The 275,943-nt window shown below is 41.0% G+C and overlaps 3 protein-coding genes and 2 long non-coding RNA genes across 9 annotated transcripts; 3 read left to right on the top strand and 2 right to left on the bottom strand.

Moving 5' to 3' along the window:
• Window positions 1-32,568: 32,568 nt before the first annotated feature.
• FCHO2 (FCH and mu domain containing endocytic adaptor 2) lies at window positions 32,569-143,020 on the top strand. The gene is made up of 25 exons (XM_087862082.1): window positions 32,569-32,747; window positions 58,858-58,932; window positions 61,098-61,239; window positions 61,331-61,483; window positions 68,126-68,230; window positions 74,286-74,384; window positions 75,912-76,008; window positions 88,540-88,584; window positions 91,473-91,545; window positions 94,679-94,703; window positions 101,328-101,388; window positions 101,664-101,836; window positions 103,223-103,234; window positions 103,705-103,729; window positions 105,601-105,643; window positions 108,027-108,121; window positions 112,290-112,393; window positions 116,651-116,780; window positions 121,655-121,766; window positions 124,898-125,053; window positions 125,399-125,531; window positions 135,741-135,940; window positions 136,650-136,714; window positions 140,126-140,290; window positions 140,622-143,020. Exons 1-25 carry the CDS (start codon window positions 32,569-32,571, stop codon window positions 140,642-140,644), a joined length of 2,490 nt encoding a protein of 829 aa, XP_087718208.1. The 3' UTR covers window positions 140,645-143,020.
• Window positions 143,021-166,819: 23,799 nt separating this feature from the next.
• On the top strand, window positions 166,820-176,812 carry TMEM171 (transmembrane protein 171). 5 transcript variants are annotated; one of them, XM_045809826.2, is made up of 4 exons: window positions 166,820-166,940; window positions 170,226-170,931; window positions 174,694-174,835; window positions 176,529-176,812. In XM_045809826.2, exons 2-4 carry the CDS (start codon window positions 170,295-170,297, stop codon window positions 176,725-176,727), a joined length of 978 nt encoding a protein of 325 aa, XP_045665782.2. In that variant the 5' UTR covers window positions 166,820-166,940; window positions 170,226-170,294; the 3' UTR covers window positions 176,728-176,812. The 5 variants fall into 5 exon arrangements, with proteins under 5 accessions (XP_045665782.2, XP_045665781.2, XP_045665785.2 ...); XM_045809825.2 differs by lacking the exon at window positions 166,820-166,940 and adding an exon at window positions 167,011-167,282; XM_045809829.2 differs by lacking the exon at window positions 166,820-166,940 and adding an exon at window positions 167,992-168,108 and having other exon boundaries at window positions 176,532-176,812.
• Window positions 174,834-199,554, bottom strand: LOC123800233 (uncharacterized). The gene is made up of 4 exons (XR_015724474.1): window positions 198,531-199,554; window positions 197,908-197,996; window positions 176,284-176,381; window positions 174,834-175,760 (listed from the first exon to the last, which is right to left on the bottom strand). It is a non-coding gene; the product is annotated as an uncharacterized LOC123800233 (long non-coding RNA).
• Window positions 199,555-207,818: 8,264 nt separating this feature from the next.
• TMEM174 (transmembrane protein 174) lies at window positions 207,819-210,053 on the top strand. The gene is made up of 2 exons (XM_045809850.2): window positions 207,819-208,565; window positions 208,755-210,053. The coding sequence occupies exons 1-2, from the start codon at window positions 207,940-207,942 to the stop codon at window positions 208,858-208,860; spliced, it is 732 nt and encodes a 243-aa protein (XP_045665806.2). The 5' UTR covers window positions 207,819-207,939; the 3' UTR covers window positions 208,861-210,053.
• A 53-nt stretch (window positions 210,054-210,106) lies between these two features.
• Window positions 210,107-249,832, bottom strand: LOC123800188 (uncharacterized). Its single transcript, XR_006781857.2, has 6 exons — window positions 248,989-249,832; window positions 246,206-246,331; window positions 240,242-240,367; window positions 223,323-223,368; window positions 218,160-218,294; window positions 210,107-212,577 (listed from the first exon to the last, which is right to left on the bottom strand). It is a non-coding gene; the product is annotated as an uncharacterized LOC123800188 (long non-coding RNA).
• Window positions 249,833-275,943: the final 26,111 nt, after the last annotated feature.

Here is a 275,943-nt window from a genome sequence, read left to right as displayed (position 1 = left end):
ATTGTAAAATAGGATCAGATGTATATTTTAAAATAATTTCAACTGACTTTCCTCTATTGAAATGCTTTGTCTACTCAGTTATGGAATATTCAGATACAAGTTTTATCTCAGGTGAATACTCTTGTATCCTTTTTGCTTTGGTGACATATGCTAATAAGGGGTCATCATACTTTGTTTTTTAGTGTATTTCATGAAGAATCTTTGCATTTAGTCAGATTTTCCAATCCTTATTCTAGCAGACTAGGGTGGCAAGATCCCTCCTGGCAAGCCTTTTGCATGCAGGTTTACCTTGAGAGTGAGTTCAATTTGGTCCTCCTTTTCGCCAAACCCTCAAGATAGGAAAATGGGTTTTTTTGGTCCTATATTAATTACCCTGCATAGCTGAAATGCCAGAACTAAACTAATTATATCTTAAGCCCTTTAGTCTAAATTTAACTTAAGTCCTTTGCCATAAAGAAAAAAGTGGGTTTTTTGCTTCATATAATTAATCTATATTATTCATATTGAATGTATTAACAGATAACGGTGCAAAAGACATTCTTCCCAAGAGAAGAGTGTACCATGCATAACTGCAATTTAAAACCTTCTTTAGTAGTACTTTAAATAAAATACACACAGCTTTGCTTATTGAGGTGTTTTTGTTTTTTTGGGTTTCTTTTGTTTTTGTATTTGCAAATATTACAAGGGGGAAAACACTAACTGTTGCTACTAGTACTGTTATTGAAGTGTAGGCATTGGAATCTTAAAACTGTGGTCTTCAGATTAAGGGATAATCTAGTTGAAAAATCAGATCAATAAAGAGCTGTGTAACTATCATCTAGTAATTACACCATGCAAGAGCATTGTATACCTACTTAGTACATTTCATACTGTGTTAAATATGGAGATATTTCTAATGCCTCTTAAATTTTGCATAAAAGTTTCATTCACTTGTACACTTTCCAGTGACTTGTGACTTTTTCAGTCTTACGTAGACCTTTCCCCCATTGGTATTACTTATATGTAGAGGATTCTTTATCTTTATGCCTAATAATTATACATATTAATTTTAAGGTATACATTTAATTATAGCAACTGTTTATTGTGATTTGTATCCCAGAATGTATTGTGTTTTAAAAAAAAAACTGTATGCATGATTTTGAGGGAAGTTAAAACGGTGATTGTTTTTTTCACCTCTCATACATTTTAAAACCAAACCAAATCTATTTGCCAAGCATTGTATCACTAATTAGGAAAATAGTATTTTCCCTTTCGTTACAATTTTTGTTCATCTACCATAGAGTCCCCTTTTACTATGGCTTGGTATGATGCAGAATTAGTTATTTTGCAAATCTAATTCTCTTCCTCAAAGCCTACTACAACATGGTTAGCCTATAAGGCAGTGTTTGTCCCCTCCTAATACCAGCCTCATAAAGGGGTTCCGCTGTACTTTCCCTGTATTACCTTATTGATGTTTTCCTGTGTGGATATATAACCAAATTAAGATTGGATGATTTCTATGGAGATAATAATTAGACAATACTGTGTAATTAATTTTACTTAATAGATTATCATCTGTGAGAAGAGATGTTTAAACGTGGTTAATGACTTCACTTCATATTATAAAGCAGTTTTACAATTAATATTCATGTTAACATTGGGTGCAATAATTTAGTAGTTTTAGCTTTAGTTATAAATAACTGGATCTTTCTGCTGACAACTTAGGTTGTATGAGTTACGCTTAAAAGCTTTAAATCTAATGTTTCCTGTACCTGCCACACTATGTTAGAATGTGTCCTTCAAATATATCCTCCTGCAACTTCTCAAACTGTACTAAATTGATATTTCTTGAAGTCTAACTCTGTGCTAACAGATCTTCATTTTAAATAGAATATGGTTTTAATTTTTGATAAGCTGCTGAATTTTAAAGAGAGTTTTTTGGGGCCACCAAATATTTTGGATCATGCAGAGAATATATATTGTACTGTAGTAATTTTGTATTTACATTTGTATGATGTGACATAATAGATGTGAATGTTAATCACTGCTTGACTATGTTAATAAAGTTGTTTAACTATAGTTGTTTCACTCTGATTTTTAATGAAAGGAAATGAGCTTTCTTTCCCTCCCTTCCCCCATTTTGGGTCCAGATAAGTCTTGTTGTGTTGTTTTTTGTTGTTCGGGGTTTTTTTTTGTTTGAGGTGTTTGGTTTTTTTTCCCCCTCAGCTATACACGTAGTACACTCTAGTTTGAAAACCATTTTTAAATTGAGTATTTTTTTATTTGTATAATTCAGTAAAAATTTTTGTCCCACGTTTTAATTTAACTGCTATTGGTGTATTTTCTAAACAGTAGATTCTAGGTTCAGCTCTTGGTGGGCGAGGAGGGAAAAAATACTGCTCTGCAAAAGGAATTAAAAGATGAAGTCCTGAATAAAACATTGTAAGGATAGATTGCATGAATGTGTATGAATGTTTATCCTATTAAGGCTTCCTATTTATCCTTCAAAAAATTCAGACTTGTGATTTTGGAAATTAATACTTATAAAAATAGTTTTCAGGTTGTAATCCATTATTACAGTTGCATGTGACTAATTAAAATTAAATGTATTAATACATTCCAGGGGAAAAGTGTGGACAACTGTTGAGTAGCCTTTTTTATTTGAGATTAGATCAGTGCAACCCAAAAAACGTCAAGGGAAATGAGGCTCCTCAGATTTCTTTCCTTTTGTTACCTGCTCATGAAAATATTTGAGATAACCTCACGTTGTGTTGGAGAGGGGAAAAAAAATTGAATCTTGGGTGGTATCTTACTCTAAAATACAAGTCATATCTTCAAGAAAGAATGTAAGGTTTCAGAATTTAGGACTTACGTTGTAGGAGAAGATACTCAAAAGCAGCCTAATTATTAGTTACTCAGGATCTTGATTTGCTGCTGCAGTCTCAGAAATTGTTCCTAGAGCTGAAAAATCCTTTTTTTTTGGTAAGTGTTTAACATATTAGTGAAACTAAAATACAAACTTGATGGGTGTTTTCACTTGATACTTACTTTTGAACTGACAGGCATTTTTATCTTGTGATGAGTTCATAATTCATGTGACTCCCATAATGTACATTTGATTCTTCAGGAATGATGGGAAAAGAAGCATTTGAACTGTACAGCTCCTGAGTATGGATTTCCTCATTACCATACAGTTGAATATAGAAACTGCTGATGCTGTGACTGCCATTTTGTAATCCTTGATCTCAGAGTCGTGTTAATTTGATGTGAAAGAACCTCTTGATACATCCACTTTGATCTCCAGTCCAACACAATTGCAAATTACAATGTAGAAATTCAACACAAGTTCTAAACCATTGGCAAAAGTGGTAACTGGAGAAGTTGGTATATACTAAGCCTTCAGGCTTTTATGCAATTCATTCTGTGCCTATTACAACGATCCTTCCCTGACAGTTTGTTTCCTTCTAAGTGTTCCTTTTCAAGCTTTATGTTGCCTTTTGAAAAACTTCATTAAACATTTCAAGAATTGACTGTTTCTGTGCAAACAGGAAGATAGTGAATTGGTGCACCGTTGTTAGTATCCAAATTTGCCTGTTAATATACATCAACGTGATAGCTACGTTATTGCATGGACAGTTTATGCAGTCGTCTTACCTACTACTAGTGTTGGACATCCACAAGTTCTCATTTTTTACTCTTAGAAATAAAATTGTGATGAATGTCCCTATGCAGAAATGCTTGCATATGCCTGCAATGATTTCTTAGTGCAGTTGCCGCATCTAAAGGAAATGGCTGCGGCCCAGCTTCTCTTCAAGTAACCTACTAATTTCCATACCCAGTAGCAACTTCAGGGGGTGGTACTGTGTGCTGTAAGTTGTAATTTAATAGCAAGGTTTTCTAATCTGAAGAAATTCAATATACAAAATCTGTTTTCATGTTACATGCTTAACGATTGTCTTAAGTCTTCTGTCACAGGCACAGTTCCCTGGTTTTGTGGAACTTCGATTCTCTTGTAGGAATGCAAGTAAGTGAGTTCCACGGTGGCAAGTGCCAGGGAGAAAACACAGGTGAAAGATACCATGGTGGGAGAGAGGCTTGATATTTTTAATGAGATGAGGGGACGTAGAGAAAGGTCTAGAGAGTGTCATTTGAGCGAAAACTTGAAGGAGAAAGCCCATGGATGTTAGGGAACAAGTATTTCAAGTAAAGGGAACAATAAAGACAGATTGCTTGAGACAGTAGTATGTTTGGCATGCAAATGAGAGGGGTGTACCTTCAGCGCTGGGTACAAGGGAGAAGAGCAGTTAGATGTGATCCAAGAGGTAACTGAAGGGGCCTGAAGGTATAGGTCATTCTTGCACTTGAGTCAAGGAACCATTGTAGGGTTATCTGGATTTGTTTTAAAGGAGGAAGCCAGATTTGCTGACATATGGGGATGGTTCGTGAGGGAAGAACTCAAGATGGCTGTTGCTTGGTCTGACTTGAGCAGGTGGAAGGATGGAAATGTCAACTAGAATTGAAAAAAAATCTAGCGTTCAGGTTGAGCCATCCCTGTAAGGAGAGAAGTAAAGTAGGCAGGGGAGATGACCTGGCTACAGATAGAAAACTGATAATGTCTAAGCGGTGCTTCACATCATGAGGGTGAACGTCATTTGAGAACTGGGAAAAAAACGGACAGTGACTAAACCAGACACACCCCCAACACTGAAGTCTGAGATGATAAAACTAGAGAACCATGATACCCTGATGTATAGACCAAGAACTTAGCATTTAGCACCATGGAAGGCATTTGGGCAGACTGATGGGTGTAGAAGAGTCAAAGAATAGAAGCTATCTTCATGCAAGGTTTGAGAGCCCATAGGTTTTCTTTTCACTCAAGGCCAAGTAGCTTTGTTTCCTAAAAACTGAAATTGTTCCAAGAAATATGGGAGCTTTTGAAGAGTGAGCAGGTCAGAGTGGCCAGAAATACAGAACTTCCCTAAATGACAGGAAGCTTGTAATATCTAAATTTGAAGTTTAAAAACTTTTCCCCAGAAGATTAGCAACAAATTTTTGTTTGTTTCAAGATAGGATTATTTCAGAGTTCATAAGAGAAAGCAAGGGATGCCAGAAAAATTGTGAAACGTAGTAGTGAGGATGGGGCAACCCTAGTTATCTTTTTTAATTTATGGCTACAGGAATTAAAATTGCTTCAAGAACAGGCAGCTCGAACTAAATCTGCAAACATCTAAGTACACCTGAAACTAGTATATGACACTTAAGTGAAAAAAAGATGGATTATTTGACAACCGTTGGGAAAACTGGGTAGACAATCGCAAAAAAAAAAAAAAAATGTATCCCTACCTCATATTGAGTAAGGAAATTCCAGATAGCTCTAAATGAAAAAGACTAATAGAAAAGCTAAGTTTCTTTTATGTAATCTTGATGTGGGGAAGGCATTTCTAGGTCTGACACCCCAAAAGTCTTGAGATTGGTTTAAAAAGCCTAAAAATTCTGCAAAGTAAAAACTTGGAGGAAACTTTGCAGCTCCTTTGATAGAAAATGGCTAGTTTTCTTCTATTACAAAGACAAGTAAGGCAACCCAATAGAAAAATAAGCAAAGCATATTAATAGTTCACAGAAGACAATATAGTTTTATACATATGTTCAACTCAGTCAACTGAAATTTATACTTAAATTGCTTTGACATTGATGAATGTTGGAAAGGCGTGGTGACAGTGTACTCCTCCCTGGGAAATACAGAAATGGGAATTCATACATTGTTAATAGGCGTGAAATTAATACAAATGAAGAATTTAGAAATACCAAAATATGCCTCAAAATTACAAAGACACATGTATACACTTTGGCCTATAAATCATCCCCAAAGTAACATACGATAGCCCACGAATGAAAAGATACCACATATACTCACTAAATAAGCAAAAATTGGAAATTCCAGTGAGAGTGCCCAACGGAGGAACAGGAACTCCCACAGTGCTGATTTAGTGCAACTACTTTGAAAACCAGTTTGCCATTACCCAGTCAAGTTGAACACTTGTATATGCTAAGACTCAGTAATTCTACTCCTATGTATATACCTTAGAATAACTCCATATATGTGCCAGGAAACATACAAGAATCTTCATATCGGCATTGTAATTGCAAAAAGTAAAAAGTAACAGTCCAAATATTCCACAGAATGGATAAATTTAAGAGTAGAACTGAGCAAGAGTGCCTGGCTGACTCAGTCGGTGGAACGTGCAACTCTTGATCTCAGGGTCGTAAGTTTGAGCCCCACACTGAGTGTAGAGATTACTTAAAAATAAAACATTAAAAAAAAAAAGTCCTGAGCAAAAGAAGCCAGTTTCGGTAGAATGCCTACAGAAAAACCATTTATATAAAATTCAAAAAGCCAAAACTAAAAAATACATAAATGGGGTGCATACATGTATAAAAAGAAATACATGTATCATACAAAATGAGGATTGTTAGATCTTGGAAAACTGATGGCGCAATCATAAGTGAGTTGTGGCTGCATTTTATTCTTATTCCTTAAATGGTGCATAAATAAGTACTCATGTATATTTCACACATAACTTCATAGCAAGTTCATCTTTTGTAATGAAACCAGACCTGAACTAAAAAAGCAGGTAAGTTTCTGGTAACACTTCATGTGTTAGCTCAAGGTCATTTCAATCCAATATCCTTAGGAACTAAAGATCCATGAGAATTTTGTTGTTAAACTTCTGAGGTATTCAATGCTTTCTACAAGTCCAGGTAATATACTTCTATATTCACCTTTCTGGCAGTTTTACTGATAAACTTCTCTATTTTATTTTTATATTTTCACTTTCAAGGCACATTTTCCTAAATAAGAAAGTATATTTAAGATGTCTTAGCACTTATTTCCTTATCACAACTTAGACTTTCAAAAATTTAACTCATGTTCGAAGGCCCACTCTTTATATGAGAGAAGGAAGGAATTTTTTTCATAAACTTTGGGATTTTACAAGAATTTATTTTTGTTAAACCTCATCCTTTTTGTCAATTGTAGGCATGCACATTTTCTTGAACAGAACTTTAATTGTACGCCCAAGGATGTATAAATCAAAATATTTCCACTAGATGGAGCCATTTACCTAGATTAACCCTGGACTAGGGGTACACTGTTTTGCAGGAACACAGGCATATACATATAAAGTGGAGATTTTCACCCCCAACTTGTCATCAGTACATGAAAATAATCTTGAAATTTTTTTTCTGAATGCGATTTTTAAATTTCAATGTTATTCTCCCTTAGAACACAGGGAATCTTCAAGATGCTTCTTCAAACTCAACTACAGGGTTTATGGTCTAGGCAGGACATCTCAAACATTAACGTGCACACGTGTTACCTGACAGTCTTGTTCAGGTGCGGATCCTGATTCGGTCTGGGTGGGGCCCAAGAGTGTACATTTCTAGTAGATTTCCTGATGTTGTCACTGTGCTTGTTTACGGCCTTACTTTGGGTTGGCAAGAACCAAGAGAGTTCTTAGGTACCTGAAGTTCCCTTATGACAGGAGGGGCTAAATGGTTATGTAAACTTCACAAAAGGTTAGGGGCTTTGTGTATTTTGTCTGCAATGCCTGGAGCAATTCCTGAAACAAAAGTAGATGCCCAGTAAATGTTGAATGAAGACAATAAGTGCTTTGTGTACAATATGTCATTTAATCTTCTTGACAGTCGATGAAGTCAGCTTTTTTCTTTTTTCTTTTTTTTAAGATTTTATTTATTCACTTGAGAGAGAGAGTGAGAGAAGCAGACTCCCCATTGAGCAGGGAGCCCAAGGAGGGGCTCGATCCCAGGACCCTGAGATCATGACCTGAGCCAAAGGCAGATGCTTAACCAACTGAGCCACCCAGGCGCTCCAAAGTCAGCTTCTTTTATTATTATTACTATTATTATTCCAGTTCACAGACAAGGAAACTAAAGCCATATGTAGTGGAACTAGGATTTGAACTCAAACACGTAGCTGAACTTGTCAGCCTGGCTCCAGAGCCTGGGCTTTTAACAAAAATACTATACTGCCACTCATTTTTAGGTAACCCATCACCAAAAAGGAGACAAAGTTCCACTATGGCCACTTGTCCCTGACAGCCTGGGGGTTTGCTATGCTGCTACATAGAGTCCCACAGTGGGAGTCCAGACTGCACACTATCAGCGTGCAGACCACTGCCCTACTTTCTGAGCTGGCTTACCGATTGGGGTGGGAAAGAAAGAAGGACATTCAACTAAAACCCACTCTGGGTGCCCCCCGGTCCCTACCCCTTTATCTAATTTGGTTAAGTTTTGTAGTTTCATTGACCAAAAGAATGGACAATGATCCCACATTAGAGATGACCAAGAGACGGAAGCTCCTGAAGTGCTCCCTGGTATCAGCCACACAGAGTCAGTTAACATCTCTCTTGCAGGTGTTTTGCTAAGCCAGGATCCTGTGCTGGGCCATCTCTGGCTTTCTGTTGGGAATCGCTATTCCAGTTATATCATCATATTGTCAGAAGGAACTTTTACTTTATATTTGTTTAGATTTTTTTTCTGATCTTCTAGGGCTACCATTTGATCTCAGTGGCTAACCTGGTCAAAAGGAGACGGGTCTACCAGAAGTCTACCAGAAGTCACTCATTATTTAAACAGTCATGAGGTAGGTTGTTCTAATAAAGTTTATTCACTATTACTGGAAAAGATTTCCTACAACGGATTCTATTTTATATGCTTTCCACTGGAAATGTAAATTTCTGGAGCTTTGCATTTAACACTGAATTAATACCCCCGTAAAAACATTTTTATGAAATAGTTTATGAAGACCCATGGATCTCTCACAAAGTTCTTATCTTCTTCCTAGGAAACAGAAAAGTCAGAGCCAGTATAAATTCAAATTTCCCTAAAACCTTTTCCCTACCTTTTAGATGTTTGGGTTCCCTGTGATCCCAAGGTCCTTGGAACATAAGTTCTCCAGTCTTCTCTCCCATAATGAATAACTATCCTAGCTCAGTACTTTGAAGAAGTATTTACCATGTTAAAATTGTTTCTTTCCTCTGGTTCTTATGGGCCAAATCAAATTTTCACAAATTTCTGTGTCATCCACCTCTTGCTACATTTCCCAGCTCACATTCACCCTTGTCTTGAAGCTCCTGCCACACCGACATCGTTGTGCCTCCAACATGTATGAAGTGAGGAAAAACTTACAGTCTTCCCACCATCTGTTCCTACATCTCTTCCTTTTTGATTCACAAGGCTTGGTCCTTTCATTCGTTCATATTTTAGATTGATACCACCTCCCTGTGGGAGCCTTTCCTCACCACCCAATCCACCCTGCAAGTCATTTTCTGTCATATCTCAGTTTTATTTTTCTGCATCACTGGTTTAGTTCATCATGTCTCTTTGAATTCCCTCCAATCTTTGACAGTTTCTCAGTCTTTTCCTTCTTCTTCCTGACCTTGACAATTTTGAGGAGTATTTGGTATTTTATAGAATTTTATTTTATACTTCTCAATTTTGGATTGTCTGCTGTTTTCATTTTAAACTGGGGTTATGGATTTTTTTGGAAAATACTGCAGAAGTGGGGTACCCTTCTCACTGCATCGTATCAGGGTATTCCTGACCTTGATGTGACATCACTGGTAATGTTCACGTGGATCACTCTGTTAAGGTATTATCAACCAGATCTCTCCCAAGCGAGGTGACTGTTTTTCTCTTTCCATATTCCATTCTTTGGAAGCAAGTCTTTAAGTCTAACCCTCACTCAAGAGGAAAGGAATTAAATCCCACCTCCAAGAAGGGGGAGTATTTACATATATTATTTGTAATTCCTCTCTAAAGAAGATGTGTCCCTTCTCCCTTATTTGTTTGTCTGTTTATATCAGTATGAACTCATAGATAGTTGTTTCATTCTTTGGGTTATAATCTAATACTGCCACTATTTGTTGCTCAAATGGTTCCAGCTTTGATTACTGGGAACACTTTCAGGTTGGTTTCGGTATACTTTTGACATGTCGCTATATTTTATTCTTTTTATTTTTAGCACTTGTTACTTTCTGGCATAAGTGACGCTCTAGACTCGTCTCGTATATTTCCTGCTCCAGCCCTAGAATCAGCTCTGTCTCCAAGGAACCTGTTTCCTTTTTTGAAGAATGGAATTTAAAACCCAAGATCTGGGTGCTGGATGTACTAACTGCTACTGGAATATAACTGTCCCTACCTCCTCTCACTGGACAGAGCAAGGAAATAACTGTATTTACACTAACCCATGTATACCCACGTATCTGTGTTTCTTTCTGTATCAGTATGTAAAAATAAACATAAATTTATACTGATCTCTCCACCTCTAATCCATTCTTATCTTCCCTCTGCCTCTGCTTTGCTTATTTGTAACTTCTTTCTCTGAAAGTAATATCTTTTGGGGGCAGTTCCTTTTTTTCATTTAAATTCAGTTAGTTAACTTATAGCATATTAATATTCAGAGGTAGAGTTCATTCAATTCACCAGTTGCAAAAACACCCAGTGCTCATTCCATCACGTGCCCTCCTTGATGTCCGTCACCCAGTTACCCCATCCCCACACTCCCCTCCCCTCCAGCAACCCGCAGTTTGTTTCCTATGAGAAAGAGTCTCTTATGGTTTGTCTCCCTCTCTGATTTCGTCTTGTTTTATTTTGCCCGGGGTTTGCTTCTTTTACTAACCAGAATCCTGCTGTATGTGTTGTTCTTTGATGTGCTTGCTGGAGATGGGCTCAGCCTCACACACTCCTTTTATTCATTATATATTCCACAGAAGTAGTGTCACTGTTGCGGTTGCTTCATTCTGCTGTTAAAATTAGGCCCACTTTTGCGCACAAACTTGAGCACAGGGCCTGGAATTTGAGGGGAAGAGTGTCAGTCTGAGTCCTTGTCAATCTGAAGTGAAGGCGTGTTGACTTAGCATCGAGCAGGTGACAGGCCGCAGCAACACTTATCTTCAGTGTATTTACTTATTTGCTCAATGCCAGTAAACATGTAAAGCAGTTACAGAATTTCTAACCACTATGAGAAACAAATTTACCACCTCGAGTGCAATATTCATGTATAGTTCTTTCTTTCTTCAGCCTTATCGGACCCGGTCAGAACACCACGTCCTCACCTTGCCTGGAGCTCAGCATCTTTTTCACCCTACACTTAGACATACAGTTTGATTCACTTGTATCAATCTGCATTTCTTACTTTGATTTCTACCTCCCCCAACTTCTTGGTCGATTTTTTTGAAAATCTGCCTCCAGTAAAAGTTCTATGGGTTTTGACAAATGTAACCAATCATTTCTCCACCACCACCGTATTATGCAGAACAGTTCAATTCCCTAAAAAAAACGTAGCCATGCAACAACCCCTTTGTAGTCAGCTACTCTCCTTTCCTCCAACCTTGGCAGCCTCTGATCTGTTTTCCACTCTTATAGTTTTGCCTTTTCAGTAATATCCTATAAATGGAATCATACAGTATACAGCCTCTTGAGTCTGGCTTCTTTTACTTTGGCAAAATGCTTATAGGATTCATCCATGTCTTATGAAACAATGGCTCATTTCTTTTCATTGCTAAGGAGTATTCCGTTGTACGAACGTACCACAGTTTATTTATTCTTTCCCTTGTTGAAGAACGTCTTGGTTGTTTCCAATTTTTGGAAATTATGAATGAGGCTGCTATAAACCTGCACATACAGGTTTTTGTGTGAACATAAGGTATTTCCTTGGGTAAATACTGTTGTTTTTCAGTCTTTAAGTTTGGGGGTAATTGGTTACGGAGAAATAGATCACTAATACTTTCTTTTTTTCCTGAATCATTTGAGAGTAAGTTGCAGATGTTGCTTTATCCATAAATACTTCAGTAGGTATTTCTTTTTTTTTTTTTTTAAGATTTATTTATTTATTTATTTGATAGAGATAGAGACAGCCAGCAAGAGAGGGAACACAAGCAGGGGGAGAGGGAGAGGAAGAAGCAGGCTTCCAGTGGAGGTGCCTGATGTGGGGCTCGATCCCAGAATGCTGGGATCACGCCCTGAGCTGAAGGCAAACACTTAACGACGGAGCCACCCAGGCGCCCCTTCAGTAGGTATTTCATAAAATTCTCTCTTCCATGACCACACAAAAGTGACCAAAATTAGAATCTGATTTGCATGCTTATTCAAAATTTACTCATTGTCCCAATAATGTCATTTATCACAAAATAAAATGTCCCTATCACTCATTATATTCAGGCAGGTGCATGTCTCTTTTTATCCTTTAATCTGGAAAGATTCCTCAGTCATTGTCTTTCATGATATTGACATTTTTGAAGAGGAGAAACCAATTATTTTATAAAATGCCCCACAGGTTGGGTTTATCTACTGTTTCCTTACTATTGGATTCAGAAATATGCATTTCTGACAGGTGCCAATTTGTGCTGTTATTAGCGATGTCAGCTTTGATCTCTCTCTCTCTCTCTCCTCTCTTTTTTTCTTTTTAGAGCATGTGAGCTCGTTCAAGGAAACTCTGAGATTTGCTTAAACAATACCTTCAGATTAGGGACATTTAGTATTAGAGTGCTTTTATATATTTCTGGTGGCTGACAAAATTGTACTATTTATTTATTTTTTTGAGAGAGAACATGAGCAGCAGTAGGGGGATGGGTGGGGAGGGGCAGAGGGAGAGAGAGAATCTTAAGCAGGCTCAACACCCAAAGCAGAGCCCAACCCAGGGCTTGGTCTCACAACCCTGAGATCATGACCTGAGGCGAAATCAAGAGTCCCATGCTGGGGCTCCTGGGTGGCTGAATTGGTTAGGCATCTGCCTTCTGCTCAGGTCATGATCCGGGGTTCCTGAGATTGGGCTCCCTGCTCCGCAGGGAGTCTGCTTTTCTCTCTGTGCTCTCATTCTCTTTCTCAAATAAATAAATAAAATCTTTAAAAAAAAAAAGAGTCCCATGCTTAATTGAGCCACGCGGGCACCCCAACTTTGATCTCTTAATTAAGGTGTTGTCTACCACATTTCTCAAATATAAAGTTACTATTTTTCCCTTTGTAACTTATAAGTTTATCTTGTGGACTGATACTGTATAATTATGCAAATATTCTGTTTCTCATTAAACTTTCATCTCAGCATTTACTGATTACTCTTGAGTCAATTATTATTATGCAGACTGTCAAATTGTGTTTTTCCACATTTTGTAGTTGGCCTTCTATTATAAGGAAGGGCTTTCCTTATTCACTATTGTCCTTTTATGTATATTATGATTACTACTGTGTATGGATTTTTCTCTGCTTTATATCTGTCCCAACTCTTTTTTTTTCTCTCCATGATTTTTTTGGGGAAGATTGATTATACTTCTTTCTTTAATCCCATTTTTTTCCTATTAGTTTGAAAGTTATATTCTTTTATGGTGATTTCAGCTATTTTAACATGCCTACCTAGTATGTCGCTCAATACTGTCTACAATTAACCAGTATCTTTTTTTTTTTTGGAACAGGGCCAGGACCTTAGAATGTTGTGACTCTGGTCATCACCCTCTCCCACTTATGTGCCGTTATTGAATATTACTTTAGTTCTCGTTCTTTTTAAAAAAACTCTAGTAAGTATACATTATATTTACTTTTATATTTGACTTTTGTTTGGGTGTATCCATGTATTTGCTATTATTATACTTATCATTTCTTTCTGTATCTCAAATCTTTTGTCTAAAGTCAATTTTTGTATGCCTGAAGTATATACTTTAGAATTTCCTTCTAGTTGTAGTAAATTCTGTTTTTGCTTGTCTGGAAAAAAAAATTACACTTTTAATTTTGTTTTCTTTCTTGAAAGACATTTTGGCCTGGTAGATAATTCTAGGTTGACATTTATTTTTTCTTAGTACGTTAAAGATATTACTCCACCCTCTTGAGCCTTACATTGTTGCTGTTGAGACATCAATATTCAGTATAAATGCCTTTGAGGCAAAGGAGCAGTGGGGTAAGTGATCTGTTCTTGTTTTTAAGATCTTTTTTTGTCTTTGGTGCATATTTCACCATGATGAATCTGCATGTGGAAATATTTTTAATTTATCCTGTTTGTAATACACTGGACTTGCTAGGTCTGAAGATATGTCTATTAATAATTTTTATCCATTTTCTTTGCTAAAATTAATTTATTTATTATTTTTCATTGATGTACAGTTGGCACACAATGTTACATTAGTTTCAAGTGTACAACACAGTGATTCAACTTCTCTATAAGTTATGCTTTGCTCACCACAAGTACAGCTGCCATCTGTCACCAAACAATACTATTACAATACCACAGGCTCTATTCCCTGCACTGTAAATTTCATCCCCAGACTTATTCATTCTGTAACTGGAAGCCTGTGTCTCCCACTCCCCTTCACCCATGTTGCCCATTCACCCCCCAACCCATTCTCTTTTAAAATATTGAAACTCCTGGGGCGCCTGGGTGGCACAGCGGGTAAGCGTCTGCCTTCGGCTCAGGGCGTGATCCCGGCGATCTGGGATCGAGCCCCACATCAGGCTCCTCCGTTATGAGCCTGCTTCTTCCTCTCCCACTCCCCCTGCTTGTGTTCCCTCTCTCACTGGCTGTCAAATAAATAAATAAAATCTTTTAAAAAAATATTGAAACTTCTCTTTCTTCATTTTTTAATCTCTTATTTACTTCTGGAACTGCCATTAAATGTTTGTCAGAACTTACTCTATCATCTCTATCTTTTAATATTCTTTTACTATTTTTATCTCTCACTGTCTTCAGAGATTTATCTTTCAAATCACCAATTCTACCTTTAGTTCTATCTAATCTGCCATTTAATCCTCCTGTTGAGTTTTTTCTAAAAATTTTTAAAAGATTTTATTTATTTATTTGAGAGAGAAAGAGGGCATGCGCAAGAGCAGGGGGTGGGGAGCGGGTGGTGGGGAGGCGGAGAGAGAGGGAGGGGGGAAGAATCTCAGGTAGACTCCACGCTGAGTGTAAAACCCGAAGCCAGGCTCTATCTCACGACCTTGAGATCATGACCTGAGCCAAAACCAAGAGAGGGACACTCAACTGACTGAGCCACCAAGGCGCCCCAGCCTCCCACTGAGTTTTAAGCTTTAATAATTATAGTACTGGGGCGCCTGGGTAGCGCAGTCCTTAAGCGTCTGCCTTTGGCTCAGGGCGTGATCCCGGCGTTCTGGGATCGAGTCCCACATCGGGCTCCTCGGCTGGGAGCCTGCTTCTTCCTCTCCCACTCCCCTGCTATGTTCCCTCTCTCGCTGGCTGTATCTCTGTCACATAAATAAATAAAATCTTTAAAAAAAAATAATTATAGCACTGACCAAAATTCTAGTTGACTCTTTTTCAAATTTGGTCGTTTTACATAGTCTCTAATTCCTTGCTCATTATTTTCAATCTTTTTTTGCCTTTAAACATATTCATCATAGTAGTTCGTACTCTGCATCTGATAATTTCAATATCTGAATTTATTGTGTGTCTGACTCTGGTATCTCGGATATCTCTATCACTGATGGTGCCTGATTTGCTTGTGTTTTGTGATTTAACTTTGCTCTCATATTCCTTGAAATTTTATTCACAGAAATTCTTGAGCCAGGGGTTTACATTATTGTCCCCAGAGAAGATTTTTTTTAAAATTTCTTTTATTTATTTGAGAGAGAGAAAGAGTGCATGAGTGAGAGGGAGAAGCAGACTCCCACTGAGTAGGGAGACTGATGCGCGGCTGGATCCCAGGATGGTGCAATCATGACCTAAGGTGAAGGCAGATGCTTAACCAACTGAGCCACCCAGGCGCCCCACCCCAGGAGGGATTTTTATTTTCCTCTGCTGGTTATTTGATATGTAAGTAGCCCAGGGCCACTGAAATAAATTCTCTGCTTGAGGCTTTTGTTTGTGTTTTCAAGTAGCATGAATCCAGACTACAAATCCATGTAAGTGCTAGCTTGTGTTTATTTTAGCAGAGATTTGCCTTCTCCTTCCACTGTGAAGGTCAGGATTAGCAAGCTTCTTTGCTCTTCCCTGCTTTACAGTAGATTTGTTTCTAGTTCACCTTTACCTTGATAACATTGCCTTTGACGTCCCAAATTATGATAAAGGTGATGTCGTAAATCAGTAACAAAATGAGAATTTAGTAAACACTTGTGTGGTGATGTGAAGAAGATTCGGTTAGATCCCCGTCTCATGCCTTAAAATATATTCTTAAGAGATTAAAGATTTAAAAGTGAAAAGTGAAATCAGGGAAAGATTCTAAATATACTCTTTATATTCTTTTTTTCCTGAAGCAACTCAACAGTTTGGCAGAAGTGGGGCAAGTCCGGTCACTATAGAGCCCTCAGGGTAAGTACCACCGATAACACTGAAGTTTTGGATTTTATTGAGTCAAGCACGTGATTATCCAGGAGTGTATCTATTGCTGTGTGACACACCACTTCAAAACCTGGTGGCTTAAAACAACAACAGTCCTTTATTTTGCCCATGAATTTGCTATTTGGGTGGGGCTAAGAAGGGAAGCACGTCTCTACTCAACATTTCATTGGCTGGTAAGACTGGCCTGGGGACCGGAGGAGCCACTCTCAAGATATGTCATTCGTATGACTGGTAAGCTGATCCTGGCTGTTGGCTGGGATCTCAGCTGAGGATGTGTTCCTTGGGTTTCAGTTTCTGGCTGTATGGACCTCTCCATAGACTATGGGCTTCTTCACAGTAGGATGGTTTGGTTTCAAGATATAGTGCCTCAAGATAACCAGATGGACGTGGTGTTGCTTTTCATGACCTAGCATCAAAAGTCGCATAGTATAATTTCACTGCGAGCCCAATCCTGCCTAGGCTCAAGGAAAGAAAACATAGACCCCTCCCCGTCACACCTTTCAATGGGATGAGTGTCAAAGTCACATTATAAGAGGAGCTTGTGGGATGGGAGATATGGTTTTGCCCATTTTTGGAAAACACATCCTCTCACAAGGGGGTGGGCTAGCTGTAAGCCTGCCTCTTTAGTGTGACCGGGAATGTAGCCTGCTGAGCTCCTGGATGGTCCTGTGCACTGGAGAAGGACCTGCAACGGCTGCTCCCTGATTGTTTCACAGTGCTTTGGGAGTTTTCCATCAGAGGGAAACCACGACACACCTACCCACACACCTACCTGAAATCCACCACCCATCCGAACTCACAACAAACGTCATAAGACTTCCCAGTTTGGAATCCTGACTCAACCACTTATTGACTGTGTGATCTTTCTGTGTCTCAGTTGCTCCATCTATAAACTCAGGATAATGATAATACCTACTTTAGAAGACTGTCATGATGATTAAATGAGTTAACTCGTGGCTTAGAGCAGTATCTGCCATAGTTAACCTGACTCACCCCAGGGACAGACTCATTCTATTCTGTGCCGCCCCTCCACCCTGCCATTATTCCAGGGTGAAGTAAAAGTCGCTCCTGGCCAGGGAGGGCCTTCCAAGTGTTGGGGTCCCAGTTGCATCAAGCAAAGAGTCACATGGAGAAGATCTGGGATTGACCACCTTCTCCTACCTTTGAATAAATCAGAGCAGCCATCTCATCTGGCCCGTGAGAGTGGGAAATGCTCGCCTGGATCCTTCTGCTTTGGCAGCTTGAAGCTACTAGCTGCCCTCCACCCTGGAGGGAGGACAGCTGCTGGGCTGCTCCTCACTGGCCCTTGAGAATGGCCTCCATATGCATCGTTTTCCCATCCAGAGCCCACGTGGAGACATAGATAGCCTCAATCAATTACCCAAGCTTCCTTAGAAATTTCTCAGCAGCCAGTGACCCCGGTTAGTCAAACTGTCCTTCAGGACAATGAGCCTACAGGAAAACCAGTAATCATAGGAGGACAATCAACCTTTGAGAAATAAGCGGAAGTGACTTCTAATGAAAACAAGTTAAGACATGAAATAGGAGAAGGACTTCTGCTTTGCCACCCCTTCTCCAAATCTCAGTTAAGAAGCAAAGAAATAGAAAAACAAACTCAAATCAGCATACGAATACCAGGAAGGGTGCTTCCAGCAGACCAATATAGTAAGGAAATTTTGAAAGGAATAAAGGAAATGGGAACTGATGGGCAGACAAATCTAGCAGAGCAGAAGAACCTAAAATGCTTACAGAGAACAGGGTACCGGAGCAGTTAATGAAATAAAGAAACAGTTGAACCATACCCCTAAAACTCTGCCGAGTCACCAACTCCTGGAGTCGTTCCTGTGGCAGCTAACTCCATTGCGTGGTCTTAGATGAAGGCCATGGGTATAGTTTTCTGGAGTAATTATTTATCACAGCGGACCAAGGCTCTTGGGAATCCACGTGCACATCTTTTTCCAACTGCCATGAGCGGTGTGACGTTGCTAGCTTGAAATTGGCCCAGGGAAGGAAAATTGATACCACGGAAATCAGCAAGTTCTGCAAATCAAGGTGTGCTCCCTTCACCCAGAGCTGGTTGTTAAACATTTACGAGCATACTACTGCTCCCCGGTAAGGTAAGATCAGAGAAAAAGGACAATGCCCCGCGGGTCAGAGAGACTATGCTGAGAAGGGAAGTTACCTACATCGTCTGCCTATCCCATGAGGCAGCTCCCTGTAACCAAAACATGCATTCACTGCCAGGTAAACAGGACTTCTGATTTGAAGTGAGGAAATGCATTCCAACTACGAATGAAGTTCAGTTCAGACCTGCACCTACAAATAGGAACAGAAAACTAAGATTTTTGGGAAAACCAAGAGCATGAAAGAGAAGCGCAAATTCAACAAACAGAACTAGCCGGGGATAAAAATATAGAGTTAACGGAAACAGGTTAAACATAGCTAATATCCGCAGAGTTAGTTGAAAGCATATCCCACCCAAAAAAGAGACAGCTGTTATGAAATACAACCAGAATTAATGAAAAATTTAAAATATGATTGCTAAACCTCATAGTTGGGCCAAATATGCAACAAATGAGTTGGAAAACTGAGTTGAGAAAATTCTTCCAAAATGGTATGTCAAAAAAAAAAAAAAAGTAAGAAAAAAGAAGAAAGAGATAGAGGGAAGGAGGGAGGGAGAGAGAAAAGGAGGGAAGGATGGGATGGAGAGAAAGAGCATGAGAAGAAAGGAAAAAAGGAAAGGAAGGAAGGAAAGAGGGAAGGAAGGAAGGAGGAAGGGAGGAAGGAAGGAAGGAAGGAGGAAGGAAGGAAGGAAGGAAGAAGGAAAGAGGGAAGGAAGGAAGGAAGGAAGGAAGGAAGGAAGGAAGGAAGGAAGGAAGGAAAAAAGGGAAAGGAAGGAAGGATGAAGGAGAAAAGAAAGAAAAATAATGTTAAAAGACAATTATCATATGGTTTCACTCATTTGTGGAACATAAGGAATAGCAGGGAGATCGGTAGGAGAAGGTAGAGAAAAATGAAGGGGGGTAAACAGAAGGGGAAATGAACCACAAGAGACTGTGGACTCTGGGAAACAAACTGAGGGCTTGAGAGGGGAGGGGGAGTGCGGGGATGGGCTAGCCCAGTGATGGGTATTAAGGAGGTCACGTATTGCATGGAGCACTGGGTGTTATACACAAACAACGAATCATGGAACACTACATCAAACACTGACGATGTACTGTATGGTGACTAACATAATAAAAAAAAAAGACATGGAAGATAGATATAACAAAAATTATAGGTATAAGACTGTGAGAATGAAAGGGAAGAAATTATCAAAGAGATAAGAAAGGCGCCTGGGTGGCTATCGGTTAAGCATCTGCCTTTGGCTTAGGTCAGGATCCCAGGGTACTGGGGTCAAGTCCTGCATTGGGCTCCCTGCCCACAGGGAGTCTCCTTCTCCTTCTCCTTCTGCCATTCCCTCCAGCTTGTGCTCTCTGGCTCTATCTCTCTGTCAAATAAGTAAATAAACTCTTTTAAAAAAAGAAATAAGAAAAGAACATTTCCCAGAACCAAAGAGGGACATGCAAAGAAGAGGCCTATTAAATGTGAGGCAGATTTAATGCAAAATTATCTTCTGAAGGTATCCAAGTATTAACATGACAAAGAAAAGTTAAGTCTTTTCCTGCCTCTGTTTTTAGAAACCACCCATAAGTAATGTGAAGAGTGAGACACAGTAACGTCAACTCCATATCTGACGAAACTAGAAGGCATCAGAAGCTAAAATAGGAAGGAATACTGCCAGCCCGGCAAAGGTCAAACAGAGTTGCAGGAAAGTTTGGAGCCCAAGCTGCAGAGCTGAGGAAAAGCCAGTAGAAACCATGACTCCAAAGTGAAGTGAATTGCTTAAGGTGAAAATCGATAGGCCCTCTTTTGCAACAATGGAATGAGGAGGTGGGAACTTCTCTGGAATCAGCTTGTTATTGAGAAAAAGCTAAGGAAGTTGATTTAAGCAAGAAATATCACAGACTAATCATATTTTGCAGGAAGTAGTCTGGTGTTGAGGGAGGAAGGAGAGGGAGAGAGACTGCGTTGCATCATCCCTTTGGTGCAGACCTCATGTAGGCTACGGAGAAGCAAAATCTAAAGGAACTGATGCTCACACATAACCAGGTGTTATGAGGAGAGTTTCTTCTGACCATGGAGGCGGTCTTGGCCTTTCTCACACAAAATTCCAGTAAATCATTGTCTAAATAGCTTGTTTAAAGCTGAATACGTTAAAAAAAAAAAAAAGAGCTGTCATAGGAACAATAGATAGAGACAAGAAAGAATGGTGTGTGTGGGGGAAACAGGCTAAACAAATGACAGATGAAGAATTCTCTCCATGGAGCAGAGAAAAACAGACAAACTGTCATGAAGTAAGTTTTAAAATTGCATCTCTATTAAATTCATCTGTATAAAAGAAGAGCATCAAACAGAAATATTTAAGGGAACATATGACAAAAACATGAAAACAAGTTCTTCTTCGTTTTGTGACATAAAGATAGTTGGGCTCAGGGAGAAATGGAAAGAAAAGAAAAATGGTGGCGAGGTGCCTGACTGGCTCTGTCCGTAGAGCACGTGACTGTGGATCTTGGAGTCCTGAGTTTGAGCCCCATGTGGGGTATAGAGATTACTTTTAAAAAAGTTGGAAAAGAAATTGCAGATGGGAACATGACACTGGAAGCAGCACAATGGAAAATAGGCTTTGGTGAAAGCACAATGACGTAGGTACACAGAGGACAGGATTAAAAAAAAAGAACAAAATGAAAACAGAAAATTAGCATTTTGGAAAGCAGGGAAAAGAAAATCTATGTATGCTTGATTGGTGTCTGTCAGTCTAAACACTGAAATAAGATATTCAAATGAACATTTAAGATGTTTTAAGATGTAATTCAAAAGAATATTCCAGTAACAAAAGACTTATACCAACTGATCGAAGAGACACAATATATCATTGGCCAAATCCACTTGCCAGATACCAAAATTTGCTTTCCCCTTCTTCCAAAGAGTCTGGGCATATGGCTGGAACCCCTGCATCACTGTCTGGTGAAGAATTGTCCTATGATCTGAAACACCTGTTTCAGATAGTTACCCTAGGCAGAAATAAACTTGATTTTGTTAGGACCATTTCTTTTGGGATCTGTCATAATAATTTAGCCTATCTCAACAGACTCACAGAAAAAATGAATGTGGGACATCTACAGGAAGATATATTGCGATGCATTCGTTTGACTTAAAAAAAATAGATAACCTTTTAAACAGATAAGTCGAAAAAATAATGTAAAAAAGGAAAAATAATTCAGGCTAGCTTCAGATTTCTCCACAGGATATTTCCTACTAGGAGACAGTAAAACAGCCTTATAAAATCGAGGAAATAAAATCTGACACAATAATTGTACACAACTGAAGTAAATAATCACTGAAGCAAAAAAGGTAACAGGAAAACATTTTGATTTTGTTCTATTTTGAATATACATCCTAGAACTTTCACTGGTGATGTTTGTATTTTTTCCTCCCAAGCATCCAATGGATTTTGGTACCTTTGGTTGTTGACCTAACTCCCAATCCTAGTTTCACCACCATTTTTTAACATCTGGGGAAAAAATTGTTTTGATTTGTTTCTTTCCTTTTAATACTTAAGTTCTTATCTACTTTTATTTTATATAATTTTTAAGTAGGCTCGATGCCCCACATGGGGTTCGAACACACAACCCTGAAATCAAGACTTGTACACTCTACCAACCGAGCCAGCCAGGTACCTTGTAACTTCTTATCTTTTTTAAAATGGGTAATGCATCCACATGGAACAAAACTCAAAAGGTGTAAAAGCCAGTCTTCTTTTAATTCCTATTATTTAGTTCTTCTCTTCGAAGGTAATCACAATGGCTTCCGGGTCTTTTGTCTAAGATTAAATTCAAAGACGGGCATGGCTACCAGTTTCTTATATATCCTTCCCAAGATAGGGTATACACACATAAGAAAATACTCACAATATGCATAGATTGTGTATACATGTATAAAATGTTCATATATATATATATATATATAAATGTGTGCATATATACATATATGTTTGTATATATGTATACATATAGTTTTCTTTTTTTTTTAAGATTTTATTTTTAAGTAATCTCTGTACCCAACGTGGGGCTCGAACTTAGAACCCTGAGATCAAGAGTTGCATGCTCTACTGAATGAGCCAGACAGGTGCCCCTATAGTTTTCTTCTTTTTATGCAAATGGAAATATGCTATACATTCCGTTCCACACCTTGCTTTTTTCTCTGCATTAATATGTCTTGAATACCATGCAATGGTGTGGTGATAAATACTTAACAACACACTGTCTTGCCCCTCTGTAGTTTCTTCTCCAGGTAGCAGCCAGGATGGTCCTGCTAAACATTGGGTCATAATCCTCCTCGGTTGAAAGTCCTCTGATGGCCTCTCAGCACTCGTCGAACACCTGAAGCTTTTCTATGGCCTGTGCGGCCCTGGGTGACCTGGCCGCAGTTTTACCTCATTTCCCACCACTCTCACCCACTTGTTCTGCCTAAGCCACAGCAGCTTCATTGTTCTGTGTGCTCCCTTTCCCTTGCACCGGGTAGGCTGTACCACCAGACACCCTATGACTCTTTCATTTCCCTCGCCTTCCCAGAGAGGCCTTCTTCGAACATTCTCTCTGAAATAGCACCCCTGTCACTCCCTGTTCCTCTTAATAATATTAATAGCTTGCATTTATTGAATTTACTGTATGCCAGACACTATTATAAGTGCTTTCCATGTTTTAAATAATTAAGTCCTTCCAGCAACCCTTTGAGATAGGTGCCAGCATTATCCCCACTCTACAGATGTGTGGTTGGGTCCCAGAAGTAGTTAAGTAGCTTCCCCAAGATCAGAGAGCTCGTAAGCATCAGAGCAGGATTAAAAGTTTAGTTCCAGAGCCATATTCTATTTAGTCTATCTCCTGTTATTTTTTAAGGATTTTACCTATCTATTTATTTATTTGAGAGAGGGAACGAGAGCGCACAAGCAGGGGGAGCGGCAGAGGAAGAGGGAGAAGCAGGCTCCCCACTGAGCAGGCAATCCCACGTGGGACTTGATCCTGGAACCCCGGGATCATGACCTGAGCCGAAGGCAGACACTTAACGGACTGAGCCACAAAGGTGGCCCTCTCATCTGCTATTTTTAAATAAAGTATTTTACTGCCCTTGACCTGCCTTATTTTTTTAATATAGCACTTAACACTAGACTATATATCTCCTGACATACAGCAGACATTATGTATCTACTTATATATTTTGTTTTTGCCTGTTATTCCTACTGTGCTGTAAGATTTCTGAGGGCAGGATTTACCTGATTCCTTCACTACCATGTATCATACATATAAAACATTACCAACACACAATGTTGAATGAGTGAATGGGGATATATACTTGTAGATATATACACCCCGCCCAGTATGGGAGCCCATGAATAAACTGAGAAATAGGAGATGATGTGTTTCCAAGAGTGAATAAAGAAGGACGAATCCCCATAACCACCAATACAAACAGATGCACCTGCAGGAAAAAAAAGTAAGAAAAAGAGAAGAAAAACAAGAAAAGATGCCACAAAGAACAGTACATAGCTGTTTGTGACAAGCTAAAAACTACTTAATCTGAAGGATATATCTGTGAATACATGGAGGAAAGAAGAAATATAAGTGAGAGTACCCAGAAGGTAATGGTTTAGCAGCTTTCTTTTTTTGGAGGAGTTACACTTGAAGACAGCTTGAAGAGAGAATTGGTTTTAGCTAGCATGTGGGAAGTGGGAAGAAAAGAAATAACATTCATCTTCTGGACCTAAATGAAGAAAAAATAACTAATTGGTGACAGTGTGTTCTTGAAACAGTATAAAAAAAGCATATTAAGGCAGATGTCATCCAGTGGAGCTGTAAGGCTAGAAACGACATTTTATTTTGTCACCTTCGAATCTGGCCGGCTTGGCCCAGTCCAGCTGCCTCCCTGCAAATAGTTCATCAGGATTTAGTGGTCTTAAGGATTTGATAGAGAACATTGCAGTCATGCCTACAGACTGATCTGGTTGTCTGTTCCCTCTGCCTGTCAGAAGTGACTGGATTTTAATACAATGACCAGACATCCTGTTTAGGGTGGGACAGCTCTAGATTTTGCCTGGAATCTGAGTTTTGGACAATTACATTTTTTGCATGTTTCAGGACTGACTGTGAGGAGAGAAAAGCCTTTTTTTTCAAAGAGTAAGATATAAATATATTTGTTTGAAATTTTTAGTATTTCACATTCATATTCATTCAGAGAGCCTGGGTCAGAGAGACACTAACCAAGGAGCCTTCTGAAGAGCACCAGACCATGAGTTAAAAATAACAAGCACAAAGTCCTCGTTGGATGACTTTAACTTTCACCCTTGACCAGTCATCCTTTTTTGGCCCCTTCTGTTTCTTGAGGACTCACCTACCTTCCTTCATAATACTTTGTTCATGCCACTGTTAACAGTAGTTTACCACTGTTAATAAGTTTACCACAAGTTAACAGTAGTTTACCATTCGCTAGTTGTTTGACCTTGGCAATTTAATTTTCTGGAGCATATTGTCTCATCTGTAAAACCAGGATCATAACAGTAGCGGTCTCAGGATGCCTGGGTGGCTCAGTCGGTTAAGCATCGCCTTCTGCTCAGGTCATGATCCCGGGGTCCTAGGATTGAGCCCCATATCAGGCTCCTTGCTCAGCGGGGAGCCTGCTTCCCTCTGCCTGCCGCTCCCCCTGCTTGTGCTGTCTCTCTGACAAATAAATAAATACAAAATAAATAACAGTAGAGGTCTTATAGGGTTGATGTGGGGACTCAGGCAGGTAGTACATGAAAGGGGTGTTTCCTGTGCAGAAGTACAGTTGCACATGCAGTTAGGGGGACTTTTTCCAGCTAAGTGATCGTGATCCTATTAGACTCATTGCCTGAAAACTAGAAGCACCCTCTTAGAGCTTCAATTTTACTCTGGATCCCATGTCATTTCCTCTACTCAAGGACCACATTTCTACAATTATCTCCGCTTTCTGTCTCTTTGGCTCATTTCCCCTGGCATCGAAGCATGACTTCCTACTGCTCATCTTAACACTCTTCCCCTCTCACCCCTGTTCCCTTCAATGTCTGCCTACCTTACCCTCCCCTTTCATGTAAAACTTCTTGAACAAATTGTCTTTACTTGTGGTCTTTACTTCCCCTTTTCTCGTCAACCCATTTGAGTCGTATTTATCTCCCTGTCACTTCAAAGAAGGCTGGCTTGCCAAGACTCCTCCCTCCGTCCTGCTAAACCCTTTGGTCATTTCTCAGTGTTTGTCATCCACTGACCAGTCTTAAACCATTCTCTTGGCTTCAATGTTATCCCTTTTTCCTGGTGCTTCTACTTTGCTCCTCTTCCTTCACGTCTGTTGCTGGCTCAGCTCCTTCTGCTGACTGAAATTGTACAAGTGCCGCAGAGCTTCTTGTTCAGCGCCGCACCCCCACCTTTCTCTGGGGTCTCATCTCTGTTGGTTTGTGATCCTCAAGTTTACATCTTCAGTCCAACCTCTGTCCTGAGCTCCAAAATCATACGTCCAGGGCGCCTGGGTAGCTCAGTGTGTTGAGCGTCTGCCGTCGGCTCAGGTCATGATCCCGGGGTCCTGGGATCATGCCCCGCGCCGGGCTCCCTGCTCAGCAGGGAGTCTGCTTCTCCCTCTCCCTCTGCCTCTGCCTCTCCCCATCTCATGCTCTCTCTCTCAAATAAATAAATATGATTTAAAAAAATCATATGTCCAATTGCCTGATAGACATTTCCCCTTGGATTTCCGGTAGGCACCTCCAACCTAACATGGCCAATCAGAACCCTTGGGTCTTCCTTTCTCCCAAGCAGCTGCTTTTCATATCCTTTCCATCTCTGTGGCACCCTTTTACATCTGAGTTCTCAGGCACAACTGCTGGATCGTCCTTGATTTCTTTCTTCCCCTCACACCCCATGACCACTCCACTAGCAAATTCTGTCGGCTGCACAATCAAAATAGATCTTAAGATCTTCTTCTTATCACTTTCACTGCGGTCGGTAGGCTAGTCCCTGCCACTGTCTTCTCTTATCAGGACTATTGCATCTGTCTTTTCAGTGGCCTTCCGTTTACTACCACTTCCCCCTCATCCTTTTGCACAGAGCAGTCAGTGTGATCTTGTAAAACATAATCAGGTATCTCTAAAGCTTTAAAACCTTCCGTTGGCTTCCTATGCCACTTAGACTACACTGGCCTCTCCACCCTTGACACCGCTTTCCTCTCTGACTTCCTCTCTGATCTTCTCCCTTTTGATCACGACTCCGACCATGCTGGCCTCCTTTCCACTTATTTGAACACATCAAGCACATTGCTAATTCTGGGCCTTTGCACGGTTTGATCCTTCAACATGGACCTCTCTGCAGATGTTCGTATGGCTGTTTCCTTTGGTTCGTTCAGGTCTCTGCTCAAATGTCACTTCCCTAGAGATGCCACTCTAGGTGAAGAAGTCTCCTCACCACAATCTATCCCAATTATATGTCATGGCATGTATCACTATCCAAAAGGATCTCATTTATTTATATCCCTGTGGTCTGTCTTCCCACACTCAGCGCCAGGAGAGTAGCGAAGTTACGTGGTTTTCACATTGGACCCCCCCCCAGTGTTTAGAAGAGGGCCTGGCTTAATATAGGTGTTTGCTAAATGTTACATAAATGGTTGGGTGGAGCTCCCTCCTTCCCCTCAGTTGTCTAGGAAACTCAAGGACTATCCTTCTCACTAGTATACTGTGCTACTGCTGAAATCTAGGTGCGGCCAGGTCTCTGCTCAGGCTTCAGCAGATCTTCAAAGGAGACCAAGCCCATTCCCTCTATTCCTAGCTGATCCAAAGGTGCCTCTTCTTGTGGGTTCCTATGGTTACAATTCCTAGTGTTCTCTTCTGCCAGTTTCAATATACAGTTATCTCCTAGGTTATTAGCCAATCCCAGAAGCACTGAGTTTTTAAAAATTGCTCTGGATTCTACTACCCCGAGGACCCAAAGACCTTTATGCTAATGGAAGAAACTCCCTGTGAATCCAGGTCAATTTCCTGTCACTTTCTTGAAAAAGAGGGAAAGAGAGAAAGAGGTGGGAGTGGGGCGAGAAAAAAGATAAAGGACAAATTGAATTTCTTTGAGGTTATCCTTCTGAACAAACAGTCATTTGTTCATTTTTCATTTAATAAAAATTTATTGATTGTCAACTATACACCAGGTACTCTTCTACGCGCATTATTTTATAATTGTCATCATGTCTATTGTCTTCTTTTTTTTTTAAAGATTTTATTTATTTATTTGACAGAGAGACAGCCAGCGAGAGAGGGAACACAAGCAGGGGGAGTGGGAGAGGAAGAAGCAGGCTCCCAGTGGAGGAGCCCGATGCGGGGCTCGATCCCAGAACGCCGGGATCACGCCCTGAGCTGAAGGCAGACACTTAACGACTGAGCCACCCAGGCGCCCCTATTGTCTTATTTCTTATGAGTCTATATTAGATTGTGAATTTTGTAAGAGCAGAGATAGTTTTTTCATTAAGTGCCCAGTAATTGTCTATTGCTTGAATAAATGAGAGTTAATGAAAGGCCTAGGGAAAATTTGGCCCCCGTTACATTTATATTCAAATGAAAACGAAGAACAGTGATTGCTATTTAAATTGTACTATGTTCTTACATTAAAATACATTTTAGATGTTTAGTAATTGCCATAATTTCACCACCCTAACACATACATTTCTGTTTTTTTAATTTTTGTCCATTTATATGCATATTTGTACACCCTTATAATTTTAATGTATCTTCCATGTCATCTTTTGCCTTTACACTTAATATTAATGACAAACATCGTTGTATGTTTTTACATTATTGTACCTTTATGACTTTGTGTAATTGAGCAATTTCTCTTTTCTTACTTTTTAAAAATTAAAAAAAAAAATTTTAGTAATCTCTACCCCCCAATGTGGAGCTCAAACTCATGACTCCGAGATCAAGAATTGCATGCTCCCACAGCTGAGCCAGGCAGACATTCCTTTCTTTCTTTTTTATAAATTTTAAAACCTGTGTTGGGTTTCCTGCGATCACTAGCATTGCAAAGCCTTGAACAACCTGTCAGGTGTTTTGTGTTTCTTTCACAGACAGCATGATAAGAGAGCCCAGCGGAAAGTACATCTCATTCTGGAGTTGGCGATGACGCCACCCCAAAGAGCAGGCAGCCGGTCCCAGGTGCACCAAGGAGAGCAGGGTGTGCCTAGCAAGCTGCTCTGAAATGAGAAGAGTGTATAAAGGATGATATTTAGCTCCACTCTGCACTTTGATTAGCATGTTTCTGTCTCCTCAGTCTTGTATAGCAGCCTGCCTGGATACCGTCTGCTAAGCTCTTGCTTTTCTTTCTGTTTTGCGTAAAGCTATTGCTTTCAATATGTTGCTATTGAGTAGGGAAAAACAAGAGAGCACCAGACTTAGGGATCTCTGCCTCTTTCTCGTCTGCCTTTTAACGGAGCTTAATTCTTTTGCCGCTTGTTTTCATCAAGTACAAGATAAGTATAGAGGACTATTGCATCTGACACAGGATGCTGCCCTTGAAGCAATTAGCAGGAAATAGAGGTTTATAGGAGCGTCTCCTCTGCCACTCTCATCTTGGAAACGATTAGAAGTATATTTGCAAAATTATATTGAAAATAAATGGGGGAAAAAAAGTGTTTTACTTTATAGCTCACTTTCCTGGAACAGAATTCATTTTAAATGAAGTAATGAGGAAATGGCCTTTTTTTTTTTCTTTAAGATTTTATTTATTTATTTGACAGAGAGAGAGAGACAGTGAGAGAGGGAACACAAGCAGGGGAAGTGGGAGAGGGAGAAGCAGCCTTCTTGCTGAGCAGGGAGCCCGATGTAGGGCTCGATCCCAGGACCCTGGGATCATGACCAGAGCCAAAGGCCGACGCTTAATGACTGAGCCACCCAGGCGCCCCTAAGAAATGGCCTTTGTAACTAAATGTTGATTAGGGGAATGTGAGCTGTGACCCCAAGATTGGAAATAAGAGATCAAACTAAGGAATGAAAAGGGGGACGTTCTTTGGATATCTTGTCCTCAAATCTGGGAGACAAGTCATATTTCTTAAAACCAGAGAAGCAGATTTAGATAATTTTGTGTTAATTTCTCCTTTCTTATTTGCTACCACTTGTCAAATTATGTTATAGCAGTTATGTTATAGCTTTGGTTATAACATACATGCTTGGGGCAGAGTTTAATGGGGACCAGCAGCATCACCTGGGAGCCAATTTTGAATATTATCTCAATTTAATTTTATTTTTAATTACAAAAGGCAATTTATCCTTTAAGAAGTATACTCAAGCTGGGGCACCTCGGTGCCTCAGTAGGGTAGGTGGCTGACTCTTGATTTCAGCTCAGATCATGATCTCAGGTTCCTGGGGTCAGGTTCCATGCTCAGTGGGGAGTCTGCTTAAGCATTCTCTCTCTGCACCTCCCTCCGCGCGCGCTCTCTTTCTCTCTCTCAAATAAATAAACCTTTTTTAAAAAAGAAGTATACTCAAGCCCCAAAGAATTCTTTTGAAAATATTTAAAGTAATGTGAGAAAATTAAATCAAGTAGAATGTAAAGAATGCTATTTGTATAAGCTAAGACCTAGCACCAATTAAGAGTCTGAGTAAAAGAATGGAGTTACTGCATACTCAAAGTCTCATCCACCTTGACATTTCTATGATAGATTCATTCACCCGTTGTTTCACCAAACATTGATTGAGTGACTAGTAAGTGCCAAGTGGTATAGGCAGTGAGTGGAACAGCGTTGTTATCTGCGTCAGTTTTTAGTAATTTCAGAATGTGTTTGGATAAGCAGGAGCTAAGCGTGTGGGTCACAAATACTTAACGGCACATAAGTAAGCTGCCCTCTCAGGGCCTTATCTACACTCTGCCAGAGCGTATGTGCATCCCGGGAAACCTCACTTGAGAGAACAGAATGTGCCTGATACTACCCACATTTTTCTTCTACTTCACCATCTTGTCTGAAATTTAGTTGCCTAATCACTATTTACTCTACATCCCCACCATTTAAATATCAGGCAATTACGGAATATGGTGTTTCGGCCCAAATGAGCCTTGTAAATACCCAAATACACAGAATATTGATCTTTATGGCAAGCCTGCCTCTAATATTTATGAGATCAGAGGTAAGAGTACAAATGGAGACCAGTGTAATCCACGTGGTTATTTGAGTACTATGCTAAATTGTCAGCGTTAGAACACTGCAAAAAGGAAAATCTGTGCTTGACACCACTTTGTTATGCAAAATAATACTTTGTTATGCAAAAATCTATTGCATTCCTGCTGGGAGGAAAAACTGAACAAGTTAACTCATTTGTCTTCTCTCTTACTTAAGTACTGTTGCAGCTTGTATTCTGCCTGAACCCCAAAGGAGTCTATTTCTGATATGGGCAGCTATCCCACCCACAGATTTTCACTGCATTTGGAGTTGTACCTTTTGTGTGGAAGTACAGGGCAAGAGCTATGAAGAAGTGTTTCTTGGGGACCTGAATGGTATTGGTCGTGGGGAGGGCATATATGGTTATGGGCCAGAGTTCAGCATCAGATCAGGAGTGGCAAAGGCACCTGTTTGTTTTTTAATAAAGTAACATGTTTGTAATATGTAAGGACCTTTAAAGCATGGGTCTAGGATAAGGCTTCTCCTCCCAAGGTCTAAGCTGGGTAGTGCCTAGTGACACTAGGATCTTAATGCTAAGCTTATTTGCGGAGAGCCAAGCTTATTTGCGGAGAGATCTAGATGGCGGTATATTTTTTAGAATTTTTTCACGATGAAGAAAGATAGTGCTAGATTAATGGTTTAGAGAATGGTAGCAAATTTCTAAGAAACAAAACATACACAAAATGAGTGTACTACTGTATGGTGAATCACCATGTTTCCATTACCTAGGTCCTAACGATTATCAACTCGTGGTCAATCCTGTTTCATGCATACCCCTACTCGTTGTTCCTCCCTCAGTGAGTTACTTTAAAGCAGATTGTTACATCCTATATATTTCTAAAAGATATTCCTTAAAAAGATATAATCACAATACCAATATCCACTTATTCCCAATTCAACACTTTACAGTTTCATCCATGTGTAAGGCACTGTGTGGTTTTTGTTTTTGAGGATGAAAATAATTTTCCACCAAAAACAAATGTCTTGGTGTTCATTATGTCTGAAGTAAAAAGATCTAAGAAAGTGTGGTGTGTGTATATAATTAAAGCTACACTAAATCTATTAGTGGGGCTTGGTTTCAAGAACTGCAGATTTTGGATTGAGCTGACCTGGTGACAGTGAACTTGAGACCTCTGCACAAGGGTTTAATTTTTTTCCCTAACCCCTGGAAAGCGTGGGAAGGGGATTTAGTTTATGTTATGCCAGGACGTGTTTAAGCTTGTTTCTTTTTCCAAAATGTACAAGTTGCTAAGAGAACTAGGTACTTAAATGAACAAGTTCTGGAAAAGATTTTTTTTTTTTTTTAACTGCCTGGGTCAGGGAAATTCGTTCCTTTCGGGTCACTTTACCGGCTCCGGCCGGGCTGGCCGCTTTGCTCGGGGCGTGCTAGAGGTCAGCGGCTTCGGCAGGGGAGTTGGTGCCTGGGTCTCGCGCTGCTCCAGAGACTCTCAGGCGACACTGGGCGTTTCCTCCTTTTCCGGCGTCGGAAAGTTTTGTTTTGGTTCTTAGTTCCCCGTCAAGGAAAGGCACCCTATTGACCAAAGGTTTCCCAGTCTCTTCCCGGTGGCCAGAGGCCAAGTTTTCCCATCCCATCTTGACCAGACTTGGTCCCTTCAAGATCCTCCAAGGCCGGGGAAGCGCGTCTTGGGTAGAGGAAGAGATCAGGCAGCCAGGCTGCCGTATCCACTGCCGTCGGCCGGCTCTTTTCTTCGCTCATCCCTGGGCCAGTACCCATTGTACCGCAAAAGGTGCGGGCAGTTTCCCCAGTGACTCCTCAGGAACCCGGTTCCCCACCATGCCCAAGAGGATACTCAATTTGGCCGCGCCCGCGCGGGGAGAGGCGAAGGTTACTAAAACGCAGGGATGGGACGCGAGGCGCATGCGCAGCCAGGCGGCGGCGTTCAAGAGTTCGCCCCGCGGCAGCAGCCGCTAGGTGGCGCATGCGCCCTGGAGGGTGCGGGAAGGTCTCCGGGAAGAAGGCGGCGGCGGCGGCAGCGGGGAAAGGCGGGGGCGCCGTGGGGGCCGGGCCCGTGTTTACACAGCGGCGGGCGGGCGCGGACGCGGAACCTGGCGCGGCGGCGGCAGGATGGTCATGGCGCATTTCGTCGAGAATTTTTGGGTAAGGGCAGGATGTTGGAAATTGGGTTTTGGGGTACGAAGCTTTCTCCGCCTGACCTCGGCCTGTGTGCGCTCGGGGCGGCGGCGTTGGCGGCGTTGGCGGCGGCGGCGGCGGCGGCGGCGGCGGCGGCGGTGGCGAAGGCTCTGCGGTAAGGGCTAGCGTCCTCGGACCGCCGCCGGCTGCGTCCCGCCTGGATGAAGCCGGGCGGGCGAGGGGCCGCCGGGTTTCGCAGGCTCGCAGCCCTTGCGGGGGCGAGGGCTGTCAGCGCGGCCCCTCAGCCCGCGGCGGGGACGCCTAGGGGCCGCCCGCCGCCCGCGCTGGGACAAAGCGCCGGATGAGGCGGGAGACGCGACCCGGCCCCGCCGGAGGCTCTGGGCGCCGGGCGCGCTCCACGGCTCGGACGCGGCCGCCGGGCCCGCCGCGCGGCCGCCTCCAGCTGCGCCCTGCCGGCAAACGCCGGCCGCTGCCGGGCGGAGGGGGCTCGCCTCCTTCCCGCACCGCAGCCCCCATCTTAGCCCTTTTGCCCCCCACCGTTTCCACACGAAATCCCCTGCGGGCTTGGCCTGGATCAGCACTTCCTCTCGGCCTCGCAGCTCGGCTCTTTGGTCTGCGCCGAGGACTTTGCCTCTGGGCCTGTTCGCACAGCGTATAAAAGTTCAATTTAATGTAACTGGATTCCTTGGGCTTAAATGCACGAAGACTTCCCCTTGTGCCTTGTGCTCCTTCCCCTTCCTCATTCTTTCCACACCCCTCCTCTTAACTCAGTATTAGTATTAGGTGGTTGTTTGAGAATGACTTCCAGTCACCGTGTGGAGTGTTTTTCTGCAGTTATTGTTTGTCGTAATGGGAAGTGCAGTTCAGCCGAGTGCGGGAAGAGTAACATGTTTACCCAGGTATCTCGGGTGAATCTCATTTTAGGTCCTGACAGCTGCAAGTACTACAATTACATTTTAGTTAAAATTTAGAAATAATTAAAGGAGTGATCTTTCAGTGAACAAGAGGTGGTGTCTTAAATTCTTATTCCTAAATGTATCACGTATGGACTTAGTATTCAAATCAGTTCATAGTTATTTGTCTTAAATGTTTCTTGTTTTCCGCAAGCGACGTAAATACGAGACGTTAGGGTTTTCTTTAAAAAATAGCTTTATTAAGTAACAGTTCCCATATTATACTCACTCAGTTAAGTGTACAACTCGGGGTTTTTTCCTGTGTGCAGTTACATCACCACGATCAATTTAGAACATTATCATTACCTCAGAAAGAATCGCTGTATCCATTAGCAGTCATTACCTCTTTCGCCCCTAACTCAGCCTAGGCAATTTACTAATCTATAATTTCTGCCTCGATAGGTGGGTCTCTTTTAGACGTACCATATGAATGGGATCATATGTGTTATCCTTTGTGATTGGCTTCTTTTCCTTAGCATGTTTTCACAGTTCATCCATGATGTAGCACGTATCAGTACTTAATTACACTTGATGGCCAAACATTCCATTGTATGTGTGTACCACATTTTATCTATTCATCAGTGAGAGACGTTTGGCTGTTTCCACTTTTTGGCTATTATGAATAATACTGCTATGAACATTTTTGTACAGGTTTTTGTGTGGAAATATGTTTTCATTTCTTTTGGGAATGGAATTGCTGGGACATATTGTTAACTCTTAAACATTTTGAAAAACTGCCAAACTGTTTTCCAAAGTGACTGCGTGATTTACAATCCCACTAACAATGTCTGATGTTCCAATTTTTCTGCATGCTGGACAACACTTGTTATCGGTCTTTTTTATTATAATGCATGGGTGTGAAGTAATATCTCACTGTGGATTTGATTTCCATTTCTCTGATGGCTAATGTTGAGCATCTATTCATGTATTTATTTACATATTTTCTTTGGAGGAGTATATTTAGAGTCACTGCCCATTTTTAGATTAGGTTACTTGAGTTTTTATTATTGAGTTGTAAGGGTTTTTTTATATTCTGGGTTGTCTTATCAGATACAGGATTTTGTAAACATTTTTTCCTATTTTGTGGGCTGTCGTTTTCATTTTCTTGATGGTGCCTTTTTTAAACATCTATTTGTTTAGTTTTTAAAAATTACTTTGAAGTGTAGTTGACATATATTAGTTTCAGGTGTACAACATTCAACAATGATATATATTATGAAATGCTCACCAATGTAAGTGTCATTAATGTTTTGGAGTATTACAGTATTATTGAGTCTATTTCCTATGCTGTACTTTTCATCTTTGTGACTTATTTTATAACAGTAAGTTTGTACCTCTTAATCATCTATTTCACCTATCCCCCCAACAACCAGTTTTTTCTCTTTGTTTAGGAGTGTTTCTGTTTTTGTTCATTTGTCTTGCTTTTAGATTCTATATATAAGTGAAATCATATGGTATTTGTCTTTTTCTGTCTGTCTTGTGTCACTTAGCATAGTATACTACTCGAGGTCCATCCATGGCAGAAATGGCAGAAATGGCAGAAATGGCCGAGTGATAGTCCATTGTGTATGTATACCACATCTCCTTTATTCATCTATGAATGGACACTTAGGTTGCTTCCATATATCTTGGTTGTTGTAAATAATGTTGCAGTAGACATAGGGGTTCAAATATCTTTTTTATTCAAATATCTTTTTTAATTCATGTTTTCATTTTCTTCACGTACATACCCAGAGGTGGAATTACTAGATTGTATGGTATTTCTATTTTTAATTTTTTGAGGAACCTCCTTATTATTTTCCACAGTGGCCGTACCAATTTACATTCTTACCAACAGTGTGCGACTGTCCCTTTTCTCCCCGACCTTGCTGACACTTGCTTTTTCTTTTTGATGGTAGCCATTCCAACTGGTCTGAGGTAATTTTGATATTGTCCTTCGAAGCATCGGAGTTTTTAATTTAGATGAAGTCCAGTTTAATTTATTTTGTTATTACTTATGCTTTTATTGTTTTAACGAAGAAGTTTTTCCTAACCCACGGTCACAAAGATTTACTCATGTTTTCTTCTACGGGTTTTATAGTTTTAGCTCTTACTTTTAGGCCTGTGATCCATTTGAAGTCAGTTTTTGTGTGTGGTACCAGGAGGAGGTTCAGCTTCATTCTTTGCATGGATATGTAGTCTCAGTACCTTTGTTGAAGGGCTGCTGCTTTCACTTCTTTCAGTAATCTTGGCACCCTTGTCAAAAATCAGCTGACTGTAGATGTATGGGTTTATTTCTTGATTTTTCAGTTGTATTCCATTGTCTGTCCTTACAGTAGTCCTACACTATTTTGATTACTATGGCTTTGTAAGTAAGTTTGGCATCAGGAAGTGGGAGTCTTCCAGATTTGGTCTTCTTTTTCAAGATTATTTTGCCTATTCTAGATCCCATGCATCTCTGTATGAATTTTAGGTGTAACCTATCAATTTAATTAATTAGTCAATTAATTTAAGTATATTTGATGTATATAACCTATCAATTTTAGACTTCAGGTTTTAAGTAATTTATAAAACTATTGAATTTAATATTGGCATCCCAAAATGTTTTGCTTTTTTTAAAAAAAATTTAAGTCATCTCTACACACCCCATGTGGGGTTCAAACTCACTACCCCAAGATCAAGCAATTCTCTTTTTGAACTGAGCCAGCCAGACGCCACTTGCATGTTTTTTGATGGATGAATGTGTTCTTGGAACTCCTGGGTGGCTCAGTAGATAAAGTGATTAAGCATCTGCCTTCAGCTCAGGGGATCGATTTCCACATCAGGCTCCTTGCTCAGTGTGGAGTCGGCTTCTCCCTCTGCCTGCTGCTCCACCTGCTTGTGTGCCATGTGCGCGCGCTCTTCTCTCTCTCTTTCTCTCTCACAAATAAATAAAATCTTAAAAAAAAAAAAGAATGTGTTCTAGAGGCTTGCTAACTTAATTTCAAATTGTATATTAAGGGCTTTTTCTAGAAATCGAAGTATAATTTACTGCAAATTGTACATTAACATTTTAAAGTTATCTTTTTTTTCTGTTACTTGAGCTTTGAACATAGCCTCATCTAATGATTTGGCTACTATGAATAATGCTTTCTGTGAACATTCTTGTACCAGTTTTTGGGTGCCCTTTGTTGTCCCTCTTAAGGGAGGGACAGGGATAAATTTGGATATCTGAAATCTAGAGAGAATTCCTAGTCTAATTTATGTTTTTGTCTTTGCCTTCACTTTCCCGCTACTGAATACAAACAGTTAAAATAGATTGCATTTTATTTACTTCCAAGCCTGGAATTGGGGCTGAAAGCTCTAAATTGGAGCTTTATAAAAATTTCCAAAGGAGAACTTAATGAACTAGGGACAACTAGGAACAGGAACTAAATACCTTCTGAGAATTCGATAGTTGTCTAAGACAACTTAAAAATGACGTATGTTAGGATCATTTGTAATTTCTTAAAATAGAAAAATTACAATATTAGTTTCACTTTTCTCCCCTAATATTTAAAGTAGCACTGTCAGGACAAATAAAACTTGTCAAAGTGAGGTAATGGGAAACTTTAAAGTTTTAAGTTTCTATCCAAACAAGCTATTAATTGTTGTTTTCCCTGCATATAAAAAGACAAACCTTTTTGTTGTGGCATTTGTTAGAGGAAAGTTTGAATCATTCAAACTATTTTCAAGCCCTTTTGAAAGTAGCACATCCTGCCTTTTTCTTTATAGTTTTTCTTAACTAAAACGGTATGCTACATTACGAATTACTTAATAGTGTACTTTGAAGAGAAAAATGTATTTAAAACTTCCTACACAACAGGTGTTCTGTTGCTGATAAGTCATTTTTTGCCACAAAGTATAGTGCCTTTGATAATCAAGTTGAAAATGTTTTTCTTTTCCATTAAAATTGGATAACAAAATTAATTTTGATAGCAGAAATCCGTACTATTGCCTTAATGTATAAAAAGTTGTTAGTCCTTCAAAAGGTAATGTAACTTTACAAATTTTTTTGCATATATTACAGTGAAGTGTCTCTGTATACTATTTCTCAGAATAGGATACTAATTTATAATGCTCTTGAGATTGTCTATGTCAACATTGCACTGTAGTAATTAAAATGGCTTTATATTTTTATATAACCCCAGATTACTTGAGTAGTTACATTTTTAAAAATTTTGTTTTTTTAAAATTCCATTATAATTAACAGTGTTTTATTAGTTTCTTATACTGATTCAGTAATTCTATATATTACTCAGTGTTCATCATGATAAGTGTACTCTTTATCCCCATCTCTTATTTCCCCCATTCCCACACTCACCTCCCCTCTGGTAACCACCAGTTCTCTATAATTAAGAGTCTGTTTTTTGGTTTGTCTCTTTCTTTGTTTTGTTTCTTAAATTCCACATATGATTGAAATCACATGGTATTTGTCTTTCTCTGAGTTTATTTCACTTAGCATTATACTCCCTAGATCTATCCACGTTTTTATGAATGGCAAGATTTCATCCTTTTTTTATGGCTGAGTAATATTCCATTGTGTATATCCATCTTTTTTTATCTGATCATCTATAGATGGACCTTTGGGTTCCTTATATATTTTGGCTATTGTAAGTAATGTTGCAGTAAACATTGGGCTGTTATATATATCTTTGGAATTAGTGTTTTCATATTCTTTGGGTAAATACTTAGTAGTGGAATTACTGGATTATATGGTAATTCTATTTTTAACTTTTTGAGGAATCTCTGTAGGGTTTTCCACAGTGGCTGCACCAGATTGCTTTCCCATCAACAGTGCATGAGGGTTCCTCTTTCTTCACATCTTTGCCAATACTTGTTTCTTGTGTTGATTTTAGCCATTCTGACTGGTGTGAGGTGATAACTCATTGTGGGTTTTTTTGTTGTTGTTGTTGTTTTTAAGATTTTATTTGAGAGAGAGAGAAAGAGTACATGAGCGGGAGGGGGGGCAGAGGGAGCCCAACACAGGGCTTGATCCCACAACCCTGAGACCATGACCTGAGCTGAAATCAAGAGTTGTATGCTCAGCCGACTGAGGTACCAAGGCACCCCTCCTGTTGTGGTTTTGATTTGCATTTCTCTGATGATGAGTAATATTGAGCATCTTTTCATATGTCTGTGGCCATCTGTCTCTTTTCTCTGGAGAAATGTCTGTTCATGTCTTCTGATTTTTTAATTGGATTATTTGGGTTTTTTTGTGTTGAGTTGTATGAGTTCTTTATATATTTTGGATACTAACACCTTAAATTTTTTTTTTTAAGGAATGGATTTCATTGGTGATGATTATTTAAGGGGAAAAAATAAAACATACCTGATTTAAATACCTTATAAACCTCATTTTGTATAATAATCCTGATGTCTATAAAATATGAAGCATTCTCCCAAAGACATTTAAGTATTCTTTAGCATATATCACATTGTAATGAACTGACATTTTTAGTTAGGTGACCTTTTCCAAAAATTATTTCCAGTCAGCACATCAAGAATGAAATGATTATCTTGGGTATTTTTATCCTGAAGTATTTCTTTGTTTCTTGTCCTTATTTCTTTTATTGTTTAACCAGTACAAAAGTCTCTTTCCATTTGTTTGTTGGTTTCACTGGTATTGTCATGCTTTACTTTTAAATAAAATTGGAGCACTTGGTTATATATCCAAAATTTGATCTGTCATTTACATGGATAAACTGAGAGGGTTAAAATGTTTTTTAAAAACCTGGAATTGCTATTAATAGGACTTTGAAGTACAAAACATTATATTTTTGCTTGATTTTTTAAATCTAAATTTAGTATCCTAAATGAGAGACTGACACCCATACACACACCCACACACACACATTCTTGAGGGTATATCCATATGCAAATTTTAACATATGTATTTTTAGAAAATTAGTTGAGGTGATCATAGAAACCCAGAATATAGACTTTCTTTTTATTACTTGAAATTTCCAAATACTGCTTATGATATGATCCCATTGAGTGGTACACTGGAATTTAAGAAGTATATGTGTATGCATATTTACATATACATTAATTAACAGGTTTGCAAAATTTACATGGTTCAATATTCAAGAAGTACCAAAGAGAATGCAGTATAAAATCTTTTTCTTTTTTCCCCAACCATCAAGATCTCCACAAAGGTAGTAACTGTTACCAGTTTCTTATGTAACTTTCCAGAGGTGATCTCTGTATAAACAAGCAAATTATATACACTAAATTAAAATGTGTTGTTGTGTAATTGTTAGCTAGTTAGCCATGCCCAGATCGTTTTCAGCTGCGACAACATAGGAAAATGCAAACTACAGATTCATCTAAGTTGGTTCAGGTAGACTTGACAGGTAGACATTACAAAATCATAGTATTTTAGATGGCAATAAATTTTATTGTGAGGCCCTTAGAGTTTTGGGGGGTGGAATGGTGGTTTGTTTTGTATTTTTGCTTTAATTGTAGGAGAAGTTTGAAAGGGAGAAATTGATACTGATTTAGTCTGTGTAAGTTCAATTCAGGGGAAGGATTTTAGAACATTGACATGGAAAGAATAAAAATTTGCCGTCTGGGTTCCTTTGTAGCCCTGTACACTAAATCCTGAATGCTCTAATCCTTTCAGAACTACTTACATTTTTTAGGCGAAGGCATGGGAGAACAGGTATGCTTTATATCATCCTGCACATTGGGCTAGCATAAGCCTTTTCGAAGTAGTTTTTTGAGTACTATTTCTTGAGATTATCCATCCTGGTTTGACAATACTAAAACATTTAACAAAAGCACCCTAAGAAACCCACATAGAAATATGGTGCCAGGGAGACGTAAAGGGAGTAAGAGTTTGGTTTTTGGTTTACCTAGTGTGGAAAAATGAAAGAATACTACAGTTGGAAGAATGTTAGTAGCAGTTTGGTCCACACAGATGAGCATAAATTGGTCAGATGTGGGGGAATAACAAAAACAGTACAACAGCAACTGAGATCTAAAATGGTAACTATTGGTAAAGTTGCTAGAATGTTGCTGGGATGGTCAGATTCAGAGGATTAAATTGAGCAGTGATTAGTGAACTGTGTAATGAAGTTGAGATACACAAGTCGATAAGTTTTATCAGGCACATGCTCCTTGATGGAACAGCAGGAATAAAGGTTATGGAAGATAGGAGAAGCATGTTGCTTGCCTTTAGGGATAAGATGGGAAGGTGCAGTATAAGTACAGCAAATTGGTGATGCTGGACCTTGATACTAAGAAGTGTTTTTAAATTGGTTGAAACAAGACCAGTGAAGATGGTTTTCCTTTTTAATTATAACCGTTGTTATGTGATGGGTAGAACAGGAGTACAGAAGAAATTTAAAATTATGTATAGCTTTTCCCTATGTCCTGTAACATTTTCTTTAGAAATACAACATTCACAGTGGGTTCTGTATTGTTCTGTAGCTTGGTATTTTCTTTTCTTTTTTTTTTTTAAGATTTATTTATTTATTTATTTATTTATTTATTTATTTATTTATTTGACAGAGAGAGAGACAGCCAGTGAGAGAGGGAACACAAGCAGGGGGAGTGGGAGAGGAAGAAGCAGGCTCCCAGCGGAGCCTGATGTGGGACTTGATCCCAGAACGCTGGGATCACGCCCTGAGCCGAAGGCAGACGCTTACGACTGTGCCACCCAGGCGCCCCTGTAGCTTGGTATTTTCAAATGGTATTACCATCAAGCTTTTTTCTCATATGATTAAATATTCTTTGGAAATATTTTGCAGTGATTTGCATAGGTTTCCATGGAATAAATAGGTAATTTTTTAAACTGCTCCTAAAAAACTTTCAGTTTTTTTTTCATTTATGAATTAGGAGATTTAACTATTAATATGAACATGTTGGTTTAAGAAGGTAGCCTTTGCCTTTGCGCAGATTGAAGAGTTTTTGAGAAAGCTGAAATTGTTTTTATTTTTTTCATTTTGAGATTAATGAAAATTACAGAAAATTTAAAAGTTATAAAACAAATTATAACTCTTTGCTTCTGCTATTTTTGTTGAAGCCATGTAATATCTTTTAGAGGGCTTTATGGATTTAACTTACTGGAAGAGATGAGTTGTAACTGAAGAGATTAGGGAGTATCTGAGGGGTTAGAAAAGTTCTCTAATGTAGTAAGATTTATTTCCTTCAGTCAACCAACAAATGTGTTTGGGTGATTTCTGTACCTGCAGCAGGTAGTTCTGCTTGCTGAGCAGTGCTAGTTTCACATCTGTAATCACTGTTATCTGCTTTAAAAACATCTTGCCAATGGTTCTGTAGAATAGTTTTGATGATTGTGTGAAATTTTCAATGTATAAATAGAAGGTTGACTAGAAGAGATTGTAACTTGGGGTTAAATGTGCTATTTACTTATAGAAAAACTGCTTATATAAGAACTAGAGCAAAAGGAAAAATGTAGAGTGGTAGGAAGTGATGGTTTTTATTTATTACCTTTGACGCGGTTTGAGGTTGAAAGGAAGGTTAGGCTTGTTATTTGCTGTTCACATGACAGCACCTTCTGACCCTTTGATCCCCTTCCAAAATATTTTTAAAATTTAAAAAGGAACAAGGTAAAATCAACTTATCAATTCATAGTCTGATTATACAGCATACACAGTCTTCTGCCTGTTTTCCAGAATCTTGGAGTCATCAGAGGTGAAAGATATACAGGCTTTTTGTTTTTAGTATTTAATTTACTGTTGCTCTTAAAAGGTTCTTTGAAGGAGAAGTTTCAAACCATCAGCTAAAATCTCTGGGATTTATAGCTTTGTGTTTTTCCACTATTACTATTCATGGGTCTTAAAACCAAGGTACATTTAACAGTTCCATTTTTGTTAAAATAAGAATTCCGTAGCTTTGTTAATAGAGAGATGCAACCTGTATCTTTTATCACCTCCTACCTCACAGCCCTCCTCCCTAGCAACTCGCTCATCTACTTTCTATTTCAGCATATTTGCTTATTCCGGACATTTCAGATAAATGGAATCCTACAATATGTGGTCGCTTCTGTCTGACTTCTTTAACTTAGTGAAATGTTTATGATGTTCATCTGTTAAGTCACATGCATCAGTATTTGTTACTTTTTATTGCTGAATTATATTCTGTTTTATGGATATACCCTATTTTGTCTTTTTATTCACTGGCTGGTGGACATTTAAGTTGTTCCTAACAGTAGGTTATTTTTTGACTGTTACGGTAATCCATTGACAGTATATCTGGGCAGATTTTCAAAATTAACACTTAAAAATCTGCATTTTTTTGTATTGCAGTCTTTCCAAAAACACCGTATATATTTTATGGATATACTGTCATTTACTTAACCAGTCATTTTAATGGATGTTTTTTAGTTTTTTCTTATTTTTCACTGTTACAAATAGTACTTCAGTAAATATTCTTCCACATTTATCTTTGTATGTGTGTTTCTGTAGTATAGATTTCTGAAAATAGAATTGCTGGATCAAAGGGCATGAGTATTTACGGTTTTAGTAAAATATTGAAGACCAGAAGACATGTTTAGTTGTAGTTCTATTTGATAATAGAGGTCTTTTGTCAAGTTATTTGTGCGTTTATCAGGTATTCGTAGTTAGCCAAGGAAAGCAAGTTCTCCTTGCTTGAGTTAACAGAATATGTTAAAGGAAAAAATATTTTTGTGTTAAAAATAACAGAAACGTATCCACTTCAGGGTCTAAGGTGATAAAATGGATATGCAATTCAGGAATAGTTATTACTATTTTACTTTTCTTTGAATTAGAGCCACCTACTAAGAACGTTGGTGGCTACCGTAAAAATGATAGGACCTGTGTGGAGGTATTTCTGGTTAAAAAAAACTACTGGGTGGGCGCCTGGGTAGCGCAGTCGTTAAAGCGTCTGCCTTCGGCTCAGGGCGTGATCCTGGCGATCCGGGATCGAGTCCCACATCAGGCTCTTCCGCTATGAGCCTGCTTCTTCCTCTCCCACTCCCCCTGCTGTGTTCCCTCTCTCGCTGGCTGTCTCTCTGTCACATAAATAAATAAAAAAAATCTTTAAAAAAAAAAAAAAAAAAAAACTACTGGGTAATCTCAAATGGTGGCAGAATTATAATAAGTTATGATTTTCAGTTTCAAGAGGGGTCTCTCCCTGTTTCACCAGAATGTTCAGTGTTTTCTGCAGTTGAAGACACTGAAGGCAAATGGATCTAGACCTGAGCTCCAGTGCTGTGTTTTCTTTATTTTTTGGCATATAAATGTGTATATATTTAATATTTAGTCATCTTTATCAAAGCTATAAAGTAAGTTTTTGACAAGGTGACAATACAACTTGGGTTCTTTATTAGACACTTTGAATTTTTTTTTTAAAAGAAAGTTGTATGTGTATGTAAGTGTGTGTGTGGAGAGAGAGAGTGCACTAGTACTATTTGAAGTAGTAAAATTTTTGCTTAGTTTGTGTTAAAGAAAAGTTCATGAGTAATAAATAATTTGTGTTAATAAGTTTGCAAAATTATTAAAGAATAGTGCTTGGAGTCAGACTGATGTTTTTTGATCTCAGTAAACTGAGATTTAGGAAGAAATGACAAATGGATTTGCAATCATGTAAGGTGTTTATATTTAGTTGTTAGTGCTTTCTGTGGCAGGCTTCTTCTATATCATATCCTTATTAGAAGGAGTTTTCCTTGTCTTTCCACGTGAAAACCTGAGGGATGGATAGTACTGTTTCCCAGGGTGTATTATTGCTGCTATATTAATATTGTTATACTGTATTAAATAAATTAATAATCCTCATTTCCTTATTGGGAATTTCAACTAATATGTTATTTGGATATCTGAAGTTCCCGAATAAAGAGCTTACTTCTTCAAGGACTTCTTAATAAAAACCCAGATTTCTGAATATAATTTAACCTTTTCTTGATTGCTTCATGTTTATAATTGTAACAGTGAAGCAAAATGCTCAGGACCTTATTGCCCCAATTACTAGATGGTATCCAAGTTCTTATCTCCTTTAAAAAAATTTTTTCTCTCTCTTCTAAGCCTGGTAAATAGTATTTCTAATAGTCTTTGTGCCTGTTTGAATAGCCCTTTATTCCCAACTCGCTTCTAATTTGAATATGCGTAATGCACATTGGGAACTCGGGTAACCTGACTGATAGATTTTTTTTTTAAGATTTTTATTTATTTGTTTGAGAGAGAGTGAATTAGCATGAGTGGGAGTGGGGAGGGGCAGACGGAGGGGGAGGGGCAGACGGAGGGGGAGAAGCAGACTCCCTGCTGAGCAGGCAGCCTGACCAGGCTCATGCCAGGACCCTGGGATCATAACCCCTGCCAAAGGCAGACGCTTACCGACTGAGCCACTCAGGTGCCCCCAAATGTGACATTTTATTTTACTTTATTTATTATTTAAATATTTTATTTATTTGAGAGAGAGAGAGTGCATGGGGAGAAAGAGAGTGCATGGGGAGAAGTAGAGGGAGAGGGAGAAGCAGGCTTCCCGCTGAGCAGGCAGTCCCACATGGGACTTGATCCCAGGACCCCAGGATGATGACCTGAGTTGAAGGCAGATGCTTAACTGACTGAGCCACCCAGGTTTCCCCCAAATATGATATTTTAGTTTATTGTGTATATGGCAAAATAATTACTTTTATATTAGTTTACAAGTTTCTTAGGGATCACTTCAGCATAACTGGAAGTTCCCTATGTTTCCTGTTTTTGGTGAACTGTGAAAAAATTAGGTTTCATATTGTATAATTCTTGCTTACTATATTGCTGTTTCCAACAAATACATTGAATTCTTCATTATTCTATTTTCACTGAAGAAAAAGAAAAACTACCAATTATAAAGGGAGTTGTTGAGCTTAGTTTATTAATAGTCTCTATTTCATTTACAAAATTGGTATTTCTGTTTTCTTCCCTATGACTTAATAATTTAGCATTTATTGGAATAAATGGCAGTAAAGGTTTTCTAGGATTGTGTAGTAGTCTTGTTCTGTTAATTTCCTATTAGTTTAGCCAATGACTGTTGCTGCTCTTTTGTTAAAATTTTATCTCCTTTCTCACTTCTCAAGTTAAGTTTACTAAAAGACTTTTATTAGCTATTATAAAGAGTTTTATGGTATTGAATACGTAAGTGATTAGTAATAGGCTGTCTTGACTCAGAGGTCAAGATTTACTTATTTTAAAGCAGGGACTCTGCCTTAAATAATCAGGAATCCCTTAATGCATGTTGAAGGAATTGAAATGGGATTTGGTAAATGTATTTAAAAAGATCCATGGGTATCTTTTCTAAATTATGCTGCATGTTATTTTTTAAAATTTCAGACTTAATTTCATTAATGTACTCTCATGAGTGATTATAGAATCTGTGCATGTGTGTTTGATGTTTGTATATGTATATATAATAAATTGTAAACTTTGTCAAACTGTGTTGTATTCCTTTGATACAGCTTGAAATGAGCAACAGTGGTTTAACTAAGAAGTAGCTCACCTGAGCATTAGAGTTGCATATTGGTTCATATAGGGTTATTCTTAAATCATTTTGATCTTTTTTTGTTGTTAAACTAAAAATCTTCTTCAATTTTAGGGGGAAAAAAATAGTGGCTTTGATGTCCTTTACCATAATATGAAACATGGACAAATATCAACAAAAGAACTAGCAGATTTTGTGAGAGAAAGGTATGTATTTTTTTAATAAGTAATTTAACAGTTCAAGTTAAATTTTAGAATATAAATGAGAAAAAAATTTTTTGAGAAAGTGCATGCTTTAGTGGGGTGGGAGGGTGAGAATTTTTTTTTTTTTAAGATTTTATTTATTTGACAGAGAGGAAGCGAGAAAGGGAACACAAGCAGGGGGAGTGGGAGAGGGAGAAACAGGCTTCCTACTGAGCAGGGAGCCCGATGGGGGGGCTTGATCCCAGACGAAGGCACAGACGCTTAAGGACTAAGCCACCCAGGCGCCCCTTGAGAGGGAGAATCTTAAGCAGGTCCCAGCATGGAGCCAGAGGCGGGGCTCAAACTCAAGACCCTGAGATCACAACCTGAGCCAAAATCAAGAGTCAGATGCTTAACTAACTGGGCCACCCAGATGCCCCAGAACATTTTAGTTAGATCTGGTTTAAAATAATCAAATACATTTTTGAAAAGTATATTATTATAGTTCTATTTTAAAGTAGTGTGGTTATCTAGCATCTACACACTAAGGGCTGCATGGTGGCTCCAAGTAGCATTGCTGAACTCCTGGTTTATATCCATTGTTTGTTAATATCATTGCAAACAATATAGATGTAAATACATAAATAAATGTGATACAATAGAAAAATTGAGGAGTTTTGTAGGATAAAATACTACCATTTCTGTAAACAAACGTCATTAAACATACTAAAATAATTTGAAAAGTCTAAGGTTTTTGAATTTTTATAGTTTAATTATGTATTATTTATTTAGAATATAGTATTCATTTTAAAAACTTAAAAATCAATGTAATTTTCTTTGATTAAAGCTATTTTGTGACTAGGCCCACTTGGTAGTTTTTATATGACCACACTTAAAATGTTTATCTTAGTAATATGGGGATGTGTGTGTGTGTGTGTGTGTGTAAGATCTTATTTATTTGAGAGAGCACAAGCAGGGTGAGGGGCAGAGGGAGAAGCAGACTTCCTGCTAAGCAGGGAGCCCCATGTGGGGTTTAATCCTCGGACCACGACCTGAGCCAAGGGCAGATGCTTAACCAACTGAGCCACCCAGGTGCCCCGGGGATGTTTTGTCTTTAGATATAATACTCCATTTTGGGGGATACCTGGCTAGCTCAGTTGTTGGAGTATGCAACTCTCAGTCTCTGGTTCGTGAGTTCAAGCCCCACTTTGGGCGTAGAGGTTACTTAAGAAAAAAGCAAAAATACAATATTCCGTTCATTTAGTCTTTCAATAATATATATCCCATGTCTGCTGTGTGCTAGGCAGTTGTCTGGATTCTGGGAATATAGGGCTAAAGATACAGCTTATGCCATCATTGAATTTACCAGATGTTAGGAATTGGGGAATAAGCTGTTTTATGTAAGACCAATCCTCTTTTGGCTTTCACTTCTCTTTTGGAATTAAGAGGAAGTCCGGAAGCTCTAAGTGCAGTGGATAAAGCTATCCTTCACTGGCTTCTGCATCATTATTGGCAGGAATAAAGAAAAGGTCTCAGAATGCTGCATTTCTTGGCATGTCCTCTAGCCTTCCTTCTCCCCCAGCACTTAACTCACTAACTATAACTACTTTGAAATTGTCAGGGCAGTTGTCATGCCTTTTAGCCTATTTATGTCAGTCACTCTAAGAAGTCCATGACTCCTGAGTCATCCGTTCTTGTCTAGAATCTAATCCCTTTATGATTCTGTGGGCTCTAAGACAACCCCTCCTTCCACTATGCCTTTCCTATTTTAATGTTTTCTTCATAGCACTTACAACCATTGGGATATTTATTTATTTGTTTGTCCCTCCCCCTAGAATATACACCCCACAAGGGCAGGATTTTTTTTTGCGGGGGGGCTGCTATTACTCTGTCTCTTGCATTTGGGAGAGTGCTTGGCTCTTAGTAAGGATTTTTTGATAGAATGAATCTCTGACTTTACTGCCCTGATCCAAGCTATCATTGTTGCCCGAACTGCAGCAGTAACTCCTGTCCTACCTGTCTACATTCATTCTTGTTCCCCTACAACTTATTTTCTGCACTGTAATTGGAGAGCTTTTTCTAAGCCACAGAGAGGTTTGTTACCTCTCCTGTTTAAAGCATCTCAAAGGTTTCCCATTGCTCTTAAGGTAGGCCTGCCTGCATCTTGGTCTGACCTCAAACCACCTTTCAAGCTTTAGTTCATACCAGTCTCCTCCTTGTTCTTTCCTCTCTAGAGACATTAGCCACTTTATTGAAAGATATCTTCCAGGCCAGACTTTGTACATGCTTATTCCTGTTTTTGCCTAATTAATGCGTACTTATTCTTCAGAGCTTAGCAAGGTGGTCCTTTCTTCACAGATGCTCTTCCTTCTTTCCCTGACTCAGTCAGAAACACCTGTTATAGTATCTCTGAACATCATATATCTCTTTGCAGTATTTATAAAATTTTGTAATTCATTTTTTATTTGTTTCTTTGTTCCCCATAAAAGAAAAAGGATATAGTATTCTCTTGTATCCCAGTGCCTAGTACAGAGCCTAGCACAATTAGATACTCCTGTTTCTTGAAGGAGTGAGTGAGAAAGAAGGGAAGAAAAGATAGACACATAAACGTGTAGTGTGCACTAAGGATTGTGCATACATTATCTCATTTAACTATGAAAACTCTAACTCCCATTTTACAGATAAGAAAATTGGGGCCTAGAAAGGTTAATCTCCTGTCAGTCATTTAGAGTTTCTCTCCTCCCTTCATCCCCTCTTCCCTACTGGTCTGCTCCCTTTTTCCCTCCTCCATTCCTCCTTTTTTCCTTTTTGTCTCTTCCTCCGTACTACCTTCCTCCTTCCTCTCTTCCTTCCAACAGCTTTATTGAAGTATAGTTGACATACAGTATACTACACATTTAAAGTGTAAAATTTGATAAATTTTGACATCTACCTACGCTCATGAAACCATCACACAATCAAGATAGTGAACATGTGCATCATCCCCTTTGTCATTCCTCCCTCCTGTCTTTCCCCCTCATCCCTGAGCTCCCACTCATTTGCTTCTGACATTTAGGTTAGTTTGCATTTTCTAGAATTTTATATGAATGGGATTATACTTGATATACTCTATTAGCCAGTACTTTCACTCAGTATAATTACGTTGAGATGATCCATGTTGTTGCATATGTCAATAGTTCATTCCTTTCTACTGTTGAGTAGTATTCTGTTTATGGAAACCAAAATTTATCCATTCGTCTGGCAAAGAAAGTTAGTTGTACCTATTTTTTGAACTTTGAATTAAGTATATCAGTTTAATCATATAGTGAGTATTCTTTTGTCTTTTACTCAGCATGTTTGTGAGATTCCTTTTTGAGTTTGGTATTATCATTATCAGTGCTGTGTGATACTAAATTGTATAAATATGCTGAAATGTATCTACTACTGTTGACAGACATTTGGGTTGTGTCCAGTTTTTTTGCTGTTACAAGTAATGTTGCTTTGAATATTCTTGTACAAGGGTTTTGCTATACATATATGTATATTTACATTAGGTATATACGCTAGAGTAGAATTGCCAGGTCATAGAGTTATGTATGTGTAAGTGTGGTAGGTAATGCCAAAGAAGTTTCCAAGGTGGTTGTAGCAGTTTACACCAGCAGCAGCCTTGTTTCAGAGTTCTAGTTGTTCCATGTCCCCATCACCACTTGGAATTGCCAGTCTTTCAATTTGAATCATTCTGATAAGTAGTAGTACATGTCTCCCCCCCACTTTTCAGAAGTGTGTGTTATGCCACTTTGCTCTTTTGAAAGATCTACATCAGTACCTGTTTTTGCTAACCAAGAACAATCCTAAGAGGATTTTCGCTTTTGCAAAAAATAGCAAAATGAGAAAATAGCATTTGGTGTTTGTTTTGCAGTGAGCCCTTAGGGAGGCAGTGTGTATAGTGAGAGTGGTGCTGCCAAGCTCCTTCCCTGGGAACTATGCTCAGCATCTCAGTGTCAATCCGCCATAGTGTTGAACTGTGTCTGTGAGCATCTGTGCCTTAGTTTAGTTTATATCGTGCATCTATTAGCAAGATGTGTCCTACGGTATCAGAAAAGCCTAAGAGGGGTTATTTTTTGGGTCTTGTAAAGCTCAAAAATTTTTCCATGTAAATTAATGGTAATTGCTTCTTTGCTTTATGCCATTTTGGCTTATGAAAGATTTCATAGGAAGGCTGTACTTTTAATTTAATTTTATTATTTATTTATTTATTTATTTATAAAAGATTTTATTTGTGTATTTGAGAGAGAGAGAGTGGAGAGAATATGAGAGTGGGGAGGGTCAGAGGGAGAAGCAGACTCCCCGCTGAGCCCCTGCTCAGCTGAGCCCAGTGTGGCGCTTGATCCCTGGACTCTAGGATCAGGACCTTAACAAACTGAGCCACCCAGGCGTCCCCGGAAGGCTGTATGTTTAGATGGTGAGGGATACCTGTAGCTCATTGTGATTCTGATTTGCATTTTCCTGATGGATGATGAGCTTGAGCATCCTTTCATGTGTATTGGTCATTTGCGTTTTCTCTTTTATGAAGTACCTGTTCATCTCTTTTTTATAAAATATTTATTTGCGAGAGGGAGAGAGTGCACATATGCATGCGAGTGGGGGAAAGGGCAGAGGGACAGACTCCTCAAGCCAACTCCCTGCTGATTGTGGAGCCCATTTCGGGGCTTGATCCCACGATCCAGGAGGTTAGGACCTGAGCCGAAACCAAGAGTGGGACGTTTAACCGACTGAGCCACCCAGGTGCCCCCCTGTTCATCTCCTGTGTTTTTTTGTTTTTTTTTTCCCCTCTTATTTAAAGAACAAACTGAAGGAGCTCTATATTTTTTGGGTGAAAACAGTTCGTTGGTAAGGTATTACAGATTTATATATAAATCCACTTGATTTTTATATATTGACTTTGTGTCTAGTAACCTGTTAGTTCTTGCATATTCTGATAATTCATCTGTAGATTTTTTTGGATTTTCTCTGTCTGTAATCATCTTGTACAAGTGACAGTTTTATATCTCTTTCCAGTCCTTATACCTTTATCTACTTTTCTTGACTTACCATACTGGCTAATACGCTCGGGTATAGTGCTGAATAGAAATGGTGATGGCAGGCATCTTGTCTTGTTCCTAGTCTCACATTTATTTCTTTCACTCTTGTTTTTTTTAAGTAGGCCCCACGCCCAGCATGGAGCCCAACATGAGGCTGAGATCAAGAGTCAGATGCTTAACCAACTGAGCGACCCAGGCACCCCTCACATTTCACTCTTAAATATGATATATTTATTCAGGTTCTTTCCTTACTGTTAAAATTTGCTTTTATATACTGTTTTTAAATGTTTTCCTTTTATAAAAAAAATTATGAATGGATATTGAATTTGGTCAGATACTTTTCCTGTATCTATTGAGACGTTTTTCTTTCTTTTTACTCCTCTTGTTAAAATTTGAATTACTTTGAATTTTGAGTGTTAGATTAACTTGCCATTCCTGATACAAACCCAAGTTGGTAGAAATATATTATCACTTTTATATGTTGGTGGATCAGTTTGCTATTTTATTTAGGATTTTAGCATCTATATTTGTGATCAAGATTGGCCTGAAAAATTCCTTTATCTAACTGTCCTTAGATTTTGGTGTTAAGATTAGTTAGCCTTATAAAATGAGTTGAGTATACCTCATTTTTTTATTCTCGAAAAAATTTGTGGAATATTATAGTTTCTTCTTTATGTGTTTCATAGATTTTGCTGGTAGACCCATCTGGGCTTGCAATCATCTTTAGGAAGGTTTCAAATTACATACTTAATTTCTTTAGTAGTTATAGGACTATTCAGATATTCCAGTTCTTCAGTGAGTTTGATAAGTTATACACACACACACACACACACACACACACACACACACATGTAAAGATTTATTTACTTATTTTAGAGAAAGCTTGCACATGTGTGAGTTGGGAGGAGGGACAGAGGGAGAGGGAGAGAAGTGGACTCCCTGCTGAGTTTGGGGGTGGGGGGCTGGCTTGATCCCATAATCCTGAGACCACGACCTGACCCAAAATCAAGAGTCAGACGCTCAACTGACTGAGCCACTTATATTTTCAAGGAATTTTTAAATTTCATCTACATTTTCAATTTTTTTTCATTTTTATTTTAAGTAGGCTCCATGCCCAATGTGGGTCTTGAACTCATGACCCTGAGATCAAGAGTTGCATATTCTACTGACTGAGCCAGCCAAATACCCCCCTTTTATGAACTTTTTATATACCTGCTGGATCTATATTAGATGTCCCCTTTTCATTCCTGATGTTGGTTATTTGTGCCTTCTCTGTATTTTATGATCAGTCTCATTCATCACTTGTTGGTTTTAATAGTTTTTATAAAAAAGCAATTATTGGCTTTGCTGATCCTTTTTATATATTTATTTTCTATTTCATTAACTTTCTGTTCCTAATTGCTGTTCTTTTTCTTTGAGATGGATGTTTGACAATGATTTTCAGCCTTTTTTCATTTTTCTTTTTTTTTTTAATATTTTATTTTTTAAAGTAATGTCTACACCCAACATGAGGCTCAAACTCACAACCCCAAGATCGAGAGTTTCGTGCTCCACCAACTGAGCCAGCCAGGTGCCCCCATCTTTTTTCATTTCTGATACATTCATTTAAGTCTGTAAATGTCTCTCAAGCACGGCTTTATTGTGCTTCACTAGTTTCAAGTAATAGAATTTTCACTGTATTTAATTTAAAGATATTCTAAGTTTCCTTGTGCTTTTTTCTTGCCTCCCTGGGTTATTTAGAAGCATATTTTTAAATTTCCAAATATGTGTTGATTTTTAAAGGTATATTTTTGCTTATGGTTAATTACATGTAGTTAGAGAACATACTGTATATAATTTCAGCATTTTGAAATATGTTGACACTTGGATTATGGACCAGGATAGAGTCAATTTTGGTAAATATCTGCATGTACTTGAAAAGTCTGTGTTTTGCATTTGTTGTCTATATGTATTTGTTAAGTTTGTGCATTCTTTTATTCAATTCTGATATATCCCCACTGGTTTTTGTTTTTGTTTTTTTTTTATCCTGTACATTTTATCATTTCCTAAGAGAGTTACATTGAAAATCTCTCATTTTGATTGTGATTTTTCTGTTTATCCATGTAGTTCTGTCAATTTTTGCTTTTATGTATTCGAAGCCATGTTAGTAGGTGGATACAGATTCTTTTTTTTTAATTGACATGTAGTTGACATACAATGTTAACATTAGTTTCAGGTGTACAACATAGTGATCCGACAACTGTATACTTTATCCTGTGCTCATCACAAGTGTAGCTACCATCTAGTACCATACAGTGCTACGACAGGACCTTTGACTGCATTTCCTCTGCTGTACCTTTCATCCCCATGACTTATTCATGCCGTAAGTGGAAGCCTAGAAGCAGAAGTACCTCCTGCTCCCCTTCACCCATATTGCCCATTCCCCCTTATCCCTCCTGTTACCTTCCTTCTGGCAACCACCAGTATGTTCTCTGTTTCTTTAGGTCTGTTGATGCTTTTTTTGTTTGTTCATTTGTTTTGTTTTTTAGATTCCACATATAAGTGAACCATATGGTATTTGTCTGACATTTCACCTGCTGTAATCCTTCTAGGTCCATCCATGTTGTTGCAAATGACAAGATCTTATTCTTTTTTTATGGCTGGCTGAGGAATATCTGTGTATCCATCCATCCATCCATCCATCCATCCATCCATCCATCTCATGCATCCATCCCACATTTTCTTTATCCATTCATCTAAGAATGGATGCTTAGGTTGCTTCTATATCTTGGCTATTGTAAATGATGCTGTAATAAACACAACGGTGCATATGTCTTTTTGAATTAGTGTTTTTGTTTTCTTTGGGTAAATACCTAGTAGTGGAATCACTGGTTTATATGGTATTTTTATGATTAATTTCTTGGAGGAACCTCTATAATATTTTTCACAAGGGCTGCATGAATTTACATTCCCACCAATAGTGCATGATGGTTCTCCTTTTTCTCCACATCCTGACCAACACTTGTTACTCCTTGTCTTTTTTGATACTAGCTATTCTAACCGGTGTGAGGTGATATCTCATTGTGATTTTGACTTGCATTTCTCTGATGATTAGTGATATTGAGCACCTTTTCATGTGTCCCTTGGCCATCTGTAGGTCTTTGGGAAAATGTCTAGGTTTTCTGGGCAGATACAATTTTATAACTAATACGTCTTCAGGTGAATTGAACTTTTTATCATTGTGTCCTTTCTATCTCTGGCATTGTTTTTTGCCTTGAAGTCTACTTCGTTTTTTAGTAAAGTGTCATCAGTTTGCTTTTGGTACATTTTTGTGTGGTATACATATTCTTTTCTTTGCTGTGTCCTTGTGGTGTAGTGTGTTTGTTATTTTTAAAGGCATTTTTCCTTTATTTGGAGAATTTAGTCTGTTACATGCAATATAATTGTAGATATTTTTGGGTTCAAATCTCTTGTCTCAGAGGTTGTCAAACTTTTTGTGTAAAGGTCCAGAAGGTAAATATTTTAGGCTTTGCATGCCATCTGATCTCTGTTGCAGCTATTCAGCTCTGCTGTTTTAGTACAAAAATAGCCATGGCCAACACATAAATAAATGAGCTTGGCTGTGCTCTAATAAAAACTTTATTTATGAGAACAAAAATGGGCCATATTTGGCTGATGGTGCTGTAGGTTGCCAAACTCTGTGCTATTTTAGTATTTGTTATCTATTTATCCTATTTGTATTGTATTTTTTTCCTCTACTTTCTTGCTTTTTGGTCTTTTAAAAAAATTCTCTTTACTTCTATTAGCTTAGAAGTAATACCCTCTTCTTCTTTTCTTTTAGTGGTTATCCTAGGTTTACAACAAAATTAAGAGGAGCATGTGGAGATTTCCCATTTGCCCCCTGCCCCTACACATGCATAGCCTCCCCCATTATCAACATCCCCCACCAGAATGGTATATTTAAAACATTTCTTTTAATTTCTTAATTTTTTAAATTTTTATTTAAAAACATTTTAATTGAAGTACAGTCGACATACAGATTTATATTAGTTTCAGGCATACAGTGTAGTGAATTGACTATTCTGTACATTAGGAAAACCTCACCACTGTAAGTGTGGTTACATTCTGTCACCATACAATTATTCCAATGTTGTTGACCCTGTTCACAATACTCTATTTTTTATACCCATACCTTATTTATTTTATAACTGGAAGTTTGTATCTCTTAATCCCCTTTACCTATTTTGTCTATATCCCTAAGCCCCTGGAATATGTTTTTTTGTTTTTTTTTTTACCAAGGATGAACCTGCATTGACACATTATAATCACCCAAAGTCCATTGTTTTGACTTGAGGTTCACCCTTGGTGTTGTACATTTTGCAGGACAAGTGATAATGTATGTATCCATCATTACAGTATTATTTAGAGTATTTTCACTGTGTTAGGAATTCTTTGTGCCCTTTTTCACTGTTTTCATAGTTTTGCCTTTTCCAAATGTCATATAGTTGAAATCATACAGTATGTAATAGACTTTTCAGATTGGCTTCTTTCACTTAGTAATATTGCATTTAAGGTACCTTAGTGTCTTTTCATGCCTTGGTGGCTCATTTCTTTTTAGTATGGAATAATATTCCATTGTCTGGATATACCATATTTTATCCATTTACCTACTGAAAGATACCTTAGTTGCTTCCAAGTTTTGGCAGTAATGAATAAAGGTGCTGTAAGCATCTGTGTGCGGGTTCTTGTGTGGACATGTTTCTGTCTCCTTTGGGTAAATAACAAGGAACTCCATTGCTGGATATAATCCAGGTGGTAAGAGTATGTTTAGTTTTGTAAGTTAACTGCCAAACTGTCTGCCAAAGTGACTGTATCATTTTGCATTTCTGCCAGCAATGGATGAGAATTCCTTTGCTTCACATCCTTGATAGTATTTGGTTTTCTCAGTGGTTCAGACTTTGGTCCTTCTAATAGGTACATAGTTGTATCTTGTTTTAATTTACATTTCCTTGACGACATATGATGTGTAGCATCTTTTCATATGCTAATTTGCCACCTTTATATCTTTTTTAGTGAGATGTCTGTTAAGGTGTTGGCCCATTTTTTAATCTTGTTGTCTTATTGTTGAGTTCCAAAGGTTCTTTGTATATAGGGATATACAGTCTTTTTTCAGATGTGTCTTTTGCAAATAGTTTCTCCCAGTCTGTGACTTCTCATTTTTTGACATTGTGTTTCACAGAGCAAAAATTTTTAATTTTAATGAAGTCCAGCTTATCATTGATTTCTGTCATAGATCTTATCTTTGCTGTTTATCTGAAAAGACATCACCATATCCAGGGTCTTCTGGGTTTTCTGTTATGTTATTATTTTCTAGGAGTTGCATGGTTTTGCATTTCACTGGATTTTTATTTATCTATTTATCTGTTTAGTTATTTTAGAAATTTATTTGAAGGAGAGTGCGTGTGCATGCACGCACAAGCTGGAGGGAGGGTCAGAGGGAGAGGGAGAAGCAGACTCCCTTGCTTAGCAGGGAGCCCAATGTGGGACTCAGTCCCAGGACCCTGGGATCATGACCTGGGCCCAAGGCAGATGCTTAACCGACTGAGACACCCAGGTACCCACTGGATTTTTTTTTTTTTTTTTTTAAATTCTAGATCATTCAAGTATCTACTGTTGAGATGTCAGGTGTGAGTAATTATTGCTTCTTTAAAGGTACCATTTGGTGGTGGGAAGGGTTTAGCTGCTTTTAAGATTTTCTTTTAGTCTTTCATTTTCAGCAGTTTTCACCTAGGTGTAAACATATGTCACCTACGTATAGACATAGTTTTGCTATGTGAAGAAATATAGATTTCTTTTTAATTATACTCTTAGGGTTTGTTGGGCTACTTGGATCTGTGGTTGATATCTTTTGTTGGTTTTGGAAAATTGTCTCATTATCTCTGGAAATAATTCTTCTGACCTGTTTTTCTCCCTTTACACATTAGATTTTTTTACTTTGTCCTTTCTCTGTTTTCCATTTCTCTTGTCTCTTTTCCATTCTTTTGTCTCTCTGAGCTTTATACCAGGATAGAGTCTTCTCACTTCTCTTCTGGTTTAATGAGTCTCACTGTAGTGTATTGAATCTGCTATTTAACCTCATGGATTGAGATACTAAGTTTTGATATTGTATTTTTCATGTGTAGAATTTGTGTCTTTTTTACAAATTTGCTGTGATTTCCTTCACTTTTTAAAAATGATTTCCATTTCTCTAGTGAAATTCTTGATTGATTGATTGATTGATTGACTGATTGATTGATTGATTGAAATGCACTCTGCACCCAACATAGGGCTTGAACTCAGGACCCTGAGATCAAGAGTCGCATGCTGTAGTGATAGAGCCAGGCAGGTGCCCCTGAAATTCTTGATTTAAGGTACTATCTCCATGAAGATAATAAATAAACTCATAAAATCTAAGCTTTATAATCTCAGCATTTGGAACATTGCTAATTTGTTCTTCCTGGTTTTTGTTCATTTGTCTTGTTTGCTTATGTGCCTCATGGTTTTATGAATGTGTGTAAGACATGCATACAGGATCCAGTATTAGGGTTTGAAAAAGTACAGTTGGTAGTTCCTTTGGGAGCTTGCCTATTTAGGTTTGTCCTTACTCATTGAGTCTCAACTTAAAAGTATGGTATTTCCCATGCTTCCCATCTTTGGTAAGTCTGAATCTAGTTTTGCCTCCCTTACCCTGTGAGGCTGTGAAAAACTGTGCTCCTCTTCTTAGTCGCAGCTCCTGCTTCTAGATGCCCCCCCGCCCTCCACCAGGGAAAAGCTGACCAACGTATGTGATGACTTCTCTGGATATCCTTCTCTTAGATCTTGGCTTACTCATTCTTACTTGCCTCCTGAGCTCTCTGATGCCTTTTAGTTAGCCCCCTTTCTCCATATTTTTCTGGTTTTCCTCATCAGGAGGTTTTTGTATCAGTTTACTGCTGGAGGTAAACCACTTTTTTATTGCTGTTAAACTTATCCATTGAGATATTAATGTTTTTTGCTGTATTAACTTTTTTTTAGATGATCAGAGTACCACCCTTGTGATACAGTATATTAAAAAGACAGAGAAGTTTAAAGGAGCAAAAAAAGTCACAGTTCCATCAGTGAGAGGCAGTTACTGCTAATAGTTCCTTTTTGTTAGAGAGCTGGTTTTTGTGGGCATGGGGTTGGGGAAGAGTATGAAATAAGTTTGGTTTGGATATTCTGAGTTTGAGGGGACTAAAATACCTAAGTATCATGACCACATACATAATTTTTTTTTTTTTAAAGTAAGCTCTGTACCCACCCTGGGGCTTGAACTCATGACCCCGAGATGAAGAGTCAAATGATCTACTGACTGAGCCAAGCAGGCACCCCAATACCCTTTATTTTTAATATATATTGGGTTTTTTGTTTCAACAGTTTCAGTTATATTTTGATAATTTTTCTGTGTGTTTGAGAGCTCTTATCATATGCAAATTTGATTTGACAGAGCTACAATAGAAGAAGCATACTCCAGGTCAATGACGAAACTAGCAAAATCTGCAAGCAATTATTCACAACTTGGGTGAGTTAATTTCTTTGAAAAACTTTTTCAGTTTTGATTTAGGCACAGTTCTTAAGATACTAAGTTCTTGTTGAAGACATAATGGTTCATAAATATAACAACATATAATGTATTTACTTGGTTGTGGATATATTATAGGAAATTCTACCCAGTTTTTAGTTATCAGGTGGGAGTTAGAGAAAACATGGATTGACTTCACCCGGGTTTCCTGATAATAAAGATGTTGACGTTTCTGTTTTTGGAATGCATGGTTCTCATAAATAATAGATGATATTTTATGTGTTAGTGTCATTGCTTAAGATTATAAAGATTTTAAATATTAATGTTATGCATATTTCCTCTTTCTGTATTTTTTTGCATTTAAACATAACTTCAGACTGGTCAGTTTTCTTTCTCACTGCTTATTATACATTAATGTGTATTACTTGACCCGAAAAAAGTTCTGTATATCAAACTTTTAAAAATGTAATGATATTTGACATTCCTTAAAGAAACCTGTACTTAAAGAAGTCTTATGTTGAACCCCTTTACAATGTAAAGAATCCTTTGGTAAAGGGACACTCCCATCTTCCTGCTTTGTGAAATCCACACTGTCATCTGTCAGGTTTACATGACTTGATGTACATGTATTTTGGTGCTGTAGTGAGTGGATACTTTTCAGTTATCTATTTTTACTCTCAAAATTTTCCATTTAACTCCTTTTAATGCTGGTTTAGGTTTTAAAGTGTGAGGTGAGATCTAATCAGAACAACCTTAGTCTAAGTTATCTTAACTTTGCTGTTGCTCTTTGAACTTCTTTACTATTGCTTAAAATGATCGCTGCAAGGTAGCAGTCCTACTGAATAGGAAATGTAGTAATTGGGACAGAGTACATATTAGGGTAAGTAATTTCTTTCTCTGCCCTTTTGCCTTGTGCTACTATTTGTTTCTAGTAGAAGTCTGGTCATGGAGCAAAACAGGTGATGTTGAAAACATCTTAGGTAGTACACGAGGAAAACATAGGATAAAATTATCCTTAAATCATTCCTTATTGACCAGATTGGTTTAAGCTAACCATTGACGTCCTAAGTACTATCCAGGATATAATAATGTGGTAATTCTTGGATCCACTTTAACCTGTGGAAAACATTAAATTCTCAGTATTGTGAAAAAGTGGTGGGAAATTGTGTCATGCATCATGTACCATGTAGTGGAAAGGGGACTGTCTTAGTGTTTAAAGTACACAGTAACAGTTTTAAAATAATTCTCAAATGATTATTAATGATGAAGACTCTTATAAAATCATGTGTGCATTTGACTTCTGCATGTTTGAATTCAGAGGTACTTTTATTTTTTGATGAAGCATTTTTTTTTTTTTTAAAGATTTTATTTATTTATTCGACAGAGACAGCCAGCGAGAGAGGGAACACAAGCAGGGGGAGTGGGAGAGGAAGAAGCAGGCTCATAGCAGAGGAGCCTGATGTGGGGCTCGATCCCATAACGCCGGGATCACGCCCTGAGCCGAAGGCAGACGCTTAACCGCTGTGCCACCCAGGCGCCCCTTGATGAAGCATTTTAAATGAGCACTAAGTAGTCAAAAATTGAAATTTGGTAAAAAGTTAATTTTTTTTTAAGATTTTATTTATTTGACAGAGAGAGAGAGACATTATTTGACAGAGAGAGAGACAGCCAGCGAGAGAGGGAACACAAGCAGGGGGAGTGGGAGAGGAAGAAGCAGGCTCCCAGCAGAGCAGGGAGCCCAGTGCAGGGCTCTATCCCAGGACTCCGGGATCAAGCCCTGAGCCGAAGGCAGACGCTTAACGACTGAGCCACCCAGGCGCCCCTAAGAAGTTAATTTTTAACAATAGATAGTGATTAGAAAGGCTTCTGATACAAGTAAAAAAAACCGAAATCAACTCAGAAAATAGTATAATATAATTAAGAGAGGGCCATGGCCAGACCTGTGATAAATATTTAACTGATTTCTGTGTAGTTAAGGTCCAAAAAGATTTTAATTAACCAAGGATTAAAAAAATCACTCTCAGTCATTTCATTTGTGATTTATTTTAATTTCCTATTTTGTCTAATTAAAATTGCTGAATATAACATTATTGTTTCTGTTGGTTCTGTTTTGGAGCCTTAAACTTTCCTTTTACTAAATAATTCCTGTATTTTCTTTCCCTTAGAACATTTGCACCAGTGTGGGATGTGTTCAAAACATCTACAGAGAAATTAGCAAACTGTCACTTGGATCTTGTTAGAAAATTACAAGAATTAATAAAGGAAGTTCAGAAGTATGGAGAAGAACAAGTAAAATCTCATAAAAAGGTATCAGTCTTTTCCTGCTAAAGGGTTGATTGATCAGGTACCGAGTGCTTTACAGTTCAGTCATTCTGATGAATCATTTCATACCATACAGACTAAAGAAGAAGTTGCAGGAACTCTGGAAGCTGTTCAAACCATTCAGAGCATAACTCAGGCCCTCCAGAAATCCAAGGAAAATTACAATGCCAAGTGTGTAGAACAGGAACGTTTGAAAAAGGAAGGAGCTACACAAAGAGAAATAGAAAAGGTAATTGTAATAAAAATAATATCTCTGTGGTTTCAGAGCACTTTCAAACAAAGACTGCATTTAATCCGCAGACACTCAAGAATGATCTCATATTAAAGATGAAGACACTGTGCCTCTGAGTGTTCGTGATTTACCTAAGTGAAACAGAACTAGGTTTGCAGAATATGTTGTGTATGGTAAATAGATTAGCAAATACATAAAAAGAAGTAATTTCTTTATGCCGTTGACATTTGCAGGTTATTTTTGTAATAGGATACTTGATAGGATAGTGCTTGGTGTAAGGTTTAACGTGAGGTAAAATTTTTTTTTTAGTCAAGATTGGTATATTTAGAAAGGCATAGATAACTTGAAGATAAGCTTTAAAATATGTGTTGTGGGTGATTTATTGCTGACTTTGAAGACATTTATGTAGTGTTGCGGTAAACCACAATCCTTTCCCCCGCTCACGTTTTAATTGAAAGTAGATTTTTTCCCCCTTTCAAAACAGCTTAAACTAAGCATTCACTTGTTTGATGTGTTATATCTCATTTAGGAACGAGCCATAGGGAGTGATAATTTTGAAAGCTTTCTAAAGTATGTGAAATAGCCAGTAAAAAAAAAAAAGAAAGAAAACCAGATTGTTAACTGTATTATAGCAATTATAATAATTATAGAAGTGTACATACATGGGCGGAAACTAGAAGAGAATATGGAAAAATCAAAACAGTTGATGGATTTTGGCATAACTGATTTCCTTTAGTGTTTGTGCAATAAATAAAAATTGGGAGGGAGGAAAAGATAAGCACAATAAGTTTATTATTTTAAAACACCATTTCGACATAGCATTTGTGAATAAAATACAAGAAGGGAAAACAGAACAAAATCATAGGGTCCATAAAAGTAGAATATTCTCTCTACGAACCAGAAACAGAACAGAAACTCAAAGTGGTGTGTAGAGATTGATTTTGCAGGTTTTGTTGGACTCAAAGTCTTACGTTAGGCTGTGGAATTTAAGCTCTTGCGTGGTAAAGGGACTAAGTGTTTCCCACCTGAGATAAAGCACAAGGAGTCCCACTCACTACTACGTGAAGCAATATAGGTACGAAAAAAAGAAGACTCTTGGGCTGCTGTCTAGGGCTAAAGCTTTATTGGAAGATGGGGGCTTATGGACCCAATTTTGACACAAATCAAGCTAAATAACCATTTCATGACTGTTTTGGCCATATCCCCAATATTCTTCCAGGGAAGTAGTTAGAAACTACCTTTATAAGACTGATACTAAATCAGGGACTTTGAGGGCTGACAGGAGATGCCCTGAAAACTTCTAGGTGGAGATGGATGAACACAAAGGATAGAACATAACATATATATTTGACAACTGGAAAAAGAATTCACTCCAGATAAAATTTAAATTTATAAAACAGATTAACAAAAAAGTTTGTGTCCAATACGTTCAAAGAGATAAATGGATATAAACTAGTAAAGAGGATTAAGAAATTAAAAGAGGTATAATGGAATAAGATCTACTAGATAGGAAAACAGCTAATTAAAAAACTTGGAAATGAAAAATATGGTTATTGATAAAAAAAAGTAATAGAAAATACAAACTTGGGACACTGGGGTAGCTCAGTCAGTTAAGCATCTGCCTTCGGCTGGGGTCATGATCACCCTGGGATCGAGTCCTGCATCAGGCTCTCTGCTCAGTGGGGAGTCTGCTTCTCCCTCTGTGCTCTCTCAAAGACAAACTTTAGACTTGATGTAGTCAAAGACTGAATTTGTAAGATGGTACTGAGGGAACTCACCCAGAACATAGTACAAGGAAATAAAGGTTACTGGGGCACCTGGGTGGCTCAGTTGGTTAAACCTCTGCCTTCGGCTCAGGTCATGGTCCCAGGGTCCTAGGATCAAGCCCCACTTCAGGCTCTTTACTCAGGAGGGAGTCTGCTTCTCCCTCCCCCTTTCCCCCTCACCCCCTTGTAGGCACTCACGCACTCTCTAAAATAAATAAAATCTTAAAAAACAACAACAACAAATAAAGGTTACCATCATTCATCTAACGTGAATTCCAGAAGAAAATGGAGAGAATGATGGTCTAGTAATATTTGAAGAGTAAATAGCTCAGGATTTTTCAGACCTGAGGAAATTTAGTAGTCTGCAGATTAATACAACACTGTATGTTAGCTGGAATTAACATAAAAAACTTAATATATGTATATATAAATATAAAAAAAGAGTCCCCAGATTGAAAGTACATTCTTGGTATTAAGCAGGTTACATAAAGGTAAATTCAGACCTAGACTCTAGAGAAAAAGAGAATATTAAAAGCTACCAGGTATTTCTTGTTTTCTCACATCTTTGAAATCAGAATGCGTCTGCAGCTGATGATCTCATATAATCACTGTTGGTAAGGTGGCTTATGCGTGTAGTTTTATTGCCCGTGTGAACTTGGTTATCCTACGTGGTAGCGTGAATGGACACTTAGATGTTTTAGTTAACAGAGCATCTTAAGACAGTTTGAGGAAGGAATTGTTCTGGTTTTTGTCTGAAAACCTTTTGTTGAGACCTTCTGGTGAGATCAAGAAATGTGAGCACCGGTGCTTAGAAGAAAATTGGGAGATAATAATGGAGCATTTTTAAGAGGTACTACATCATTAGTGGTCTTGATGACATTGAGGATAATACTGTGGGGAAAAAACAGACCTCAGCAATCTCTGAATTGGAAAGTAATTGAGAAGGTTCAAATCTGAGTATGAGGAAGATATATGAGTATGTCACAGTACATTTTGCTTTCCTTTTTATTCTGTATCACATAGGAGTGGTAATAGAATAAAAATGTACTTCTAAGTGAGTCCAAAAGAGCTCTTTTAAAAATGTAAAATTAGTGGGGCGCCTGGGTGGCACAGCGGTTAAGCGTCTGCCTTCGGCTCAGGGCGTGATCCTGCCGTTATGGGATCAAGCCCCACATCAGGCTCCTCTGCTATGAGCCTGCTTCTTCCTCTCCCACTCCCCCTGCTTGTGTTCCCTCTCTCACTGGCTGTCTCTATCTCTGTCGAATAAATAAATAAAATCTTTAAAAAAAAAATGTAAAATTAGAATTTTAAGTGATAAAGCATTATTTTGTGTTTTAGATGATAGCATTATTCTATTTTAATGGTACACAAGATAATGGTGTACTTTATAAATTAATGGTACATCAGAATTAGTAGTAATCAAGTAAGTAGATTAAGCATAACTTCTAAAAGAATGGAAAGCTAAGTCTTTTAAATAAGGAAATAGAGCTTGGAGGAAGGGGTGCTTTTTTCTTTTTCATTTTTTTTAAGATTTAAAAAAATTAGAGAGAGAGAGAGTGCAAGGCGGGGAAGGGTAGATGGAGAGGGAGAGAGAAACTTAGCAGACTCCCCGTGCGGGCCTCCATCTCATGAACCTGAGATCAGGACCTGAGCTGAAACCATGAGTTGGACATTTAACTGACTATGCCACCCAGGCAGTCATAGGCACTCAAACACAAATAGTTCTCATAATATGTCAGTAAATTTATTTAAAATGCTAAGGAAATGAATAAAATGTGGGATTTATTTTATTATCAGTAGGTAATTTGTTAAAGGCAATCTTTAACATGTATAAGGAACATGCATAGAGACAATAAATACTAAGTTGCATAATGGGAGTTTTTTTTTTTTTTTTTTAAAGATTTTATTTATTTATTCGACAGAGATAGAGACAGCCAGCGAGAGAGGGAACACAAGCAGGGGGAGTGGGAGAGGAAGAAGCAGGCTCCCAGCGGAGGAGCCTGATGTGGGGCTCGATCCCATAACGCCAGGATCACGCCCTGAGCCGAAGGCAGACGCTTAACCGCTGTGCCACCCAGGCGCCCCATAATGGGAGTTTTTTTGCAAGCATAATTTCCTCGTTTAAGAACAAATGCTCTAACTTCCCCTTTTAATAATGACTTTATGAAAGTGGTCAAATTCGTTAGTACTAAGATATTACGTTTTTATAATTCTACCCTAGAATTTACAGTATTTCTAAGTATGTGTACTATTTAGAAAGTTGTTTTGACTTAATTGAGTATTGCTGTTTAGTTGTTTCCTCTGAGGGCTCTTTCTTGCTTTAAAAAAATAAAGATGTTCCCAATACAATTACATTCTAAAATTGGCTCTACATCTTTTTATATGATACCTTTATTTTTTTTTATTTGTTTCTGTCATTACTCAAAATACTTTGTGAGTCAACAGTTTTTTTTTTCATTTTATTCCTTTATGATTAAGTACTCCTTTTATTAGTTTCCAAGATACTTCTTTAAGTTCGTACATAATATCCTTGAGATTTTGGCCTATTATTTATACTTTTGAAGAGTGAGGGCTGATGTAAAAAATGTAAGTAAGGGGGCGCCTGGGTGGCACAGCGGTTGAGTGTCTGCCTTCGGCTCAGGGCGTGATCCCGGCGTTGTGGGATCAAGCCCCACATCAGGCTCCTCTGCTATGAGCCTGCTTCTTCCTCTCCCACTCCCCCTGCTTGTGTTCCCTCTCTCGCTGGCTGTCTCTATCTCTGTCAAATAAATAAATAAATAAAATCTTAAAAAAAAAAAAAAAAAAACAGTTTAAAAAAAAAAAAAAAATGTAAGTAAGAACTTGAAGGGTATCTTCTGTCTTCCTTCATGCCTCCAAATAAGAGAAGTGAAATTTTACCCAGCTTCCTGGTATCAGAAAGTATGCTCTCCCATCCATTTATATTCTGAGTTAGATCCTGCTCTGAACCTTTGAGATAAAGACAATAATCTTATGGTTGGAAATAGTGGACAAATAAGTTTGTGCTGAGTTGAAAACTAAGTAGACTTAGTTTTACAGTGAGAGTATTCTGGGAGGAAAATAGAAACTTAAGAAAAGTATGCTGGTTTAAATTTTTAAAATTAATTATTTCTAAAACTGTTGACTCAGTAAAAATATGAGTACCAAAACTAGTCTGAATTCTAGAGACTGAGTATTGGGCTCCCTACTCAGCAGGGAGCCTGCTTCTCCCTCTGCCTCTTCCCCTGTGCGTGCTCTCTCTCTCTCTCTCTCTCAAATAAATAAATTCTTTAAAAAAAAACCATAATAATAGCAGATACCATTTATTTTGTAGATTTAACTATATGCCAGATCCTACCCCAGTCATTTTACATAAGTTACATTTCATCACTGCTAACGCTTTAAAAAATAGGAGGTATTCTTCCCATTTTAGGAATGAGAGAACTATATAAAACTCCAAGACAGAGTCTTCTGGCTCCAAAACCAGTTTTCTTTACACTATAAGATAAAGTGGCATCCTATATTATTTATGTAAGAATGCAGGAAAGCATGGAACATACATGTTTAATATAACATGTAGTTATATTTTAAGGAGCATACAGAGGGACCTTTTTAGAGAATAGGACTGTCTACATCTCTTGCCAATCTGAACCTTTCAGGTAAACCCAACTTTCTGTTTCTAATTCTTATTTTTAGATTCCTGAATGTAGCTGGCGATGATTACATGTTGTTTCTGATTGGCTCTACGCAAATTCCATGTTTTCCAGCTTTACTTAGCTCTCTGTGGCTCTTAGTAGCACTTTTACTCATCTGGTATCATCTGTTGTATCTTCTATAACCCTGGCTTGAAATGTTTTTCATTCTTGTGAAGTTCCTAGTCCTACCCTACTCTTCTCCACTTTTAGCAGATTATCTCTTACTCATCAAGAAATTGGAGATATTTATATCTTCTCTTTTTTTGATCTTCCTTAAACTCTTTTTTACATCAACATTCCTCACCCAAGCTTCCCATGTCCAAATTGATCAGTCCTTTGAGAATAGTCAAGTTTCTGGATAACTATTGTCTGCTCGAACCTACAAGTTACACATATCTTTCTTCCTGAATGTGTATCTTCCATAGACTTTATCTTTATTTCTGTGGCTTTGTTGCTTTTTGCTGATTTCTAGGTAAAAAGAGGTTCTACTACTTTCATGAAGTCCTTGAGGAAAAGATCCCTGGATAATTTATTTTCATATTCCTCACTGCCTAAATATTTAATATATTAAGTTTTAATTTAATAAGTAATTTTGATAAAACAGAGCTATAATGCAGTAACAATTTTTTAATAATAGAAATCTTGAAAAAGGCAAAAATATAAACAGATTTATAGGTTTATTGGGGCATAATGGAAACTGAGAAACATCAAAGAAAATTATTTTCTCAACTTTTGAGCAACCTTTATAATTATTAACGAGACAGTAAATGGATTATGTGTATGTTGTGGGAAGAGGGAAGACTTGCAGGTGTGGGAAAGAGCGTTAAGCATATTCTGATGGTATTGTCACCTTTTTGTTGATTGAGTTCTTAGTAGCACCATATCATTCTCATGTGGTTATTTGATATTACTCTGGGTTATAAAATGAAAGTATTTAACTTTTCAAAGCACAGTCCATTAGAAAGGAGAATCAATGTTTAATTTCTGCGTTCTTCTGTGACTATAACAAAAATATTACTAATGAGGACTTGAAAAAGAGGTGGTAAAGTTAGTTTATGTCACATTGAACTCACCGTAGGCCTCATCCCTTCAAATGCATTTAAATAGTTATTTCAAATGATCTTATATCAGGAAAGAAAACAGGTCATTGTATAGTTAAAAATGTTTTTGTTTTGTTACAGGCAGCTGTTAAATCTAAGAAAGCTACAGATACCTATAAACTTTATGTGGAGAAGTATGCATTAGCAAAAGCTGATTTTGAACAGAAAATGACAGAAACGGCTCAGGTTGGTATTTTTAAGCTTTAAATCTAAAACAGGTTATTTGTCTTACTGATATAAACAATATAATTTTTATGTCATATAATTTTTTAGTATTAGAAATGTTGAAATGCACAATGTGTAAATTTTATTAATGCTGTTTTAAGATACACATCTTGTTTCGGAGATCGAGGGCCAAGATGCAGTAACTATGACATTGTAAGGGATTATTTAGGTACATCAGGAGAGGCTTTTAAAGAGAATTGGGGAAAGTGAGGATATTGGCAGATGACGAAGACAGGACTGATTGTTAGCCCTATGTATGAATTGTAAAATTGAGTTCTGCTGAGGATATAGCCATTAACAAAGAATCAAGAATCCCTGCTTTCATCGAACTTCCATTTTAGTTAGGGAGGACAGACAATAAAAAAAGTCTGTCTCCCATAAACCTGGGATAATTTATATCCCATTCGATGTTCTTGGAACTTTAATTAAAGGCCTAGGTTTAAGATGGGTGCCTTTATGAATCATACCTAAAACTCCTACCCCTACCCTCTTGTACTTTTTTGTTTTGTTTTTCTCCTTAGCACCTGTTATCATCTAATATACCATGAATTTTATTTACTCTTTCAGGATAGGCTGGGTATGCTGAGGTGATGAAGAAACCCCCATATCTCAGTGATTTACAATAGCAAGGTTTATTTGTTATGTTCTGATTCATCATGGGTTTGCCATAGCTGTTCTGCATCTTCTTTACTCTGCTATTGAGGCTGGTGAAGGAACCTCCCTAGAACATTATTCTTAGTCATCATACTTGAATATAGTGAAGCACACTGGTTCTTCTATCCACATTTTTTTTTATCATCTGTGTTCCTCCACTAAAATGTAAGTTCTGTGATAACAGGGATTGACTTGTTTATTATTTCCTCACCACTTTTAAAATAGTTCACAGCACATGGTAGGCATTCAGTAAGTGTGAAGAGGGACTGTATAAACTGCCTTTTTGGATTTTAGGGAGTCTTCCTGCTTGGAGTGATGAATGATTCACATCTCAGAAATCAAAAGGCTTTCATGCTTGTTTGCAGGTGTATATGCATCCGTCTTTACTTGCCATGCTGCAGGCACTGTGCTAGTTGCTGGGTGTATACAGTATATATGTAAATAAAATAAATATCTCCCTGCTCTAGGTGGAGTATACAATATGGAAGAGGCAGGCAAACATTAAATACATGATTAAATATAAAGTTATGAATTATTAAACCTGTTAAAGGGAAAAGAAGGATTCTATGAGATAGAATAATAGGAGCAACCTAATTTGATTTGAATTTGGGAGTTAAGAAAGGCTTTTTTGTAGAAGTGAGATTTAAAACTGAGGCTTGAAGAATGAGTAAATAGACACATTCTAGGGCATGAGTGTTCCGGCTATTGGGGACCCCTGGGTATAAGACCCAGAGGTATGAAAGAGCTGTCGCATTGTAGAAAGCAAAGACTGCTTAATGAAACTGAGTGAAATGAGATAGTGGTAAGAAGTGAGGCTAAAGAGATAGGCAAGAACCAGGCTCTACTAAGGGTTTAGGTTTTCCTAAGAGCAGTTGGAAGAGGGTTCCCCTTCTCCACATCCTCATCAACATTTGTTGTTTCCTGTCTTGTTAATTTTTGCCATTCTGACTGGTGTAAGGTGGTATCTCATTGTGATTTTGGTTTGTATTTCCCTGATGGCTAGTGATGTTTAACATTTTTTCATATGTCTGAACCGCAAGAAGTTAGAAATAACCTCAAATTTTTTTAAAAAGAAAGAAAAAGAATAAGGCATAAGTCAAATAAAGGAGAGAAAAATTTTTTAGAAAAAGAGCAGTTGGAAGACACTAGAAGATTGTTGCAACGTGGAGCTCGATCCCAGGACTCTGGGATCATGACCTGAGCCAAAGGCAGACTCTTAACCAACTGAGCCACCCAGGCGCCCCCTGATCTGCATTTTACAAGATAATTCTGGCAATTTTGTGGAGCATAAATTATAGTAGGGCCAAACAGGAATCAAGTTTGGAAGGAGAATATGGTGGTCAGGTGAGGATGAGGGGCAGTGTGGTAGTTGGAGGAGAGAATTGAGTGTGTTTGGAGATGGCAGGGGTTGGAGGATGGGGGAATTCTCGGGGAGATCAGGATCTCTTCTGTGTTTTGGCTTGTAAGTTCATGTGGTTAGAGATGAATGGGAAAGAGTCGATGAAGAACTGTTAGTTTGAAGGGTTGGAAGGGGATCAGATGTTTAATTCTTAACGTGTTAATTTTGAGCTGTCTATACCTAAGTGGAGACATCACATGGGCAGTTTTGGGAGATCCATATAATCTGGGCTGGATATAATGTTCACAGTCCTTTGTCTATAGTTCTGAAATCCAAAATCTCTAAAAACCAAAAGTTTTTTTTCTATAATACATTTGGCAGCAAAACTTGACCAGAACTAATGTAAGGCTATTTATTTATCCTACCTACGTTGAATATTACATGTTTTCCTTTAGAAATATTAATGTGTTTGATAAACAGATGCCACTGCAGATCCTTAATTGCAGTATTGTGAAAGATACGGTAACACCACCACATTACCTTTATTTTAAAAATTCAAAATGTTTGAGCCCTGACACATCTGGTCCCATAGTTTTGAATGAAGGATTATGAGCCTGTTTAGTAAGGGCTTGCCAGTACTCAAAGCCATAATGACATCACCTTTGAATAGACTGTGGGGAAGAAAGGGCCAAGGTCTGAAAGACTCATCATTGACAGTTTGGTGGAAGAAGGGATGCTGAGCCCCAAGTAGGAGAAGCCAGACAAGGAAGAAAACTGGGAAGTATAATGTCATGGCAGGTGGGAAATGATACTATTTTAAGAAGGGTTTAGTTAATTGTATTAAATGAGCTCCAACTCTCAGGGAAAACACTTCAATTTCTATAGCAACCAACGTTATAGTAGACTTCAGCAAGTGCTCTTTTGGCTTTTGAATCCTTAGGAACACTTGTTTATTAAGGCAGTTATTGGTTCATTAATTTTTCATCAACATGATTAGCTTCAGAAAATATTTGCCTTTCAGCTATTTAATTTGGAAAAATTAGAGTTTGCTAGAGTCAGAGTTTTTTATTAGTTTATATTATTTTATAAAAGTGTTCTGAAAGAATTTTCAACACTCATCTTTCCCTCTCATTTCTTTCTATTTTCTCATTCCTTTTTTTTCCTTCTAAATTGGCATTTTGTTTATTCTGCTAGTTCCAAGATGAGGACATTAATATGTTTGAACAGATGTATAGCCATGCTGCTTTTAAGTAAACGTGATGGTATACTGTGCTAATGTGTGTATGTTTGTTCTCTCTCACGTTCCCTCTTCGTCTCTGTCTCCCTGTCACACACGTACAATGGCAAAACAGGCTATCATTTCTTGATAGTAGACTTTAAACTTTAATTTCGGTTATTTAGAAGTGAAAAGAATTCTTTTTACATTTCCATCTTTCTTTGTTCCAGGCCAAGCACATTGACGTAATCTCAGTGGGACGGGGTATATCAGTCTAGTGAAAATCAGATTTGGGTGACAGGACCTATATTTGCTAGTGAGAAAAGAAGTTGAGTCTGTGGGATGAAAGAGGTTAGGATTTATTTGGAGTATTTGTGATTTAATTATTTTCATTGAAGGTTGAGAAAAAGCATGATTAAAATTGCGAATTCTGTTTGTGTTTATGCTTTCTACTATTATCATTTAATGACACTTAAAAACTGGAAAAAATGGAGATTTTGTTTAAACAGATGGCTCATTCAAGGAAGCTTTGCGATTTGCTTAAACAACACCTTCAGATTAGGGACTTTTAGTATTAGGGTGCTTTTATGTATTAGAGTGGCTGACAAAATTGTACTTTTTATTTTTTATTTATTTTTTAATTTTTTTTTGAGAGAAAGTGTATGTGTGGAGCAGGAGGCGAGGCATAGAGAGAGGGAGAGAGAGAATCCCAAGCAAACTTCCCGCTGAGTGTGGAGCCCGTTGTGAGGCTCAGTCTCACAACCCTGAGATCATGACCTGAGCTGAAATCAAGAGTCAGATGCTTACCCGACTGAGCTACCCAGGTGTCCCCAAAATTGTACTTTTTAAAAAAATTAATGTAACAGTACATACGAATACAGTGAATTTGAAATTGCAAGGAAGAAAAGTCTGATTTGTTCAAGAAAGTTCATTAATTTATATACAAACACTAGAGACTGTAGTCCCATTGTTGAATTACTCTATGTTTAGTAGTCCTCAGTTCTGGGGAATTGTGATATCTAGCAGATCCCCTACCCCTTAAAAAAAAACCGAGCGCAATCTCTACAGTGCATCTGAAACACGCTTTGAGTTTCTGTGTGGCTTCATGCTTCAAGATATTTTTAAATAATTAAGGATATGTCTTATTCAGTGTAGCTCTTTCAAAAGAGAATGAGAGGGTGGCACAGTTTTCTTGGAATTGGGGATTATCCATATGAAATTTGTGGCTGTTTGGCCTAGCTCTTCTGGATTTGGGTCTTACCTGTCTATGAGAAAATATCTTGTTCATTAAATTGCAGAAATTTAAGCTAAGGGTGAATTCTTATAATATGAACATAAAACAGAATCATGCTTCTGATATTCCTCACTTCTTAAGAGAGTAATTCAGAATCTTGAAATACTGGTATTCTCATTGGTTTGGTCAGAATTAGTCAAAGCAAGACATTTTAACCCCACCATTTCTCATGAATAAAATTGATTTAAGTTTTTGGACTATTGCATTATTGCCAAAACTGTAATTTCACCATTATTGATTTTTTAAAAAAGTTCAGACCTCTTGCACAAATACGAATATGATCATTTAGTGTAGTGATTTTCTGATCATGTAGCTCAGTGCTGAAGAAAATTGTGTACTAAATATGGGGTGAGGGAACTTAATTTTGATAATCTAACCAGAAAAAATACCAAGGCATTTAGTCCTATTCCTTAGAACTGATTTAATTTGGCAAAAAAAGAAAAAAAAAAAGCCATCAGGTTTGTGCAGTCGAAATGAAAAATGTATTTTGTTTGAAAATAGCTACTTCAGCATTTCCCAAATCCTGTTTTGAGGAATATTACTGTTGTGTGAGATATTAATAGATACTCAGAGAAGAAGAAAAACAAAAAGGGCTGTGTGGTCAAAGAAATTTGGAAAACACTGGGTTAAGCAAAATGAAACTTGTTTTATTTCAGCATTTCTCAGGCTTCTTAATTTGTTTATTGGAAGCCAAGTCTAGCAGTGGTTTTCTTCTCAGGGAGTAAATATCAGAATGACCTGGGAATTTTTTCCAAACAACATTCTCTTTTTTTTCCACTCCCATTCCCCAGGGGGTGGTAAAGGATCTATGCATTCCGTAGTTGGAAAACATTTTCCAGGTGACTGGATATATCCCTACCTTCTTTTGAGAACTGCTGAGATGGAGTATACAGGCTTTTCCATAATTCTTTGACCATAGATTACGTCTTCTGAAGGCCATGTATTAACATTTCAAGGATTAGAGAGACACTTTGAGAGTCTCTGGGCTAGATTATCAAGTCTTCAGAAGTAAACAGTAGCTTTTGCTCTGCCAACTAACTGCTCTTCAGATGGAAACACTTCTACCTTGGCTTTTGTGACACTTCTCATTTGGGTCTCTTTCCAATCTTCTGACTGATTATAGATTTTACTTTGTGGTGTCTTCAAACTCTGAGCAAGTTCATACATGCCTGGGAAATGGCGTAACAAGAAGTTAATATAATAAAAAGTTAAACATTTCAGTATATTTATTGGACCCATTTGTCTAGAAGTATTGTTAAACATTACATAATAATATTAACTCACTAAATTTGGTTAGCTGTATTTGAGATGATTTTTAAAAGGTCTTTTGATTGCAGGGGTATCTGTCTGGCCCAGTTGGTAAAGCATGTGACTCTTCATCTCAGGGTAGAGTTCAAGCCCCACATTGGGTGTAGAGATTACCTAAAAAATAATAATTTCAAAAAGTTTTGATTAATTTAGAGTGTGTGTATCTTTTTATGTATATATGTAACTTTTCATATTTGTTATCCAGAAGTTTCAAGATATTGAAGAAGCTCATCTCATTCACATAAAGGAAATTATAGAATCCTTGTCAAATGCTATAAAGGAAATTCATTTGCAAATAGGCCAGGTAAGTTTTTCCTTTTGTTGAATTGATCCATGAAAATTTAATGTTCATTTATGACTCTTTAAAAATTCAAAACTCAATATGATACTGGATTATTTCAGGTAAGAATGTGTATTTACATGTATTAAATATAAAATAAACTGGATTTTTTGGAATGCCTGGGTGGCTCAGTTGGTTAAGCGTCTGCCTTCAGCTCAGGTCATGATCCCAGGGTCCTGGGATCTAGTCCAGCATCAGGCTCCTTGCTCAGCAGGGAGCCTGCTTCTCCCTCTGCCTGTTGCTTCCCTTCTTGTGCTCGCTTGCTCTCTCTGTCGCTCTCTTTATCTGTCAAATAAAATCTTAAAAAATAAATAAATAAACTGGATTTGTGATTGTTTGGTCACCAAGGATGATAATAGCTCAGTCCTTTTACTTTAAAATTCTGAAGTTAATGAATTTTTGAATATTTTTTAAAAATTTTACTATTTTATGATTTAGCACAATAGTAAGTTATAGAACTTGTGCTTAGAGGGGCGCCTGGGTGGCTCAGTTGCTTAAGTGTCTGACTTCAGCTCAGGTCATGATCTCAGAGTCCTGGGATTGAGCCCTGTGTTGGGCTTCCCACTCAGCGGGGAGTCTGCTTCTCCCGCTCCCTCTCCCTCTCCCCTACTTGGGCTCGCTTGCTCTCTCAAAGAGATAAATAAAATCTTAAAAAAACAAAACAAAACCAAAAAACTTGCGCTTAGAAATTTTCCAAAAATAGGGGTTCCTGGCTGGCTCAGTTGGTGGAGCATGTAATTCTTGATGTTGGGATTGTGATTTCCAGCCCCACGTTGGGTGTAGGGATTACTTAAAAACAAATAAATCTATAAGAAAAAAATTTTTTTCCTCAAAAATATAAAAGCAGTTTAGTTATGACAACTTGGAGTAGAGTAGAGAAAGATAAGGTCTGTTATTTTTTATTATTAAGGATCTAAAGATTATTAGAGTTCTATGTAAGTTTTAATTTATCATAAGAATTACGTGTCTAAAACATTCAAAGATGAGGACAGGAAACTTCCTTGACTGCTAAGGCTGTGGGGCTGTATTTTCAGGGTTTCATGGAAACAGTGGTTGATACCCACAGGTCTACTAACACTAAAAGGTAACAGGGCATGTTAGGTAAATGAAAGTTCTCAAAGGTTTTGGGCTGAAAAAAAAAACATGTATTTTGGCGTAATGAATTTTAATTGCTTTGTGCAAGTTTTGTCTGAAATACAGGAAGAGGGACGACTGGGTGGCTCAGTCAGCCGAGCGTCTACCCTCGGCTGGTCATGATCCCAGGGTCATGGGATCGAGTCCCCCATCAGGCTCTCTGCTCAGTGCGGAGCCTGCTTCTCCCTCTGCACCTCCCCCCACTCATGCTCTCCCTCTCACTCTCTGTCTCTCTCTCTCTCTGACAAATAAGTAAATAAAATCTTAAAAAAAAAAGTTTGAACTCATAAAAAAATGAAATACAGTAAGAATTTTTGATGGAAAAAGAAAAAAATTATCTTTATTTCATTTTAATAGGTCCATGAAGAATTTATAAATAACATGGCTAACACTACAGTTGAAAGCTTGATTCAAAAGTTTGCTGAGTCAAAAGGCACTGGGAAGGAAAGACCTGGTAAGATGATAAACTCTGTAAGGAAATGTATACAAATTTCTCATCTAGCAACAAATATATTTGCTTTTAAATTCCCAAACTGCAAAACAGAGCTTGGGAGATAGCTAAAAATCTGTGTAAAATATCAAGTTTCATTTACTTGGTGTCTGAAGATTAGTTAAAGTAATATTTTTATTCTGGCCTTTAGTGGTTGATAATTTACTATTAAAATGGTTATTATAACCTCTAGTAAATTAATATGTTGTCATTTATTTATATTTTTCAAAGACTTAGCAACAGAAGCCCAGTTTATTTTTTTTAATTTTTGAGTTTATAGACGTTGACACAGAATGTTAGGTTAGTTTCACATGTGCAACGTGGTGATTCACCCTGTCTGTGGGTTATGCTATGCTTACCACAAGTGTAGCTACCATCTATCACCATATAACACTATTACAATATCATTGTCTGTATTCCCTTTGAACAGAAGGGATTTTAGTAAGAGGAAGGTGGGAGAGAATATTTAGCCCTCAGAGCAGTGAGGCCAACAGAGAACCTTTCATAAAACTTAATAACTTTTAAAAATTTCTTAATGAGATATGTATTCAACATATATAATGTTGAATATATAACATTTGTTGCATGCATATGTTGAACATATATATATATATATGTTGAATATATTGCATATATATCTGTTGCATGCTAAAACATTCAGACAGTGTTTTACACACTGGAGATATACCAGTGAACAAATGAATACAGGAATTCTGGTTTCTGTTTTATGAACAAATAATTACAGTATCCTGAATCTTACTTTCAATAAGCATGTTATGGTATATCAGTTGTACCAAGTAGCCCATTGTCTTGCCCTGCTCAGCATAGCATCTTCCAGATTTCTTGATTTTGTTGATTGGTTCCTAGTCCATGTTCTTGTAAGATACTTGTTTCACTCTACAGGTAAAAATAATTCAGTCTAGTAAAGAAATTAAAATAACTGTTTGGAATTCAAGATAATGGTTAAGCGATCTGTCGGGAAGTCTGGGAGCCATTTTTCTTTAGTGAAGTTCCCAGAACTAAGGCTTGTAATCTTAATCTTCACTTTTTCTTTTCAGATTTTATTAACTTTCAAACCATGGGTTCACTTACGTTAGTATTTTTCCCTTCAAATCTTCTTTTCATGCTTTCTCTACCTACCTGATCAATTGCAGCAACTTGTTTCTGAATCCTGGCATAGTAGAGATTTCTTCTCTAACCCATTTTACATGTTATACAGCACATTTGTATTTTGACTATAATATTATGAACTTATAATTGCACTGCTCCTAAATCTTTGACTTTTCATTATAGACAGAATGAAATTTAGGCTCCAGATTTGGATTTAAAGCTTTTCAGGATCTGCTATGACCAGTCTTTAGTCTTCTTTCTGTTACTACCCTTCCCTGTGGCGAACTGGAACTGCTTTCTGTTTCCTGTACATGCCCCCTTTTCCCCTTGGTTTCTTAGTTGCCCTTATATTCTTATTCTGGGAAATGCTATATCCCATTTCCTTCCTGCTCCATGTCTTCCCATTTATTTGTCAAGCAAATAAACTCTTAAATATCCACGTCATTTGCTGCTTCCTCCATTGAAAGTGCCAGAGAATTTTAACTGTACTTTTCCCCCTCCTTTATTTGTTATTGGTGCTGTCTACCTTAAATTTTAATAATTGTGCAGATGTGAAGAAAAGTTCTGTATATGATTCATCTGTTTATCTTCTTTATGGGGAAACAGTACATTTTTGTTGAGTGAACGAACAAATGAACGTATAATAGTAAAGTTAGGATGTTAGGTTGTAGTGGATCTGCTCTTAGAAAATTCTTGGTGAGAAATAGTAAATAATTGTGGTTAATGTTTAGTGAGACTTACTGTCTGCCATGTACTGTGCCAACCACTTTGCAGGCAAAATGTGATCTTCAGCATCTGTTTGAAGGAGGTACTATTATTCTCATTTTAAAGATGAGGGAAATGTTGAGAGATTAAATGATTTGCCTAAGTTAGTACATGGCAGAGCAGATAGTAAAATGCCAGGATTCTTGACCGCAGGGTCTATGCTTTGGAGAAATTAGAATAGAACAGAGTTAAGTTTACATATATAAAGAGAACGAGGATGTTGAGATCTATAACTACAGAAAAGTATGAAACCCTAAAGTTCTTATAAAGAGATTAAATTAAGGGGCGCCTGGGTGGTACAGTTGGTTTAGCATCTGACTCTTCATTCAGCTCAGGTCATGATTTCAAGGCTGTGAGAGCGAAGTCTGTGTTAGGCTTCGTGCTAGGCATGGAGCCTGCTTAGGATTCTCTCTTTCTCTCCCTCTGCCCCTCACCCCCTGTGTGCTCTCCCTCTCTCTCTCTTTAAAAAAAAAAAAAAAAAGATTAAAAGTAAAGACCAGTTAATTGAGGTAAAAACAGTTGGAGAGCAAATGCAGTTTTTATATAGAGCATTTAGAAGTGTTGATAGATAAAAGCAAAGATGTATTAGCTGGTTAAAAGTGCTTTAGAACACTAAACAAGATCAGTAGATTGTAGTATTATCATTATCCTGTTTGTGACATTATGTTGTATTTTTGCAAAATGTTATCATTGCAGGAAATTGGGCAAAGTGTACAAGGAATCTCCCTGAATTTTTTTTTTTTTACAACTGTATGTGAATCTATAATTATCTCAACAAAAATTAGAGTTATTTTAGGGGAGCCTGGGTGGCTCAATTGGTTGGGTGTCTGGCTCATGATTTTGCCTCGGGTCATGATCTCATGGGTCGTGGGATCAAGCCCCACGTTCCGCTCCATGTCCACGCTCTGCATGGAGTTCTCTTGCGATTCTCTGCCTCTCCTTCTGCCCCTCCCCCAGCCTGTGCTTGCGTGCTCTCTCTCTTTCTCTCTCTCTCTAAAATAAATAAAATCTTCAAAAAAAATTTCAGTTATTTTCTTATCTGTGGTATTACTTAGTCCTGTAGTTTGTGATCTGTTCTTTACTAGCAGTGAAATTTTTAAGCCTTGTTGCCCTCATCTGTAAAGTGGGGATAATAATAGTATTTGCTTCATGGGGTTGTTGTGAGGGTTATATGAGATAATGTAACATTTATTGAATACTTAATAAATGCTATATTAAAAAAGTAATAGATTTCTGATAAATGGGTAGCTACTAATAGATTTCTTATATAAATTTAAATTTACTGGCCTCAAGATACAGCGTGACATGTAGAAAATCCCTGTAGCTAAGTGGTAAGAGGTAAGACAGAGGCCAGGAATGGTGATGACATGGGCTTTCCTAGAATAACCACTAAGCGCAGAATTAGGTGACTGTTTTAGGGTGACTGTTGACACTGTGACTATAAATGACTAATTTTCAAAAAAGTGGTCCTAGAACTAACTTTAAAAAGAAAGAGTGGTGTTGGAGTAGAGTGGGTGGAGTAAGTGTTACTTCTCTAGTTGGCTTGCTGTGGGTGACTAGTTAATAGCTCTTTCTTTGTATTTGTTCAGCTTATGGGCATCTGAACAAATGAGTCTGGGGGCCTAGTTCAGTGATGGAAATTTTGTGTTTCTCAGAAAAATAATACACTCAAAAATTTGCATTTGATTGTATGAAATTCATAGACTTAAAGGATTTTGTGTTTTGAGATCCATTCTAACTTTCAATTGTATATACTACTGATTGCTGTTAATATTTTATTTCTCTTGTTTTGTAAGGGCCCCCTCTGGTGGATGAATTCCTTCTTAAACTAGTTTTTGTCCTGTGGGATTTGTATTTTAAAAAGAAAACAAGTTTGGTAAAAAATTTGTGTATCTAAAAATTAACCTATTTTTCTTGTGCTGAAAAATGACCATTTTTTCTTTAGTCGTTATCTGTTCAAAGATACAACCTCTAACTTTATGTCCAATTTTCCTATGTAAATCAAACACTGAGAGCATTAAAACTTTTTTTTTATTCATTGAGACATTTTATACTACTTATTATATGAAGTGCCTTTTTTGTCCAAGTTACTTTTTAAAAAATTAAAATAGGGGCGCCTGGGTTGCTCAGTCTGACTGTTGGTTTAGGCCCAGGTTGTCATCTCAGGGTTGTGAGATTGAGCCCCACATGGGTCTCCATGCAGAGTCTGCTTGTCCCTGTCTCTCTCCCCCTCGTGTGCACATGCAAGCACAATCTCTCTCTCTCTCAAATAAAGAAAATCTTTTAAAAAATTAAAAAATTAAGATATAATTGATATATAGTGTTGTATTAGTTTTAGATATGCAACATAATGATTTGATGTATGTATAGGAGAAATGATTACCAAAGTAAGTTTAGGTAATGTACATCCCTACACAGTGATAGTTTTTTTTAGTAGTTTTTTAGTAGCTCCTAAGAACTACTTTCTCAGCAGCTTTCAAATATATAGTACAGTATTGTTAACTATAGTCTAGGACTTACTTATCTTATTACAGAAGTTTGTACCTTTTGACCATCTTTAACTATCTTACCCACCCTCCACCCCTCAACTCCCACTATTAACCACCAATCTGTTAACTGTAGCTGTGAATTTGGTTTTCTTTAGATTCCACATATATGTGAGATCATACAGTATTTGTTTTTTTCTGACTTATTTCACTTAGCGTCATGTCCTCAAGGTCCATACATATTGTTGCAAATGGCAGGATTTCTTTCTTTTTCTAAAAGCTGCATGATATTCCATTGTATATACACAACACATTTTCTTTTTTTTTTTTTTTAAAGATTTTATTTATTTATTCGACAGAGATAGAGACAGCCAGCGAGAGAGGGAACACAAGCAGAGGGAGTGGGAGAGGAAGAAGCAGGCTCACAGCAGAGGAGCCTGATGTGGGGCTCGATCCCATAACGCTGGGATCACGCCCTGAGCCGAAGGCAGACGCTTAACCGCTGTGCCACCCAGGCGCCCCCACAACACATTTTCTTGATCCAGTCAGTGGACACTTAGGTTGTTACCCTGGCTTGGCTATTGTAAATAAGGCTGCAGTGAACATGGGAGTATATATAGCTTTTTGAGATAGTGATTTTGAATCCTTCAGATGAATGGCTACAAGTGGAATTGCTGGATCATATGGTAGTTCTATTTTTAAGTTTTTGAGGAACCTCCATACTGTTTTTGTCATTACTTTTTAAGTAGTGCCTGGCTCTTCTGGAATTAGAATCAGTGTAAGTGGATGCTTGGAATCTCAAAGTGCCTGTGGTCTGAAGGGTTATGAATAAACAGGTGCTTTTTAATTGTGAATATCTTTCTGTGTTCTAATGACATCCTAGTATGCCTGCCCATTCTCATGTAGTTTAATTGCCAAAAGAGATTAAAACCATATTTTTGGAGTTTCCTGTTTTATAGTCATTCTGCTAATTTACTGTATGCTTTTTATAATTCATAAAAGTTAAGCAAGTTTCCATTTATAAGACACAAAAGGATAAATAACCTAAAAAGTTGGTAGGCCAGTATATGTTTAAATAAAAGATTTTGCTGAAAAACTTACCGGTATTTTCATTATATAACATAGGCTTATAGCTCTCATATGAAGATTTCCAGGGATTATACTGTGTTTAAAGATAAAAAATATGAAAATCCTGGGAAAGGTACACATGAAAAACAATCAGCCACAAATGAAAAAGGAAAAATAAGATTCCTGTGGTCATAGTGCCTAAATGAAATCGGTTGATTAGTTTAAAATTTGGAGAATTTTAGCTTCTACATTATGTTTATTATTTTATTTTATTTTTTAAAAAGATTTATTTTAGAGAGAGCGCAAATGTGTGCAAGCAAGCGAGAGGTGGGGGAAAGGGCAAGGGGGGAGGGAGAGAGAATCTGAAGCAGACTCGCCTCTGAGGGTGGAGCTCAAAGGAGGGGGGGCTCTATCCCAGGACCCTGAGATCATGACCTGAGCTTCAATCAAGAGTTGGCTGCTTAACTGACTAAACCACCCCAGCGCCCGTATGTTTATTATTTTAAAATATAGGATAAAGCAAATAATTTTTTAAAAATCTAAGGTCATCTTTCTAGAGTGCTCAAGGATTTGGAATAATGTCAAATGTACAAATAGAGCTTCCTACCACTCCCCCCGCCAAAGTTTTCTTTAAGATCAGAGAAGCAAAAATGCTTGTGAAGAAAGCAAAATTAAAAATAGCTAAGAAGAGACAAAGACCTACAGTTACACCGTGATTTCTTGGTTTTCCTATTTCATAGCTTGGGGGAATGACTTACAGGAATTTTCCTCTTTCATGATGATGATTAGGGAAGAGGATAATGTAGGTTAGCACAAATAGAGAGTAAAAGAGGTAACATAGAAAAGTAATAAGAAAAAACTTCTGTGAAGAAGTACACCTTTACCTGTTGTATCTAGCCATTCAGAGCAGAGGCATAGAACTCTGCCATATGGGATGTATATAGAACCTCATAATGATTTTCATCTATATCTTTTAGAGCAGGAATCAGCAAACTGTGGCCATTGAGTTAAGTTTGGTGCTGCTTATCTTTGAGTTGGGTTATAGCAGCTTGTAGAGGTTTATAAGCAAAGAATTGGTTTACTTTTTTAAATGATTGGGGGAAAAAATCCAAGGAGTGTTTTGTAATACATGAAAATTAGAAAATTCAGATATCATTGTCCATAAAAGTTGTTTTGAACAGTTGCACTTACTTGTTTATGTATTGTCTGTGGCACCTTTTGTCCTACAACAGGTCAGTAGTTGTGACAGATCTTAGGGCCCACAAGGTCTAAAATACTTAGTTCACTCTTTGCAGAAATGTTTGCCTAACCCTGTGTTAGAAGATATACTTTCTATGTAGTACAGTAGTGGGTGTGTCGCACTGCATTAGAATTGGGTACCTCATAGTAGTATATAATCTTTTTTCGAAAGCTGATTTTGCTCTTCTTTTTGGGTTCAGAAATGATTTATTCTGACACCTTGCACTAACTACATCTGCAGTCATATCACAGCATAGTAATTGATTCTTATAATAATAATCCTAAACTGTGAAGTAAAGATTAAAATGTGAGCAGGCTTTGTTTAAGAAAAGCTTATTTCATTAATTTGAAGTAGCCACTAAAAACATTCAATGTATGAACACTGGCAGCAACATAGAAGTAAAAAAATAAGGTAAGCTGATTACAGTTTTTACATGTGCATAATAACAAGGGCCGAGTTTTAGTTCTTTTTGCAATATATAAAAGAAGCTAGCTTAAACCACTTTGAACTTAAAAGGATATTTATTAGAAAGAAACTGAGATACTCAAAATCAGGAATATAGCCAGGCTGCAGAAGGAAACCCAAACCTGAAGGAACATTAAGTATATTTTTCCTTCATTCGATCTCTTTATTTCTACTGCTTTATTTTTTTCTTTGCACAGTGGCTTTCTTTGTTTTTCCAGGCACGTGATATAAGGTTACCTCTGTAATTCCTAGGTATTTCTATTTGTTCTTTAATTGTAGCCACAGCTCAGAATTAACCCAGGTTTTGGCCCCTTTACAGATTTCTGGGAGAAAGAATCTAGTCCAGGTAATCTTGGATCAGGTAACTTTTCTAATTTAATCAGTTCTAACTAGGTCATGTAGTATAAACATGGCTTCTGCACCACTTGTGAAGGGGGAAGTTCCTGGGGAAAAAAGATCTGGTGAGCAGGGCGTAATCACCCAAGGTTTTATCACTATCACAGAGGGTAAAAACATGACTCAGTCTAGGAGGTATGTCAGATATGGAGGTAATGTCAGATTTTGGATGTGTAGGAGATTATATTTCAATGTTAAGATTCTGTGTTTGGAGAACTAGATGAAATTTTGAAAGTTTATAAGGTTTTACAGTGACTGAAATTTCATAGTGAAAAACCTGTATTTTTAATTTAAGACCATGGTTCCTAAGTTTCCCTCATCACTGATTCTTAAACTTTGGGAACATATGAGAATCAGTAGTGGAAATTTTTTTCTTTCCTTTTCCTTCCTTCCTTCCTTCCTTCCTTCCTTCCTTCCTTCCTTCCTCTCTCTCTCTCTCTCTCTCCCTCTTGCTTCCCCCACTCCCAATCTCTATTTAAAAAAGTGTACAGACAGTTCACTGCCCCGGAAATTCTTATTTTAGTGGTCTAGGGTGGATCCTTGATAACACTATATTTTAAAATTCCTCATCTGAGTCTAATATGCAGCCATTGTTCAGAATCCATAGCATTTTATCACTAGATGCTTGTTATAAATGCAGAATCTCAGAACTCTCCAGATGATTCTTAAGCAGGGAGCATTGCATTAGGAGATTCAAGTAGGTATTGGGATTTGGAACCACTGGATCGAGAGAATTCTTTTTACAAGCCCTTTATTAAAATAAATACTCCGAAGTGAAGTAGCATGGATGTTACAACTTAACTTTCAAATGATTTAACAAGCTAAAAAAGAAAAAAAACTGTGTGTATGGGTATTTGTAGAGAAAGGGAAAGCAAATATGGCAAAAGGTTATTTTCTGCCATAGCATTTATAAAAATGCTGTGACCTGGGGGCTCCTGGGTGGCTCAGTCGGTTAAGCCTCTGACTCTTGATTTCAGCTGGGGTCAAGAATCTTGGAGTTGTGGGATCCAGCCCTGTGTTGGGCTCCGTGCTCAGCGGGGAGTCTGCTTAGGATTCTCTCCCTCTCCCTCTCCCCTAGCTCATGTTTTCATTCTCTCTCAAAAAAAAAAAAAAAAAAAAAAAAAAAAGAAAGAGACACGACCAAAGTTCGAGTAACTAGTTTAAGATAATTAGCCAGCAAGCAGGTGGCAAAACCAGAACTTAACCTCCATGCCCTTTGAACATCACCCAAGCTAGAGTTTGATTTTGTTTTTCATGTCAGCTTGCCTGAGTTCACCATCCCAAGCATCTAGGAATGTGGCTGTGTTGCATTCTGCAGGCCCAAGAGCAAGCTTGAAAATTTAGTCATTGACTTCCATTGTTATGACTAACTGTCCCCTCCCCCTACCTTTCCCTCCTTCCCTCCCACTCTCCTGTGTCATAGTTCCCTCCCCACCCCCTATTATCATCATTCTTATTATTAGACTTTGGGATCTGGGCATGTTCAGATATTTTATTTTGGCTTCTAATAGAAACAAGTGTTCTGTGGTTTGAGTTGGGCATATGCAGAAATATGCTTGATTTGTGTAGCCCAGACTTACAATTTCATTTTTCAGGCCAATTATTAACTAGACAGAGTTGCATATTTACCCTGTTGGTGGCCTGAGATTTAGAATTGGTTTCAAAACAGTGGGAACTATTAAGTGTTTTACTTTTTAAAATACTGTACCTCATCCACAAAATGTTTGTGTTGATTAAAGATTGCTGTTAAATTGTCTTTCCTCCTGTAACATTTCTTAAAAGTTTTGATCTATATTAGAATTGGATGAACTCTTTAGGTTGTTGACTTTTCTTTTTTTTTTTTTTTTTTTGTAGCAATAATTTATTTCTACCTGATGATTAAAGAAAAATCCTCTGTAAGAATTGTTTTACTTTATTGTTGACCTCATGGAGGTCTGCCTTTAATTGAACTCATGATGGCATTTCTATATAATGTGTAAAAGAGCATCAGGAGGCAGAGCCAACATGGTCTTATTTGCTTTTATACAAATTAAATTGCCCTTGTGGCCCAGCATAAAATCTAAGCGCTAAGAGCAGTTATTTATTTTGACAACAGAATTAATTGAGCCTAAAACAGTTGAAATTCCAGTTGTAGCAAACTATTCTTTCTGAGTCTCACTCTGGCTTTGGGACTGTCAAAAAAAGTAACTTGTCTTATGATTAAAGAGCAGAATGATGGGCAGTGGAGTGCATTTGAGGGAGATGCTGAATAAACTTTCTACTTGTGAAACATTTCAGAAGTGACATGCTACAAGGGGGGTCAGAATGTGCATGGATATCCAGCTGAGCTGTCAGCTGGCACAGAGCCAGGCACGCAAAGCTTTGCCATGTGAAGCAGCATGTGGAGCATAAGCCATTTGATAAAGAAAATCTTGTTCATGCATGAGTTAATTTTTTAAAGGTATTTTTAGTATTATTACACCAGAAACTTTGTATTTCTGTCTTTAATAGAAAAGCTTATGGGCTGAAGGTACTCAGTTTAAAACTTTTATATATATTTTACAATTTAAAAGGATCTGGCATCTTATATTTTAGAAATGTTGGTGATTTTGAGTAGTTTATTTTTATTGGACACATCCCTATTTGAAATGGATTTTAAAAGGATGTTTAGAAAAGATAAAGGGAAAAACAGTTGAGATATGTCTGGTATAGGCAAAAGGTTTTGTGAGAAAAAAATGTAGAATTCTGTTGGAGGGAATTTTGGTAGAGTTAAGGGATGCCTTTGCTATTTTCATATATATGAAAGCATCCAAAGATCTTAAAAGAATATATATCATATTTGCTAAGACGATGTTATAAAAGTCTTTCTAGATACTCTATTTTATTTTTTTAAATAATATTTTTTTATTATATTATGTTAGTCACCATACAGTACATCCCTAGTTTTTGATGTAAAGTTCCATGATTTGTTACTTGCTCTATTTTAAAATATTTGTAAAGAATGCAGTTTGTTTGCCATTGATGTTGTGTTTTGTTTTTCCTCTCTAGAATAAGCCCATAGCCTGAGTATTCAAGATTCTGTAAATAGTTACTGGGCACAGATTATGTGATGTGTAGCTATAGGACCTCTCAGATTTATTTGACAGGTGGTCATAGTCTCTTAAGGTTTATTAGTAAGTGATAAAGCTGATAATACATAATAAACTGTTGGTAATTTAGGTAGGGATTTTTCATTCTTCATAATTTTTACATCAGGTAGTTGCTTATTATCAATGGACATACTACAGTTCTTTACCTTTATTGGTCTTTCAGTTTCATCTCATTGTAAAGTGTTAAGCCTCTGATGGATTTTTAACAACAAGCTCATTTAATCGGTTCTTAGCTTCCAGAATTGCTGAGTGGACTTGAAGTCTTTAAATTTTTAATTGGGCCATGTTCTGATTCTGAGGCTTTTTTGGGTGGAAGTAGTAAATGTATTTTTTCTTTCTTTCTTTCTTTCTTTTTCTTTCTTTCTTTCTTTCTTTCTTTTTTTCTATCTTTCTTTCTTTCTTTCTTTCTTTCTTTCTTTCTTTCTTTCTTTCTTTCTTTCTAGGCACATGATATATATAATAAGAATACTGTAGTAAGAAAGGTATTGCTAATTAATTGATTAGGACCTTGGTTATCAACTCACTTTATGAGTTTTTTTAAAGTTATTTTGCTTATCCCTAAATGTTAATGTACTCTATTTGAATAGAAACCCATACTGAAAAAGTAGATCTTAGGTTTGGGGTTAAGAAGAAGGACATTTTAGCCAATATTTTTAGGTGTTCCTACTTGTAGAGAAATCTTTCTTGTTAATCTGTGCTTGCTTTTAAAATGGAATCATCAGTGAGAACTCTGATTATGAACTTACGCATAGGTACAGTTAAGCTGAACATCTCAGAAGAACCATTAATGAAATCTTCCATTTTCCCCTGTTCAGGCTCTATTTTTAAATTTTTTTGAAATAATATGTTGAACCTATTACCATTATTTCACAAAAATACTGGACCTTGTATAAATTTAAGTATTAAAAAACAGGGCTAAAATGACAGTTTAACAGAAGATAATTTTTTAGTCTGATACTTAGCTTTCGGGATGTTTCAGTAGAACAGTGATTCACGCTTTTACTAAATTTCTTACTACCTATATAATTTAGTGTTCCGTGTATAGGAAACATACCATTATATGGGATTTAAGGCTAGTCTTCGCAGATCTGTTATTTTAGGGCTGTTGTGTTTTTCAGCTGATTTCTATTTTATCATCTTCTTCCTCTCTGTAGTCTATCCCTCTTATCAGTGCTAAATTAATCTTCTCGTAAGACCACTTTGGAGGGGCATGTGTATATCACCTCACATGAAAACTCTTCCCACTACCTGCAAACTACAAGTTCACATTCCTTGACCTGCTGTACAGTTAGAGCATCACGACTTAGCTACTATGTAATTAGTGCATTTATCTGTTCAAGTATTTGTAAAAGACCTATTATTTGCCAGTTCACGTAGTCTACTAGACAGACAAATTCCCAAGCTTACACTCTAGTAGTATTTACTATGTTGGTCCCCCCGTCCTCCCCATGAACATAAGCAAGGATTCAGTAACTGCCTTTTATTATGCTTGTTTCTCTCAGGTATCCTGCAACCTCCTTGAAAGCAGAAACTACAGATGGGGTTTGTGTCTCCAGTTCTGTAGTATCAAATATAAGAGTTTTTCAGTGAATTTTGATGATAATAATCGGCTAGTCCCAGTTTTTGTCACTGTTAGGATTATTTGAATTTTTAAATTATTGATATTTTAATTAACACTATCAGATAATAGTAGAACACATGTCAGGTCAGTTAAAAAGCTGTGATAGGCTCTGATCTGATTGTTTTCCATCAGCTTGCTTTTTTTATTTTTATTTTTTTAAATTTTTACTAGCAGTTGTTCATCTGTTTTTTTGTTTTTTTTTGTTTGTTTGTTTAGGCCTTATTGAATTTGAAGAATGTGACCCTGCTAGTGCAGTTGAAGGTAAGTTGACTGCTTGTAATAGTGTTAACTAGCTAATATCTTCTGTTATTGACTAAATAGAGAGTAGCTGTTGTCCATTGGTGTCAGCATGTCTGTGGAGTGATACAGAAAATCTGAATGTGGTTTGGAGACCTACAGATACTATTCTTTATTTAATAAATAAACAGTATGTTTGCCCAAAGGAATATTGAGAGTTGTTAGGGTATATATCTTAAAAGATTAAATATAACATGTATTTATTTTCAAATATACATTGAGATTGTTTTCTTTATTGACGTCCATTTTAAACATTTTCATGTCATATATATGAAAATGGTCACTGCACATTAATGTATAAGACAGTCTAAAGTGAGAAACATTTCAGTAATTATAATGAGGTTATAAATGTTATTACTATCATTCAAAATGAGTGATGATGTGACTTGGAGAAAGGGTTCACTACCCTTCCTGTTTGTTTGTTTGTTTGTTTGTTTGTTTGTTTGTTTAAAGATGTTATACACCCAACATAGGGCTTGAGTTTACAACCCCAAGATCAAGAGTCCCATGCTCCTCTGAGCCAGCCAGGTGCCCCCCCCCCCGTTTAAATGATGAATTTCATAGTATGACCTAAGAGATGCCTGCTGTTTTTGTCATATTTTATGTATCTCACTTTGTGAGATACTAGAAATAATTTGAAAACAATCTTCTATTTTTTTTTCTTCCAAAATTTATGTAAGAATTTGGAGAAAAGGTTTGCTGTTGTGTATAAGGTTCTCATTGGAGAAGTCAGGGCTCTGGTGCCTCAACTTTTTTTTCCTTTAAGAGAGGGCATAGGGCAGGCAGGGTTAGAGGGGGAGACAGAATTTTTTTTCTTTCAAGATTTTATTTAAATTCATGTTCACATACAGTGTAATATTAGTTTCAGGGGTAGAATTTAGTGATTCATCAGTTGCATATAACACCCAATGCTCATTACATCAAGTGCCTTCCTTAATGAGCATCACCTAGTTACCCAATCCCCCCACTCCCCTCCTCTCCAGCAACCCTCAGTTTGTTCCCTATATTTAAGAGTTACGGGGCACCTGGGTGGCTCAGTTGGTTAAGCATCTGCCTTGGGCTCAGGTGATGATCCCAGAGTCCTGGGATCGAGCCCTGTTGGGCTCCCTGCTCAGCGGGGAGCTTGCTTCTCCCTCTCCCTCTGCCTCTCCCCCCTGCTTGTGCTCTCTTTCTCTCATTCTCAAATAAATAAAATCCTTTTTTTAAAAAAAAGGGTCTCTTATGGTTTGCCTCCCTCTCTGTCTTTATCTTCCTTTTCCTTCCTTTTCCCTATGTTCATCTGTTTTGTTTCTTCAATTCCACATGAGTGAAATCATATGGTATTGGTCTTTCTCTGACTGACCTCATTTGCTTAGCATAATATACCCTAGTTCTGGGAGAGAGAGAATCTTAAGCAGGCTCCACAGCCAGTGTGGAGCCCAATGCTGGGCTAGATCTCATGACCCTAAGATCATGACCTGAGCTGAAATCAAAAGTTGGATGCTAAACCAACTGAGCCACCCAGGCACCCTGGTGTCTAGATTTCTTATAGTTCCTAACTTCTTACCGTTTTATAAGCAATACGTATTTAAGTTCTCTGTACTTCAGCTTTCTTTGTTGTAAAATGTGGATAGTAGGGGCACCTGGGTGGCACCTCAGATCATGATCTCAGGGTTGTGAGATGGAGTCCTGCTTCAGGCTCCATGCTCAGCTTGAGATTCCCTCCCTCTCCCTCCCCCAGCTTGTACTCTCTCTCTCAAATAAATAAAATTTTTAAAAAATGTAGATAGTAAATAATACTTTGTGAGAATAAAAATGTATTTGATTTTTAAAATATTATAACATGATATGCAAATGTATGATTTAGGGAATTAGTTTTGCATGAAAGCAAGTACCCTGTTCTAAAACATCTGAATTATAATCCTGGCTATATAGTATTTAGTAGCTGTATAACATTGAGTTAAAAAAACAAAAAGACTACCCTTGAGTTTCCTTATCTGTATGGTGAGGAGTTCTCTTAGGTATGCTCTGGTTGTCAGAGTAAGCAGCTAAGCTTTATTTATTTATTTTTTTGGATATTTTATTTATTTATTTGTCAGAGAGGGGAGAGAGCACAAGCAGGGTGAGGGGCTGAGGGAGAAGTAGGCTCTCCACTGAGCAAGGAGCCGGATGTGGGACTTGATCCCAGGACCCTGGGATTATGACCTGAGCTGAAGGCAGATGCTTAACCGACTGAGCCACCCAGGCGTCCCAGCAGCTAAGTTTTAAATGCTGAATTCCATCAACAATCGATAGCATGACTGATCTCTAAAAAATAAATTTGTCATGCAAGTAGAGGAGGAAGAACTGCTGTATTAGGCAAAACACAGATGATCTTTGTTTCTCATTTATGGTAGAATCAACTTACAACATTGTTTATATTAAAGATAACATATGGGCAAAAGAATGCCATACGTTTTCCGTGTTTACTGTTAATGGATCTGTTGTGTCATCTTTTTTTAAAACGACACGTTTATATTTTGTAACCTTCCAGACAGGAAACATGACCTGACCTGCATTTATAACAGAATCTAATTTAGTAAATAATGTACTTTCTTTGAAGTTTTAAGATACCTCCAAATGCTTATTTTGTCTTGATCAAGTGAAATGTTCTATAACCTTTCGGTGCATAACAGGCTCTATTAAATTAAGAAAAGTCTAAACAGATTGTGACTCTGATTTAAAAGTTAGGGTTTAGCAGTCGATACTTTTATTTCTTGCATCCAAATTTAGTATTGATATAAATTATATGTTGAGATACAAGATGTATTCATAAGTTTAATATATTTATCAGCAACAGTTATGTTTCTGTAATAATATATTTTTATTTTAAGGTATAAAACCAAGGAAAAGGAAGACTTTTGGTTTGCCAGGGATAATTAAAAAGGAAAAGGATGCAGAGTCTGTGTAAGTATATTACATATTGTCAGAATCCTCTGTTGTTACGAGTAAGACTGTTGTTTTGAATTTGAGAAGAAAAAATTCCATTATAAATAACTCAAAGTATATATGTCTAAGGTTTGAAAAATACAGTTTTCTAACTGTATTTACTAGCTCCTCTGGTTTTAGATTAAAGTACTAACTTTTCTTATTGTTTAAAATCTTAAGGTGAAAGTTTTAGTGTCTTGAAATTGAAACTTTAAAGGTACTCTTTTTATAAAATGATACATGTGTATTTTAAAAAACAAAAGTGCAGAGGAAACTAAAAATTCTTCTAAGTCTTAATGCTTAAGAAAAAACCCATGGTCAACAATTGAATGAAAATCCTTCTAGACAATTCTAAACATGTAGCCACACAGCGATATATGTACACATAAATAGAAAATGGGGGAGAACAAAGGCGCTAACATGTTTTAAACATTTATGCTAGGTCATCAGTTTTAGATGGGAGGTGGAGTATAAATATGATTTACATTTTTTTAAAAATTAAAACATTAATATACAAAGAATATATAATTTGCATGTAATAAATTTGACAAGTATTGGGTAAGTGAAGTTCTCTACCTTGGCTATGCATTAGAACTACCTGGAAAATTAGATACATTTATGCCAGGCCCCACCTCAGACCAATTAAACCAGATTCTCAGGGTGTGAGGCCGAGAATAATTTTGGTTTGGTTTGGTTTTAAGCAGCATGTGTGATTCCTAACATACACCTAGGGTTGAGAATCTCCAAGAGTTGTGATTTACAAGAGACAAACTGGAATCTTTCTTTCTATAATTATTCAGCCTTATATAGATTGACAAGATGCTAATTAAATCTTAAATGATTTGTTGACTATGTAACCCTGGCTGAAAATTTGTTTAAAATCCCTACTTCTCTAGCATAATTAGCAGAGCTCTCATGGGCACTTGTATTTTCAGTATAAGAGAACAATTTATGCTTTGGGTGTTCTTACCTCCTACCTAGTTAGATTCTTTTTATCTGAGTTTCTCAGAGTGTCTAACTACTCCAAATGTCTGTTTCTTCTTCCCTCCCAAGTTTTACTTGGTTAACAAATTAAGACCAATTGCAAAGTGATTTATATCTGTAGTTACCATCTCATCTGCAAATGTCTTTTCAGCATTTACGAAGGGGATATTTTGCTAAGGAGGTGGAATCCAATCTATTTTTGTAACATTGGAAATACGGAAATCTAAACAGTTGATTTGTAAGTGAAATTATAAATGTAGCCAGTTCATCTTTGGGTCTGTTGTAAAGAATAAGGGCCTTAAATTCAAGTATTTTTATAATATATGGTTTTCACAGCTGTCCATTCAGGGATCGTACAATATTTTTGCATATTCTGTGTTTTTAAAATAGTTTTTCATGATCAGGAATTTCCCAGTACCATCATTAGGCCACTTGGATATTGGAATGGTTTTTTACAGACACCCAGAAGGCCAGAGCCAGAAACCAGTGCTTAAACAACTGCATCATGATTGCGTTCTTTCAACACTTGCAGGCAGGAAAAATGTTAGAAACCGCTTTGTTTGAAATGCCTGAGGCTCTTGGCATGCTTCTTTGCATAGCCTGAAGGCTTTGAAATGCCAGCAGTTGTGGAAGAGGGGTCGTCCTCAGAGCTTGCTCAGAGCTTGCTCTTCCCGGGGCAACTGCGGGTCTCATTACAGCCCACTGTGAAAGCAAACAGATGAGTGCTTCAGCACAAAGATTGGAGAGCTCAGGCTGAAAGCCAGACAATAAACTGTTTGGAACTTTGACACTTTTATATTTAAAGTGTGTCTTAAAAAAAGAAGGAAGTAGAAGTGCTCCAATATCTTAAATAATTCGGTTCTATAGAGGAAATGAATTTATTATTATGGTGCCTTTTCTGGAACCTCAGAGTATGCATAGGAATATACCAGTAATAAGGAAGCTCTTTTTCAAAACTTGTGATTTTAAGGATGTTTAAGAGGCTTTAAAGACACAAGAGGCTTGCATTTACCCTCTTTGGTGCTTCCATTTGGATTAAGAGCGGTGTAGTCATCTCTTTTTTCATTATTTCAGTCTATTTCATCCTGTCTTCCTTTAACAAAATTCTTCCATTTGTAGGTTTTTTCTGGTTTGTGCTTAGTCTTTGGATAGAGATGACCTAGATATTAATTTAGTACTTTTTATTACTGTTCATTGGGCTCTCAAGGTATACCTAATACATATGTTTTCAGTCTCCTATTAAAGTGGCAGATTCTGATACTATATGTGCATTAACTGTCTCAGGCCACCAGATATGTTACTAATCCAAATGCCTTTTTAATGTTCACTCTAATTTTTATTAGTGAATTTGTTCTAGAATATGTAGAAATTCTTCTAACCTTATTCTTCGTGGCCTCAGTGTCCTTATGGATTTAGGTCTTTATTTGGTTGAGAAAGATGGTCTTCTTTATGTTTTAGTTTTACATTCAAAACACTTCTTTGCTAGTTTATATCCAAATTAATATTTATCAGTTAAATGATAAAATACCAGTTTTCAGCAACTTACTATATTAGACTAGAAAGCTTTTTCAAGCAGAATTCTGACTACTCATTTAACATATTTGGAAAAAAATGGTTTGGCTTCTATATATATGCTAGCTATGGACATTACTTCAAATGAAACTGAAGTTTTAACAAGAGTATATTGTAAAATGTTGTTTACTTATATTTACCAATTAATATAATTACAGACTTTTTAAAAAAAGCCAAGCTTTCTTCTTAGAATTTCTTTTTTATAACTTTCTCTCTCTGAAGAATTAAAAGCCAGTAGCAATCCTTGTGGGACTGACAGCTTTCTTTATATGATTTCATGTGTATATTTATGGGAAAGAAGTGCTTCTGAAGTATAAGTTTTTAAAATACTTGTAAGCTGTGTGAGTTTTATTTTGCCATGTATTACGGATATAGTAATGCTTTCTTTTGGACTTTAAAATCACTTTGTGTATTTTAATCCTCATGATTTGATTTTCCTAAATATCTTTGTAAAGTTTGAAAGTTATGTTTAAATAACAAGGTGTAAACACTTTGAATATAGTATAATTATAGATCTAATAGTTGATTATTTCTAATATTTTTCTTATTTTAATAGGGAATGCCCTGATGCAGATTCACTTGTAAGTTGATTTTACTTTGATATAAACCATGTAAATTGGCTATTTTCATTAGGAAATACCCAGTATATTTGAGTTGAGTTGTTCACAGATCTTTCCAAGAAAAATACTAACCAGCTTCTTGTAAATTCACTATTAAAATTATTTTACAGATGCATTTTTGCCTTTATATTACTAGATGGTCTTCTATTAAATAGAAGGTAGTTCTACCTACCTTTGTAAAGTGGACATTTTACTTTTAAAATTTGCGTGGTATCATACCATATTGCTTTTTCTTGGGAAATGTGCCAGACCTCAGATCTGCTCTTTACTAATGTATTCCTGATCATTAAATTATTATTTTATCTATTCAATTATTTGAGTTCTAATTATCAATTTAGAAAACGTAACAATAATAACCATGGTCAGTATTTTTCTGTGCTTCTTGTTTTGTAGAAAGTTTGTTTATATTTTTTATTTAAATATATTTCTTTGTATATAATTGAAGAAGACATTAAATGGAGCTCACTGCGGTTACAGTGGGAGAGTAGATTTACCAAATGGTGTAAGTAATGTGTAGACAGACACATTTTTCAAATTGTTCATTAGACACTGGTCATGTTGCTAAGTGTAGTAGAGTCAAGCTGTCTGTCTCCTTTGCATATTGTTCTTGCTTGCATAATTACTGTTTCTTTTGGCCCCAAGTCATTTTGATCTTTTACAGCACACTGGTGTACCAAGATAAAGACATTTTGTGAAATACTGTGTTTTATGTAACTTAAATAAAGTATAAAGTATATTTTCTTTAGAATAAGAAAATTATGATAGTAAATGTATATTGAAAAGAGAGAACTAGATTTCTCGTGAGCTTTAGTGTTAAAATCATCAGTGTTTTAGAATTACATTTAATTTACCAATTGTTATGATACTCTTGGTTTATTAATTAATGAAAAAGCAGATGTGTTTGATATTTACTTTAGTATTCATCGTGAATTTCGTTTTGGAATTATTTATGCATAGCATTTATTTGACGATTGCAATATTGAATTACTTGAATGCTTCATGTTTTACGTATACTCCCTTAAACATTCGTGATCCTCTCAGCTCGTTGATACTATTCTATAATGATCAGTGTTAACCAATTTTAAACTTTTAGTCAGTACTTGTCTGGAATTAGAAAAGGGCTTTTAAAGAGGATGCATAAGGCTAATGCCATATAAGAAATGATTGATAAATTTGTGTAGAAAGAAAATATCTGAAATTACAAAAAAATACACCATAGAAGAATTTGATTCAGTAAAGATAAATTGACAGAGTATATTTGCAAGCCACGTAACAAGGGGCTACTTTCCTTTGTAAAGTTTATACAAGTCATTATTTAAGGTGAGCAATGTCCCAATAGGAAAAGAGCATTATGATAAAAACAAGCTGTTTTCATAAAAAGAAATAGAAGTGGTAAATAACCATCAAAATGTTGTTCAGAAGAGTAGTCTCATTCTGATGCAAATTAGAATGAAATTCCTATATTTACCTATCATATTGGCAAAAGTTTTGGTATAATCATATTATTGGTAGGAATATAAATTGATATAATCTGTCTTATCGATAGTTTGGCAGTGTCTTCTCAATAAGAAATGCATGTTCTTTTTGACTCTCCAGTCCTACTGCTTGAAGTTTACTGTTACGGCTCTATTCACAAACTATATGTATGTGCTTGATCCAGATGTATGCATACAGTAGTCGTCCCGCCTCCCCCCCACCGCCCCGGCTTATCTGAGGTTTCACTTTCCATGGTTGAGGTGACTCGTGGTGGATCATGGTTCAGAAGCAGATGATCCTCCTTCTGATGTATCATCAGAAGGTCATTAGTAGCCTAACACTACATCACAATGCCTACTACATTCACCTCATGTCATCTCATCATGTAGGTATTTTATTATCTCAGATCATCACAAAAAGGGTGAGTACGGTAAAATAAGATATTTTGAGAGAGACCACATTCACATAACTTTTTTTTTTTTGAAAGATTTTATTTATTTATTTGAGAGAGAGTGTGAGCAGGAGGAGGAGCAGAGGGAGAGCAAGAAGCAGACTCCCTGCCGAGCAGGGAGCCCCAATGATGCAGGGCTCTATCCTGGCACCCTGTGATCATGACCTGAGCCAAAGGCAGGTGCTTAACCGACTGAGCCACCCAGGTGCCCCATCACATAACTTTTATTATATTATATAATGTAATATAATGTTATATAATATTATATTATATATTTAAAAAGTCTCTTACCGTGTCTAATTTGTAAATTGAACTTTATCATGGGTACGTATGTATAGGAAAAAACATAGTGTATATAAGAGGCATAATCATCCTCAGTTTCAGGCATCCACTGGGGTGTGGGAATGTGTCCTCCCTGGGTAAGGGAGACCACTGTCTGTAGAATAGGAGGGAGGGAGAAGTAGAAACAGATATTTATTTCAACATTGTTTATATTAACACTGAAAACACCCATCAAAATGGACATTGTTTAAATAAATTGTTAAACATTCACTGTAATAGTCAGATGTTATAGAATTAGGTTGCCCTGCCTGCTCATATTTAAAGAGCTTACTAAAGAAAAGCAAGTATGATTTTTAAGTAATTGCCGTTTTAAAAATATAAATGGGTAGATATCATTCTTTTTTTTTTTTTTTTAAAGAATGTGTTACCAGATGCTTAATTGTTGTTACCTTTGGGGAGCAGGATTACAGTGGTAGTTTGCAGGGAGAAAAGGTTCTCATCTTTTGTTTTATTTATGGCCTATTATTAATTTATGGCCCATTTATGACTTTTTTATGGCTAGTTTTTTTTTTTTTTTAATGTAAGCTCTACGCCTAAGGTGGGTCTTGAACTCACGACCCCTAGATCAAGAGTTGCGTGCACTACTGACTTAGCCAGCCAGGCTCCCCTATGGCTAGTCTTAATAATTACTTAAAAAAACATCCTAGCCTGCCTTGTTAGGGAAATTATTGTTCACTTTCTGTTCCTTTTTTAAACGGTCTGTGTAGTTAAAAAAATATCTTGAGGGACGTTATCTTTTAAAGGTTGACCAAGTAAGTGTGAATTGCTCTTTCCTTTTAGTTTTAGTGAATCTTCCCATTGTAAACAGAGATTGAGGAATATTCCACTAACTAGAGAGCTCTGTCCAAGTCTGTTTTTTTTTTAATCACTACCACCACTATCCAAACCTGCCTTTAAGATTGTTGGGTGAAGTTACCTGCTCTTTTTTTCATACTGCTTTGGCTTAATGCTTTGCTCCAGTAGTGTTGGGTCTTTAAATAGAAATCATGGATTGAGTGGACAAAGGTGTTAACAGGTATTGTGTAAGTTTTTTATTAATATCAAGTTTCTATGAATAGTTTTAGCATTGAAAACCTAATATACTGAGAATCATTTATTTTAAAGTAACCCATTTACAGCAAGTTGCAAAGATAATACAGAGCAGTCCCGTGTACCTTTCACCTGCTTTTTCCTGATAACTTCTTGCAGAAATACAGTATAGTATCACAGCTAGGATATTGATACGAACACAGTCAAAGCAGAACATTTCCATTACCACAAAGGTCTTTTGTGTGGGTTGCCCTTTTACAGCCATTTCTCTTCCTTCACCACCCTCCTTAGCTTCTGGCAACTGCTAATCTTTTTTCCATTTCTATAATTTTGTCATTTCAAGAATGTTATTTAAGTGGAATCCTATTATAACCTTTTCACATTGGCTTTTTTCATTCAGCGAAATTCTTTTTTTTTTCCCCAAATTATTGTGTGTATAAATATTTTTTTGTTGTTGAATAGTATCCCATGATATAGGTGCACTAAAGTTTGCTTTAACCATTCACCTATCATAGGACATTTAGTTATTTCTAGTTTTTGGCTATTGGAAGTTACTTTGAAGAATCATGTATGTGTTTTTGTATGGATACAGTGTCCCTCTCTGACCCTCGTAATTTTCTTTCTGAAGACTGTTCTAACAGAAGAACAGTCATTCTATTTCCCCTCCCCTTTTTAAAAATGTTTACGTGGTATATTTTTTCCATTATTTTACTTTCAACCTACCCGTGTTGTTATATATGAAGTGAGTTTCTTATATGCTATAGATAGCATCTAGTTGGGTCATGTTTTTTAATCTCTTCTGCCAGTCTGTCTTTTGTTATATTTGGACAGTTTATATTTAACATAATTATTGACACATTAGGGCCCAGTATGTCATTTTATTTTTTGTTTTCTGTTTCTCTCTCTCTTTTTGTTTTTTCATTTCTTCCTGTCTTCCCTGTGGGTTATTTGAACCTTTTTTAGAACTCCATTATGATCTGTTTATAGTTTTTTAGCATATAATTTTGTATGACTTTTTAAATGGTTCCTCTAGGTCACTCTCTAGTACCTTCAGATAGTTTTTTTTGACCAGAGTTCATAGTTGTAATCTTCAAGAGGTTGGTCCAGAAGCAGCTTACTCAGCCCTATAGAAAACAGCTCCATATTATTGGAAATTATTACATTGTACTGTACAATATATTGTAAACAAATTTAAAAGTAGTATTAGCAACTCCTTAGAACTTCTAGGGGATTAAACCTCTGGTATGTTTCTAGGGGACTGTGAATAAGAATCACATATTTTATAAAAAACCTTAATTCTGATTTCTAATGAATTCACATTTGGTAAAATTTATCTTTTAAAGTATTTTTAGATATTATTTGCATATAAGCAAGCAATATGTAGAACTCAAAGTACTCTAGTTCTAGGGTTGGAACTATATACTCGTCATCTTTTTAATATGTGGAAATCTGCTCTTTACTATTAGATTTTTCATTTCTAGATTTTAATCCAGTCTGTTAACTCACTGCTGGCTACAGCAGACTTTTTATTCAGATTGGAAGCTGTAGCCATGTAAATTCTGCTCTTAGTTCTCCTTGACCTTATGCTGTGCCTGTGAGATTATCCTTCATATTCCTTTTGCTGAGCTTTAGCAAGTGAATGGAGGAAGAATAGCAAACTTTACCAGTAGAAGAATATTGGCTCTCCAATTCCAACTGATCGCTTGGCATTTCTTGGTGGTTTGTTGTTTTTTTTTTTGTTTTTTTTGTTTTTTGTTTTTTTTTTAGCTTTTTGGACTTGTTTTATTCTTGTATTTTTTTGTAAGTTAGAAGTTATTTCTGGGATGCCTGAGTGGCTCAGTTGGTTAAGCATCTGCCTTCAGCCCAAGTCATGATCTCAGGGTCCTGGGATAGAGCCCCATATTGGGCTCCCCGCTCAGTGTGAGTGGAGGAGGTCTGCTTGTCCCTCTGCCCCTCCCTCCGCTCGTGCTGTCTGTCTCTCAACTAAATAAATGAAATCTTAAAAAAAGAAGTTATTTCCAAATAAAAACACTTGTATTCTCTCAACTTTTTATTACATTTGCTGTAAGAGTTGCATTCTCCTTACATGCGTGTGTTTATGTATGTATGTATAAGGTTTTTCTGATCCATTTCAGTATAAATTCTATACATTATGGCCCTTCATGCCTAACTGCTTAAATGTGTATTTCCTAAAAATAGGAATATTCTCTCAACGTAGCATACGTAAGAGAAGTGTCCCTCTAGCCTTTATTCTACATCACCATCCCTTGGAGGGGACCACCTTCATTGTATTCTCATTTCTCCTTCAGTGGCTTTTGTCCCCGATAAAGATAAGCAGATATCTGCGTTTTTAAATTTTCTCATCTTTCTTACTTCTAGGCTTTTTTCAGTTAGCAGTATTTCCTAGAAGTATTTCATATGAGTTCATAGAGACTTTTCTCATTTTTTAAAAAGTAATTGAATAGTACTCTGTTTTCTGTGTGTACTATTGTTTATTCAACTATGCTTGGACGTTTAGGTGCTTTCCAGCAATTTTGAATTACAGATAATCTTTGATGAATAAACTTGTCGTGTATGTATTTTTAAATTGTTGGGGGTGTATCTTCAGGGTAAATTCTTAGAAGTTGAATTTCTGGGTGGAAGAGTAAATACATATCTGTTTTTGTTAGATAATGCTACATTTCTCTCTGTAGGGATTGTACTATTTTGTATTTATACCATCACAGTATAAGAGTACATTTTCCCACAGTTTTGCCAACAGTGTATTTTCGAGCTTCTGAATTTTTGCCTATCTCATGAGTAAGAGACGATATTTTAGTGTAGTTTTATTTTCTTGGTCATCTTTCCTTTCTGTTTTTTGTTCTTGTTGTTGTTCTGTATTTTTGATAAATATTTCCATTTATTTAACCTGTCAGTCCTCTGATTTCATCATCTCTCATTTCCAGACACATAAAGTCTTGTGCTTTTATTTCTTCACTTGGAACAAGTGGGTGAAATTTGGTTACAGAACTGCTGGTGTTCCTGCCCGAACACCTGTTCTCTTTCTTTTAGTGTTTCTCCCTTTTCATTTGGCAGTGCTTTTCTCTTTCAGACAAGTGATGTACAGAATGTGAGCTGAATCTAACTTAACCAAAAAGATAGAACTTCCCCAATGTTACTAATTTTATGAACCTGTTATTTGATAAATGATGTAGCTGCTGTAAAAGGTAAAGCTGTTTTTCCAGTCTTTTGTATTTCTGCAGTTGAAGCCATCATTACAGTAAGTCTTTTTCTTCTTCTTCCCATAGAACATTCCTGATGTAGATGAAGAAGGCTATAGTATAAAACCAGAAGCAAATCAGAATGATATCCTTTCATCATCTGGATATTCCTATGGATTGTGTCTTTAAGTAGACAATTATAACACAATATTCTGTTTAATAGACTTCAGTTTTTAATTATAGTAAAATGTGACTCCATATTCTTCATTTGACATGTTTTTACTAATGAAAGTTAGTTCTGTTTCTGTTAAAGTCCATCTTATCTCTTAAAGGTTTATATTCCTTTTTATAAACATGTGAAAAACTGGTTATGTGTTAAGATCGTTTAAAAACTAAATTCTTTAACTGATATATATTCACATACCAAAGAGAACCATTTCTACTCATCTAGTGATTCCGATTCTGAAGACGAAGAACCAAAGAAGTATCGGATACAGATCAAACCCATGCATCCACATAACTCCCATCACGCAATGGCTTCCTTGGATGAATTAAAAGTGTCTATAGGAAATATCACACTTTCCCCAGCAATATCCGTACGTAAGAAAATGAGCAAGTTTGTACTTTTTACATAGAAGCCTTTATTTTTTTAACTTCATCTACTTGCATCTGGTTAATTTAGCAACAGTTAAGCATATTGGATAAGGAAATATTTTACAATTTTTCTTCTGTTTTATTGAGGTATATAGTTTGTAATTTTTATATAGGCAAATAAACTTGAGTTTGGCTTAGTTTTGCTTCCCTTTGAAAGTGTTTTACAAGGAAACAAAAATGTAGAAAACCTTTTCCTGCCATTTTATTTTATAAACACTTTGTTTCAGAAATTTGAACTGGCAGTATTAATCTTCTCCTCATCAAATTTTAAAGATTTTCATCCATATTTTATGAACCTTACATGAATGGGAATTCTGTAAAAAGGGATTTAAGGATGAAATTATATGTCTGCATGCTTTTGTAATTGCAACATTTGTTTCTCCTTACATTTTATATTTAAAAAGGCAAATAAAGGCATTCTTAGTGATAGTGGTAAATTCCTCAATTCTAAGGTACCACACTTCACAGCTTTTGAGGGAGGGAAAAAAATAATCGCCAAAACTAATATTTCCATTGATGTCATACTCTAAATTCAGGAATGTTAAACTATGGGGAAAAAAAGCGTGTCTTAGAATGACAATTTAGTCTGTCTGTTCATGCTCATCATAATTGCTACTAAACGTGTTCTCCTCGATAATGGAGAATAAAAGCTCTCCCCATTTCATATTGTTAATTATGTATTTTAAATAGTATGTATTTAGGAAAAAGTGTTTTTCTCTCAGTCATGCACTTTTAGGATTTAAATTTTTTCTACCAAAAAGCTCTGAAGTGAGGTTTTAGTCTACCATTGCTATTTTAACGTTAAGATTAATGCCCAGGTTAGTATATCTAATTATTATAGATGTAATTATATGAATTATATTATTAAAGAAGTTATGAAACCATTAAAAATTTTTATTGTGTAAGAGCACAACTAATTTAAAAAATATATGTAAAAAAAAAAAAAAACAAATCCTAGGGGAATATATACCAAAACATTAAGCACCTAGCTGTGGGTAGTGAAAACATAATGGTTTTAAATTTTGTCCTTTGTACTTTCCTCTCTCTTCTATTTTTTAAAAAATGGTGAACATACTAGTTTCATACTGAGAAAAGAATGAGAAAACTTTAATATTGGGTTTGAAAAGAGGATAGTTTGAGTAAATTTTTTGGCCAGTTTGCTTATCTAACTCATGTCCCCTACCTTAACAATGTTCTGCATGTGTTTTATGGTATATAGATTTTAGGTATGATTCAGTGAATAGACAAATTATGAGTGTAAGAAAATAAGGTATTTTAAATTCTAAAATGTACACTATGTCTTTCTTTTTCTTTCTATGTACAACTAGAGACACAGCCCAGTAAGTACAAGATTTTATAATTTTACCTACTGACTTAAACTCTTTTAATGTTTGAACATTGATTTTTAAAGTATTTGTTTTAAATTTTTTAAATTAGCAGATCATAGTATCTTGCTGTAGGTACTAGCATTTTGATATTTTGAAATATTTTATTGAGTGTTAAAGGTACGTGTATTATCTTTTACTATAGAACCCTGAAAGTTTTCTTTTAATGTAGTTTATAATTGAGTAGATACACTAAAAACAACTTAAAATCAGGTCCCCAGTAATATTTTACGAAGTAGGGGCGCCTGCCTGGCTCATTCAGTTTGAGCATGCAGCTCTTGATCTCATCATTGTGAGTTCAAACACGTGTTGGGCATGGAACCTACTTAAAAAATAAAAAATATATTTAAAAAAAAATTTTTACGAAGTATTTCATTACCAAATTATTTGTTTCATGACACTTAGTGTTTGCATTTCTGTTTTAGGTGCAGATGAATCGGAATTCATCTAGTAAGTCTGACATTTAAATTGCTTATTTTATGTCTATTAAAATTTATCGGGCAGGGGATCCTGGGTGGCTCAGTTGGTTAAGCGTCTGTCTTTGGCTCAGGTCATGATCCCAGGGTCCTGTGATTGATTCCTGCGTCGGGCTCCCTGCGTAGCGGGGAGCTTGCTTCTCCCTCTCCCTCTGCTACTCCCCCTGTCTGTGCTTGCTGTCTCTCTCTCTCTGTCAAAGAATAAATAAAACCTTAAATTTATCAGGCAGTTTGCTAAGCTTATTGTAGTCTTTCATATGTAGTTAGAGAAATAAATGGTTTGTTCTTAGTCACTACTGTTAACAACAGACTAGAAGGATACAAACTTTAAACAGACAACTTAGGTATGTTATTTCTTTAAGCATTTAGACAAATACCTTCAAATTTAATACTTGGCCACAACATTTTCCAGAAATCAACAAAGCCAAAAAGTAACTTCTTTTTAAAACTGTCTAACTGGCATAACTGTGCCTCATGAGCCAGAAGGCATTATGAGATGAGTAAGTTTTAGCTTTACTTACTTTTAAGTCATATCACAATTGCAATTTGTATTATGTTTTTTAGTATAGTAACTTAATTATACTAAAAAATTGGGTTGTGTGTGCTGACATCTTCTGCAGCATCATGCATTAAAAATAACAAAGGTGGGGAAAAAATGGAGTTGAGGCCTCCTAACTCAAAAGTTATGCAATTTTGTAAACACAAGCCTTAATAAAAACCATAACATCAATCCTATTAAAAATTCTAGTGCAGTTAGGGGCACCTGGGTGGCTCAGTCTGTTAAGCATCTGCCTTTGGCTCAGGTCATGATCCCAGGATTCTGGGATCAAGCCCCAGGTTGGGCTCCCTGCTCGGTGGGGAACCTGCTTCTCCCTCTTCCTCTGCCCATCCCCTCTCCCCCACCCATGCTCTCTCTCTCTCAAACTCTGTCTCTTTCAAATCGAATTAAAAAAAAAAATTCTAGCACAATTGAAAAGACCTAAATGTATAATAAATACCAAACTAAAAGTAAGATTTTACTTTTAAAAAAGAAATAGTGAGTAGCTTCATAGAGGGATACCAGGAAAACGAGGCTAAAAGCAGGCTGCTTTTATGCAGTTACTTACACAAGGGCAAATTGGAGAAACATGGAGGAGAAGAGCACAGTAGGTACTTTGGGGCCAAACAGAACTCAGTGGGACAGTGTGGTATGAAGGGGCATCACGTGCAGTATGGTATTCCTCATAGTTTGCTGCACTTACGCATTTTGATGTATTTTCATTTATCAGCTATTGGTTGGTAATCTAAGACATTAAGGTACAGGGAAAGTTGCTTATGAACCGACATGACTTTTGCTCATTACTAATGAAATGACTCATTACCAATGCAAAAGGGAGCAAAACAGCCTGTCTTATAAAGACTTGCTGTAGGTTTCTATAAAAACTTGTTTTTTCAAGAGTACCTGTTTTTGGTATATAATAATCTTAGAACTCGAAAAATGCTTTCATGATTCATCAGTTATAATTCTTGAGTAATACGTATTTCAGCATATGTTCCAACTTTTATAGTTCTAGCCCATATTTCTCTGGTCTGAACAGTTTTATTTTCATGAATACGATAGTTTCGTTAAGTAATTTCCTACCAAAGATGTTAGAAGAAATGAGGACATAGAAATTCAGCTATTATTTTGATGGATGATATTCTTAGCATGTTAGAAAACTTAAGTCTTATTTTCCTTTTCTTCATAATTTAAAAAAGTCTTATCAGTTTCAGTTTTTAAATTGTTCATAGTGAGTTATGTATATAGTGTTTCTCTTAACATTTATTCAGATTATTAATTTTTTCATATTTCTATTTTTTAATTAGGTGAAGAGCTAACAAAATCAAAGCCATGTGCTGCATCCAATGAGTAAGTTTCACAGTTAAGTTTTATTTTTAAGTAGACTATTTTTACAGCAGTATTAGGTTCATAGCAAAATTGAGAGGAAGCTACAGAGGTTTGCATATATATTTTCTGCCCCCATATATGCCAAGCCTCCTTCACTATCAGACTCCCCCGCTAGAGTAACACATTTTAGAATTGATGAATCTACACTGACATCATTGTCACTCAAAGTCTGTGGTTTACATTAGGATTCACTCTTATTCTTGTATATCCTATGAGTTTTGACAAATGGATAAGGACATGTGTTTCTACCATTACGGTGTCCTACGGAATAGTTCAACTGTACTAAAAATACTGTGTCCTCTATATGTTCATCCTTACTGTGTTTAGAATTAAATATCATTCTTTTGTCCTTTTTTTCTAGAGTTTTATTATCTTTGCAGTTTCAGTTCAAGTGTTGGTAATCATCCTCTTTTAAGCTGTAAAACACTGTGGAGTTTCTGGTTGTTTTAAATTCTCATTTGACACTATAATTTTTTAAAAAATCCTTATATACCTGTGTTTGGCCTTGGTGGCTTCACTGCTTCTAAATAAAGGCCTAGTGTCCCAAGTTCATACATGTCTGTATTTCAACTGTTCTCATGGAAATTCTCTGTCTTCCTTCAGTTTTGGCTGTGACTGTGTGAAATAGACTGTCCTTTTCGTGAACTTCGAAACAAGGAAATGTCTCAAGTTAAAAAGGCTAAAAAACATGTTGCTAGCTCTTTTTAAAAAGAAAAAAATATTTTAAGCCAGTGTTTCATGGGTCGTTTTCCATTTCAGTATCTGTCAGTAAGAATACATTCTTTTCATTTGTTTTCTGCATAAATAAAAGTGTAGGCTTCATTAAATGGATAGCTTAAAATAATTTGATACTTTGAAAGCTAGGCACTAATTGAGCACAGTGGGTCGTATTCATTTATAATTTTTAAAGATAAGTTCAGTGTTCTAAAAACTTTGTGTTTAGTAATTTATGCAGTTGTGATTCTAGGTTTTATATGTAAGACGCGGCGCGTGCGTCCATGTAGGTGCCTGTTGAGATACTAGATATGTGCTTATAGATAATTGTACCATTTTCATTGTAATGAGCCTGTTTTCTAATATTTACAAACACTATTAAATAATGGCAGTTTGATACATTAAAATATTGTTTTAATAGTATTAATCTTTTTAACACCTTAAATATATAATTTTTTACTTGTCAGTCATAGCTCATTAAAGCTGGAAATAATTTAAGAAAAGAGGTGGTGGCAGAGTTCACCTACTTCAGGATTTTAGAGGTTAGACATCTTAAAAGGTGTATGACTAAAATGAAAAAGAGAAACATTCATATAGAAGTTTTTGGTAAGTGGGGCGCCTGGGTGGCACAGCGTTTAAGCGTCTGCCTTTGGCTCAGGGCGTGATCCCAGCGTTGTGGGATCGAGCCCCACATCAGGCTCCTCCGCTATGAGCCTGCTTCTTCCTCTCCCACTCCCCCTGCTTGTGTTGCCTCTCTCACTGGCTGTCTCTATCTCTGTCGAATAAATAAATAAAATCTTAAAAAAATAAAAAGTTTTTGGTAAAGAGCTGGAAGTTGAATCCTGAGAGGAATTAGTCCAGTGGATTTCAGGGGGTCATTGGTGGGAAATCTTTGGTTATACAGCATGTTGACTTTTTTGAAAGTTGGTGCTCTTGGTGATTTTGTCCATAGTCTTGATTACTTCTCATAAAAAGACATGCATGATGCAGATGTTTCACTAGACTGCCTCAGTGGCCCAGGCTGTGGATTGTCGAGGGAGAAGTCCTGCCCTTGTGTGATCTATAGTAATCAGACCTTTGAAATTTATATCAAGCTGTTGGGCTTACTTCTGTACTTGACAATTTCAAAGATGAAGGAAAAGGGTAAAAGATTTTTTTAAAAGTACTTAACTCCGACCTTATAAAATTTCTGCCTGATTTTCTGTGCGTGATTTGGTGCTGTGAATCAGCAGACCTGACACTACTGTAGAATTAAGTCCCTTTGTGTCCTTAGGCAGCTCATTTAGACTCCAGTGTACTTCTTTTCTTCATTTGTAAAGCTGAAATGATTTCTGTTCTTACAACCCCAAGGACTGTTAGAGTATAACAAGGTGTGATTGGTGCACATTAATCTTCTCTACTGTCTCCTATTTTACATAATATTACTGGAGGTTCTGCTTATAGTAAAATTTTTTTTTTTTTAATTTGAACCGGTATTTGTTAAGTTTCTTCACATATTCCATTGGCAGAATATCCAACTTTTAAATGCTATATATTTAGCTATTACAATTCTATGAGATAAAAATAAGTGGATTTTATACTAATAAAATATTCCTTTGGTAAAATTGTTATTTTTAAAATGTCATGGTAGGAAAGGAACCAGCGATTTACTTGCTTGGGATCCGCTGTTTGGACCATCTCTTGATTCATCTTCTTCAGCTTCAGTAACTTCATCATCATCATCAGGTAATGTAGGTATATATATTTAAACTGAGGAATTCACTACTTTTTTCCTGATTTATTCATCTCTTGTGTTGTACTTAATGATCAAGAATATTCTTCTCATATTGCCAGATAAAGTAATTTTGTTAACTTAGCTGAAAGAGCCTATGGCTTAAACAAAAATTTATGAAACAAACACCACTTTTTTTCATTTATGTATTTCTGTGCATCATTCCCTTATCAGTGCTCAAATAATTTTCACTGTTCTTGGATAATTCCACTGTATGGATGTGCATTAATGTAATCAGTCTTTTCTTACCAGACATTTGAGTTGCATCCAGTTTTCTAGTATTATGAACATCCATGGATAGATTTTGTATGTTTTATAATATCCTTATAATAATTTATCAGTACAACGTTTGAGTCTCAGGTTATACCCATTGATATTTATTGCCAAACTGCTTTCCAGAAAGGCTTTAGCACTTCCCAAGCAATGTGTCAAAAAACTTGATGAATGCTTTTTAGTAGTTGTTTTGTCAAGACTATGTTCATTTTCTCTTTTCTTCAAAATATAAAATCCCACTAGCCAACAATCCAGGTAGGCATCAAAATGCTTGTTTAATAAAACCACTGCCTGTTCAAAGCAGGAAAATAAAATCCACTTTAAGTTGGTCTTCAGCATTCTCTGGGATTTCAGGAATGCTGTTCAGTATTTGGGATTAGGAGAGTGATGGAATGGTGGGGAGAGAACTTGAAATAATGGACTGAGTTCCTGCCATGTTGCTCTGCCAGGAGTTAACACACACTCTGTTTAATTTCACTTCATTAACTGCTCCATGAAGTCCATTTTATTGTCCCTATTTTGTAGATAAAAAAAGGTAAAGTTCAGAGATGATCCGGAACTTCTTGAGATCATTTCATAGGAAATAATGAAGCATCGATTCAGACCTGGATCTTAATAGTCTTCGTTCTGTTCATTGCACTGTGACATATTAACTATAAGCCATTCCAAAACATTTTAATAAAACACTAGTATTTTAAAATTAGACTGTTTATAAACCAATTTTTAAAAGAAATTACAAATGGATTTTAGGCAACCTTAACTCCAATTTGGAATTTTGAATGAACAGTGATCTATATTTAATACTTAAACAGCAAGAAACAATGAAAGGTAGTTGAACATATTCTGAAAGTGGTATTATAGCCTTCCTCAATGGGCATGCTGTTAGTTTTATAAACCTAAACCTAATAGATTGTATAAGGAAAGAAAGTATACGGGGAAAATTGGAGTTGTCATTACAGTCGGTTTTTTGTTTAGTGAAAATGTCAGAATGATGTTTTGTATTTAGGATGACGAGGGTTCTAAGTGTTTTTCAATTTAATATTTTTTATGAATTATTTTTTCAAAATATTGAATAAAAATTTTCACATTGGTATCACAGAGGCTTTAGTTTTGTAGAAATTTCTTCCTAACTCTGCCCTTAGTTCTTTACTCTTTTTCAGCACGGTCTCTTCCTTTTCAAAAGAGTTCTCGCTTTTCCTCTTGCTGTCTCAAGTGTGTTTCATCCCTATCACTTTTAACTTCAGGTTAAAAATGATTCATTTTTTGTTCAGTGGCCATTTGATGTGTAGTAGCTAGGAAATAAAAGTAACAAAAGGTTAATAAATGGGATAGTAAATGGGATCCCAATTTACTTCATTTTTGTATGCATTTTTAAACCTTTTTATACAGTCTGAAAAATAGTATCAAATTATTTTACCTTTCAAAGAATGTTAGTCATGTTGGAAAGGGATGATGGTAAAAATCTCAAAAGATTTGACAGGGCATTGAGGTGATAGTGCTGTGTTACTCAGCTAAGTGCCTGACTGGCTAGTGATAGAAATAAGGTAGACAACAGTGTTGGTTTTAATATAAAAAACTAGTCTAATATTTCTCAAAAGACAATTTTAAGGAATTTTTGCAGACCACAAGTGCTCAGTTAATTCATGAACAGAAGAGACGGTCGACAGTAAGATTTATCATAGGAGGGTTTTATGTATCAGTGTTTAGACTTTTACCAACTGTTAAGAGTTACCTTTTGCTCCTCTGAGAAAACAGGAATAATTATGGCTTTATGTATTTTGGACCTTCAGTTTTACTCATAAGTTTTTTAAGTTTCTTAATGCCCATACTTATTTTCCTCGGTTAATAAGAAAGTTTGAACTCCTGTTTTTGTTTGAAAATGTATTACTACATTTTTCAAGTGATTAAAATATTAACCTGAAACAAGAAAACTATTTGGCTATGTAGATTCATACTTTTGTTCAAGACTTTTCCTGTTGCTTCTGGTTTTCAACTGCTTTCCCCTCCTTCAGCTAAAGGAACTTAAAGAGTACAACAGAAACTCTTTGTCTCCCACTGATTTTTCTGAATGTATAGTAATTGAGTCTTAGCTTGAAACTAGCATGTATTTGGAATTTGAAAAAGCAAATTGTGATAATTTGAAAGAGCTGAACCGTAACAGTTCTACCAGGCTAGGTTTGTTTGGAGCCAGTCTTAATGCCATTCGGACAGGCCATTTGTCAGTAATGAAGCTCAGGTCTACATGTCTCCACGATGTTAAGCTCTCACAAGCTTAAAATAACTTAAGTATCGGTCAGTGCTGTTTTCATTGATGATGAGCCTGTCTCTAAAGTCAGTATGTTGTAGCACAGGGAACTGTTACGGTTCTCAGGTTGGTGCACGTTTCTTCCAGTGTACCGCTTAAAGTAGGAGCGCAGCCCGAAAGAAGTGGTGCTCACTGGAAGAAGGCAGCAGCCTTAGAATCTACACATGGTTTCTTAGCAGCTTTTTATTGTTTCCTTCAAGCAACTTGAACTGTGCTTGTATCTATTATCCCTTCATAGGATGTGCTTTCCTAAAAGATTCCATACCCCCTCACGCTTTGACTTGCATGCTTCTGTGACTACCTTTCTTTAGGTCTTTTCCTGTGGCCTCCACTCTCCTTCCTTTCACACCTATATTCCTTCATCCGTGACCATGTGTCCTCAGTTTGTTTCTCCATGGATATACTGAGGCCTTACATATATTTTTTACCTTTGCACGTCTGCAAACTTAAAGAATATAAAGATTTCTATTTCTTCCCATCTGTATTCTTCAGTCTGAATTACAGCCCCACCTTCTAGAATTAACCGAAGGGATTTGAAAATCCTTTAAAATAATTTAAAGATGATTTAAACAGGGATGCCTGAGTGGCTCAGTCAGTTAAGCATCTGCCTTCAGCTCAGGTCATGATCCCAGGATCCTGAGATTGATTCCCACGTCGGGCTCCTTGCTCAGCAAGGAGCCTGCTTCTCCCTCTGCCTGCCACTCGCCCTACTCGTGCTCTCTCTTCCTCTCTGACAAATAAAATCTTTAAAAAAAAAAAAGATTTAAACATATTTGCTTCCATTCTTCACTTTTGTTTTAACACATTTGACTTTTGATGATGTACACTTGGATTTCATTAATTTCTACCATGATGGAGTTATTTTTAATTAGGAATACTCAGGTTAGTGTCTGATTTATAAAGTGGCAAAACTTGCAGATGGTGTTGAAAAATAGTGAACATTAAATTTCCGTAGGATTTAGGAGCAGTGAATGTTATATAGGATTTTTATAAGGTGTTTTCTTACCAAAAATTAATTATAGTGACTTGGGGGAATCTTTTTCATAAATAGGATATTTTTAATACTTTTAATTATCACCAGAAACTTTGCAGTGTGATTCAACTTTTAATTTGACTTAAGGTAAGTGTTCTGTTTAGAGTTCATGTTGCTACTTCGATGGTGTTGCTTCAAAGGCTTGGTCTGACATTACTGGCTGTAAGTAGATGTACTGGCAATAAACTAAAGACCTTAGCCTTCAACTGGTTTATTTTTGCTAGCTAATTGATCAGATTTTATTTTTTATATGTATAAAGAATTGCAATAGGAATACAGTTGATGTGTGTCAGTTCTGAAAATTTTTTTTTCCAGGCTATTGTTAGCTTCAAGAAAAGCTATTGGATAGTTTCCCAGTATTTCAACAAATATCTATGATTATATATATATATTTAAAAACTCCTGAAAATGAGCTTTTGAGTCCTAAGAGTTCCTCTATAATAGAATGTCTTTATGTAAGGATTGCTACATACTAATGATTTTCTTCAAATTCTCTTTTTCCCCCTACCAGCCAGGCCCACAACTCCTCTTTCTGTAGGCACCATTGTCCCACCTCCAAGGCCTGCTTCCAGACCAAAGCTTACTTCAGGCAAACTCAGTGGGATTAATGAAATAGTATGTACTCAGGTGTTTTTTTTTTTAATTATAACTGTTTGATTGTAAGATGCAAATGATATCTTTTCTATATGCCCCTTTACAGTTAAGCACTTGGAATTGTCTACTCAAGTCTTCAAAGTATAGAAAAGTTTTTCCAGCCAACATTTCCTTTACTCCTGCATATTATCTCTGTGATCATACCCATGGAAAAAGACATTGTTCAGGAGGAAGGGAGATTCCTGAGAAAGTTAGCACATTATAAAAATACCATTCATTACCCATTCTTCCACAATTAAGAAGCGATACTCATGTAAATCTGCTGTAAGTCAAATACTAAGAAGGACTCGGTAGCCTGTTCTTAGGGCTTAGAAGTATACTGCCAGGAGAATCCTAGAGGACATCTAGTCCAGCTTTGTTTTATATGTAAGGAAACTGGAGTTCAGGTCACTTAACTGAATTACCAAAGTTAAGTTGCTTCAAGAAAACTTGTGGCCTACAAAAGTTGTCAGATAATTAAAATCTACAAGTTATATTCAGAGGCTCTCCCAAACCAATCTTCTTGCCTCTCATCTCTTCTACTTTGCTTCATGTTTTACACTAATTGCCAGTATTACATTTCTAAAAGTCAGGCTTAACCTTTTTCCCCAGATAGACATCTCCGGTGGTTCCCCATAATCCATGCGGTTGAATGTTTTAGCTGAATGTACAAGGCTTTTTATCAAGTTGCCTCAACAACCTACCTTATTACCAGACTAACTGCCCAACTTTCTCCTCTTTGCAACCTGTGTTCCAGACCTTTGAAACCTTCCACTGTTACCCAAACACATCATGCTCTCTTATGCATCCATGTCTTATTTTGCTTCCTTTACTGAAATGCCGCTCAGTTGTCTATGTAGGAAACTGGTCTCTTTTTTTAAGATCCAGCTAAACATCATCTAGCTAAAGCCCTCTTCGATCATTATCCCTCCCCAAGTAAACGTAGTCATTCTCTTCCTTATACCCATATACTTTGTTCGTATTTCTTTTAGTGCACAAATTACATTATATATACTTTCCTTGTGTGTTCCCTTCACAGGCCTATGCCTTAGCCAGTCTCATACTTTGCATAATGCCTGTCACATAGTGAGGAGACGTTTCATGAATAAATGAAAAGGCGGGAACACCAAGTGTTGAGATGGTGACACCTCTCTCCTCTTACCCTAACAGACTGAAGGAAGTGAGCTCAAAGACTCTAGGTACAGGCTGCCAAGGAGATGATGATTATTTGACAAATATAAAAATGACTGCCTCTTAATAACATGGGATTTTTTTTCCTGATTAAAAGATCATGTAAAATTTGGGAAATAGAGAAAACAGAAAATTAAAATCCCTTCCCTATTTCATGACCCAAAGATACTCAGTTAACCTTTTTATATATATCCTTTCATTAATTTTTCAGTGCTTAAGTATTTATTCAGACGCAGTAAAACATAGTTGTTAAAAAAGTACCTTTTAGTCACTAATTACCTGAGCAACATTAGCCAACTTATGTATTTGGAGTCTCTGTTTCCTTATGGGTAAATGGGTATAAAGATAATAGGTGGTATGAGACCTAAATGAGTTACTGGGTGTAAAACACAACATTGTGGAGTGCAAGTAATTGCTCAGAAAAGTTCCTGTGAATGATAAATCAAAGGTCATACCTTAAATATTTTTTATTCTTCACTTGAAAATATTTTGGAGCTGTCTATTTCATCAATTATTCCATAGATTTTAAATTTCTTTCAAGTGGTAGAAACCTTTGTCATATGATCTTAAGTTGGGAATCTATTAAATAAGTAAAAGTGGGACTTTTATACTTGAATCTTTCACCCTTTACTCCCGGCCCTAGCATTGTGAACCTTCGAGAAACCACCCTCTGAGGGCTTCAAGGAGCACCTTTTGAAATGGCTGCAGAGCATAAATAACACCACTTGTAACACCACTGTCAGCATTAAATTTTCAAAGGTTTTTAGAAATGTGATTATTTGACATTTAGTTTATTTCCAAGTTTTCACTATTCAACATTGTCTTAATGAATATCCTTTTGTTTACTACTTTGCAGACAGTATTTCCTTAGTAAAAAAATTTAAGGTAAAATTCATGAGCTAAAGCACATTTTTAAGACTCTTGATGGTTATTATTGCCGTATTGCCCACCAGAAACAATTCTCTCCAGCTCTACATCAGAGTGCTCTTGTCCTTGCATGCCTGTATGTGCGCTCTTCTGGGGAAACTCGATGCTCACAGGGTCTGTAATCACACCCTTCCACACTCCTGTAGTGAGTGCCTCATTGTTCTAGAGCAGTTGTTTTCAAAGTTTGGTCCCCAGGCTAGCGGCAGCATTACCGTCACCTAGGATCTTGGTAGGTGATTTGTCCGGCTCTACCCCAGACAAATCAGAAATTCCGTGAAGTGGCCCTCCGAGTGATTCTGATGCATGTTTATGTTTAGAAATTGCTGTTTTTAACAAGTGCTGTTCAATAGAAACATCATGCAGCAACATATATTAAAGTTTTACTTGTTTAACGTGGCTACTAGAAAAACAGATTGACATTTTGTTTACTTATTTAAAAAAAATCATTTTATAATGTGATCAGTATAAAGGGAGTATCTTTTCTTTTTGTGTGTGCTAAGTCTTCAAAATCTATGTATTTTATACTTCAAGCTCATCTCAAATTTGGACTAGCCACATTTCAAGTGCTAGCGGCTCCTGCGCTGGACAGGGCTGTTCCAAAGTCAGAGAAAACCACTTGAAAAAATGGGCGTTTTTGTCTTTTCCTAAAAAATTATAAAGTACACATTCTAAACTGTAAATCATAAAAATGTGGCGACATGATATTGGTCATGAGGCCATGTTGCTAGAAGGGGAAATTTCCCCCACAGTAGTTTTTCAAGACTTTTTTCTAAGCTTGCAGGTTTCACATAGCTGTTGCGTTTACCATGTGTTTGGCCTCACGCCCTGTGCTGCTTCCATCTGTGTACACAGGGAGCTGCGGTTTTATACCTTGCTATATTTTTTCAATCTATTAGTCATCATTATCAGTCATTAAAAAGCCATTATCTGGAACTAATAGTTTAAAAATAGTTAATTGCAGGAGTGGAGGGTTTACGTAGTATAAAACACTTTGGATGGTATCTAATTTTTGTTTAAGTGTGTATCTGTAAGTGTATATTTATAGAATCAAGAGTTAACTAATTTGAGTGTATGAATGCTTATAAAGGGTTTTGTTTCTGCCATTTGTTTTTCATGCCCCTCAGATAAGTGAGGACAGGAACAATATCTTTTTTAGTCACTGCTTTGTATGTAGTATCTAACCCATGGCCTGACATACAGTAGGCTGTAAATAAGTAGTGTTTTCACTTAATACTTTTACAAGCAGGAAAAGGTTATTTTTAAATAAGGTAAATATGCCTTATTTTAAAAAATGAAATCCCTGAGGAAGTGTTCCTCATCTATTATTGGAACACTTAGGAATGTGGAAGGGAAAAATCCATTTCCCCAGGTAAAAGAAATGAACTGAAGTTCTATTTTTTGTATTTGTTTTTATGTTTAGAAAGGTGGGAAGACAGAAGTAAGATTTTCTCAAACCTCTTTTATGCGTTAAACTGTCTCAATGAAGAAGCATTGCAAGGATTTATAAAGAGAAAATGGACACATTTGTAAACATTGAAAATAAAGGGCAAGCAAGATTTAGGGTTTGCAGCAAATAAAGCAAAGGATTAGTGAAAGCTCAGGTAATACTAAGCCCTCCCGAAACTAAATCAGAGAAAGCTAACACAGACAACTCCTAAAAGGCAAAATGCCAGTCTTATTTTTATCAATTTAAAAATTATTTTTCCTTCTTCTCGGGCTCATCCATTCATTGCTGACAAGGGTGCAGAGAAATATTCTCTTATGTTTATAGGCAGTAAAGTGAATCATCCTTTTGGGAAGCAGTTTGGCAGTACGTATGAAAAGTCTTCATACTGTTTAAACTTACAATTTAACTTCTGAGAATCTGTCTGAAACATACTTTTTGAAATGGAGAAAGTGCCCCATGTATACGGTTCTCTTGGCAGCGTTATTTTACAATAGCCTTCTCAGCCTGTAATCTACTCTTGAAAATGATTTGACCTATGGCATTTCTATTTTTAGTTATAAGAAACAATAAATTTGGTTTAATATATTAAAATTAATCTTACCTGATACCTAAAAATCTTTTCTTATAAGGAAGAATTGTTTTAGCATTTTGGTAAATAACTTTTTGTTTTTAAGCCCAGGCCATTCAGCCCACCTGTAACTTCCAATACCAGCCCACCTCCTGCAGCTCCTTTAGCCCGGGCAGAAAGTTCTTCCTCTATCTCATCTTCAGCCTCATTAAGTGCTGCCAATACTCCAACAGTAGGTAAGTGATTATCATAGCTTCCATGTGACAGTGAGCATCCCAAGTATGATCGGGCTGAATTTTGTTTTTTAATGAGATCATGAAGAATTTAACATTAGAAATTTTGGTTTTTTGGAAACACACCTGGTATTATCAAATTAGCCACGTTTTTCTTTTCTGTTACAGTTTCTATTTGAATAGGAGACTTTTTTTTTTTTTTTTTTTTAACAGTGTTAGGAGTACATCTTATTTATAAACTACTGGCCAGTTTAATGTACGAAGGTGAAATATAATGCAGTCCTTTCTAATGTGAAGTAATACTTGCATTCCTTGGATTTTTTATTTTAATAATGATTCAACTTAAGAAAGGAATTTTGTGCTTGCAATTAAGTATTTCTCCAAGAATTTAAGTCATAAAGATGTAAAAGTAGTAGATGTTAGGGTACAAGAGTATAGACCTAAATCCCACCAAATAAATCCAGTATTTTATTACATCTAGATTTTGCTCAAGACATTTTTCTGTCTTCACGTTAAGGTTTTCTACAAATTCCTTTTTTTTTTTTTTTTAAAGATTTTATTTATTTATTTGACAGAGATACAGCCAGCGAGAGAGGGAACACAAGCAGGGGGAGTGGGAGAGGAAGAAGCAGGCTCACAGCAGAGGAGCCTGATGTGGGGCTCGATCCCAGAACGCCGGGATCACGCCCTGAGCCGAAGGCAGACGCTTAACCGCTGTGCCACCCAGGCGCCCCACAAATTCTTTTTTTTTTAATAATAATTTGTTAGTCACCATACAGTACATCCCTGGTTTTGGATGTAAAGTTCCATGATTCATTACTTGCGTATAACACCCAGTGCCCCATGCAATCCGTGCCCTCCTTACTACATTTCTCACCCACTGTTAGTGTAACAACGCACAAAGCCACTTCAAGCTGCTGTGTTGTGGGAGTGACAAATTCTCATCAAAATTAGAACTGTCTGTGCTGCTAAGTAGTAGTGAGTTTATCTTTGATAATGCCAGTCACTGATGCCCACTAACTCGGCATAATCCAGTAGTGCTCAGAGTGTGATCCTGGTACCTGCACCATCTGTCTGCATTACCTGGGAACTTACTAGAAATAGAGACTGTTTAAAAATCCCAAACTTGGTGTGGGGCTAGCAGTTTTTGAACAGGCCTTCCAGGTGATTGTGATGCCTGCTCAGTTTGAGAATAATAGCCCTATGTAAGCAGATTTAATTATATCCAATTTGATTAGTCAAAACTCAGAAAGGAGAAATGCATTTTCTAAGTGTGGCCATTGTAAAAATAACATTATATAAGCTAACATGAGATTAAAATTTATTTGATTTTTACATGTCCAAACATGTTACCGTCTTATATACCTTCACAAGCATATCATTTTTCCTCTCTTTCGACTTCAGGTATAATACATCTAGTAAGTTTTTCTATTTGCTGTATTTAGCACTTTAATCTTCTATTTTCTTTGTGTGATTTTTTTATTTTTGGTTTTTGCACACTGTTTTAAAGGACCCACCTGTTTTTTTATGACTAAAAGTTAGGTGGTCTGGGTAACCAAAATTTGCTTTAGTTCTCCACTTTCTCTAGGTTATTTAGAAGGATTCCAGTTTGTGATGGAAACTGTTTTTGATAGAGTAGGCACATATTTTAGTTTGGGCCAGTGCCGGCAATAGGAGAACCACAGGTAGGGGATAGTGATGATACAGGCAGGTGGGATATAATGTGGATTTTGTACAACAAAGGGACTTTAAATCTACCACAGAAGTTGACTTTTTTATTTTAATGCTTATTCAGCTCTGTTTTTTATTCTTCTTGAAAATATTTTCTTTTCCTGCAATATTTCGTTTTATTTAAATATGATAGAAGATGATAATTTGATTGGAACACTCTCTGAAATTGAAAAGCACTGTGAGACTTCACAAGGTATTGTATGAGAAGCAACGTATGTGTTGACTAATGATCCTAAAGTGTATCTAAAATACTTCGTTACCTCATTTTTCCTTTTTCAGCAGTGTATCCTGTCTCCGAAGTCAAGAATAACTCTAAGGTTTAACTTTCTCGATTTTGTACTAATTATGTCCAGTTGCTGTACAGGATCTATAGATATCAACTCCCCAATTACAAAAACCTACAGTATTTTTGCATTGCCTTCCATCTCCTTGCTTTTCTTTCCTCCTCAACACTAAGGAATGTCCATAAGTCTTACTGCTAAGGTTGTCAGAACCAGAGAAAAAGTGATTAGAAAAGAAGCAGAAAGACTGTCAGTTAAAAAAATGGTAATAGCTCAACTCCCACAACAAAGGCTGTCCTAGGAAAGCCATCCATATTGTGAGGTGAAGTTAGAGGTATAAAGGTGGCAAATAAATGGGAGTGTTTTTTAATCTTGAGCCGAAAGGAATTCCACAAAATTATCCATTGATTGTTACAGGAAGATACTTCTTGCTTCAGTTTTATAAGCTCTTGGAATTTTCAAAACATACGGTTGTTTACAATGACACCAAAATTAGAACACATGATATCCTTCTAAAGAAGACAGGGAATTTTTTATTTCTAAGAAATGATTTATTCTGAATAGTACCTTATAAATTTAGACTTCTATACTGTTTTAAGGGCTTGATTACATATTTCCTATGTCAGACATTTTTTTGAACTATGCATATGCATAGAAAATACTAAAGGGGATATGCCAAGATGTTAAGTGGATTTTGAATTTTTTCCCCTACTGTTCAGTGCTTTTTTTACTTGCCACAATTTCAGTAATGGGCTTAACAATTTACAGAGACTGTTTCAAGAATTCTCCTTTTATATGCCCAAATTGGATAATTGAAAATAATAACATGTAAGTTTCTTTTGATTTTTTTTATGTCAAAGTAGGAGCAGACATTAATGTTACCCATGACTATGTAAATATCCATATTTTGTAGGTGGTTTAAGGGAAAAGATTAAATTCATATTGAGAATATAGTTTTGTTTAGTAAAAAAAAAAAAAATAGCTTTCATCTTCTTCCAAAAAATACACTTTTCTGAATTTCTGGTGACTCTAGAATAATGTATTTTTTTTTAAGTTCACTGAACTAATTCACACATACAGTAAAATTTTTCCAGTGCACAAGCATGTGTTTCATAGTTGTATTCAGTTAATCTGTATTTAGTCTGCTTTGTTCACCTAACATTTTCTTATGCACATACCTGAAACTTCTGCCTTTGATCAGCCCCCTTATCTTTCAATTAATCATCTCTCACCTGATCCAAAATTGAATCCCTGACAACAGACATTTTTCTCTTCATTCCAGGATCCACCCTGTGTTAGAGTGATCCTACTAAATGAAAAATGTAGCCATGTTTCTCTTAAACATTTTTAGTGGCTTTTAGTGCCATAAGGAGAAAATTAAAGGTCCTCCATGCTGTGATCTGGGCCTTACACGTTTCTCTAGACACATCTTCATCTCCTCTCATCTTTCTAGCCATCCCTCATTCACTAAGTATGCTCCTGCTTTGTAAAACTACTTTTGGTTCCAAAAGGTAGCATTTTTTTTCATGCCGCCTTAGCTGAGTGCTGGACACATGTTAGAGTTAGTAAATAGTAGCTGTTGTGATTTTTTTGAGATTTTTATTTTACTGAGTTTTTAATTTTCATATGAAATTTTAAGTTTTGTTTTTTTAACAGTTGGGGTGGGGGCAGTTATTTTTCCCATTGGCCTAGAAGCAGTTCTTATATTGCTTTATTTTTCATCCCTGAGCTTTTTCTTTTTTTTAACTATGAAGAACCTTCTAAGTCAAAATTCCTATTCCTTCAAATTATCAAATACCACAAAATCTTCCTGGCTGTTAAAGCTAACAAAAGATCTTTCTCCCTGTAGAATCTCAGGGTCACTTGTGAGGCAGAGAGCTAGTACTGATTTTTGTCAGAATTAGTATTTTAGGTATTTCAGAAGTAACTCTGCCTTTCATTGTAGGTACTGTTACCTGAAATAAAAATACCTGGTGGCTGTGAACAGTGTGTGACACTTAGAGACCGAAAGCATATATTCAAATTTCAGAGACACATGTTGACCTAGATTATTCATTCTTAGTACAAGAACTGGATAAACTATATTATTGGCTTATTTTTTATAAAATTTCATCATTTATTATATATTAAATAAAATGCTCCACTTTCCAATTAGTAGCAATAGTGGTAAGGTGTAAATGGGAAGAGTACATTTGCCAAGAAAGGCAGTCAGCTATTTTGAGGAATTTTCCTATTATGAAATAAACCAGAAACTTTGCTTAGGTTAAAGAAAAAAACCTGAACGCATGCATAGGTTAAATTTGTTTGCATTTTATTATTCTTTTAAAAAACTGATACTTAGATAATATACCTTTAGAGTCAAATCATATAAGTAAACTTTATGTCAGGAATGTTATAAAAAACATTAGTCCCATTTAATAGGTAAGGAAATAAGATGTAAGAATTAGACAAAGAAGAAATGAAAGAATTATGAGTAGTGTATCATTTGGAAATAACTGATGGAAATAGCTGAAATTTAAAAAATCCAGTTTAATGCCCTGACATATGTGATTGGGAGAACCCAAAACAAGTTTTAGTTCTTCCGGGGAAAGGTTTTTTCCTTCTGATATTCCTTAACCCAAGTGTTCAGTGTCATTTTATTTAAAAGAAGTCAGTGTGACATGTTTTCCTGATTTTTTTTCGTCCTCTGTATTATGTTCCAGTGTGTTTTATGCTCTATTTCTTAACCTTCAGATTTATATATAGGCCATCAATGGAACCAGTAATAGATTCATTTGTGACAAGCTAACATTGTGATTTTACCTGTCTTGCTATTTTATAAATGTCTTTCTGTAGGATTTAACAAATGAATTGTATGTATTCTAGGTGTGTCACGAGGTCCCAGCCCTGTTAGCCTTGGAAATCAAGACACCTTACCTGTGGCAGTTGCCCTCACAGAATCTGTTAATGCCTATTTTAAAGGAGCAGATCCCACCAAGTTAGTTTTAAAAAGATGTGTGTGTGTGTCTGTGTGTGTGTCTGTGTGCACGCGCGCACATGTGTTTGGTGGGCATAAGGCCTAGTGGTAAATTTTCAGAGTTAATTTTGATTCTATAATAGAATTTTCTGTTATTTATTAACCTGCCTTTTTTTGCTATCAAATATAGTCATTTAGCAATTGTCTTTCTTAAAAAAACAAAACAAAACAAAACCATCACTATAATCAGCAGTAGTAATGGCTTCCCCCCTCCCCCAGTTTACTTATATTCTTGTCCAGGGTTTATGACCATTATGACCCATCCGTTGTTTGACATATCTCTAGAGCAGGATGATGGCAGCTAACTAGAAGGGTATAGAACTCTGAATCTTGATGTAATGTGTATCTTTGGTAAAGTTTTGCCAGAGACACCTAGAATATAGGTCTCCTTTATGAGACTCTTGTCAAGGAATCAGTTTAGCCCCCTTCTTTTAAGAAAATGTTTTGGTGAATGACCACTCCTACTTTTCATGTATAACCATACTCATTCAACATACATTCATTCATCAAATATTTGAGTGCTTACCACGTGTAAGACACTATTATAAGCTTGTATTATCATGCAAGAAGCAGCTTACTAGTTTTCTCTTACGGTAATGCAAAACTTTTAGAGAAGAACTTTGTTTTCTTTATTAAAGTATCCTCCACACTTGAGCATTTGATGGACAATTGTATGTTGAACAACATGAAAGGGAGTGGTATTGGTATATGCCGTGAAGAAAAACTAGGGTAAGAGGAGACAGAATTACAATAGAGGGCTACATTTTTTTTTTTTAAGATAAAATGATCAGAGAAAACCTTTTTGATGTTAAATTTAAGGAGATGTTTCAAAGACATTGTGGAGCAAACCATGCAGATGCCTGAGGGAAGAGCATTCCAGTTGAGTGTAAAAAGCTGAGGTAGAGGCATGCTTGGCATATTCGATGAAAAGCAAAGAGAACTATGTCACTACGTTGGAGTTAGCAAGGAAGGGAGTAGTCAGAGTCCTTGGAGGGACCAGATCAGGTTGGGAATCGTAGACCATGGTAAGGAATTTGGAGTTATTTTGAGCAAGGTGGGAAGCCAGTGAAGGCTTTTGAGCAGAGAAATGATGAGATTACTTAGGTTTTTGAAGGAGCACTCTGGCTGGCATATGGAGAACAAACTAGAAGGAGCCAGAGTACAAGCAGAGAGAGAAGGTTAAGCGCAGCAGTCCAGGTGAGAAATGATGGCCGCTTATATAAGGTTATTAGCTGAGGAAATGGTGAGTAATAATGAGATACTGAATTCCTTTTGAAAACAAGGTTTGTCAAGATCTGCTAAGGGAGGAGATTGGAAGTACTTATTAAGACAACTACATACATGATTTTGGAGTTCAGGGAATAGTGTTAGAGTAGAGCGAGAAAACATTTAGTAGTGATTAATTTGTATACAATCCTGAAAGCCACAGGCCTCAGGGAATAGAGAAGAGATCTGACGAGAACTCTCTGGCTTCCTTCAGTGTTTTGAAAACAGGAAGATGACAGTGATTTGGTAAAGGAGAACCAGTAGAGCGGTGTCCCAGAAATGAGGTGAATAAAACCCTTTTATGAAGGACGGTGTGAAGCTATAACTGATGCTGATGCTATGTCAGGAAAAATGGACCTTTGACATTATGGAGATCATTGGGGACGTTCACAAGAGTGATTTTAGTTGAGTGTTGGAGATGAAAGCATGCTTGGAGGGAGTTCAAGAGCAGGAGGTGATGCAAATATGACTATATTTGGAAAGAACTAGTATAGAAAACTTTCAAGATGTTTTGCTCCAAGTGAAAGGAGAGAGGTGGAGTGGTAGCAGCAGAGAGGTGATAGAATCAAAGAAAGTTTGTATTAATTTTAGTTTGTTTTTTAAAGATATACATTTTAGTATGTCTGTACACTAATGGGAAAGATCCATTATTTTGGGGAAGAAATTGAACTTGCAGGAAAGGGTACAATTCCATGAGTAGTGAAGTCCTTGGATATGTAGGAGATGAGCTTCAGTGCGGAAGCAGTGAGATCGGCCTTAGGTGCATAGACTGATCATCTGTTGAAACAGGAGGGAAGGTATGGCTACAGCGTCAAGTAGGAGTTCAGTTGTGAGACTATGAGGAAGTTCTTTCCTGATTTTATCTACTCAGTAAAATTTAAAGTAAGGTCAATGGCTGTGAGTAGGGGGAAGGAATACTGCAGGTTGGAGGAGAAAGAAGGTGTGAGAAGAGGTAGCACTGCATTATGATGGACCAGGAAATCCCAAGAGACCAGGAAATGAGGATCTGAAGGGATGAGTGAAAAGGTAGTAGGAACAGTGGATTGCAGAGGTTGGAGACTTGTTGGAGATATGGTACTAGACGGAAGAGAGGAAGCGGCCATTAGAGTAGTGGGGAGGCTGAAATTGAGATGTTGGAGGGGCTGCGGTGTGTCTGAGGTAGGCTGGAAGACAGGATCATTGGAGGTAAGGGGCTGAGAACTGAGTGACCAGATTATTAGGAGGATTATCTTATCTATGTGGATATTGAAATCACTAAAAATGAAGATAGGAGTAGTGGTACAGAGGCAGAATGACAATGGGCCAAGAGGTAAAATTTTCAGAAAAATGAAAGGGAGTATTGAAGGTAACTTGAATGGAATACCAAGTAGTATAGTTTGATGGTTTGGGATACAAAAGAGGCTGGAGGTTTTTAGGAAGGAAGTAGGAATTGAGAGTTGGAAGGGGCAGTGAGAAGCAGGGAAGACATCTCCCACTGCCACTGTCAGGCCCAGGACTCTGAGGGGTTTACAGGGAAAAATAGCTCCAAGTGGGGATAGTTTTACCAGGGAAGCATTGTCCTTATAGGACAGCCAGGGGATGGTTTCCACAAACAAGGGAAGGAATATGATCTTTATGTTTGCATTTGTGTTTGGAGTTTAAGCAAAGTGGATGATACATGCATATGCCATTTCACACACAATCATATTTTAAATAATTAAATTGAAAAAATAATTCATCCATAATTATGAAAGATTTTATGTGTCCTTTTAAAAGCAAGTATGTTTTAAATGGATATTAAACGACTCATATACACCACTTAAAATTTTCCAACTCCCTAATTTCAGGTGTATTGTGAAGATCACTGGTGACATGACAATATCATTCCCGAGTGGAATTATTAAAGTCTTCACTAGCAATCCGTCTCCAGCTGTGCTATGCTTCAGGGTGAAAAATATCAGCAGACTAGAGCAGATTCTTCCAAATGCACAACTTGTGTTCAGGTTTGTGTACTTTTGTTTTGAAAGTGACATTTCTGTAAAACTTTTCCTTCTTTATTGAAGCAATAATCATTGAGTTGGGTGACAATACCAAAAGTACTTACTATTATTAAACAGCCTTCTGCTGCTGCCTGTGTGCATTTTGGGTGATGGTGGTGGTAGTTGTTAAATCTTTCTCTCCTGTGCATTATTTCATTGTTCAAGCAAGTTTCTGCTATGTTCTCTTCTTCATCCCCCTAACTTTTGAGTTATTCCTACTAGTCTTTCCCAGGTCACCAAATGACAATACAGAGGCAAAGGATAAAGCTAAGTCAGTTAAAATAACAAAAATATTTCTTATGCATACAGTGATCCATCACAGTGTGATTCTAACACAAAAGATTTTTGGATGAACATGCAAGCTGTTACTGTCTACCTCAAGAAGCTATCAGAGCAGAATCCAGCTGCTTCTTACTATAATGTAGATGTATTAAAGTATCAGGTGAGTGTCTTATCCTTGTAAAAGTCCTTAATCAAAATGTTAACAAATAGAATCTCACAGATTAAATGAGTAATAGGTCATGGCCAAATGAGGTTTATTCCAGAAATTCAAGGATATTTCTTTCTTTTTCTCCTTTTTTAAGCTAGTGTGTGTGTGTGTGTGTGTGTGTGTATATATTTATATTTATATATTTTTTTAAGATTTTATTTATTGTCAGAGAGAGAGAGTGCGTGCAAGCAGGGAGAGTGGCAGGCAGAGGGAGAGGGAGAAGCAGACTCCCCGCTGAGCAAGGAGCCCGATGCGGGGCTCCGTTGCAGAACCCTGGGGATCCTGACCTGAGCCAAAGGCATACCCTTAACCGACTGAGCCACCCAGGCATCCCTAAAGATATTTCAAAATAAAATCTGTTAAGCCAAAGGAAACAGATGATCAAATTCACCATCTATTCCTGAAATACTGAGCAAATATAAATACATGAATTTGTCCTTAACCTGAAAAGACCGATAACATCAGTCTTAATAATGAAACACATAAAGCAGTTAAAGTCTGGAATGGCAAAGACACCTATAATGCTCGCTAACGGTATAAGATTTTTCTGGATGTGTTAGAACAGGTAGACAAGAGAATAAGTAGTAATAAATCCTGGAAGGAAGAACCCAAATATTATTACTTACAAGTGATGTTGTATTCCTGGAAAACTCAAGGGAATCAACTGAAAAACTATTTGCTATAAGAGCTTTTAGTAAAGTGGTGAGTTTAATGCAAACATTAGTAGCTTTTCTAAATAACCAGTTAGGAATTCTAATGCAGAAAAGATATTGATGGTAAAAAAAAAAAACCCACAACTAATCAGAGTTGGAGAGGTAGTATAAGATGGCAACATAGGCTCCTGAACGCTCCTCCTTCTATGGACACACCACGTCTGCAGCTGTGTCTGGAGCAGTTTCCCCTAAAAAAGACCTGAAAACTGCCTCAACCGATTCTTCACATTAGCAAAGAAGAAAAGGGTCACGTGGAAGCATGCAGGAGAGGCTGAGACCCAGTCTCCCCACAGATCCACCTCCAGCACTGCAATCCACAAGCAGAAGGGAACTCACAAACCTGGAGCTTCTTCCTGAGTGAAAGGTTCCTACCCCGTATCAGGCATCCCAACTTTTAAGACATGTACCTGAGAGAAGAGCCCCCACAACATCTGTCTTTGGAAAGCAACAGAGCTTATGCCCTTGATACCCAGGGCTATAGTGATCTGAGAAACAGCTTTTAGAGGGCTCTCACACAGATTCACTCACCCTAGGGACCAGGGCAGAAGCAGCCATTCAGAAGGTACCCAGACTATCTGTGAAAGATTCATTTGCTAATCATAAAATGTAAGCCAGTGAGGCAGGGGCCTAGAGGGATATTCTCCAGGGATAGAGGGGCTAACGGGCAGCATTTTAGTGCTAACTTGTGAAAGCTGGCAGGTGCCATATATATACATTCTTTTATTCCACACCTTTTTTTTTCCTTTTCTTTCTTTTCTTTTTTTTTTTTTTTTTTTTAAGCAGGCACCGTCTTTACCATCCAGGGAACATAGGCTGAGCACTGTCATTTTTGCACTCTCCCTCTGCCTTGCTACGGCTTGCTGGTATCATCCATAAAGAAGCTTATACACTTGTCTGGAGCCCTGGTTTTTCCACCTGTTGCCTAGCAGACACCTGTAGATTGCCTGTCTGGTGGCTAGCAGGTCTTATGCTTGTGGTCTTACAAGACTCTGTATATCTGCTTTCTTTAAAAGCTGCTGCCTGATGGTTTGGCTTCTTTCCAATCAGTCTCAGTATAGAAGCCGAGATTACCTCCTTTGGAATAATGACAGGTCTTGGCACACCTTCAACAATTGGGAGCTATTAAAAAGGAATAGGCTGCTTGGATAATCACAAAGTGTCAAGAGACAAGTAGCAGCTAGGGCAAGGTTGAATGTTAAGGTTCATCTACATGAGGCTACTCCTTCAAGCCTGGCAGAGGTGGCTCTTTCATTGAATACATGGAAACAGAGTCAGGCAAAAATAAAGAAATGAAAGAATAATGTTCCTAATAAAAGAACAAGATAAAACCTCAGAAAAAAAGCCTTAATGAAATGGAAGTAAGTAATTTGCCTGATAGAGAGTTCAAAGAAATGGTCATAAAGATGAACTTGGGGTAAGAATGGATGGACACAGAGCTTTAACAAAGAAATAGAAAATGTAAGAAAGCGTCAAATATCAAATGTAAGTCACAGTGCTGAAGAATACAATACCTGATTGAGAAACTAGAGGTGTTCAACAACAGACTAGATGAAGCAGCAGGGATCAGTGAGCCTGAATACAGGACAGTGGAACTCACCCAGTCAAAGCAGCAGAAAGAATGAAAAAAGTGAGGATAGCTCAAGGGTCTTAGAGGGGTAACATCAAGCAGACTGACATTTGCATTATAGGTGTTCCAAAAGGAGGAGAGGGTGGAGAAAAGCACACTTTCCTAACCTGGGGCAGGAAACAGACATCCAGATCCAGGAAGACCAGAAGGTTCCAAATTAGATGATCCCAAAGAGACTTACACCAAGACGTTTGTAATTAAAGTATCAAAAGTTAAAGAGATCTTAAAAGTAGCAAGAGAAAAACCACTTGTTACATGTAGGGGGAACCGCCCCCCCCCCATAAGACTGTCAGCAGATTTTTCAGCAGGATACATTCAAAGTACTGAAAGAAAACAGCTTCCAGTGAAGAATACTCTACCCTGCAAAGTTATCATTTAGAATTGAAGGAGAGAGAAAGGAGTTTTCTGGATAAGCATAAGGTAAACAAGTTCATTACAACTAAACCAGCCTGACAAGAAATGTTAAAAGGACTTTTTTTAAGCTGAAAAGAAAGGGCACTAATTAATAAGAAAACAAATGCAAGTATAAATCTCACTGGTAAAGGTAAGCATTATGGTAAAGGTGTAGTGGATTAATTACTTATAAAGGTAGCATGAAGATAAAAAGACAAAAGTAGTAAAAATAACTATACAATAATTAGTTAAGAGATACACCACATAAAATGTGACATCAGAAACCTCAAATGTTGAGGGCGACTAAAAATAAGGTAGAGCTTTAGAATATCTTCAAACTTCAGTGGTTCTCAACTTTAAATAGACAGTTATAAATATAGGTTGTTATATGTAAGCCCCATGGTAACTACAAAGCAAAAACCTATAATAGATACACAAAAAATGAGAAAGGAATTTAAGCATACCACTAAATAAAGTCCTCAAACCACAAAGGAAGAGCACAAGAAACAGAGACAGTATACAGAAAACAGTTGACAACATGTCAGTAAGTACATACCTGTCAATATCTGTAAATGGACTAAATTCTCCAATCAGAAGACTGAGTGGATTAAAAATACTAAAACCATCTATATGCTGCCCAGAAGAGACTCACTTCCAGTATAAGGCCAGAGTTAAAGTAAAGGGATCAAAGAGATGTTCCATGCAAATAGAAACCAAAAGGAAGCTGGGGTAGGTTAATAGACGAAATGGACTCTAAAATAAGAGGAATTAAGAGACAAAGAAGGACACTATACAGTGATATATGATAGCACTAAGTATATAAAGCATATATTAACAGACCTAAAGGGAGAAATTGATAAGTATAATAGGGTAATTTAATACCCCACTTACATCATGTAGACAAGATATCAATAAGGAAACATTGTTCTTAAATGATGTGTTAGACCAGATGGACTTAAAAGCTATATACAGAACATTCCATCCAAAAGCCAGAATGTAGATTTTTCTCAAGTGCACATGGAACATTCTCCAAGACAGATCATAGGTTAGGCCACAAAACAAGTGTTAATAAATTTTAAAAGATTGGAAATCTTATCAAGCATCTTTTCTGACCACAATGATATGTAACTAGAAATTAAAGGAAGACAACTAGAAAATTCACAAATATGTGGAGTTTAAACAGTATGCTGTGGGGGCACCTGGGTGGCTCAGTCGGTTAAGTGTCTGCCTTCAGCTCTGGTCATGATCCCAGGGTCCTATGATTGAGCCCTACGTTGGGCTCCCTGCTCAACACGGAGTCTGCTTGTCCCTCTCCCTCTGCCCCTCCCCCTGCTCGTGTGCGTTCTCTCCCTCTCTTTGTCAAATACGTAAATAAAATCTTTCGAAAAATTAAAAAAAAAATATGCTACAGAACCATTGGGTCAATGAATAAATCAAAAAAGAAATTAAAAATTCTCTTGACACAAAAGAAAATGGAAATACAACACAAAAATGTACTGAATGCAGCCCAAGCAGTTCTAAGGAAGTTCATATCAAATGCTTACCTGGGAAACAAGGAAAATCTCAAATAAAATAACTTTACTGATCAGAGAACTAGAAAATGAAGCCCAAAGTTAGTGAAATGATAGAAGTAACAGCAGAAATGAAATACAGATTAAAAATACAAAAGAAAAAACTGAGCTGGTTATTTTAAAAGATAAACAAAATTGATAAACTTTTAGTTAGACTCACCAAGAAAAAAGGAGAGCAGGCTCAAATAAATAAAAGCAGAAATAAAAGAGGAGACCTTACTACTGGTACCACAGAAATACAAAGAGTCATGAGAAACCACTGTGAACAATTTTATGCCAAAAAATTGCACAACCTAGAAGCAATAGATAAATCTTAGAAACATACAGCCTTGTAAGACTGAATCCTGATGAAGTAGAAAATCTCAATAGATCGGCTACTAGTAAAGAGACTGTATCAGTCATCAGAAACCTCCCAGCAACAAAAGTCCTGGACTCACTGGTGAATTCTACCAAACATACAAAGAAGAATTAATACTGATGCTTATCAAACTGTTCCAAAAAAACAAGAGGAGGCAGTAGGTCCATTTTATGAGGCCAGCATTGAGGCCAGCACTGATACCAAAGCCAGACAAGGAAACCACAAGAAAAGAAAATTATAGGCCAATATTGCTGATGAAAATAGTTGCAAAAATCTACAACTGTCAGCAAAGCAAATTCAGGAGTACCTTAAAAGGGTCATACACCACGATCAAGTGGGATTTATTCTGGAGATAACAAGGTTGATGGTTCAACTTTGACAAATCAACCAACATGGTACACTACTAACAAAATGAAGCATAAAAATACCTTCTCAGTAGATACAGGAAAACCATCTGACAAAATTTAACATCCATTTATGATGAAAACTCCAAAGAAACCAAGTACGGAGGAAACGTATCTCAACAGAATAAAGGCCATGTATGGCACACGCACAGTTAACTTCATACGCAATGGGGGAAAGGTGACAGCTTTTCCTCTAATTTCAGGAAAAAGAGAAGGATGCCTGCTGTCAACAGTTTAATTCATCGTAGTATTTTAAGTCCTAGCCAGAGCAGTTAGGCAAGAATAAGAAGTGAGATGCTTCCAAATTGGAAAAGAAGTAGTATAATTGTCACTACAGATGATGTGTTACGTAGAAAACCCTGAAGACTCCACAAAAAAACCTCTGAGAACTAATAAACAAATTCAGTAGAGTTGCAGGATACAAAATCCATATACAGAAATCTTTTGCATTTTTGTACAGCAATAATGAACTGTCAGGAAAAAAAAAACTATGAAAGGAATCCCATTACAGTTGCATCAAAAGAATAAAATTCCTAGTAATAAATTTAATCAAGGAGGTGAAAGACCTTTACACTGAAACCTGTAAGACAAGAAATTGAAGATGACACAAATAAATGGAAAGATATTCCGTGCTCATGGATTGGAAGAACTAATACTGTTACAATATCCATAATAGCCAAAGCTATCTAGAATTTCAGTGCAGTCCCTTAAGTTCCAATGCCATTTTTTATAGAAATGGAACAGACAGTACTAAAATTTGTGTGGAACCATAAAAGACCCCCGATAGCTAAAGAAATCTTGAGAAAGAAAAAGCTGGAGATAACACACTCCCCGATTTCAAATGGTATTACAAAGCTGTGGTAGTCCAGACTGTATGGCATGACCATAAAAACAAACCCATAGATCAGTGGAATCAAATAGAGTCCAGAAATAAATCAGTGAATACATATTCAATTAATTTGCAACAAAGGAGCCAAGAATATACAATGGGGAAAGGATAGCTCTGCAATATATGTATTGGGAAAATTGGGACAGCTACATGGTAAAGAATGAAACTGGGCCCCTGTCTTACACCGTACTCAAAAATAAACTCAAAATGGCCACATACTTGAATTTAAGGCCTGAAACCATAAAAGTCCTAGAAGAATAAAAAAAAGTGGCTAAGTTCCCTGACAGTGGTCTTGGCAATGATTTTTGGATCAGACTCCAGAAGTGAAGGCAACGAGCAAAAATAAACAAGTGGGACTACCTCAAATTAGAAAGCTTTTGCACAGCAAAGGAAATGATCAGAAAAAGAAAAGGCAACCTACTTAATGGGAGAACGTATTTGCAAATCCACCTAATAGCGATTAATATCCAAAAGAATTCATACAACTCAATAGCCAACAATCTGATTATAAAATGGGTAGAGGGTATGAATAGACAATTTTCCAAAGAAAACATACAGATAGTAGGTACATGAAAAGATGCTCAACATCACTAGTCAGGGAAGTACGAATCAAACCACAATGCGATTTCACTTCATACGTGTTGGAAAAGCTGTTATTAAAAAGAATTTACAAGTTTTGGAGAGGATATGAAGAAAAAGGAATCTCTGTGTACTGTTGGTAGGGATGGAAATTAGTGCAGCCACTATGGAAAACAGGATGGAGATTCCTCAAAAAAAAAAAAAGAAAAAGAAAAAAAAAAAGAACTATGTAATTTAGCAATTGGACTTCTAGATATCTGAAGAAAACAAAAGCACTAATTCACAAATTTATTTTCATGTCCATGTTTACTGTAGCATTATTAACAATAGCCTGGACATGGAAACAACCCAAGTGTCCATTGATAGATGAAAGCGTAAATAAGACGTAGTATATAGACAGTGGAATATTACTTGGCCGTATTAGAGAATGAAATCTTGCCATTTGTAACATCATGGATGGACCTTGAGGGCATTATGCTAAGTGAAGTAAGTCAGACCGACAAAGACAAATACTGTATAATCCCACTTACATATGGAACTTAAACAAAATGCCAGGCTCAGAGATCGGAGAACAGATTGTTGGTTGCCAAATAGAGGGTTCAGGGGGATAGGCAAAATGGGTGAAGTGATTCAGAAGTATAAACTTCCAGTAACGAAATAAGTCATGGGGATGGAAGATACAGTGTCCTAAGGTTAGTAAAACTTTGAAATATTGCATATTTCAAAGATGCTAAGAGAATAGATCTTAATCCTCATGAGAAAAAATAATTGTGATTATTTTGCAGTGTATACAAATATTAAATCTTTATGTTTTCCACCTGAGATTCATGGCAATATACCACAATAAAAATTCTTTTAAAAATCTGTTATACTGGGGCGCCTGGGTGGCGCAGTCGTTAAGCATCTGCCTTCAGCTCAGGGCGTGATCCCAGCGTTCTGGGATCGAGCCCCACATCGGGCTCCTCCACTGGGAGCCTGCTTCTTCCTCTCCCACTCGCCCTGCTTGTGTTCCCTCTCTCGCTGGCTGTCTCTCTCTGTCAACTAAATAAATAAATAAAATCTTTAAAAATTAATTAATTAAAAAAAAAATCTGTTATACCATCCTTTCCTGTAGCCACAGTGAACACAACAATAAGAACGAATTAGGAAGAAACCTAACACAATCTCTTCTGAGTTGAATATCATTATAAAGGAATACTTCAGGTGTTCCTAAAATAACTTACAAATTTAATGTAATCCTGATCAGAAACCCAGTGTATATATTGGTGTTTGGAAACTTGACAGTCATTTTCAGGTTCTCTGGAAAAATAAAGCTTGAAATAGTTAAATGGTAATGTGGAGTCATGTTTGAGTTTTAATGGGAGAACTTTTTGTAAGGTGACAGTATTTACAGAAGTTTGGAACTGGCGGAATAGATGGCCAGATCAAAGGAGTAGTATGTCCAGAAATGGATCTAAGAATAAATGGAAAACTATTTATTTGACAAATAGCATTTCAAGGCAATGTGGAAATGATGAATTTTTCTGTAAATGATACTGGGGCATCAGGCTGGAGATTTGGGGAAAAACTCGCTGAATCCCTAACTCATAGCTTTAAACAAAATAAAATCTGCATGTTCAATAATAGTAACAGATGAACCACAAAGTTCCTAAACTAAATCATGGGTGAATATAAATCGATGGGTATATATGCAAGTGTGTGTATATATGTATATGTTTTACATATTTTGATCTTGAAATGTCAAGACCTAAGTGTAATACAAAACCCAGAAGCCATGGGATGAGAGAGTGAGATCTTTGACAACAAATAAATTAGTGTGTATAAACTCTTCTTGTTAAAACAAATTCTTAAACAGAATCCATATTTAATCTGAGGGATAAGTATTTGTAATATGTAAGATAGACCAAAGGCTTACTGTAAACCTTCTAAATTAGTAAGTAAAAGATGATTAACTCAGCAGGTAGCTTACAGAAGATGCTCCATGTCAGTAGTAATTAGAGCAATGAATATTAAGACAACAGTGAGATATCAGTTTTAGCCCATTAATTGACAAAAATGGGCAAGATTGCTCTATTGAGGGATGTGACCACTTGTTAGAAGGTGTACAAGTTAATCAAACTGATTAGAAAGCAGTTCTATTAGGTTGTTGAATTAGATTGCTGAATAGTTGAATTTTTAAAGAATTATTGAGAGAGAGAGAGAGTGCGCGCACATGCACGAGCAGGCGGGCAGAGGGAGAGAAAGAAAAAGTCTTAACCAGACTCTACCCTGAGCGCAGAGCCCAACACAGGGCTCCATCTCAAGACCCTGACATCGCAACCTGAGCCAAACCAAGAGTCTGACTGCGCCGGCCAGGCGCCCCTGAATAGTTGAACCTTTAATTCAGCAATTCCACCTCAAGAAATCAGTTCTTCAAATATCACACAAATGGGCAGAAAATGAAGATAAGGTACAAAGGAGATTCACTGCAGCACTTTATGGAAGCCACTTAAGTACACATCTACAGAAGAGACTTCATTCAGTGAGTCACTGCAGCCTTTAACAAGAACGTAATCCATGTGTGCATGTCTACCAACTGCGTAAGGATATGCACCACGGTGTTAACTGGGGAGTAAGAATGTCAAGGGATAAGATTCCTATTTCATATACTTATATACTATCTGAATTTTTTTTAAGATTGTATTTATTAGAGCTAGCACAAGCAGGAGGGGGAGGGGTAGAGAGAGAGGGAGAAGCAGGCTTCCCGTTGAGCAGGGAGCCCGACACGGCACTTGATCCCAGGACCCTGAGATCATGACCTGAATCAAAGGCAGACACCTAACCAGCTGAGCCACCCAGGCATTGCCCCCCTTGTCCCCATACTATCTGAATTTTTAGTAGAGTAATTGTATTAAAATGGCTTGTGTTTCTAGGAAATAAATACTTTAAAAAGCACTGCCACTTAAGTGGGCTTAAAGTTTATTCCAAGTATTCGTTATATTAATTCAATAAATACTTTTCAGTGCTTGTTTACCAGGAATAGCATGAAAGATAGCCAGTATATGTAATAAATAGATAATAATGTATGTTATCAAGAAAAGGCAAAGTATGCAGAATAAGGAAGAATGAAAATGTAGTATTAGTGTAAACTTAGGGTGATTTAAAAGTTATTTGAGCAAGGAACTAAAGAAAGAATTGCACCATTTACTATGGGTCATGTGATGGAAATTAAACACAAAGTTGTAAGTATTCTAATTCTCGACTTGCAGTGTTGCATGATGTATTTAAGGAATCTTAGAATTCTGTGTTGGATATTGAGAGATACTCGAAAGTTATATGCATAAATAAGGATCACCTGATCTCATACTTCTGAACCTTCCACCTAAGCTTCTGAGTCAGATTTTTCTGCATTTGGAGCTACAGGAATATGTATTTTGCACGAGTATCATGGATATTTTGATGTACGTAGTCTTAGATCCACACTTGGAGAGGGACTCTTACTCCTTTGAGATGAGCCTGCTTTATTCTGCCTGGCAATATTTCGCTCATTACTTTTGATTCCAGACCTTCTGTGTTCGTGTATACATGTCATTAGCATGACTTGTTTAGTTTGTGGACAAAAAACTTTTTTTCTCTCTCTCTTTAAAGGTATCATCAAATGGTATTCAGTCCACTCCTCTAAATCTTGCAACGTACTGGAAATGTAGTGCTGGCACCACAGATGTCAGAGTGGATTATAAGTACAACCCAGAAGCTATGGTGGCACCAAGCGTGCTTTCCAGCATACAGGTGGTGGTGCCCGTGGATGGAGGAGTCACGAGCATGCAGTCCCTCCCGCCCGCAGTGTGGTAAAGTGTAGATTCTGAGTTCCTGCTCAGTGTCTGCTGCAAGTCCCCACTTCTAGAACCTAAGCTCCCCGACTTATAAGTTTGAAAAGTTTTAGTGCATTTTACCATGGAAACCATGGTATGGATGAAAGATGCTGTTCATCCTATTCGTCAAATCACAGTAGCCTCAATTCAGAAGTGGATTTGCTGTCACCACCCAGACTTGAATGATGCAGTACAACTTTACCCTTAGGCAAATTGCTCAGTCTCTGTAAACTTTATTTTTCCTTAAAAAACTAAAGATAATTGTTTTGGAGGGTTAAATATAGCATCTAGCATATCCATAAGAACACTTGTCTTATTAGTTTAGTAACTCTCATCTCTTACTTCCTCTCTTGTTCCCTTTATAAATGAGATTCTAACACTCTGTTTAGAAATTTAAAATTTAAATTTAAATTTAATTTAAATTTAAAATTTCTTCTTCAGCAATTAAGGTACAGAACCACCTATACATTTTCCTTTTTACGACCAGATGAATTTTGTAATTTAGTAAATTTCCATTAATTAAGATGCAGCATTATATCATAAACCCATCTTTACCAGGTAATACTAAAAGTAAACTTAGCCCTATAGTTTTTCTGGTGAAATATTTAAAATACATTTATTTATTGACTGCCCATTTATAAGGCACTATACTAGACACTTGATCTGAAGATATTTGTTCTTGTAGGAATGCAGAACAAATGAAAGCCTTTTGGAAACTGTCTGGTATTTCAGAAAAATCAGAAAATGGAGGTACGTATGTATATGCTTTTTCTGCTTGTACTGCAGTGCCCCTGAAAATGGATTTTTTAAGGCATTTTTATGGAAAGCTTTCTCTTGGATTTTCATGCCTGCAGTTCTAGAATTGACCACTAGGTGGAAGTTAATACCTTAAATGAGGGTGGACCAGTTGAGATTCAGAACCCATTTTTTCCCCTCTAGATTGAATATGCTTTCTCTGTAATAAAAAGCATTTGTTTTGCTGTAACTTTATAAAAACTGTGTAAATGCATACGCTCACGTGGTAGCATTTACTTTATTAGGTATTTTCAAGTAGAACTTTCTGTCCTGCTGGGTAACCTGATAACTAACTGAAACTCTTTTAACACGCCCGTTAGCTCGTTCTGTTATTGGGTCCTTCTGGCCTCCCAGAAATCACACAGAAGCTTCCAGCCTTTACAGATTCCCTTTCTTTGCCTTCCCACCTTCCTAAGACAACTTTTCCTAGCCATATCACCTTAGAAGAGCCAACCATCAACAGCTTTTATTTCTCTGCTTATTATTTTAAGGGGAAACAAGTTAATTGCTTACTCCCAGCAAGTCTCCATCTGTTTATGTTCAAAATGCAGAGGAAAAATCTCTGTTAGCTGGTCACCCTAGTGTCTCCCCTAAATCAATTTAGAATATAATTTCCAGGACCATCAAGTCTTTAATTATTCTCATTTTCTCTTAAAGTTACGAGAATTCTGCTCTCTTTTGAATGCCTAATTAACCTTCAATAACTTTTCCTATTTAGGTTTTGTTGTTGTTGTTTTTTTGTTGTTTTGTTTTTAGCTTTTCCAGTTTTGCTTAAGCTTTTTTCTCTTTGAACATTTTAAGCATAATGTGATCAAAACATAAATCATATCAGGAGTTTTTCTCATATATTTCTGTATCAAGGACCAGCAATATATCTGTAGTGGCTATTTATTTATACATGCCATGCTGAATCAGACTTTTACTAGACAAACAGCTATTTGGGGAAATAATCAAGATGTTCTGCAGTTCCTTTGTTGCTGTTTCGTACTTGAAGTTTGCCTATTTTCAGGTTCCAGTGGTGCTGACTTTTACTCAAGCTGTAGGACTTCTGGGGAGACAAATTTGAAATTCCTAGTTAAAACTAGAAGTAAACCAGAAATCCTATTTGAATTGAGGGCTTACCACCAGGTAGCAGGGAAGAGAGGACATGTATTTTTCCCCTGTTTAATGAAACTGTACTATTTTAAGTGCTAATAAGGGAAATTGTTCTTTCAGAAATAAGATACAGATTTTCTAGCCAGATATTTTAATAGTTTGCCTCTGCCGTTCAGGTATCATTGTGTGTGAAGAAATGGAAAAATCTTTTAAATGTGGTTCTGATTTGGTTAGCCTTTAAAAAGAAATATCCAAATTAGAATACCGTAAAATAGAAATATGTTTTTATTCTGGCTCTATGCCCAGAAGAGGGACAGGAAATAATTCTCAAGTTTAAGGACTGCTGAGGTGGCTGCTCTTGGCCTGTGCTAGAACTTTCACAGAATTGAATTGCCTATCAGGAGAATTGTAACAGTGTAGGGAAGGTTTGGACATGGTTAAGAACTAGGCAGCAGTTCATCCCCCAGCTGATCTGTGCTATCATGCGCAATCCTGCAGGCTGGATCAGGGTTATGGTATCTTAATCCAGATTTTCCCTCTGTGATGTTCAGCTTCTGTGCAGGGAATCCTAGAATGTCACTCCTGCTACCTAGCAATTCCATCTGTTTTCCTTGACCAGAAACCTGAGCATGCTCTTAGATTCCCCCTCCTTTTCCCCCTTTGTGACTCCCAACTCTGAAATATCTTTCAAATGCATTTATTTCTCTCCTTTCCCTTAGCCTAGTTTAGGTCCCCTGTTTAATCAACTGTCACATAGGAGTCCTACACTGTTTAAAGACTTTTAAGTTTTTTTTTTTTTTTAAGAATTTATTTGACAGAGAGAGTGTACACAAGTGGGGAAGGAGCAGAAGCAGAGGCTGACTGAGGGAGCAGCACACTCCCTGCTGAGCAGGGCGCCTGATGTGGGACCCAATCCCAGGACCCTGAGATCATGACCTGAGCCAAAGGCAGTTGCTTAACCAACAGCATCACCGAGGCGCCCCGGTTTTATTGACTTTTAGTTGGTTTCCCTACCTTGCATCTTGTACCTCTCTCCCCGTTTGAGATACTAATCTGAACTGTTTTTGTCTTATCTTTAGCGGCTCCCTATGATTATTTCTTATCGTGAATTGTAAAGATACTTGGAACTTGTTTCTTCCTACCACTCGAGTCTTATCTTCTGCCACTCTTGCATCCTTTCTCCAGCTCTTCTGTGATGGATGCAGTTCCCTTAAAGGCATTGTGCTCTCAGGTCTCCTATCTCTGTACCTTTAGTTACCTCTGCCTGCAATTCACATTGTCATCTTCACCAACATTTTACGGGCTTTTGTGCCCATAGCTCTTGAGAGCTCTTTTATAGCATTTATCATATTCATCATAATTATTTGGTGTACATTTTCTGGTATACGACTAGACTGCAGTATGTTGAATAAATGGTTATATTGAGAAGAAACCATCTCACAACTACCTGGTTGACCTTTGACCAATGCAGGGGTGAGGAGTGCCGAACCCTCTGCACCCTGCCCACCCTGGTGGCACTGTATAGTCAAAAACCCACATAAAACTTTGACTCCCCCCCAAATTCTATTAGTAATAGTCTACTGTTGACCAGAAACTCTGCTGGTAACCGGCACACGTACTGCTCTATGTATTACATACTATGTTGTCACAATAAAGTAAGCTAAATAAAAGAAAATGTTAAGAAAATCGGAAGAGAAAAATACATTTACAGTACTGTACTGATGGAGACAAAAAGTCCACGTTTAAGTAGACCCACATAGTTCAAACCCACGTTTAAAGGTCAGCTGTATTTCGTGTGATAGACCAGTTAAATTTTAAGAAACAGAGTAGAAAATAATAATGTTGATACAGCTTTCCCAATCTTAGCTGTCTTTCCTTCTTTACCTCTCCCACCCCCAAAATATGGTAGTTGGCTGTCATTTCCTTTTGACTTTATGCCTACTCGTACTCCTCCTAGGGTTTCCCTCCGAACTGCCCTCGTGGATTTCCTTTTTCTCTTTTGACTTACTTCAGCATGTGTCTGTAGCACATTGAATCTCAGCAGGAATCTACCAGGGTGTTTACTATTAAGTCAGAGAGAAGCAGGGATTAAATTAATTCAGATTCATTGAATAAAGTCTGCTTTGGAAGCAGGACAGTGGTTTGTTTACTGTATACATTTTATATTCATAAAATGAATGGCATAGGACATAGTTCATCTTAATTCATTTGGGTTTTTTCTGTGTCAATTTTATGTTGCCCTCTTTAAGTTCTTTATTCTTTGCCTTGTAGGTTCTGGGTCCCTCAGAGCAAAGTTTGATCTTTCAGAAGGACCTAGTAAACCCACCACCCTTGCAGTGCAATTCCTCAGCGAGGGAAATACCCTCTCAGGAGTAGACGTTGAACTTGTAGGCACTGGCTATAGGCTTTCCTTAGTAAAGAAGCGGTTTGCCACTGGTAAGTTGGGAGATTTTAAGTTTTTAATGTACATGGGAAACATTTATATTTGAACAGTAAGTTTCTAAGCAACTGTTTAATAAACTGTCAGGCAGTTTATAATCTAAAGTCACGGAAACTTTCTTCTTTGACCTCTGTACAAAGTGCCAGGTAGAGACACACCTGGTAGAGAGTAATCATGGTCCGTACAGCCGGACACCTGTGATCTGATTCTGGTGTATTGTAAACTGCAGTTGGGAACGGAGTTTGTGCATCTGTACCCACAGGGAAAATGTCCTCCTTTGAGTTCATTTGAAAGTGTAATTGCAGGGGTCTGCTTGGTGTTTTTCAGGACGATACCTGGCAGATTGTTGACGGACCTGGGAAACTGGTTGGCTCAAGAGAGTACAGGCCTGCCATCCTGTGTTGTCTGTTCTTTCCAACACTATTTTAGCTACTTACACGTATTTGAGAACTGATTACAAACATTAAATTGCACTTTTGAAGTGAGTCATCAAAAGCAATAGCACTGAAATGATTTTCAACACTGTAAATGATCAACTGCCATATTCCGGAAGCACATTTGTTGAGATTCTCAGTAAAAGGAAGTTTTCCTCGGCTGAAATTTTACATTATCTTCAGTGTCTATGTTGAGTTATAGTGTATTATTAGGCCTAAAATTTCAGGAGAGCAAGCACAAAATAATTCAGCTTTCCATAAATTTTTAGAGTCAGCGATAGCTTTGAAATTTCCTAAGTTTGATATTGAATCGGAGACATACAGAGCGTGAATTCTAAGTTTTGGATAATGTTACTTTAGAATACTCAATCAAATTGAGTTATGTGCCATAAAGTAATCAGACCAGAGTCCAAGGTGTACGCAAAAAATGTATAATTTGATTTTCATATAAACATTAATAAAGTGTAAATGGTGTTTTGTATGATTTTTTAAATTCTCAAGTGCAATGTGTCTTAAAATAAGCTTGCAAAAGACAGCAGAGAAATTTACTTCTGCAGTTTGTTAACTTTATAGAATTTGTGATTGTTTTTAAGAATTAATGCTGTAGATTTAATTTATTTTTATATGGATTACATAATGTGTGCCTTTTAAAACAATAACAAAAGCCAGAAATGTGCCTCTATCCAGTTTGTGTTCATTAACGTGCCTCACTTTTTTCCCCCCTCACAGTCTGGATCTTCTCTTCTGTCTTAGGGTGATCAAGCATTTTACAAGATAATTGCCATTTCTGTAAATACCTTTGGCCTCAGTTGGGAAGGGAATTCAGAGTAACTAAAGGATAATTTGTACTTAAAAATCCTGGCTCCCTTCTTTTGGGATACACTGTAGTGACCAGAAAGAGAACTACACCTACCCGAGTATGTTTACAGGGGGAAGAGTTACCTTCAGTTATCCACCTAAGTATGTAATCATAAAACAAATATTGAAAAACCGATTAATGGTTGATTGGTAACTGCTGCTTTCTCAGTTTGGCACTTCCCTTCATTCTGTCATTGGAAATTTATATACATTTACTGAATGTTTTGTGAGCATGAATTTTGAACACATTTAAGAAACATTAGTTATGGCATTGGAGAAGTACTGCCAGTTGTTTTCATTTCACCGATTGGAAAAATTACCAATTTCTATGTTATTACTTAACTGCCACCTGCTAGAAATGGGGAGATTATTTGAAGTGATGGATTAGGTTAAGCATTTCTTGAACTACTAATATGAAATAGTAAAAAACCTAACTTTATAGCAAATCCTGATTAATTGAAGGACTTAAAATATTTTCGACATTTTCAGAATTTACAAGTGGGAATTTTCTTTATAAGGTTAAATGCCAGTGTCCTGCATTTTACGTAGAAGTGATAAATTGTGTTGTATATGATAATTTATATAAAACCACTAATTATTCTGTTAAGCTTTACAGAACATAAAACCCCTACTAGACATTTATGTAACGACTTGCTCTACTAAATACAGCAGAAAATCTACTTATTAGCAATACATATAACACAATATGTGCTTTTTAAATATATTCAGTGTTAGCCCAGTTCTAAATTTAGATTTGACTAAAGCAACACATTAAGACAATTTGCTGAAATGTTCATCTTTACTAAACAGTGAGCGAAATGAGAATTGCTAACTCTTATATTGTGTTCTTTTAAATGCCAATTACAGTCCCTTACTGGAATCTTAAATGTAACTGCTTTGTAATCGGGCTGCTTTTAATGGGCAGTTAATACTTTATTATTGGACTTAAGACACCATTACACTCACCATGTTTGTTTTTAAATCAAGTATTACCTGAAAATGTACAAATTAGTGAAATGGTTAAACTTCTGCACTTTCTTAATTACCACAGTCTTCATACCTACATTTGTATTAGGCGCAGGTTACAATTTTGAAGCCATATGAGTTTATATTGATTTTGTTTTTCATTTAAAAATCCACTAATGGTGTAAAAAAAAAGAGAGAGACCAGTAGATTTTCAGTGGGAAATGTATTTAGCAAGCTGGTTCTTGCTTATGTATAGTGATAAACTTTGTAGCTGCCTCTTTAACCAAGAATTTGTAAACAGAACTCTAACAAATGTGAGTTTTTAAGAAATGTTATTTACTACTTTGAGTTGTAATTAGAACAATGCAAATCTATCTTACACAATTTTGTAAATATTTTTGATTTTTTCATAAAATGTAAATTTTACATAAAAGTTGTGCCCTTAATAAACATGTAATATATAATTTATCTGTTGGTTTATGTGTCTTTGTACCCCTACTGGTAGGACAAGGCAAGCTAGGTAAGGGGTAATTGGTTTTGAACTTAGTATCGCCATTTAGGCATACAGATTGATCTGTTAATTTTAATTGGTTATATCAGAAAACTTCATTTGCAGTATATCCCCAAAATATAGAAATTGTTTAATAAGACATTTTTAAATATATTTAAATACATTTTCTAATGTATAGTTTCTAAATATATTTAAATTGATGTTAAGTTTTAGCAAAGATTTTCCTCCTGACGAGTTGCTTAGGAACACAGTCTTGACACAAATTTTAAAACCATACTCTTCATATGTTGCTGGTATTGGTCAGAACAAGTGATTTCTTGGCCTTTTCCTTATGGTTGCAGCGTGGCTGCCACAGGTCCAGAGTGTATATTTACATCGGAAGCTGGGAGAAGGGGCCGTGCCTGGTGTACCTGTCCTTTCTGTCGGGAGAATAAAAGCTTTTCCAGAAGCCTCCACCACGTTTGTGCTTATATCCTGTTGTCTAGTATTGTGTGAGGGAGGCAGAGTAAGCAAGTAGCCTTCATAATGAAAATAGGCAAATGAGAAAGGGCTGGACCAGTAGGTCAGCCACAGACTCCCTAACTGGTACAGGGGTATTTCCTTACAGCTTATTGCCAATTGAAGCATTTATCCCAGTCAACTTAAAATTAAGATAAACTCAGCAATGCAGGGTAAACTTGAAAATCTTCTGTTTTTATCTTTAGGAAGAATCTATCAGTATTACATTTGTATGAGTAATTTGAAACCAAAGCACACCAGTATCTGGTGAACATAGATGCCAAAATCCTCAACAAAATATTAGCAAACCACATTCAACAATCCACTAAAACGATCAGTCAAGTAGGATTTATTCCACGGATGCAAGGATGGTTTAACATACACAAAATCAATATGGTATGCTATATTAACAAAATGAAAACTAAAAATCATAATCATTTCAAAAGATGCAGAAAGCATCTGACAAAATTCAACATCCATTCATGATAGAAACCCCCAACAAAGTAGGCAGAGAGGAAATACACGTCACTATAATAAAGGCCATATATAGCAAACCCATTGTTCAGTGGGTGAAATGCTGAAAGCTTTTCCTCTAAGATCCTGGATAAGATAAGGATGTCCAGTCTCACTAGGGTACTGGAAGTTTACCCACTGCAATCGGAAAAGGAAATGAAAGGCATCCAAATTGGTAAGGAAGAAGTAAAACTCAGTTGCAGATGATAGGATACTGAATGTAGGAAACCCTAAATATTCCACCAAAAAACTACTAGAACTAAAAAATTCAAGAAGGTTGTAGGATACAAAAATAAATCCGTTGCATTTCTATACACTAATGGCAAAATAGAGAAATTTAAAAAAACCAAGTCCCATTTACATCAAACAGTATAAAATACCTAGGAATAAATTTAACCACTGAGGTCAAAGACCTATACTCTGAAAACTAAGACACTGATGAAACCAATAAAAGACAACACAAATGGAAAGATACACGATGCTCATGAATTGGAAGAATATTGTTAAAAATGTCCAACCCAAAGCAATCTACAGAGTCAATGCAATCACTGTCAAAATAGCACTAGTAGTTTTCCACATACTAGAACAAACAAAAAAAACTCTAAAGTTTGGTGGGGTTTTTTTGGGGTTTTTTGTTTTTTTAAGTAATCTCTACACCCAATGTGGGGCTCGAACTCACAACCCTGAGATCTAGAGTCATGCTCTATCGACTGAGCCAGCCAGGTGCCCCATAAAAAAACTCAAATTCTTAGGGAAGTACAAAAGACCCCCAACAGCCCAAGCAATCTTGAGAAAGGAGAACAAAGCTGGAGGTATCAACATCCCAGTTTTCAAGTACACTACAAAGCTGTAGTAATCAAAACAGTGTGGTATTGGCACAACAACAAAGAGATCAATGAAATAGAAATCAAGAACCCAGAAATAAATCCTTGGTTATATGGTCAATTCTTCTACAGCAAAGGAGGCAAAAATACACAGTGGGGTGGTGTTGGGAAAACTGGACAGCTACATGGAAAAGAATGAAACTGGACCACTTTCTCATACCATACAGGAAAAACTCAAAATAGATTAAGGGCCTCAATTCATAAAACTCCTTAAAGAAAACATAGTAATCGCTTGGACATCACCTGTAGCCATTTATTTCTGGATAGGTTTCCCCAGGCAAGAGAAACAAAAGCAAAAATAAGCAATAGGCACTACATCAAAATAAAAAGTTTTTGCACAGCAAAGGACATCATCAACAAAACAAAGGCCACTGAGAGAAGATATTTACAAATGATACATCCAATAAGGAGTTAACATCCAGAATATATAAAGAACTTACCCAATTCAACACCAAAAAAAAAAAAAAAAATACTGATTGAAAAGTGGGCAGAGAACCTGAAGAGACATTTTTCCAAAGAAGACATACAAATGGCCAACGGACACATGAAAAGGCACTCAACATCTCTCCTCATCAGGGAAATGCAAATCAAAACCACAAGGAGCTACCACCTCTGACCTGTCAGAATGGCTAGAATTAAAAACACAAGACCAAATGTTAGCAAGAATGTAGAGGAAAGGGAACCCCATTCACCATGGGTGGGAACGCAAACTGGCATAGCCATTGTGGGTAGCAGTATGGAGATTCCTCAAAAAAAAAAAAAAAAACCTAGAAATAGATGCACTTCAATCCAGTAATTCCACTTCTAGATATTTAGCTGAGGAAAATGAAAACATTGATTTCGAAAGACACAGGCACCCCTGTGTTTGTGGCAGCATTATTTACAATAGCCAAGATATGGAAGCAGCTCAAGGGTCCGTGGATAGATGAATGGATAATGATGTGTGTATACATACAACGGACTATTACTCAGTTATAAAAAAAAATTAGATCTTGTTATTTGAAACAACAAGGATGGACCTGGAGGGTATTATGCGAAGTTATTATGCTAAGTGAAGTAAGTCAGGGACAAAGACAAATAGTGTATGATTCCACTTGTATTTGGAATCTAAAAAACAAAAATAACGAACTAAGAACCAGAGACAGATTCCCAACTACAGAGACCAAACGTGGTTACCAGAGGGGATGTGGGTAGAAGGATGGCTGAAATAGGTAAAGGGCGTTGAGAGGTGGAAACTTCCACTTATAAAATAAGTAAGCCACAGAGACGAAAGCTACTGTATAGGAAATGTACTCAGCATTGTAATAGTGTACAGTGAGTGCACACAGTGCGGGGAGCACTGAGTATAGAATTCTCTAATCACTATGTTATACAGATGAAACTAGTAGAATAGCAACTATACTTCAATATAAAAATTTTAGATGTGAATGCAAAGCCAAAAAAAAAAAAACAGGGAAAAATATTGGCATACTGAGAATCATATATATAAATTAAATTAAATGTTTACAAATACAAGTATATGAGTAAGAAATTTTAATTGATGCTATAAAAAAAGTACTGTAAGTGAATGATGAAAGTTTACCCCTTTTACCGGTTGCATAAATGATTTAACTACAACGATTCCATAAAGGGAATGTCAAGTTAAATACCTTGAAACCAGAAGAGTTTCTATCTACGAACAATTTCAAAAATAAACTCATCGATGTAGCAAAATAATGAGATTTGTTGGTAGAAGTAAAAAGCCTCACGAGCCTGGTAGCAGCTGGTAGCCTGAACAGAATTCTAGTTCAACTTTAAATTTACCAAAAAAATAATTCTAACATAAATTTAAGTATTAATCCTAAGAGGCATAGGATATAGGATACAAGCTTCTTTGGCAAGTAAGTATTAATGGACTAAAAGCAAACAGCAATTAAGAAAGCATTCAAGCTCAATAATATACTTAATTCCAATAGTAAAATGAACTAACTTAGTACTGGATCAATTCATCGAAGTAATATTGCTTATGAGTAACAAGGGTTACTTCTCACATACGCTTATATCAGAACGCGTGATCGCTGAGTTAATTAAAAAAAAGTTAATTATTTAAATCGATTGTTAACTGGGCGCAGGTATGCACTTACGGGAATGTGGAAAGGTAATAGGAACTGGGCAAGCACAAACTGCACCTGTTCACCAAAAACATCACCTCTGGCATTTTTAGTATTCGAGGCACTACTGTGGCGGAGGTAACGGTGGTGGGATCCTGACTGTGGAAAGGAGGCAGAATCATTTCTTCTCTAAATAGGGACTTGTGTGATTGGCCACTGGAGGGTTTCACAGTCTCTTATTTTTCATCAGAGAAACTAACAACATAAGTTGGCATGACCTTGGTGAATAAAACAAGTGACTAGAATCCAGACAAACTAGTCAAAATATTGTATCATCTACTGAGCCAAAAACTTGATCAACAGGGCATGTCATGTAGGTCTCACAGCGCCATCCTATCTTAGAGTTCACATTGACAAGAGGGTTTCTGACTTTGATGTTGGGTCACATCCCAATGAGGTCACGGCTACGAATGGTTCATTTGTTCAGTGGTAGAAGCCCCACATGATCGGAGCTCAGACCCAAGTAATCCAGGTTGGTTTTCATCTCCTACTTCTCCCAGTACGGAAGGACCAAAGAAATCAGACCTCCTTTACAAAAGCACTTTCAAACTAACAGAAGGTATCTTAATCTCATTAATTTATACCAGCCCTGCTCAAGAACAGAGTTTGTTGGGGTGACAGAGCCAGTAACTGCATAAAACCTAACCCTTTATAGCCAGAGGTTCGACTCCTCTCCTTAACAAGGTGTTTCATTAACCTTCTTAATCCCCCTTCTACGCACCATGGTATTCCTTACGCTAACTGAATGGGAAGTACGAGGCTATGCACAACTCCATACGGTACCAGACATCATTAAACCTCAGGCCCTGCTCCATCCTATGATCGAGACCATCACACTCTTTGTTCAAGACCCATCACACCCATCATCATCATTAGTATCTTTGCTATTGCACCAATCTCGGCCCTCACTTTGGCCCTAATAATATGAATTCCATTGTCCATACCATACCCATCAATCAACATAAACCTGGGTCTACCATTTATATGAGCCGTATCAAGCCTAGCCATGTGTTCTATTCTCTGGGTAGGCTGAACCTCAAATTCAAAATATGTACTTTGTAGTGGGGAGAAGCCCCAGCAGAACTGAAGCTGCTTCTTTGAATTTGCAGTTGACCAGGTTACTCACCACAGTGCTTGGCCAAAAGAGGGCTCAAGCTCTTTTGAGATTGACAGTCTACTGCTTGCTCAGCCATCTTCCCTATGTTCATAAACCGCTGACTATCCTCAACAGACCGTAAAGATATTGCCACTTTACACCTGGTTTTGGTGCTGGAGCTGCAATAGTAGGCACTGCTACTTTCAACCCAAACCAAGCTAGGTCAACCTGGATCTTTACCAGGAGACAATCAAATCTGCCGTGTGTGGAGTTGTAACTGCCTGTGCATTTGTAGTCATTCTTTCCTAGTCAGGCCTATTCTAATTGGAGGGATCAAAAACGGGCTAGTTCTACCAGTACCTGGGGCACCCAATTTTGCATTCCTCTGAATAACTAAACCTGTGGGGTCTTCCTTCATTTCTACTGCTACTTGCTTCATGAATAGTTGAGGCACAGGTAGGAAGAGGCTGAGCAGTGTATCCATCCCTACTGGCTGTCTAGCTCATGTGGGAGCTTCTGCGGACCTGTTTTCCCTCTTACATTTAGCAGGGGGATACTCGATTCCAGGTGCTATTAACTTTTTTACCCCAGCTGTTACTAATAAACCTCAGCTAGTTCTCAGTACCACACACCACTATTTGTCGGACGCGTCCTCATCACTGCCCTCCTAGCAGTACTGTCCGTGAAGGTTCTAGCAGCCGTGGTTATTAACAGCACCATCTAAATACCACCTTCTTTGATCCTGCAAGGAGGCCGCAATCCATTTATTCTGATGCTTTGGCCATATGAAAGTTTGTACCTTCTTTTTACCTGGCTTTGGGGTAATTCCATATATCATGTATTATTTAGGAAAAAAACCCAATCTTCTGGGCATATAGGAAGAGTCTGAGCCATAGTACCTCTGAGCTCCCTAGGCTTTATCATTCACGACCTGCCACACACAGTCCGAGGAGGAATAGATCTAAACCACGCTCCTGTGCCAACGTCAGCTACTCTGCTGCCATCCCCACAGGAGAAGTATCTCGTTGACGCGCAGCCCTCCCTGGAGGCAATATTACCTGATATTACGAGACTTAAGTATTATTTTCTTATCTATGGTAGGGGGTCTAACAGGTTGTCTTAGCTAATTCTCCCTTTGGCATCGCCCTTCATGGCAGGTACTGCGTGGTGGCCCATTTCACTCTGTCTTGTCAGTAGGAGCAGTACTCACTGCTATCAGGAGGTCCAGATGCGTGTACTCAGGATACACCTTCATCCTGGGCAAAAGCTTCTCATTCAAGTGTGTTTGTAGACATTAACGGAACTCTCTTTCCACAAGAGTTTCTTGGCCTTTCAGGGACACCACGACTGCACTTTGTCCGGATGCATTTACACCAAGAAACACCGTCTCTTCAGTAGGTTCGTTAACAGCAGCACAGGAAGAGTTGTTCCAATTTGAGAAGCACTTGCACGTCAACAAGATGGATCAATGGAATTAAAAACTACTGATCTAGAATGATTGCATGGTTGTACTCCATGTCATACCTTCGACAAACCTACTTCTGTAAATTTCAAATAAGGAACTGAACCTTCTCACACTGGTTTCAAGCCAACCTCATCATCACTAGGTCTTTCTCAATAAGTGAGGTATTGTATAAATTACATAACTTTGTCAAAGTTAAATTATAGAGTCAAACCCCTATGTCTTCCTGGCATATCCATTCCAAGTAGACTTCCAAGAAGCAACATCTGTTAGAGAAGGACTATTACATTTTCATGACCATATGCTAAAAATTGTTTCCCTAATTAGCTCTTTAGTCCTTTACATCATTTTATTATTAACTAAACTCATGTAAGTACAACAGATACATAAAGTACAGTTTAACTATTCAGTCTACCATTCTAATTTTAATTGTTCTACCATCATTGCAAATTTTTTTTTAAAAGATTTTATTTATTTGAGAGAGACAGCCAGCGAGAGAGGGAACACAAGCAGGGGGAGTGGGAGAGGAAGAAGCAGGCTCCCTCAGGGGGCTCGATCCCAGGACTCTGGGATCACGCCCTGAGCCGAAGGCAGACGCTTAACGACTGAGCCAACCAGGCGCCCCCGCAAATTCTTTCTATAACAAAATTGATAATCCTTTCCCGACTCTAAAAACTATAGGTCACCAATGATCGTGAAGCTATGAATGTGTAGACGACAAAGATCTAAGTGTCGACGGCTAGCAAAGTCCCGCAACGGAGCTAAAGCCCGGAGAACTGCAGCCAGCACAAGCGAGCCATCCAAGCAGTCCCACCTAGAGACATAACAATCCGGATCTTCATTTTGTCCGAAGATGTCCTGTAGTCATGAGCTATTCCCTCCTGAGGGCTAAAGACAAATGCCACTCCAGGGGATGTGAATCAAACAACCCTACTGTCTACATGACCACACATAGACTATGGACAATGTTCAGAAATTTGTGGCTCAAATTATGGCTTCCTGCTTAATCTCCTTGAATTAGTTTCACGAAAATATTGCAAAAAACGATCTGTGTCTATATTATAAAATCATTAAGAAATTAAATAGCATTAAACCTTCCAAGCTCAAGACAGAGTTTCACCTTGTCCTGAATGGTATGCCACAACTAGATGAGCCAACATGATTACTATACTTCAGTAATTACAGTACTATTCATTATATTTCAATTAAAAATTTCAGCACATTCTTATTCTTTAACTCAGAGCTAAAAACAAAACATTAAAACATTGTACACCTTGAGAAACAAAATGAACAAAGATTTATTCACCTCTTTCACGACCTCAACATATTACCTATTATTATTCTAATTATTCTACCTCCAAGTATTTTATTGCCCATACTTAACCAGCTTGTCAACTACTAAATTTCTATCCAACAATGATGAGTTCAACTTACATCAAAACAAATCACAGCCATTGAAAATTATAAATGATAGGCCCGATACCCAATACATCACCTATTTTATTTATTGGCCAACGCATCTACTAGGCCTTCTACCACATTCCTTTACACCTGCTACACAGCTCTCAATCAGTCTAGGGATGGCCATTCCCCTACAAACAGGGACAAGGATTATTGGTTTCCTCCACAAAACAAAAGCATTGTAGCCCATTTCCTGCCCAAAGGGACACCCATCCCACATATTCCTCCATTAGTGATTATCAGAACCATTACCCTTTATTTACACAGCAGCCTTAGCCATAGAACCGGAGCCAACATGGCCGCTGGCCCCCTACAGATTCATTTAATTGGAAAACCAACTTCAGCCTTAGTAAGCATTAGTTCTACTATGGCTTTTACGATTACTATTTCGATCTTACTATTGAATTCCCAAAAGCTTGAATTGCCACTTGCGTGTTTACGTGACTAGTAAGTCCTTACTTACAGGATCATACATGATGACCCACCAAACTCATGCACACCATCTAGTAAGTCCCAGGCCCCAACCGCTCAGCGGAGCCGTGCACGTCCAAGAACGCTCCTTTGGAAGGGGTCAGGGCTTTTTCCCCAGAGGCAGAGCTGCTTTGCTGCTGCCTGCCACCAACCCCCTTTCAAAGGTCTTGACCCTGTTCCCAGTCCCCCCCCCCTTTCCCAGGGGACCTCACTTTCTCCTCTCCCTTGGGAACGGGCCAGCTCAGCTCGCAGAAGTTTGCTCTCCCCGGGCGGGGGCTCCCTCTAGGCTTCTGGCCGACCTCCCGCTGCCTCCTCTTACCTCCTTGCTTAGGCGTATCCCCTCCCTCGGTCCGCCTTCCCAAGTCTCCCGGCTTGTCCCGAAATCCTCCTTCTTCAACGTCAGAGAAACGCTGGGGGCTGTTTCGACTTTGTTGTGGCTTTATCAGGGGCCCGCCGTGTGGCCCCTGCCAGCACCGGCTTCTCTGGGCCTCGGCGTCCTTGGGTGTGGGGAGAAAGGTGGCTCAGGTGGGATCCACGCGGTTAGACGGTGTCCCGAAAGAGTCCATCCGAGGTTCGTTTTACAAGTTGAGCTTTTCTGCTACTCTTGGGCTTGAGAAAAGTGTTTTAGGCCGAAAAAACACTTTCTACTCCCGAGCTCCGGACCTCTCCTGCCCCGGCTCCCTGTAAATCCGCCGCGGAGTCGGGGCTGGGATTTCTCCAGGGCCGCTCTGCTCCCGTGCGCTCGTGATGGGCACGGTGCCCTCTGTCCCTTCGCGCACACAGGTTCCCGCGCTCAGGGGACGGGACTGAGCGCCAGCAGGGAACAGCCGGCGCCTTTCTGGCTCCCGACAGCGTCCGGAGCTCGGCGGACGCCTGCAGCCTCCTGCACACCTAGAACAAGTTCTTGCCTTCTGGTGCCTCCGAGTGGCGGCAGCTAGGGAAAGCGAACATTAGCGCCCCACTCACAGGAGAGGAAACTGAGGCGCGGAAAGACTGAAGTGCCCGACCCCGGCTCAGAGCCAGGACAGGACGCGGCCCGCAGCTTCCTGTCGGTGCTCCTTTTATTGGCCCCGAAGGGAACCCTCACCACTATCGTTGATGTTCCCCAGCTGAGATCCCACTAAGGGCTTTCACGTGGGAAGAGAACACGTCTCCCAAACTGAAAGTGCCAGAAAGATCCACGCAGGTGAAGACGCCGCTGAGGAGAGCAGGCGCCACTGGGATAAACATCTACCAGCTGGGGTAGAGAGAATGCCTGAAACGAAAGCCACCAGCTTGTAGAAAAGAGAGATGGCTCTTTCTGCAGGGCAGGGCCGAGAGGAGAGACATGTACCTACCCCGACATGTCCAGGTATGCTGGCCCTTCTGAGCACGAGTTTCACTGTCCTAAGCCCCGTTTCCCCCTCAGAAACAGTCCAGAGCAGGCTCTAAGAGCCTGGAAAACGTCCTTACAGAATCAGACCTGGAGATGTCAAGAGGACGCCACTGCCCCATTTTAGTCTCTTCGGCGAAAGGGAATCCGCTGCTGTCTTCAGTGACTCCTTCTGTGGGCCTTCGTTGGCCCACCCGCTGCACAGATGCTCCCGGAGATCAAGCCACATCTCTCACACGTGGACTTAGCCACTTCCGCCTCGAGGTCTGTACGTGGAGCCGGCATCCCACGTGGCACCGTGGCCCGGCGTCGCTCCTCAGGAAGCTGCCCCAGAGCGCCAGGGGACCTCCTCTCCCACCCGGCAGATGTGGGTCTCAGGTTTCCGGTCAGCTTCTCAGCACATCCCCGCAAGTGACTGTGGGACTGTCGCAGGAGAGACAGGCAGGAAGAGGAAGAGTGCTCTGCCTGAGGGAAAATGGGGAGCAGTGGCTATAGGGAGACACGCCGGGCAATGAGCGATCCTGCGGATCTCGTCATCAGGAAAGGGCTCACCTGGATGTGATGGATGATGGAGCCGCCTTTCCCCGCATCCTGCCAGAGGACCCCGCTCCCCAGAGCCACTGTCAGACCTTCTGTCCTCCTTCCCCGGCAAACCTACCTCCTGGAAAACACACACACAGTCTCCCCTGTTGCTGCCGGTCACTAACCTCCTGTCACTCTGCTCGTTCTTTGGTGGTTTTAGCCCCTGCATTGCTGCTTCTCCCCCTGCCTGGACTGTCTCATCAGCCGGGCTGTTTTCAGCAGCCATGTCAGCAGTCTGGCCGTCATGCTGGCTTCTCCGTTCCTTGGCCCAAAGTCAGTCAGCCACTCTCTGCCATGATCACACCCTAGACTTTGTCATGGCAGCTCCAACACCTCCATAATCTCAATTTTAAGCAGCCCACTCTTCTAACCACCACTTTCTATCTTTCCAGATCATTCCATCTAGTACCCCACTTCTAACACTCTTCATCCCCATCGATCTCATCACCATTTACTGATCTCTACTCCCTGTGGTCCCCATTCCCTTGTTACCCACATCCGATGCTGTGGTCTACCACCTGAATCACTCCTGGCAACATTCTCAACTCCATTGCCCCTCTTACTGGGATTGCAAACCACTTCGTCTTGTCTGGACCCTACTTTCCTACAGCTCTGATCTGCTCCCACTGCCTCACAAGAGACACACACTGCCAGTCCTGCTTTAAATTCACGACCATCAGCCTCAGGGCAGCCCATCCATCGGGGCACCGTCCTATAGAGTTCCCAGTTGAGCCCCTCTTTTGCTCTCTTGGGGTGACTGTTTTGTGCCTTCTTTTTCCTTCCCACCCTTCCCTTGCTCCCTCTGCTCCAGCCACCCTCCCTGGACATGCCACACGCATTCCCACCCCACAGCCTCTGCACCTGCTTTTCCCTCTGCCCGGATCCCCTCCAACTCTCTGTGTACCCCACTCTCATTTACCTTGCATGTCTGTCCACATGTCACCTCCTCAGGGAATCCTTTCCAGATCACTGTCTCTGAAAGAATGCTGCTGCTACCATTCTGTACCCGTACACAGCTCGATTTTTTTTCTTCACGGTATTCATCTCTGCTGGAATTTACATATTTATGTATTTGCTTGTTTGTGCTCTGCCTTCCCATCTAGAATGTAAGCCACCCAAGGGGAGGACCTCTGTCTGTCTCTGTCACCTTTGTATCTGAAGTACCTAGACTAGGCCCTGGCAGGTAGTGATCAAAAGTATTTGTCAGGGATGCCTGGGTGGCTCAGATGGTTAAGCACCTGCCTTTGGCTCAGGTCGTGATCCCAGGATCCTGGGATCGAGCCCTACATCGGGCTCCCTGCTCAGCGGGGAGCCTGGTTCTCCCTCTCCCTCTGCTGTTCCCCCTGCTTGTGCTCTCTCGCTCTCTCTGTCATAAATAAAATCTTAAAAAAAAAGATACTTGTCAACAAGTGAAGGAATTAATACATACTGCTTGTCTGGAGACAAAAAAAGTGCATTTCTTTTTAATGTAACCTTTAATTCAGCCTTCCCAGGAATAGATTTTCCTTTCTCCAATTACTGAGTTGTTATTTATAAAGCTGAGATTACAAATAGTTGTGTCCTACTCTGAGGACCTTGATTTAATACTCATTAGCATCCCTAGGAATAGGAGTGGGGTGAAACTCTGACCTTACAGCCAGCCCTTGTATCTCTAAGAATTTACGTGATAAGGAACCCCCCCCATAGACCTACACATTCTCTTTTACTATGGCTTTATCGATACTTCCACCACCTCATTAGCAGGTGAAAGCAAACAACACAAGTGGGTACCCTTGGGAATGTAGGTGCAAGTCCCAAACAAAACTGACAATACATGGTTCTCCAAAAGTTGGTGACCATTCTGAGGGGCAGAACTAAAAACCTGTTCAGCAATGGGGATCAGCAAGTACCCTGGCAGCAGGAGTTACGCTGGGCCTGACGTGTCTCCAAGATAATACAGGGGAAGAAGGACCAAACGTAGAAGCGCATGTTTAAGCCATCGCGTGGCCCGTCTGAAGAACCCTATAGTTGCAATCTTGGTTGGCTTGGGAAAAGTGAAGTCTAGAAAAACTTCATGCACCTAACCTCATGTCATAGGAGAATTGCCGTAATGGCCTGGAACACAGGCCTGACCTCTCCCCACACACAACTCCTAAAAATATCTTGCCCACAAAGCGCTCACCTTATCCAAAGAAGGGTCATAATTTAAAATGCCTGTATAATAATAGTTAAACAAAAAGGAGAAAGAACAAAAGATTGAGAAACATGACAGGAAAAACAAATGGAAGATGAAGTTTACTCACCAGAAATATCTTTCCATGGAACAGATGCAAAATGAGACCAAATATAAAATCATGAATTTAAACATTTCATGAAGTAATTACCTCCAGAAAACAAGAGCAGAATGAAGACAAGCAAGAGCTCCTGGTAAGGCTAGTAAGAAAGTACGAAATGAAAGACGAGCTGGCAGAGCAGAAGAGAGCATTGGAATGAGTCATTGTAGGGAATGTTGAGGCCCATGAGCAACAAGGGACAAATAAAATGAAATTATTATTTATGTCATAGGTCAGTCATGTAAATTCGTACCTAGCCTCAGCCTTATGAAGTCCCAGGACCCTTGGCTTGCTTTACGTGGATCCTGGTGTGGCTGGTCCATGTCTTCTGTCTTTACCCGTTGGTCCAGTTTCATACTGCTATATCCTGTGGGGTTGACTGCTGGCCTAGTTCCTCTTCAGTTTTGACAGGGGTATTTTCTGGCTCTGTTTTGTTTCCATCTCTCAGCAGCTCATTTCATCTCATCATTCAGCAAATACTTACTGAGCACCCACCGTGGGCCAGCCAGGTACTTGGCCTGGCACTGGGGACTCGGCAGTAAGCAATTTAGATGTATCCCCGCTATCATGGTGCTTACACTCTAGGAAGGCACCCAAATCCTAAAAACGAATAAATACAGAATTGTGCTGGGAAAAGGGTGCTGATAAAGTAAAACTTAATTTCATTTTAAAGAGAGAAGCTGCTAAGTTACCAGTGCTTCTCAGTTTAAGTTGAATAAGCACATCACCTAGGGGCAGATCTTCATTCTGGAAGAATCTCCTGAGAAGCCTCACTCAGCTACACACCAAAAGGCCAGAAGGCACCCTCTGCCTGGGAGAAGGTGTCCCAGGAGCTTGGCTGTGTTGTAAAGCATATTTGGCGTAATTCTTTGGAATGCAGAGCCCTGAGGGCTCTGGGAAGAGGGTGAGCAAACAAGCATGAAGACCAAGGAGACATTCTCTCCCACCACCAAAGAGAGTTCTGCCGACAGTAACCCCTGAAAGGATTTGTAAAAACTACCCTCTTGTTCATTGGAGAGTTGACATGTAAAATAAATTTTTAAAATAAACTAAAAAAATTAAGCGGATGTTCAAAACTTTCCTCATACATTTAAATAGAAAGGGCTTGTATTCATGGCATATTATCAATATTGACATTTTAAAATAACACGTATGTCATTTTTAAAGATGCCTAATGGGATGAAAATACATCAGCGGTTTGACACTCACTGCTAGACATTTGTACTCGACATTAAAATTCTGCAGCCAAAGTGTGATATTGTGCTACTTGGGTTAAACTGTAATGGGTCAGCGAGGATTTCCAGACTACAGAGTCTGGGAAGTCAGCTAAGATCGGAAAGGCCACAGGCCAGGGGCTTCCACCGGTCTCAGCATCCTCATCTCCATCCATCCCCGGGGCGCTGCTAATTAGCATAAAGGTTTGCAGGGAAAGTGGTGGCCTGGGAACTGAGCCGGTGAATGCAGCTGCAGGCTAACTTTCAGGGATTAGAGGTATTTAAGATGTGTGGGTTGGCTACAAGATGTTAGAGGTACTATCCCTCACCCTCATAGAACTCAGAGCAGGGTGAGTTTACCCACAAGGAGGGCCCCACTGGCTCATCTCATCCCCCTCACAGGCCAGTCAGCAGCCACAGGTCGGACAAAGCTGTCCAGTGGCCTGGTGCATGTTGAGTACTGGAGAACCCTGGCTCTGGAACGTCACGGTGCTGACTCCAGTCAACTCAAGGTCATCAGGCTCATGGGACAGGGCAGCCATATAAACTGCTTTGTGCCTGTTTGTTAATAAATGTTTAATAAATGTCTGTATGTCCAGTAGAACTGATCTGAGATGTTTGAGACGTTTGCTGTCACCTGTTAGTGAGATTGTGTGGGCGTAGCTAGCCTTCAGTGGACGCAGACAGCTTTGGTAGCTACTGAAAACAATCCGGGCAGTGGGATACGACTAAGTTGACTTAGCTTAGTTCATGACATAACCATAATCTATTTTTTTAATTAGCCAGCTTTTAAAAAATGGTAATACATTTTACATATTTTTATTACAAATTTTTATTTCTATATACTTCCTCTCTAGAGAATATTTTTTTGAAGATTTTATTTATTTGTCAGAGAAAGAGAGAGAACACAAGTAGGGTGAGTGGCAGGTTGAGGGAGAAGTAGGCTCCCCGCTGAGCAAGGAGCCCAATGTGGGACTCGATCCCAGGACCCCAGGATCCTGACCTGAGCTGAAGGCAGATGCTTAACTGACCAAGCCACCCAGGTGCTCCCTTCCCAGAGAATTTTATCCTGATGTAGTGTTTTTACGCAAGAGCATTTCTTATTAATCGCCTTATCATATTTCTTCGAGATGCATATATTTTGCTTTGCAAGAAAATATACACATACATAACTTTTTTTAGTTTCCCATAACCATAAATATTAAAATGATTTTGGGTTGGATCATCAGTACCATTATTATTAGCACTAATTGATCAGATATGAATATATTTAAAATATTGATAATCATTAAATACAAAAGCAAACTCTTATTAGAAATAATAGCTCCACCTTGAACCTGACAGAGTTTGGGGGAGGGGTTTGTGCTGTAAGAAGTGTGGGAAAGTAGTCCAGAGGGAAAGAATTTGAACTATATGTAAAAAGGCCCTATTGTGGCCCCAGAGGACCATGGACTGGGGGAGGTGGTAACACCGTGGGGTAAGATGAGCTCAGAGCCATTAGGGAGCCTCCTGCTTGGATCCCTCTCAGCATTATCATGTCTGGGTTAACTGGGCATAACTAGACAAAGTAGGACAGGGTCAACACGTTAGTGCGGAGTAAGCGAACTACAGCGGGCAGGACAACTCTGGCTGCCTCTATTTTTGTGTGACTCATGAACTAAGCATGATTTTTATACTTTACATGGTTGAAAAAATTTTAAAGAAGAGTACTTTGGGACACGTGAAAATTGTATGACATTCAAGTTTCAGTGTCCATAAGTAAAGTTTTATGGGAACATAGCCACGCTCATGTGTTTATGTATTATTTGTGTCTAAGACTGCTTTCCCGCATGGACAGCGAACTGAGCAGTTGCAATATAGACCAACTGTCCTGAAAGACTAAATTACTTATTATCTGGCTCTTTTTTTTTTTTTTAAGATTTTATTTATTTATTTGACAGAGAGAGCCAGAGAGAGGGAACACAAGCAGGGGGAATGGGAGAGGAAGAAGCAGGCTCCCAGCAGAGCAGCCTGATGTGGGGCTCTATCCCATAACGCCAGGATCACACCCTGAGTCGAAGGCAGACGCCTAACAACTGAGCCACCCAAGCACCCCTATCTGGCTCTCAACAGAATCTGTTTACCAACTATATTTCAATCTTCTGAAGGGTAACAGAATTTGACACCCCAAAATTTGACACCCACTTTGGCATATCGGTTATTTTGAACTGTATACACTTGAAAAACAGCAATGCAGAAAGAGGTTTTCTGTGAACTCCTGTTATCAGCCTGAAGTCAGGTTCTCCAAAGGAATTCAATTGTCATAAAGCCCCTCCCTGGGGGTCTCATCAACCAGGGAAGATCAACTCTTATCACAGGAGAATGGGCTGGAAGTTGACACAGAAGTTGATACCACACCCAGACTTTGTCACAAATTATTATATCTTCCCTCTGTTCTTCCTCTGTTCTGTTCATCTTTCCTAATAATCACTTATTCTCCTTACGAGGTCACCGTCCTTCATATTGTTTCCCTATTAAGATGGTATTAAGCCTGAATTCTAGGCCACCTTGGGGAGTTACTCATTTTCTCGTAGGTATCTCCCAGGTATACATGGTTATCCATGTTAGTAAGCTTCTGTTTCTCTCCGGTTAATTTGTCTCTTATGAAAAGGTTTCAGCTGAGAATTCAGAAGGGTAGAGGGAAAATTTTATCTTTCCTCTCCTATACCTTGGTGATGGATAGAGGTGGTTCTATTTAGGCCTTTGGCAGGAAGTATCGAGAACCCTCAAGAAAAAGCTCACCATAAGGGAGGGGAGCCTGGAATGGTGACATGGGTCCAATAAAAGGAAAACTGGCTTTGGCACGGCAGGAGGCTATGACTCGAAGCTGCCCTGACTAGGCCTAGATGCCATTATGCTCTGGGAGTCAAGCCCTTGAAAGAAAATTAAAGAGCTGTAAGCCGGGGACCCTGAGCCAGGGGCATGAGGGGCGGCGCACACTTGGCCAGGTTTGTTTCCCCCTGAAGAACCACGCTGGCCAGGCAGGGACCGGGCCCATCAGTGGTGCCGCGGGCACAGAGGGCAGGGCTCACTAGGCTTTGGGCCATCTGGCGAAACAGGCGTGTGGAAAGCGAGTCTAGGAGCAAAACGAGGTTGCGAGGTTGCGTTGCCAGGCACAGCTGAGGGCCCTTCCGTTTGGGGGACACTGATGTATGCAGATAGCGGTGGGCTCTGGGGTGGTGTCTTTCACCAGCAGCACGCGGCCGCGGAGGCACCGGCTGAGAAAGGGGAGCGAAAGCGGCATTGCCAGGCGCGGGGATGAGAAGACACCGGCTTGCACAGTTAGGGAATCGGAAAGAGGGCCACGGGACGGACAGGCCACAGAATCTACGCGGCACAAGAGAGACGGGAAGAGAGGAGAGCGCCGCCCGCAGCAAGCCGGGTCCGGTGGGAGCGACGCACAGCGCAGCCGCAACGGCGGGCTGGACACACGCGAGGAAGGAGACGCTCCGGCGCCTGCTGTCGCAGGGGGCGCTGCTTCACAGCATCACGGCTCCAGCGTGAGCCGGCGGGAGGTGTCCGCGGAAGTGGACCGGCGCAGAAGGTCTGTCTGGACTTCGCCTGGGTCATCCCTGCGAGGTCGAAGGCACTCGGGATGAAGGCAGGATTTGAAATGGGAGAGACCTGGGCGCCAGGTGCCCGAACCTGTGCGGGCCGGTGGGAGGGGGAGGTCCGGGATCGCAGCAACAACAAGGGCGAGGGTGACACAGTGGTGTGGACGGCAAAGGATCGAGGAGAAGGGGTCTCAAAAGGATCATCAACCACACTTGTGGCAAGTGCCCTGAATGAAAAATGCCAGGGACTCTGAAAATCACCAGGCGGTGTGCGGAGCCGGGGCTGATGCAGATTTGGGGGCTCTCCGGAGAAATGACTTTTAATTGGAGAATTAAAAAATGAAGGGGAGTTTGTTAGCTTGCCCACGAGTGACTCAAAACTGACGTGGAAAAAGAGCCACAGCTACCTCCCATCGGCCGCGAAAAAGGATGCTGTGGGCGGAGCTTCGGACTTCCTTAGGAGAGGGGACAAGCATGGTGCAAGCTAGGGTCGGAGCTGCTCACCCCCTCTTTGCATGCGTCAAATGGGGAACAATCCTTATGCCATTGGCTTGTTATGCAGTGCAAGAGAGTAAGAGGTGCGTCACTATAAACACAGAGCATGCTTTATGTAGGAGTTAGCAATTATTATTGAGGAGAAATTATTTTTTCCAGAATGGCATCCAAGCACAAATTACAGCAGGTCTTTCTCTGTGTATTCATTCAATCCTTTCAATAACCCTGTGAGACAGGTTCACAAGGAAAAAAACCCATAGGGCAGTTTTCTTTTCTTTCTTTCTGAATCAACACCACCTCCAGCCCTGGCTTTACCTGCATTCTGTGGCTGTGACAAGGGGCCTTTTGTTAAAATCTGGGGCATTTAGGAGGTGGCTTCCTGCCAAGCTGCCTTTTAAATGATCGGATGCCCAGCTCTCAGGTGTTCACATTCTTACTGCTTCAGTTTTCAGGCCAGCAGTTGCTATGGGAGAAGCCAAGGGTTCAATTGTGTCCGTGAGGGGACCACCTGGGAAGGCTGCACCCTGCCTGCCGGGGCCCCGCTGGGCACCGGGGTCCCCACAGACAGCACCTCAGCAGTCAGATGGCCCCCTCCCGGGGGTCTGGGTTGGGCTATTCTGAGAGCCATCTCCAAGTGTCTCAGACAAGTGTCCACATCAGACCCTAAAACAGCTAAGTCACCTGTATGCATAATAGCAAAGGGATTCCACCCTGTCCCCTATACATTACCGACAAGCTATTGGAGCGAGACAGGAAGGACAGCCAACCTTTTCTTTTTTCTTTCCTTTTCTCACTTATTTTCAGATTTACTTCACCTGGCTCTATTTTCGGAGCACTGTAATCTGAATTGACTCCTTTTTGGAATCATCAGTGGCAAGCAGGAAGTGGAGGGCCAGAACCAAGGGTGTAGTGCTGGGGCTGAAATGTGCAGGTGGATCGAGGAGAGGCTGGCAGGTGGAACCCCAGACCCAGGCTACCCACTGGCTGGGGAACAGCCTGCAGGGTCCCTCCAGGGCTGGGGGCAGTGGTGGAGTAAGGGCAGACAACACTGGGTGACCATCTGGACAGCTGGCTTTTGACATCATGGGGCACACACCTTTGAGGACTCCCAGGAATTACTGGGGAGTGTGCTGGAGTAGAGCTGGCACCGGCTCAGACCATCGCAAGTGAGCAAGACAAGTCAGCATGGCTCACTTTGCTCTCAGGGAGCCTCCTCATCTCCCTCCTCACCCCTCCCTTTACCTGCTCCACAGATGGGTCAGCTCAGCCTTGCTGAAGACTGTGGGCCAGGGAGGAGCCACAGATGGAAGACGAGACCAGCTGCACAAACATTGACTGGTGGCTCGTCGTGTCCCAGAAATTTATTCTTCAAGACATCCTTTGAGGTAGGTCTGCTTATTCCCATATTACAGGCGAGGATACTGAGGCACAGAAAATGTGTTCACCTGCCCAAAGGCACCCAGCTACTAGGTGGCAAAGCCAGGATCTAAACTGAGGTCCATTTATGCCCTTTTTATATACTGGGGAGAAATACTTTGCTCTTTGCAACCCAGTCAGTGCATTGATGGAGGCAATGCAAACTGCCAGAAGACTGTGACATTTCCAGAAAACTCTTGCTGTCCCTGTGCTGTTCTCTCTTCCAGCCAGCAGCCGCCACTGTCGAAATGCACCCCGCCCCCCGGCAATGTGGAGGCCTCTGCCAAGACCATGGCAAATCCTCACTCACTCTCTCTGAAACAACTCCTCGCATTCCATAGCCCTGGCTCCAGCTCGCCGCACGCAAGCACAGCTGTTATCACCCGTGCGAAATCAGCAGTACCGTTCCAGGCAATAAAATGACTGCGAAACACCAGTTTCTGCACTGGGGGTCAGCTAAGGGGCCAAATATAAACCGTCCACTCAAGCCTGCCAAGTCAGTCAGTCCCACCCACCATACCTCTCAGGCCTGGCCCAAGTCCAACACAGGGGTGTGGAGGAAGAGAATGGCCCAGAAACCTTGGCCTCCCTTGACTGCAGCAGCCTTTGCAGGGGTGGGCAGCTGGATGGCACCCACCTAGGTTCTGAGCTGGGAACACCGGCTGAACTATGGACCCACGACCCAGCACTCAGAGCAAATTCCTGTACCCCAGCGTCAGCAGAGTACAGAGCAGCAGAAGCCCCCGCACCAGAAGAAACTCATTCCTGGCCATACTGGCCGCCCCCTGCCCCCTGAAAACGTCAGAAATCCCCGCATCGGAGAGCACCAGACTGCCCACTGCTTTGTGTCTGCTTGGTGCCCTCCGCAGCACCGACCGCGGGCGTAGCCACATATGCATGTGTAAACTCTTCCCAATGAGGGGCCCTGCCTCCTTGATTCTGTAATGATCAGACCTAACGGAGCACGGCAAAGTATTCCTCCCAGAATTCCCTAACTCCAGGCCTGGATATCCCATTGCCTACTCACCTTCTCCACTCGGATGGAGAAATGGACATCTCAAAGTTAACATGCCCAGAAGCTTCCCTCTCAAACTTGTCCTGCCTTCCTTCTCCCCATCCTGGGCAATACCAGAACCATCCTTCCAGTTCCTCAGGCCAAAAACCTTCAAATCAAAACCCACATCCTGTCCAAGGACTCTCTCTTCGAGATATATACAGGGTCCCACTGCTTTCTCACCTCCAAACACAAGCCACAGCCATTTCTCTCCTGGGTTATTATAACGGTCTCCTGAATGTCTCTCTTACACCCTTCCCCCTCCTCAGACTAGTCTCACCTGGAAGCCACTGTTGCCTTAAAAAGAATAAGTCAGATCACACCATACTCAGCTAAAAAAACTCTCCAAAGGCTCCTCATCTCACTCAGAGTACTTACAATGGCCCATGAAGCTCTACACAATCGGGTACACATGGCCACACATACACACACACACACACACACACACACACACACACACACCCCTTTCCTCTCTGACCTCCTCTCCTGTTCCTTATCCCCTTGCTCACCCTGGCGTCTTGTTCTTCCTTGAATATGCCATCCCTGGTTCTGCCTCAGGGCCTTTGCACTTGCTATCTCCTTTGCCTGAAAGGCCCTTCCCTTCTTCACCAAAATATCACTATAGTTCTCTGTGATAGTTTTACAACGTGCTCACCAGTTCTTTGATAGTCTCCCCCTTCAGGAGGTGGAGCCTAATTTCCCTCCTCTTGACTTAGTGGCGCAACTCTAAGGAACAGAATACAGCAGAGCAAAGGTGTGGGATTTCAGGGACTACGTCATAAAAGGCCCTGCGTCTTCCCCCTCATTTGCTCTCTTGGATCACTCCCTCTAGGGGAAGTCAGCTTCCATGTCATGAGGACAATCAGATGGCTCTGTGCAGAGGTCTACACGGTACGAAAGCGAAAGCGAGGCCTCCTGCCCAGAGCCGCAGGAGGGAGCAACCGTGGAGGCAGACCCGCCAACTCCAGACAGGCCTTCAGGGGATGCGACCCCAGCCATCAGCTGGACTCCAGCCTCATGAGAGATCCGGGGCCACAACTACCTGGCTAAGCTGCTCTGAAACTCCTGACCCTCAGAAACTGAGAGATAATAAACCTTTGCTGCTTTAAGCTTCCAAGCTTGGGGGTCATTTGTTATGCAGTCATAGATGATCAATACACTTGCTTCCCCATCCCCTTCAAGTTTCTGCTGCAGTGTCCCCTCCTGACAGACGCCTTCCTTAACCAGCCTCCTGGGTGCAGAATCTCCCCAGCCACCTACCACCTTCTAATTCCCTGTATCATTTCCGTGTTTCGTTCGTTGTCCTTCTCCTTTTCCTTAGTATAGAGGTTCCACGAGGGCAAAGGATTCTGGGTCTGTTTATTGGCCTGCGGTCAGCACTCAGTAAACATTTGCTGAATGAATAAATGAATGCGTGCCACAGCTTCACGGCCCCTACCCACTTCCTGAATTCAAGATTCACCCCCCCCTTTTATTTTTTTTTTGAGATTTTATTTATTTGTTTGTCAGAGAGAGCGAGCACAAGCAGGGGGAGTGGCAGGCTGAGGGAGAAGTAGGCTCCCCACTGAGCAAGGAGTCCCTTGTGGGACTTGATCCCAGGACCTGGGATCGTGACCTGGGCCGAAGGCAGACGCTTAACTGACTGAGCCACGCAGGTGCCCCAAGATTCGTTCATTTTAAAAAGCCTGTTCTGATGCTATTTTTCTAGGGGTTCTGTCTGGTCTTCTCTTTTTTCACGACCCGACAGGCTGGAAAAGGCCACCTGGTATTAGAGAGGAAGGAGGTCACCCAGCCTCTCTCCTCAAAATAAGTCTGCCACCAAGATGAGCACTTGGAAGGCGGGTGGCTTTGTCTTTCATACTTGACCGACGATCGGTTTCCAAGGATTTTAATTTAGGCAAACAGGCTCCACAAGACAAACAGTCCAAGCAGCCGGCATCCCGAGCGGAGGCTAATCTGATCGTCCTTGGTGTCTGTACGTTCAAGGCCGTCACGTGTGGCCAGCCCTCAGTCATGTGGCACCGGAGGGCAGCTGTATCAACAGTCCCCTTGCAGGTCCGCACACGACGCGGCCAGAGATCGAGTTTCAGATACAGAAGAAGGAAAAGCATGAGGGCCCGTGGAGATGGAAACCCTCTTGTACAAGGAAGGGCTGTGTAGGGAGAACACATTCTGTGTACTGGGCCTGTGTTCTTAGAAAGCTTGGTGTCGGCTGCTATTGTGCAATCAGGCTCTTGCTTATCTGCCTGCTAGCTAGGTGTACTTTGAGGCCTCTCTACCCCGGGATATACTGACACTTTGACCAGGAGAGCTCCACCCCAGACGCAGAGAGCCACAATGTCCTTGGGATACAGCGTCTATATTGTTATAATAATTAAAAACCCACGTAATCAGGCTGCCTGGGTGGCTCTGTCAGTTAAGCATCTGGCTCTTGGTTTCGGCTCAGGTCACGATCTCAGGGTCGTGAGATAGAGCCCTATGTGGTGCCTGCTTAAGATTCTCTCTCTCCCTCTCCCCCTCCCCTGCTCTCATGCATTTTCTCTCACTATCTCTGAAAAAAAAAAAAGCCACAATAAAAAGCCGTTTTCTGAGTTCATGGCATTGTGCATCCTCTGGGTGACAGGTGTATCTAGGAGGAACAGTCGGTACATCTGGTTCGGGCCCAGGCTCCATGTTAATCACCTGCAGAGGTCAGTTTTTGCCTTTGGGCTTTGGTTCCCTCAACTGAAAACTGACTGGCTTAGAGCCCCCCATCCTCTTCTGGCTCCCCCCTTCTCTGAGTTGCTGGGAACACACACGAAAGAATCATAGGCTGTAGGTAAAATGGGGAACACAGAAGCTGACACAGAGACAAGGATGTCAGTATTATTCAGATAGTAATAAACAGCAGTATTTAGTTAGGGCAGAGATTGTCCGAGGCCACGGCACTCTGGCTGTGAAAAAGGCCACATCCAGCCACTGGGACAAGTGCCCCCAGCAAATTGCAACCCTGGAACATGTCCAAGATACCTCCCTCCTGAAGCCTCATCTCACCCAGCCAGCCAGCCAGCCAGCCAGGGCTCAGAGTCCAGGGAACCAGCCTTCCCCCTTTGCCTCCCTCTGACCCCTTCTTTGAGAGTCTCCCTTGCACCCCTGGTAATTGGCTAAGCCCATCTCACTCTTTACCGTTAGGGAGACCTACGGAACTACTTGCTGTATTAGATATGCAAAGTGTTCACACTTTAAAAAGCTGAAAGCAACTGGCATGAACTCGTGACCGGTTTCAGGCAAAGCTGACAGCAAGCCGGGAGAAGTGGCGGGATGGGTAAGTCCCCAGGGCTTCACCGCGCAGCTGTACTTGGGCTGAGCCCTTGACTCACCTTCCACGGCGCCCTGACCTCTGGGGTGGAAACTGGCATAGTTGGGTCCGTGTCACGTGTTACAGGGCAGGTTACAAATAGCACGGGGATTGGCAAACCCATCCCGAAACTCCTGGTTCAAGGGCAGGGAAAGTTACCACTTTAATTCCTCCCTACCATTAACAATCGAGAACCGGAAGAGGGGTTCTATGGCAAAGAGCGTACGTGTGAGTGTGGAAGGGACAGAGCTGACCTGCCAAGGGCCTGCTTCAGTCTTCCAGCTAGGACCTCATGCCTGAACGGCTCAGGTACGGAGGACCCTTGCCTTCCATTCTAAAACAAGCACACGTTTCAGTGACCTGGTGTCTTCATAACGCGTTCGCGGTCGGGGAGCTGGCCGCCAGGGACTCGCTCCAGTGACCGCCGTCAAGGTCTCCGGAGCGGCAGGAGGGCCACCCGCCACTCGGAAGACCGGTTCCAGACGGCGTCGTGGCCGAAAGCGCCGCCGCAGGAACGCGGGGATCCATCCTGCCTGGACCACGGCCACATCGGCAAGGGGGCCAGGCTCTTCCCCAGCTTCGATTCTGGGCCCTGAGCGCCCAAAGGATCCGGGTCCCATCCTGCTGCCTGGATCTCGGCCCGCGCGGCGCGCAGCTCCGGCAGCCAAGAGGAGAACCTCAACTCGCCGCCCCCTGCCTCCTACGGCTGCGGCCGGTGGCGGGGGTACCCATCTTCCCCGGATTCCTCGCGCTCACGGTCACGGGCGAAGCGGTCCAGTCTGCCAGCTTTGGGCTCCGAGGCCACCCCTTGTCGGCCACCGCCGCGCCGGGCGCGCCTCCGGCCCCGCAGGGCAGCACCTGGTGGCGGCCAGCTCCCGCCGGTCAGCCCTGCCCAGCCGTGCCCCCAGCCGCCGCGCCCTCTCTGGGACCGCCTCCTTCTGTAAATACAGTGGCGGCCCGCCCTCCGCGCCGGGACGCGCAGGTGGGAGCGTGCGGTGCGGGCCGCCACAGGGAGGCCGCGCCCAGCCGGGTGCCCACGGCCAGCGCCGGCCCGCGGAGCGCGGACCCCGAGGCGGCGCCAAGCTCCCGGGACGCGCCCAGGCGCAGGCAGCGCGCACGCAGGACGAAGGCTCAGGTGAGAGCTGCGGTCCCCGCGCTTCTCCGCACTCCCGCTCGGGCGCGGCTCTTTCGCGGCCACGTCTTGGTGCGGGGAGCGGCGCGGGCGCTGAGGACCCTGAGCTGAATCTGCGGGGGTGGGAGCCGCAAGCCCAGCCGCTCGCGCTCCCTGAAACCGGGGAAAGGATTCCCTATAAAAGACTTTTGGCTGTCTTTACCTCGATCCCCAAACGCAGCAGAGCCTTGGGCATGGTGAGATGCTGCTGATTTGGAAATGGACTTTGGAAAACAGTGGTGGAGAGGTGGATTTGGCTTTGGGGAAATTAAATGTAGGTTAGTATTTGGAAAAGGTCTAATTTTCTGTTAGTGTAGATGTCTTTGTGTACGTTCGTGAATGCATGTAGGAGACAGACTTGACCACCCACATGCAATTATGGTTGAGGGATTAATACATATGGCAGGTGTTTAGTCCACTTGTCCATAGATAAGAGCTACAGATCCAGTTTTAGGCTTCTTTTTACTCTACTAGTATTTGGGGAATTCGCCTTAAGACATCTGAAGCCTGGTGACGCTTCAGAATTGAAGGTACCAGGAATTCAATGAATTCCTAATAGGACTTTGTAACAGAGAATCACCCTTATCTCTGGAACCAGCAAAAGAGATTACATGATTCAGATTTCTGTTTTATAAATTGGTGCAATATTTTCTTTAAGCGTTTTTCTCAGCTTATTCCAGCTTCATAAATATAGTTTGTCCAGGTTTAAAATGGAAGCTATTTCCCCCCTAGATTTCCTTCTTTCTCCAACTTCCTTCTGATTCTATTGCACTTTTTCCTGGAAAAGTACTTCCTAGTATAAGACCAGCTATTTGTTTACTTAAACTGACCCTCCTTGGACATGACTTGGGTTTGTCAGGACCGCCTGGCTTTACAGCTTCAATCTTGAGCTCCTTCATGTGATCATGGATACAAATGGCACAAAATATTTTTAGTTCTTTCCTTGAGCAAGTAAAAATGGTCTTCACACTTCGGTTGTCTTTTCCAGTGCCCCAACTTGAAGGGTCCTGGTAAAATATCCCACTCATGAGAGTCAGACAAGATAACTAAAATAATACAGTCAATCTGCATACAGTAGACAACTATTAACAACTGATTCAGGTACACTTAATATATGGTAATATCAGCACAGGGCTTGGGTGATCTTGTGGGAGGTGCTTTCCCACTTGATCTCGCAGTCTTCCTTCAAAGCCAAGTTCTGTTATTTTTCGTGCTTTGTAACTGGTGATTTTATCAGCTGCTTATTTTTAACTGAGCCTAAACCTTTTTGTGGAAGTGAGAGGCACCTTGGAGGAGGGTTCATGAGAGGCCGCCTGCACACCTGGGAGACAAGGCTCTGCCTGACCTGCTGTGCCAGACTCCCCTGGGTCACCCTGGCCCAGTCAGCCGGGGCCGGGGGTTCCAGGCCCGGGCAGCCCCAGTGCTTGTGTGAGAACTCAAGAATCACATTTTGACAGAGTTAACTTAAAATCCCCCCAACTCACTGTGTTCCTGAACTGCCTTCCCCTTCAATGGAAACGACTGAACTTGGGCCTCCTGCAGGTGTCCGAGCCTTAGAAGAAAGCAGGGGAATGGAAAGTTGCCACAGTCTAAAATAGGAAATGGAAAGTTAGTTACTGAATGAAAATTTATCGACTCGGAAATGCTCAGAGCAGCTGTGATGAAATATGGAATGTCTGTAAATCAGAAATAATTCCAGTAGTTCTTCCCTTACTCACCACTGTTTTGGGGGGGGGGGTTGTTTAGTTTTGTTTTGTTTTGTTTTGTTGCCCCCGGGGAACACTCATAACAGGAAAAGCCACACCCAGTTACTTCTCTTGTATGGGTTTTGTTTTTTTAAAGATCCTCTTAGGTATATGGTAATTGCATTTCCTCTTCTTGAATATCTTCATAAAATTACATATTCAGGAGTTTCTGAATGCCAGTGCTTCTGACTCATAAACCAGCTCATTGTTTCACAGTGTATCACTTGCATCAAGTTCTGTTCCCTATGATTTCATCCTGGTGTGATTTCTAAAATGGCCGGGGCGGGTCAGGAACACCTGTGCCCACTTTAATTTGGTGTTTGGTTGTATTTTCAGAGCTGTTGAAACCACTGGAGGGAAGGAAACTCATCCTGCCCGATTCTGGGGAAGGGGCCTCTTCCGGCCATGTCTCCTGTAGCTGCTGCTGAGCCAGACGGGGTCCAGCGGGACAGGCGTGTCAGCAAGCTCATTTTCTTCCTTTTTGTCTTTGGTGCCATCCTGTTGTGTGTGGGAGTCCTGCTCTCCATCTTTGGGTTCCAGGCATGCCAGTACAAAATCTTCCCAGACTGCAGCATGGTGCTGAAGGTCGCGGGGCCCGCCTGTGCCGCGGTGGGGCTCGGGGCTGTGATCCTGGCCCGCTCTCGGGCACGACTTCAGCTCCGAGAGGGGCGCCTGCGGGGCAGTCAGGCGGACCCTGACCGAGCCTTCATCTGTGGAGAGAGCCGCCAGTTTGCCCAGTGTCTGATCTTCGGGTTTCTGTTCTTGACAAGTGGCATGCTCATCAGCATACTGGGCATTTGGGTCCCTGGATGCGGCTCAGACTGGGCGCAGGAACCACTGAATGAGACAGACACGGCCGACGTGGAGCCCCAGATCTGTGGATTCCTGTCCCTGCAGATCATGGGGCCCTTGATTGTGCTCATGGGACTGTGTTTCTTTGTGGTTGCCCATGTTAAGAGAAACAACTTGAATGAGGGCCAGGATGCCTCTGAAAGTGAAGACAGACCGATGCAGAGCACGGAGCCCGTCCAGGTCACTGTAGGTATGTGGCTGTCGTTGGTGGGCACGCTCACATCACAGTGGCTGTGGCATCAGGGCTTCGCTGGGCTGTCCTCGGGTCTGGCCTAGATTCTCTCTTTTCTCTGTCCCTCTTACACATACACGCACGCATGTGCACACATGCACAGCACGGCTGTTGTGCTAAGCCCTGTAAGAATCCTTGTGCACATCATCTCCTTCCAGCAATTCCTTACAATTGAGCAAAAGCTTTGGGACGTTAAGTCATGACCTTGACTGAGGTCACAGAGAAAATGAAGAGGAAAGTGAGTGAAAGTGCTAGTATAGCCTGGGAGCCTTCTGTCGCGTTAGAGACCCGCCCAGTGACTTGAAAGCTAGGGCACTTTGCGTTGGACATGCAGATTCTCATCCCTGGTGGTCACTGGCTGGCTGGCTGTCCTCCGTAAGTCCTTAACCCCTTCTGGCCTGAGTTTATGTATCTAGAAAATGAGCATCGCATTGCTAAGATTCCTTCCAGCACTAACATTCTAGGATTCTGACTGCCCCCAAGTCCGTGGATCTTCTGTGTTTTGGGGGTTGGGGGCTTTCCACACTGTTTCCCACGTTGTTCTCCATTTTCTGTAACTTTAACCTTGGCATCACGGTGGAGGCAAAGTTTGGAAATAGTGGCACAGATAATGATGAAACGTGCTGAGAAATGTCTTTTGCATTCTCTGGGTTCTGCAGAAGAGATGGATTACTATTTCCTGGAGTCAGCCCCCTCCAGCACAACATCAGGAGCTTTGGCCTCAGTTTCACACAACCAAGGAGAAACCCCATTGCTGCTCATTTTTGAAAGTCACTTTTTTTTTTTCAATCTTCTACTTTTGAAAGGGTAAAGCTCTGAAGCCACGGCCATGACACCTAAAAGGCCAGGCATAGAGCATTATGGGGCAGAAACCATGGGGGGAAACAGAAGAGGAATGTGGTGAATGAGATGTTTCTCATGTTTGGGGCTGTCTGCTGCAGGAAGCGCTACTCACTGGGGCAATTCCCTGGACTGCCAGCCTTGCATGGCACCGGCCTTGGCGGCAAGGGCAGACGGATTTACAGACCAATCCTGGAGCCGTGGTTGAAACTCCCAGGCTACTATTTGTGTATTTATATATTTATGGTGACCACACTGATATTAGTTATATATTAATAACAGCTAACACAGATATGGGCCTACTTCAAGGCCCTTCAAGGGCCTACTCTGTCAAATTTGTTCACACCTACGACAACCCAATGAGGGAGATACTCTTAGTATCCCCTTGTGAGTGATGAAGAAACTGAGGCACAAGGATATCACATATCTTGCCAAGGTCATAGACGAGCAAGTAGCAGAGCCAGGCTCCAAACCCAAGCAGGGGGCACGCATCGACTATGGCCCCCACAGAGCACCGGGGAGGGCCTCTGGGCACATGGCTATAATTCTGTTTCTGCTGGTTTCATCCTCCCCCAAGTGTTGAGGGTAGCTGTTACAGGACGAAAGGGCTTACCCTATGTTATAGACGTGCTCAGTCCTTTTGGGGAACACAGCGGGGACAAGTTAATACACTCATTTGACGCTCTCCTCTCTCCTGATGGCTGGAATTGGGGGGCAGCAGAAAGCAGGGCTGCTGGTGCTGGGACATAGTGACTTGGGGGGGGGGTTCTCCTCCTGATGTTGGCACTCCATCCTCCATCGTGTAAAATCTTTTCTGTTTAACCCTTTAAGTTCCATCAAACCTGTGAAAGTCTGGCAGCCTAACCCCTTGTTTTTCTCTCCTTTAGAAATCGTGCCTTTTAGCCTAATTGATAAGAATCTAGACACTGTCTATCAATGGTCAATTCTGCCTTATGAGGGTTGGGGTGATGAGAGGCAGTTCTTGGCTAAGTTCCAGAATTCAGCTGTTCCCAGAATGGAATCCCCTCCTCCCCAAATGCGTGATATCCCTACTGTGGGCACACTCAGTGCTGGGTCCTGGACACACAAGCAGAGGCATGAGACAGCTCTCCCTTGAGGGATGTCTGCTGTCAACTCAGAGGGCATCAAGTCCTGCAGGACACAGTGAAAAGGAAACCCAGGGGGGATGGGACTGCTTTCAGGGAGAGCAGGTTGCAAGGCTCGGGAGGGCGGGGAACTGATGGGCAGAGGCCTCACAAGGCTCAGAGACAGCTGGTGACTCGGAGCACTTCCTTGTTTGCCTTGGAGAGGTGACTGGCCTGCTCTAGAGGCTTATTCCCCGCTCCTTTGTTCTACACTGTGTCATTAAAGTAAACAATAGACCTTACTTCCTCTAACCTACCAATACCTGTGAAAAAAACTAAATGAGAAGCCCAAGATAACCATTAGATGTTATCAGGTTTAGGTGAGCGGTGTATACCTTAAGCTCTCGTGGCCATGTGCTTGTAGAAGGAGAGAAAGAGCTCACACATTTTTGGAAGGGCTACGTCCCCTACTGAGGCAGCGAGGAGATGGGCTGCCAGCTGGGAGGGTTCCATCAGACATGCCAATCCGTGCCACTTGCTGGCAGCGGCTTGTGCAGAAAGCACCCTTGCAGGCGTGTTGCTGCTGCGAGCGTTGGCTCCGTGACCAGCACTGTTGTAACCACCACTTGCGCCTCCAGTCCTCCTGCCTGACCTCTGAGGCAGGTATGGTTACGGATGGCCTGCGATTCACCGATGTGGCGGCTGAGGCCTGTGGGGTCAAATCACTCGCCCAGGGCCACGCTGGGTTGGTGATTGGCAAATGGCACCCTGGTAGCGCTAAAGAATCCTGTGCTTTACCTAGACGAGCGTCATGCTGCCGGGACAAACGGCTTGCCTCCCCGCAGTGAATTACAGTCCTCTCTCCTTCATTCTTCCCCAGATGTCAATTGGTGCTGCCAGCTTATCCGAGGCTGCCGTCAAACCATTATGGAGTGGTGCTGCCACATGTCTAGAATATTCTGGGCAACTCACGTGGTGCCTTGTGTATTGGAATTGGAGGACACATGAGAGTTTGTGTCTGGTGTCTGTTCCTCCTCCCCAAAACATGGGATTATTCTGGAGTGAATTTTTGCAGCAAAAGAAATGCAAAAAGAAAAAAAAGATGAAAACAAAAAACCCAAGCTTTTCTTTGAGGGTGACTTTCTCTTGGGTGAAATGTTGGCAGAGAAATCCCCTGTAAGAGTGTACAGCACAGCTGTGGCAGTAACAGAGACGGGCTGTGGCCTCGCTTGTTGTCATTTGTTCAGAGGCTAAAACCGCACGTAAGGAACAGGCACTTGATCTAACTGCTAAGGGCTGACGACTTAAAATTTCAGGTTGAGAACAAGAAAGGTTTTGCAGGAGGAGGCATTCCAAGGAAGCAGATGCCTCACAGAAATGCTTGAGCTCAGACTTACTAGGAAAATCCTGGCCCACTGTTTGAAAAAAATGTGGTACAGTATGTGTAACATAAAATTTACCATTTTAAGCATTTTTAAGTGGACAGTGACATTAAGTACATTCGCAGAGTTCTGCAGCCATCATCACGATCAAGTTCAAGAAGTTTTTCATCATCAAAGAGAAACTGCCCCCATTAAGCACTCACTTGAATCCCCCCCGCCTCACCCCAGCCCCTGGCAACCTCCGCGCTCCCTCTCTCTGAATTTGATAGGCCCACTTTTAAATTCTGGAGTTAGCATAGGTGTTTTGACCTTTTATATTCATGGGCCAGATATGTAATTAATTTATTTTACTCTTGCTAATGTGCTTGCATTTATTACTCACCTGTCTTCAATGAAAACTTGTGTTTCCTTAGGTGATGCCGTGATCATATTCCCACCTCCCCCACCACCTTACTTTCCCGAGTCTTCAGCTTCCACAGTGACTCCGAGTCCTGGGGCTAATGGTTTGCTTCCAAATGAAAACCCACCTTCGTATTACAGTATTTTTAACTATGGGTAAGACCTTGCATTTGAACTTCAAGAGCGGGCATGTTTAACTTTCTCAGGCCTGTGCCTGAACTCAGGCCAAATTACCTTTAAGGCTGTGGTACAGGAATAAACATTAGAGTGTGAGTAGCTTTTTTGCTGGCATTATGTCAGAATCATTGCCTTAATATTGAGAATACCTTTCGGGAAACGTTGGGCAGCACATACATTAAAAATTACAGAAGTGGTTATGCCGGGTTAAATACAGAGCCTCCTCCAGGCATCTTTATGGAGCCCAGGCAGGGGTGATCCTCAAATGTTTAACACTCTATTAGCCAGACTGAGCACCAGAGCAGGGCTTGGGAGGCCCCCTGCTATGTTAGGTGTTGCACTTTTGATCACAGGGAGCCGTGGGGTTCCTAGGGGACCTCCAGCAGGTACAGAGGGTTTCAGTATCTCACGGAGGTACTCGGATGACTGGCTGATAGCCTGCTCCCTGACCCAACCACGCTGGGCTTCTCCTCTCAATCTGAAGTTGTTCCCTGGGCCTCAGAGCCTTCTCAGATTGAATGAAGAGAAATCTAAGATTCACACCCTCATCCCCCATGCTCCCCGTATGCCACAAATTAAGAGGCATAGCTGGGGTCAGATTAAACAACATAAATCGAAGTGCTTTCCCTTGAGGCAGAGGGATGCAGCTGAAGGCTTCAGAGCCCGCGCCGTGGGTACTAGCCCTGACCGCTACAGCTCACCATGTGGAAAGGCTGGCGGCAGCCTAACCGGCTGGGGGGCTGACTTCTATGGACACTGAGAAGTAGGACCCAAGGGACCTGGAGAGAATGCTGGGGATGGGCGCCACCTTACCTGGTCATTCCTGATTTAAGGCACACGTTCTTCTTGCACTTCAGAGGGTAGTGGGCCAGAGATCCAGACAGAGACGGACATAGGGATTGTCCTGCATGGATGAAGGGGAAGTTAGGTTCTGGACATTTGTGTAATTCTGTTAGTGAATTTTTGTATTCTTTTCTCCAGTGATGAACTTCCCCCAAGCCCTAAATAAATGTCTATTAACTTAAGACAAACTCCTACTTGCTACTACCATGATTTCTGTGTGCCACGGCGTGGCTTTACTTGCATTCTCTCATGTAATTCTCCTGGGTAGCCGAGGTGGCACTCTTATCGTCCCCATTTTACAGATGAGGAGACTGAGCCTTAGTGAGGTGAAATAACTTGCTCCCAGGATCACACAGCTGGGAAGCAGCGGAGTGGTGATTCAGAGGCAGGTTGGCTTGTTGCTAGAGCCCACGCCAGTCACCGGGACGCTTTCTTGCCTCCCTTCACATTTTTGACTTATGGATTTAATTTTCTCTTCGTTTAAGTTTGTCTACCTCACGTTAGTTGTCTCCGAAGACAGAACGGTAGAGAACAGTAACTCTGCGTGTGCATATTCTGTTTGGAGGGCAAGGACATGCTCCTACCTCGTGCCTTCTCAATGACAGGGAAACAGCAATGGGCTGAGACTCTCTTAATGTGACAGTCAGCTCTAAGGAAGGAAGGGCAAGGACTCAAGGTGTATCTGTAAGAAGTAGAACAGGGAAGAAATTATTCCTTACACCCTTGCACATGCTCCTAAACACATAAAATCAAACCTTTGAAAAGAATCTCGTATTTACAGTGCGTTACTATCCCCCTCTCTTCCCTTTCTGTTCTCCCTTCGTTTTAGTAGGACCCCAACTCCTGAGGACCAAGGCGCGGCCTCCGAGAGAGATCGTGAATCTATATATACCATTTCTGGGACTGCTTTGTCCTCTGAGATCTCAGTCACTCCGCATCTCTCCTCTGAACTGCCTCCCAGATATGAAGAAAAAGAAATGGCGGCAAACATAACCTCGTCTCCATCTTCTGAGCCTCCCCCACCGTGAACTGTGGATTCCAGTTCCATTTTCTATAAATTGATCACTATTTTATTTAATTTGTTTTTTTAATAAAAAATACAATGGCATCGGCTCTGTTCTGATTTCCCTGGTATTGCAGCATCAGCATCAGTAGCGAATGTCCTGGATCAAGTGTACTGTGGACCACGGGAGACGCCATGTGCCTCCAGCCTGCCCATAAGCTGGTTCTCTCATTGAGACCTGCTATATTCGAAGTGGTGGGTGAAGAAACAAAGGCTCTGAGAGGCTAATTAACTTATTCCAGGTCACACTGCTTCTAAGTGGTGAGGCTGGGTTCTGAACCCATGCAATGGGTTCTGGAAGTCCTACCCTGTGCTGTTCAAACGCTGACCAGAGGCAGCTGTTCATGTTCAGCCTGATCCATTCTGTTTCCAGTGTTAACTGCTTCCGGGGCAGAGCAACTAGATTACTCTCCTCATTTCTTTATTATTTCTTCTTCCTCTTCTTTTCTTCCCTCTCCCTCCCCCTTCTTCCTCCTCTCCTACTCCCCTTTCTTTCTTTCATTTTGCAAGAAGGTAATTAGGCCTTTTACACTGGGGCAGTTTCAGCACACTGATATCCAGGAACATCCTTACTGTGAAGTGACACTTTCAGAAAAGAGATTTCTTGGGTTCCTGGGATAACTCGATCCCCCTGGAGAGGTTAGGGAAGGAGGTGCCTGTTATAACGTCCTGGTGCCTGACGGCGTGGATCACCAGCTCTTATTTTCGTAAGGCTGCTGATGCACAAAAGCTTCTGCAGAGTTGGTCACCATGGTAAGTATTTAATTCTAGATATAAACCAGAAATAATCGCTAAGTATTAGCAGTTATACCTGGGAGAAACTGACTTTTAGAAAATGAAAATCTGTAGTAACGGCATTGTTGATAACACGTGATGTAGCAAAAATGTGAACTTTTTATGCCTTTGCACAAGCCATAACCCCTATAAAAATCTGTATTACCCAGAAGTTAAGTTCTTAAAAGCAGAACTTAAGGGCGTTAATGCTCCGGTAGTTTGACCAAAGTAATGACTGATTCCATGGGAATTGCCACCACAATAAATCACAGGAAGCAGTCTCTACAAGCCCCACTGAGCTGTCTCTGAATTGGACATTTATTGGATTGAACTGCTCTTAAAATTCTGGGTGTTTTTTTTTTTTTCCCGGAAGGTTAATTATTCACATTTAAAATTAGAACAAAGGGTAGATTATCACTTCCTTCTGTTATTTGTTTAAAATGATTAAACTGAAATTTCTAGGTAGACTGACTTAGTTTTAAACACTTAGTTCCCCTCTATAACCAAGACCTTTCAATGGCTAAAAGCCGGGGTTTGTAACTATTTTACCTTTATATGCTAATAAAATTAAAATGCAATTAGAAATTCTTAGATGTAAGCCTGACCTTCTGGTGAAGGAAGTCTAGCCAACCTCTGTCAGTGCCTGGGGTGTCGAGCAGCTGGAACCTGATGGAGCCGGGCATTGCAAGAGGTTCCCGCATGAAGATGTTTAGTCACAGGTGGCAGAGCTGGGGCAACTCATTTAATATTGGAAGATGCATCCTAGACCTATCAAGGTTCTGGCAAAGGGTGACAGGTTCCGAAAACCTACTGGTGGACTGTTAGTTGATTTTTCCTTCGTATGTGTTAACAGTTTTTTTTAATTGAGGCAAAATTCACATAACATAAACCATTTTAAGATGAACAATTCAGGGGCACTGGGTACATTCACAACGTTCTATAACCACCTCCTCTATCTGATTCCAAAATATTTTCATTATCCCAAAAGAAAGCCCATTAAACAGTCACTCCCCATTGCCTCCTTCCCCTCCCCCTTGGCAACCACCCTTCTGCTCTGTCTCTGTAGATTTCCCTTTTCCAGGGATTTCATGATGTTTTTGAGATTTATCATCATAATACGTATCAGTACTTCCTTGCTTTTTAGAGCGGAGTGATATTCCGTTGCATGGATGGGCCACAGTTTATTCATTTGTCCGTTGGTGGATATCTGGGTTGTGCCCACTTTTGGCTGTTCCGATGAGCGCAGCTATGGACATTCGTGTACAAGCATCTATTGGAGGGGCTGTTCTAATTCTTTTGGTTGTACACCTGGGAATGGAATCGCTGGACCATATGCAAACTTCAAGTTTTTGAGGAAATGAAAACTGTTGCCCACAGAGGTTATATCTTTTTCCATTCCCACAGCAGTGTATGAGAGTTCCGATTCTTCGACAGCCCCACCCACACTTGTTCTTTTGTCATCATCACCATCATCATCACTATAGCAATCCTAGTTAGCATGAAATGGTATCTCATGCTGTTTTTCATTTCCATTTCTCTAGTGACTAAGCACATAGAACATCTTGCCATGTGTGTTACTCGTTTTTGAAGACCTAAACGTTCTCGTCAGTAGCATAGAAAATCTTATTCCCGATTTCCCTCCTGTGGTGCTGGGAGGTGTGATAGCCACCTTATGGAAAACAGTGATGAGCTCTGCAAGTTCAGGTGGGACAACCCACACCAGGTACTGTGTTTCCACACTGCCTGCATGCCATGAGAACTGTTCTTGTGAATTCTTTGTCCTCTCCTGGGGCCATTAAGTGAACTAACTCAATCAACCAATTCTACTGAAATGAAAGCAAATGTTGGACTAGGCAAAGTCCCTTTGCCATTTCTTCAGTTTACAAGCTAAGGAGGAATGTAACAGGCCAAGGGAAGTGTGTTTTCAGAGGATGAGAGCTGAGGGGGAAGCAAGGACGTGGTCATCCAGTTTCCACCTGAGAGGCTGTAGTGGGGTGGGGCGAGGCCTCTGGGACATCCTGGTGTGATGTGACTGTTGGCCTTTGATATGGTTGCTTCGCAGAGTAATGAGGCCAGGCAGGTGGTGGGTGGCCCCAGAAGGGAGGCACCATTCCAGGGCAGGTCATAGGAAAGGAATGGATCTAAAGATAGGAAGGGAACCTCAGAAGGTGGCCTTAGGCAGGCAGAAGACAGACAGTAGTCTGACGGGATCTACGAGGGTCCACAATGATAAGAACCAGTATTAATTGCTGAAAAAGTTAATATCCTGGGTTCCATTCCAGACTGGGCCAATAAATCCAAATCTCCAGGAGAGTAGTGTTTATCATCTGGGAACCTAGGAAACACTGCCTAGGGGGACAATAGAAACTGCAGAGGCAATGCCAGGTAGGCTGGATTATCTGGGATTATGAGCCCCCTGTGACTTCTAGGCCTTCCAGAGAGGCCTGTTTAGACAACCAGCCTGTGCTAAGGGTCCTAAGGGAAGGATGTGGGTTTACCGTCAGCACCTCAGTGTTGATGGGGACTTCACCTCGCCAGTCCAGCCTTCCAGGCAGCTCTGTCAGTGATGCAGGAGACAGCCCCGAAGGTATGGGGAAACCAAGTCAGAGGCCCTTGCCTCCTTCATATGGGGAGTCCTACTGTATTTACAGACTGGGGGACCTTGGACTCATTTATTAGGGAAGGCATGGTTCTATCTTTGCTTCTTTGTGTTGGAAGCCGTCAGGACCGCTGGGTACCTACAGCTGAGAGCATCAATGATGTTTGTCCAAACAAGGCAGAGTGCAGGAAAGTGTTGTTCAGGTTGAAATGGAAAATGCTTGAAAATATCCAAGTGGGAAAAAGTATGCGAAGAGTATGAGTGTTCCTTCTTCCCCGTGCCTCTCAGCCTCTGAACGGTCAGTTAGGAGAGCTCCCCCAGTCAGAGTGCTGGGCTGGGCTCCACCTGCTGCCACCCTGGGAACAGGGAACCCTGCTCCTTGAGTGTCCGGTGTAGGAACTTCTCCAAAGGAGGGAGAAGTTGGGAAGCACACTGCGGGGTAGGAGAGCCAGAGGAGTGAAATGTCCCCTGACCATTGGTGGGGAACCATGCGTGGCCCGTCTGCTTCATGCCACAAGCCCTCCTGGGATCCGGCATACCTTGGATTCTTGGAGTATGCTGCCACCGACCCGAGGACCACAACAGGAACAAAGGAGAGGCTTGGACGAAGCTTTCCCTAGTAAGAAATGCTTTGTGGGGATGGGCGGAAATTCCGGCTGGGCGAAGCATGTGATTGTTTGAAAATGGTATCTGTCCCTTACATCACTCAGGGGAGTGCCTCTCCCTGCTGCAGGGTGTGGGGGCTGAGATGGGGTCAGTGCTGGAAATACAGTGATTTCACTACTCTGTCTGCTTTCTGGAGGCTGCTTGGGCCTGAAGTGGCCAGAAGTTGGGTAGGGTGGGTTGGTGGGCACTGCTATTGTGTGCCCAACCACTCAAAGGGCAGTTATTCAAAGGCCCTTAGCCACTAACTTGCCTCCAAGATTCTCATCCCCAGGCTCTGAAACTTTCCCCTCCATCATGATGCTCGGGCAGTGAAGTTGCCAGGAGCGGAGCCCCCACACCGCTGCTCTCTCTGGGGGCGAGGGGGAACCTGCAGGGTTGGGACCGAAGCCCAGCTCTGACAGGTGCAAGGCCAGGCCAAACTGCTTCCCTGCTGTGTCTCCTCCCTGTCACTCTGTGAGAAGTGACAAGTTATTACAGGTCCCATGGGTGTAGTCTGGCAGAGCCTGACATCCTTCACGGGGCCTGTGCCCTTCACACCTGTGCACTGCAAAGGGATTGTAATGCCCAGTTAGATGTGGCCACGGGCAGGTCACTGCTCCATTCCCACACTGGCCTGTTTCTGGGGTGCCCTTCAGCCCTGGAAAGAACTAGAACTGCAGTCCAGCTCCTATAAGTGTCCCCTCTTTCCATAGTAGGCTGCTGGCTTTGGGATTCTTTCTCCCTTTGAACTGTAATTCAATATTACTACTAATAAAATTATTGAGTAAAGTAAAAAAGTTTTTGAAGTTTTTTAAATCCTTAAAATATATTTCATTAAGCCCAAATGTAAACTTAGAGTAGTACTTTGGAAGTCACTTAAATAATTATTTTTCTCTGTATTACTAATCTGATATACAGTTAGGGTCATTTATCCCCATTTTTTTAAATATTAAGGTTAATTTTGCTTTTAAATTAAAAATTTTTTTAAGGTTATTTATTTCAGAGAGAGCGAGTGAGAGATTGAGAGCATGAGCAGGGCAGAGGGAGAGAGAGAGAGCAAGGGGAGGGGCAGGGAGAGAGACAGAATCCCAAGCAGACTCCCCACTGAGCATGGAGCCCAACACAGGGCTCGATCTCATGACCCTGAGATCATGACCTGAACCAAAATCAAGAGTCGAAACCCAACCGACTGAGCCACCCAGGCACCCCAATTTAATTTTATTTTGAATACATAAAACATATACTATATTAAAAGGTGTACATAAAGGATGGTTCCATCCTTTACTCCTCTACCCTGTCCCATCTACCCCCTAAGTCATCATTCCTTTTATTAGTTTCAGTTGTACCTCCCAGTGTTTTTTTGATACGTACATTTTACAATATATATTTATATATAATGTATATAATTTTATATATGAATACTAATATACATTGCAACATACATACTAATATATAGGATACAGTATATAATCTACTAATTTTATAGGCATGTGTATAAACACACACGGGCACACACACATACACACATACACACACACATAAATATATGCTGCTCTGCACCTTGCTTTTTTCATCTAATACCATCTCTTGATAATGACTCCATAGATAGAGATCTTTCTCATTTTTTGGTATAGCTACATAGTACCCCATTGTGTAAATATACCATCTGCTCAGCCATTCCTCTAATTATGGACATTTAGGTTGTTTCTAGTCTTCTAATATTATAAATAATATCACAGTGAATAACCTTGTGCTTATGTTGTTTCTGATGAGACAAGCTCTATGATCAGTGCCAACTCTAGGTGACACTGCAACTTTAAAAGGGAAATGAGGATGTAATTGAGAGAGAGATTGCCAACTGTTCCTCCATAGGGTGTAGGCCCTCTTACACTCTAATTGGCAACATATACAAGTGCCTATTTCCTTACCACTTCAACAACAGAGAGTGTTATCGAAATCCAACTTCTGGATTTTTGCCCATCGGATAAGTGAGAGATCCTAGTCCAGGGCAGTTTTAATTTACATTTTTTATGAGTGAAATAAGGAATCTTTTTTTTTTATTAAGAGCCTTTTGAATCTTCTTTTCTGTGAACTGTTTATATATTTTGCCCATTATTTCCTCAGTTGTCGTCTAATTAAAAAAAAATTAACTCAAATCTTCGTGGAGGCAAGCAAAGTCACTTTTCACTCTTACCTTCTGGAGAGATGTCAAATACAAACTGAAACCAACAAGAAGTCACCAGAATACTGTACTTTGCTCCCTCCTTCCCAAACTCACTCTAAACCAAGAAGTACTGGTGATTCCCTACATTTTAACTGTTTTCCACAGACCCTACTGAGTTGACTGGAGTATTCTGGCACCAGCACACTGTCTTACTGTTTTTCAAAATCATGGGCAGTCAGCTGGTTTTGTTATAACAGGGTGTTAATGGAATAAAGGTGCCAGTTTTGATACCCAGATGCGCTGCTGGCTCTACACTGGGAAAAGCTGTTACCCCTGCCTGGAGTGGGGCTGCCCAGCTGCCTTACGTTCAGACAGAAGTCTCCAAAGAACATGCTGTGGGGAAGGAAGGGGCAATGGCGTCATCTCCAAACATAGTTCACCAGGGGTGGGGGTGGATGTCCCAAGTCCTGATTCTTTGGAAGCCTGGTGTAGGTTTCTGCCTGGGAATTTCACTGTAAGGGCAACAGCCAGTTGAGAAGACACATGTGTCAAACAGGAAAGCATGTAGAGCCCTGCACGGTGTCATTTTCAAGCTGGCTGCCTCCACTGAGGTGGCCGAGGGGGCTCGCTGGTGCCCTTCCAGTAGCGGCACTCAATTACGCGCAAAGCCCCTGTAAGAGTTCCCTGTTGCGGCATAACTATCACAAAACAAAAGGCTTACAACAACAATAAAAATCTATTGTCTCACATATTTCTGTGGGTCAGAAATTCAGGAGCAATTCAGCAGAGGTGTTTTGGCTTATGGTCTCTCAGGAAGTCGTGGTCAAGATGTCAGCCACGGCCACAGTCCTCTCCTGCCCACTTCTGACACGCTCACGCACGGGGCTGCCAAGTGATGCTGGCTGCTGGCGGGAGACCTCAGCTCCTCTCCACGGGGACAGCCACAGGGCGGCTGGAGTGTCTATATACATGATGCCTGGCTTCCCACAGAGCAAGGGATCTCAAAGAAAGCCAGGAGGCAGCTGCAGCGCTTTTGAGGATCTAGTCTTGATGGCAAACATCATCACTTCTGCCCCATTCTATCTGCTAGAAGGAGGCCGCTAGGGTGGGCCCACACTCAAGGAGAGAGGCATTAACTTCTACCTTTTCAACAAAGGGATCTCAAAGAATTGTGGACATATTTTTAAATCATCACAGATTCTGAGAACAAGAGGTTTTTTTTCCTCTACCTGGAGGACCACCTGACCCCTGGGCTGCAAGGCAGGTCTGTCTTTCTGGTAGACCCAGTGGTAAGTCAGAGGAAGCACAGCCTCCATCCTGGTGGAGGGCTTCCCCCTGACGAGGTGACTTTCATCACGTCTGCTTTCCTTTGACCTATCATAACAATGGAACTGGTTAAAAATGCAGATTTCTGGATCTCACCAAGAGACTCTTTCTATCTCATTGGGTCTGAGGGGCTGGTGAATCTGGATTTTTATAACCACCTCAGATCAAGCGAACCCTCTGACAATGGCCCAGGAAGACAGAGCGAGGTGCTGGCTTTTTAGCACTGTGCTTTCCTGTCCCCCAACAGTCCTGCCCCACCCCAGTGAGGCCAGGTCGGACCACATCGCTGGACTCCTCGAGGCACTCAGCACTGCACGTGGCGAAGAGGGGCCGCACCACAGATCATCAATAGATGGACGGTCGATGGCTGAGTGAGTGAAGTCATCAATGAATGAAACACAGTTGCACTGACTTTGATGCTGCTTTCTCAAAAGCTAATATTCTCAGCATTACCTAAGACAAAATTCTTGCCCCAAAATATTTAACCTGAATCTCATAAGGCTTTTTGGCCTACTTAGCAGCTTACAGAAAACACAGGGGATGAAGGAATGTATTACACAATACCTTCAGAAAATAACTACTTGAACCAAGAATTTGGGGGATTCAGTAAGATGACTGGGGTGGACCCTTGAAAGAGTCTATGACAGGGGGTAACAGGTAGAGGAACTGTTCTAGATCAAAGGTTGCCAAACCATGACCTACAGGTCAGTTGTCTATTTTTGTAAAAAAAAATTTTACTGGAACGTTGTCATGCTTATTAGCTTACATATTGTGCGTGGCTGTTTTTGTGCTATGCTGACATAGTTAAATGACTGCAACAGACCCAGTGTGGCCTGCAAACTAAAATACTTACCATCCTGCCCTTTCAGAAAAAGTGTGCTGAGCCCTGTTCTAAATTAAGAGACCAGTGGTCTTCTGTTTCCATCAATGACAGAGTAAGTAGTACTGGCTAGCCATTCTGCCATACACAACTAGAACCCTGGATAAAACATTAAATAACTGTTTTCAGACATGAAATAATTGGCAGCACGGGGGTAGAGTTCCTGAGAGAAAGGAAACAAACAAGGTGAGCCTACAATCACCGAGGTTTTCTACCAGAGGCATCTGCACTGCCCAACCCAGACAGGGGGACACAAACAGAATCCAGAGGTCTCACAGAGCTGACAAGACAGGTGATTGGAGGGGGGAGTCTGAAGCAGCTGGAATTTCCACAGCAGAATATTTTCGAGGAAGAAACTAACCAGAGAAAGAGTTCCAGGCCATGGGATTCCCTCTCAGTCTTTGGCTAAACACTAACTTCTGCATGTCTAGGGGGAGACGCCACAAGCTTGAAAGAGAGGCTACCATGGAGCTGTAAACATAACAGCTGTTGGAGCTCACGCAGAGTTGGGAGATGCTTGAGTTTGGACCAACCAGCATGGAAAGGCCTCACTGAATACCAAGGGCTTTGAGTAGACTACCAGAAAGCTGACACCTCAGGATTATGGCTAACTAGCACTCTAGATCGGCCTCAATAAAGCTCAAAAATAAAACTTCCAAGAATGAAGTTAATCCACATACGAATTAACTATCCGTGAAATCAAAACTCAACAATCTGCAAAGAAAACAACAAGCATAAATGCCTTTGACTTTTTAGTCCAAGTTTACCAAGAACTTTAATCATGAATGGATTCTGAGTTTTGTAAAATGTTTTTTCTGAATCTTTTTCTGTTTCTACATCATACTTCTTGGTAAATGACTGAATATTTCCCTCCTAAGAGCAGAGATAAGGAAGGAAGTTTTCTTTCAACCATTTCTAATCAACAGTCTGTGGTGGTCCTAGCCAGTGCCAAAAGGCGAGGAAGAAAAGAGCATATACATTGGAAAGAAAGAACCAAAACATGGGTGTGAACATAGAAAATCCTCAGGATTCCACAGAAAAGCTACTAAAACCAAAAAGCGATACCTAGTAAGGATGCAGAACACAAGGTCAATATGTCATAATCAACTGTATGTCTGTATTTTAGTGCAAACAACTGGGAAAGGAAATCTTATTTACAAGGTCAAAAAAATTAATGTTTCAGATAAATGCATATACAAATATATATATATATACATATATATGTATGTATATATATGTGTGTGCGTACACACACACACAGTGCACTGAAAATGACCAAACACTGTAGAAATTAAACGAGCTCCAAGTGAATGGACAGATTTTCCATGTTCATGGATTGAAAGAATCAATATTGTAAAAATGTCAGTTTTCCCCCACAGATTTATAGATTCAAACCATCCCAATCACCATCTCAACAAGCATTTTAAAAAATAAAAATTGGAAAGCTTAATACAAAATTTATATGAAAATGTAAAGGACCAGAAGACTCAAAATAGTTTTGGAAAAGAAAAACAAATTTGGAGGATTTACACACTGATTTCAAGAGCGACTATAACACCTTGGTAATCATTGTGATATTGGCACAGGACACTATGGGCCAGAATAGAGTCCAGAAGTAGACCCAGGTATCTATGGTCAATTTATTTTTTTAAGGTAATCCAATGGGGGAAAAATAGTCTTTTCAACAAATGGTGCTAGAACAACTGGCTATATGTATGAAAAAAAATCTTAACTCCCATTTCACACTAAATATAAAAATTAATTCTAAAGGGACTATAGGTCTACATGTTAAAGCTAAAACTACACTTCTAGAAAAAACATAGAAGGAAATCTCTCTAACCTTGGGGTAGGCAAAGATTTCTTAGGATACAAAAAAGCACCAATCTTAAAAGAAAATATTGATAAATTGATTTTATCAAAACTAAGAACTTCTCCTCGAAAGACACTATTAAGAAAATGAAAAGCAAGTCATTGGAAGAAATTATTTATAAGGCATCAACCTGGCAAAAGAGTTCACAGGTGCAAGTCAACAACAAAGAACAACCCAATTTTTAAAAGGCAAATATCTAAAGAGACAGATCACAAGAGAATATATAGGTGACCTCTGAACAACATGGGGTGGGGCTGGTAATCCCACGTGCAGTCAAAAATCTGTGTATAACTTTTGACTCTCCCAAAACTTTACTGCTAATGGTTTATTATTGACTGGAAGCCTTAACCAATCACATAAATAGTCAATTAACACATATTTTGTATGTTATATGTATTATGTACTGTATTCTTATCATACAGTAAGCTAGAGAAAAGAAAATGTTAGAAAAATCATAAGAGAAAATGCTTTTACAGTACTGTAAAAAATCCACATATAAGTGGACCTGCACGATTCAAACCCGCGTTGCTCAAGTGTTACCTATATACTATAAAAGTGAGCAATAAACCCATGAAAAGACGTATAACTTCTCTAGTTATCTGGGACATGCAAATTAAAACCACACTGAGATAGCACTACGCCCCCAGTAAAATGGCAAAAAGCAAAAGATTTTTAATATTAAGCGTTGGTGAGGATGTGGAGAAACTAAAGCTCTCATATATTCCTGGTAAGAGTGTGAAATGTTATAAACACTTTGGGCAACAGTTTGGCAGCTTTTTATAAAGTTAAACAGACATTACCTATATGATCCAGCATCTCTACTTCTAGATCTTCACCCAAGAGAAATGAAAACCTATGTCCGTGAAATGACTTGATCTGATTTTCATCACTGTAGACCGCTTAGCCTGGTCAAGAACGTCAGAGATCCAGTAACACAGCTTCTATGCGTTTGTGTCTGGTTTCTTCTGCTCAGCCTAATATTTTTGAGACTCATCCATGTTGTTGTAGATACGAGTAGTTTGTTCCTTTTTGTTGCAGAGTAATATTCCATCGTACAAATATATTAGTTTATCCATTCAGACATTGATGAGTGTCGGGATTATTTTTAGTTTTAAGCTATTATGATTAAAGCTACTATTGTACACTTAAAATGGATGCATTAAAATTATGTTAATTTTACACTAGTAAACAAATTTTTTTAAATAGACCCAAAAGAGGGGGTGCCTGGGTGGCTCAGTTAGTTAAGCATCTGTCTTCGGCTCAGGTCATGATCCCAGGGTCCTGGGATGGAGACCCACGTTGGGCTCCTTGCTCAGCAAGGAGCCTGCTTCTCCCTCTGCCTCTGCAGCTCCCCCTGCTTGTGCTCTCTCGCTTGCTCTCTCAAACAAATAAATAAAGTCTTCAAAAAAATAAATAAATAAGATAAATAAACCCAAAGGAAATAATAACAAAATGTAATGTGTGAATCTCAGCTGAATCCTGATTTGGTGACAACAAAGCTATAAAAGACTATAAAAATTACCTTAGGATGATTGGGAAATTTTGAATAGGGCATGGCTCATAGATAATATTATAGAATGATTGTTAATCTCCTTAGGTGTAATCATGCTTTTGTGGTTAGAGAGAAGCATGTTCTTATTCTTAGATGTGTGCTTAAGTACTTAGGATTCAAATATCACGATGTCTACAACTTACTTTCCAATGATTCAAAAAAATACGTACCACTTTCTCACACCATACACAAAAATAAACTCTAAGTGCATTAAAGACCCAAATGTAAGACCTGAAACCATAAAACCCCTAAAAGGAAACAAAGGCAATAATCCCTTGGATAGCCCCCTGAGCAACATATTTATGGACATTTCTCCTCAGGCAAGGGAAACAAAAGTGAGCTGTTAGGACTATACCAAAATAAAAAAAAAACTTCTGCACAGTAAAGGAAGCCATCAACAAAATGAAAAGGCAATCTACTGAATGGGAGAAGATATTTGCAAGTGATGTATCTGATAAGGCATTAATATCCAACATATATAAAGAACTTACACAACTCAATACCAAAAAACCCAAATAATCCAATTTAAAAATGGACAGAGGACCCAAATAGACATCTTTCCAAAGAAGACATGCAGATGGCCAACAGACACATGAAAAGATGCTCAACATCACTCATCACAAGGGAAATGCAAAGCAAAACCACAGTGAGATACCACCTCACACCAGGCAGAATAGCCAGCATCAAGAAGACAAGAAATAACGAGGATTGGCGATGATGTGGAGAAAAAGGAACCCTTGTGCACTGATGGTGAGAACATAAATAGATGCAGCCACTCTGGAAAACTGTATGGAGACTCTGCAAAAAATTAAAAATAGAAATACTGTACGATCCAGTCATTCTCCTACTCGGTACTTGCCCAAAGAAAATGAGAACACTAATTTGAAAAGATATATACACCCCAATGTTTACTGCAGCACTATTTACAACAGCCCAGATATGGAAGTAACCCAGGTGTCCATCAATGGAGGAATGGAAAGGAGAGGCAGTAAATATACACTGGAATATTACTTGGTTATAAAAAAGAATGAAATCTTGCCACTTGCAACATGAATGGACCTAGAGGGTATCATGCTAAGTGAAAGCAGTCAGACATAAAAAGACAAACACCATATGATTTTACTATATGTGGACCCAAAACAAAACAAAAACAAAAAAACAGGGACAGACTAATAAATACAGAGAGCAAAATGGTGGTTGCCAGAGGGAGGAGGTGAGGGGATGGGCGAAATCGGTGAAGGGGATTAAGAGGTACAAACCTCCAGTTATAAAATAAATAAGTCACACAGATGAAAAGTACAGCATAGGGGAAGAGAGTCAATAATATTGTGAGAAGGTTGTATGGTGACAGATGGTGACTACACTTATCAGGGTGATCACTGAGTAATGTACAAAATTGTTTAAAAACACGCAAACAGAGAGATGAAACAAAGCTTTGCAGATACTAATAATTGGTGAAGAAGATGGAGGGTATATAGATTTTCACTGTACTTTAAAATTTTTCTGACTTTTCAACATTTCCCACCTACATTCCATAATAATCCTAACAATGATGACAATAATTGGGGAAGAAAAGCTCATGTTGAGGTGTTATGGTTTACTCTTAAATCTGCGCATTTTTCTTAGACCAAGACACTCATGAAGACATGATTTTCTCTGTGTTCTTCTGAGTGCTTGTTTGCGAGCAGAATCCCAGCAACAAAGCGCGTTAGGAATACCTGGCTCCAGCTGCGGGCTTCTGGCTTCCGTGGCTGCGAGCGGGTGCAGGGACGGCCTCCAAACATAGGTCAGGAGCACCAGGGCCGGGGCCACCTCCGCTGCCCCTGATAGGAGGGAGGTGAATGGTTAACTAGCTACCTACCCCCCCACCCCGCACTGTTGAACCCTCTCTGACCCTGCACAGGGCGCTCCCGCTGAATTCTGCCTGCCAAGCCCCAAGCCTCAGAGCCAATGCACAGGAGGAAACAAGGCCCAGGTGGCCCTGTTTGCTAAACAGTGAAAACCGGGTTTACTAGGGGCACCTTATAGAAGGCTACACACATCTTACAAAAGGCTACATTTGTGCATAAAAATGCCTCCCTTCAAACCTCAGGCTCACTGATACCCTGAGGCACTGCCCAAGGCTTTGGTAAGTGAGGTCCTGGAGATGATGAAGGAAGGTAGGAAATCAGGGAGTGCTTTCCCTGCCCCTGTCCCAAAGCACGCCTTTCACAAGTAGGGGGAGGAGCCAGTGACGGGAGGAGAGCAGAGCCTCACGGGAAGAGAGACAGAAAGAGAGGCAGTTTGTGCCTTCACAGGTGAGGGAAATGAGCGAAGGACACAGGTGCTGTAGTTGTTATGAGATATCGCAGAGCACATCCGTCCCCCACCCCGAAGTTAAGGGCTGTAGAAAGTTCACTGGATCAGGCTGCTCAGTTGGCTTGGGGATCAGGGCCAGAGTAATTTCCTGGGGTGGGAGGCGGGGGGGGGGTAGTGGGGGGAGAGCTTAGGGATTGCACAGGAGGGAGGATATGGAGGCATGGTGGGCTAGCGATTCTTCAAGAAGTTTGGTGCAGTAGTGTGATGGCTTTGAGGGAAGGAAGGAAGGAGAGGGTTTTAGTGTCTGGAGATCAGAGGGAGAGGCTAGGACAGGGGAGACAGGATAGTTAAGGAAGGAGATAAGATCATACATAACCCGTGTGGAAAGGCGCTTAGCAAGAAGAGACTTCCCTGAGTTGGAGGGGAGGCAAGCAGGGGCGGGGTGGGGGGGAGATAACTGGCACCACCGAGCTCTAGTGTATCCACTACACATGGTGCTTTTACAACTTTAGAACTGAGCGAATACAGGTAACAACACTGTAGTCCATATTTGAAAGTTGCTAAGAGTTCCCATCAGAGAGAAAAATGTGTAACTATGTATGGTGATGGATACTAAGTACATTTACCGTGGAGATCATTTGGCAATATATATACAAATGTCGAATCATTATGTTGTATACCTGAAACTCCTATAATGTTGTATGTCAATTACACCTCAATAAAAAAAAAAGAACAGAAAACGTAAACCTCCTTTTATGTGTAGATGTAGATCTTGGCGCACTTCTAATCACAGTTAATTCAGGAAGAAAGTCAGAAGGAAGAGGGAGAATAAAGACAGATATGGCGAGTCTGAGATGAATAAAGTCAAGCCTCAAAGTAATCGAAAGGCATAGGAAAAGTAGCGAAGTGGAGAAAGATACAAAGGAAGATCACGTGAAAACTCACTGAGAGATGAACGGTTAGGTCACCCACGCACACAGACCCCTCTGTGGCAAAGTGCGCTGGGAGTGTCCCTCTGGATAAATTGCTGACTTTCATAGAAGAATATTCCCCTTTAGGGTCTTTTCAGTTTCTTGTTGTTGCTTCCTTGCAAGGCTAGGGCAAAGTCACATGGCTTGTAGCTATTATAACCAACTCATGTGCTTTGGTCCTGTACACCTGCTTCAAAAATGTTTCTGACTTGACTGGGATCCCTCCTCGTTGGGAAGAGACTGGCCGAGCAGGTAGATCAAATTTTATTTTATAAACATTAATTGGCAGAGCACCATCACAGTACCCATACTTAAGTGAATATGAACAAAAGAGGCTCCATCCCCGAGGTCAGATGGTTCTGCACACAGGCTGTGAGTGGGCTGCCGTGGTGAACCAGCTCTCCAGGGGTGCGGCTGACAGGCTCGAAGGCAGATGACCGAGCTACGGAGATTTGGTTTGGGGGCTCAGAGGTGGTGACTACCTGGAGGAAGGTGCTGTAGAGTAGACATCAGACCGGGCTTCTCCTGTCCGAAGATGGTGCTGACTTAAGGCTAAAGCAGCCAGCCAGGGCTCCTGTCGTTCCTGTTGCCATGTACCGTTAGGAGATCCCTGCAGTGGCTGCCATAAGTAACACCTGGTGGTTTTGTTATCAGTATTTGGGGCTGTCATAGGGCTTCCTTCCAGAAATAGACAAATAAGAGAAATAATATTGCCCTCTAAGAGTTAAACCTACAAAAAAATCCACTCACCACATATTGGACAGAACAGAGTTCCTGCTTCTCAGGAATGTCTGAGAACACAGCATGCATCCCCAGGAATGGGTGCCTTTTACAGGGTGTTCCTGTTTTTGGAATGTCCTTCCTTGCATCTTTCAGTTACCAAAATGCTACTCCTTTTGGAGGCTCCGTTGAAATGCTCCCTCCTTGTGTGTATTTCTTTCCCGGTTTTCCAAGTCAAAATCAATCACTCCTTTCTCCACATTCTAGATGTAGACTACTACTTTGCTGTAGTTCATATTTTATTCTAAGAGTTTGTGGTGACGTGTAAGTCCTCCCTACTACAATATACATTCCTTCCCTTATAAAAACCAGGTCTTGGGGCCCCTGGGTGGCTCAGTAGGTTAAGCATCCAACTCTTGGTTTTGGCTCAGGTCGTGATCTCAGGGTCCTGAGATCGAGTCCAGAGTGGGGCTCTGCACTGAACACAAGTCTGCTTGAAATTCTCTCTCTCCCTCTCCTTCCCCTTCTGCCCCCGCCCCTGCTCAAGTGCTCTTTCTCTCAAATAAATTAATAAAATCTTAAACAACAGGTCTTATTCCATACTCTATGCATATCATGGGTGGCCAATAAATGCTGATAAATGAAAGACTGAGTGAATGAATGAATGACTATGCATTGAGAAGTCTGGAAGCCAATACCAGTATAGCACATTACTAAAAAGAAGGCACTCTTTGTAGCAGCCAGTCACAAAAAATCACACATAGATTTCAATCAATCGTGCACAATTGTTACTCTCCCCAGAAGTCTGTCCTAGATTGGGATCCCCAGAAATAGCCTGGAGTAGGGGATACTTACCCATGAACTATGTTAAGGAAGTACTTTCAGGAGAAAAGGAGTGAGGAAAGAAGAAAGGAGGGCAAGGTTGTGGGGATGCTAAGCAAGGATGTGGCCTCAGCTGAAAACCAGTGTCAGCCTGGCTGGCCTTATGTCCCCCTGTGGCAGCTTGGCTTTGGCTGGGGGTTCTCTTGGTGTTGGGCGTAATCCTCTGGGAGGGAAGGCTCCCCTTGGCTAAGGACAAGTCTCTGGACTGGCATCAACTGTGAGCCATTAGCAGCGACATCCACAGTAGCTCCGGGGTGTCAAAGTAAAATGTCAGAGGAGGATGAGAAATGGGACATGTTGTCACAGCTCCCTTTGGGAAAAACAATCTGCCACCTCAGCTTTGGCTGATTAAGAGCTTCATGAGCTCCAAACATGAGAGATGGGAGTCAGTTAAGAGTCATTCTGGGATTTCCCAACTTGGAAATTTCTAAGTGTGCTGGATTTTGCTCATTTCTTTTTAATTTGAAAGATAAGCAGCATGATTTGGAGACAACTAGCTTTAATACAGAAGAGAAGAGTCTGCTGTATCCCTTTCCTTGGCAACGAAAGCATAAGTAGCAGCAACAGCAAACAGAAGCATCTGGAAAGAGTCTCCACAAGGATCTGCAATTGGCCACGGTGGTTTTTAAGGAAGAAGCTACTGAAAGTCAGCTTTCCTAAAATATAATCAGTGTCCTCTACTTGCTCGTAGTTTCTACTTGTAAATTGTGTTTACATGTGATCGATATGGCAGCTCTTCAACTCTCCTTGCCCTCTTTGTATACCATGACACTTGCAGGCAACGGCCTCAATCTTCTAACTTCCCAGTCTCTGAGAACCCGATTGCCTCTTCTGTGGTTTTGAACCAGAGCACATAGGTCCTAAGTCCCTTCCTGATGGAAGGAACAACTTGTCCTGGTTGGCCCAGGACTTTTCTGGTGTTAGCACTGAAAGTCTTGCATCCTGGGAATCCCCTCAGTCCAGGGCAAACCAGGATGGTTGGCCACCCTTCCCCCTATCTGTGGAAAGGCTGGCCTTGGATTGCCCACCTCAAGAGGAGGAGGGCTGGCAGAGCGGGTGTCCGGCAGGGCTATTGTCTTTCAGGAGCGTGGGGCAGCTTCCCTGAGGAGGAGGTACGAATTAGACCAGCAATGATCAACCTCTCTAGTTAAAACTATAACTCGATGAATTACTCATTAGCAAGGCAGGGATCAATGTATTATAAATACATGTGCAGCAGTTTGATGTAGTAGAAAGAGCAATGAAGTGGAGTCAAATACTTTCTGGCACTGATGGCAATGAAACCTCAGAGCCAAAGAATTAATCTTTCTGAGCTTTGGCTTCTCCATCTGTAAGGTGAAAGGACTAGACCAGGGCTTGCTTCCTCTTTTACCTTTTGTTTTGGAACTTCATTCTAGAGGGTAGAGTGACTCATGCTCCCTGAGACACAGTTTGCTCTCACCATCACAAGTTTTTCCCCTCCCCTTTCCCATGCCTGTTACCCTCCCTTCCTTCTCCCCTCCTCTTCCCCTCCCCCTGCTTTCTCCATTCCCAGCACTAATCTCTTTTCTCCCAATAGGCAACCACATCAATGTGAAAAATATTTGTCATTGAACAGGATGTAGTTTTTATGAGTTTTGTTTTGTGTATGGATTTTTTTAAAAAGATTTTTATTTGAGAGAGAGAACGTGTGCGCAAGAGAGAGCACACACAAGCAGGGAGGGGGCAGAGGGAGAGGGAGAAGAAGATTCCGCACTGAGCAGCGACCCCAACATGGGGCTCATTCCTAGGACCCTGGGATCATGACCTGAGCTGAAGGCAGACGCTTAACTGACTGAGCCACCCAGGCAGCCCTTGTGTATGGATTTTTAATTTTCATGTGCGATATTGTGCTCTGGACTTCCTTTTATTCCTAGCACTTTTTTACTCAGCACCACTTAAAAAATATCTTCAGGACGCTGGGTATTGGTCTCCAAGGGTCCTTCCACAGTGACATTTTTATGAATATTGTTTAGTACTGCAGAAAGGTCTGTCCTCAGGTGTTCCAGCTAACTGGAATCAAATTATTGATGGTCTTTCTAGAACAACCGAGGGGAGAAGAAAGTATCTTTAATCACCCCCCAAATTGTTCAAGCGTGGTCTGCATGAAGGGGACCAAGTGGATTAATCCGCAGCGCACATTGATGGGGACATGAAGTATGGGATGGCCAGCGCAGTTATAGTGCACCTTTGGGCCTCTCAGTCTCTGAATGGTGAGGCCCTCCAGTAACCTTGAAGATCTGCAGTCCTAGGAGCTCTCATGGGGGGAGCTCACCTCCCGCAGAAAACTGGTGGACATATGGCAGCTGCTTCAGACCTCAGCCCGAGATCAGCCTCCGAGAGTGCACATAACTGCAAGGCCGACCTCCTCTTCCTGGGGCTGCAGAGGTCCCGGCCAGCATCCCATCCCAAGAGTTCCTGTGGTTCTTAGTGGTTTTGAGCAGAGCATGTCTCCCAGGCTGAGCCACTCTCTTGGTGGCATTGAAGCCAAAGGAGCCATGTGGTGCCTGGGAACGGGCCGTGGGTGGGGCACAGCTGTGGGGACCAGCCCCTCATGTCACTGCCTGCCTCCGCGTAGGAGAATGAATTCCATTTTGGGCAGCAGCAACTCACACTGGGTGGCCTCTGCCTTCCTTCCCACACCAGTGCACGGAGAACGACCCAGAAGACTGAGGAGCACATAGCTCCCCTCGGAGGAAGCAGACCCTGCTGTCGGGCCTCTCCTCTCTCCCTGTTTCTTGCTCAACGAGGGCTTCGTCTCCACTCAGGCCTCTTAGGAAGCTCTGGCAAGATCCCACGAAGCTTGACTGGTGGGGCCCGTGAAGTCAGGGGGCGACAAGGAGTACAGAGGTGCTTTACGTCTCCCCACGTGACACACTTGCTCCCCTAAACTTTACACAGAGGTGCATCTTGACCTTATCCCAGGCCTTAACTATTTCTGCTCCTTTGAAGATGCAGAACAAACAAAAGCAACAACAAAAGTGAACAAACATAGAAACAGAGACACACAAATACCAAAGGCCCGATGTTCCCAGCCTCTTTCTCCCCATTTCAGCGGATTCTATGTAGATACGTCATTTCCTCTTTGTGTTTTTTAAGCTGCCCAGAGGAGATTGACGCAGTCATAGTATTATGTACGCACTCTACCTACAAGGGTGGCCGAGGTAAGACTTGAACTGACCCTAAGATCAGAGAAGGTCCACCTTCAGGCCTAGCAGCCTGAATACCCAGCAACGGTTTCAGGGTCTCCTGACACGGAGAACCTGGGTGCCACAACCCTACTAGGGACCCAGCTCCTCAAGTACCCAAGGGGAAAGCTTAAAGAAATGCAGCAGGATAAAACACTTATACAGCTGACCTTCACTGAGCTTACGGGGCTCTGTGCTCTTGCCATATCTTCTCACTTGATCCTCGTACCCTTCCGGAGTAGGTACTGTTATCAGCCTCTTTTATAAATGAGGAAGCTGAGCTTCAGAGAATCTAAGCAGCTGACTCAGCGACACAGCTAGTAATTAGTGGAGCCAGGATTTGGTTGCAGAGAAACTTCCAGAACCTGTGCTCTCAACCACTGTGCCTGTGTAGGCTTACACACACACACACACAAGATGATGTTTACATGGGCCTTTTGGTTTATACACTGGAATCATTTTAATAATATTCACAGAATCACAGATTGTTGGAAGAGGAAGTCAACTTAGAGATGGCCTGATTTGCGCACGCGTGCGCGCACACACACACACACACACACACACACACACACACAGAGAAATGAAAAGAAAGAAAGAAAAGGGAAACTGGGGACTTGTTTTAGAGAAATAGTTCTCAATGGAATAGTATCAGAATCACCTGGTTAAAACACAGATCTCAGGACCACAACCCCAGAGTGTCTAATTAAGTAGGTCTGGGGTGGGACCCCAAATTTGCATTTCTGACAAGATCCCAGATGATGCTGATGCTGACGGTCCTGTGTCCACACTGTGAGAACCACTGCATTGGACAGTTTGGACACAGTGGGGACCGTAAGACCCACTGCAATTGTTACTTAAACGTACTTTGCAACGCCAATGAAGCCTAGGCAAACATTCCCTGTAGGGTCATTCTCACCTGAGTCACTTGTTCTTAAATACCTCTCTCTGACTCCCAGCAGCAGAACCAGAATGTAGTAGTCAGGATTCTAAAAATGCCCTCCCCCCTCCCACCCTCCCTGCACTACCCTCCACCTTCACGATGGATGCCATACCCTTACCCTCCTGAACCTGGGAACGTGGTACCATTTCTGTGTTTGTGTTATGTTATATGGCACAGCTGACCTAAAAAAAGGGATTATCCAGGCGAGTGTCATTTAATCACATGGCTGCTTAAAAGCCCACAGCTTCCTCTGGCTGTATACACAAGTACATAAATTCCTGAGTCTGGAAGGGAGCTATGGGCCGGATGCAGACCTACCCCATTCAGAAGATCCTTAGGCCACGAGCTTGGGGGCCCTACATTACTGCCTGCTGAAAAAGCCAGTGGCTGCCACCTACATTCCAGTTCTGCAAAAAAAGAAACGTAAAGGTTGTCTGAGAGAACATCCTGAGAGCCACCCGCTCCAGCGACCCTCAGCGGACGCAGCCTGGCTGAGGAACACGGAGAGATCACTCGTCAGCAGGCGCGTGCCCTTCACGGAAGAGCAGTTTAAAAACAGTTTAGGAAAACAGATGTCTCCCCGCACTGCTGGTTGGTCAGATAACACACTTTTCTGTTACTGAGATTAATCATCTGTAAAACGGAGGCACAGCTCCTCACATGGGTATTAGAAGCGCAAGAGGCTGGGATATATGCCCAGAACCCATTCGGCAATCGTCCCCACCTCCTTCCCAAATATTCCTGTGATTCTTACAGCAAAGTACAACACATGGGGACAGTTTTGATTTTCTGCGTGACCATATATAGCTAGGATTCAACCACGGTGTCTTTTTATCATAAAAGAGGAATATAACTATCTGCTGTCACAGATATAATTCACGTAAATAAAACAGGTGAGCAGTAGATCATTCTTAATATTGAGATTCCCCTCAAATACTCACCTCCCACTGGTTTATAGACACCTGACATTTAAGTGCACGTTCATCTCTCAGGGCTGAGGCTCCAGGCATTTGGTATCTCCTACACACACACACACACACACACACACACACACACAGGCTCCCACAAAGGCAATTTCCTTCCTACCCACGCGGTGTTCAGTCACATGTTTTGTTAACAAATGCGTAACCATGCTTAGTTTCACTTCCCACAAGAGTTTTCTGATAACCTCTGAAAACGTTTTTGTGGCTTTAGTGTCACTTTTCATTGATTTCTTCGAACTATAATCATTTCAAAATTATAATTTTTAACTGAGAATGTGGGTTGGTGGTTAAAAACAGGAAGTTTGATGGGTAAGTCTGACACACAGTGAAAATGTGCAAGAAACTCCAGGAAAATTCAGACCTTGATATTATTGATGACTGTGACAGTGTTGTCCCCATGAGTCCCCTGGAGAACTCGCCTGTAAAGAAGGGTGAGGTTACTAACCAAACATAAGTGAATGAGAGTATACAGATGTGGTTGATCTAAAATCTTGAAACACACTCGGACGTCCAAGTGGACAAAAGTTCAAGCAGGATCACAGACTGAACAGTGAAGAAGTCAGTATCTTTCTGTATTTCCAGAGGAAGGCAATATTATTTCCTACTCCACAGGCTCTTCTGCGCTGTGACCTTGACACTCTCTCCATAGAAAAGAAGAATCTAATTCCATTCCTTTTGTGTCTGGGCTGGCTTAGTAGCCTGCTTGAGCAATAGAATGAAATAGAAGTGATATTCTGGGACTTCCAAAGCTAGGTCATAAGATCCTTGCAGCTTCTACCCGAGACCCACGGAATTCTCACTCTTAGGACACTCCCTCTTGAAAGCCAGGCAGCAAGCTGGGAGAAATCACATGGAAAGAGCACAGGCAGGGGCTCTGGTAAACAACAACTCGCAGAGCTCCTAGCAACAGCCAGCTAACTCTCAGCCATGTGAATGAACCATCTTGAATGGCCAACTCTGTCTGTCAATCTTGGGCTTACAGATGACGGCAACCCTAGCAGGCTGCCCCGTAAAACTCAGTCAACCTACAGAACTGTGTTTTAAGCCACAAATTTTGGGGTGGTTTGTTATACAGCAATAGATAAGTGGAACCCCCTGCCAGTTCTATTTCCCAATTTAGTGTGTATTCTTTCAGCGAATTCCAAGCAAATACATTCAATGACAAGTATATACCTCTCTCCCCTTGCAAATGGTAGGTAGGAAATACACCATTCCCTCTTTTTTTTTCAGTCAACAACACATCTTAGAGATTATCCCATACCTGTCCCTATAGATCTGCTTGTACTTTAACAGTGGCAGATATCCCATCATTATGACCATAACTTATTTATCCAGTCCACAGTTGATGGACATTTAGGGATTTGTGTGTGTGTGTTACTACAGACAGTGATTCATTGTCTGTTCTGTGAAGACACTCTTTTACATAAAGTATATATGTAGGTTACATGCCTAGAAGAAAATATTTGCATCTTCTTCAATTCAATTATATGTGCACTTTAAATTTTAATAGATATTACCAAATTGTTTTCCTACAAAAAAAAATTGTACCAAGTCATGTTCTCACCAGTCAATTTAAAGGTTTCATCTACTTATTTATTTGAGAGAGAGAGACAGAGAGCGTGAGCAGGGGGGAGAGGCAGAGGGAGAGGAAGAGGGGGAATCTCAAGCAGACTCCATAAGTGTGGATCCTGACCCAGGGCTCAATCTCACGACCCTGAGATCATGACCTGATCTGAAATCAAGAGTCGGATGCTTAACCAACTGAGCCACCTAGGTGCGCCCTTACCAGTCAATTTAAAGAGGTCTGTTTTCTGACACTCTTGCCACAACAGTGCCTTACCAAACTTAAAAAAAATGGTTTACCCTGGGGGCGCCTGGGTAGCGCAGTCGTTAAGCTTCTGCCTTCGGCTCAGGGCGTGATCCTGGCGTTCTGGGATCGAGTCCCACATCGGGCTCCTCGGCTGGGAGCCTGCTTCTTCCTCTCCCACTCCCCCTGCTTGTGTTCCCTCTCTCGCTGGCTGTCTCTCTGTCACATAAATAAATAAAATCTTAAAAAAAAGATGGTTTACCCTGGATTCTTGTTCAGATTATTGGATTCTATTATTGTGGCAAAAAATGAGCTTAGTCCTTGATTTCTATTTGCTATCTTGATATATCATGTTTCAGAAATTCCCAGCTGTAATTGCCCCAAACAGTCATTTTTGTGAGAATATTAAAAATAAACTGTATGGATTTGGGAAGGATGACATGAGCCATTAGGCAAAAAGAGAGTTAAAAACTAATAAAGATTAATGTGATTTCATTTCCATAAAATGTGTGAGCTTATTGTAAGGGGGAAAATAATCTGGAAGTATATATACAAAGTGTTAAGAAGAAGCAAAGTCCATCGTAATTATAAACCACAATCAAACCAGCAAATAAAACACTGCCTGAAATTTCCTGCAAGGTCAGTGTCACAACTGCTTCGGAAGGAGGTGGCTCTGTTCCCTAGATACAGCTGGGAAAAGTTTAGGTCGAAAGAATCAGCCAAAAGGAAAAGAGTGCTCTTATCAAAAGATACATATAGGGTCATGGATCTGGGTTGATTTCCCAAACAACGAATCTGCTAAATGACCCTATTCAGCAATCTTAGCTGTTTCTTCAAAGTATTTAGGTTTAGTTGGCTAGTTTTCATTAAAATTGTAACTGCATCTTAAGGAAAGTCATTTCATCTCCGATTCACTTAGTCCTATGTCTGTGGCAAGTGGAGACAGATGGAGGGGCAGACTGCAGAGAGCCCACAGGGGGACAGCTTCGGTTTATAATGTTGTCTGTGAGGACGTGCCCAGGTGATCACATAACAACAGACACAGAAATCTGCAATAAGATGGGGTCCTGAAGTGTCTCCAGCAGCCACTGCATTCATTGAGAAAACCACCCCAAAGAATTGGCTCTGCATTTTCTTAAGCAGAGGTAAATTTTGTTGAAAGAGGAAATAACATATTGAATGTACATACTTCCAACAAATTTAAAATGAGTGGTTAATAACTGTGAGAACTTGCCAGCCAGATTTTCTAAACTCAGAGTTGAATTATTATTAGTAATATTTTTTTTAAACTAACAGCCCGAATCTGCCTGTCCCTTTGATGGATCCCAGATAAAGGTGTGGCCAGCAAGGTGCCCGTCACAGTGGGGTGTGACAGTCATGGCATCATCCCTCCCCACAACACATGCTGCCCATCACCACTCCTGCTGTTGCCACCAACCTTCAAGTTTCCCTTTGTCACCTTTCCCCTTGCCACCACCACCTGCTACTACCTGTCTTGCACCTCACCCTCCAAGGCTGAGTCAGGTCCACCGAGGGGAGCTTGGGGAAGCACATTTTGGAAGGCAGGAGAAGGACGTTCTCATTCCGCATTCAGAATCCCATGTCTGGGAGCACGGGAACTCCTACTTCTGACGCTGAATAACTCCTACTTCTGACTTCTTAATAAGTTCTGCAAACATGGTTAGAAAGTTAGGCCTGTGGTCTGAAGGTCCTGCCACTGTTGATTCTACAATGAATGGAAACCCAAGTGGAGTAAGAGACCTCTTGCACAAGCAGTAAGGGGTCTCAAAAAGCATGGAGCAGTGGGACAGGAGCTCCCTCCTCCAGGCCCGGCATTTCTGTGTAGGGAATGCTGACTGTACTACACTCCACTGTCCGGTCTTAATGGGATTTTTTGATATATGCTGAAATTTACTTTCTCTTAGGTATCTAAAGGATAATACTAAGAAAAACTATGGACCAGAGAGTTGTTTCATGAAGCATAACCCGAAACATGTTTTGAGTTGAATGTACTTGAAGTCATTTTCTCTAAGACAGTCACAGCATTGTCATTTTCAGTTCAACATATTTCTTGATTGTGGTGGTTTCCAAACATCAGCAGGCATGGGATTGATCTGAAGGGCTGGATCTCACTCACAGAGCTTCTGAATCTCTAGGTTTGGGGAGTGGCCAAGAATTTGCACTTCTAACAACTTGCTAGTTGCTGCCAATGCTGCTGATCTGGAGATTGTGCTTGGAGAACCACTGATCTATGAATTATTATTATTTTTATTCATTGAAGAACTACCCTACAGTACAAAGGGTCAAATTTTGTATAAAATGAATGAATCAATTGCTCACCTTAAAAACAAAGGGCTCACAATGTTGGCTTAGTCAATAAATACTTTTCAACTTTCAATGCTAAATATTCTTGAACAACAACTGCAAGGGGAAAGTGGATGTTTTTCTTCTACATGATGTCACTGCAACAAAAATTAAATTTAAAAATTGAAGGAAGAGACTTACTTGATCACAGAGACTATAAGCCATTCGAGACAGTTCATTTACACTGATAAAAATTTTGAAGAGATTAGAGAAAGAATTGGTTCTTATAAATCGATGTAGGAAAAAAACATCATTTGCCAGAATGATCACCGCACGCCGGGTGCCAGGGCTTCGGTGATTTGCTCCGGCTAAGATCTACATGTGGGACACCAGCTACAATCGGAGTCGCCACTGGATTAAACTTACATGCAATCATTCTTCAAGGTTTATCTGCCTTCCTTACAGGCCAAATAGATGAGTTCAACAGGGATGTGGTAGGTATCATAACCCCTGTCTCTTCCACCCCTGTGTCTTTGATGCTGACATTCATTTCTGCCATTCCCCCAGGAAAGTGGCATTACTTTGTATTTCTATTGTAATAAGGAAGGACTTCTACTTGGCTCTTCCTACCAGAGTAGCCCTCACTCCATAGGTTAGAGAGCCAATTGGGGATTTGCCAGTGGCCAAATATTTTACATTCAAGAGCTAGCTAAATAAACACATGGTGGACTCATAGACCTATTGGCCCTTTCGTCATTTAAACAAGACAAAACTCCATGGATCACCTGACCATTAAAAGCCCCCCCTACCCCCCCCCCCGCAACTTTAACTTTTGGACCACAGTGGTATTTTGGGTTCCTAGAAATGAGTGTCAGTTCAGAGTCAATGTATATCAATTTCTAAGAAGTAAAGGCAAATGGCTGTAAGTCCTTGAAGGAATAGCTGGAGGGTGATTTAAAGAATATCCTTGAGGCAGTGTTGCAGAGTTCTTTCTCAAGCAGGAGGGAACCCAGTTTCCCCTTCAGTCATGGAGCTCCAGGTCTCTGAGCAGCTTAAGTCTGAAAATGATAAGAAGCCTTAGCTCTCCATGATGATAACACAAGTCAGGATTTTGGACCCCAGATCTGGATTTTTTCCTGTTCTACAAATCCAGTAACATTTTTGTAGGATGTTCATGCATTTTGTTCCTAGAGACACTATGATCAGTTTGCCATATCCACAGATTCTTGTGGATCAAAATATTCTGGTAATTCTTTATTCCTGTTGCCCATTACAATAAACTACACTCATCTTGTCTCTGTTTATTAAGTGCTTTCACTTGGCCTCTACTAGTCTGAAATTTGCATGCCATCCCCATTAAAATAAGGGAGCCTACCATACTGGCAAAATCTCTTGACCTCATACCTGGCCTATAGAAGACAGCAATCAGAAAGCTTTTCAAGGGAGCTAGTGCTCTCCGCACTGGGGTATTTGTCAATGCCTTAGGGAAGGGATCAATTGGTGGGAAATAGGTGGGCAAATCAGTCATGAAAAATTCACTCCGACATCTCTATCTCCCAATGTCTTTGAATTCCTCTACATTATGGCACAGAAATCCTGGTATTTCAATCTCATTGAATATAGGCCACTAGAGAGTCCAAGTTTCAGTCAACCAATCACATACACCTTTAAAGCCACTTTCGGCTGTACAAATTAACACATTAAATCTAAACTATCTGGTAAGTACACCTCCATAGAATTGGGACCCAGCTTTCTGAATAGAAAATGCCACTCGGCTAGTGCTGACATCCGAGGCTCTAGGGCCAAGAAGCTCTGGGGAGCCTCCATAAAAGCCCAAGGGGATGGATTCAGAGAACATCCAGGGTTGTGAGCACATGGAGCTTTGGGGAGAGGGTGTGCTCTGAGAGAGCGTGGAAACTCCCTGCCCTTTCCCGAGACCATCTGCCTGTCCCTGAGTTACATCCTTTTCTAATAAACTGGTGATCTAGTAGACAAAACCAAAACCCCAAAACCTCTGGGGAGGAAGCACTCTCTGGCTGGTGCTGGTCATTTTTAAAAATTAACATACATTAGTTTCAGGTGAACAACATAATGATTTACTATGTATAGATATTGCGAAATAATCACAATAATTCTACTTACCATCCATCACCATACATAGTTAGAGAATGTTTCTTTTCTTCTTGTGATGAGAACTTTAAAGATTTACTCTCTTGGCATCTTTCAAATATACCATACGATGCTGGTATTTCTGAAGGGGCCCGTGAGGCTGGTCTGGGTGTATTGGGGGGAATCTCCTGGAAATTGGAATTGTTACTGCCAGGATGATGAAATCTCCTGGAGTGACAGTGATAGTAAGAGCAAGCAAAATAGGACATAGTAATTTCTTTCTCCTTGCTCCTACCTTGCAATCTCCCTCCAGTGCCCCAGGAGCCAGAGCCTAACATGGAGCCACCTGGCAAAGGAAAAATATACATAGTAGAGTCTCAGCTAAAGCAGGGTGTCTAAGGGTGGTTTGGAGCTTAATTATCAGCAGTTTTCTTTTCTTTTCTCAGACTAAAATAACTTCATTGTTTTAAATGTCTCTTTCCATGCTGAAATACATTAATGGTTGAAATAATATGCAATCTACTAAGTTTTAAATGTAATACCTATACTACATAAATCTAGGAGTTATCCACATGTAGAAATACTGTGTATATAAGAATTATATTAAACACATCATTAGTTAAATAAGATCTAATCTAAGAAGAGAGAAATCAAAATGACTTAACAGGGAAAAGCAGAGTCAGATGTTCTTTTGTGGTTGTGGGTGTCCAGGGCCCAGCTGCCGTGAAGCTGCCATGGTCAAGCCTGCAGAGGACCCCAGGCCCTAGAGCTCAACATAGTTTTCGTGACTGACTATATATGACCTGGTCGTTGAAAGGACGAAATGATACCATGTATATTAAATACCAAGAATCATACCTGGTCCATCATAAGTGTTCAATAATCCTTAACACTTGGGGGCACCTGGGTGGCTTAGTTGGTTGAACTTCCGACTTGTGATTTCAACTCAGTGGAGATCTCATGGGTCGTGGGATTAAGCCCTGAGTCAGGCTCCGTGCTCAGCAGGGAGTCTGTTTGGGACTCTCTCCTTCGACCTCTCTCCCCACTCATGTGTGCTTTTTCTCTCTTTCTGGCTCTCAAATAAATAAATAAATAAATAAATAAATCTAAAAAAATAATCCTTAACACTTCTTTTCTGATCTCAATTAAGTACATAGGTTTTCCCCCCCTTCATTCTGTTGATGCAATGTATTACAATGATTGATTTTTGAATGTTGAACCATCCTTGCATTCCAAGAATAAATCCCACTTGGTCATAGCATATAATCCTTTCAATATGCTATTGAGTTTGGTTTGTTAGGCTTTTAAAAATCTCTATTTACCATATAGACAGAGTTTGAGCTTTTGGAGGGAGAAGCTAAATCAAGGTGCCCTCGGAAATTTAACTAGAGAATTTCCTGAACTGTCTGCTCTGAAAGTCATTCCAGTTTTGCTTTTGTGGGTTAGTTTCATAAAGGTGATCTCTCTGCTCTGCTCTGTTCCCAGTCATTCTTTTAACTGAAAGTGGATGAAGCTAAAGACAAACGAGAAACATAAACTGAGTGATTGAGAAGAAGAATTTTGAGAGCCTAGCTTTTACTAAACGCCAGGGACTGTTTCAGCAGTTAACTCAGGGATTAAGAGCATGAAAAGAATGTCAGGTTGGCTGAGCAGAATTTTGATGATTAAAGAGAAAAGCTGGCTTCCCTGGATCTTTGCTGTATCTCATTGGGAAAGGGGACAGATGACTCCAACTGCACCATCACTCCATCCTGGCTGCTCAGGGACATGCTTAAGAAGGTACCTGAAGGGGCCACCTGCTTGCTTTTCCATCTGGAAATGAAGTTGAAGATTACAGGCCTTATCTTGTAGCAGGGGGGAGAGATTTTCGGTGGGGAACAAAGTCCCCTGGTCTCCCAGGAGCACTTGGGATTAACTTGGAGTAGGGTTTACAAAGATTCCCATGAGAAAAGCCACTTGGGGCTCTTAGACTTCCTTGGAAATTTTGGTTCTGTTGGTCTGAGTAAAGAACTCAGATTTTGCCTTTTAAAAAAGTGGCCCTGGTGATCTTTATCATCAGGAAAGTTTGGGAAGCCTTGCCTAGGGCAAGAGGGCAAATGTTTTCCTGGACCTTCTGCTCAATATTGGCAAAGGGAGCTAATATAATATTTAACCACCAAAGAGAGACATCTGTTTGGATAAGACCTGAGCTGGAAAGGAAAAAAGGGCTACAGTTACTGATCTGCAAAGGAAGAAATTCATGGGGCCACTTTGCAATTCCATAGTTATGAATGACAGATAATGTCTTTGAAGACCAAGCTTTCTTCTCTGAATTAGCTTGGGTTTGGTTGCAAAAAACAGCAGCCTTGAAAACATAGCTGTTGACTTCACCTTGGAGATCAGGGGCTGTGCTGCCACCATTGAGGAAGGGTCCGAAGTGGGTGTCCCCTAGATGTCAGGTCATACCTGATGCTCATTCAACCTTTGCCAATGATGTGGCATGTTTCCTAAGCTGTCCTTGCTCACCCCCAGCTGGAACCATTCCCCACATGCTGAAAGCAAAAGACACAGGGGCTGGCCATAAGACAGCAGCACCTCAGAGCTCAGTGAGAGGTGTGGGAGGTAAAGTGTCATCCCAGCTCAAGATCCTGATGTGGGAAGGATGCACACACAGTCAAGAAATGGGTGTCTGCTTATTTCCCACGAGCCGACTCAGCAGGAAAAGTGAGCACTGGACAGGTACATCAAGGGCCCCCGTTCCACCAGAGGCCCCTGAGGTGGCTCCACCATCTCTACAATCCTGGTTTTGGTAGGATGCAAACAGCTTGAGAAGAGTGCCTTTAGCATCTAGGAAAGCACCTGCTAGCACATGAGGATAGGCTCAAATACTTTTTGAATGAGTGAATGAATGTGAATGAGAGAGAGCTAATCACTGAATTGTAAAACAGAAACCTCCAATTGTTGACAGTGCATGAGAAAACTTCAAGCTTCGTTTCTCAGACCTTTATTCTTCTAAACAAAGTTCAGGCCTCTGCGTGTCATACCCTGTTAACCACAGAGGCCCAAAGTTCTTCCATAACTAATCGGAGCCTGTGATTGTTCTGCTCAGCTCTCAGGAGCCCTCACACTCCCTTCCCCTGCAGGAAGAGGGGTGACCACGGGCCGACGATGGAGCAGGGCAGCAGCCGCTTGGAGGACTTCCCTCTCAACGTGTTTTCCGTCACTCCTTACACACCCAGCGCCTCTGACATCCAGGTGTCCGATGATGACAAGGCAGGGGCCACCTTGCTCTTCTCAGGCATCTTCCTGGGACTGGTGGGGATCACGTTCACCATCATGGGCTGGATCAAATACCAAGGTGTCTCCCACTTTGAATGGACTCAGCTCCTTGGGCCCATCCTGCTGTCTGTCGGGGTGACATTCATCCTGATTGCCGTGTGCAAGTTCAAAATGCTCTCCTGCCAGGTGTGCAAGGAAAGTGAGGAAAGGGTCCTGGATTCGGAGCAGACGGCAGGAGGACAATCATTTGTTTTCACTGGTATCAACCAACCCATCACCTTCCATGGGGCCACTGTGGTGCAGTATATCCCTCCTCCTTACAGTTCTCAAGAGCCCCTTGGGATGAACACGGCCTACCTGCAGCCAGTGGTGAACCCCTGTGGTCTCATACCACCTGGAGGGGTGGTGACCGCCACGCCAAGCCCTCCTCAGTACTACACCATCTATCCTCCAGAGAACGCTGCATTTGTTGGTGACCCAGACTACCCTTCCTTCGTGGCCAGTGGAAATGACAGGTACGTTGTGTGGAGTGAGGACACTCCCCTTCCAGCTGTCACAGTCGTGGCCCATGACTTTGTCTGGTATGTAAGGAAGGTGCTGGGAGAAGGCAAGTGTCTGTGTGGACTGTTGCCAGGATGGCAGTGCTGGTTCTGAGACAGGCAGTGTAGACTGTAACCGGTCTGTGTTTTCTGCTCCCATTTCAGATCCAGCCCTGATGCTGACCAGCTAGAAGAGACACAGCTGGGAGACGAGGACTCCACCTGCTTTTCTCCTCCCCCCTATGAGGAAATATATTCCCTCCCTCACTAGACTGATGCCGAGGGCACAGCATTCAAGTCATTATTGCTGACAAATGAGGTGTTAGGTGCTGTGACCTTCAGAGGTTAGACAGCAGAGCAGCCCACGCAGCCTGAAAGATACTATTTGAGGGTGATAGGATGGGGGTGTGGAGGGAGGGGAAATGGGAAAGAAAATATCTCAGATGGGTAAAAATTAGGCAGAGGTGGGGAAATTTCCTTCTGGTACAGCTGGACATCCCCTGAATATGGTTCATGGGCAGGAAATTCACTTGGTCCACAACCCACCCCTTTCCTATGGGAAGGCACTGGCGTCTCAATTTTAACTCCAGCAGCCAAGGGGAAAATCACTGCTGCTGTGACGCTGGGAGTTTCCATGGCAGTGAGGGGGGGGGGGCGGCAGGGAGAAGGGAAGAGAAAATAGTCTCCATTGGAGATTTCCTAGTACCTGTTCTCAGACCCCCGGAGGGGGTTTGCAGATTCCCAAACAACACGGTTGCCATCCAGTGTCCCTTGAGAACTCTGAGTATCCTGAAGGCTGCAAAACATTTTTTTAGTGGAATAAAACAAAATAATGTCTCCTGTTTAAAAAAAGGATTAGATACCTGGCTACAAAATAAACTAATAACCATACAAAATAAATATGATAGGACAATGATGTCAATAAATCCTTACGTGATCACTGGGTCCCAGTGACTCTTGGCAAGGCTAAAACTTGGTTTGCCCACCCAGGCTGGGATCTGTGTTGGACAGGAGCTACCTGGGTCCAGTGACCAACAGAACATGGGGACTTCTCTAAGCACCTGTCGATGAGTTCTGCTGAATTAGACAAAAAGAGCCTAGTGTCAATACCTGGAAAATCATGAATCACGGAGACGATCTTTATGGTCAAGACATGCTCACCTTCTTTATAAAAGAAGTTGGTGCCCTTAATCTTCCTGAAACTGAACTGTATAATAAACAACCACAACAGATCAAAGACTTAAGAAGAGACAGTTATAACTGTCGGGTTTTAAAAGAAAATATTTTCCTTATTTTCCTGCCACTTGAGATAAGGGAGGCTCATCCCTTATCTTCCCTAAGGGGAAGATAGGTTTTAGCAATTCCTTAAAATTTTGGTACCATGTGTATATAGGGAGTGATTTTAATTAACTTTTATCAAATCATCTAGTTTTTCAAGAATATGATTAAAATATGCTTGGCATATTGTTGTGATTTGTATTATATCTTAGGAACAGAACCTTTTATAAGAGAATTCATTTTGATGTGTGATGATAGAAGGTGATGGAAAAATAGGATTCTGTTTACAGAAGCAATATTCATGAAATATTGGATTCCTGGCTGAGGGCCAGCAGTTCTGGGGAGGAAGTGTGGTGACAGAGACACAGCCGAGCCTCACCAGCACCATGCCCACTGGCAACGATGCCCTGCGTGCCTGCCTCCCTGACCCCTTTCCCTGCTCATCCTCACTCTCCCCACAACTTTAGATTCCTGGATTTGGGTTATGATAAGCATTGAGGGAAGCTCAAACTGGAAAAATATGTTAGGAGAGGGTGTCCACATGTGGCAGCAGGGCAGGAAGAATTTCTCCCAGGGATGCCAGGAGTCCCACATGCAGGGAAGTGGCCTTGGGGAGTCTTTAGCTCTGGACTGCAGAATGATTCAGCACCAACTGTCCCTGTTCCAAGGGAGAAAAAGGGCTAACACAGAGATAATTGATGCCTCCCAAACTGTGCATCAGAGCTTCGAGAGCTCAAGGTGGGTGGCTGGCCTGCAATAGTCGGGGGGTGGGAGGGGTATGTGTTCATTCATTCAGCATTTAGTTATGGGGTATCCACTCTGTGGCCAGACATGGGCCATCACATGGGTATATAACAGTGAAACAACCAACCACAGAAGAGCAGAGCTTCTGCTCTGCCCTCACAGAGCTTCTAGTCTGGGGGAGGCAGGGAGACAGATTTGATCAGATACCCTCTGACATCCATGAAGGGTCCTGTAGCTTCAGGAGGGATTTGGACTGGTCAGGAGGGTCATGGGGGCTTGCTTGAGGAAGTGAAGTCAAGGCCCTTGACTTGCATAACCCCAGGGAGCACTGTTCACACTGGGTAGCCATGCGACTGGTGTCTCTTGACCTCTGAGGACTGTGCTGGGAGCTGAAGGAACAGTAGCTGGTACCCAGTCAAAGAGAAGGAGGGAGATGGCTGGCAACCCCTCCTAGCATCAGGGGGTGCCTTGCGGGCTGTGTAAACCGTACCACCCCACTGCGGCCGCGCTCAAACAGAGCCACCTTCTGCTACCCGAGACTCCCATCCCCTTGCTCTCTGGCTTCTAGACACCATGCTCTCCATCTTTATCCGGGGGTTGCAGGCACCAGCATGATGGGAAGCCCACTTCATGGCTTGTGGATTCCAACACCAGATTTTTCCTTGGTCTCTGACCAGCAAGGACACACTCCTGGCCAAGTTTCCAGATTGTCAACCAGAAATTTGCCTTTTATCATTCTTTCTCTCAGTGTCTTATCAGGGATGAACAGAGGACTGACCTGGGGATAGTGAATTAGAGTCTGTCTGGTCCTGGCTGTGCTATCCACCCTGAGATTACCAGTGGGGGAAGTGGTCCCAGCTTTGGTCACATGCTCAAAATTTCAGTGCCCAGGCCAGAACCCGAGGGGCCTGGTCAGCCTTGTTGAACAATTTAGGCTGTGTCTGCAGAGCAACTGGAAAGCCACTGAAAGGCCTTTAATGAGGAGGGAGCTGTGATCTGATTGTGGGCAAGACCTAGAGTCACATAGGGGTAATACTGACCTCGCTGGCAAAGCTCAGACGTAAGTGACCATACCACCAGGGAACATCCTTCTCCAGCACCCTCAGCCTTCAGTGGGGTGCTGTGTGCGGGCATGTTCCCACCGTCTATATAGAATTCAAAAGCAAGCTAGAAGGTCTTATTAATCAAAGGAGACGGGCTTCTTAAGAATGTAATGTTGTCTGGAAACATCTCCCAGGAGCTGACTGGGGCTGGGCCTTTTGGCTGGAGAGAGGGATGACAGCTGAGGATCTTGACAGGGCAGGACAGGGATTATCGAGGCCTGAGAGGTGAGGCCCGGCCACCAAGGGGAAGACATTTTCACAAAGCTCTTAGGACGTCTTCTTTCTGCCCTTGGGCCAACAGAGGGACAGATCCCCTGAGCAGTGTGGGTCTGCTGCGTTCACATCCTCCTGCAGAACTCTGGGAGGTGTTTTGCAGAGGTGGGGTGCTTCCCGGAGACCACGGTCCTTCTCCCTTCGCTCCACTGTGCCAGACACGAGTCTAAGCTTCACTTGCACTCAGTGGCTCTCGACTACATAATCAGCCCTTTCAGTGTTCTCCCCCACTTATTTGGCAGAAGGTAGGGGTACAGCATAAAAATAAAGCTCTCGTTTGTGAAGAGCTGGCTGTGGGTGTCTGTTTTCAGCTTCTGACCTCTGGGGCGCCTCATTGGCCTTGTTCGCTGCTGGATCCCTGGAGCAGGGATGGCTGAAGCCCCACACCCCCCCCCCATGGCTGGTGTTGCTCCCCCAAACAGAAGCTCCTCATAGGAACCGTGGGGTAGACTTCTTACCAACAAAGAGAACTTCCTGTCTGGTTCTCAGTAGTGTCCCTGCCTGTCAAGGTCACCAGGGCACTGTCTGCTGACTGCAACTCACACCACTCGGCCTCATGCAAACCCCTCTGCACAACCAGCACCCGGCTCCTGTTGAACAACAAAGCGGAAATAAAGAAATTATCTATCAGATAGGTGATTCAGGACCACTCCAGTGCAACTTAGCTGTTCTGGTGTTTTCTACAACATGAAAAATCTCAAATCCTAGAGATAATAGTACATCAAACACTGTGTGGCCATCACCAACCTCAACTCATGGCCAATCCTGTTTCATTTATACCCCTGCCCACAATCCCCCAACTGGATTTTTATTATTTTTTTCAGGGTTTTTCATCTTTTTATTTTTTTAAATCTCTTTTTTCTTTTTTTAAATGGAGATATAATTGACATACAACATTTTGTTAGTTTCAATTGTTCCATATAATGATTTGATATTTGTATCGTCCAACTGGATTTTTAAAAAGCAAATCATGTCATCCTAAAATATTTCATTGCGTATCTTTAAAAGATAAAGACTCAAAAAAAATCACACTGTTATTATGTCTAAAAAAATTTATACTTAATATTATCAAATATCTAGTCAGTGTTCTATTTACCCCAGTTTTCTCTATTTTATTTTTACCTCTTCATTTTGCTTGAGTCAGGATCCAAATGATATTCACTTTTTGCTAAATGCATACTAAATTTCTAGTTATATTATACTATATTTTGGGAGGCAGACAGTTGGCAAATTATTAATTATACATTCATTATTCATTGTTATTATTAAATTTCACTTTCCAAGCAAAAATGTTTTTCAAGATTTTTCACTTTGTATCTCCTTCTCTGTCAGTTCCCTGAAACTCCAGGACTTCCCTGGAATTAGAAACTTATTTTTTCTGATTTTAGCACATTACTAGAGACTTTCCTAAACATGGGCCTAGAAGAAATATATACATGAAAACAAAAGGAGATCTTTAAGTGCGTGTTTAGTTGAGAAATATCTGTTGCAGAATAGTTTCAAGAGTATCTGAAAACTCTGACAACCTTTAGCATTTTTGACTTGGTAGAAAAAAGAGTTCTTTCCTCTAGAGATCATAAAAACTCCTTTGAACATTTCAGAAGTGGGAACCAGAGTCTCCTCTTTAAGAATTAATAAGCAGGGGCACCTGGGTGGCTCAGCTGGTTAAGCCTCCAACTCTTGATTTTGGTTCAGATCATGAGCTCAGGGTCCTGGGATGGAGCCCCAAGTTGGGCTCCACTTTCAGCAGGGAGTCTGCTTGAGATTCTCTCTCTCTCTCTCCTCCTCTTCCCCTCCCCCCGCTCACCCTCTCTCTCTCTCTAAAATAAATAAATAAATCCTCAAAATAAATAAATAAGTAAATAATGGGCAAAGCCTCTTACTGAACATTAAAATATTACCTGGTACAATTTAATTCACAGACGTTATTGATTGTGGACCTCTCGCCAATGAGTTCCCAATTCTCCCCAAATTAAAAATGAATATATTTTCTGGACATGCCTACAACTCTTCCTTTTAAGGTGGTTAAGTATAAGTGTGTGTGTGCGTGTGTGTTCACCTATACCCTCCTATAGAATGTGATTTATGGATTTCTTGCCCATTTACTACCTGTAAATCATCAAGAGTTTTATGTCCCAAGCAGTCAGCAGTTGGTTGTAAAATCAGCAGAGAGCTATGCTAAATAAACCTTTCCTGGATTGCTCTTAAGAATTGATGACAAATCAGAAAGTGAAGACAACTCCATGGGAATGATTCTCACCTGCCTCTGGGATACCACAAAGGTCTCAGATACAGGAATTTTATTTGTCTTGAGCTTTTAAGAAGATTAATAACCAGATGAACTGGGAAGGAGATCAGTTTTCTGGGTTCCAGAAGCTTTCTTCTGAAACAAAGAATTTGTCCTCCGGCACAAAACTTACACTTGTGTAAATCATAGACACAACTATGTGTGCTGGACTCTGCTGATACACAAGGGGCTGAAAATGAAGCTTATGTAAGAAGTTAGCGATCTTCCTGCTGGAATCCTCACATTTATTAGCTTAAAGAAATAAATTTAAAAAAGGAATATGTGTGTGTATACACTTTTTTAATATATATGTTTTGATGAATACGTAAGAACTGGTAATCATTTCTGACGCAGGGGATGGGAGACTCATTTTTCACTTTAGTCCATGCTAATTAATAAATTTTTTTTTACCATGTAAATTTACTACCTGTTCATAAAATTATTTTTAGAATAGAGGAAGAAGAGAAAGAAATGATCTCTCTCCACGTGTTTTATTGTTAACATCATCTTCTTGAGTCCTGAGGTAAATAATGTTCATTGTCACCGCTGCTTATATATCCCACGGATAAACACACAAGACACATAGATGCAAATACGGTTGTATACAGACATGTGGACACGAGTACCTTGTAAATGAACAACACTTTTACATGGACACACACACACAAGGGCTCGGGGGAGAGAAGCCTCGCTCACCCTGTGTGTGCACACACATCCGTGTTGTTGCTGAAGTCCTCTGCGGGCTACTGTTCAATGTTAGGTAAACACCGACCAATGTCAGCGGCGCAGCAGCCCACGGAGGGCGTCATGAGTCAGATACCACAGGCTCTTTCTTTGATCATTTTCTCAACCCAGCCTCCACCTTCACACCTTGAAAAACTGCTCACCACAGCAGCAATTCACTTACCTCTGTACCTTCGGGGGTGAAACGGAGAGTAACCTAAGTTACCTGATTCCTCATCGGAAGGAGCTACGGGATTAACTGCGCACCATTTCCTCCTCTCCCCTCTCTGGATGGGTGTGCAAGGACGTGAGTGCCTGCAGCAGCCACCCCCCCCTTTCCCTCTGGGGCCCTCCCGCTATCCAGCTTCCTTCTGGGCCTCTGGGGCCAGCCTGATCCCACTTCAGCCAGGAAGGACGCCCTGATCCCTCAACAGTCTGAGCAGGAGCCACGAAAACATGTTTGGAATTTCTCAGAAGGCAAATAGACTACGAAGGGAAAACAAAAAGCTCTGTCTACAAAGCTCCAAAGAGAACAGGTTCAGACTAGAGTGTGTCTGCCTCTCATTCAGACTCACCTTCGGGGGTCACCTTTCTGGTCCCCTGCTCAGCTGACCCCCTGACCCACCTCCCGGCTTACTCTGTGGTTCTCGAAAGCCTGTGGCAGGAGGCACCACAGCTACTTCGATTTGCGTATTTGGCAGACATCTTCTCAAACCTGAACAAAGTGAGTTTGTCACTTCAAGGGAAGTAACTGACAGTGTTTGTGGCCCACAATAACATTCAACCTTTCAAGTGAAAATGAGAATTTCTGAAAAACTTTTATTTGTCATCATGAGCTTGACAACTTCTCCAAAAGTGGACTTTAGTTGTAAGATCAAAGTGGTATTTAAAAATGTGATTTAAAAAAATATTATATAATGAGATATGTCAACATTTGAAAGGTCTGAATAACTCACTGAATGAATATTTTCCACATGTGCACTAGATGATATCACAAAATCATGTGCATGTACAACACGCGTTCAACATACTACATGAACCCATGGGTTTTCATGTAACGGAGTACACAATATTCATTGATATGATTTCAGATTTCACATTGCAACTAGCCTTTAAGAAACTGCCATGTGAGTTTTGGTGTAATATCAAAGAATAATACCTATGGTTATCTCCAAAGTTTTAAAAATACTTCTATATTTTCCAACTTACACATCTGTGCAAAACCAGGTTCTCTTCATATAGCTCAACCAAAACAACACATTGCAACAGATTCAATGGAGAAGGAGATATGAGAATCTGGCTGTCCTCTGTTAAGTTAGATATTTTTTTAAAATTTGCAAAATTGGAAAGAAATACCACTCTTCACACCTTTTTTTTCTACGTTGGAAAAAATATGTTATTTAAAACGTAAACTGCATATAATTGTAATTTTTATTTATTTTTTACTTTTTCTATTTTTTTTTTTAAGTTTGTTTGTTTTAAGCAATCTCCACACCCAACATGGGGCTTGAACTCATGATTCTAAGATGAATCAAGAGTTGCATGCTCTTCCAACTGAGCCAGCCAGGTGCCCCTATAATTTTTATTTTATTTTATTTTTTTAAAGATTTTACCTATTTGTTTGATAGAGAGAGAGAGTGAGAGAGAGAGAGAGAAAAGGAGCAGGGGGAGGGGGAGGGGGAGAGGGAGAAGCAGACTCCCTACTGAGATGATGATCAGAGCCGAAAGCTTAACCGACTGAGTCACCCAGGTGCCCCTGTAATTTTTATTTTTATGTTTTAATTTTTTTGAAGGTCCTGGAGCTATTTTAATTTTTTTCAGCTTTATTGAGGTATAACTGACAAGTAAAATTATAAGATTTTAAACTGTACAATGTGATGATTTGATATAGATAATGTAATTTTTTAATGAATAAACAAATAAATATTTAATCTTTTTTGGTTTTCATTTCTAATATGGTAAGTACTAATAGATACCACATAAAAAAATTCTTTGGGTTCCTCAATATATTTCAAGGGAATAAATGACTTCCAAAAGCTGAAGTGTTGAGAATGGCTAGCCTATATGATTAGGGGCAGAGAAGAAGGAGTGGCAATGAGCCGACTTAAAACACTACATTTTCCAGCCTCCTTTGCAGCTAAGTTTGAACATGTAATTCAATTCTGGCCAACTGGATATAAGAAGAAGTTTGGGAACGGGGCTTTCAGAAAGACTCCTTGGAAAACAGATAGCTAGGGGAATTCCTTTTTTGACTTTCTGCTTTTCCTCATTCTGAAATACTACAACTTATATGTAGTCACAGAACACCCAGCAGCCAGCTCGGACCATGAGATGACCTTGAGAATAGAAGCTACTTGTTACACAGATGCAGCAGAAAGACAGAAAAGGTTGAGTCCTCAATGACTGTGATGTTGCCTGATTGTCTACTCCAGACTTCTTTTAAATGAAAGAGAAGAAAAGTTTTAAATCTTGTTTAAGCCACCATTATTTTGATTTTTCTGTTACATTTAGAGAAACCTGTTTCCTTTAAGTGTGACAGTGTGTTAAGATTAGCCACAAAGGGTCTATCTTTACATAGATTATATAACTATTTCTTATGTATTTTTAAGATTGGGTTTCACTCCCATGCCAACCATGGTATCAAGGTACAACACTGAGAAAACATTATTCAGGGTTAGCATTCAGGCACTCAGAAACTCGTTCAACTCTTTAATTAACAAACTTTCAGGAGGCTCATGCTATTGGCAGGCAGAGAGCCAGGCACTGGGTATACATACCCTCAGAGCCCTCGTGGTCCATGGAGGGAGCCACCTCATGGCTCTGCTGTGGGCCCCACGGTAAGAGAATAGACTATTCTCAGTATATAGAGAGAAGCAGTTGATGTATTGACAAATCTCATTTCCATGACTAGCCACGTCAGTTACTGAATGCTTTCTCAGGCTACACTATCAATATAGTAACTGGCCTGATTTGAACATACAGTTGCAGAGGGCCAACAAACCTTGTCCATGGAACCACCTGTTACTAAAATCTTCTAAGCAAAGGTAACTTTCTGTGGAAGCTTAGAGCAGTCTTCTCCCTCCTGTAACACAAAGTCTATTACCATTTACTGGGAACATCCTAGGTGAGGACTGGGTGAAGGAGAGATGTACAAAAGCTTACTCATGAAGGCTTGCAGATTCCAGAAGGGGCAGCATCTCCAGAGTAACCAGGTTTCTCTCAGGCTGCTTGGGTTTGGGGTGGGCTCAGGCCAGACCTGATCACTGCGCAGCCTGCTGGCGATTAAACACGATGACACTGTTGATCAAGAACGACAACGTCTGCAGAGTTGTGATTAGTAAGGCATATGCTTCCCTGACAGGGAAAGCAGGCTCAAGTATAAGCCCAGGTGGGATGCCGCTTATTAGCTAAGTGACTTTAGGCAGGTTGCTTAACCTTGCTGAGCACAAGAAATTGTTATGTACGTTTTCTCAAATAATGCTGTTCACTCTAGCAGGTGGACAAAGAGGCCAAAACGTGCTTACATACATTGGAGAAATGATTTTTCTATTAATTTTCCCCTACCATAATCCATCACTTGGAATTAGATTTGTTTTCATAGCACTAAAGACCCCAAATAACATTAACTCAAACAGGAGAAGTTTCTCTCTTCCCTATAAAAAGCCCAGACGTAGGTAGGCTGATTCCTATCATTGGTGGCCTCGATGCCTATCTTCCTGCCATTTTTATTCGGCACCTTGCTTTCCTCTTCCAAGCCATCTCATGTCCAAGGTGACTGTGGAAGCTTAGCATTATGCCCCCATTCTAGAAGGTAGAAGGAAGGAGAAAAAGAAAAGAAAAAGAACACACCTCACACCTGATTCTATTCTCTTAAAGAAAGCCCTCCTGGAAGCTCCATGTTATACTTCCACTTCTGCCTCACCGACCAGAGTTTGGTCCTGTGGCTTCAACAAGCTGCCAAAGCATTCTGGGAAACAGAGTTGGTTTTTGTTACTGCTGTTCTTTTGCAAAGGGAGGAGAGTAGAATGGATGCTGGGGAGGGACTAGAAGCCTCTTCCACACTTGGTCCTCTCTCTCTCACTCAGTCTAGATTCAACTATCTGCTCAAGAATGTGGAACTTTTCAGAAAATATTTGTTTGGAATCCCTCTGCTGAACCAAAAATATTAACTTTGAAGTGCCAAGTCTAAATACACATGCGAGATGCAAGGTTTCAGCCAAAGAAGCTTGCCTTGTAATTTTAGAACGACAGATGTTTGCATCAGCAGGAAGCATCAATAAATTACAGAGCATCTAACTTGTAAAACAGGCAAGCTTTTGACTGAACCATGACACCAAGAACTTGCTGTGTTACATATTTGTCTCATTTCTCTGGGTTTTTGTGGGATTTTCAGTGTCCCCCATCTTCACATTTGAAGGACATTAGTTGTTAGGGAAACAGTGACATTAAGTTCACATAGCAGGATTAAATGATACTGACATATTCAAAACAAACTGCATTCATTCCAGAAGCTGGGATTCAATAACTTGAATTGTGCAGCATTTAACTTGTTCCCTGAGTTTGGGGTGGGGAGAAAGGGGGAGAGTATAGGAAGCCAGACACCTTTGGGAGCTGCCATAACTTCTTTGAGGCATTAGAGCTATATTTAGTGCAATTAAGTTGCTAATTCAGTAAAAACTACTACAGTTCCCTTGTGGCCTGAGAGAGTAAAATGCAGCTGCTAACAGTGGCTGATTTACAACCTAGGCACCAGGGGAAATAAGCCAGATTCTTCTGAGCGCCTAAATCACTCAGTCAGGAGATCAAAACAGCATGCTTACCCTGGGCAGAGCACCAGAGTTATGCAGCCTCCAAAACCGGGTTTGACAAACTCCCCATTTTCAGCAGGATTAGACCCCTGCCTCTCCCTCACCCTTCAGAAGGATGCAGGAAGTATAAGAGAGCCTTCAAAGGCTCAGAGGTCAGTACCTATACTCTCTTCAACCTCAATCCCAACCCAAGGGAAACTGTGACTCAAAAGGCAGAGAAGTATATACTTAGTCTGTGATCTCTCCTACTAGCAAGTTCAGGTCATTGAAGATGACATATGTGTACGGGCAGGGCCAATTTGAAGGGCTAAGACATTGTACACCACACATTCCCCCAGTGGACACCATTCACAGCATAGTCTAATTCAGTGGTTCTCAAACATGGCTGCCTATTAAAGCCACCTGAACAGCCTGAAAAATCCCAATGCCCAGACTGCATCTCAAACCAATTAAATCAGACTCTCTAGAGGAGGGACCAAGATGTCTATAATGTTTAAAGTCTCCCAAGTGACTCCAATGTGCAACCAAGTTTAAGAACCGATGGTCTGACTCACATCGACTTTGATGTGAATGGTGCCCCCTGCAGCTATACTGGGGATAACCAACACAGACTGAAGTCACAGCCCTGGGTGGGAGTGGAGAAGCAAAAACGTGGCAGAGGACAGTAGAGAGATGAGTATGCCTTCCCGAAAGAAAGAAAGAAAGAAAGAAAGAAAGAAAGAAAGAAACGAGAGAGAGAGAGAGTGAAAGAAAAAGAAAGAAAAGAAAAGAAAGGGAAAGAAAAAGAACTGAAAAGGAAATCTGGAAATTGGGCCCCAAACCAGCAATCTGTGCCTAGGGTCAAAAATGAAGGCATCGTATAATTTGGGGTTTCTGAAAGGCTTACACGATCCTCAATTTTACTTCTAATCTGCCCCTGATCCTGAGCTTCCTTTCTTGGGTATTTTCTAAGATTTGTGTTTTATGTAATTAAAACAGCAACTCCCACTCAAGTCTCCCGTCAGAGTTCACAAAGCACTTCTTCAATTCCATCACTCCAACCAGGGCACGCAGCTCGTCCAGACGTGGTCCCGGACTGTGCGGGCTGAGCCGCCTTCCCTCTCAGACCCAGATATCATTAGAAGCAAAGGACTGGTTTTCCATGAGCTTCTACACAGAGCTTTTTCATTTATGTTGTCTGCTGGGAATTTTTTTTCTTTTCATTTTCTTCTTTTTCAATTTCTACGCAAAGACTGAGAGGCTAGAGTTTGCGGGTGAAACCAGCACTTGTGATGTAGCGTCCTCCTTGCCAAACTTCTCCCTCGAGCTGGGGCCTCAGGTCAGAGGGCCCCACTGACCCCTCCCTGCCACCAAAAGGCCCCATGTTTGGCACAAGGGAAACACTCAGTGGCACTTAGAACATGTGCATATAGGTGAATAATTCAGGGGCAAACCATGCAAGGAGAAGAAGGTTCTGGGTGCTGAGAGAAGAGTACGTCCCAGAAGAAGTACTAAATAGTTGTAAATCTGGCTGAGGCTTCTCCCGGCCTCCATCTCCCCTCAGCCTTGTGAAAGGCGCCTCCTACACTGTCCCGATGAACGAGCATGCAGTCCAGGACCTTGGTGGCCCTCCCGCTCCCCTGCGGTCACTAGGTCTCTGGTCCACATGCGGAAGAGCAGAGCAGTCAAGGGCTGACTCCCGTAGTCCCATGATTTGGCTCCTTACTGGCTCAGTAACTTTGAGTATTTCTCCGAAAACCGTCATACGTCTGCCCCCTTTATCTGTTGAGTGGAACAGTCTGGGCCTCTGTGTTCCTTAGCACGTGCCTGGAGCCTTGGTCGGAGCTTCATAAAGTGAGGCAATGGTATTCTCGTACAGGCTCCAGTCTAAGATTTCATTGCCTTCCCCAGGGAAGACCAGCATAGGGAACCTGGTCACCCTCCAGCTACCCCACCCCCACCCCTGACCGGACGGGGGCTCTGTCACCAGACCAGAGTGTGTGTTTTGTGGAGCTAGTGATAACAGAACCCTGTGAGCAGAGCACGGCAAACTTTGAGGTTGTGCTTCCATCTTGTACTTTAAGGACATGGAGTGGTGTTTCAAAAAGTAGGTTCTGGAGTCAGAATGGGTTCATCTCACTCCATCATTCTGTTATGATCTTTGGCAAGTTCTTGCCTTCCCTAAGGCTCAGTTTCCACATCTGTGAGGCGGAAGCAACACTATTATTCAGGTCAAACACACGGCTTATTGAGAGAGCCAAGGGATATAATGTCTGCACATAGCCAGCGCATGATAAAAATGATGCTACTGGGAAGTCTTCTCTATGCCCCCGTCCCCATGAGCGAGGCCTACGGCTCTCTTTGGCCCCATGGCTTCCCACGGCAGTTCATGCCAACCTCAGGCCTGCTCAACCCCAAGCACTCCCAGAAAGCCCCATTTTCCGGGAGTTCCCAACCAAAGTGTCCCCACCTCACAGAAATTCCTTACGTCAAAGAGCGTTCTTGCTTCCTAGGGCGATCATCACTCAAGAAAATCTTTCAACAGTGGATCACTTATCTCTTCTTTCCTATTACTCCTGTGGGCAGACCATGTCCTGTTGCAGCAGGGTTAACAGCTTTATTCCAAGACACTCGTGCCATTAAAATGGACACTTTCTCCCAAGTGTGCCACCCCATGGCCTGCCAGGCTGCTCCCCGGCAAACATGGAGGGGTGCCTGCCCGAACTGGCAACTCCTATGCCTAATAATAACTTGCACCCTGGGTGATGAACTATTTTGTGTTTGTTCATGGCCCGAGTCCCACCCACATCAACTTGACATCACTGTTTCCATAGTAAATAATAATCTTCAAATGGAATACAGCAGGAGCTGAAAGCCCCACAAAATGCAGCCAAATGAGACAAACATGTTCCTTACACAATGGATACAATGGTGTGGTATGGCCGCAAGCCTATGTATTTATGTTCCAGATGACTTCCATATCTCAACCCCTGGTTCTTCCATTCAACAAGGAATGGGGAGGACTTGCAACTATGAAAACAATACACCACAACCTCACAGATCCTATGGGAGCAGATATTTATACAGAGAGACATGACTCACGTTAACTGTTAAGACTTACTCATGCAAGCCCGCATCTGGAGCATGTGTTAATCCTCAACATTTCAAAGTAAGTATTTGGACTTGAGTTCTCTACAGCATTTAAAACAGACCCTGGAATCCTGCTTTCATTCACTCACTGTCTGGAGCCCTCACTTAGGACCCAGGATAAGTTCTTTTCACAACTGCTGAGATCTTCAAGCTCAGGTGTTGAATGCAAGCTCCTTCAGGGCAGGGCCCTGTCTTGTAACAGATACCTTGATTTCCCAGAACCCAGCACAGGGTCTTACACACAGAAGTAGGGGTCTATGTTTACTGATGGACAGAATGACAGAGTACTGCCCAAAGGAGAAGACAATCCTTACGACAGGTAATATCTGAATACATTTAAGGGCATGTAGTTCCTGGACATTGTAAAAAGACATTAACTCATCCTTACCTTCCTGTCTCAAAGCATGGTCCGTGGATCAGCAGCGTGACATCACCTAGAGGTTGTTAGAAATGGAGAATCTTAGGAACAGACCTCCTGAGTCAGAACCCTCATTTAAACAAGATCTCTTGGTCCTTCACATACATACTAAATTTTGAGAAGCCCTAGTGGGTCTACACCACCTTCATGTCTGTTCATGTAAGGGTCTGGTGTGTGTGGCGGGGGGAAGAGAGAGAAGCCAGTAATAACATTCACTGAGTTCAAAAAGAGCCTAGGAGGTAGGCACTATCATTATTCTATTTCACCAGCTAGCAAGGTGTGGAGATAGAATCAAACCTACAGAGTGCACACTCATAAACCACTATGTTATATACCCCAGGAACTGTAGAAATCTTGTTAATCCAGCAATACCTTGGAAGGATTCCAACTTACAGCCAGGAAGCAGCTTCCTACGTGAAGCATTTACATATTGAAAGGACCTAGGGCAGCCTATATTCCATACCTTACGTAACACATGCTTATTGTAGAACAATGAGAAAATACAGATAAGCAAAAAGAAGTAAAAACCACCCAATAATGACAGCATAGTTAAGATTTTAATAAATATTCTTCCATATATCATTGTTTTAATATTTATAAGTACCTGTATGCAGATGTGTATATTCATACTTTTTTAAAGATTTATTTATTTATTTGAGAGAGAACGAAAAAGAGAGAAAACAGCAGGGGAAGGGCCAGAGGGAGAGAGAGACAAGCAAACTTCCTGCTGAGCAGGGAGCCCAATGTGGGGCTCGATCCCAGGACCCTGAGATCATGACCTGAGCTGAAATCAAACTGGATGCCTAACTGACTGAGCCACCGAGGTGCCCCTATTCATACATGTTTTTAACAAAAAAAGGAATCATGGTTTCCATACTATTGTGTGAATTTCCCTATTTTAAAATACCTTTAGAAGTTTAGATCTCTCCATCTTTCACCATCTCCCCTTCTCTGTACGTGTTCTTAATTCCCACCCATCCTTGAAGGATTAGCTCAAGATTCACCTCCTCCAAGAAGCCTCCCTTGACCACCCAGCCCATGGGCTGCAGTGATGCTTAGCTGACACTGCCGGCCTGGCCACATCTGCCTGTGTGTGAGTGTAACCCTCATTCCTGGGCCACCCCAGCTCAGAATAGGGTCTGAATGATATTCACAGGACACTGACCTTCAGCTTCTGCTCATGGCAATGCTGCAGACACAACAAGTTTCTTCCTCCAGGTTCAAGGGCTCTCTCGAACGTCTCACACAAGTGTCCTATTTATCCTCTGCCGTGACCCAGTGTGTCTGTCCTCCCCATGCCGGCTGTTCCCTGCTCCCTGAACTAACTTGTTCACTGTGTTCACCTACCCTCTCCTGGCCACAGTGGACAGTCAGCTCCTAGCTGGGTTGGATTAGAATTAACAAATGAAATTGCCAATATTCTGTTTTTGATCTACCTCCCTGGCATTTCCATGAGGTTCACCCATATGCTCCCACTCTTGCATTGGATGTGACCACTCCTCTGCTGAGCTCTGACAGCTGTTCCAAGTACCTGGAGCAGACTCTTCCCACCTGCCTCATGCTCCATCACTAGGGTGCAAAGCAGAGCAAGCTCTCCTCTTGGCTTCCCTCACGTTCCTGGGGGACCAGGTCTTTCACTGAAGCTGGTCTTTCTCTCAGGTAATAGTATCTTCTGCTGTAGAGGCTGCCCCAGTGCCTTTGGGTGAGCTGGACGGGAAGACAAGCTGAGTGACCTGCACCGGGCAGTGCTCTTCACTCACTGCACACCTATAAGCCTGGCCTGGCTGGGGCACCACGGGGGTGGAGCCCATCCATGGTCACTGTCTGGGAGGTTAAGGGTGCCTGCTTCCCTGCTGCGTGGCGTCACCATCTCCCCCATGAAGCTACTGCCCCCTGGCCTCTCTCATGCCCGAACACCCCGCATCTCTCATGGGTGTCAGCTCACACTTTGCTCTGGGGTCCTTGTTGTAATTAGCCTCCTCTTTCTCCCCATTTGCTGGGTAAGTGAGCGTGAGGGCACACTGACGGGCTCACCCGGGCTTTGAATTCCAGCTCCAGCACTGGCTAGCTTGCGTCAATTTCTCTGGCCTCTCAGTGTCTCATTTTTCTTATCCGTTGAAAGGAGGTAATAAGAGCTCCTGCTCCATTGGGCAGTTCTGAGAGTTAAACAGAATCACCTGTGAGAGAGGCTTAGAGCGGTGCCCAGAACACCGCGAGCACCTAAGCCTAGGGCGAAGACACTGACATGTCTTCCCCTGAGCACTTGGTGCCTGACACGCCGCGGTGGGTGGTTAAGGCTACCTGTGAGAACTGGAGGCCGCTGCCCTGTGCCCATTAGAGAGAACGCGCACTGCCGTGAGGGAGAGTGAGCACGTGGGGGCATGCGGGAAGGAGTCTGCGTCCCAGGGTCTCCTAGGGTCTCCTAGCCCCTGCTCATAACCCATCACACCAGACCTATCATCTCCGGGGCACATTTCTGTCCAGCACCCACAAACACCTAACCACCTGCAGGGTGCTTCTGGGAGCTTCCGACTAGAGCAGTGCAAATTTTGGAACCTTGGAAAAAAGCATCCTCTCTCCATAAAGCAATCATTTAAGCCCCAAGAACCTGGGAACCAAGTGAGAAACATCATAAACATCACAATCTGACAGCTTCAAAAGCAGATTTTCAGTTCCAAATATATACAAAGACTCCAGATTGATGTATAACTTCTGAAGATCTGTGCAAATTTCAGGCCAAAACACAAGCAGGGACTCTGCAGGGAGAAATGCCCCAAACTGTCAGCGTTCCTGGGAGCTGTCAGCGCTGGGCGAGCGCTCATTCCTGGGAGCAGGCTGGGGCTCTGGAGACACATATGTTACTGGTCAGGGCTCCCTGGCACTTTTGAGCCTTCTCCATCAAAACCCACCCAAAAAAACACACCCCCCCACCCACTTCTGCCCCCAGCATCTTCACTTTCATCTTGGCTACCCCCTATGTACCACGATGGTTTTCACATTTAGTGTCATAATAATACATATTAAGTTTATATTTAGCTCTATTTTCAGGGAGAGATGTATGTAACCAACCTTACAGCAGGCTTGACCGGTGGTTAGCATTCTCATTAACTGCTCTGGCTCTCAGTGAGGATTTCTTCTAAATACGGAAGATTCTGGAAACGTCTGCCACGTGAGCATGCAGCAGGCATGCATTTTCACAGGACCAGGTACGTAATGTGCACATGAGTACAAAACGAAAATGCGGGCCTCCTTCTTCAAAAACTACCAAGAGTTTCAAGATGGTGACAGCAGAGCATTAAACCCAGAGCTGGGCTCTTCTACGTATGAGGCTCTAGGTGACTGTACAGGTCTCATACCCATATCATCAGCCCTGCATTTTAGGCCACAATATCCAATTCAAGGAATGGCACATTCCTTTATTTCTCCAAAACAAAATTTAGCATCCAAAAAATTAGGGTGTTCCGTCCCCCAATCCTGGGAGCCTACTAGAAATGTGGGCTTATGTGGTGCTACCCAGTGGCAGGTATGGGAAGGGAGGCCATGTCCTTGGGCCCCCATGGTTTCCCTCTTTACCGCTGCTCCTTTGGCTATGTGAAGCCACAGCTGACCCCAGCTCCTCACCATCAGTCTTCTAGGCACTCCTGGCAGCTTAGAGAGGCACTTACCACAGACTTGGCAATCACTAGCTGCCCAGTCTCTGCCTCCCCGTGTTTCTTGACCCTCCCACCCCTTGCAAGCCTGCGATTGGTTAGAACCCTTTCTCAGGATCTGGCTGCTTCCACCTAGTCAAGACATGGCCCTCTTCCCTCTCCTCTGAGGTGTTTCCAGATTAATGCCCTTCAGAGGGCCTTCAGGAATACACTGCTGCCCTCTTGCCTGAGGTGGGAAGAGGGAAAGCAGTTGCTTATCTCAGTGAGGCAAGTTTTTTATATTCTCACCCCTGTTGGCTTCACCAAGGTTGTGGTGAGACGTGGGCCTCCCATCTTCTGGGTCTTCAAGTGCCTTTCTCCCTTGGCATCTGTAGAGGACTGAGGAAGACCCGTGGGAGATGAGGAGGGGTGAGCACGTGGGGTAGATGCAGTGGGATGCAGGGGAGAACTTACTGAATTCTGAGTCCATTGCTTCTATTGCTATGACCTCAATTTCCCCATCCGTAGGATGGGTGGTAGCGCCTGCCTCCCAGGATGGTTGGGAGGAGGAAATCAGATGGAACATGTATCAGGCCCTTTGCCACTGTTAGCTCTCTCTCCTCCCTTCCCTTCCTCTCATCTTCGAACCTCAAAGTGACTCCAAGCCAGAGGAAATCAAGGAGTTTTGTAGATTTGGAAAACTATCTTAAGGTGTTCATAACAGACTGTTTAGTGAAAAGTCAGGGGATAAACTAGCCTGCCTGATTCCATTTATGCAACATTGCACACATATCCATTTGCACCAGGAATGTTTGGAAAGATATTCATCAAAATAGTAATAGTGGTTTTATTTGAGTGCTAGGATATCAGGTGATTATTACCTTGTTCCTAACACTTTATGAATTGTCTTAATTTTTTGCAGTGAATATGTCTTTTAAAAAAAACTTGAAAGTGTCACAACACACAACTATGTAGGATAAGAGTGGTTAGTTTAGAAGATTTCTAAAGGCAAATGCATGACACTGTCTACATGAGGACCCAGGGCAAAGACAGGAGTGTAAAATATAAGCTCTAAAAATAGCTGCCCTCAGTATAACCTTGCCCATCCTTTTTAAGAATCATTTGGCAATATCAAGCAGTACTGAGAATCTATATTCTCCATAACCCAGTAATTGCACTTCTTATTATGTTCCCTGAAGAAACTCTCACACCTGAGCACAAAGAGATACTGAAAGGGTGTCAGCTACAGCCCTGGAAACAATAGTGGAAGCTAGAAACCATGCAAACACCCATTGTCTGGGTCCATTTTGGCTGCTATAACAAAATTACCTTAAACTTAGTGGTTCACAAACACCAAACATTTGTTTCTTACAGCCTGAAAGCCAGGAGTCCAAGGTCATGGCGCCAGCAGATTTAGCATCTGGCCAGAGAAGACATTTCACATTTTAGTGGCTAGAACTAGTCACATGTCCTTGCAAGGTGTCCTTTTATTTTTTATTTATTTTTTTAATATTTTATTTATTTATTTGACAGAGATAGAGACAGCCAGAGAGAGAGGGAACACAGGCAGGGGGAGTGGGAGAGGAAGAAGCAGGCTCATAGTGGAGAAGCCTGATGTGGGGCTCGATCCCATAATGCCGGGATCACGCCCTGAGCCGGAGGCAGACGCTTAACCGCTATGCCACCCAGGCGCCCCGCAAGGTGTCCTTTTAAATGAGAATGGAGCTAAATGTATCTTTATGTTGCAATTATTCTTTAAAAGAGTTCATATGTAGCTTTGTCTAAACACGGGAAACCAGATTCTCTGCATGTTTTCAATCATTTTTTAAAATGGGTTAAAAAATCTTGTAATGATTTCTGGTGGGTTCAGTAAGCTCATTGTTATGCAAAGAAGTTGCATTCAGAAGCAGAAAGCTACTTTATTTGTCGAAGAAATCATTTCACTATCCCAGACAGTGGCAATGTACATTACTGAAGCTCAGAGCTCATTGTACGGAACTGAACCACTGTAGGAAATAGGTATCCAACTCCACGCTTTCTCATAAGCTTATTTCACTGTTAACTCCTGCTATTACCAAAGAGTAAAAGTCCCTCTCAGCCTGCACATCTATTTCTGTCTCCAACTAACTGTAGATTCACTCTTAGTTTTGTTTTTTATTATTCATTTTCATATGTTTAATTGTTATTAAGACATTCTGCAAATATCTGCAAGGCATCCTGACCCACAGTTGCTGAAACGCCTTGTCTATTTAAAGAGCCCAAATCTCACCTCATGGTGTCATGGTCTGGGCACAGCAGACACAGGGACCTCCTTAACTGGAAAAGCAGTGCTCCTTAGAATCTGGACACCCTTCAGGGAACACAGTGCCAGGCCAGCAGGGGACCCTGCCTGCAGCATTTGTCTTTTGAGGAACTATCGGGACACTCTTACGGGGAGGAGGTACAAAAGAGATAACCTAGGGGGTGAGCCTCGCTGCCTCCCACCACAACTTCAGACCCTGTGAATTCGGGTTCTGTCTGCAGAGCCACCATTGCCCAGTCACCCTCTGGCAAAACCAGAGCTCCTCTCCGCCTCCTCTCTCTCCCCGAGGCCCCTAGGGGAAGATGATCCTGCTTTCTTGGAATCTGCCCTTCCCTGGCCCTTGTCCATGCTCTCCTCCTTGCATCTGCCTCTTTGCACTTGCTGTTTGGCGAGTCTCCCAGGCTCCAGTTTCTCCCACACCCAGAGTCCTCTGCCCTCTGCCCTACTGGGACTCCACCTTCCCTCAAAACTGCAGCAGCTCCCCCTACAGGAAAAAGGAGGAAACGCAGTGGGGCCTCAGAGCCTTCTCCAGTGGGATCCAGACATAACCATTTCCCCCACTTTTCCCTGCACAGACCTTCAAGCACACTGCGACAGTGTCTATCACTGGGAAGGAGTGCCTTTGGTTCAAACCTCATTTTCACAAAGAGCTTCAAATTTAGACTTCCGACCATAATCTGCAAATGAGGCTATGCATAGAGTCTCACAGATAAACTGACAGATGTTCCCACGAAACTTTATCGTAGGTCTCCTGTTACTGGGCCACGTCATCTGGAGAGAACCATAAATTAATATATTTTAATTAAATGATGTAATTGTTCTGTAATTATATTTTCTGTAATTGTAAAGCATAATTATCTAGTATTATGTTTTGTGTTAAAATAGTTTAGTTGTTCAGTGTAACATATTTTTCAATAATCACAAAGGCTATCACTCTGTTGAGCATTTCTTTCTCTTATCCTTTTCTTTCTTCCTTCCTTTTTTTGGTGGGGGAGGAGGGAAGAGACTAACTTTTTAAGCACACGGAATCTTTTTTTTTAATGACTTGGTTTTCCTTGTTTCTGCCTTGGGTGTGGCTTTCTCCCCTCCTCCCCAAAAGCATCACTAAGCTCCCCCTGCCTAGACTTCTTCCTGCCAAGCTCAAGCCAGGCTCCTCCAAGGCCTCACCTTCTCACCTCTTAGCCTTGCCACAGTGCCCCATAAGCCTTCATGCAGGCTGCTGAGGATCACGCTCATTGTGCCTGTCTGTGGACTCCCCTTAGGGAATATCCTTTAGGATGGACATTCTTAACCAGAGGTCCTTGGATAGGCTTCAGGGGGCTCCCCATGAACCCTCCAAAATTGGGCAAAATCTTCTGTGCATGTGTAGTTTTGCTTTATGATGAGAGAATTATAGCTTTCAGCAAAGTCTCATAGGGCCTGTGACCTAAAAAACATGATGAAGCCCTGAGGTGCTCCGGTGTATATTACAGAAATGAAGGAAAGAATTCAGCTGCCTCATCTACAAAATGGGAATGAAGATGCATGCCTGCATGTGAGGGGTGCCCAGGAAATGGCAATTATTAGTATTCCTGACCTAGTCCCAGAAATTCCTCACAGGAAGGAGTTCCCCACCCCAATGCCTTAGATCAGAGGTTCCCAAACTTGGGTAATCATCAGAATCACCTGGGGAGCTTTAAAAATACAGGTTCCTGCCCTCCATTCCAAGCCCAAGGAAAGAATCTCCGGAGAGAACCCAGAGATCTACTTCTCTATCAAGCCTCCTTCCTGATAGTTCTGATGGTCAACAAGGTCTGGGAGTCATCTCCCCCCCTTCTCCCCAGACTTGCACCCTACTTTCCACCATGCTTCCTCACCCCTGCCTTTACTCATTCAGAAAAGTACATGTGTTTAAGGAAACGGCTAGAGCCTCTGCGAGAACAGCGGGCTGCAAATGTCTTTCTAGAACAAAGAATTAAGTATCTTTATAATTATATCCAGACCTATATTTAGGCCATGGCTCACATGGCCTCTTGAACTTCAAATAAATACCTATTTTGTTCCTTGTTTAAACAGGTGTAGCAATATCGGGGGATACTAGATTTATCCAGGCAGGAAGGCAGCTCCCACAGCTGTCAGAAAGCACACTGCCCTTTCATTCCTCACAAGAGGAAAAGCTAATTATACTGTCATAGTGCAAAATAAATGTACAGTTTCTGCCCCTGAGCTCACTGAACCACTCAGGGCAAATTTTTTTCTGGGCTGCTCTCTGGCAGGACTCAGGGCCAGCTGGCTTGGCCCATGCTCAGAAGTTTTAGCAGCCACTAATAGTGGGCGATTCTGGATTGGTGAGGCCTCCTGTCCCCAGAATGCCTACACTCTCACTTGAACACATGCCCACACACACACAGTCACACACTCCTATCCACATGCATACACATGCTCTCATATATTGCACACATTCCCGTATGCTAATAGGCAAATTTCTCACACACACTCACGTGACATTCACCCAAATTTTCACACACAAACACATGCGAACACACTTATGTACACACTCACACACAGACACACCCCTCCTTGATGCCAGAATGCACCCCCCAACCATGATTATTTGCTCCTGTGGACTTCAGACTTCCAGTTCCCTGTCAAAATCCCTGAGACGTTCCTGTTTTTAGGACTTAAAGTCTCATCTCTGGAAACACCCCTCTCCCTTAGAGTCCTGGGCAAACTGAGATGGCTGGTCAACCTAAAAAGCATCTGCCCAGACAGAGACCCAATATGCTTTCCCAGCCATGCAGTGTCCTGTGAATGAGGGTCTACCGGCTCTCCTGACAGGCGCGCTCGGGCTCTGACAGCTCCCATGGTTACTGGCTTGGCAGGGCTGACACCCTCAGACAAGTCCTCACAGTGACAGCAGGCATCTACACAGCGCAGGTAAGGGATATAATCCGACTGGGTAGGGATCCTACAGTGGTCCTGACTGCACATTAGAATCGACCTGTACCTTGATGCACAGGCCCCACCAGGACGGTTTAATTGCCTGGGGCCTGGGACCTGGCACCGACAGATTTCTCTAGCTTCTGAGGGGATTTGAATGCAGTCAGGACTGACAGTCACTGAAGCCAGACAAAGTGTCCAGCAGCCAGGTCACTCCCTGGAGCCTTCCTTACCCCTTGCAAGTATGTGTGGGGCTTACAAACCTGGTGACCCGGCCCAGGTCATGTCAGGAGAGAGGATTTCTAAATCTCCCCATTCTTGGACTTTGAAATGGACATGTTATCCTGTAAATGGATAGACCCAAGCCCAGTTTGCATATAAAGAATGTCCAATCATGCCACTCACTGGAGGTTCAACCCAAACCTTATTTGCAACCAAAAGGAGCTTTCCAAGTAGCAGTTTTGACTGTGGCTTGCCACCTACAATGGCAGAAAAAGGCAGTTCTCTGACTGTATGAGAGTGAGTATTCCTGTAGATAGAACAGCCTGGGGATGAAGAAGAGTGGCTTGTAGGGGCAGAAAATGGGCTGGAGGAAATAGCAAGGACTTTGGAATTCACTGAAGTAGAACGGGCATCCTTTCTCTCCACCTGTCAGCACTGGTATTTGAACTATGCTGAGCCTCAGTTTTACCAAGTACATCACAATACCCACCACAAAGTTCTTGCTAGTGTATCAGTGACTAAGCACAGGACCTGGGTTAGTGATGGCGGTAAGTTAATGACAGATGACAGCTCTTGAAACAAATGAACGGGGATGCTGTTTAATTCTTCGTGTTGTTCCAGAGTGTTCCTATCAAATCCAAAGAGAGGGTTCCATTCGCAAGTCACACAAACAAGTAAGTTAACGGAGGGTACTGATTTCCTGTTGTCATTGTAACAAATGACCATGAACTTAGTGACTTAAAATAACGCAAATTTATTCTCTTCTGGTTCCGGAAAGCAGAAGCCTGAAATGGGGTCCACTGGACTAAAATCAACTTGTGGGCAGGTTGCATTTCTTCTGGAGGCTCTGGAGGAGGATCCATTCCCTTTCCTTTTCCATCTTCTAGAGGCTTCCAGCATTCTCTTGGCCTCTTTCTCCAACTTCAAAGCCAGCAGTTCAGCATCTTCAAATCCTCCTCTGACTCTGACGCTCCTGCCTCCCCCTTTCACTTATAAAGACACTTGTGATCTCACTGAGCCCACCCAGGGCCATCTCCCCATCTCAAGATCATTAACTGAATCTCATCTGCACAGTCCCTCTTGCTATGTAAAGCAACACAGTCACAGGTTCTGTGGATGAGGGAGTAACTTTTGGATGGCCACCATTTGCCTACTACATGGGACAGCTTTGTCACTTTTAAGCTTTTTACCTTCAAAAAGTTTTCCTCCAGGGGCGCCTGGGTGGCACAGCGGTTAAGCGTCTGCCTTCGGCTCAGGGCATGATCCCGGCGTTATGGGATCGAGCCCCACATCAGGCTCTTCCGCTATGAGCCTGCTTCTTCCTCTCCCTCTCCCCCTGCTTGTGCTCCCTCTCTCGCTGGCTGTCTCTATCTCTGTCGAATAAATAAATAAATAAAATCTTTAAAAAAAAAAAAAAGTTTTCCTCCAGTCTTTGACACCTGCTCCCACTTAGCTGGTAGCAGATGCTGGCAGAAAGCTAAAAACATCATTGGACAAATTAGCATCACCAGAACATTCAGAAACTGCCAGTCACGAACTTCAATCATTTCCTTTGTGTGTGTATCTGCATCTGTTTACTGATGGTTGTGATTTCATAGTACGTGCCATAACACATGCATAGTTTTTGCTTGTAAAATTGTTTCTAGCACATTTGAGGGGACTAATCGGTGACATGGTGCCCTGCAGAGATGAGCTTGACAAGTCTGAGGACCTCTGCCCTCTGACAAGTTTGAGGACACCCCCCCCCCTCGCCCAGGGGCTGCCAGGCTTAGAACTTTACAAGACCACTCTCCCCCCTAGAGGGGGACCATTGGCAACTCCCCCATGCATTTTTCTATTTCCGCTCCAGGAAGGCCAGGCCTGAATATGCAGCAAGCTCCTATGTTCTTCAATGGAGTCGAGAACTTAAATCTGGAGTTTGGACAGGAAACTGGAACTCAGTGGGAGGTCTGTGAGGGTGGAGGATGGGGGTGCTTCCAGGCTTTCAAAACACAAAACAGGTGGTTTTCAGCGGTGCTGGCTGGCTGGGGAGAGGTGGGGAGGGGAGAGGAGGGGTGAATACAAAGTAGACAGGCTTCTGGATGGGTGGGGCTGGGGCCTGCTGCCTGGGCCAGCTGCCTGAGAGTAGAGAGTGACAGGTGAGGGCCCAAACTTCCCTGCATGCCGCTCTGGAAAATCCTGGGACTGCCAAGGGGCGCAGGGAGGAACCTCAACTCCGGACTGGGAAATGCTCAAAAGTGGGAGTCCAGCCAAGCTGAGGCCCCTGAAGAAGACGACCAGGGAACAGAGTGGCAGGAACTCCTTCCTCTGATGACTCAGCAGTGATGTGGGCAACAAGGAATCTGGAGCCATGAGCCCAGCCAGAGGCAGCCTCAGCCAAGTCTGACAGGCTTTAATTATTTTAGGGTAAGAAATCTGTGCTTTGTAAACTTGCCAGATGTCTATGCTTTCGTGTATTTTGATTTCTTATTTGTTTTAGTTTTTGTTGTTGTTGATGATGTTGTTTTGGTAAAACTCTAAATAAGAAGAGGGTCACAGAGTCCTTGTCCTTTCCTGGGAAGGCCCAGCTGGAGAATCAAGGAATCCTTGTGCAGCTGAGGCCCCTGGTGAGGTGAATCATAGGAATGTGACCAATCTCAACTCCAGCAGTGGCGCTCTGCTTGCGAATCTCCTGGGAAGTCTTTAATTACCTCTTGAACACATTGTGTGAATGAGAGAAATGGTGATTCTAGTGGCACGTTAAGCATGGGGACAATAAGTGCAGGCCCTGAAACTCACAACTTAGCCATGTCCCACCCTGATCACCCAGAAGGCTGGATGGCAATGCATTTTTAAGTAGCTTGGCAGATCATGGAAATGCCGCCTGGCTCCCCAAAGTGCCTTAGCTGCCCATTTTCTCTTCACCCTCTCTGGCCCTTATACAAACAAAAAATAAATAAAAGCTTACAGTCTTTGCAACAGACCTGCCTGACATCAATTAACACTAACCTCTGGCAAGTGGCAATCCTCACAGAAGCTCCAAGATGTTTTCAACACGAGGATTTTAATGTGCTCTCTAAAGTGTGGGTAAAGTATGAGTATTCTAATGGCCATTTTCCTGACAAGGCGACCGGACTCAAGATACTAAACGGTGACACTAGTTAAGTGATCCTGTGAGAAAGGGATAAATCTGTGCACAGAATAAGGTCCAAGGGCCCCAATTCCCTGCACGTTCCATTAGACATTTGAAATCTCTCACTCAAGCATGTAGCAAATGGGTGTCCCAGGACTGGCAGCTAACAGATAGGTCCCAGAGCTCTGATTCCAAGCTATTGTCCAGAGAACATCTCCACTGTTCACACTTGAGGGGGGCAGGGGGAGCGGCAGCAGAGAGAAGGGGTGGGTAATTTATTCAGGAGCTGGAAGCTGAGAAACAGATTTGGTAAGCAAATACTTCAAAGCTCACTAGAGAACTCCCATAAAACACAGACCCTCTGCAGCAACCAGGGAGTGATTTAAATCCACTTGGAATTTCTAGGAGGAAGGAGGAAGACTTACCAACTCTGTTCAGAGCCTCATGAATAATTTCACCTGACACAGGACACTGAACCAGCAGAAATCTGGGATGTATGAAGGAAAATCAGTCTCCAACTAATCTTTGTTACTCAAGTCTTGTTCCTAAGTGAGGAACCAGGGTGGGTAAGGGAAGCCTAGACAGGAAGTTCACCATTTTTAGACACATTCGTTTTTTTGTCTTTGTGTGAGAAATGTTGGATAGGAAACACATTTCCTGGCAGCCATAACCTCGCTAGCTGCATTGGCTAAGAGAGAGGCTGCGCACCCACGGACTGCCAGGATGTGGACGTCATTTGTAACTCCCTCTAGGCTGGCAGACAGTGAAGCGGGGACTTCAAATGAAGTCAACACCTAAGCCCGGGTCTGCAAAAGTGGTGGCTACAGGTTACTCGTGTTGCCTTAAACCCCAGGCTGCAATCCCCTCACACCCCACCTCCTACGTCCACACTGCAGACCCACTGCCCCCACCCCTCAACGGCTCCTCAAGTTATTGTAAGGAAGCGGCCGGCCCTGGCCTTGTGGAAAGCGTGTCCCCGCGGGTCCTCGCCACTCTTAGATGGGCGCGTAGGGGCAGTGGTGCGGTGCGGAGTTGCCTGAAACTTCTCGAAGATCCCAGGGGGCGTCTCGGTCCGCAGGAATCCCTGCTGTCCCCCCTCAGAGCGCAGCCCTTCCCGTCCGCCCAAGCACAGCGCATCCGCTCGCGGCCTGGGTGCCCACTGCCGAGGTGGCAGCGCCGGCGGCCCTAGCTGCCCGGACCGAGGAGAGGTCGCGCTGCTTTGCCCCCGATGGCCGCAGGGGGGCAGGAAAGAAGGACTAAGGACACTGGCCCACCGAGGAGCTGGCGGCGCGCGGGTGAGGGGAGCCGGGGGCGCAGGCGGCCGGGACCCCGGCGGGCGGAGGGCGCGGGAACAGACCCTCGGAAAGAGCTCCGCCTGAGCCACCCGCCGCCACCGCCTCCACACCCGGCTCTGACCCCCGAGGCAACTGGGGCCCGGAGCCCCGGATGCGCCGCACCCTCCCGCCGCTGCCCGTGCCGGCCAGGGGCCCGCAGCCCCCGAGAGCCAGGGGCCATCACGGCAGCCTCCGAGGGGAAGGTCCCTGTGTCCCTTCTTGCCCAAGGTCCACATCTGCCCTCCCAGCCTCTGGCGTCGGGCCATTACTCTCGGTCTGCAGACGCCACGTCCTGGAGGTGTTGAGAGTCTAAGGGACATCATTTAGAACATAAATCGATTATGCAAATGCTAAGCTCTGTGGTTCAGAGAGTTTAAATTCAGGGGCCAGCTTTTTACATCTACTTGACTGGACACCACTCCTGGTTCTGTTTTCGCCAACCGTAGCTCTTCCACGCCAGCTCTATCTCCTAGTACAGACTTCCACAGATTTCCATCATTCCACCCCAAAACGTTAAAGTAAACGGCTCTCTTCCCTTCATCAAATCGTCTCCACTTCGCCTCTTCCTGCTTCCAAATTAATTCCTGACGCATCTGAACCGAAACTCCGCTACAGTTATGGCTACAGAGCCCAACACAAACGCAAATGGCCCAGGAAAAGGGGGGTGGGGCTGAGGCTATCAAAAATCAAACAGCGTTTTTGTGTGTGTGTGTGTTTTTTAACCTAGTAGACATTAAATTGCTTCATAAAATATTTCGTCTGCTAAAAAAATTTATTCTAAAATGAATTGCACTATGTTTCACTAATTATATTTATTTTGAAATTTCAGATAACCCTTATAGACTAGACCATGTACAATTTTTATATTCATTAAAACTACACCTGGGGGGCCCCTGGGGGGCTCAGTCGGTTATGCAGCTGACTTGGCTTAGGTCGTGCGAATGGGGTCCTGGGATTGAGCCCCTCCTTGGGCTCTGCACTAGGCAGGGAGTCTGTTTCTCTCTCTCTCTCCCTCTGCTCCTCCCCCTGCTACTGCTCTCTCTCTCTTTCTCAAATAAATAAAATCTTAAAAAACAAACTACACCTGGGTTCAAAAGGATTGTGAGACATTTGCTGTTATGACCTTAATAAACCATGGTAGTAGAAAAACCAGAAAGCACCAAGAGGGGGAAACCACTAAAATGTAAGCCAGTGGTATTTACAAAGTGGTCCTGAAAAGAAAGTCTTTGTCTTCCTCCTCCTTTCCTCATCCTGTTGGCAAACTGTGTTCAAGTGAGGAGAGAGCGCTTGGATCAGTCCACTGCCTGGTCCTTCCTACTATGAGCCAGGAAAACAGGGTCCTGATTATAGCTTGGTCTTGTTCACCCTGGGTGAACACACGGCTGGTCACACTGGGCAGAGAGCACCATCTGAGTGTGGCAGCACCACCAAATAGGACGGCCCTACTCCTGGAACCTGGAACCCAGTGTTCCCAAGGCGTGGCTCTGTGGGTTGCTCCTTTATGCTAGGACTCCAGGGCCTTCCAGCTCCTCAGCGTCTGCTTTTCTAGCTTGGCAGTGGCCCAGGCTCCTGATTTTTCACTTTCCTTTCTCCTGGCTTCTTTTCTGGCAGTTTGGCTGATTCATTAACATCTCCATCAGAGGGTGGGCAGGAGAATAGGGAGCTTGAAACTCCACTCAGCTTTTCTTAATGGTGCTTCTAGTGCTGTGCTTGGTGGGAAAAGAGCCATACTGTTGGCTAAAATGAGATTTTGGGATTATCTGTGGATTTAATCTGGTCTTCTCACATCTACCATTTCCACAAATAATTAGAGATTACTAGATACATTCAGAAGTTGCATTAGCCTTAAAGAATCTGGAGAAAATCTAAATAGGCTTAAATACCATCTTGGAGTCCAGAATGTTAAGCTCTATGCTCCAAATAATTAACATTTTTAAGGCCTTCCCCCCTGCCCCCAGGACCCCGTGGTTAAAATCACTACTAGGTAACAATTTACTGAACACACTTTAAATATAAATATTTTGCAGGAAGGGTGAGCAGAGTAGAGAAGCAGTAAATGCACTACTGTTGCATAAAGAGAAAACGGGCCAGGCAGTTTTGGCTATTTGAAACTTCTCTATCATCCGAACATATATTCTGATGTGGGAAGTCTGAGAGGATTTTTGTTATTAACCTATGTGGGAGACAGGCAGGTGGAGGATGATTTGTAGAGCCATGCCCTCTCTGTGGGCACGAGAGTGCCACCCCTGCTCCTGGAGAACACCCTGGGCACAGGGTGTCCATCCAGAGCAGTGGGTGGTGCTCACAGAGGGAGCATGGCCCTTCCTCTGCCCTCAGAGGGCTCCTTCCAGAGAGCAGGAGTGGAGGCAATGGCATTCTTTTGATTTTTCTTTCCCAGTGGGAGTCCTACATTAGCACTGACATGAAAATGGCATCCTATTATTGCAGGATGGTGGAGAATATGGTAATAATAGTATCTTGTGCTTCTGAGTGTTTGACAGTTTTCAAAGCAATTTTGTATTTGTTCTCTTATTTGATCTTCATAATAACTGTGAGGTAAGGACGGGTATGATCATCTCCATTTCTTTCTGATGAGGAATTTAGCCACAGTCAGAAAGCTAGTAAAGAACAGAGTCGAATTAGAATCCAGCCTTTCTGACATGCCTTTCTGGCATACCATTAAAGTTGTGTACTAGGGGCGCCTGGGTGGCTCAGTTGGTTAAGCGTCTGCCCTCAGTTCAGGTCATGATCCCAGGGTCCTGGGAGCCTGCTTCTCTCTCTCCCTCTGCCCGCCTCTCTGACTGCTTGTGTTCTCTCTCTGTGTGTCAAATAAATAAATAAAATCTTTAAAAATAATAATAAAAAATAAAGTTCTGTACTAAAACATCATGGTTTCTTATGTGACTGCATTATCACGCCTGTTCTATGTTCATTAAATGCTCTATACTCAAGCATGCTAATTTTATACTGATTTAACTATGCAAATTATACTCATGAAAAAATTGTGTCATCTCTAACACTGTCTCCTTCGGAATACCACTATTGCAACTCTGCCCGTTAGTTGTATTTCCCCTCCTTAATAGTCAGCAAGGTGTTAATCTAGCCATGTGGGACAATTTCCCAAAGTCAATTAAATTGACTTTCAAAAATCACCCACTATTCACTTTATCCCGTGACTCTACTTTCCCATTACTAGAATCTGAGTGCATATTAAGATATTCCCCAAAGGAATGGGTCAAGATCACACCTTACCAAAAGCAAACAAACAAGCAAAAAACAAGCACAGATAAAATGTTTAGTATGCATAACAACCATAAATTTTATACCTATAGATATTTTTAGGAAGATTGATAAAAAATTCTCTGACGTACTCACGTGGCGATAGTCCGATTCATGCTCAAAAAAGCACTTCAGCTTTTTCCATCAACACCATTCATATGTTAGAACACTGACTCTGCAGGGGCCTCCCCAGAGATTTTCCTTAAATCTCCACCAGCCTGCGGGGAGAAAGAGTGGAGATATCACATAAATATCTGCATCGAGTTCTTGGATAGAGTTGCACAATGGCCATAGATGGTGAAAGGTAGATTTCCCCTTGTGACTATACTCTTGGAATATGTTAAATGCATATGTCTCCATTTCTGCTCTCAAGAAGCTGGTGTACAGCTGTTTGGTATTGGGGTGGTAGAAATGCTGTCTACAGTTTACATGACGTCTAATAGGCCTCTAGAATGTGCTTAAAAGGCAGTGTTCAGAATTAGGCCTCTAACCTTCTTTGACGTAATTGTCTTTCTTTGGAGTCACATCTTGAAGGAAAGGATGAAGATTTGGAAAGGGAATTAATTTTCTCAACCAGCCTTACTATTTTCCTTCTGTACTTTATAGTAATCCTTTAAACTAAAAAAAAAAATCAGCTAATTATGGATTTCTACCTGAATAATGTTGCCATTTGAGTGGCTGCATGTCACTGTTTCTGGTTTCTGACCCCCTGTCAGGCCAATTCTGCCTGATTTCACTCATGTGCTGCTGCTTTTTATAATCTGAACATTATTTCCACTCAAATGTTTCCAGCTTTACAGAAAACCTAAGAATCTGAAAGAGGGGGAAAAAAAACCTCTCATAACTATTACTTGGATAATTATCGCTGGGAGTTATTCTGATTTTTTCTGCAAAAAGGATACTATGAGAAGAACATTTGAAAAAAGTGAAAGGTTTTAGTTTGAAAGCTAAATTTTCTAACTTACATTTTAAAAATAGAGCTTAGGCAGTCTCTCTGGTAATTAAAATATGATTTCCCCTCTATTTTCTATGCTAAATAAACTCAACTATTAGAATATATTTTGAAATGTACAACTTTGAATGTAGGGCATTAAACAAAGAAGTTAAAAGGCTTTGAGGGGATTTTTAAAGATCCAGTTTCCTAATATGTAAAATGGACCCTGGAAAGACTTTATGGTGTTTAATATGTTTTTTCCCTATTTTCTAAATGCAATAATCTCTAACCGCCACTTGATCATTAGAGATTTATATTCACTATAATTTATGTCAACTTATATCTGGGATTCCTTTTTTTTTCTATAACGTTTGGCAGCAAACTGCTGGTGGAAACTAGAATGTTTCACATTAGCAGCCCTCTTAAATTATTTCTGTGAAATAATTTACTGTGGATTACAAATTCTTATATGGCATTTCAAGTTAATGATTAGACAGAGAGATATATCAAAAATATGATTAGTCACATATGTACCTGACTTTCATGGCTTTAACTCTATGTGTGTTTCACAAGAATTGTTTTTCAAAAAGATATTTCAGGGCTTATATATTTTTCCAACTAAAACCAACAGATTTTTAAAGGAAAAGAAAAAGAGATATACATGCTCTTATAAACTATCTCCTCTAATTCAATGGCTATAAAATTATTTTCTATTTCATAATGACCACTGACGGCATAGGTACTGCTGTGTGGTCTGAAACTATGAGAACTCACAGTGGTGAAGACTTCTTATAGCATGACTTGAAGTCAAGATGTAAAAATCCTAAGAAAACATGAGATTTTTAGTGAAAATTGTAATGTCGCTCTTTCATGCAAGGAATTAGTCATGAAGTGGTGTATCCCCAACAGAACACGAAATGAAACGAAACAGGGAGTGCCTCGTTCAGATCTCAGAATGAGCTACTTCCTAACTCATTTTCATTTTTCTACATAGTTATGGTTAAAGCTTTTAGAGATTTCTTTGTTCACTTTCATTTATCACCCAGGAAAGTAAGACTTAGAAGGGTGGCCATGAAAGTTGGGTTCAAATTTTATTTGCATGGAAGCAGCTCCCAAAACATCTCTTTTGTATCTCAGACAGATATTTTTCTCTTCCCTTCCTCTCTTTTTCTCTTTAACAGTGGTTCTCTTAACTCAACTATTTATGATTCATTTCATGAAAGGCTAGGTTTTCTCTGAGGGTACTATAACGTCTTACAGTGGTTTTAGAGACTAGCAGCAACAAGGAACTACTTTCTTTGGTGCTGTAAAATAAAGTCATGGTTAAGAGTCTACAACCTGCAATAAACGATTAAAAAAGGAATTTATGATGGCTGGTTATTATCCTCCTGAAATAATGTTGTTACAAGTCTGCCCTTGTCAGTCATCTGTAGGATCACGTGCTGGATCTCAAACAAAGGGAGGGTCTGGATCCACACTGAGGCTCATGGCAAATTACCCAAGGATGGGGATGGCCTGGCCTGATAGTCCCTATGCCCTTCATCACCTTTTCAAAGCAACAGAATAATAGCCACATGTGTATTTTATCCTGATTGCACTAAAAGGCACCTGTTTGTGAGGCTGAGTTTGAATTGCGATTTAGAAAAATATTTGCATGGCCGGTAACAGCAAATTATGTGGGAGTGCCCTGGGGACACTGGGGCGGCAGCAGGCAAGGCTTTTAGAAAGACGACTGGAAGCATCCTGCACACACTGAAAACTGCATGTCAACTCTTTTCCTTCTTTTTAACATTAATTTAAGTCTTGAGAAAAACTGCTTCTTCCTTTCCTCGCTCTGGAAGCACTTTCCTTCGCTAAAGCTGGGTCTATCTGGCAAGCTCCTTGTGAGTCCTCTTTGGCATAGGCAAGGAAGAGAGGAAGAGAGAGCACCCTAACATGCAGCTGGGGGGGGGGGGTGGAAGGAACAGGATTATTCACCAGAGGCTGGATTAGGCTAAGGCTCAGGGATCGGCACAGGTCTGCAGGCGTAGAATCTCCGCAGGTAGAGGGTTTGCCTCAGAGAGAGTCACAGAGAATGAAGAATGAGACCGTGTGCGGCGGGGGAAGGATGGGAGATGGTCTAACAGTGGATGAGGAGGAGGATTAAAGAGGAGGCAAAGGCCTGAAAATGGTTTGATTGATTTCCAAGAGCTGAAGTTTATTTCCAGGTTCTAAACCCTTATAATATAAATCATCATTTCCTGAAGTAATAGAATTTCACTGGTAAAGTAATGGCTTTCTTTATTTAAAAAAATTTTTTTATGGGGTGCTGGCAAACGTGAAAAAAAAAAACTCTCCAAGAGTTGGGTGGATGTTGCTTAATATTAAATGCTAAGGCAAAGAAAATTGGTTTTAAAATGAGAATAAGTGAGAATAAAAATGAAAAGCCAAGAACCATCACTTCTTAGACCTTCATTTAAAGAAGCATACTCTAACATACTATGCTGTTCATTACTTGTTTCAAAAAGTTATCAGAAGCATCTGTTCAGTATGTTTTGAAAGCCAACTTGCTTAGTTCTGTGAAGCAATGTCTGGGTTGGTGCCTATGGAAAACAGAATAGCACACACACGATTTTAATCTCATTATTTTGAAAACTTGGAAAAGCTGATTTTCTTATTTTGTGTAGTTAGATGAATGTTAACAATTTTTTTTAGGAAAAAATTATGTAGATTTAGAAAATTGAAAATCAAAATCTAGAATTGAAATCATCACTTAATATAAAGCTCTGATTTGTAATTGTCTCAATGTAAGTGACATCACTTTACCATTCCCTCATGGGATTAAAACTCAACCTCCAAAGAAAAACCTAAAATCCATGAAAATAGTGTTACAAAAATTTGGCAATTAAAGACCTAATAGAAATAAATATAATAAAAAAATACATGTCACTTGCCAAAGTAATGCTAATTTATATACTAGCAATCTGTTCAGCTTTTTTTTTTTTTTTAAGATTTTATTTATTTATTTGACAGAGACAGCCAGCAAGAGAGGGAACACAAGCAGCGGGAGTGGGAGAGGAAGAAGCAGGCTCCCAGCGGAGAAGCCTGATGTGGGGCTTGATTCCAGAACGCCGGGATCATGCCCTGAGCCGACGGCAGACGCTCAATGACTGCGCCACCCAGGCACCCCTGTTCAGCTTTTTTATACAAAATTTCAGAGCAGCCACTATCCACTAATATTTATGGAATGATGGCCTGTGTAGCAGTCCCTTGCCCTTCACTTAATCACCCAATAAATCCAAAGCTGGAATATTTTCAACAATATTCATCAGGGGTCACTTTTAAGTGACTGAAACTATCAATGATAGTCTGTTAAAAGACCATCTACTTCGGGGTGCCTGGGTGGCGCAGTCGTTAAGCGTCTGCCTTTGGCTCAGGGCACGATCCTGGCGTTCCGGGATCGAGCCCCACATCAGGCTTCTCCACTAGGAGCCTGCTTCTTCCTCTCCCACTCCCCCTGCTTGTGTTCCCTCTCTCGCTGGCTGTTTCTATCTCTGTCAAATAAATAAATAAAATCTTTTTTAAAAAAAAAAAAGACCATCTACTTCTGGTCAAAATGTTACTAGAGAAATCATCCCCCTTTGAAGTTCTATTATTAATTACATCTGCAATCATGCTGCCAAAATAAAGTGCCTTTAAGACATAGGAAGAGAATTTCTTAATTAAATGTAGAAGAAAAGCACAGACGATGATGTTCATTTTGTAACATGCTCTTATTCCATGATTTTTTGTAAAGAGCTGGAGCAAAAGAGAATCAAATAAGTGGCCGTCTGGTCAAAAGATGGAAACTGATATGTTTAGCCATTGAAAACTTATAAGAACTTGTCACTGTATTGGAAAAATAAAATCCAATAGAAAATACAGCTTTCTAAAATGTTTTTCTAATTATCACCTTGGCTCTCTGTGGTTCTGCAAATACAAATAAATAGAAAACTAATTTTTTCGTTTCTTCCCAACTCCCAGCTTAGCTACAAAACTCCTAAATGAAAACACAGTTTTCTGGTGTTGTCAAAGTCAGGAATGGTGAAGACCAGAGATGTAAGAATTCCAGGAAAGGCTGTGGAGGGGCGCAGAGGACTGTGGGAGCAATTAGGGGGTGTGCTGGAGAGTGTTCCTTTGTCTCAGACTGTCTATTTCTCACGTTGATCCACTTGCCACACTCTTTGCTATTTGAGAAAAGTGGAGCTGCTGATGTTGGTTCAATACCACAAGAAACGCTGAAATTGCTATCACCAGCATCACCATTGCTCCTTGGCAGCAAGAAATCGCTGAAGTGAGCAGTTGTTGAATCATAAAATGTTAGCGCTGGAGGGGACATTAACGTAGTCTCTCTGGGTGCAGTTTCCAGCTATGTAGGGGCTAAACTGGAAATAGAGTAACTCTTGACACAATCCACAGTTGTTTAATAAGGAAATATCACAAATTGCTTTAGCCAAGGGGTTATAGATTTTAACATATTTTGTAAGATTTACACCTAAATAGTTCATGGTTTTCCAAATCATAAATTAGAGTCCAGCTCCCTAGAGTTCCAAATTAAACATGGAGCACTTGTGTCCCATCTGAGCCACAGAGACCAGTGTTGTCCAAAAGAAATAGAATGTGAACCACACAGGACATTTAAAATTTTCTGGTAGCCATATTGCTTTATTAAAGAAGGGGGGAGAGACAAAGAGAGCGAGAGCACTAGTGGTGGAGGGCAGATGGAGAAGGAGTGAGAACCTGAAGCAGGTTCCACACCCAGCATGGAGCCTGACACGGGGCTCAATCTCACAACCCTGAGATGGTGACCTGAGCTGAAATCAAGAGTTGGACGCTCAACTGACTAAGCCACCCAAGCAGCCACGTTGTAAAAAGTAAAAGCTGAAATTAATTTTCATAATTGTGTATTGGTTATTTATTGCTGTGTAACAAATTACTCCAAAACTTAGCTTGAAACACACATTTATTATCTTATAGTTTTTGGGCATGAGTGGTTTAGCGGGATCATTTCTGGCTCAGGGTTTCTTCTTGGTTGGCAGTCAAGCTATTGGCCAGGCTACACTGACTGGGGCCAGAGGTTCTGCTTCCAAAAAGTGTTACTCACATGGCTGGCACTTGGTGCTGGCTGGTGGCTGGTGTGTCTCAGTTCTCCTCCACATGACTTCTCATCCTCCAGGGCCTCTCATCTCCATTTGGCATCTTCAGCATGGCCTTTACTGGTCACAGGGCTCTGAAATAGAGGAGAGGGAGCAAGCTAATGTGGGGAGAAGGAACACCCAAGATAGAAGCTGCATTTTGTAGATTTTGTAATCTCAACTTGGAAGTTATATTCTATCACTCCTGCCATATTTTGTTTGTTAGAATTGACCCATTAAGTCCAGCCTACATTCTTGGGGAGGGAATTACACATATAGGTTATTGGGAGTGATCTTAAAAGTAGTCTACCACAAATCAATTTTAATTACCCCAATATACCTAAAGTATTATTTATAGTATTATTATATAACCAATATTAAAATTATTAATGAGATATGTTATATTCTTTTTTTTATACTAAGTTTTCAAAATCTAATATTTTATACTTAAACTACATCTCAATTGGACAAGCCACATTCCAAGCACCAGTAGCCACATGTGGCTCATGGCTATGACAGCAGGGCACATATCTAGGTGCTCTGCAGCCCCCTAAAGACCCAGAGACTCTAACTAAGGAGAGCCTCTTCACGAGGAACTGAAAAATTTAAGTGATTTATCAGATCTGTATCAAGTGTTTACCACGTTCCAGGCATGGTGCTAAATATGGGGACCCCATATCAGTAAATCATCGTGCCTGCCCTAAAGGAACTCAGCCAAATAAGAAGTTAAATTCTAAATACAGATCAACCATTCTGGGTCCACCTCAGGGAACTCTAACCTGTGATGGGTCCTAGAAGGAAGCAGAACGCAGTCTCTCCCCATTTCTTGGGAAGGAGGATGACCCAGAGTCTTTTTGGCTCAGCTAAAACCTCCGACAATGACCGTATCCTTCAAGCTGGAGCCCATATGTTGGCCCGCAATCGGATTTGCCTTGGACATGGAGCAAATTAAATATTTGTTTAACTCAGAACGTTGTACTTTCCACTATTCTCCATAAGCAACACCTGTAGGGGAAGGGAGATATAGGGAGTACCCTAGCTATTTCAGGTTTCTTGGGTGCTGTGGAGGTACGTGTCATAGTTGCACCAAGCTTCATATCTGCGGCTAAATTTATATGGGAAAAAAGTCCTTAATATTCTTACCAGCTATGAATGGATTTAGCAAACAGGGAGCATTATTTTTAGTCTCTTCTCTGTCCTAACTCTGATAATGCAAATTTCTTTGCTTTTGCAGAATGTACATATGTATTTGACTTGAATATTTTCTCAGTTTATGTTCTGAAGAGTATTTGTGTTGTTATAAGCATAATTCTGTGCAGTCAAGACCTACCAGAGGAGCTTCCCATCTCCCAAATTAGCACTTAAATGCTATTTATTAATGGTGATATACCTGGCAGTCCAGTTAAAGAAGTCTGGGTTTCATTTGGGGGAAATGTAATATACTTTTCATTAGCAGAGGGGGAAAGCAGTTTTCTGAGTGGTTTTTCTACCAATGTAAAAAGTAGTCATTTATTTTCAAGTTAGAGGAAAATCCATGCCTGTCTCAATGGGAAGAAATCAGTTTCATTCAGATGGTGTCTGGGAAAATGGTCTTGAATATCTTCTTTCCTTATTTCTTGTCTTCATAAAAATATCGTTTAGAGAAAAAAACTGTGAAGACAGTTTCAAGTAAAGGACTACACATAAAATATGCCTTTCTTACACATAAAATTCATTTCCAAGTTTTTATCATATATATATATGTACATATATATATACATGTACATGTATATATATATATATACATACACACTGTTTCATCAAGGTTATAGTAGCTGTATCTTTAAAAATCAAATGTCTTTGTTCCACAGTGTGGATACACACACATACACACCTGATGACACATCTCATTTCTGTGCCTAATTATGTCATGATTTTAGTTGAGCTGCCATAGGCTAAGGCTCAACCATTCAACCTGGAAAAACATTCAGGCGGTCTGGAACATAGAAAAACCCCTAAAGCTGTTCAGTTGGAATTCGAAGGGTGAGAGTAAAGCTTCTGTTCTGTGTAAATCTGTCCAAATTTAGTGTTTTACAGTATCAGGCACTACTCTAGGAGCCAAGAACTGACTGGGCCTAAAGCCCCCCCCCCCCCCGCAAGAAGACAAACCCCATACCCTGAAGTCAGCTTACATTAGGGAAATAAATGAATTTTAAACATTCCACTGTAAATACAATGTATGCACACCATTTTTTTTTCCACAGGCAGAGTAGCTTCATCTAAAAGCACAGTGTGCTCCTGTTTTGGAGATTCTAAATAAAAGAAAATAGCATTTTAATTGGCCTATGGGAAGGCTGGCATGCTTAAGCAGAGCATATGTGATGGGGTCTACGACTATTTTTGCTGAGTTTTAGAATACAAATTTAAGCCCACAGTATACACTCCAGCAAATATATATGCATCTATCTATGCACAGAGTGATAGAGACAGCACGCAAGCTTATAACGTGCAGAGGGACAGTGGCAAAAATATCTCTCTTTTTTTTTCAATTATAGCTTTGGTTGAGATTTATCTAACATATCCCACAAAAGAAACATTTCATCGCTGTAGTAATGCAGGCAGTGTGAAGGATGGGGTGTGTGCAGCTCTTTGGAGAAAGAGCAGGACTCCTTTAGCCTTTTCCACCCGAATTTTGATTTGCTTCTTAGAAGTAGAAGCTGAGTTCATCAGCCAAAACGCTACGCTTGAGATTTGCTTTAAAACTGGAACTCACCCTATTTGGCCGGGGCAGGCGGCTGCCAGCTTGTCTCTGGGCTTCCAGTTCCCTGGAACGTTCGCGCGGCCTGTTTACCCGACCCGGTTTGGCGGGAAGCGGGGCTTCCCATCCTGGGAAAGATCTTGTATGCTGCCCTCTCTCCCAACCCCCAGGCCAACCGCGCAGCGCGAATCCCAAGAAGCGCGCCCTCGCTGGGGGCCTGGAGCACGCTGCGCCCGGCGCCTCCCCAGCGGGAGGCGGGAGCAGGCCCTGGCTCGCCCGCTCGGCTGGAAGTGCGGTCTTGACAGTGCGTCCTTCTCACCGAGACTCGTGGGGCACAAGAGCAACTGCAGCGGGTCCCTACCCGCGCTGGGAGACCGAGACTGCGGGGCGCGGCCTCCCGCGCCGTCCTCACAGCCCTCCGGCCGCTGGTCCGCGCTGCGCTCTCTGGCCGCGGGGTCAGAAGGGGAGGGGAGCCGGTCGTACCCCGGGCTCCTGGCTGGAGGCGCTCACGCCTGGGTCTCCCCACTCAGACCTTCGAGAAAGACTTTCTTTAAAAAGTCCTAAACTGGAGGACATTCGTGAATGGCGCTGTCTGTTCTCACTGCCCAAATGGCGCGTCCACGCGGACCCCACGCCTCGTAGCACTAGCCGGCTTCCACGAGGGCCGGAGAGGTTTGGTGGCCGCCCTAGCAGCGACTTGTGGAGCAAAACAGATCCTAGTTTCAAACCCCAAAGTGAACGTATCGTAAAGCTCAAGAAGGTTAGGCTTCCGGTCCTTCACTGTCCTGCACTGCCTCCCCCTTTTCAAGCCCGGGGAGGGGCGCTAGCAGTTCTGGACTCGGAACTGTGCTGGCTAAAGTTCTCCTCCCCCACCGTCAGAGCCCGGGCCCGCACTCCCCGCCGCGGCCCACCCGCCGGGCCGCCGCCCGCCGGGCCGAACCGCCCGCCCCCCGCACCGCGCTCCGAGGGCGCCCTGGAGGCGTAGCCAACGAGTAACTCCGAAACGCCAAGCGGACTCACGCGGGGCAGAAATTCAGACGTATTACGTCATTTTCACACCTCCTTTCTCGGATTGTCTCGCGTATTTTGAGCCCACCAGGGGAACGGGCCACACAGCGGCTTAAGCAAAAGTGTTACAATTATGAAGAAGGGTAGATTCGACGGAAGTTCTTATTGTCCTAAGCGTCATTTTTAGTTTCTTCGTATAATAATCTCATCTTTTGGCCAAGGTTCTGAAACTGAATATTAAATATCATAGCTTTTATATGTTGTTGAAACCAGTGTGGTGTGTTGAAGTATATGCAGTATTAAATCTCAAAACAAAACAATACCCCCAACCAAAGGCTTCTCTTTAGGGCAGCCTGATGAAGCAGCCGGAGAGAGAAAAGGGAGGATTTTGGAATCAACACGAGGGAGGCGGAAGGTCTCCCTTGCTGTCATCAGAATATTAAACACACCCACTTCTAGAACAAATAAATAAAGCATTGATTGACTCTAAACCTGAGGCCTTGCCTGAAAAAAAAATGTGATGGCAGTCTGCAAATTCAGAGTTTCACCCATTTCTATGCAAGGAAACGGCTCAGTACTTTGCAATCCAGGCTTTTAAATTTCCTGACTTGGGGGGGGGGAGCACTGTGGGAGGTGGGATAGGTCATCCTTACATGGCAAAGAAACACAATACCTTTCCTCATTTAGAATCTTCCCCAACTATTCTCTGGCTAAGGAAATTATCAGAAACCTACAATTACAAAAATTTAGAAGTCTACCTACAGTTTTAAACTGTATTTTGTATTTAATCCTCAACAGGCTGAGGGTATTTTAATAAAAAAATGAGAATAGATATTCAGCAAATAGCATTCTTTCTCTATTTGTTAGCAACGTTGCTCTTATAGGATTTTTCCAAAACCATAGGGGTGGAAGGAAATAGAGAAAGATGTGAGCAAGTGTGCATTTTGCTTGGGTCTGAAACTTTCTGATCTGAAATCTTTGTCTCCATCGCAGTCATGTCTAGAGTCAAAGCTGGCTGTGCTTGGCTTACAACCTGGGTTTCTGCTGTATGGACTCAGAACCACGAGTGAGCTTAACTGATCCCTGTAGGGTGGGTGCTAGGTCTAACGTCCCTGTGGAGAACCCAGGTGGCCACAGCCAGCCAGTGGGAAGTCCAGAGATCACCCCAGCCACTTCCCTCAGTCACAGGCCTAACCCGGAAAACATTTAACCTTGAGCTTTATTTCAAACACACAGTTTTCAAAAGCCAGGTCCTCTCCTCTAGACCAGCAGGCCCCAGCGCGTGTCCGCTGCTGCGTGGGGAGGGCCCGGCAGCTGGTAGATCCGTCTGGGCCACAGCTGCAGGGTCGGGAGCTCCTCTCAGACTCGGCTTCTTTCAGAAAACTCTTTTCTTGTCGGATGTGGTTTCCCTTTAATTAATCACTCATGCCCGCGTGTCCGCCGCGCAGCTTCCCCACTTGTCCTCCAGTCCCGCATATGATCCGTATTTGGAATCCGGAGCACAGGCTGAGCAACTGGGAGCAGCGTGGGTGTAGACTCCACAAGCGGCAGGGCTGCCAGCTGCCCCGAGAGACCCCAGTTCGTGGTACTCTATAAGACAGGCTTTCTGGAAGACCCACACCAGGTTCCCGGACTTTTAGCCCGTTGGCCACGCAGTTCCAAGCTTCGGCCTGGGTGGTCCAGGTGTTCCGGGTGGTCTAGAAGACCATATTTCCGTCAGGTTCTGTCCTGTCTCCACCTCCAACTCTCCCCCCCACCCCCGCCCCCGCCTTAGGAGCTGGCATCCCGCTGGCAGGAACCACCTTTTGCCCCCCAGTACCCATCCCACTCCTTCAAGGATCCCTCCAGGCCTGGCTTGGCCTTCTCTGGTACTGTGGCTTACTGGACTTCGCAAGAGAAACTGGCCAAGCTTCTAGAAAGTTCGGCTCCTGGAGTTTGTTGGCGGAGGCCTGTGCAGTCTCCTCTTCGGAAAGCCCCTGCCCCAAACCCCAACAACAAGGTAGTCTCAGGACTGTGAGCCCTGATGCAACGGGTAGACATTCAGTCCGTTTCCCTCATTGCATTTCATTCTGTTACTTCCAAGCCACAAAGGGAGGCCTCCTAAACACGGGGGTCAGCTTTAAGGGCGCAGTGGGTTGTGGCAAGGACCACCCCAGGCCTCGGGTGTCTCCAAATGTGGCTCTTGCCGCCCCATGCCAAGCAAAGTGGGATGGGATATTCCCGTTTGTGAGCGGTGGTGGGTCTCAAGAGACCGCGTGGGGCTCGGTGTGCAAACTTAGTAGAGTAACGACCGGGGTGCTGCTGCATCGATGCCTCAGGCATCTGGGGCGCCAAGTTCGGGCGCCAAGTTCTACCAACCAGCGGCAGGGCGCTGGGCGCGGGTTCAGCTGCCCCCACCCCGCCGCGGGCCTCCGGGCTGCAGCAGGCTTCCGAGGCCGCGGGTGCTGCGGTTGCGGGGGAGACAAGCCGCCTCTTCCCCGAGCGCCGGGAGGGCTGAGTGCGACAGCGGAGCCCCGCGCGTGGACTCCGCCCGGCCGGTCGCCTGCCCACCCGCGGCCCGGCTGGGCCGCGTTCCCAGCAGCCGGGAGCGCTTCCCCGCTCGGTCACGGATCCAGGCCGCTGGTCCAGCTGTCAAAACAGGGGGTGTCTCTTTCATTCTGGCTCACAAAGTCCCAAAGGGGAACAGGGGGCCTTAATGCTTGTGTTTGGACACAAGCAATTATCCCTAATTATTCTTTTTCTTTTGAGCCTGCCCGTCCCGCCGGCGAGCTCGCCGCGGAACGGGCCCCGTAATCCTCCCCGGTCGGCGGATCGCAGTGGGTTCTGTGCGGCCCGAAGCTCGGGCGCTTTCATGTCACTGCGGGTTTAGAGCTGATTCAAACTCATTGCGATGGGGGAATTAACCCCAGGGCCCGGGCTTTCAGGGGCCTCTGATAAGAGATTATACGTGTTGATGGCAAGCTTTTCTTGGCAAAATGTTTTCAAAGGGCTTGGAGTTGTTAAATCAAAGCGCCATTGAATTGCTCCGGACCGCCCCCTCCTCCTCCCCCTGCCCTTCCCCCTCTCCATCTCTTTTCCCTTCATCCCTCCGCCCTCCTACGCCGCCCCGGACTGCCCACGGTGAGTGGCCCAGCCCTCCCGGAGTTGCAAGACACTTTCCTTAGTAAGATTTTCCCTCCGTGCCTCACCATGTGAGGATTGTTTTTGTAGGTGCTCCTGCTGCTGGGCACGTTGGTACCCCCTTCCCTATCCTCTCCCTCCCCCAGCCCCCACACTTGCTCTGGTAAAGAAAACACATCCCAGATGAAAGACTTTTTTTTTTCCTTTCTTTTTTCTTTTTTTTCAAACGTACATGTGTTTTGTAGAAAACGGAGGTGACAGGGTGGGATAACGAGGAGTAAAGGAAGGGTGGTTTTCTTGCCTCCCCCCACCCCAAAGGTCAGCGCAGTCAGAGGGGTAGCCGTGGGGTTAAACAGTGTTTGGGCAGAGTTCAGATGTCCCGTGAATCTCACGGTCCTGCCCTGGGGGCGATCTGGGCCTGCCCAAAGGAAGAAAGCAAGTGTTGGGAGGACTGTGTGGATGTAAATTCTGCACTGTGGAAAGTCTCTTTATTCAGAGAATAGGGCCCAATTATAAATTACAAAGGCTTATTGGGTATTCTGAGGGGCCCTCCTAGGGTGCAGTGGGGAATGCAAAACTTAGGTAGGGACTGTAAAAGTCCTATAGGAGCTAGATAGACATCTCCCCTTGAAAAAAATAAGATATTAAAAAAAAAACAAGTGCCAGATAAGAAAGCTGTCTTCTCTGTCCTCTCCTTCCCACCTCCAATCTGTTCCATATTCCACACTCTATTGGTCACTTTCCACAGCTAGACTTCTTGGCCATCACCATCTTCATCCCCGCCTCATCCACCGCCCCTCCCAAACGCCCAGGGACTGGAACCTTGCCTTCCACCATGCCTGGTGTCAGAAACCAGGAACCCGGGGAACAGGACCCTATTCTTTATACCTTGGCCAGTGGCTGGGGCCCTGCTGGGAATAAGCTGGTTACTGGGAGAGCTGACTGCCTGACTCTATCCACACCCCACACTGGATTGGACCCCATGGCATACCAGCTGCTGTCTAAAGTTCACTAGAATTCTGCATTGCATCAAGCCTCTAGGCTAATAGCTCCCCACCCTTGCCCCCCCTTCCTGTTTACTTTTCCTTCCCACTCTAGCTTTGCTAAGACCCTGTGCAGAAGCCTGCACATGAGTCTGCCCAAGTTATAACAAACCTTGGTGCCAAGTTGGCACCCATTTAGTCTGCTGCCTTCCTGAAGGATAAACTGGTCCCTTGATTTGTTTTTCTTTTTTTTTTTTTTTTTAAAGATTTTATTTATTTATTTGACAGAGAGAGACAGCCAGCGCGAGAGGGAACACAAGCAGGGGGAGTGGGAGAGGAAGAAGCAGGCTCTTAGTGGAGAAGCCTGATGTGGGGCTCGAACCCAGAACGCTGGGATCACGCCCTGAGCCGAAGGCAGATGCTTAACCGCTGCGCTACCCAGGCTCCCCCCCTTGATTTGTTTTTCTGCTTCTTTCACAGTTAATGAGCTATGGGCCCTGTAGGATGCAAAATTCAGTTATGACTTTTTGATTACACTGCCATAGAATCTTTGGCCCTGTCTCTCTAGTAGCTGGCTAATCTGTAGCTAGCTTTGTCTGGTTTTTTGGTTTTGTGTTTTTTTTTTTTTAAGCTTATATTGTCTATCTAAGGTACACATGGTTTTTGTCATCTTAATCTACTTTATTGCTTTTTTTTTTAATTTTTGATTCTGCTGAGACTCACTCATACCTCCCCTTTTCACTCTGTTGTCTAGTTTTGGTATTAGTTATACTAAATACATTCTATTCCAATCCACAATTATTTATTGAGTGCGGGTGCCTGGCCGGCTCAATTGGTAGAGCATGTGATTCTTGATCTTGGGGTTGTGAGTTTCAGACCTATGTTGGGTGTAGAGGTTATTTACAAAAAATAATACTTTAAAAAATATAGATTTATTGAGTGCTTCCCATGTTTCAGGCACTCTTTACAGTAAACAAAATAGATGAAAAATGGCAAAAATCCCTGTCTTCATGGAGGTCACATTGTAGTGGAGAGACGATTAAAAAAAAATAAGAAAGAAATGAGAGAGTATGTTGGAAAGTGAGGTGTGGAGGAGGGTGTGGGGATGGTATAAGCCTTCTGTCTTGTGGGCCTGTGGAGGTTTGAGTGGAGGAAACACATGATCTGACCTACTTTTTAAAGAATTTCTGGACTGCAAAAGGGTAAGGATGAGGCAGGAAGACCAGGCAGGAGGCTATTATAGGAGTCCAAGCAAGAGACAGAAACTTAGAGCAGGGTGGTAGCAGTCCAAGTAGTGATAAGGAGTGTGATATTAGATCTATTTTGAGGTACAGACAATGAAATTTTCTGATGGACTGGATGTGGAACATAGGAGAAAAGAGTTTCTGACTACAAAGTTTTAGTAGTTTAGGGTTGAGCTACCAAAAGATGATATTGCTTACGATTGAGATGGGGAAGACCAGAGTGGAATTGGTTGGTGGGAGAAGGTCAGAATTTCAGTTTTGGACATGTTAAGTTTGAAGTTTCTACTGGATATCCAAGTGGAGATGTCTATTAGGATGTTGGATATGTGAGTCTGGGGCACAGGGGAGATATATGGTCTGGAAAAAGAAATTTGTCAACTGTTGAATATTGATGGCATCTAAAGCCATGTGACTAAGTGAGAACAATGAAGGAATAAGTATAGATAGAGAAGAGAAGGGGATGAAGAGCTGAGAACTGGTGATGCTCCAATACTGAGAAGTCAGGGAAAATAGGAAGAACCAGCTAAAGGAGACTGAGGAATAAATAGTGATGTAGGAGGTAACCAAGAGTGAAACAACCCAGAAGTCAAGTAAAGAAAACGTATCAAGCAGGAGGGAGTGATCAACTGTGTTTAACTGCTGCAGAGAGATGGAATACAAATATGTTGAAATTAGTAATTTGGAGGATTTGAAGAGGTCATTTTCAATGGAGTGGTGCAGATGAAAACCTGATGAAAATCTGCATTTCAAAGAGAATGGAAGGAAAGAAACTGAAGTGAATGTAGACAACACTTTTGAGGAATTTTGCCATAAAGATGAGCAGGAAACTGGATGGAGTTGATGGGGGAAGTGGGGTCAGAAGAAAGTTTCTTTCAAGATAGAAGGTACAACCACATGTTTATGTGCTAATGGAAATGATCCAGTAGTGAGAGAGTGGTTGCTGGAGAGATGTCCTTTATTAGCCTTAGGTAGGCAAGAAGAAATAATACCTAGTTCTGAAGTGGAGAGATTGACTTTGCATGGACGCAAGGCTAGGCTATGAATAGTAACAGGTAAGAAGAGAGAATATGTGGACTCAGACTATGAGGAGGGCAAAGGTAGTATTGGGAATCCAGAAATTCTCCCCTAATTGCTTCAGTTTTCTCAGTGAAGTGGAAAGCAAGATTTTCAGTGAGTGAGGATGTGAGAAGAGGTGTTAGGAATTTGAGAACAAAGAAAAAGGCATCAAATTATCAAGTATGACAATAAGTGATACATGGATTGAGAAATATAGTATGTCTGCCAGGGAACATCAAGGGTTCACTTGAGGTTTGTGGCCTTGAATTTAAAATGGGCTGGATTGGTTGTGTCTCCCTTCTGTAGGCTCAGAGAAGGTGGAAAGTTGACCTAGGATCATGGTTTTGCCAAGTGAGTAGGACTAAGAAGAAAAGGACAATGACATAGAGGAATTTCAGCTGGGTAAGGTAGAAAGAGAGGAGAAAGCAGGGTATGAGAGGTAGGGGAGAAGGTGCCTGGATGAATAGAATGGAGGTCCTGTTAGGTCAAAGGATTTGCTGAATTCAGAGTGCTACAGTGAATGAGATGGAAAGGTAAGAGGAGATAAGAAGGTCTTTATTTCACCTTGACTTTTGACCTAGTAGTTTAGCTGGGTATAGAATTTTAATTCTCAGCACTTAGCAGGTATTATTCTATTGTCTTCTGGCTTCTGTTGAGAAGTCCACTAACCGAATTGTCATTCTTTTTTTAGATTATCTGTCATTCTTTCTGGTAGCTTTTAATATCCTTTCTAAGTCTTAAGGGTTTCTCTTTCATTATGACATATCTGGGAATGCCTTCATGTTGATTTATCCTATAATTTCTGAAACAGTTAGTGACTACCATTACTTGTGAAAATTTTTCAGCTGTTATATTTTTAAAAACCACCTTTATTGAGATATAATTTGCATACCATAAAATTCACACATTTAAAGTGTACAGTTGAATGGTTTTAGTATATTCACAGAATTGTGCAACCATCACCATCCATTATCTTTTGAATATTGTTTTTCCTCCATTCATTTTATTCTCATTTTAGAATTCCTTTTAAACATATGTTGAACTACTGGGGTTTGAACAGGCCCTGTCTATAACACTCCTTTCCCACTAAAAGTCACAATTGAGAGAGAGGCAAGGAAACTAAACACATGGAAATCAAAATTACAGCTTTTATTAGTAAGGATGTGGCTTAGAGCTTTCAGAACTAAACATTAGAATTAGAATCATCTACATCCTTTCCACAGGTAGCACTGGATTCCCACATGCTCCCCACATGGAACTTGCCCCATAAAATCCGTGGCCAAGAGTTGTAGATGAGAAAGCACATTCCCTGTGGCCAGGCTGGCTCCCAAGAGGAGGACAAAGGCAGGGTCCTGCTCTATCCCAAACTCACCAATAAGATAAGTCACTCTGGCAGAAGGAAGCCACACTGTCACACTGAAGAATGTCCCTCTATGTGCATGCAAGGCTACCGAGATTATTTGATGAAGCAAACACAACGCTGATACCAAACCCAATAAATAGATACAAACAAAAAGTCTAAATATTTTAAAAATGCAAAAATTTGGGAAACAGAATTGAACATTATATATTGAATACAAAAAGAATATATAAAATATATTTCTCAAAAAATTCAAGGACATTACAGCTTAGATAAATATATTAAATATAGTGATAGATATATATGTTAATAAGAGTCACTAAGAAAGAATATGATCATTTTAATAGAGATTCATGTAAAAGTAATAAAGGACAACAGAAGAGAAGGATACATTCTTAGGTCAGTATCCAAATTCATGCAAAGATGTATTGGACATGTTCACATAAATATCCAGGACAGAGTTGTCCTCAATAACATTAATATCATTTTGGAAACTTTGGCTTATAAAAGATAATTAAAAACAAAATGAATAAATATTTCATCAGTCAAAATGTCATTTTTGGTAGATGACTAAGAAGAAAAGACAAAGGAACTAACTGGAAACTGCCTTGGAGTAAAGAGTAAAACAGAGGAAATGTCATTTGTCCCAAAATTAATGGTTAGTTTTAACCCAATCCCAGCGAAAAAAGTCCAACCCAATTTTTTGGGAAACTATGAAATTTTAATAAAATTGATAAGAAATATAAATGGGTAGGAATATCAAAGAATATTTTGATAAAGAGGAGCAATGGGGGCTGTCAGCTCTGAAAATATATTTTAAAACAATAATAATAAAATAAGATCCAAATGCTAAAGTAACACTAAACACAGTTATCAATTAAATAGAATAGAATGTCCCCAAATAACTCTTATTATAAATAAAAATGTAACATGTGATTTAAAAAAAGTTATAACCAAAAAACTGCAGAATTTAATAAACCCTGTGGGGACAACAGATTACTATATTGGGGAGAATTTAGGTATGTGTTCTCACCAAAATTTTCCCCCTAGTTTTAAATGAAACCAGAGAATTAAACTAAAAAGAAAGAAAAATCACAGAAAAAATACAAAAAAGGATGAATACTTCTTAGTTCTTTGGAAGAGGAAACACACTGTATGCTTAGAAGCAACAGAAGAAACCAAAGAGAAAACAAATCAACAGATTTAACTCCATAAGAAAGTTTACACTTATGTATAAATAAAAATAACTAAAATAAGGAGACATGGAGAAATACATTGCTAGTGTGTGCACGTGTGGATGCGCACACACACACACACACAACCAGAAATAGGGTTAATATATATAATCATATAAAGAGTTCCTCAGATGAGAAACATAGTTTGTGGTATAGCCAGACACTGGGATTCGATTTGGCCATTAAAATGAATGAATTGGATCTCACAGTTCATCAAAAAATGGGTAAATCTAGCAATATAACACTGAGTTCAAAAGGAGCCATTTGCAGAATGCTAAATTTAGTATATTATCACTCATATAAAATATAAAAACTTACAATATCAACGCTGTGTGTGTGTGTGTGTGTTATGACCAAAGACTAAAAATATTAAAATGTGGAAAGGAAAGGTATACAGCAACTGGAAGTGGTTAACTCTGGAAGAGGGGGGGGAAGTAGGAGCTGAGAAGTTTATAAAGGAGCTCTAAGTATATCTGTTATTTGCCTTATTCTGAAATATTCCATAATTTTTTTAAAAAGGATGATTTATGAATTGCTAAGAAAAAAAAACCTTAAAACCCCACAATATGTATGTGAAAAACAACATGAATAAACAATTCACAGGACAGGAAATACACACACAAAAAAGATATAGCCCCTTAGTAAGCAAAGAAGTTAAGACTAAAATGAAATACCAATCCCATTTATTAAATAAAAAAAATTTTTAGAAGAAGAAAATCATCCCGCATAGTCCAAAAGTTAGTATGATGTTTTAAAATACCTATACAACACACAAACTCTTCAAATTTCAGAGTGGATGATACGGTCATCTAGTTCAAGAATTTCAAGAAGCATTTGAGATTTTTTTCACTTGTCTGTTTCTTTACAGTTAAGATCACATTCATCACCACTCCTGAATCTCAGGAGCAAACTTCTCTTTTAAAGAACTTCAAACTTTCCTATAAACAAAGAAGAGTCATGGAAGTAGCTAGGGACAGCATCTTCCCTAAATGTTTCCCAAATAACCAACTCTTAATCCTTAAATATCTCTCAAATAAAACTTTTCATTCTCAAATACCCACCAAATCCTCAAACTTTTCTCAAAATATTTGAGATAATTTACAATCCTGCAAATCAAATCCAGACTCTTGTGGAGCCCTCCTCCCACCTGTGAGTGTATACACACACACACACACACACACACACACACACACACGCGCGCGCGCGCGCGCGCGCGCGCCCCGAGAGTTAACTTTCGGTTTTTGTTTTTAAGGGCTTGTCCGTCAAGACAGAGCTCATCTTTTGTGAAAGAGCTTGCTTCTTCTTTATGGGAACATACTTTAACCCCCCAGCGACTGTCATCAACACTTGGCTTTTTCCATTTGTTTTTAAAGAGAATGGTGGGGGGCATCAGAGGAATAGAGATGTGGAAGCAGTGGGAGGCATTTTTATTTTTGTTTTTGTGTTTTCACAAGGAAGCCCTAAATATATTGAATTTCTGGCTCTTCTCAGCTCCTAGAGTGGTTTCTTTCAGATTCCTTTCTTCTGTGAGTTTCCTCATTCTCCCACTCCTCCAAGGTGGCTAAAGAAGAGAGACAGCAAGGAAAAGTCACACTTCCTTTAGAATCTAAATATTTGAGTTCACGAGTAAACGGAGACATGTTTGTGTGACAGTTCTCGCCAGTTCATGCCACAGAGTGATTTCAAACTAAAATAGAAGGGAAGTTGGCAGTTTGCAGGTTCAAAGATGTCTAAAAGAGAATGCCCAGAGCCTATATATTGATTGAACAGGGGACAAGTCAGGACACCAAGTGTTAGCAACAACAGAGTGAGCTCGAGCAAAGCCGAGCTGAAGCTGAGCCAAGAGCTCAAAGCAGATTATGCACTTGAGCAGAACGTTTTCAGCTCAAGTAAGGGCATGGATGGCAGCAATGGAATAATAGGAGCCAACTTACCCAGAAGCTGTTACCATGCACCAAATACTATTCTAAGCACTTTCCATGGATTCATTCATTTACTCATCCTAAAAACCTGTGGTGAAGATATCATTACCACTCCCCCCGTATGGACAAAGAGACTGAGGCTCAGAGAGATGACTTCACTTGCTGAAGACCACACAGCTAGGAAGCAACAGAGCTGGGCTTTCACTGGGCATTCTAGTTAGAAGCTATATTATTAGCTCCAATGTGCCCCAGCGCCCGAGACCTGATCAGAATCCAGATCGGAAGATGTAAAAAAAAGAGAGTTAAGTTGAATGTTCTTGGTTAGTTACTCCCAGGTGTCTTGCAGTTTAGAGCACGGATTCAGCACTTAGGGCACCTCTGTGCCCACAGCTGTAAGGAACTCTGGGGTAAAACAGCTGAGGAAAGCTCGTGCTGTGCTCCCCAGGTTCTCATGCTCCGGTGAGATGCAAGGGGATGAACTCGGGGAATGTAGTGGAGTCTTAACCTCTGAGAACCAACTGTTAAAATATTTAGGAATATTTTTACATCAACGTTTAATTTTAGAACAGTTTTCAATTTACAAAAAAAAAAAAAAAAAAGCAAAGATAGTGCAGCATTATCATATACTCTGCATCCATTTTTCCCTGTTGCTGAAGTGTCACATTCATATGATACGTTTGTCAAAATTAACGGACCAATGTTGACACATTATTACCAACTAAAGTCCATACTCTATTCATATTTCTTTACTTTTTACTTAATGTCCTTTTTCACATCCAGGATCCCATCCAGGATACCACATTACATTTTGTTGTCATTTCTACTGAGGTGCCTCTTGAATACAACAGCTGCTTAGATTTTACTTGGTTTTGATGACTTGACAATTTTGAGGAATATGGATTCTGGTATTTTCCCAACCGAGATTTATGTGAGGTTTTTCTCATGATTAGAGTGGAGTTTTGCATTTTTTGGAAGAAGACCACAGAGTTAAAGTCCCATTTTCATCACATTATATCAAGGGTACACACAATCAACATGGGTTATCACTGTTGGTGTTATCTTGATCACCTTGCTGAGATAGTGTTCGTCAGATTCCCCCACTGTAAAGTTACTTTCTCCCCTCTTTCCATGCTGTCCTTTTTGAAAGGAGGTCATTATGCACAGTCCACACTTAAAGAGAATATTCAAGAATTTTGTTGAATCTTTGGTAGCTTAAAATCAGCCCGGATGAGAGTACACCATAGAAATCAGCAAACTCTTTTTGGAGAGCTGGGTATCAGCACACCATTGGATATGTGGCTTGGGCTGAGTTTCACAAGATGGTGGACAGGAAGGTGGGGAGGCATATGGATGAAGGGGCTCACGGTGTGGAAGTGAAGAAGATTCGGAGGCAGGAGGGGTGCTGTGCTTTTAAGACACAGATTGGGATTAAAGAAGTTTGGCACAGACATACAGCCGCCTGACAATCCGACAGAAACCATTACCCAAAGGGTTTTAACATCAACAAGACTGGGACCCTGATGGACCTACCTTTGTGTTTGCCTTTTCACAGTAGTAATGATTACCATTGGTTGAGTACCTCCTTTGTACAAGGTATTTTCCAAAAATACAACAAGCAAGCAGCAACGTTGAGATTTACACTTTCTCTGTAACTCCAAAGCGCGTTTCCACCAGCCACGCTCTTCTCTGTTTCAATTACTGCCTCCTTCCCTGAGTATTGGTTTACTTATCAGATCTGTTTCGAGGTGGTGGGATGGTGATTGATGGTGAGTTTCCAAGAGTTGATTAGTGGTGGGAGTGTGCTGCCAACTGCTGTTCAGGACGTTCTGTCTCAGTTCCTGCTCCTGGAAGTGCGTGAGAGCTGAGACGGGCACCTCACTATAGACTCGGGGGGTTTCATTTCGAGTCATGCCAAGTACACTGACATTTTACTGTGTAGGCTTGCAGACCAAAGTCCTCCTTCTTTATAACTTTATTTTTCCTGTGAATGTATCATTAAGGAAGCAGAAACTACGACACCCTTCACCTTTGGATCCCCACTGAACTCTGTGTCTGTGATGTCTTTCTGGTTTAACTGATGTACGACTTCATTTTTTTTGAAGGTGGTTTTTAAGAAACAGATTTATAAAAAGTCATCACCAGACTCAATCATTAGGGTTTTGGTTAACTTTACAAAACTGTACGATCTACATGCATACTGAACAAATATATACAAATAACACAATATATTTCATTTTAAAATTCAAACATAAAAATCATTTAGAGTTGATGAAATATTTAAGGCAAATGAAACGTAACTTGGCCTTTTTCCTTTTGAGTCATTCAGGGAGTTTAAAGATATTTTAGGATAAATAGTCTTAAAGAAGTCTTAGAAGGTTAAAATGGGACTTGCTTGGATTAGGGGCGGTTGAATCATAAATTTCAGTTACTATTTTAAAGTAAGACTCCACTGGATTTATTAAATCTGGGCAATATTTGGGAACTGTTCTTAAATGATGGTAATGCTATTTTTACTTTCTTCTCACATCACCGAGGCTGTTTTTTAACAGTACAACTAGAGATGAGGTGGAACAAGAGTTACATTCAAGAGAACTTTGTTTTATTTGGTCCATTTCCCTCCCACCACTGCTGCAACCCCACCCGCGCCCCTAGCCCCAGCTGCGTCTTTTACTCAGGGATCTGGCCTGAGATGATGGGACCCAGGACAGATACCTGACCCAATGGGGAGTCAGTTTATGGACCAGCTGAGCCAATCCTCCTCCCAAGAGCATTTGCATTTGGTGACAAAGACTGAGTCAGCCTGTTGATGGATGGTGATGAACCAAAGGTCATAGGGAGTCAGAGCTGGAGTCAGTCTATATGCCAGCTGAAGTCATGCAGTGGTCAGCCACAGGAAGCAGCAGAAGCTGCTCTATGCAAAGAAGTGAGAGAGCAGAGCCACGGCATGAGAGAAGGAGGGAGCAGCCTAGTTGATTTCCTGGTTCAGACCCCTGTGGCCAGATGACCTTGGTTTTCTAGTTCTGAATGCCTGTGAGATTGCTTGTTCATTTTTTTAAGTTCTTTAGGTAGGTTTCTCTCACAACACAACTGATTCCAGACAAAGATAACTCCATTTACCAAATGTCAAGTCCAGCCTACAAAACAGTTCCCACCCCTTCAGCATCACACCAAATTACTAAAAGGTCCATGGGACAACACAGGGATGATTATGGGAGATAGACAGGGTATAGGAAATGGGTATATAAGGAGCTTTGCCATCTGTTATGGCTTATATGCCCAAATTTCATGTTGACATTTCTGATAGCATTTCCCATAAGTCTTTTTCCCTTGCAACCTCTGTGGGCCAATGAGTATGTTCTGCCAAGATCAGGGCTCGGCACCCTCAGCATGGTCTCTGCCAAGCCATGAGTGGCATCATTCCAACATGGCAGTCTCCTCCTCTGTTCCTGATAGGTGACGGTAGAACTTTATAGGGATGCTTGAGACAGAGGCTCATTTATTCAAGAAATATTTAGTGACTGCCTGCTCTGGCTAGGCGCTGTGCCAGGTGCTAGGGCTATAGCCAGGAGCTAAATGGTAAATCTCTTACCTGAGTGGAATTATATCCTGGTGGGTGTGAGGGGGCAATTGTGATAAACACTAAGAGAAGCATATATAGGGCAGCTTTAGAGAATGACTTGAGATGGTAGGACAGGATGAGGAGCCTACTTAGAGGGGCCGGTCCATAAAAAGTAGAAAAGAAGGCATGCATAAAGTCCCTATTGTGGGACAAAGCTTGGAGAGATCAAGGAACTAAAGGAAGATGTGGTGGTTGGGTTATAGTGACAGAGAAGGAGCACAGGAGGTGAGGGGATAGGCAAGGGTTGGTAGGCCATGGTGGGGAAGTATGTTTTCCAAGGGCCTCATGTGTTGATAAATTTTTGTCCACCTGAATTAATCAGACACTACTGCTAATGATGTCTTATGCTTCTATAACTTAGGGTATATAACTGAGACTACAATTTAGGACAGTATAATCCCAGCTTTTAAGGGCAAAGAGACAACCAATTTTAACTGATGTGTTGGATTAAAGATGGCTGCAAATTCTTTGATAATCTTCTCGTTTCCCCTCCCTTTATCTGGGGGCTGGCCTGTGACTACTTTGGCCAACAAAATGCAGTACAGTGACGCAACACATTTCTCAGCTGAACGTTGAAGAGAACCAGCAGTTTCCTCCTGGAGGTCTTTTGGAACCAGAAGCTGCCATGGAAGAAGTCTAGTTACCCTCCAGAAAGATAGCATGGAAAAGGAGAGGGGTCTAGTGGGGTCCAGCCTCTAGCTAACCTCATCAAGGTGCCAGGCATGTGAATGAAACCATCTTGGAGCCTCCAGACTGGTCTGACCACCCGCTGAACACTGACTCCTGACCTCGGTTAAGGCCACATGGAGTAGAAGAATGGCCCTGCCACGCCCAGCTTAAATTCCACATGATGTGAGATATAACATCACGGTGGTTTGTTGAGGTCAGTGGTGGTTGCTTAAATTTTGGGGTAGTTTGTTACACAGCCACATACAGTCAGCACAGTTAGCATCTACATTCTTAATACAAATGACTTAGTCTGTATTTATATTCAGCTTTTTAAACAATTGAAAATAGTTCACAGACCTTCCTTATCAGTGGGAGCCTTAGACTGGAAGTCACTGCTTTGTGGCCTCCCATATGCATCCCGTTGGTGCCATGCTACGCCATCGAGTTTCCTTCTTCTGATGTATTAGTCTTGTCTGGATTACTTTTCCCCTGAGGAAAATATATTGTCCCCTCCACGCCCCCCCCATCATGCATCTGGACTACTGCAGCCACCTTCTAATCATGGGGGCGGTGACTCTGTTCTGGTCACTGCTGTGGATCAGCAGCTAGTATTTGGCATCGGTAGGCACTCAAAGACATTTGCTGAATGAATTAATGAAATTTTTACTTCAGACTTCACCCCACTCCCCATATCTCCCATTCTGTATCCTCATCTTGTGTGCTTCTGCCAGGATTATGATCCTAAAACAGAGATCCAGTTACATCACTTATCAAACCAAAATCCTCTGGTGAGTGGTCCCATTGACCAAAGAACAAAACTCTCAATACAGCCTTTATGGGACTTCATGATTTGATCCCAATCTGCCTTTTAGGCTCATCTCCTGAACACCAAGCCAGCCACTCTGAGATGTCATCTCCTGAGAAACCATGCACGCCCTCTGCTCATGTCTTGCTCTACCGGGATTGCCTATCTGCCACCTTCTCAGCCAAGCTAGGTGGTACCCATTCTTCAAATGTCACCTCCCATGCATATTCCCATTACCACTTTCTTCAGCTAGTGAAACTCACCATCCCTTCTGAACTCAACATGCTTTGTTCATATTGCTCCTATGGCATATGTCTGTCTCTTCCAAGAGACAGCAAACTCCCTGAGGGTGCAGGGGTCATAACTTATCCATCTTTGTGTCCCCAGTTCTTTTTTTTTTTTTTTTTTAAGATTTATTTATTTATTTATTTTAGAGGAGGGGAAGGGGCAGAGGGAGAGGGTGGGGGAAACTCGAGCAGACTCTGAGCTGAGCATGGAACTGGATACGGGGCTCGAGCTCATGACCTTGAGATCACGACCTGAGCCAGACCAAGAGTCAGCCACTTAACCAAATGCATCACCCAGGCACCCCTGTGTCCCCAGTTCTTAATAATTAAAGCTAAAAATCTACTGAGTGCTTGCAATGTGCCAGATATTTTACACAATTATCTCTTTAATTCTCAAAATAACCATAGGAGAGAAGTCATATTGTGGCTCCTATGGTAGAGTTGAGGAGATGGAAGCTAGGAGAAGTTAAATGAATTGGCTGGAGCAAACTACCACACGGCCCAGAGTCCAACATAGGCAACCTGAGTCCGCAGCTTGCAAGTGTGGCTAAGGCACAGGCTGCGCCCCAGGGTAACCCTGGACTGCTGACCAGAATCAACCAAGGAAAACACACAGACTGCTGTGTGTCCCACAGCTGAACCACTGCACCAGTGGAACACTGGTTTGGGGCACAAGCATTTTTCAAAAGCCCCTCAAGGTTGAGAACCCGGATGATAAGTGTCACCAGGAGCATTTGTTAAATACATTGATTACCATGTCTCTTTTCCAGAAAATTCTGTTTCACTAGATTAGGGTTGGAGCCTGGCAACTTGTGGTGTAAGGAGCAGCCAAGGTAATTTTCATCTTAAAGGAAGTTTGGGAAATACTGCTAGAGGTCAGAATTTCAAAGACATTTCAATAGGTCTTTAAATGTCAATCCATCAGTTGCAGTATGAAGACTCAGGAAGATTTCTGGTTCTGTCTCATGTGGGTGAGGCTTAAAGCTTCATTGGCACTGCTCTTGAGGGGAACTGGGCTGGAGTAGTTGATAGCACTACACACTCACACAACTCTAAAACTGTCTACTGACAGCACCTGACAACAAAACCCAATATTTTGGCAGTACTCATTTACCTTGAGCATTCTATATACATTAGCCAAAAACCAGGAGAAAGGCCTCATGCCTTCTTAATAAGGGTAGAAGGAGATCGGGCAGGCACCAGGGAAGCCGTGCTTGAGGCCAAGGACTTCTTCCCCTCCACGTCCTCTTCCGGGGCCTCCCGACTCTGTCTGCCAGTGCACGAGCACACACACGGGAGTGACAGAGTAGGTAATACAGTGAGACTATGGTCATCACCTCTATTTCCCTGGACATAGACCTATAAGGTGCCTGATGTAAGGCAGCCATCTTGCCTGTCCCTGTCTCCTGAAGAGTGCACTCATGTTCCCTTTCGACTGTCTCTTGTCTTATCAATGACTCTCTGGAATCTTGGTCAGCTTCTTTCTGAGCTATTTCATGAGGACCATTTTTACCAACTCCATTTTATGCTTTCGGTCTGTTGTGTTTACTAACCCTTCTCTAGATGCAGAAGGAAATGCCTGATCTTTCATACTTGATGCATGCAATTTCACTCCTGCAACCAAGAAAAATCTCTCCTTTGCAGCTTTCTTCTCTTTTCCCCTTCCTTACCCCAAGAAAAGTCACGGATCTATTTGTGGACAATGTTCCAGTTCTAGAATTTACCCTGCCAGAATAATCTTCCTAATGGGAAATCTAATGGGGCCTCCCACTGCCAGAGGAGACCACCCCATCTGCAGCTGGGGACAAGAGACACTCCCAGACCAGATGTCAAGAGACGCAGCAGATCAGGGCTTGATGTATATTCATTGCTTATTTAATATTCGAGCATCTTTTTCTAAAGATATTTCTATTGAACTCACTTGTGGTGTCACCATCTGGAAAATATCAAGCCTCACCCCACTGAGGTAAACCCCTATTGCGTATTTTTCCCCTTTTATGTGAGCCCAGTGGGCATAGAGTGTGTATCTCTATGTTTAGCAGAGTTCCTTGCCAAGGCAGCTCTCAAACATATGATATTCTCTAAATAAATCAGTGTTGTAGAGACGCATTAACAACCACTCCTAATTGATGCTAACAGAGAGTTTAAATGGGGCTCTAAGGAGCTCCCATGACTTCTTGATGTGAGGTCCTTTTAAATTTTAAAGTGGTGGATTAGGGTTTTAAGAGAGAATAAGCTGTCCAAAAATTCATTTATTTCATTACAATCAGTTTTTAAATTGGGCCAAATATTCTCCCAAGGTCTAGAATAAGATCTGTGTCTAAACCTACCAATAAAGGGCTTAGTTAACTCTCAAGGACACAGACCAAGAGGCAAGCATTGTGCTACAGACCATTCAACCAATGGGAATTGAAAAACCATAGCTGTTAGACAATAGGGATGATTAAGATGAAAATTTATATTTGGGTGGGGAGAGTAATCATATTTTGCTCAGCAGGCTTATTGTCTTTGTGTTTTGAAATAAAATTAATTTGCATTCTCTGGGTGTTCATAAACTGGTGTGGGGAAGTATCTCAGATATAATGTAATTGGCAAATGAAAAATAAGTCCTTTTTTAAATTAAATAAGCTCTAGGTCCAACGTAGGGCTTGAACTCATGACCCTGAGATCAAGAGTTACATCTCCACTGACTAAGCCAGCCAGGTGCCCCCAAAATGAGTCTTAATTTTTAAGTTTGTTGCAGATAAGGTAAAAGCGAATAAAATTTATTCATCCAAAAATTCATATAAACAGTTGCTATGTGACAGTGGTAACGTGGTTCCTAGAGAGAATAAGACACCCCCACAGGACACGTTACCCACCACACTGAGTTCACCTCAAGTAGACAGGATGTGAGGCAGCGTATTATGTCTCACAAAAACGTGTTTCAGGCTATTGCTCTAAAAAAGTATCCATTCATTGGTGATATGCTCATTTTCCTCTATGTCTAATAAGTACTGCATGGAGGTAGTAAAAAAAAAAGCGATTCTAGGTAAAAAGGACAAAAGTGAGTAATTTAGGAAGAAGGAGACAAATTTGTCTTACTTTTTTTTTTAAAGTAAGCCATAGATCCCAACACAGGGCTTGAACTCCCAACCCTGAGGTCAAGAGTCAGACACTTTACTGAGTGAGCCACCCAGGTACCCCAAAGCTTGTCTTACTTTAGACCTAAATTAGCACGGAGAGGAAGTTGGGAAGTTGTTGAAAAGTAGCTGACACTGACAAGGATGAACCGGGTGCAGGCATTCCCCTCCCTCTCCGCCAGTTCTATTTCTATTCAATAGTCAATATTTCTATTGAACTTCTATTACAAAGGTGGATGCCCAGGTGAGCGGGTGAGTGTAACACACACGTTGGCCCCTTCAGAGCCCCAGGCAGCGCAGGCTCAGTGAGGGAAGCTGTGCACACAGCTCTGACACTCTCGCCCTCCTTGTGCCCCCTGCTCCCACAGATTCCGCTGCTGCATCTCTCCAGCTCCGCTCTCGGGGCTCCTTCCACCTCAGCACGGACTCGTGATTTCTGGCACATTCCTCTTATTGAGGCCATTTGGCAATTCCTCTGGTAGGGCACTTGGCAAAAATTTCCATACAGCATGAAATCATATCAAAAATCATTTTGTTGACATTAGGACTGAGATGACGACGACGTTAGAATCGAGATGTGATGTGATGTCATCTATTTGTCTTATACACATTTGGGGGCTGAATTCTAATTGTTTGCCGGCCGTCTCTAAGATTATTAGACATATCAGGTAGAAAAGCACTGTCCTAGCACAGCTGGTTCTAGCACAGATTTTGATGTTTGTGAATTGTGAAGTAAAATAATGTTTCTCAAAAGAGAAGTGACCCTCTTGAGTATGTCATATGCATTTCTCCTTTCCTTTAGCAAAAAGAGCTTTTGTTGGAAAATGGCAGGTGAAATGAGATTTTCACCAGGAGGCTTTTGGGAAGAGGAATCCACTCTCTGTTCATGAGCACACAACGCTGAACCAACAATTGAGGGTTTGTATGCCCTGGGAAAGGTGCTGAGTATCTGGACAGAGAAGGGTCCGAGCCACACTCGCTCCTGCAGGCTAGGGCCTGGCAGATGGTGGGGGGCGGGGTGGGGTTGTCGCTAACAAGTCAGCTAACAAGTCAGCAGTCATGATCTCACAGTGTGGAAAGTGCTGGAACACAGGTGTGTACAAGTATATTGAAGGGCCAGAGGAGGAGTTACTAAGACTGCCTGATAGTGAACACGGAAGGGTCAGAGATAGGCTTCATATATTCACCTTGTGCTCTGCCACCAGCTATAGTTGCAAATTTGTTTGGGAAGGGTTTGTTTGTTTGTTTTTGCTGGTATCCATTCTTTGGGGTTTTCCACAGACCGTTATGTTATCTGAAACAAAAACAGTTTTGGTCCGTAGTGGGACATCTGAGAGGTGGATTTTCAGGGCCACCTCCCTAAGTTGTGAAAGGAGAGGAGGAGGCAGCCCCCCAACCCCAGCATGAAGGAACTCCGCATGTCTGAAGTAAGTAATCCTGTGGCTGGAGATCAGGCTAAACAGTAGGAGGGACAAGAAATTAGTAGAAGAGTGTGAGGTGGGCCTCGGAGGACAGAGGTGGGCCAGGATCTAATGACAGCCCTTGTGGGCTGGGGAGAAATTTTGGATTGTATCTTGAAGGCAAAGAAGAGCTAGTGAGGGGTTGGAGCCCAAGAACAAGGCCAGATGAGACCAGTTGTGAGAGGATTCTGGCAGCGTCAGGGAAGATCGAGTGAGGGCAGGTAGAGCGTGGGAGACAAGTGAGGAGAGCATGGCTTTGGTCTGATGACAGATGATGAGAGCCCGAACCAGTCTCAGCCCCTGGAAACTCAGAATGTGACCTTACGTGGAAGCAGGGTTGCTGCAGATATAATTAAGACACAAATTAAGATGAAGTCACGCTGGGGTCAGGTGAGCCCTTCATCCAATACGATTGGTGTCCTTTATAAGGTGTCTCTTCTTATAGAAGAGAAGACACAGGTATAGAGAGAAGGGGGCCGTGTGCAGATGGAGCGGAGACAGGGCCGGTGCGGCTGCATCAGGGATTGCCGGCAAACACGGCAGCCAAGAAGAAGGTCTGGGACATCTCCTTCCCTCCAGCCTTCAGAGAGAGGATAATCCTGCTGACATCTTTAGACTTCTAGCCTCCAGAACTATTAAAAAATAAATTTCTGTTGTTTCAAGCCACCTCAGTCTGTGGTACTTTGCAATGGCATCTTGGGAAGTGAACACACGGAGTAGAGTGGAAAAGCCTTTATTTTGCTGCAAAGCCAGACAGGTGAGTCTTCTTGAAGACCGGAGGGAAGGTAAGCGCAGCACAGAGCCGATGTGTTTAGGAACGGGAGTGACGGCAGGGGCAACGGAGAGAGTTACAGCCTATGGGCATCTATGCTCTATGAAGCCAGGGATGGGGATCACCTGCTGAGAGTGAAGGGGGCTGAATGAGGTCACAATTTCTGTTACCATCTGTATTAGTTCTCTATCACATGTCACAAATTGCCCCCGAATTTAGCAGCTTCAAACAGCAAACATTCGTCGTCTCACATAGTTGCTTTCTAAGAGCCAGGAATCTGGGACTGGCTCAGCTGCGTGGGTCAGGCTCAAGGTCTCTCACGGAGGTTGCGATCAAGGTGTCGGACAGCACTGCAGTTTTCTAGTTTCCACTGGGGCTGGAGAATCTGCTTCCACAGTGGCTCATTCACATGGATCTCTCTATATGGTCCTCACTACATGGCAGCCTGTTTTCCCTTCTTGCAAGTGATCAAGAGAGAAACCAAGTCATAAACCACAGTGTCTTCTATGACCTAAGCTTGGAAGTCACACCCCATCGCTTCTGCTGTGTTCTACTGCTGATACAGACCCGTTCTGATACATTGAAGGGCAAACTACACAAAAGAACAAATACTAGGAGGCAGGGATCATTAGGAGCCATCCAGGAGCCTGGCTACCACACCACTGCCATGCTGAAGCCTCCTGAATCTTGTACAGTCCTGGTATTTCCCCCTGAGTTTCAGACACACACCATTAAGGTGTCTTCTGGCCATCCCCTTTTAAAGGTCCCACGAGCACTTCAAAGGCAACCTGTATAAAACTGAACTCTTCATTCTACTTGGGGAGTAGAAGCCAGATTCCTTCCCTACCACTCTCTTAGTCAGAAGCTCCAGCAGTGACTCAAACACTCAAGCTAGAAGCTGACATCATCCATGACCATTCTCCTTCACCAACTCTTCCAATTCAAACCATCAGAAGTCCTATCAGTTTTACTTTCCAAATACTTCTGGAATCTATTGCCTTCTCTCCAAACTGACTTTCACAGCCCTAGTTAAGGAATTTATCTCTCACCTGGATCACTGCAACAGCCTCCAGACTATTGGACCAACATATAGCTGTCACGAACCATGAAGGTTCTAGGATTTATCCTACTTGTGAGCCAACAAGTTAGCTTGGATTCTAGCAGTTTCATGGATGCTGACAGAATACACAAGATTCCTGGGTCAGAGACAAAAGACTCAATAACTCCCAGCATAGCAAACAGCGTGAACCCCATTTTCATCTCAGTTCCCCTTGCTTCCCTGAGAACCACAGGGTCAACACGGAGTGACCCAGGCAGACGCTACATCCACAGTGGGATTCTGCCTCAATTGAGAAACCCCAAGCTTAGGAAAGCTGAATGTTTATAGCAGCCTATAAGCAGAGCTGCCTGCCCTTCGCTCCAAAGAGAGTCACTATCTCCATCTTCCAAGGATGCTTTGGAACCTAGGATTCTTAGAAGGAACATCCTTGAAAGAATAATCCAGAACAAAAGAGCAATTTGTACTTCATTTGCAATACATGCAAAAAAAGTGAGAAACTCAGTGGGATTGTCTCCCAACAACAGCCAAACCCAAATCAGGCCATTCATTGATTTCCCATACCTACAGAATAAAGTCAGGTTTCTTAAAGCAACACTGTCTTCCTCTGCAGCCTCATCCCTCATACTCCAGTGTGAGCCAGAAACGATGCACAGCCCCTCCTCAAACAATCGGTGTTACTTCTTGTCTCCAGGTCTCTGCCTGAATTTCCTCCTCCTTTCCCTAGAGATCATTCATCACATGCTCTGCGAAGTCACTTCTGAGGCTCACGTGCATTTTGGTTGTTGCTGGGTTAATGTTTGTCTATGGGGACAGGGGTCAACAATCCTTACTCTTTATTGGACTAATTTACCACTTGCAACCATTTTCTTCTTTCTCTAGAAGGAACTGCCCTTTATGTGATGAAGTCACTGCATGTTCCAGTGAAATGAGTCTCCATGATTTTCTTGGCAACTTCTGTGGCTGTGTCAGGTCAATACCTCATTTCTATTCTCACTCCTGGTTCTACTTTGCCTCTTGGCTGCACTGTCTCCACAGTAGGGCTGGAGCAGCTTCTTTTGGGTTCTGGGTCTGGTTGTTTTTACTCTACCAACGTCAAAACCAAATACATATTTTCAGTTACAAAACAGCCCTTCACACCATAGCTTTATAAACTTCCGACGGGAGGCCTACTGCATGGCCAGAAGGAGCAGAAGCAAGGTTTTGAACAGTGGCCCACAGCACCATCAATTTCTACTTCTCCTTGGAAACAGAGCTGAATAGAATATGTCACAAAATACTGTAGTTTTGAGACAGCTTTGAGAGATGCTGTGAGAAAACTATTAATTCATTCCAGAAGTGAACTCTGGTGGTCATTTGACCATGTTTCAGGAATCCACTGGTTTCCAAAGAATTCTTAGGAGTGGCGCCCAAGCAACACTGACTTCATCTAACTCCTTTCTTTTATTGCCCCCATTTGTTTTGTTTGCTTGTTTTTGCTTTTTTGTTTTTCTGTGAAATGAACTGAAGATGACTCATCAACCTGGCTCGGAGTAAAGAGAACTAACAAGGAGTGAGAGCATAAGGCTTGTAACGCACTGCTGGAACACGAACGAAAAATGTCGTATGAGATCATGCCCATGTGCATGAACTAAAAAGGTACAGTTTTCCCATTGGGCATTTCCTTTTGTTGTATGTGTGTCACCTTCTGGGGCATCTGCCCGGCTGACAATGACTCTTCTTACCGAGGCCTCTATGAGATCTATAGAGCCGGGCCCCTGACAACCATGTGTATGGAACCTGATTCTGGCCCCATCTCCCACCCCACAGGCATCTTCTTCATTCCCTCACATACTCCAACCACCGACAGCAATGACTGGAACGTAGCAAGTGTTCAATAAACATGTGCTGAATGGGTAATCAGGGGAAGTGAGACTAACTGGAAAGGTCCCTCCTGTGCTTGGGGCTGGAACTAGAACATGTGGACTCTGGAGCTGGAGGCAGCCTCACCCCACCATTGGGGCTGAGGAGCAGGGGAAGGGCAGAGACCATGGACACCTGGAGAGAGGTCTGGAGAGTGAGAATTTGGGCTGACTCCTGCTGATTCTCTAATTTCTGCTACCAGGCCTTTCTTGAATAAATTCCTTTGTCTATGCCTAAACTAGCCCCAGGGTGTGAGCCCAACACAGTACAGAAAACTTGGAAGTTGATGTGGCAAAATCTAGATGTGATAAAAGTAGGCCCCTCACTACCAGAAGCCCTGGAGCAGAGATGGGTTGTCACATCTGGGAAATGCTGGGTGAGCTAGCCACAGCGCACCCTTTTCTCTCCCACGCTTCTGAACTCACAGGTGTGTTCTGACAACGATGCAAGGACCCTGGCTCAACACAGTGGAGACATGAAATGGTTAAACAATAAAACCCCCATTTCCACAGAGATATCTGATAATGTTATACAGGAAATACTGTGAAGCCCATACTGGAGCTCTAAAAGCATGGTCTAAAGTGGAAACATTTTTTTCTCTCCCCACAAAAAAACAGACAAGTAAACACCATCTCTCATTGCCACAGCTCCACGGAGACACAAAGACAGACCCAGCATGCTTGGCACGGAGTGGTACACAAGAAGTTGCAGGGCCACACGTACACACTGCGGCCCTGCGCGTCAGTAACTGGTGGCAGGCCACTCCGCCGAGGATTATGGAAGTGGAGGGAACTTCCTAGGTTCTTAGCAATTAGGAATTAACTTAGTGAGATAGAGCTGATGAAGTTTTGGTATTTCAACTCTGAACTTTGAGCATTTACAAGACTCTCAACAATTTTCTGCAGTTAATACGCAGTATGCCACTCAAAGGAAACACGCGCTGGCACAGAACAAAGAATTCAGATGACAAGAGAAAATTCCAGACGGACTCAGGACCAAGACCTTTCCCTTCGCCACAGCCAGCTTAGTATTTCGCCAGTACTAATGAGCAGCCATATTACCTATTAGTGGCTGGGTTTGCTGAGTTAGGCGGCAGTCCCAAATACCCACTCGGTCTCCAGGCTTCAGGCAGCTTGGGGGGATTTCTCACTCCCGGAACCTGCAGGTTCTGTGCAGGTCATGCTGTAGGTCCCCTGCCTGTCTTTCCGCTCAGGTACCGCCTGAAGGAGCAGTTCCCACCTGGGAGGTGCTGTCGCCTGGCAGAGGGAAGGCAGAGGGCACAACCACACCATGGCTTTTAAAGCCTCTGCTCCCAAGGACACCGTGACCTACACACACACACACACACA

Source organism: Ursus americanus, chromosome 5, assembly GCF_024610735.1.
Source record: "Ursus americanus isolate L20-20 chromosome 5, mUrsAme1.1.p, whole genome shotgun sequence".
In the NCBI taxonomy this organism is placed as follows: Eukaryota; Metazoa; Chordata; class Mammalia; order Carnivora; family Ursidae; genus Ursus; species Ursus americanus.
This window is presented reverse-complemented; position numbering and strand designations above follow the sequence as displayed.

What these genes read in the sequence shown, in the direction of transcription:
- FCHO2 (XM_087862082.1), top strand. Translation starts at nt 32,569, where the DNA reads ATGCGCCCTGGAGGGTGCGGGAAGGTCTCCGGGAAGAAGGCGGCGGCG. An exon ending in TCCCTCCCGCCCGCAGTGTG is followed by an intron (nt 135,941 to 136,649) that starts GTAAAGTGTAGA and finishes TTGTTCTTGTAG; the next exon opens with GAATGCAGAACAAATGAAAG. An exon ending in AAAGAAGCGGTTTGCCACTG is followed by an intron (nt 140,291 to 140,621) that starts GTAAGTTGGGAG and finishes GGTGTTTTTCAG; the next exon opens with GACGATACCTGGCAGATTGT.
- TMEM171 (XM_045809826.2), top strand. Translation starts at nt 170,295, where the DNA reads ATGTCTCCTGTAGCTGCTGCTGAGCCAGACGGGGTCCAGCGGGACAGG. An exon ending in GCCCGTCCAGGTCACTGTAG is followed by an intron (nt 170,932 to 174,693) that starts GTATGTGGCTGT and finishes GTGTTTCCTTAG; the next exon opens with GTGATGCCGTGATCATATTC. An exon ending in TACAGTATTTTTAACTATGG is followed by an intron (nt 174,836 to 176,528) that starts GTAAGACCTTGC and finishes CCTTCGTTTTAG; the next exon opens with TAGGACCCCAACTCCTGAGG.
- TMEM174 (XM_045809850.2), top strand. Translation starts at nt 207,940, where the DNA reads ATGGAGCAGGGCAGCAGCCGCTTGGAGGACTTCCCTCTCAACGTGTTT. An exon ending in GTGGCCAGTGGAAATGACAG is followed by an intron (nt 208,566 to 208,754) that starts GTACGTTGTGTG and finishes CTCCCATTTCAG; the next exon opens with ATCCAGCCCTGATGCTGACC.